This window comes from Taurulus bubalis (genome assembly GCF_910589615.1).
Source record: "Taurulus bubalis genome assembly, chromosome: 9".
Lineage (NCBI taxonomy): Eukaryota > Metazoa > Chordata > Actinopteri > Perciformes > Cottidae > Taurulus > Taurulus bubalis.
This window is the reverse complement of record NC_136597.1, coordinates 8098297-8358976: the sequence shown is the minus strand read 5'-3', so window position 1 is coordinate 8358976 and position 260680 is coordinate 8098297. Positions and strand designations below refer to the sequence as shown.

Genomic DNA, 260680 nt, shown 5'->3' with positions numbered 1-260680 from the left:
AAGGTTTGAAACTGAAGTTGCTGATGCATGTGATTCCCATAACTCAAATTAAGAGTTTCAGTGCCAATGCTCTCCCAAATGTCAGTGCAGACATGAAGGAATCCTCTAAAACCCATTTTTGGCTCAGACTAATGTTGGCGAAGGACTACTCTGTTTTATGTCCCTGTTTGGACTTTATTCCTGCGTATACCCGCTGCTACCGCAGTCATGTGTGTGATCTTGTCACGTGTGCTTGTGCAGGTGTACAATGTTAGCGTGAAAAAAGGAGTCAGTGACACAACCCAGATCCCCATCTCCTGAACTTGGCCACCCCTGAGGATTTACAGAGCGCTATTAAGAGCCCAACCCTTGAGACCTTCTGAACACACAGTTTTGTGTTTTTTTGGGGCAGCTGGGACCTATACACATCTCAGGAAATGGCTCCATTTTATTTTACGTCCATACCGACAGAATGTACTTTGTCTTCCTTCTGCCCTGTAGAGAGAGTATAGAGAGTACTGCAGTGGACTCTGAGCTGAAGAGAAATTGCAAAGTGTGTGTAGAAAATGCAAGATTGTGCATATGCCATATGTGTGAATGGTAGCCGGAGAGGACGCAGGTGCGGCCTGAGCGCATCGCGGCGTCAGGATTGATTAGTTCCAGAGACAGAGACACGATCTGAAGATCCAGCAGCATACTGTCAAAACATCAGGCTCCTCTCCAGACAGCTGGATTTTCATTCAGAGCATCACATGGACAACCTGCAGGCTGAGGGCTGAAGGACTCTCTGGGACACTATTTATAGGGAAGTTGTGTGTAATCCAGTTTGGGCCCAGGAACTATTTTGGCCAATACTTTCAGCCGCCAGAAGATCAATGACTTGCAATAGAAGGTTAGAGAAGAATTATTCATTTGACCTACAGAGAGGTGATTCCAGATGATTTAACACACACTGACAACCATGAAGGAGGTTCTGCACATTTGAGTGTACAACTTGGTTTCATCAAACTACTTAAACATGTGTGGTTAACTTTTTACGCTGTTTTGACAGCGAATTCATCACTTATCAAATATGCCAATGTGGGCTGGGATCCACTGAAGGGGTCGTAAAGTAAGTGAAAGTGCTGCTGGGCCATGTTTATTCCAACGTACCAATTAGCTGTGTGTCTGTGTTCTTGTCTGTATATGTATGATGTACATTAATAAAGCCATGGGATACGCACAAAGTTGAAACATTTTTAATTCATATCTCTGATGCAGCTTCACATCAATTTGTGGCACACGAGACCACTTTGAGTCTAATCGCGTCTTTCGATAGACTTGGATGGGTTCGCAGTGTTGTAATTAGATGATTCGCAGGAAAGAACATGAAAAAAAACATATTTTTGCTCAGCAAAATTATAGAATTGAATACCTCCCCTCGGCCCCTCTCTATTTGCACTGTGTTTCATTATGCTGCATATATTGTCCAATAGGTGAGTAGGTGAGTGTTGCAGTGCACCATACCCAATTCATTTCAATAACTCTACTCCCATATAGTTTTGGGAGCAACACACTTCAGCCGGTCAACAGGATGCAGGATGGCGAGGATGCTATTTCATCCACCTTGCACTACTCTGATGACCTGGAGACGGATTTAGTTCTGAACAAGCTGTGACAAGACTTGGTTGATGTGCTAAGAAATTTTAATTAAATAACCCTAATGAATCAGTTCTGGAATGACTCTTGAAGTCACACATCACAGTGCGCTGTGTTAACTGTCAGCTAGTCCACCACGATCTCAACCATCACATTTCATTGAAGTGATGTGGGCTATTTAAGGTCTTCACTCCCACATCCAATCTGAATATAGATGTGTTTCTTACTCACTGCAGCTGCTGCCAGAAGCGTCTCACTCAGCGTCCACCTGCGTTAGCTCCGCTCTGTCGGTGTGCACCTTGGTTCCACTTAATACCCACTGGTGGATTATTCGCATATTATTCATCATGTCGTGTTTTCTCACTGGTCTGTGTTGCTGCAGCAGGCTCCTCCCAGCAGGAGACGTCCACCGCCAAGTCAGATTTCACTGTCATCACCATTTGCCATGTTATGGAAGTGTTTCTGACAGAACTGAGTTAACCCACACCCACGTCACAACAATTATTTCTGTCATCGGTCTTGTTGTCAGACTGCTCTCTTGAAAGAAACGGTAATGTGGCCCAAGCAGAAAGGGTGAGAGAAACTAGTCTGCCATTGAAATACTTGGGTAGAAATCAGGCTGCGAGGAACGTCGGCATCACATCGGTGTCCGCAATTGTAATCTGCATTTGTGTTTGTTTCATGAAATTGTTGAGCTTTTTTTTTTGGGACGCAACACATTTTTCATCAGAAATTATGGCAACAGTGGCCGGGAGATTTATGACGCAAGCTGCAGAGCCTCTGCATCTGGGCAGGTTTCCCATCTGTCCGGTCCTCTGGCCATGTTGATGCAGCACAGACGGCCCCCCAGCGCTGATGGATCAGTGAGCCAAACATTACACAATATCTGAATGCTAATGCCCATCAGCAGAGGCTAACACGAAGGACTGCAATCAATAAAGCATCTAGAATTTGCAGAAAAGCTTTGTTATCTCATTTGGAAATAATTTCCAATTGTTGCATTCAAGCTGATGACCTGTGACTTCATTAGAGCATGGTGGAGAGTGGAGGCAGAGTGAGTGTCAGAAGAAATATGAATTATGGTTCGTGCACAGCTGATTTGTCTCAAAATCCCTTCACACACAGTAGCTGTTGGAGTCCGTCTACCTTATTGTTGCAGGAGCAGAACATTGTCGTCCCACGAAGAAATTGTGCACAAATTACTGTTTAATTGGATTGTAATTCACAGTTTATCTTCAGGAGCTTCTTTAAATTCTTAAACACATCTTGAATTTGACATTTTCCAACATTGGTTTTCTGGTTGCATTATTTACATCAGGTGAAAGGAGAACGTCTGTAATATCTGTACAGTGTCTAACATTACTGAGTAGTACGTTTTATATGCTGCAGCCGTTTTGACTCCAACATTCAAGTACACTCTATATTGTGTTTCTCAGTTTTAGCTCATACACTGCGGCTACTCGCTCCCCTTCTTTGCTGTTTTCAACCATCTGCTGCAGAACATTTCTAAACACTCAATCAACACATTCTTGACAGCTGCTACCATGTATTTCAAGCAACTGCAGCCATGCTTTTGTTCTTAATCATGTAAATGCACTGATCTCGCACCATACAAGTGTGTACATTAGAAACCTGGATGGCAGTGTGTCTGGTTATTTAAAAATATGCTTCATACTCAGGCTCTTGACAGTTGAATTCTTCGTACCCAGGCCAGTTTCCATTGAGCATGAGCATATTGCAGTGGAGCTCTTCTCACATATAGCAGGACTCTGCTGTGGGAGCTGACTGGAGCTTGGATATGCGGTTTGATCAAGAACCGACACACCTTACGTTCTCCTTCACCACAGATGTAGATGCCTGGTGAGTGCACACAGATTGACTCGCACAGATAGATGTATTTTCAGAGTATGCATCTCAGTTTCTCAGCCTTCACTCATGATTAAGCTCATTATCTTGCTAAAGGGATCTCTTGCTATTTTTTTGTCAGAGTGCCATCACTCAGCTCTTTCTTGGTCGGAAGCCCCCTGCAGCAGAGTTGTCCGGCTTGTTATTTATCCTTAAGTTCCTCGGAGACCCATTAGAGCAGGCAACATGTCCCACTCCGACACTGCCACCATCCATCATGCAAATCTAGAACAGGAACACCATGCTCAGCTCTGCCTCAGTCTGCTTTACTATACCCTCATGTCAAAAACCAGTAAAAAGTCAGCTGCTAACAACTCTGGACACTTCCTTTAAAAAAACTCCCATAATAACAGAAATGGGACACCAACGGGTTCGCGTAGAAGGAGCAACAGGTCTCGTATCAGTTGGGTTTGGTTAGCCAGGTTTGACACCCCCCCCGTCCCTCTTGGCCCTGCTCCATATCGCTCCTCTCTGCGGTAGCTGACCCAGGTAGCTGGGTCTTGGACAGACAGCAGGTTGCCGTGTGTTATTCTACCCTCGACTCTGGTGAAGGAGGTAATTTGCAAATAGGCTTTAGGACGCTCAGCACCAGGGTTCGAGCCTAGAGGCCCCCTGACAGGTCCGATACGAATTCCAATGGAAAATCTCTCAAAGCTGCGGTTTGGACATTTACCAACGGGCCTGACTGAGCTCCAGAAAAATCCTGGGGCTGTTTATTCTGATAAAAGCAGCATGTTTTCCCTTTTTGATAATTTTGCAAAAGTGAAATTAGAGTTTACGCTGAGAACACTAATCCGTCCTTTGACATCAAAAGGTTATTCGGGCATCCGAGGCAAATAAATGCAGTTATGCAATTTATCGCTTTTAAAGCTGAAATCAAATCTTTCATGCATTCGTTTTTGCCATCAACATTTTTCTCTTGGGCTCAGCTCATATGACATACTCTTGATAATACTTTTGGATCTGTTCCCTCTGAGGTATGAGCATGCACAATCCATTTAATGCAACAAAAAAAATATCCAGATGAAGTAAAATAGCGGCCTAAGTTTGTTGCAATGATGAAGTGTTTGTTTGGCTGAAATACATTCAATGCTGTTCAAATAATTAACAGGCACGACCACTTAGGGAGTCATTGTTTGCCAAGACCTGTCTGTGTTTTTCATCTGTTTAAGCAACCTAAATGCAGCCTCACACACATGTGGAGTCTCTGCAGTCACACGCAAGTGTGTCTTCTGTCGAAAAAAAATTCCCCTTTTTCCCCTCTAAAGGCAAAGTTGCAATTCAGCTCTTTTTCAAACAATGTCGATAGCCCCATTACATGCCTGATTGTAATTGATGCCTTTGATTGTGTCAAGCTCTGCCATACACAGCCACACAGCTAGCTTAAGGCCACAAACCTCCGTCATGTGAGGAGAAAATCCACAAAACAGCACGCACAACCGCTGCTGTTGTGTATCAAACCAGACACTGGGGAAAGCGGACAAAGTCTCCATTGAGACGGCAGCAAAATTGTTGTTCATTTCCAGCGGAGTGTAAGACTAATGAGGAAAAGCCTTGCAAACACCCCCTAGGTTTGAGACAAATGTATGCAGTATAATGCATGTGTGCAGAGCTGTCTGAATTGTAATCCTACAGCAAAATGTGAGGCACATTTTAAATGTATTTCCAAACAAAGCACACATAATGAATGGGTTAATCCTCTAAAATTAAAAACAAAACAAATTGACTTACCTCATATCAGATTGGAGCGTTGCTTTGTGGGGAGTTTGAGTCTATTGCTGTAGTGAATACATATTTTTCTGCCACCAACCCAGAGGTACCAAACATTAACTATGTTTCGTCCATCTTATCAACATGAGTGGATTTGGCGTGTTTTTCCACTTTAGTGGGAAGAGCAAAAAGGAGCTCTGGAAGTAATCAGAAGATGTTTATAAATTTGGCAAAACGATATTCACTTAATGCTGAGTATAAAAGGGAACTGAGGCAGCTGGTGGTTAGCTGCATGATATCTCATCCATTAGGCTGTCAGTTTTAACCAAGTCATATTTCTTCATTAGCTTGAGCCACGGTGCTTTACTGGGCTTTGAAGGCTTTTAATGATGAGGGTCTAAGTCTTGGCAACACTGTGCCCCATGACCAGCCTCAGTCTTTATTATTAGCCATGACAACTTGTGGCTGGTGTTCTTTGCACCTTTTGATTGTGTGTGTGTGTGTGTGTGTGTGTGTGTGTGTCATCATAGCCAAATGTGGTCCTTGAGATACCTACTGGAGCAGCAACTACTACAGAATCCCTTTTAAGCACTTTGCCAGGTGCCTGTCTGTCTGTCTGTGGCCAGAGTCTGTCATCTCAATATCGTCACAACCGTGTAAGATGTCGTCACAAACCTGACAGTGTGTAGTTGAAATGAAGATGAAAATAAAGGTTGATTTTGAAGATGGCTGTAGTCCAAAGTAAGTAGGGGAAGTAGGAAATGGGCATTTTTTTGCCACTTAATGCCCCGAGCTAAACTTGGCGTCCAAGCTGACGTGATTCCATTGCAAGATGGTCTCTAGTTTTAACAGTCTTGGAAAGTTAAGCATTTACTTTTGTGTGTATTTGCGTTTGTTTTTCATTTTTGGAAATCCTCTGTTGTGAATATAACCCTCTGCTGGCTTGCTTAAAGTTATCTGGAGTGCTGTTTCTCTGTCCAACACATGTGCTAAGCCTTAGTGATGTACAGTAATTAGCATTACTTAACATGTTTTATCAAAAGGAGTCTCTCCCTTTCTACTCCATCCAGGTATCTAACATAAACAGATGGAGTGAATTGCGTTCACACTAAATGCACTGCTGTTTGTAGTCAGTATTGACCATGTAATTGTAATCCTATACTCTGTGTGGGCAGAAAACATCCAAGAGCAGCTTTTTTTGTTTGTTAGTTGTGTAAAATTATTTCTGCCTTTTTAGCATAGAGGATGCAAAATGTTATGCATGTCAATGAAACTCTGTGTAGATGATCTTACAAATGTTCTCGACCAAAAGACTTATTTTGTTCTATTATTTTCACATTAAAGCTGCACAATACCATTATAAGATAGACAAAGCAAACTGTTTTGTGTTATTTCTAACCAGATAACAATAGAAGCTTAGTAGTAGAAGTATTTTAATCACAGCTGACTCATCTTGTCAAGGACAGCGCAAGTTTTGAAAGTGAAGAAGGATAATTCTGAAAGAAAAGTAAGATGTTTAATTTTTCCCATCACGACTATTGGAAGTTTTTTATTTAACATCTTGTTTACAAAGGGAGAAAATAATGCCTGTAACAAGACCACCACGGTTTAATTTAAAATTAAATGAAGTATAAAGAAACAAATTAATTAAATCAGATGTACGCTAAACTAAGGTTAAATATCATGCTGAATACAGATCCTATTAGGAATCTGTTGATTAGCTGTTTGTCCAAGCAGGTGTGAGTGTGTGAGCTAGAAATGTTCAGGAAATTAATGAGAGCAATTTAGAAGAATTCAACCTCCCCACGGGCACAGAAAGCTAAATCATCACTGGTCACACAGATGGGAGTGGATTTCCTCTTAATTTGCTAAATAAACAGAGAAATTACTTAGTCAGATAAGACTTGTGTTAAACCTCCTTTATTGCCTTCTGTTTTGGGTTGTGAAGATAAAATTGAAGTTTAAGATATTTTTTCTCTCTGCACAGTTTGTACGAATAATAAGTTCTGTTTTGGGTTTTGAACCACTCAACAAGGCCTTAGAAACAAGAGCGAATGCTGCTTTAATATGAGTCTTACAGGAGCAGATTAGTTTCAGACCTTCTGACAGCTGGGCCTAAGGTGAAGACTTTGGATTGGATGTTTTTTGACTCAAAAGAAAGAAATTTATTTAGCTCATACATAAATTACATCCAACCCAAAGGGCTCTGTTAGTTAGAAACATACAGTAACTGTTTGGACCTCAGCGGGATCCACTCAACTAACAAGCCCTGGGAAAGAAGCACAATGTTTTAATAGCAGCAATGTGGATCAAAGATGGTTCTTTTTAGGCTCGCTAGTGCAAGTGTGGTGTGGTGTAACCTCTTCCAGGTATTGTCATAATTTTACATCGAAATCCCAACATTGAGCTGTCACTTGGTCAAGCACAAAGTATTTGCAGCATCATGCTGAATCAAAAAGTACATCAAGACTGCTGCTACTGTGGATACTGGATGTGTCCTTAATAATGTTTTTCTTCTTCTCCACAGCAAACTGAGATGGCCTGCTAAATATAAAAGCAGTGAACTTTAAAGTGATCCTTTCTTAATTCATTAGAATTCTTCAAATGCACAAAAACATGCAGCACCCGGACAAAGAGTTTCATTGTGGGAGTCCTGCTTTGTAATGACCCCAGGTATGGTTGGACTCACAGAACAGCTCTTTGTGTGATGGACACCTGGAGGAAATGACGAGGAAGGATGGAAGTGGTGCAGAGGCAGGACTGTTCTGTGGTTCAAAGACTCCACTTCTCCTTCTTTTTCTGTATGATTTTCTCTGGGATTCATAGCCCTGCTTGGCCTGAATGAGCTACTTGACAGTATTTAAACAATAATTACATGGTCACTTCAATCAATTAGGGTTATATCAATAAGAAATCAAAGCTATGGCATCACAGGCATCCAACTATCTTTTTTTGACCTAAGTTCCACTCTGTTTGCCAGGCCTCTGACAATGTCCAGTGAACTGTGGGTGCTTAAAATCTTCCCCTGCAATTACATCTTCAGCTAAATTTCCTGGAATTCCCAGGAGGTCACAAATCCCTGTTGGGTCAGTCAACTAAACACTTCTGTTAATAAAACATCAATAGCAAATGACCCTTCAAATGAACATCTGGCGGCCATATTGGTCACACTCCCCTATTAGCTCTCAGTGCGGTGAGGCCACGTGTGAAAGGTGCTGCTGATTCACAAGAATAAACCAAAAAGGTACAGATGAGTTAAAAAAGTTGAAGAAATATGTATTCTGACACAGTGGGAGTAGGCTGCCCTGCCTGGCTTAAGGGTTTTGTTCTAATAATTGTTTAAACAAAGTATAGACAGTCTTGTTTGTGTCCCTTGCCCTTCTTCCTGTTATTTGAGGGATTTGATATGGTGACTTTTGGTTCACCCTCAAGTTGTGTAACCTTAGAGCTTCCACCACTACCACACAGTTCAGTCAGCCAACTCACTGGGAATGAAGAATGTGTTCAGAGATTATATTTTGCATCAAGGCTTTGACCTCGTCACTCCCTATAAGGGCACACACTAAGTTTGAGGCAGCAGGGATTCTGGCGTGAAGAATAATGATTATCCCTCAGGGAACAGAGACTTGAATCCTACAGGTGTTGTGGGCTGCTGGGGTGGGTGGGACTGCACTGATTTAGATTTAAAAGGGCCACATTTAGATTTAATAGGTGTAAAGGGAGTAAAATGCAGTTATTCATGTACAAAAAAGTTTGCTAGATAAACCGTTTGTATCGCTTTGATACTTTTGGAGATATTAGGTGTAACGGTCCGATTACGCAAGGACCCAAAAGCACGACTCCGGAAGACAGAGATAAAGAATATAAGTATTTACTGAACAGGTAACACACAGGGAGAGCTAGGTTCAAAAACACAAGACAATCTGGCAGGGGACAAGTGCAAGTGAGGGGACCTAAGTAGTGAAGACTAATGAGGGGATGTGCTACAGGTGAGACAGGGATGGGCCAGGTGCAAGGAATGAGGGCTGACGAGGAGGGAGTGACTGATGAAGGGGGCGTGCAGCAGGATCTGAAATGACAGGACAGTTAGTAAACAGACAGGAAGAAAATAACTTAAAGAAAAGTGTGGCGCTGAACCGTGACATTAGGAGGGTTTGAATCTCTTACCCATCTGTACCCCAGTGAGGCTGAACAGCCACACAACCCAACACAAACACAGGGTCTCGTCGTCTGTTGCTAGCTGTAGCTAGCCTAGCTCACAGCTACTACGAGCATCTTTAGCTGTTCGGGGAATCAACGACCAAACTTTAAAATTCACCCGAATGATGCAAGTTTCGAATGAAAGACTATTGTGAGAATGAACATGACGTTTTAAATTGCTTTTGTTATGCTTTTCCATCTTGTATTGTCAGAGGAAATCAACGCCACCTGTGGATGAGCACGTAGTGAAGGTGACAAGCGTAAGCACACAGACAACATCAGGAGGAAAGCAAAGGTTACATCACGAAGCTGCTTGCATGGCTCATGTGTGTCACTGCTGATGATACAACTTATTGTACAGACCACATACATGATTCTGTTGATATAACCACACGGAGGCTGATCAGAAGCAGTTAAGCCTTCTCCAAGACCCATTAAATGCTGGATGAAAACACCATTGAAGCAAAATATTCTCTTTACTTTGATTTATTTTTTTTTAAAGATGTTTTACCAGTGTTTTTTATTGTTTCTTATTGACAGTGCAGGTCTCCATTTAATCACTGTTAGTCATGTGTGAACTGCATTAAATGTAATTACATGTCAATAACCTTTGCTTTGTGTTGTACAATGTATTGTATTCCATTAACAGTGCATAATGTCACAGTATATTATGCTTAAAAAATATCATTAAAGAAGCGATAGTATATTTGGTCCAAAAAAGGTATAGTACAATATACCCTGTGCCATATGTTATAAAATATATGGTATGGCATGAAAAAGTCATAAAAAAGTATAGTATGGCATGAAAAAGTCACAAAAAGGTGCCATGGCATTTTCATGGCAAGCTTGAAAAAAAAATTATTATGATATACTATATTATTATTATTGCATACTATGCGATGCCATTTTATGATATACTATTCTATGGTATATTTATACAATGTTATGCCATACTATATACCATGATAAATTAACGGCATGAGTCTTTTATGGCAATAGAAAACAATAGAAAAGTCTGAAACCATGAAGTATAAAGAGCATCTTGTCTTGGAGACAGCTGAGATGCTTCTGATGAGCCTCCCTGTGGTTCTCTAGCTTCTCCTCCAAATATAAAAATCATGTCATTTGACTGTTGCAGGTTCCACCTCTTGTGGCCTTGATGTCCTCGTCTCTATGCAGCCTGCTGCTCTAATCACAAAACGTGCGTCTTTTCTCTCATAAAGAAGACAAATGAGCTCCATAAATGGGCTTTAATTTCACATGCAGGTATTCTGGAGTTCTGGACATCAGAGACAATGATATACTCGGGAAGTGTGAATCCCTGAATGAAGTCTATTACAGAACAGTTTCTGGGACGTCATGACTTTTTCATGAAGTTCATAACAAAACTCAAAAGAACATTACTTTTAAAATGTGTTTGTTTGTAAGTAAGCTTTCAATATTTAACAACATTAAACACAACTCAGCTGGTAATGAGAAAGAAGTTTTACCTCAGAGCTTCAGCAGAGAAAAGATGTTGTGTCTGTATAACGCTCCTCTTCTACCCAGATGTCATCCATCGAGACAACATATCTACAATTGTGGGACAAATAAAAGCACCTGTCTTAACATCAAACACAACTGAGAGTTAAAGTAAAAATGATTCAACCATAATACACATCCACCAGAATTACACATTGACTGTGGAAAGTGTATTTATAAATCTTGCTCTTCAAACTCTATTTGTCAGGTGGCAGTGTGCACCTAGAAGTTCGCATTGTAATACACCAAAACAATACCAACAAGAAGACGACGATGACTACACTGGAAATTGGAGAATTGCATAATATTCATGAATAAAATGACAAAGATATGCAAGATTTAGACAAACTTGAAGAATCTTCCATGGCACCAGTCTGCTTGCAAACGTCTGTACAAAGAAACGAAGACATATCTTTGTATACCACGGACAAACAGTTGTGTGTTTTTGCACATCATGACGGTTTGATTCAGATAAAAGCAGCTGAAGAGCAATAACTCGGCAAAACAGCTTAAAGAGGCTGCGTGAGATCAGGGAAGCTCTCCCTGCTGAGTTACAGACAATACATCATTTCCAAAAAGTGAGTCTGATGACATCACTCACTTTCTTTTTATGAAAAAAATATATCTTCCACTTCTCAAGTTTAAGGTGGGGATGGGGGGTGGAGGAGTCATTTCTGACATAAAGTGTTTCCTTGCACTTGATTCAGCATGAATTGGGCCTGAAGACGTCAAGTTTGAAAGTAAAATAATTTGGTGAGTTAGAAAGAAGAGAGCTGACAGGACTTTAGACCATAGCCTCTCCTCAGCTCTACGCGTGGCCAGCAGCTCCAGACTACAAAAGCATACAATAGTTTTCTGTCAGCAATCGAGTTGTATTGTGGCTAACGTTGGCAGAGGAAAGAATAATGAATGGAATAAAAATGCTTTTCCACTGAGCCACAGTCGCCCTGACAAATACCTTGTCAGAGAACGTCTTCCACGGTTTCGCAGAATCCTACGAGTTCGATATGAGAGTAACAATGGACTCAAGTTGATTGCCTGAACTCACAGGCCTTGTTTAATAAACACCATGCACTGTATGTGAATGATATGTGTCCATATTGTTTGCTTTTATGGAAACAAAACACTGTAATCAGTAAAACGTGATCCAAACCATCTTATGTTCACAATCCGACTCAAATGGTTCAAATTTAGTAGAAAAGATTACAGTGTAAATCTGTACGGTAAACACAAACATTCTGCAGTGTCTGCTGCCTCTGTGATCGGCATGTGAGCTGAAGGGGGGAGACGTTGGACAGATGAAGGACAGAAAGATCGGCAGAAAATATGTTCCTTTATTATAATTTAATGGCATTTGGATTACTTTTTAAGGTCTGCTTTATAACATCTATCTAGTCACGCTGCCACCATGTCGACCTCCACTGCTGGGTCTTTACATGTACGTGTCGAGGTTATCGGAGCTCAAATTAACCGATCTCAGCAAGGTTATCCAACATGTGAGTAAAGGGAGCCTTGAAAAACATCCAAGGTCTGAGAAACCTTTGTTTTGGTCAACTTAAGAAGCATGAGTTTGTTTGAAACTTCAACATGGAGCCAAACTGGATCTCTGCTGATGTGCAGATCTATCCGAGATGATTATAGATTTTTTTTACCATGTAATCATCTCTTCTGATCACAAGATAGAACTCTCTGCTCTATACTAGACATCATACTTAAACGCAATTACATTGACTTTCTGGTCAAATGTTGAATTCTTGAGAGCTTGTTTATACACAAGAAATGAGAGCTTGGTTTCTGTTTATGTATAGTAGAGGCTGAACATTTTGCCAAAAAGAAGAGTGTTCTGAGCTCAAGGCAGCGATGTAAATATTGCTACAGGATGGTTGTAGTTTTGGGACTGCTGTTTATGAGAAGGACGAAGGTAAAAACAGAAAACCCCTTATCTTGAAAGGTTAAACTTATTTAAGTGGAATGATTCTCTGCAGAATATTTGGAAGAGTTTGTTTTTTTCCAAACCCAAGCAGTGAGTCTTAGATCTAGATCACGGGTGCCAACACTTTTTGAGCTTGCAAACTACTTTTAAAATGACCAAGTCAAGATGATCTACCTGCATAAACAATGCTGAATATATTTGTATTTTTATATACTTTATATTTACAATGTATGTTGGCGTGCCTTGCATAACTGGATGCACCCTTATTGCAATACAATTCTGTACATCTTTGGTCATTACCTTTCTCTGATGACTTGCACTGAATGGAATCAGCAAGGGTTGCATAGTCCGGACAGTAGCTGCTGGTAGCCAGCCTCAAGCAGACTTCCAAATGATCATCAGTTGTGGTGGAACGGTATGTGGACTTAATATTCTTCATGTGGAAAAAGGCTGACTCACAAAAATAAGTAGAGCCAAATAATGCAGTCAAGAAGGGAGCACATTTCCTCATGTTTGGATACTTTTCTTCTGTGAGTAAGTTCCAAAACTGTCCATGAGCCCTGGACTTCCGCCTGTAGTGTCAAAATCTCATCCCCCTCTCCAAACGGGTTCAAGTGAAACAGCATAGCAATTTTTGATGCGAGTGAATCAACCTCAATATCTTTCCGAAATGGGTAACACATAAATGTAGTAACTGGCTCGAGTAAAGCAAAGTCTTGAAATTGTTTGTCAAACTCAAATAGAGACTTGTCAATCTGCTCTGTGTAGCGCTCTGTCATGTTGCGCACACCGTTGCGTCTCTATCTCTGAAGTGAGGTTTTAGAAGTTCCCCAAAGATGCTCATTCAACAAAGTGGTCAGATCGGTTAAAAATGCCAAGTCTAGCAGCCACTGATCGTCATTTAGTTGGTTGTAATGTTTAACGACAAGGAGAAACTCCTTTATTTCCCGACAGAGCTCTCGAAATCTCTGCAGGAATCTCCCCCCAAGCCATCTCACATCAGTGTGTAGAAAGAACTAAGGGTGGTAATAAATTGGGACACTAACTAATAGGCTCGCTGGAGGTTTGCAGTAGCTCTCGCGGTTGACCACATATGCATAGTGACCATATGTTAAAAAAGACGGGATCTCAGACTGGCTGCCCTGTACGTCAATCAACTGGCAAATACCATAGGGAAGGTGGATGATAGGCAAAGTTCACGGTCTCAAGTTTTTTTTCAATGCAGCATTATGTTCTGTTGGTAGAATAGATGACAAAGCAGGGTTTGCTTTAGGGCGTGGCTACCTTGTGATTGACAGGTCAAACACGGCACTGTCCGGTCTGGGAGTTGTCTGTGTACTGAAATTCACTGGATAAGCTGGCCACTCCCACCGGACAAAAAAGGCAGCTCCCTTCCTCATTGATGAAGGAGCGATATTAGTTTTAAGGAGAGAGTTCTTCCAGATCACATCATCATGACTTTCTGTACGAGCGCTATCGATTCTGCCGACAATGAATCATATATTTATTACAAGACCTCCTCGAGCCGTACATTGATCACATACTGTATGCAGAGTAGATCATAGCCTTGAGTTTTTTTGCAAGTGGTACATGTTTGTACAGTGTCGGCGATGTGGAGAACATCGGGAAAGCCGCTGCATGCCGTGCTGTTTGTAACGTTTATTTAGCACTTAAGAAACATATGGTTGTGTTGAAAGCACTCATAATTATATGACAGTGTTATTAGTACACCATACGTATCATTATTGTGGAAAATGATTAAGGTGGACTTGTGATAAGAATACAGAGAATCACACACAATTTATATTCACTGCTTCAATTGATTGAATTTCTGATTATGAATAATACATACATACTGATCAGCCCATACACATATTCAAACTCCTAGTTATATGGTAATCTACACATACATGTATATACACATAAATAGTACATGATACATACGCACATACATTAAATATATCCTCATAAGTATATATATATATATATATATATATATATATATATATATATATATATTCATATACTACTGCCAGCAGGCACATTTAAATAAATATAATCTGATTGATTTGGGTGATGAAGCACTTAAAATTAGCCGATACATTTTCCCAACACTGACGCATTTAACTTGTCTGATATATTAAGTCCAAACACCGTTCCACCATGACTGATGACCTTTTGGAAGTCTGCCTGAGGCTGGCTACCAGCAGCTACTGTCCGGACTATGCAACCCTGCTGATTCCATTGAGTGCAGTCACCAGAGTAAAATGTAAACCATGTATGACCACTTATGTCTCACAGCGGGGGCGGTGCTAATCTGCGTTCACACCAAAAACGTTGCAAAAACGTTGCGAATCCTCATATGCGTTCATGATCATCTCCTGCTTCTCAGCGGAGAAATAAAAAAAGAGGTTCCTCTGAGGTTATTTGCCATTGTACTGTTAGAAGATTGTGGTGTCAGTGCTCGATTATTATCCCTTCCGAAGAGCAACAGGCGCGCGCATTTATCCAGATGACTGACGTTTGGTTAGAATTAACGAGACTGTTTCAGTACGGATCTTCCGTGGAGGAACCGAGTTAGCCTGATGTCAATCATCTCGCTAATTTAAGCTGAATAATAGGACATTTGCTCGACTTTGTTAAACCATGAAGAATACCCCCCAGGTCTGGTTTTATAATCAGCTTGAACAGATGTCTACGGCTTTGTACCAAAAGAGAAAAACATTTAAGAAATAAATGCAGCTTATCACTTAAAAGGCTCCCCACTGGGCAGGACGCTCCATTTGTTATGAATATGAAAAATTAGAAATGATTTTCATTGCTGAGAAGCACTTATCCGTCATGCCATGGTATGTCACTGGAGGCATTGGCTAAATATGCGGATGCGATAGAGCTTCCTGTTTTTTTTTCTTTTTGATATTTGCGAGGGTGGTGAGTGGATTAGAGAGTAGATCAGCTACGTTTAAAGACAGTTTGTATGTATGTGTCTCTGTGGCAAACTTTGCTTAGTAGTGGCGTAAAACTTCCAAATAACAGTGATATTCATGGATGGGAAAAAAGAAGTTGACGTCAACACATTCAAAATAGATTTAGTGACATTAACATGACATGCTTTAGATAGAAAAAAATGTCTTTGGCTATGTTTTAATTAACTTGTTTGTTGTTTTCTGCATATAACTGAGCACTGAAACATCTCATAGTAGTACAATTACAACATGTCTAAAGATGAAAGAGCTGTATCTTGCATCGACCTTGTCTCCTTAAAAGCATGAGCCACTTGCATGACTGTGGATGCTCAGTCTTGTCCCACCAACCATCCTCCAGTTTCTTTCTTGAAATTCTGAGCAGTACATAGAAATAATATATATATATATATATATATATATATATATATATATATATATATATATATATATATATATATATATATATATATATATATATATATGCCGGACTGGAAAACAAATTTCCAGTGAAGATAATCAACAATTCTGTTATTAGGTTTGTGTTGTGCATTCAGTAATTCAATACTCAAAATATGTGACGCTACTTGTACGACTCTGAAACATTGAATTAATCTGGTAAAAGAGATACGCACTATTATAATATTGATTACATTTTTAATCTTTGCCTCTTTGTTGCAAGCACATTTGTTTAATTCATGAGGACCTTTTCAAAATTAATTAAAAATGATTGCCATAATGATAAGTATGGTGAGGTGCCAATCTAAACCATAAAATATAAACTCAACATAAAAGACAATTGCTGTGAAGCAGAATAATGCAACATTAAATATTCATATTGAGTGATAGTAAATGTTGCCAACTATTTCCCTTTTCAACAAGGGTGTGCTGTGGCTCAAGCACCACAAATTCCACAGTTTCCAAAGTACCCGTAATGTAGGCTGTTATGTCTTGGAAGGTATATTAACACATGGATGCAAAACAAACCAGATTATTGAAACAATTCATACTATTTTAGCATTCAATATTTACAGAAATTAAGGATTTAACAAAACTATGCAGTGTGTTAGCTCTTTACCTGACAAAAAGGAAAAACAAACGCAATCTTAAAATAAAGAAAGCAGGACTTATTGAACACAATCATAGCATTTCGAGACATTTTTCAGGGATCTTTCTTTTCTCACCCACACTCATAATTCTCTTATCATTCATCACATACTTCCCCATCCAACAAAAGCCCAGCCAAAGCTTTTAGTGTGTTTCGATTTCAATGAATTAGAGACCACATTGTCATGTGGGCATTGCTCATTATGAATAGATGTGTGCATTGAAAGTCTGTCCTCTCTTACATGTGATACGATACAGAAGGTTATTTCATTTCCACATCAACAAGAAAGGTCAGAAACATTCTCATTGCGTGATAAAAACTAAAAGCTACATTCTATTAAAAATGCATAATCCTTCATGTTCCACGAAAAACACATTGCAGTGCATCTGACCCATTGAGATACTTGTTGCATTATTTATCATTCATGAATAATGAACTGAACATCACAACAACCCTGAACATCCCAGCGAGATATCAGATAGAAATGTGAACAGTTCATTTTAGGGCAGCAATAGGATTATTCATTTGTCTTTGTGTTGCTGCTTTCAAAACCACAAACTTCAGGAAAACAAAGACTTGAATGCTTTAATTGAAAGCTGAAAATGAGTTCAAAATTCACATTTATTTTTGTTCACGTTAGTCTTACTGGATGTAACATTTTTGACACTGCTGCTTAATAACTATTCCACCACACAGGCTGAGGAAATGTACCTGGTAATTTATTTTGAAAGAGCCCATTTTCAAACCAGTTACATTCATTCTTTGGGCTTCTTTTCATCTAGGAGACATTTTAGCGTGTGGACTGGTAAGCAGCTTGTCCATGATAATTAGCTACTGAATGTCCCTCATTTAATTTCCGTGGTAATTTAGCCAAGAAGAAGTGCTTTTGGAAATGCTGTTTTATAATCTTTCTTCCCAATATTGTCTGAAAAGTAAAATCTTCTTGAAGGAAAAGTTTGACATTTGCTTTTCTGCATAGAGTTAGAGTCAGCAGGTTGATACCACTGTCATGTCTGCTTGGTAAATTCAAAACTACCACCAGCAGCCAGTCGGCTCAGCTTAGCGTTGTCCCTAATAACCCTCTAAAACCACAACATTTCATCGTTTGTACACTTAGTTTCTGTACGGATAAGACAAAAAAGATATAGCACAGTAGCTACTAATGCTTTAAAGGTGCTTTTAAAGGTTTAATGCTGCTTTAATGGTTTTGTTACCTCAGAAACAGAGTCAGGCTAGCCGTTTCCCCCTGTTAGTCTGTATGCTATGGTCCAATACAAGCACTGAATTTATTTTAATTAAACAAAGAATAAACTGAGTAGTTTTTTATGCCAAAGAGTAACGAATAAAAGTCAGCATTCAGCTTCATTCCCCAATGGTAAAAACAACAGCCCAAGCCCAAGAGCATGGCGTAGTCGTGAACTCAGACCTGAATGTCAACAGCCACATCAAGACAATTACAAAGTCAGTCTATAATCACCTTCAGAATGGATCAACAATTATAGGACTTGTGTCTCAGCAGGATTTGGGAAGACGTGTCCATGCAGGTGGGGTTTGATATCTTCAGTAGACTTGACAACTGTAACGGTGTCTTTAAAGGTCTCCTAAAAAATTGATTAGACAGCTGAAGCTAATTTAGAAGGCTGCTGCTGGAGACCAAGAAAGTGGATCACGTCACTGTTTTGATATATTTACACTGGCTTCCTGTCAGTCAAAGATTGTTTTTGAGTCCAAATTATATTTATGATCTTCTATGCCTGATCTATTTGATTTTCTATTCTCTTGGCTGTTTAATTTGTGTTTTTAATTGTACTAAATATTGCACATAATGCTATTTAAATAAACTTGTCTTGCCTAAGCTGACCGCCTGCTGGCTTTGGCTGTTTATTTACCGCAGAAACATGAGCGTGGTCTCAGTCTTCTTATGTCTCAACCTTTAGCTAGACTGAGATGAGACTCTAAACCGGGACTAGCCAGGCTCTCTCCAACCATAACAACCCCCCATCTACTAGCACATCTGAAGCTCAACAATTAACATGTTATCACTCTTTTGTTTAATCCATATAAAGTGTAAAAGCAATAATTCACCGTTGCATGGGCTGTCATATTCCAGACAAATTTGTATCCCATTTCCAGTCTAGCTAACAAGCTGCTAGCTTTAGCTTTGTGCAGATGTCAAACTGGCATTGAGCCTCTCATCTAACTCATGACAACAAAGCAATTATGCATATTTGGCTCAATTCCAAGCTATCCCTTAAATTGCACTTAGTGTCAATCAGAACAATCTCACAAGCATCCTACTGTAGTAAAGTGAAAATAGCTTTCATAGCGTACATTTTACACACTCTACTTTGTGCCTTGAATGCAGTTGACACTGCCTGTTGTGAATCATGTTCTGCCCACTCACTAGGTTTCTCTGTGTGCTAAAATAAAGAGCCGGCTTTCACACTTGTCATTCCTTTGCTAATTCAAGATCGGCCTCACACTCCTAATTACTCACTCATTCATCGTCTTCACAGTCTTTCTTCCATTCTGGTTCACAGCACCAGCAGGCAGGAATGCTGGGAGAGCGTCCTCATTATGGAGGAGACACCAGTTTGGAATAGTTCTTCAAACACAACTCTGGTAGCGGCTTTACTTGGGAGAGATACAATCGACCTTGGAGTGTCCCTGTGGGGGAAACAGTAAAGCTGAGTTATGCGGCTGAGTGTGGGAAGAAAAGTGTAATAACTTTCACCTGAATGCCTCCACTCTACAAAACACCATGGGTTTGTCATTCACAGGCGTCAGACCCCCCTGTATATAGAGAAGGGGGCCTGTAGAGATCTAGTACTAATGAGGCAGCAGGCATTTCTCTGGCTCGTAACAACCCGCTGTGTGTGGAGCCTTTCTCTTGACTAGAAGCTGCACCCAGTACCAGCAACTATTTCTCAGAGTGAAAGGGATACACAATTAATGATGCAATTATGCTAATGGAGTTGCCAAGCTGCTCGTTTGCCTCCCCTCTTACTAAGTATCAATCTGGTTGAAGAATGCGACAGTGAAAGCGTCACTGCGCAGATTCAGAGCGTACATTTGCCAATGAAGCTGAGGTTTGAGAAATGGCAGGCGGTGCAAAGTTGATGACAACAATTGGCTTAGAAATAATAGAACTCTTGTTTATTGTCCCTGAACATGTCTTGCTTATGTGCAGTGTAGGATTAGCAGAAGTATCTTCTGGAGATCCAATCAAGTTCTTGGCCATAGAGTGATTCATTCAATATTGATAATATGATTAGTAGTAATTTATGTTGCTGGCATTAAGGTGCATTTTCCTTCTGTCAAACGAGGTCCAACAATTTTCCATCCACTTTTAATTCATTCATTAATGTATTGAACCACTCATACTGTAGGCCCGTGTAATTATTAGCAGACAATATGATCTCACCTTGGCATTTGCCGGCCATATAGACAGTGTAAAAAAATCCTGTGAAGACATTTGCCAGCACAAAAACTGTGAATTGTCTCCATTGTGAAAAATGGCAATTTCCTGAGAAGAGTGCTGTAATTGCAAAGAAGTGACCATATTGGAAAACCACATTTGGTAAATAGACCTTTTTGAGTCTTCCAACCACTCAAAGCTCCTTCACACTACTCGTCATCATTCACACACTGATGGGAGGGGCTAAGGTGCTGCCGGTCCATCAGGAGTAACTAATATTCATACACAGTAGGCAAAGCCACGGGAGCAATTTTTGGTTAAGTGTCTTGCCCAAGGACACATCAACATGAGCCAGCAGAGCCGGGGATCGAACCGCCGATCCTCTGATTGAAGGACGACCCTGCTCACCACTGAGCCACAGTTGCCAGTTTCCGTCCAAAACTAATTCTTCATTTCAGTCAGTGTTTAGTTAACCTTCAAAATAGCTCCAGAATAACTAACAGCAGACTATACTAACTTAATATATCAGCTTGCACTCCTGTTTTGAAATATTCATCAAATTCAACCTAATTATCATTGTACACTGAGTGGGTGGGCTGTAGACAAGGCCAGTATATCAGGTAAGTCTTCTAACCACCACTTACGGAAAGCTGGTAATGCTGTATGTATGTAACATATTTATGGTTCATGCATTCAGCAAAACAACTTGCTTTTTTAAAAAGCCATTTTGAACCCTTTTGTTGCCTTAATTTATTTAGTGTTTGTCTTATATTCTGTGTACCTTTACTCAGTGTACCAGCTGTTTGTTGGGGGAATGCAAGTTCTTTGTGTATACTGCCCTTTTTCTGGTCTTAAAGGGAACTTGATTAAGACACTAAAGTCTATTTACAGTTCTTTGGGAGTACTGCTGCATATGTGAAATAGTTGTTTAAAGCCCTTTGTGGCTCGAGAGCGAAACTTTATAACTTAGAGCGGAGATCTGTGAAGTTAGAATTTAGTGAGGTCTCTGTTGGAGGCTAGCAGCTCGCTATCAACATGAGCCATAACTATCATAACGCACTGAATCACCAACCGAACTGTCTGCAGCTGTGTTGCATTGTGGGTAATGTAGACGCCAAAATTACAAAGGAAGAAGAATGCATGGACTAAAAATAATCCCTGGTTTTGCTGCATTAACCTTTTTTTAAACTGTCCATTGTAAATGACAATGGGATAGGAGCGCAGTGCCAAAATGGGTGCAGTACTCTTTTATCATTTTGAGGATGGAATAACAGCATTTTTTTAAACCACATTTACCACAACAAACCACAACATTTTACAGAAAAAATAAGAAGCAATTAAATGTTCAATATATTTTGTGGAACAATTAACTGACAAATAGTTTTTCACAATATATCACAAGAAATATCACAATATAATAATAATCACTGTGTTCAGAAAGACAGAATGTAGAAGCAATTGTTTTTGTCTGCTTTTGTTTGCAAGTGCTCAGCCTCATTACCATAAGCTGCAGTCAGTTGCTATTGTTTGTCTTGGCTTTGGAATCATTTCAAAACTTTCATTGCCAAAATGCTCACAGCCTGGATTATACAACTCATGCCAAGCTGGAAATCCCACTTTATCAACAGGCAAATCAAATCAACAAATTCATGAAACACCTCGACTAAATTGCTTGTTTTGTTATTGCTGTGAAAACATGCTTTTCTGGGCTGGATTCGGTGTAGAGTGACTGATTTTCATATTAATTCAACGTTGACAGGCAATGATTATTCAAGCATCTTTGGCTGTGTACCACCCAGGGTAAAAACAACACACAGTGCAGCCAACTCTCTAAACTACAATTCATAAACATGTAGATGGAGATGCTCTGGGGTGGTTGTGATTTGATTAAACTGAGAGCAGCTGTAATTGGAAACGTTACACCTGCGAGTCCCTGCATAATCATATTACTTTCCATGTCAGGATCTTCCCATTCCTCCTCATTTCATCAGAGAGGAACTGTATATGTGAGCATGAAGCCAAATGTGTGATTGTTTTGCTCCAATGTGCTTTGGCTTGCACGGATGAGTAAAGGTTAATTATATAAGCAGTGCACAAAGGAGTCCTGTGTGTCAGCTGCAGATAAAATGTTGAATTAAAGAGCTATTTTAGCTCCTTCATCACATGATTTTATTACAGTTTAATAAAAAATTGTATCTAATTTCCTCCTTAAGTAATGTGACAGTTAAAAATAACTGTCACATTAAACAAGACTCAAAATCACACTACACAACCTGAACAATGGCAACCCAGAGCCCGGCAATCAGTCAGTGGAAGAAATGAATACTAACTAATAGTAGACAATCCCGTCTGTGTCTGCAAAGGCTTGTGTGTGTGTGTGTGTGTGTGTGTGTGTGTGTGTGTGTGTGTGTGTGTGTGTGTGTGTGTGTGTGTGTCTGTGTGTGTCTGTGTGTGTCTGTGTGTGTGGGAGGAGTCTGCTGAGGGTTGCCAGGAGATTTCCCTCCCATGAACAATACCGTGGCGGTCCGAGTGTTTGCTCTTGTCATTCACCTGCCAGATGACGCCAGAGACGAACCAGCCAACAACATCTTGAGTCAACTCCGGACGAGGATGAGAGAACTGAGCTTCTTCCCCCAGCTCTTCCAACTCTGTGGGAAGTCAAAGTCAAGTTTGTGTTCCAAAAGCAAAACCACTTTTTTTGTGGATGAGAGGCTTTTGCAGATGCAGGGAAAACTGATTATAATTAGATGAATATTTCAAATGTCTTAGTTTGTTGCAGTTTCTATAGTAAATCATGCTAACCTTGGTTTTTCTCATGTTGAAAGCATAGTTAATGAAATGAAAACAACTATGTTGAAATCATAATGGCGATACTATTTTGATAGGCAGACTACAACACCGCAGAGCAAATTGCAGAAGTGTTCTTCATTCAGACCTCACAGACTCTCCCTGCTTCCTTACAGAGAGACATTTCATAAGGATCTACTGGAGGTAGAAGGCGAAATGCAAACACTTGCACAGACAATTAATATTGTAAGTGAAATGTACAACATGTGGGTAGGCCTCCACAGAAACAAGTTGCTGCAGTTTATGTTAGACTGGATCATTATTATTCCATAAAGGAGTTTGTTGCCAGAGTAATTCACTTTACAATGTGTGCAGAGTACACATTAGACATTACCTTTTTTTCACAGTGAAGATGGCTATACAGAGCAATACAATGTGCTGTTAAACCATTGATATCACATTTATACATTTATTTTGCAGATGCATTTTGTTTTGGTATTTATAGATATAATCTCATAATAATAAATAAACCAATATATATATATATATATATATATATATATATATATATATATATATATATTTGATATATATATATATATATATATATATATATATATATATATATATATATATATATATATATATATATATCAAATAAATGAATGCAATTTAAGGTAAACATACAGAGCCATGCTCGAGGCTCTGAGAGGTTGTCCTCAGACGCAGCAGTTCTTCAAGCTAAATGCTAATGTCGACATGTTAACATGCTGATATTCATGTTCATTCAGTAACTTTTTTAGTTTAGTAAGCCTTGTACAATCTGTACACACACAAAATCCCTGTCCCAGGACCATCAGGAAAAAAAATTGCACACACAAAGTACTGCATGAAGCTGACTAATTTTGTTAATTTTATACAAAGACAATTTTAAATCAGGTATACCTGCTGATGGCGCTACATAAACAGTGGATACAATGCATACAATAGTTGTTGAGACATTTCATTTAAAACCACTAATGTCAAACTCATGATGGTCGAGAAAAATGTGGGTGATCTCCAAAGCCATTAGGATGCATCCTCTGGAGACCATGAATGTCTGTACAATAGCAAAAGGAAAGTCATCCAATAGTTCTAGAGATATTTGGACTACAGACAGACCAACATTACCATCTCTGGAGCCGCGCCATTGGCATGTAGCTGCTCTCATGCAACAGAGAACTCGATCACTCGTTCATTCATCCACAAAAATCCAATTTTTTTCACCTTAATGTTCCCTTCACTCTATCATGTAGGCATTATGCCAGACACTGCACCACTGACAAGGCTGGTTCAAAAATTCAGTTGACAGCAGATGAAAAGCTTTATTCATTACAGCCCTTCAACTCAGTAGCTTATCATCTAAATCCCACCAGCTTTATACAAAGCCACCAATGTATAAAATATGCATTTTAAATCTATATTTAGATAATATCGTGATAAAGTATCCCCCAGGAGCTCTGCTCTCCATAGCAACAGAACAATACATTTGGAAACGAGTGCTCTTTTCACTTAGTGTCTGTCCTTTTCTCCTTTTCATATTTCTACCATAACAGGGTGTTTTTTGACCGCCTAATTTACATTATAGTGGCAGTTCTAGTGGCAAGCCTAACAAGAAGCCTTCAAAGCCTTTGCCCAGGGCGTCTATTCACATGCGGTCCACTGTTTGACGGATGAAACACTAGTCAAGCCCCAGTTCATTTCCCTTTTCTAGTGTAGTGAAGTATGCGGGTTCCTCAGCGGCTGAGTTGATGAGCGAGCTGTCTCCAGGTCTTCACAGCTTCATAGAGCACCACTCATGTTTTGATTCACAAACCATTGACAGGAGGGCTGTTTTATTCATGAGGAAAGAACTTTTCTTGTCATCAGATGAAAAAAGAATTTGGTAGCACTTTATAATAACTGCACACTATTTAGCATTAGTAAAGCATGAGTAAACACTTAAATCATCATTTATAAAGCATTGTTCCAACATGAACACTCATTAGTGTGTTGTATTCTTTATTAATAAGCTTGACAATTATGCGTTTCATGATTGGGGTTTCATACTTTATAAATGATGGATTCCCCGTTTGTAAATTAAGTAATATATATTGCAAACCAATTAAGTAATATTGCAACTACTATAAATAAATAACTACCAACAATTGCAATCCTTACTGTAAACCAGTGTTAAAAGGTGCCAATATCCGATAATGCACTACAATGCACAGAAATGAAATAGTTGTCTTTGATTACCTCTGGAAATGTATATCCTGAAGCCAAATCAAACCAGTAGCAACAGGTGTATCCTCAGAGCGGCTTATCACCATGTGTCCAAAGTAAATGATCGTCCCCTACCATCCTGTCACATCCTTTTCTGTCCTCCTCAGACATGTGACATTTCAGTCATGTCCCCCGTAACAGAATGTCAACCTGGATGCTGTATCCTGGGCCATTAATCTCCCTAATTGTAAAAAGATGAAGAGAAACCACTGTGATGAGAAAGGGCAGAAGAGTGTCTGGGGTGTGATTTAATGACCCAAGTGATTTATGGCAGAGGATAACACCCTGCTTAGGACTGCATGGGTGGCGTGTCAGAGGACAGCTTGCAAAAAATGCCCTTTCCGTGGTTCTCCCTTTAGTACTAAGGGCAAACACCCCTGCTGTCCCTCAGCATCATAAATTTCAAGCCAAAAGAGAAGCCAGTGAAAGAAGGAACGTTTATTTCGCTCATGGAATACATAAGTAGTTCAACCTGGAGGCAAAGCAAAGGAAATAACACGAAAGGTGATGGAAAAGGACAGGAATTTGACATGGGAAGAAGGTAAAAGTCACAATCAAAGAAATGCAATGGAAAAGAAAATACAGAAAGGAAAGGAAGATAGAGGAAAGGAAAGGAAAGGAAAGGAGAAGAGGAGAGAGGAGAGGAGAGGAAAGGAAATAAAAGGAAAGGAAAGCAGAGGAGAGGAAAGGAAAGGGCTGTAGGTTGCCGGCCAGTTGTTGCGGGGCCTGTTCTGCTGAATGCAGCATTAACTTGACAAATTAAAGACAAACCTATGTGGAATATGGTCTCTTTCAAGGCTCATTAGTGTACAATCACAATTTGTTTTATATACTGTAAGGTACATGCCTGCTACAATAAATATACTCTATGATTAAGATTTCAGCACAGCGTCCTTGAGAACCCATTCCCGGCTCTGGCTCGGCCTTTTGATTGATTTCATGTGAATTGTGAAAATGGCTGGCACACTGCAGTCTCTAGTTTAAAAACCATACAGGAGTTGAAGGAAGCAAACATGCACACACCTGTTTAAAAAAAAAAAAAAAAGAAGCCTTGTTCCCTCTTATTCCCTTACATGTTTCACAGGGAGGTTAATGGCATTCACAGATGCAGCGTGATTACATGGCATGTTAACGCTCCTGAAGACAAAGTCGTGTCTCAGGCTGAGAAGGGAGGTTTATTTTGCAGCAGGGGCAGCCTGATGCAGATGTTAACAGAATCGCTGCCATCTGCCTGGAGCCGGCCACTCCGCACACCCCTGCTGGTAACCCGTACCATGTTTGTGCAAAGTCACACTGCGCCATCAGCTGTCAAGTCATTCATAATGAAGCAAAGGGTTAAATGTGAGCAGAGGCTTGCACAGCTGGACAGACGTAGTGGTATCATAGCACACAGACGCAGAGACCGAGGCTCCTCCTTGTCATTTGTACACCGTCTTCAGGCTGCAATCCATCACACAAAACGCAATGACTGCAGGTTGGTGATTAATGAGCTTCTCAACATGTCTGAACCTTCGGGTGCTATCGCAGAACGTGTGCGGTGTAATATTAGATTCTCAAATACAGCAGAAACTTTGCCATGGGTGTCTTGCTAGGGTGTTTTTATACAAGCCTCTGGCTGACTATGTGGGATTATTTTAATATCTGTGAATTTGCTTTTAATTCATTTATTGTTCCCATTATTCCAACATCAAGACATCTGGGCTCAGCCGGGGGAAGCTGAATATACAATAATATGTGGAAATAGTGGCATATCTTTCATCCTTCCCAAATGTGCACAAAATATATTTTGTAATAAATGTGGGCAGCCTCCCACTAGTGACTCTATGCCAACAATGGATCAAGGACAGCGGATGCAGCAATGGTTTGTTAATGTGGCGAATCTGGCAAAGTCCTAAAAAAAGAGAAAATCAGCAACAGCTGTGACATTTACAGCAAAGCACAAGGCATTCTCTGCAAGCCCGTGTTCACCCGCTTCGGCAAGTCGTGCCTGGACCGTCTACAGAGAGTTGGCAGGAGCCAAATCACACCTTTACTTCTTTACATTGACCTTCCATCAAGTTCAGGTTCCGTTTGAACCCTTATCCTACTGGGGTCCCTGGGAAGCCCACAAATAAACTACTGTAAGAAATAACTATCAGAGCAAAATGTTATTAGAAATCAATTAATCGGAAGACCAAAAAATACTGATTATTACTATTTGCGATCCTCTGATATCCCCTGATAGGGTGTCACACTTTAAATCAGGATCCATGGCAAACATTGTACATTGTAAAAAATTCTATTGATCAATTTGAAATGTATAAGGTGGACTCCAATACACTGTTTAAAATTGCTATTTAGAAAGCAATAATTGAAACAGAAGATAATGATATAAAGTCATTAGGATGGAAGTTGGAGCTGGGAGTAACACTCGAGTTGACTGCATTCCAGTAAGTGATCTTAATGGAGTTTCCTCCAGCCAGGTTAGCCTTTGTTGGCCATTGTCCCTGTCCTGGGACCTCACATCGGATCAGGAAAAACTCCCCCAAATAAAGATAGTAAAAACCCTTTCACAGGGAAAAAAGGGAACAAACCTTCGGGAGAGCAACAGAGGAGGATCCCTCTCCCCGGATGGGCAGAAGCAATAGATGTCATGTAACCAGAATGAATAACGTAACAGAGTTTAGACATCAGCTGGTCTTTGTGTGGCCGTGCTGTCAAGGGTCCTTTTTTTATGTTTTATTGTTTGTTTCTTTTTACTGTTCCTATTGCGTTAATTTTAACAACGTTACTCTTGTGAAGCACTTTGTGACCTTGCTCTGTGAAAGGTGCTAAATGAACTTTCCTGACTTACTATTATTCGTGGATGACTGGCACTAAAAACAAAGTCAGCTTATGTTGAAAGGTGGAAATAAGAGAGGAGAGCTGGGATTTCAGGTTTCAGCGAAAGCTGATGTAATGAATACAGAACAAGGCGGCTGGATGGAAACAAATGAAGCAAACCACCTGTGTCTTCATGTCTGCCTCATTATATCCCTCGACTGTTTCATGACAAAAAAAAGAGAAGCTAGAAGTCGGAGAATCTTCACATTCACAGGTTTTTACTGGAACTTGTTTGATGTCACATCAAACATCTCGAGGCCTGACTGAAGTCAAAGCTCTGAAGCTCTGAAGCTCTCCAGCAGTGTAATTGCACCTCAGTGGTTGCAGTAGCAGCTCTTGCCTGCAGCTGCAGACTTTGCAAGTTCACATGTATGTGGTCCTCTCACTGCTACATTTACATAAAAGGAACAGAAGAAGGCCAGACTGTGGTTGAGGAGACAGTGGCAGAAAGACGAGGGCACACCAGAGGATGTAATGCCTCCTCTGAAGCATGTTAATGCAGAAAGCACACATCACTCGCATTATTTTTACATAATGTCTTAAAGGGTTGAGTCATGTATTCACATACTGTGTAAATATTGAATTATGCTATCTCTCGAGCATAATTGAGATGACAGAGTGACAGGACAAGGCTGCATGCTCTCCAAGTCAATTACTAAGTAGGTCTGTGAAATGCTGGAATAGGAGCAGTTGAGCCGAAGATTTATAGCAGAGCTTATGCTCGTATCTGAGCATAGAATATCCCACGTTATTAATTCAGGGCAGGTGTGTGATATCAATCGATCTGGAGCATTCTTTAGCTATGCACCATGAATCAAAAAGTAAAGTTGCACTAAAACAAAGACATCAGAATTGGCAACTCTTGCATCAGTGAGGTTGATGTTGAAGTGGAGTTATTTATAAATGTAGGCGTTGTGTAACTGTGGCTTTGTATTTGTATTTACCCTCCTCAATGTCTTCCTCTGTGTACAAATAAATTACTATCATGATCATTTTATCTTATGACATAATAGGATAAAAAAAAATTGGATTTGGAACAAAAGATGACCTAGAATAACCATTTTCACCAATGGATTTGCAACAAACATCTCTGAGTTTGAGAAGCCTGAGGGATGTGTACAATAAACTTGTACTTTCCTGTTACCCTGTTATCGTTAGTCTTTATCCATTTTCAGAGGACAATGCTTTCCACAATGCATTAAAGTTTTAATCAGGTCTGCTACTGTCTGCTAATAGATAAAGGTGTAATGATGAAGTGTGCATTGAATTCCCAGCTATGCCATATTCAGTGGATGGGATGCAGCAGCTGACAGAACCTTCAATGCCACCATAAGAGACTTGACTTGTAATTACTTGTGAGCATCAATTTAGAAAAGAAAAATATGTTTTGCCTTCATTTCCCCTAAAAAAAACACTATCACAACTTGAATCTCATCTGGTGGTACTGATCACAAAATGCTCCAAGTTATACTGTCCAGACTCTCTTAAGCAACCCAAATTTACCTCTGATGTTGGACATCTAAAGCAGAAGCAAAGTTAGTTGTTTTAAACTTTCCTTTTCGCATAGTGACATTGTTTACAAAGAATAGCCTTTTCTGTTGAAGTTTTATCATATCAAAACTGTTGATAGGCTATATGTAGCCCTCTACTGGCATCAAGAAGAAATGCATCATTGTTGTGGGTTTTTTAGTTATTACATTCTTGTCTCACTTTGAGTAATATTGGATTTGTATGTCCCTTATCAAATCCTCATTTTCTTTTGGTTTCAGTTTTTCAGTTTTGGTAAAGCGGCCAAACTGCAGTGCTTATACAGAAAACCACACGTTTTGGCTCTGCCTTCAAAAACCCTGCACAATATTTGTGGTAGTCGGGTAGGGTGGCTTATATATTGAAGTTACATCCAACGAAGGTCAAGTAGTTTACCATGATGTGCCTGGTGTTACGCTTTTCAGCAGCATAGGGGCTATATAAGGATAATAACGTCAGAATGTATCAGCATCATCACTACAAATAGCTTTAAAACATTTTACTGCTGTGTAATAATGGAAACAATGCAATAAAACCAAAATAATACATCTTAATGTATTCAAATGACAATTCAAATAGACTTGTGCACGCTTAGTTCAATGGAAATGTCATACTTACCAGCAGATAACAAAAAGGCAGGCATGCATTTAAAAAAGAAAACCAGTGAGTAAGTAAACTGAGAATTCCCCTAGGAAAGGTAATAATACAATACAAAATAGTCTCTTTTAAATTACTTTGCTTGTCCCACATAACATAATTATACATTTTCCCCCACTTACATGGCCTTGTAAAAGTCAAATAAATGTAAAAAAGCAGCCTATTTTAGCGGAGGCCTCCCTTTGTGATAACAGCAGCCTTCTAACAAAACTTTATCGCTTCTTGCTCCAACACCGCTCTGAGCCAGTGGAGCACTGTCATCATATATTCATACACATGGAGGTTACATGACCATAAAGCGTGGAGAGAGCAAACAAACCATCTGTTTGGCAGTGAAACCGGAGGACTGTGATGATATTCAGAGTGAATCCCGATGCTTTTCCAGACCTCAACTTTTGCTCTTAATGATTAAAAGGGCCGGCTAACTTTCAGTTATGATAATCAAACTAAAGTCATGTGCTCGAGTAGCAATCTAACTCTTGGTTTGAGTCCCACCAGGGATCAAGCCAAATCCCTAATACTGGATGTTTAATGTGGTAAGCTCGTCTGGAGTCGTCCCGATGCCGGTGCCCGTCTCTGGACGTCATGCTCATTGAGTAAGAGGCTTTGAAATCTTAGGAACAGTCAGATACTCCCATAGTCACAGTAGCTGAAGACTCTCCAGCATGACAGACCAATGTCGAAAGGCCTAATCCCAGTTTCCACTTGCACTGATCCATCAATCTGTAATGATTCCTAACGTTATCTGGTTCCTCTTTCCCTTCTCTCTCAATCATATGTCTTTTACTCGCTCTTAAAAAGATTGGATAAAACTTTGTGTAACTCTTCTTAAAGGATGCATGAGTCATTGACTGTTAAAGTATGTGTTAGTACGTATATGATTGTTGTGTTGCTGCTGTCTCAGCATTCAAGTGCAGAACGCTCTAAATTATGATTAATACTTTCTTGAATTATGGATCTGCTGATGTTTTTGTGTTGAGCAAAGATAATCAAAATGGAATGGAGACTCTGTGTTACTTCCCGATGCATGCGTCTCAAACGTATTGCAAAGTTCCAGACTACGTGTTGAAATGGGCAAAGTTGATCTCTTTTGATAAACAGCCCCCGTTTAAGTATTGAGAGATATAAGTTGCAGCTATTTATATCAGCACGTATTACATGACCCTGAACAAAACAACAGGATTCTCTCCTCTTTCTGCTTTATGAGTGTGAGTCTCCCATCCTTCCATCCTTTAAGAGGGAGAGCACACAGGGCCAGCAATCCTCCTTTGAGTTGATTAAAAAGAGAACTCCCTGAAGATAGAGACGGATTCCTTTAATGTCTTCATCACAGCACAACCAGGACACGTTGTCCTCAGCCTGCACTTCTCATAGATATTGTCCAGTCAAAAATGATTACAGCTCTCTGGTTAGGCCACCGAGGGGATAAGGGAGCAGCTGTCCTTTCTCACAGGGCATTATGGGACGATCAATCTTTAGTTGTGAAGGAAAGAATAAGTGCGGGAATTAGACATGGGACTTCAGATTTTAACACTGAGCAATAAATAATGAATCTGGATGCTATATTTAATCACACAAGTCCATTGGTTTGGTTTGGTTACAACGCAAACAAAAAAGGAACCCAAAATGTCGGGGCTGAATAACAGAGAATTGTGCAACCCTAACAAAATAAGTTCTTGTTTTTAATTCAGCATTAAGTGGGATAATGCAGATAGTGAATACAAATGTGATGTTTTTGCCGCTATGTTAAGCTATATAATAGTTAAAGGGTCTAGTCGTAGCCTCTAGTCATGCACATAGTGTTAGTAACCCTTGTTTTGATATAATGCATCTGAAGGATATCTCAATAAATGTGTATATTCAATGGAGGTGCTGACAGCAGAGAAACATTACGTTTAAACAACACTGAGTTCAAATGGAGCGAAGCCGAGTGTGAACTCAGCGTTGTTTGGGCTGTTCACACAGGTCCAACCAGCTTGTTATCTTCAGCAATAGTTTCATCATCTGGCACGTTTAATATAAACTATTTCAATGATGTATCATATATGATATAAATGATCTGATTCTGATACATGTTTAAATATGCATTACATGCTTGCCAACACTTGTGATGTTCCTCTTCCTCTCCCGAGTGCTGAGATTGAATTACAAAGATTTGTTGTATTATTTATTAGAAATAGCTTATCACAACTGTTTGTGATTGTGGTTTTTATCTTACACACTTAAATTGCATGAATGGCAAGCTAAAACGATCATAACGACATGACTAACATAATGATGTTTAGCAGCTGTGATATTAACCATTATCAACATCTTAGTTTAGCGATCTGGTCCGCTAACATTTGCTAATCAGCTGATTGAAATGTTGACCTGATGACGGTGCTAGATGGAAAGTTAAGACATTACAATTGACCAAATTAATGTAATTGCATGGCAATGCATGGCAATGCATCCAAAAGGCTTCAAGAAATTTCACAAACATGCATGACTATGTACTACAGGTACAACTAGTGAGACAATGTGGGTGAACTGGCCCTTTAAGAGGAGCAGAGGGAGAAGGTTGTTGCCATTGTGATTAAAATAGTTAGAAATAGTAAATGCCTTAATCTCTTTAACTATTTTTGGTAATTATTTTTCTATTATTTTTTTCTGTTTGTCATGAATAAACATCTGATGGTTATTTCCAAATCAACCCAATATGCCCACAGAGCTTACATTTACAGCTAACTCAAATCCAAAACATGTTTTATGGAAATCCATTGGACCAAACTGAAAACCCAACTCTCCACTGCACTTAAAAAACAATTTCTGAGCATCAAACTAATGTTGGAGACATCCCACAATGGTGATGTGGTTGAAAACATCCTAAAGAAGCTCTCAGGGTGAGAACAGAGTGGGAGATGTTAAATCTTTTTTCTCCACTATAATTCATGTATGACACACACAGACAAAAAGAGAGAGGTTGACCTCTAGAAAACAAGCCTCTTCCCGGCCACAAGAATGTAAGTGAGCAGTGTGTTTTCAATTATATAAAACCAGCTTGACCATAGGTTGCTTCATTTAGCTGCCTGTCTAGTACTCCTTTTCAGTGAATTGTAGTTTCGAAAATAAAACATGTCTTTGTTCGTCCACTAATCCAACAGGCGGGGAAGCTTGTCACAAGTTTCTCATTTTCAGAAGCTGATTGTTGATTACTGGATTTTCATTTTTTTTAAAGAAAATGCTCCCTTGCTCATGCAAAGGGGAGGAAATGGGATCTGACAAAATAAAATGCCACAGGAACAATTATGAAATCTGCACTTCAGTATTATTGCACATTGTGGTAGCAAAGCAGTTCATTGTGTGAGACAGCGCCGTTTATGTTTTACATCATTCCTATTGACAACAAAAACAAAATTACATTCAGAAAAATTGTACGAATGACATATTTCATCCAAAACAAATGATTATTCACATCTGTAATCGAATAAAGTTTGGTGTTTTTTGCTTGGTGACAAATCTTGGGATTCTTGAAGTTTTCCGGATTGTGGTTTCCCAAGCCTCCTAAAAGATGCACGAGCCCAGAACATATTTCCCAGGCTCTCCTTGTGCCAGATAGAGATTTGCTTAATTATTCCTCATATGAAGGGACCGGTGAGCACAATGTGTGTTATTATGCTCATCCACCGCGTGCTGGTTTTCACGTTGTGCCCCCGTGCACTCGGCTTTTTCAGACTCTGTAATTTCCCCCCGGGTCTCTTGAACATAGCTGTCAGTTTGACTCTGGCTCATAGTTGGGAAAGTGGCCACCTTCTCCTAGCAGACATAGCGGCTTGCCTTGGCTTGGAGACAGCGGGCTCCCAGTTCCCAGTCCAGCTTCCTGCTCTCCATGGAGGGCCCGGCTTGGTGTGCAGCCTGGGAATAGAGGTTGAGAGGTTGGAGTGGGGACAGAGAGGAGGGAGCGGAGGCAGAGGGGAGAAAAAAAAAAGGGGCACATTTGAGGGATATTTCCTTTCACGGCTTCCGCTTCTCTCATTTTCTCCTTATTATCGGGATGACTGGTGCCAGACCTCCAGCTTGATCCAGCTGAGGTGAGAGATGAGATACAAAGTGCAGAGTAAAAACTGAAAGTAGCAGCTGATCATTTTAAGATGAGGGGGACTTGTAGTGAGGTCTGCTTTCGATTAGGCTGTCCATGCTTCTTCCACCAGGAGGGGTTGAAGAAAGAACACTAGTCCCCTTCATTTGAAAAATACAAACAAGTTATTTATTCATCTGCCCACCCTCCCGTTCCTCAAACCTCCTCTAGAAGAAGAAAACACCTAATTCTTCATCAGCAGCTTATTTCTCTTCACATCTCAGCATGTGTTGCACCTCCTTGACTTCAGCTGCCCTGCTATTCACAGAGACCCACAAAAGCCTCTGCACCTCCACTCCTGCAGCCTTGAACGCAGATCGGGGTTTATCGGATATGTAATTTACAGTGCACACTGCAGCTTTACATCCAGCAGCAGGCTACTGCCCTCCTCCACCAAGCCTCAACCTTTTGTTGGCAGCCTGTGATGAGTTGTGCAGCCGCAGTCTGCACTTTTATGCACTGCCAAAAAATGGGAGTATAATTGTGCTATAAGCAAAAGCAAGTCTGCAGGGCTGCTGAGAGACTGAGTGGTTTCTCTACCGCGGGGATCCACAGCACAGTGGGAGAGAGAGAGCTTCAGAGGGAGAGAGAGAGCTTCGAGCACACATAGAGACATTCCAGACGAGCACATGCATCGCTACGGAAACCGTCAAGCTCTCTTCGCTCAGGTTTCATCTTTGTCAAAATGAGCAGTGACTGATTTGATTGCTCGTATAAAGCACGATGGCTCAAACTCAACTGAAGACCTTTTAGATTATACAATATTATGTGTAAAGCGATTTGAAGTTGAAATTCTTTAATTGTTGGTTGCCATCCGATAACAGCAAGTTTAGTTTAATACGACCGCAGACACTTATTGAGCAGCAACTTTGTCAGAAGTGCAACTGGATAGAAACCGTTGAATGTGTTTACAGCGCAGCCAAATAAACTGCCTCAATATGTTAAAGTGGTCCACTGTCTAAAAAAGGTACCAAATATTGTAGCTTCTGTCTAAATGGAATGGTGAATGGTCTTAATTTAAAGCAGCAGTCAAAGTTTCAGTTTGCAGTAACTTAATGCACAGTAGAGCTGATACGGGGAAAAGAGAGTAAACAGTAAGGCTGATATTAATGTCATAGAATTGTACTGGATTACATGCATTTGTAATTTCGTGTCTGCATACAGGAGCTAGGTAATCTGAATAGCGGACTCCAATAAAAGATATTCAGAATCTGGATTATTACAAGGAATTTTCTTTGGTTTATTGGTTGGAAACATACATATATAGAAGAAAACAATATATATACTAAATTTGTATATATATTTGTGCAATGTAATTGTTGAAAATGGAAAGAGCTACACGAGAAAATGCAACATATCTTCTAGGAAATATTTATTTTAATAATAATAATATGTATTAATAATGAAGATAATGTGCAATATACAGAGATAGTAGTCCAAAAAGAGGTGTGCCAATTAATGTAATGTCAAAAATGGGGTTTGATTTCATGAAAATCTTTAAGATGATTGTTTAGATGTGATATCAAAATAGTAACAATAGTATAAGATTGTGTGCGCTGACATTTTAAATGGAGTCACTCCGTACGATTCCTTGGCAAATAAATGGTTTTCTTTCCAGTTAGAACCTTCGCTTCACTGCTCTGCATTCGCCGTTCTGTATTAGAATGGATTATATGTTGAATCAAAAGTGACTCTCAGAAAAACAACAGAGAGAACCTGCTGACAGCCTGTGTATAGACAAATAAAGACTTTATTGACCCAGTCCCTTTTACAGTCCACTTGGAGGCTTTAAAGGGGGCTTTTCTCTCTGGGCAACATTAATGAGGTTTACCAAACTCTGCTACCCAACGGTATTGTGGTCTCCAGTACGGCTGAGACACCTTTTAATACTCAAGTTTATGCGATTATTTAAATATTATGGGGAGCATAATAGATATCTTAATGGTGGCTGGCGTAGATGGCATCAGCCACAAGACAACAACATATTCTGATGCGGTGGACTGTACCTGTGAGACGTTGATATATGACTGTTTCACAGCAGAGCTTCAGCTGAACGCTGAGTTGTGTGTTAACGTTGATCATAATCAGTGATATTTCTGCAGCCTGTCGCGTTTCCCCTTCGCCATAAGTCACTGTCGTGCGTGTGTTCCCTGAATATACACAGGTGGAAAAGCTCACAGTCAGGGGGTCATATTGAAGCAGCATAAGCGGAACAACTTTGAGATGGTGATATTTTGCAAGAGGTGCACTGACAGTATGGCGCAGAGGAGAGATGGAAACTGGAGAGCGCTCATTATGCTGCCTTGACCTCTGGGGTCAGGGACAGGAAGGAAGCCAGCGGACACAGCGCCAAACTGGAACCGAGGTATTTTTCTGTTTTTGAACCAGCCACAGATAATGAGATTTATTGTTTTCTACAGGAATTAGAATATTATCTCTGAGCACCTTGTCATATTTTATTATTACAAGTCAGGGTTTATATTCCGGTTGTCTATTTTGAGAATCCATGCAAGAATTACACAAACTGTATTATGTGTGATATATATGAAAGAGGTCACCCTCCCACTTCTCCTTATAATGGGGGAAGCGTCTACAGGGGACATGGAGTAGGATCATTCTGATTCATTTGTGGACAATGAATAAACATGACTTCTCTGAGGAAGGCCTACGTACGTGCTAGATGCAGGTTAACAGGAATCATTTAGTAATTGGACAGATGGACAGATTTTTTTGAAGGAGAAGACAAGAAAAACAAGCAATGCTCCTCAATCAAACACCTTCAAACCGGTTCACTGTTAATACATGTGCATGTGCCTTGTGTCTATAACAGGTTGGGGGAAGTTTAACCTGCATTTTTCATTTGCACAACAGAAGGGAAGCATGCATTACAATAAGCTTTATGGATAAGTGTGGTATTTCTCTTTATTTTTTAAGGTCAATGAATAGACCAACACCAAATATGTGTTACTCCACCCACCTCTCAATACCTTCCTACTTCTCTACCCTCTCTGAAGCCCTCAAATTGTACTTACACACACTAAAAACAGCTTCCAAATACGTTTTTAAATCTTTTTAAAAGGTTAACTTGTCTCCTAAAACAGTTTTAGGTTTACTAAAACATATATCTATACTTTAACAAATAGTGTATTTATTGTGGATTATGTTAAATAAATAAACTACAGTTCACTTTCATGGTAATGAGGGAACGTCACGGTGTGGCTTACTTGCACTTGATGTGTTTTTATAGAGGAGTTATATGCTACAGAGCAATGAGATACAACATATTTGTATGTATATATGTGACAAAATATACAACATTGCCCGACTTATCTTTTCCATTTTTTTTCATTTTTATATAAAAGTCTTGGAAACTGTTGTTTCAAGTTTGGTTTAAAATGCATTACATTCTTTATAATAATAAACAATATGAATAAGGATTATGGCAAACTTGTTAGTCAAACGCAAAAAAAACTACATGTTTTCTGTACTCACTATAGAAAGAGCTGGGAGATCTGTACTCGGCTTTGCACACACTAAAAATGGACCAAGTGATTTACTGTAGAGAGTCATTGCAAATGTCTTGGAAACATCTCATTGGTTTGTGAACTGAAAGTCTGTTTCTTTATGGCCTACAGTTGTGAATAAATGAATGTAAACTGGTTGCACCTCCCATGAGTCGCAACAACCAAGTCATTAAATGTGATGAAGCTTTGCTGGAAGAACGGAGGGGAAAAACTATAAGGGATAGAAAAGGGAGGGCTGGAGGAGTGAAGGAGAAATGGAGCGGAAGGAGGAAGGATGCAGTCTGGAGAGAGAAAACACTTTAGTTTAATTAAGACTAATGTGCATTGGGTGAAAGTCATCATGTTTAAGGAGGACTGGTGCAGAGAGCTCGGCACAGCAAGGGAGAATTGCGGTAGAGTTTCACAACAGATGAAGCGTGGCCTCACGTAATAACCTGCAGCGTTGATCACGACCAGCAGGTAGTGATGGTCCGCAGATTTATTGGAGGACAATTGCAGTCTTAAGAGAGCAAAAAAAGTCATTTTCCTCAATAAATGTACTTGGTTGCTAATGCATACTATACTAAATGTATGATATTTAAAGGCATTGCTCTGTTTTTTGTTAAACTAATAACAAATTTGAGTCACTGAGTCTGTTTTTAAGGATACAGAAATATCACAAGTTGTGCTTTTCCACCCAATACAAACAACCACAAGCGTGTTACCTCATTTAGTATAAAGGGTCAGGGTGAAAGGGTGAGACTGCTTTGTTATTGAACTTGTGCCGAATTGTTGTAATGATATAATAACTTCATCTGATGATAAATATTTGGCCCTAAGCGAAGCCAACAAAAACCTGAGTCCAAATATCTGTGAAAATCATTTACAAAGAGACAGGAATATCCTCATAAGGATCAACTGCCATGGAAATACACACCGAACAGTACTGACTCTGGGAATGGTTAATACTACAATTGAGACAATACGTAAGATGTAAATGTACAATTTACATTTACAACATATCTTATTTGACAATAGAGAGTCACTGAAAAGACGGGAAAGCCAAAAGAATATCTGATTTACGTTTACGTTTCCTTTTAATCTCCATGACTCTGAATTCAACCATTCATTTACAGTGCAATAACTCCCTTGTTGGATATACTGTATATAGGTTTCCCTCTAACTTAATACTGATATGTATATAAGGTGGAAATTACTGTAAAGCAATGGTTATAATTGAAATAATAAGGAAGGTGTGAAGCAAAATGTGTGTCGGCCTTTCTTGTGTCTCAACAACAGGAAATGTTTGCCTTGGATGGAAACCGCCTTAAAACTCAACAGGAGAAGGAGAAGAAGAAGGAGAGAGGGAAAGGCCGATGTGCGTGTTGAGGAAGAAGTCTCATTGTTTTTAATAACGTAGTGGGCGAGGTGCTGTTTGTGTCTGCTTCCCATGTGTGATGTATTTATTATTCAAAAAGTCTGCCAGACAAGTTATGTTTTTATGTTTTTTTCTGCTTAAACGAACAAGTCGCAGATTCAAATCGGCGGAGTCTTGTGACCCGTTTGATCGCGTATAAGCTTCTTTCGCCAAACCAATGTGACCCTTTATATGCTTGCCTCTGCAATGTTTCTGCTTTCATTCACAACACATGTGACGAGGTCTCGAGATGGGAAATTGCCGATACATATTTCACTGATATCGATCCCTGCTCCCCAAAACACATGCAAGAAGTATTCCTGAACATTTCAGGAATATTGCATGTGTTTTATAATATTGCATGTTCAAAGCAGTAGATTTTATAGCTGCGAAGATATTTTCACGAACTATTAGAATGGTTTTCAAGTTCTCAGTAGTTTCTCCTGCAGCGCCTCTGACCAGCACTGCTTCCAACATGCTGAGTTTTTAGCACACAAAAGAGACAAAAGAAAAAACAAAGTTAGTTTACAAATGTGGCAACATTTATTTCCTTTATGTATTCCCTTTCTTACTCCATTTCATGGTCACAGGGGTCTGGACTAAGTCCCAGCATGCACTTGGTGGGAAGCCAGTTTATGACAGAATGTGATTTAAGCAGCGTGAGGTCTTTGTTTTATTGCAGTCTGTGTCCAAACAGACAGTGAAACTTGCGTAACTACTTCCCCCAGACTTCTTCAGAGACAAATTCTACAATAATTACATAGACACGGTCCTTAAATCATGTAAATGGTTAAAATCTGCTCTATCATTTAATCGACTGTGTACATGTGTGAGTAATTCCTGTGTTTTCTTTACCTCATCTGAACACTTAAGAGACAGAGTTACAATGCAAATAAAAAGAAAAATGTGAAGTCACAAAAACATGGTTCGTTGACAACAAGATGATGCGGGGTGATCGGTAGCATAGTGGTGGATTTATGTGATCATTGCTGTATGTATAAAAAACATCCACATGTGTACACACACACACACACACACACACACACACACACACACACACACACACACACACACACACACACACACACACACACACACACACACACACACACAGCTGCTGGGAGCCAGCCCAAGCCAGACGTGGAGACCAAACAGCTGCTCTCCCATATCACCTTTCACTACCACACCAAAAGAGTAGCTCTCTGGGCTCGCTAATGTCCATGTAGATATACATTCAAAGAGGAAATGTCACGGCTCCCTCAGAATGTTAATTGAGCTACCAAAAACAAATACCTTTGAAACTACAACAGCACACAGGACTCCTTTTAACGATGCTGTAGTGAGGCACTACTCCCTCCCTCCTTAAAAAGGAGATGAAATAATGAAATTAAAGTCATTGCATTGTGTCTAGTCATTAATTTGTTTTGGAAGACACTGAATCATTGGCTTCAGTTGTTCATTTTAAACCACTATTAGTATTCTAATCACATACAATATTCTGAATTACTGCAATTTAGACAATCTGGCCATCATTTTACATTGCAGTATGTTTTGAAATCATTATCTTAAGTATTCCACCCTCTTTGTAACTAGCAACCTGTCCAAGTGTACTGATGAATGAGATTCTCCATTAGAAGAGGCAATTAAATTACAGTTATATAGTTTGCAATGTTTGAAGAATAACAGCCTGCAAAGAGAATATGTTGCCTCATCTCCATTAAATTACACACGCATACCAAGTACATATGAGGTATTAGTTATTAGCTATAAGTGCAGCTCTGCTGTATCGTAACTAGGAGCTCGCAACCTATTTGTATCCATCAGTATCTGCAATACGAATATCCTCATTTCAATTTGAAGCCTGATGAAAATATTGTCTTTCTGTAATATACATTTATGTGGCTGTTTTTCCCCATTGAGTCTGCATTGATCTGTTTCCTGCCAGTAGAGATCGTGTAACCAGAGGTCAGAGATCCTGTTCTTACGATCGGCCTATTGCTCATATCCTTGTTTGTACCTTTGACAAACCATGAGTCACATGTTGCTTTTATGCCCACTGTGAGATTTATTGTCAATTTGTTATTGTTCATATTACTGTATTGACGCCCTACTAAATCAATATGTACTCTGTAATGTGTATATTACATTGCTTGCCTTGTGTTACTTGTATAGGTTCCTAAAAGGTATGCATAATGCACTGCATATGAGAATTGCAGAGCGAGAAAAGGACTAAAAGAGAAGTGGAGAAATTTGCTCCCCGAGGCCGTCATTTTCGGTAAATACCACAACATGCTAAATACCTGCTTACAAACTGAACCGAACCATCCTCTTACTGCGTGACACGGTTAGTGGTCAGACCACAGAGGGAGTGAGCCACCCACCCAACATTCCCCAAAACAGGAATATTGTTTTGATTGAGTCTGTATTGCATGTGACGGAGGAATTAACCCTGAGCCTGCACAAATCTGATTCCAGTAAAACAATGAGTCTCGCCACAAGGCCAGTGTAGTCATCCAAGTGCGGCATTTTCATTACTAGTCATCTACTGTATTGTATACAGGGTTAACAATCAACAGAGACAAAATACTGCAGTTTGAAGACTTGTATACTGTATGCACTGCTGTCACTTGGAAGTTTTGTTTGGAAATGTATTATGTTTGATACATTTTCACCTAATAAGTCATCAACATGTATGCCATTATGACTACAAAACAGGTACTTTTACATTTATTTTAATAATTGCATTTTCTAAATATCCCTTGAACGGATGAGTGGTGGACATCATTATACATTGTAAAAACTAGATTTGTTGCTCCAAATAAAGCTTTAGTTAGTTTGCAGATTGAGTTAATGATATGAAATATAATCAACAAATAATTGATTATGTATTGTTATAGGTTAAGATAAGCTTTTATTGATTGTTGCTATCCGGCATAAGTCATCAAAATAAGCTTCACCTTTCTAGACAGGACATCATCTATACAAGTTAATCAGCTTGTTATATATAACAATTGATGAGTTATTACAGAATATTACTACCTCTGTGTCTCCCACTGAAGTCCAACCAGGATACCCGCACACAGGGACATGAAACAGAGTGCAGCAGTAACCTCATCACTCTTGCTGCATTAGAGCTGGATCCCTGCGTTTAGCACTGCTGGGGTCTATGATTTCATTACAGATGCTTGATTCAATACTAACAACTCGGATGACTTCAGGTCAATTACTCAATGACAGCGCTGCAGGCAACACCATCAATCACCTGCAACTAACCCTCCTCTCATCTCTCGTGCAACCTTGCCTGTTCACTGTAACAGCACACTTTCCCAACCTTTCCCCCCTTTTGAGCGCAGCTCGTCTGATACTGTACATTCCACTCGCTCCAGCCTAAAGCGTCAGCGCCAAGTGCACAGCTGCGAAAACAATCATTTTACATCTATATCCCAATTCTACGAGCTTAAAATCATTTTGTGCTCGGGCTTTGCTGGTACCTGAATGTTCACAGAGGAAGGTCTGAGTGCGTTGCCTCCTTATATGTGCTGTGTTGCCCAGAAACAGTAAGACTCGCTTACAGTGGAAGAAGATATGAAGAAAGACTTACTGCAGCCATGCTAAACTCTATTTATGAAGCAAAGTATTGGACAAATTATAAATTTGACCTGATGATGGCACCAGATGAAAAGTCTAGGGATCACCAAAGTCTTTGGGATTTTTCCTCCTAAATCCATAAACTAAAGTATTGGTCCAATTGAGACTTGATGTGATGATTGGTTGCCATGACGTGGTCTTTTTGGTGTTGGGGGTCAGGTTGTTGTTGGCGCACCACGCCGCCAGGTGCCGGACCTCCTCCCTGTAGGCCGACTCATCGTTGTTGTTGATGAGGCCCACCAGCATGGGCCTCATCAACAACAACGCCATGGCGCCATTGGTTATCATGGCGGCGCATCACGACGCGAGGCTCTGCGTCTCTCTGGACTCGCAGGCGGCGTCGAGATCGTAAACAACGGTGGGGGAAGAGAGGAGGGCTAAGCTAAAGCTAGGTTGACCAGATTTGAGCTTGTGAAAAAGAGGACACTTCGTCGGGAGGGGGGGGGGGGGGGGTTAGCGCTGCAGATGTCATGTGCTGTTGTAAACAATGCAACTAGTGGACGTGGCAAGGTGCTCAGTGTTGCCAGATTGGAAATGGCGAAGCATCGTACCAAAAGCTCAAAATGGTCGTATTTGGAGGATAATTATCGTGCATCTGGCAACGCTGAGATCGGTCAACCAATGACAGTTCTCTCTACAGTCAGAGCTCGCGCAAGAAGGTGGAACGGGCGATACCATTTCCAAAACTTGTAAGGGCGTAATAACTAGTTTGTGAAAGACCCAGAGAAACACAAATATCCAATGAGGTAAAATCCCGGACGTTTTTGGAATCCCTGCCGGACGCATTTTTTAGGTCTCGAAAAGAGGACATGTCCGGGAAAAATAGGAAGTCTGGTCACCCTACTAAAGCTAACTCCGCATCGGCTGTCGCTACACAGCATCTTCCTCGCCAATGTGCGATCTCTGGTGAACAAAATGGATGAGCTGAGGCTGCGGATCATCACTCACAATTGGATTATGGACTGCAACATCATGTTTTTCACGGAAACATGGCTAAACAGCAGCATTCCTGATAGCGCCATTGAGCTAACGGAACGCTACATGCTCAGAGCAGATAGATCAGCAGATGACTCCAGAAAGACCAGAGGTTGGGAACTGTGCATTTATGCTGTGGCTAAGTGGTTAGCGTGCCTGTCTTTCAATCAGAGGGTTGGTGGTTCACGCCCCGGTCACGGCTCTGCTAGTCCATGTCGCTGTGTCCTTGAGCAAGACACTTAACCCCTAATTGCTCCCTGTTGCTGTGTCTACAGTGTATAGAGAGCAAAAATGTAAATCGCTCTGGATTAAAGCGTCAGCTAAATGTAATATCAACAAAGCTTGGTGCACGGACACTGCTTTAATCAAGAGTCACTGCTCTGCTAACCTGGAATATCTAATGGTTAAGTGTAGACCTATCTGCCCAGGGAGTTCACATCTGCTGTTGTGACTGCAGCATATATCCCCCTGGATGCTAATGCTGCGCTTGCAATGAAAGAACTGCATGCTGCCATTAGTAAACTACAGACCCAGAGGCAGCCTTTGTTGTTGAGTGACTTCAACCACTCCAACCTGAAGTCTGTACACCCCAAATTTCATCAACACGTCTCCTGCCCCACTAGAGGAGACAAGACCCTGGACCATGTTTACACCAACGTGGCTGAGGCCTACAAAGCCATTCGCCTCCCCCACCTGGGACAGTCGGACCATCTCTCTTTGTTCCTACTCCCCAAGTACACGCCACTCATCAAACATGAGAAACCAGCAGTGAGAACAGCTAAAGTGTGGCCAGAATGAGCAGAGTCTACACTTCAGCATCGGTTTCAACAGACGGACTGGAGTATGTTTGCCATTCGGGCCACCTTGGACTCCCACACGGACATAGACTCTTTTGCCTCCTCTGTTTTGGACTGCATCAGCACCAACATCAATAATGTCATCTTCCTCAAAGACATTACAACGTTCCCAAATCAGAAGCCGTGGATGAGCAGTGAGGTCCGCCTACTACTGAAGGCACGCAACACCACCTTCAGATGAGGTGATGCGCAAGCCTACAGCTCATCCAGAGCCAACCTGAAGAAGGGCATCAAGAGGGCCAAGCACAGCCACAAGCTAAGGATTGAGGAGTACTTTAACAACAACTCCGACCCCCAACGCATGTGGCAAGGCATCCAGGCCATTATGGATTACAAACCCTCCAATACCACCCACCCAACCTGCAACGCCTCTCTTCCGGATGAGCTTAACAACTTTTATGCCCGCTTTGACATGGACAACCAGGAGGCGGAGGCCATCAAGACTTTTCCCCCTGCAGACCACCAGCCCCTCACCTCTCCCCCACCGACGTGTGTGCTGCGCTAAGCAGGATCAATGCACGTAAGGCTGCTGGCCCTGATGGCATCCTCGAACGCGTGCTCAAGGCCTGTGCTGGGCAGCTGACTGGGGTCCTGGCTGACTTCTTCAACCTGTCACTGGCCCAAGCAGCCGTACCCACATGCTTCAAACTCACATCAATCATGCCAGTGCCAAAGCACTCCACTGCATCGAGCCTAAACGACTTCTGCCCTGTTGCACTTACCCCCATCATCATGAAGTGCTTCGAGAAGCTGGTCCTGGTTCATCTCAAAACCTGTCTACCATCCACACTGGACCCCCTCCAATTTGCGTACTGCCAGAACAGGAGTACAGAGGACGCCATCTCCACAGCGCTTCACTTCGCCCTCTCCCACCTGGACAACAACGACACCTACGTGAGAATGCTGTTCATCGATTTCAGTTCAGCATTTAACACTGTCATCCCCTCCAAACTAAATGCCAAACAAGGTGAGCTTGGCATCAACATCTCCCTCTGCAGCTGGATACTGGATTTCCTAACCAACAGACCCCAGTATGCACCTCCTCGACCCTCACCCTGAACACTGCCGTTCCACAGGGCTGTGTGCTGAGTCCTCTCCTCTACTCCCTGTTCACCTATGACTGCACGCTTGTACATGGTTCCAATACCATCATCAAGTTTGCAGACGACACAACGGTGGTGGGCCTCATCAACAACAACGATGAGTCGGCCTACAGGGATGAAGTCCGGCACCTGGCGGCGTGGTGCGCCAACAACAACCTGATCCTCAACACCAAAAAGACCAAAGAGCTCATTGTGGACTTCAGGAAGACAAAGCGCTGCACACACTCCCCCATCCATATCAATGGAACGGAGGTTGAGGGTGTCTCCAGCTTCAGGTTCCTGGGTGTCCACATCTCAGAGGACCTCTCTTGGACCCTCAACACCTCAACCCTGGTCAAAAAGGCACACCAGCGTCTCTTCTTCCTGAGGAGACTGAAGAAGATCCACATGTCTCCTCTGATCCTCGTGAACTTTACCGCTGCACCATCGAGAGCATCCTTACTAACTGCATCACAGTCTGGTATGGCAACTGCTCAGACCGGAAAGCTCTGCAGAGGGTGGTGAAAACCGCACAACGCATCACCGGTACTCCACTTCCTGCCATCAAGACCATCCACCTCAAGCGCTGCCTGCGGAGAGCGCACAGCATTGTCAGGGACACCACTCACCGCAGCCATAGACTGTTTGTCCTCATCCACTCTGGGAAACCTCCGTTCCAGGACCAGCAGGCTCAGGAACAGTTTCTTCCACTCAGCTGTCAACACCCTTAACTCTGCATCACGGTGACAGCCCCCATCCCATCCCCCCTGCCAACCCCTCTCCCACACTAACACCAGACACCTTCCCATATGTATGTATATGTATGTATATATGTATATGTGTATATATATATAATGTATGTATGTATGTGTGTGTATGTATGTATAGATAGAATGTATATATATATGTTTATACTGTCTTCATTATATTATCCACCACATTGCACTGCACCTTAACTGCTTCTCTTTTGCACTCCATTTCGTTGTCATAGTACTTGTACTATGTGCAATGACAATAAAGTTGAATCTGAATCTGAATCTGAATGATGGTGCTGGATGAAGTCAGTGTGTATGATTTGCTGGCAACCAACTAAAACTTTGTCTGTGTGCCAAGTGTGTAGGTGAACTATGGTGGCCTATATGTCCCAATCTAGAGCCTGTGTTTGGTTTGTCTGTTCTAGGTCACGGTAGAAACATGGCGGCTCCATATGTAGATTATAACAGCTCATTCTAAGGTAACGAAAACCCAACTTTCATGAGAAAATATATTATTATATTCCATTTCTAACAATTGATCCCCCTACATTTTTCACACTGTTCCTTTAAAATATCACCAAATTAATTCCAATCTAGCCAAAAGGTGTTTTTGACCTTTTACTGGAAAACAAAATGTCAACCTCATCGTAGCACATGGAGGGACAAATCAGGGGATTGCCAGTTGCATTGATCCTGTTGTGTGAATTCCTGTGCAAATTGCAATCCATCCAGTAGTTCAATCAGGAGAGACAGTGAGTGATTAGTTGTTAATGTTTATTATGCCAGATGATGCGTTCATGGGTTATCATTTATTTGGCGCTTGAACTCCTCGAGGAGATTGCACTGTGTTTGCCCTGAGCGACAGCAATCTGTAGATCCCCTGAGGAGTCCAGACATTGGTGGTGGTGGCTGGAGGTTCTGCTGGAGTTGCTGGAGATGCAGATGGGGTGCTGAATCTGAGAGGGCGGATGGTGCTGGGGAGGCGGTGGGTCGCATGAGACAGCAGCAGGACGCTAGAGGCGGGGATAGAGTACATCTAAAGGAGACGGCAACAAGCTGATAGGATAGCGAAGAGGGCGTGACAATGCGCTATTGGCTGGGCGTGCCCAGCTACTGAACAGCTGATAGAGTCTGACACTAATGACACTTCTGACACTTCTGACAGGGACCTCCAGTATGGGATGTGTGCTGCTGGTGAGGGACAGTATGAGTGAGAGGCCTACGAGCCTAGCGTGAGGGGGTTGTCTTCCTGTCTGAACTTACGCTAGAGCTTCATTTGTTGAGATATTTCAGTCTGGACCTAAGTGGTGGACTGACTGAGGCCACCATTGACATCCCTATGTCGTGCCACTAGCGTGGCTAGAAAGCAGGAGGAAAATTGAAAGAGAGAGAGAGCTCAGACCAAGTGAACTGGAGGTAGAAGTCAGAATGAAGGAGACAATGAACTAAACAGAGCAAATGTGATCTCCATTAGCCTCTGAAAGAGCTTATGAAGAAAGTCAGTATGCCTTAATTGCAACTTCAATGATACTTAGGTCCATTAGGATATTGATCGCCATGTCAAATAAACTGAGGCAACATAAACATCCGCCTCATAGTCTAATTTGTTCGTATTGACATGTTATTGGACTTGGTGTGTGAGTGTGCCCATGCCTGCATAAGTGAAATGTTTGAAAGGGTGTGTATGTATAAAACTATTTGAATATGTACACAGCAGTCTTACAGACCATAGCTCACCATTTCCTTTCTTCTTTTTTGTAATATTTAGTTCTATGATTGAATAAATGATTTCCTTTTTGGCCTGCAGGGTGAGACGCAGACCCACTTCCCAGCTCCCAGCAGGAGCCGCAGTTAAAACAGAGGTAATGGCCTTGAACTGCAAGAGTCTTCGCAGCCTGAAACAGAGCTCCATGGTCACTTGCCCAGATTATGGAGCCATTACTGCAGCTTAACTAGGCGAAGGAGGTGGAACCAAGTTCGCTTCAAAGGGATGGAAGGGAGCTGGTTGTAAACTGAAGTATTCCCCATATAGCACAGAAAGAAAAAATATGTTTTTTGTGTGTGACTTTGCGTCACACAGTGTTTTTCCTCTGATCTCGAAGGAAGACAGTTGAAGGTATACGGCAAATGTCAAGGTCGAGGCAGATGAGTGGAGACAGCAAAAACACAAAGAGGAGAAGAGGATGTGGCGGAAGGGGGATACTGTATGTGTAAAAGGGAGTGCAAGATCCTGACATTAACATAAAGGACAATTTAGGAGGATTTTGCAGACATGCATAGTATATTCTAATAAAAGTACACACAAACATACACACACACACATGCACACACACACTCAAACAAAGAATCTGCGAAGTAAATGTGAGTGATGAAGGGCTCGTTCAAGGCCGTGTCACTGCAGACAGCTCATCTGTCGTCCTCAGAGATAAGAGGAGGATTGAGGCGCGATGGGACCAGAATGGGAGGCAGATTGTGTCTTAGCCCGCCGGCTGAGCATTCATGATTAACATCTTCGAATAACTTCTTTGGATGAAACAATAAGCAATAATGCAAAAGTATATTTAAGGATTTGATTGCAGTTGTTTTCTGTGTGTACGTTTTGGACACATTTACTGTAAATAGAGGCCATTCAGTTGGATGGAAATGTATTTTACCGTGTGTGAATGGTCCAGTATGTGACAATATTATTGTTTTTTTTATTAAAAAACTGTTTGTATTTTTAAAATACATATTAATTGACAAGTTGTGGTGTCTTTATGTGCATAATCATGCTGTACCATAGTACATTTTCAAATTCACATGTACAGTAGTGTGCTTCCTGAACTGAAACTTTAGGTCTCACAAAAATCTGGAGAAAGGGTTGTTGTTATTGAAATAAAAATGTAAGATATAATCAATTTAAAGGAGCTCATTCAAATTCAGAGTCAAGATGTGAAGGCCCAGTTTGCATTTTCACATTTTCTACATAGTTTTTTTATCAAGTAATAAGATGTCGTTTGGATTTCATTTTAGTTTTGGCATTCATGGTTTATTTTTAAATATAGAAATTTCGACAAATATCATGCACACATAGGGCAAATCAAATTTCAAACGTATTTCATTATTTACATTTTTACTACACCAGTCCTAGATGTGAATATGATATATATATATATATATATATATATATATATATATATATATATATATATATATATATATATATATATATATATATATATATATATTTAAACCTCTTTCTTGAGGAGAATAATATATAAATACTCAACAGATTTCAACCATCTGTAATTGATTTCCTCACAAAAAGATTTGAAACCTATTTTTTCTTTCTTGCTCAGACTGCCTTTGTGTCTCCTTAAAACCCAGGAGAGAGGGAGTGCCATTAGACAACTTAGATTTATTCTCATCGTTCTGAAACAATGCCGTTGCTGTTTTGATGTCCTGGATATTTGTTGCAACTCAAACCCCAAAAGCAAAAATGCAGGTAATTTGTCAAAGAACCATATCTGTGTTGGGTCCAGAACACAAAGTCTGTTCTGTTCCCACAAAGCTATTTTCAGTTGTGATTTTGATGCAGACGGTCCCAGAAAGTCACGTTTTGACTGCAGCTGTGGGGATTTTGAACTTCACCATGCAGCTAATTACAGTCATGGCTATGCTCGTATGCTCTGTGTCTATGAGGAACAGATGGAAAAAGGGTTTGACAGTCCGACTCTGTGACACATTACTGTGCCAGCAAAATATCTGGTCGGGAACCGTGTCCCAGAAGTCAGAAATGATAAAGTTAGTATCATTCCAAAAGCAGGAGGGTGGCTGAACGGATCATAAACTGGGTGGGCCTGAAGACAGCAGAACACAATACAACTTCATAGTGATGACAGATGGTCTGTCAAAAATATGGGATGTCTGCAGTACCAGGCTGTGAAATGACAACTGCCCAGGGTGTGTGGATGCTGCATACAATATCTCCAAACTCTAGCAGAGAAAATGTAGATGTGTTGTTATGAAAGTTATACAATAGCTTGCAAAGATTGTGTGTTTAGAAAAATATTCAAATGTCAACCCTTTCCTGAGTTAAGTGAGACTTTAGACCTGAAATCAAACAGTGTCCATATATATTGATGCATGTTCACATCACTCATTTATTTTCATATTGTGTTCGGGTGAGACAGGCCACTGTAGACAGAAGTAAAAGCAGATCAATACTGCCACTTAGTGGATAAGTATAGCTATTACAGTTGTTAGGAGGTGTTTTTTGTTTGTGCTTACAGGTCAACTCTCCCTGACTGCCAACATCACCACAACAACACGTTCTTGTAGATTCATGCTGTCAACATTAGGAGAATACGTCCCCTTCTCACCCAGAAGGCGGCGCAAGTTGTCGTCCAGGCTCTGATCATCTCGCGCCTTGAATACTGTATCTCCCTCCTGGCAGGTCTACCTGCTAGTGCCATCCGGCCTCTGCAGCTCGTCCAGAATGCAGCAGCTCGACTGGTCTTTAACCTCCCGAAATTCACCCACACTACTCTGCTCCTCCGTGACCTTCACTGGTTACCGGTGGCCGCCCGCATCCGCTTCAAAACATTGGTACTTGCGTACCGTGCTACGAACAGATCGGGTCCAATCTACATTCAAGACATGGCAGCACCGTGCACCCCAGCTTGTTCGCTTCGCTCGGCTTCTGCCAATCAGCTTGTAGTAATGTAATGTAAAAGTACCAACCAAAAATCTTGGAACCTACATTTCCCATAACGCAATTGTCTTTCACGAGACCATTTCTGCAGCAAGGCCGAGTTAACAGCAAGGCACACACAAAGGTCTTCTTCAACAGCTTGACATCTATAGCGAGCAGGTTTTCATTTCGGCCTTGCATTTGTGTATTCAGTTCATTCAGGTGCTGAAATATATCCGCCATGTATGCCAGCCTTGCACACCACTCATCCCTTGCGAGCAGCTTTGCATCATCGCACCTCTCATCAGTCAAAAACACTTTTAGTTCCTCACACACACGGGCCAGCACTTTGCCATGCAACTTCTGTGTAGAGCATTAGCAGCAAGGCCGAGCTCCTCCTTGTAAGTCTGCAAGTCTGTGGCAAGCGTGTGGCAGGCGCCAGTCAGGTGTCAGGACGGTGGCACCTCTCTGACTACTGGCCCCCTAGTGGTGGCACCTCTTTGACTACTGGCCCCCTAGTGGTGGCACCTCTTTGACTACTGACGCCCTACTGGTGGCACCTCTCTGACTACTGGCCCCCTAGTGGTGGCACCTCTCTGACTACTGGCTCCCTAGTGGTGGCACCTCTCTGACTACTAGCTCCCTAGTGGTGGCACCTCTCTGACTACTAGCTCCCTAGTGGTGGCACCTCTCTGACTACTAGCTCCCTAGTGGTGGCACCTCTCTGACTACTGGCTCCCTAGTGGTGGCACCTCTCTGACTACTGGTGGCATGGCTCTGACTAGTCGTGGCACGCCTGTGACAACTACTGGCACTGGCAGCTCGTGGCACCTACCGACATCTAACTACATATAAGGAGAGGTATGATTCGACTTGTATTTGTTCCTTTTCGTTTCAAAACCAGCGAAATCATACATAAATAAAATGAATGATAAACAAAAATGTACAGGGAGGTTGTTTGAAGGACAGAGAACGGGGGCTCAGTTGACTAAAAATGTGGCTCCACACACTCAACTTGGCAGCTTCTTTTTTTAATTTCAATTTTGTATTCTTTATTCAACAATTGCACATGTACAATTTCATAACGTGTCAATAAGAGACAGCAAAATACATTTAAACTAACATGCCATGGGTGCCGAACGAGTGACGTTCGCTTGCCACTGTCCTGGTACTTGACTGACCTACATACGCCTACCACACGCTTGCCACACGCTTGATAACCGATCCCATCTTGTCAACTCCATACCCAGTTAGTAACTTTCTGTTATAAATGTAAAATATCTAGCCAAAAATGAGATGACATCATCTGCATTATTTTTTTACATTCCAAAGTCCAAAGGTCAAGGGTCGAAAAACTTTACACTCTAGGACTCCTCATGACGAGTCAACTGAACTTCATGTGTAAAACTGGTGCCTGGTGCGTTTATATGTAGTAAATAGAGGAAAACTCAAACTCTATAGTGAAAAAAGCCACACTTATTGGTAACTTTTTGATTTGGTTTTGTTCTGTTAGTTATAAGAAAATAACAATTAAGTCATAGATTTTCAATGAATAAAAAAAATAAAATTGCTACATGACCAGAAAGTAAATAAATGATAATAGTGTGACTTTCTATGTTACTCGATCCTTGTGTTTGATATTGTAGTAGAAATTCCAAACCTTCTAAATCACCTGAAAGCACTCTGAAGAAGGAATGAAACTGACATTTTACATTCAGTTACTGACAAGTCAAAATATGTCCCCAAGGCATATTTTATTTCCCCCCAAAAACGCAGATTTGAGCTACTTTGGGTTTTACAGTAAAGACTGGTAAAGTAAAGTAAAGTACAGTAAAGTCCCACTTGTGGTAAACAGTGGGATATTACATGCAGTTGCATCATTATGTTTGGGATATTGGATATAATGGTGACATCACCTTGCTAAGAACTGCTGTCAGGCCACAGGCATGTCCTGTTCTCCTGCCTTGAACTGGTATTCTCTTCAGTACAGCCAAGGAAAGGAATAAGTTCAAGTGTGACGTACACTGTACACATCAAAACTTAGTGATCAAAACTACTGGCACATCATCACTGACCAGAAGATCCTCCATCGTCTATCCTATTCAATATATTGCCCTGAGTGAGCACAAACAGTCCTAACACAGGGCTCTCTATCCACCAGTGAGTCACGAAAGGATTTGATTTGGGGTTCAGCCTAGAATAACATTTTTATTGAATTTACCTTTTTGAAAGAATAATATGTTTGTCCAAGTTATTCATCTGTTATCCTTGGACGTTTCACCAGAGGACGCAGGTCTCTTGCCCGTCTGTGTCTGCATTCCTCAGCAGCAGCACGACTGCTACGTTCGCCTGAGGCACAGCTTTGTCCGATTCTGACTTCCATGTGAGATCCTGAGGGCCAGGTGTATGGAAATGACCTCTAGAAAATGAAACTGTGTGCTGTGTGCTCACATGTTGGCATCCACCTGTATGCCCAAATGAAAGAAATTGATGTTAAAACTGTGTGAAAACAAATAAAAGTTATTTTTATATGGTTGCACTTCTGGTAGCTGTTCCTAAGGCTTGTGGAGAAGGTGAACTGTGCCAAGCAGTGAACAAAGTCTTCCTTTGTGGATTCTGCATGTGTTTTCTGCCCGGTATTCGGGTGTGTTCATTGTGTAATTAGTATGAATCACTTAGGAGTGAAACTTTTCCACATTTGCCCTCCTGAAGAACATAAACTGAGCCGGTTGCCGTATGTCATCCTGGCACCGTCACATCGGCTCCAACCCCCTGAGGGACCAATCTGTTGGTAAAAGCAGAACTAACTTTGACCTGATAGGTACACAAACACAGCTCCAAGGGGACAATAAATATGCTCTCTCACCCAATCAGCTCTTCAGACCATAAATAGAAGTCAAGATAAATCAACACTTTGTACTCCCACATTGTTTTTGCATTCGACAGACACACAATATCAGCTTCTTCCCAGGCTGAACAGCCTGTAAACAACTGCTCAACGGAGGCAGAGAATAATGATGAGTGTGTTAGATGGTTTCCATAAGTGTGACGGGATGAACTGAGTTGCATTTTTTTTTTAACTGTCAATTTTAAGCTTTGCCTGAAGGACAGGGACACATGAAGTAAGTTCTGTATGAAGTATTCAGATGATAAACAGGAAAGCATTTCAGAGACAATGAGTCGAAGAAAAATAAACCACAAAGACAAAGATGTAAATGCTGATGATAGGACAAGGGAAATGTCATTAACAGAGACATGTAAATGGTGACAGGAGGGAGATTTAAAAATGAGAGTGTGAACCTGATGACAACCAGCTGAAAGCAGTAAAAGAGAGTCAGCTTTTGAGGGGCAGAGAGAGAGAGGGAGGGAGAGAGAGAGAGAAAGAGAGAGAGAGAGAGAGAGAGACATCAGATCTGAAAGGGCGGGGGAGAGAAAACAGCCCTGAGGGCAGACGGAGTGAGAGAACAGCAGGGATGAAGAAGGTGTGTGAGAGAGAAGGGAAGAAAAGCGAGAGGAGTCGGTGCGACCGGGCAGAAGCACAGTGGATGGAGAAGTTGAGACTCCTGTCCAGTCCCAGTTACACACGACGAACATTGAGCGAGCGATCGGGCCACCATGCTGCCCTGGAGGATGGCCGTTGTTGGTCTTTTCTACTTCTGCATCAGAGCAGGTGTCACACAATATCGGAGTCAAGGTAAGACTTGAACTGAAGCTCATGTTTATTGCAGAGGTCAGTTTCTGTATCAGCTCGTAAGAGAGTTCTTGTACCTACATGTTTCTTAAAGGAGCATTATAATATTTAGCAGCAATGCTATTACATTTTAGGAATTCAATGCTAGATCTTTCAATATATTTCAATTTCTAAAACCTTTACTATTTTATGGAGCAGTGATAGAAATAGTCTTGTCTGTAGTGTTTCTAGGTTTTGGTGTAATATTAAACTAGAAAAAGAGCAATCCTCATCTTTTTATTTTCTTGCCAAACTCCAACTTCCAAGTTTTTACTGGAAACAAATATATCAATACAAAATACTGTACATGCATGGTTTTGTAACATGAATGACCTCATTATGTGTATTGGACATGATAACCTGTTTATCTCAGATATGTCACTGTTATTCAGCAGAGTTAAAGCAATCCTCCATGCTTTGTCTTGAGGAACAAGTCCTCGTCCTCAGTAACAATACGAAGAGTAAAACATTTATATTTAATTGAACAAAATAGACATTGAGGGCTGCACGGTGGTGTAGTGGCTAGCACTGTCACCTCACAGCAAGAGGGGCCCGGATTCGGGTTCCCAGTCTGGGCAGTCCTTCGGCACGTTCTCCCTGTGTCATCATGGGTTCCCGCCGGGTTCTCCGGGTTCTCCGGCTTCCTCCCACAGTCCAAAAACATGCAGCTTAGGTTAATTGGACTCTAAATTGCAGGTGTGAATGTGAGTGTGAATGGTTGTCTGACTATATATACCTGCCCTGAGATAAACTGCGACCGGTCCAGATTGAGCCCTGCCTTCGCCCAATGTCAGCTGGGATCGGCTCCAACACCCCTGCACAGGATCAGCATTTCGGGTAATGGAATGGAAAATAGCCATTGAAATTGTGTCTCAAATGTCACTTTTACTCTCATCAAGTTAACAGGTTCAGACAGCATCTGCACCTGTTTCTAATAGGAACACAATGGGAGGGATAGATAGGAAACTCATATCCTCTAGGGAATGAAAAGCATACTGTGAGATATTCAGACCAGCTCTGGTCAGAGAATTCCTTTCATCTCAGAAGTTTGGAAGTTCTCTTGGTTTTATCTCTCAATGAAAAAACACTTAGAGACATGAACAGAAGTCATGATGCACTCATGGCGACGGTCAAACAATTCAGGCGGTGGCATTTTCTGGTGCAAGGTTTGAATCCAAGCAGCAATAAGCACTTCATCATGAAAAAATATGAAATCACCAGTAGTTGACATTTGGGCTTTCATTTTAGCTGGTAAACATGTGACGTCAGTGTGCAGTTTATTTTAGGGTACGTCTCAAGTTTTCCAAAAAAAATGACCTCTCACTGCAAGCTAAAGCTGCCAAGCATGTGACGTTGCTAATGCACCGTGCTGCAATGCATTTCAATAGAAAAGTAAGCAAATATGATGAAAGATGTTTTTAGTCAGATATTTATTAAATTAGTATTTAGTCAGTATCCTTTAAGGAGATATATATATATATATATATATATATATATATATATATATATATATATATATATATATATATATATATATATATATATATATATATATATATTACTTCTACTAATTTAGTAGACTCACTAAAAGGAAAAGACAATCATGATAGATTTGGCCTTATTGAATATAGATTACTGGACTTCATGATCTAGACATAATGACTGACTTGTGTGCATTAAGTGATCCTGTAGAAGTCTGAAAAAGCAACAAAGGTTAAATCATAAAAAAGATTCTGCAAGTCTCTTAAAATATAAATAACCTGTTGTACTCGGGATCCTAGGATTCAACTAATGGTGGGGAGGTTTACACATTTAATAGATTTCTTAAAGGGATAGTCCACCCCAAAATGTCAATGATTTCCTCTTCCGTTTAGTGCTATTTATCCCAAACAACTTTGGTGTGAGTTGCCCTGTTTTGTAGTTTCCTTCATGAAACCGCTCACAACACGCTCTGTGGATAAAAGAGACACTCACTGCTGTTGCGTTTTTCAAATGCAGGTTATATTTGGCACTTTGAGCAGCCGAGTGCCATATAATCCCATTATATTGAAGAGAAGCCTGGCCAATATCTCTAAAACTAGGCAACTCCCACCAAAACGATCTAGACTGATAAATAGCACGACAGGAAAGAGGAAAAATATGTATTTTTGAATTGTGGGTTAACTGTCCACTCAGGTGCGTTCCCAAGCTCTTCTTTATCCCATAATGGCACGGTATCTGGGCATAACATCTTTACTCCAGACAAGACTCCAGACAAAGCTGTATGGTTTTGATTGCACTGCAGCAGGTTAATAAAATGATGACACGAAACGACACAGTCCAGTCACAGTCACTCTATTACTGGCCTGAATTTGTGCAAGACAGGTTAGCTTCCTGTCTGTCTGCATTTATGTCTGGATGAGTCCAACTTTTCTGCATTTGTACCTCCATCTGTTCAAATGGCCGGCCCCTTGAGAAGAAGCAGAGAATGAGCCCTCTGAAAACCTGCATCTCTCTCCTACTAAACAACGGTGTAAACCATTTGCCATTATCAAACAGGTTATATTTTACCAAAGCAACAATAAATCCAATGTTGGTTTTAATGGTGATTATCTTTGGTTAAAAAAAAAAAAAGTTCATTGATTTTATACAGAAAAAACATGATTAATGTTGTCTTTCATGCTGCCTTCCCCTTGCCATACGGGCACGACAAGTCACAGGACAAGTGATTAGTCGAGTGTGAAAGACTAGCGTGTTTGTGGCCTACTGATGATACTGGACAGTAAATGAAAACGGGGGTCTAAATCTCTCTCTAGTCTGGATTTATTTATTTCATTCCTTCACCTTGATGAATAGCAAAGGTCTTTGGTCTTGAGTAAAACATCTTAACAAATATTGGATGGATTGACATGAAATACAGACATTCATGTTCCCCAGCAGATTTTACCCTCAGCCCTCGGCGATCTCCTGTTTTTTTGCGCCACTAGAAGTTGACTTTATAGTAGTTTGGTACCAAAGTTAAACATTCACGGTCCCACATTACTCTAAATGACTTTGGAGACTGACTTGAGATAAAATGTCACAACAACTATTGAACTGTGTGACGGCAATTTTTACCTTACCGGGTGTTGAGTGGGGGGGTCACAAAGGAACATGTCGTTTTAGGTTGTGATAAGAACAGAGTGATTGAATCAGTGTGGGAATCATAACATAAAGGTCTTTGTCCTGGCCTTATGTTGATGGCCTGTCCACTCAAGTGATTGATTACTTGATACCAGGTACGGGGAAAACTACAGGAGGGAGGATGATTTGCATACAGAAGTTTGGGAAAGATAAATGCAACTAAGAATATACATTCCCATTACAACTGACATACAGATTTTCATGTTTCCCCTTCTAAAAACTTTTAAAAACCTTCTAAAAACTGCTCATCCCCTTGATTTTCTTAGGGCAAAATTCAAATTTGTCCAAGACATTAGCAAATACCCTGGATGCATTATAGGAAGTTGATACTGGACGCGAAAATGCCACCCGGCCATAAGCATAAGCCAAAAAAGTGGCTTCTGGGTTTGCTTCCTGCTTAGAAGTAGTACAGATTTGGGACACAGCAATTGTACTTGCTAAACATTTGTACATGTTAGCATAGTCATTTTGAGCATTTAGCTCAAAGCACCGCCGTAAATAGGTTTTGAGCTGTGCACAATTATGAGTATTTCACGTAATGTGACGCCGTAGCATTTGAGGAATGTCTGGGCAAATGCGTAATGGTTATACTTCCTCATGCGCCAATCATAAATGACATGTTTTCGCCTGTGAGCTTTCTTAGATCGCTGAGGATTTGTTGTGGTTGACACCCTGCTCTCCCCATGCTGTGAAAATTAAATAATCCCACATACACCGCATGCTGAAATCATCTGGACCCTGTTGTATGATCCGTGTGTTACACCGCCCTCCATTCCTCTGCTGCCTTTGAAGTCTGAGGTCATGTCTCATTGCCTGCAGATAGATGTCATCTGTAAGGTCAGAGATCGCAGCGTTTGAAATGCATATCATAGATTAACTGCAGCGTCTCCCGGGGGGAGCCCGATGAACCTGGGTCTAACATGTGCCAGAACAGTTCAGAGTTTGCTTGTCACATGGATTTCCACCTTAACAGGTTCAAGAAGCCTTTTGGGTCCACAGCAGTAAATTACGAGACAAATACGTGAAAGAAAAGGTTTGCATTGGGAAACTGTTGTTGCTTTTCTATCATCCCTCATTCTCACTGTGCATCTCTCTCTACATACTAGCTCTATTCCCAGCTGTAAGCAAAATTAAAAGAGGAGCGACAAATGTGGTGAGCCCCACCTTCCACAACTCTTTCAATGACGCTCATCTATTATTTGAGGTGAGACACATATATCTATAAATGAGTGTAACACTAGTGAATAAACCTCAATAAACACTGAGCAGTTCTTCTTTTCATCAAACTAGATCCTGCTGACTGGCATCAACTTTGAGGCGAGTGGAGAGTTTTCAGTGCGAGATGCTGAGCTGGCTTCCCTCCGCAAGACAAGAAACCTGGAAGTCATCTGTGAGGAGATCATTCCTAAGAAGCTATCCGAAGTGTTTCGGCTCATCTCTGGCCTTTCACAGCACATTGGTCACCTGCATCAGGAAGATTTTGAGCGCACCCTGTTGACCTTGGTCTACACCACCCAGGGGATGGTCAATTCTTCCACTGAACACCAACGACACATGTGGGCCGAGACGTTTGTTAGTTTGTACAAATTCATCAAGCAGGATCTGACTGAGTGAAATACTGATGTTGCTGCCCAATGGCTCCATGTTTAATATACTCAAATGAAAAAGAGCCATAAAGATTAGTGGGTGGTCCTGGTTTGTGCGTTGAGGAAACAACGGCAGGCTGTAAGGAGCCTGGTAGAGAAAACCTCTCAGAATCTATAACTGTTGCCAGAAATAAGTAAAGTGCATTGACTGATACTGACACAGTTATTAAAATATTTGCAGCTAATTTAATTCAAACACGAGGCACTGCATAAACATGTAACTCTTTGTAAGATGTATATGCTGAATGCAACCAAAAAAAACATTAAACATCATAGATCTACTTACAATTCACATGTCTTTTCAGTCTTTTTTTCACTAACACCTGGTTTTGATCACATTCTAAAACTGATAAGACCAAATACATCTAATAAAACATCAAGCAAACGAAATAATTAGTTTTACTCAAGTGGTCTGCTCGGTGACTATATATATATATATATATACTTACGTACCTCAAGAAAGGGAAAAACAAAATATGAATCAATCTTATTCAAAAATGTCTCTCCAATAGGTCACACAATGTTGTGACCGTACAGTGTCCTTAACAAATGAAAGGAAGTCCAAACTGAGCTGCCTCTGGTGTATTTTTGGTAAATTCCCATAAATGGCATGCTGAAGTGAGTAAACAACTCACAGAGCAACTCCAGTCATGATCTGTGAGGGCTCTGGATGTCCAAGTTGCTGGTTGGGCTCCAGGGCATTAGTATCTGCTGCTGTGCATCCGTCCAGGGGCCTGGGATCACCAGGAGGGCAGAAAGGCACGTACCGGATCCAGGAGGAAGAAGACAAGTAAGAGCTGATGCCAAAGGGAAGGTTGTAGACTTCTCCGCTCTCCAGTGTGTTGCTGGAGTCGTCCTCGTGAGCTTTGTTCCACGCCAGAATGCCTCGTTCATGCTTTGATCCTGTTAGACACGTGTTAACAGCATTAAACCATACTAGTACGGTCTACTGAAGACTCTCCACTTGACATGTGTGCTGGATCACTAGGACTGCATATCACATATTTTATTTTGCTGTTAATATGACGACAATATGACTTAATTTAGATGAGGATTTAGATGACGTAAATAATTTAGACATACAAAACTAATACTTTAATGTAAACAAAATACCTGGAATGGTGTTGTCCAGTATGAAACCAAAGAAGCCTCCTACAAACATACTGGTTGTCAGAAGTGTCTGCAGCATGTGGTCGAGTTCAACGAAACCTGAACACAACACAATGCAAATATTTGGATAATCAAGTAAAAGTAGGATGCTTTGTCTGAAAATGACAGATTATGTGACATTTCATTCATCTACCTGTAGCAATAGCTCTGGGGTTCTTAAATATCCAGTTGGGAATGACCAGACCAGAGAACATGGAGAAGCCAAAAATGAAGATGTTTCGAGAAGAATTCATATTGGCATACTGAGAACGTGAGAAAGAAAAATAGAAAAAAAGGTTTTAACCAACATTTAGGTCAATGTAAAAAAGTCATGTTTGCCAAAATGCTTAAGGTTTTAGAGTGTGTACCTGCAGATTAGAAACTCCTGCTGCAGAGATGACGCCAAACATAATCATGAACATGCCTCCAACCACAGGTGATGGGATAGTGGTGAATATGGCGCCCATTTTCCCAAACACACCCAAGGCAATCATCAAGACCCCGCTGGCTACAATCACCATGCGACTGCCAACCTGCGAAAAGACAGAAAAAGAAAAGGCTTCTCGTAAAACTGCCTGTATTTAAACAACATCAATAAACCGGAAAAGAAGCAAAAAGGTTATGCTTAAATTTGTCAGTTCGGGAAAAAAAAGGCCAGATATGCTCAGGCTCGTCTTACCTTTGTAATACCGAGGGCTCCAACATTCTCGCTGTATGACGTGGTGCCGTTTCCTGTCCCGCAGGCTCCAGCCAGCAGACTGCCCAGACCCTCAATGCCAATCCCCCTGTTGATCGCGTGTTTAGGGGGAGGTGGAGCCCCAGACAGCCGGGCACAAGCGTGGTAGTCTCCTACAGACTCTATCATGGAGGAAATCACACCAGCCAAGATGCCAACCACCCCTGCCAGGCTCACAGTCGGCATCCCCCACTGACCTAAGTTGGGATTCAAACGCAAGGAAACAGAAAATGGCACAGTGTCCATAACCTGCAAACCCTTCTTTTTCTATTCAGTTTGTCAGCCTTTTACCTGGGTACGGAAAACGGAACCAGGGAGCTTGGTCCAGAATATCTCCCTTTAGATCAGTACGGGCCAGGTAGCCGTACTGGTCGAGATCAGTAGGAAATACATTGTAGATCGTCAAAATGTAGCAAATGAGCCAAGAAATAGTTATTCCAAGCAGAACCTGAGGACACGCAGAAAAAAGAATAAAGTCTCAAGATTAGATTCATAATTTACTTAATATATCTCAACCAACTTGTTTGATGATACATACAGGGACAATCTGAAAGATGTAGACACGCGAGATGTGCATCTTTTTCTCCTTGCTGAACATGGGAAAGGGCACAGGTATGTGACGGAGGTACTGCGAGAACAGGATGATCAGTGCTGTGGTACTGTGGGAGACAGGGACAAAGACATTCATTCAATCTAGTCAAAAATAAATAAATTGACTGTCAGATTTAACATAACCTATTTAATACATTTAATTTGCATGAACGTCTTCTCACAGAGATCTTCGTTGAGCAAAGACTCAATTTGACGAAACCGACAAGGTTTGGGTAACATGCAACATAATCAGAAAGTCAGAAAGTCACGTCAGATTTGAAATGGAACAAATGAAATGTTGTACTCTGTATCAGAATAATCTCAAACCCTAAAATTGAATTTTACCCACATGCTGGAGATGCCCCAGTGGTTGCCAGCACTGGTACCAGCTGAGTCAAACAGGGACAGTCCAATGAGAGAGATGGTGGGAGCGATGGTGAGAGGGCCAATGAAGCGCATGAAGAGGCCGATGAGGCCGGAGAAACCAACTAACACCTGGAAGAGTGAGCCCACCATGATGGACCCCTGGAGCTGAAGAACGACAAGTAAGATGACATCAAAATGTGGCATCACTCTAATTACAAAGGTATACCAGGAAATAGCTTCATGGCTATTATCACTGTCACATTTGTTTTACCATATTCAAATTACACCTTGGGTAGAATAGCTGTTCAGACCAATGGTACTGTTCAATTCAAAATCCAATTTGTATGACAGGAAACCAAAAGAATCGTTAACAGAGTTGGTTCTCATAAACAATATATCACATTTATGAACTCCAATATTTTCAAATTTAGAGATTTTGTCAATCTCAAGGTTGAACAATTAATATATACAGGAACACTAAATATATATATATACATATATATATATATGTATATATATATATATATATATATATATATATATACATATATATATATATATACGTATATATATATATATATATATATATATATATATATATATATATATATATACGTATATATATATACGTATATATATATATATATATATATATATATATATATATATATATATATATATATATATATATATATAGTTATAGTAGGTCAGTAATCAGAGATTAATTTTGTATAATTACAAACAAAGGTGAGAACAAATGCAAAACACGATGTATTTATTAACTGGTAAAAGAGTCCGTTTCTGAATGGTTCACAAATAAAGTGAAAATGCGTAACACAGGTGTAGAATATATCTAAAATAATCATTTTATGGGAGCCAGGTCAGTAGAAGCATTTCTCCTACTGAACTCGTTACAAACGTTTGCTTCCACTTATAAAATATCAGTGTTTTTCCCAGTTGTCTGGTTTTGGAGAGAGATCTACTCCAAAGTAAAAAGAAGGTAAAAGATGGAGATTGCTGTGCAGCTCAGATACATTTCACCTCATACAAAAGTTGTTTGTCAGATTATCATATGGCGTTCACACTTGAATAATAATGGGGAGTTCACAGGTTCCAAACTGGCCAGTGGCCGTTTACATGTGAACAAAATACCATTTAGAGCATCGTCTCAGTGAGTTACGCTGTGAGTCGTTATTTGTACGATCAGATGGTTTTTCTTACCGCTCTCATTCGAGTCTGCCACACCTCTATGAATTCTGTGGAGGACGTGTTGACGAGGCTGGCATTTTGGGTCCAAGCAGGACATGTCCACTCTGGCATGGACAGCATTGCCATGGAAGGAGCCAGCAATGTGAAGGTACCACCTTGGAGAATGGGAAGTCTGGAAATGTCAAAGAGATATCAGGAGGGCAATTAAGAGAAGTGAGCCAGACAGATATGAAGTCAGGATGGGAGGATTTATAGACAGGTCATTTTATGTCACGTCAGATGTTGTGCAAGACCGCTTGGGGTAACGGGTAAACAACCAACCAACAACCAAGACCAACTCAAGTCCACATCAAGAGTCTCTATCTGTATAGTTCCTGTTTCTTACAATCATGATAAGATGCTGGATTTAAATCATGTGCTCTCTATTTGGGTTGACGGCTGTATCGGGGGTTAACCGAGTTAAAGTCATCTGCTATGTAATAATCCTCATTCTGCTGCTCAAATTACTGTCAACAATTCGCATCAGACCATAGCCGACTTAAAAAGTCTTCCAGAAAGTCAGAATAGTCCAATTTTGTGACAAACATTGAAAAGTGCATGGCATATTTAGGACACATCTTTTGATCAGAGTTTACAATGTTTTCATCCAAAAGGACAAAAATAGTTTGTCTTTTTAATTTTTTATTTGGGCATATCTGTTACAGTTTAACCTTTTAACATACGGGCAGTTTTCCTTACTGCTGACCTCCAGGTATTTGTGTAGAGACATGAAAGCAGCAGTGATGCTAAGCCAGGGGAATGCAGATTTAGCAATAGCTAGATTCCAAACATAATAAGAAGGAAATTCCTCCACTAATCCTACTGTGACACCAATATTCAGCCAGTCTGCACAAACATAGTGCAGGTTGGTTCAGAGCAACACAACTTGGTTGAAGTTTGCAGGGCTCTCAAACTAAAATCACTCATTGTATCATTTCTCCGTGTGTGTATATTCTATGCACACAAGGAACACGTCACAATGAGTAGCGTTGACACTTTGTGAAAGGGTTGCTGCTCGTCTTGATTATTTTCTGGCATTTTACAAATTGTATCATATGGTATCTGTTTATATTGTTTGGAATCATATTGTATCAATAGGTATCACTTCGTATTTGTATTATACAATAGACTATATTTTTTTGGTACCTAAATAGAAATGTGGCAACAAACAATTAGGTAAGACGCATTTTAAAACAGTAGGTATCTCAATATGTCATTTTTTTTTTTTTGCCATTTTTTCCTCATCACAGCTAAAAGTACTTTAACATTTAAAAGCATACTAAGGTACAAGTTCTCCTCCATTATGTATAACCTCAGGGGATGAGATCTTGAGGTTAGACATAGAAACCAACTATGTCAACTTAACATTTATCACCCAAACATCTTCCTGCTCATTAAACTAACTCTCCTTTACTTCCTTACCTAACGCCAAAAGTAACTTGCAACAGAGTGCAAACACCAGAGACGAAGAAGATGGTGCTGATGAGGTGGCTCTGCGTGAGGCCGTCATACTGCAGACACAACCCCTGAGACAGGATTAATGGGATGGCAATGATTCCCCCAAATGCCGTCAGACAGTGCTGAGAGAGAAAAAGATGGGGGAAAGATATCGAGAGACACATTTAGTTCATGTTGGATGTACATAAGGATAAATGAATAAGCTATTATATATGCTTAGAGGGAATAATCATTCAAACACAAGCTAATCTTTACATGTTTGTCGCAAGTCAGCGGACTACATATATACTTGGAATGGCCTGTGATCAATGCTGTAAAAGTGGTAATGGTAGAAAATGAAATATGCTACATGGGCAAATACAACTTAGTCAGGTCTTCAGATGAAAGTCTGACTGATGCTACAGCTGCTAAACACATAAAAACAACTTACTGACTTTACCATCTCAACTGTATCTGAAGCAAATTTCACAATCAGGCATATGTAAATAAGAACAAGTCCAACCAAGCATAAAGGAAACGCTCTCATGTGACACTGTGGTCATGTTTACATTGTTACATAATAATATTTAGAAGCTGTGCTTCATGGTCTCTTAATCAGGAAATGACTCAAGCCTCATTGTCCGACATGCTTTCAAACCCCTTCGCTGACGTACCTGGATGCCGAGGATGATGCACAGGTACCAGGGAGGTACATCCGTCACACAATAGATCATCTTGTTGCTGTCCCCCTCCGTGGGTGTGTCTGTTTCTTCTCCACTTTTAGTGTCAGGGAGATCACAAAAGCGCCCCTCAAGCTTCAATTAGTCAGATAGAGAAATAGAAAGAGGTCAATGGAGGACAAATGATGCCCTGCTGCAAATCTTTTTTTTTGCACTGTGGCAATGTGTAATTATGTTATACGGGTACAATCTCAAAACAACAGTAACACAGTAGAATGCTTTAATACTCGTTCAACCAGAACAACTTTGAGATGCCCAACTGACAAGTCCTTGAAAGGGAAATTGATTTAATATTTGTTTGCTCGTGACTTTCTATTAATTTATAAAAAAATTTAAAAAAAGTTACAGTCAGATGAGTAACACATTTTCAAGTCCAGACAAAGTATCATCACTTTTGAATGTAGTTAAGATTTGGGGTAAAACCTCCCGTGTCTCAGACTAAACAGCGTGTCTTTAACCTTTTCAGTGCAGTGTTGTGATTTTAAGCATGGAGGAGCAAGAATGTAGATTCATGTTTCCATGACGCGACTTTGCCAGCTATTCTATCAGGTGTCAATTATTAACTGATCAAAACATCTGTTGGGCCAAAAGCTCAACTCTTGCACAGCGCAGATGGAGAAGAGACAAATCACCAAGTAAAAGGGATCATTCCAAGCACTAAGTGTCCACATTCACACACTTTAAAAGGAAATCATTAGATTGTCACATTACCATTAAGTTCTACATTTGTTTTGAATAGTTTTACGAGAACATTATAAGTTTGTAATCTTTTCAAAACGTAAGAAAAATCAAAAAGAAAAAAAAAATCAAAAATTATACTTACAGCAAATGCGTAGTTGTCAAGACCATTACTGTCCTTTCCTGGAGCCATGTCAGCCTAAAGGTGATCTTCTGAGCACGAATACAAAACAGGAAAGTAGAAGCTCATCAGCGAGAGGGGAGGGAACACATCAAGATAACGGGAGAGTCTGATAGAGAAAGAAAGGGGAGAGCCAGGAGGTTAGAGTATGGGGAGGGTGTGCACTTTGCTATGAAGGAGCACAGAGTTTATTCTTGAGACTGCTCGCGCTTGTTGACTGCAGTAAATCCCGCCAGCAGCTCATGTGAGCCCAATTACAACAGTAGCAGCTGACCAACCAGCATCTGGTAGGTATGACATTTGTTTCTCTTTCTCAGTTAACCTCAAACACACTCCTAATCGCACCACAATACCCCTTTTAGAAGCCTGCAGAGCATAAGAAGATATATTTCTTTGAGAGTGGTATTTAGGCCTCTCTAGCTGAAGGAGCAGAGCCTGCAAGGCAACACACTGTTCACTCTCTGTGGTTTTAGGACACAGTCAAGTCATATTTCTGTCGAGGTACTCAACAGTTGAAACTCAGTCTTCCGGGCAAAGCTTTGTTATGTCTTTTGTTTTATGGAGGGCAAAACTCCCCTGTCCCAAGGTCCAAATCTCTTACTGATGATGGGTTAATGTTCAGTAAATGTTAACTTAATTTATTCATTAACCAAAAAGTTCTATTTCCTCTAACTGATATAAGATTCACTTATATTATTAGTCTAAATTAAGAGTTTGATAGCGGCCCACATCTACTTCATTAAGGAAGCCGTATTATGGCAGAAGCTCAGATTCTCACACGTTTGGCATCTGTACATCGTTGTATTCAACAGCAGGAGGAAGAAGAAGCATGCAAGAGGTTATATGGGAACAAATGACCTCAGATTGATCCCAGACACAGTCACCTCTTTCAGGTGCCTCTTCTCAAGTTTGTATTATTCCTATTACCTCTGCATTTTATTAAATCATTTAAAAGAGCAGTTCATGCAGTCCTCGGTACACGGAATACCAGCTGTAGGGTTCTGTGTGCACGTATCATCTAAATAAGGTTACAACCTATATACAACTTAAATTGTGAAAGAATTTAAGGAAGTACAGGCAATCATTTTTATACGGTAATTGCTTTCCATAAAAGTTGAACTTGTATAAGAAATAGTAAAACATGCACAATTCTAGCGTATTCTTCTATTATATCTCTTTACCATGCATGTTTCCGTTATATCTGTTTATTTGACAGAGAACATGCGATGTCTCAAAGACCATCAGGAGGAAACTACTACCGATAATTATCTGTAGCGTTGATGTTTTCCATTTGATGCATCATTTAAAAGTGCTTTTTTTTTGTGACATAATACTATGAGAAAACATTTGTTTTCATTGTTATAGACTAAAAGAAATAATGAATGGAGGCTTGGATGAAGGAAAGGATGAAGGAAATTGAGCTCACGTGAAACTTGCAAAGCACAGAGAGAAGCAGCGCGGAGACCTCCTGAGGGCATCTGCTCTGTGTGCATGTGACTGAATGCAGTACACAAGCAAGGATCCATCACGTGGCATGGAGGGAAGGCCTGGGATTGGTGCGATTATTCTTTCATATCACTTTATGAAAGATGAATTAAGCCAGAATCATGTTGTGCATGCGAACGTATGTCAAACTCACAGCCGGTGGTTGAACTGGGAGTGATAAGCATGAAGCCCATGTGGTCAGCTGCTCATTAAAGCTTGTCAATAATGTGTAAACATGAATCATGAGTGAGCGTGTGTCCAGTCACCAAACATAGCCAATGTATCGTGGAACCTGGCTTGAACCACAACCTTTGACAGTAGTGATCACGGCGGTCACATGTGAGAGTCTGCGTCGAGCCGTAACTCATGATAAGACACATGATCACATTAAGCTTTAGAGACGGTGTATTTTTTAAACGTGTGTCTGTGAGGCTACTCCATAATCGAATTGGGAGAGGGGCAGTGTGCAATCAATCGCTGAGTGGACAGGGAATCTTTGACAGAATAATGTGTTGCACGTGTGAGCACTTAATCAATATTGTTTTCATTTAGAGGTCAAAATGTGAATAAAAAGCGATTTGAAAAGGCATTTTCACTTTCTCAAAATTTGTTTTCAACTCCTTTAGCTCTTTTTTTATGTGAGGATTGAACATACAACATTGTTAAGGTTTGGTCACTATTATTAGAGCATCCATGAACCAATATTTTGATCATATAAAATAAAAGTTGCTGGTCTCATCCCTATGAAGAACCCAGCAATTGCATTTGTAACAAGATTTGTTTTTTGCAAATTTACAAAATACCATATATAGTTTTTTTGTGTGTTTTTAATGATAATGTTTTTATGATTACCAGAATATTTCTGGACCCTCTTTGTACTCCTGCGATCCACTGATTGCTTTGGATGAGACATGAACATATTCTGCCTTGTCTTGGGTGTATGTAAACAGTGATTTTTATAAAGACTATAAATGATTTAGGTAAAGAATATATAGTTCAGTTTCACACGAGAAGAGCTTGCGACCCTATTATACTGTCAATGGGTATTTAACATTAAATATTATCCTCTGCTCGAAAGATCAGGTTGAGGCACTATTCACCGAAACAATTCAGCTACTTGTCCTTACTGGATGAAAATTGCCCGAATCCAAATGTTTTGGCTCTCAAAGTGGAGTTTCTTCTGATCCAGTGTCTCATTGCATCCCGTGGCCCTGCTAAAGAATGCAGCTTTGGGTATGTTTAAATAATCACTTCACTTGCAAGAAGCTTAACCTTTGTTTCCACGCTCATCTGTGGCAGAGAGCAGAATTGTTGTATTAATAAAATGTGCATTTTTCACAAAATGTGACCCACAAGTGTGTGATCGGGTGGCACACACGTGTGGGTCACATTTTGTGATTCATGAGAAGCCAGAGAGGTAGAGAACAACACCACCCTCAAGGCTAGAGTGAACATCTGTTGTTTTTATTTCATAAATTATCACATGGGGAGCACTTTATATTAGGTAAACACTATTTAGCATTAGTAAAGGATGAATAAACAATGAATTCATCATGTATAAAGTATTATTCCAACATGAACACTCATTAGTAACTCATTCATGCAATTCATAAACACAGTTATAAATGTTTCATTCTTGATTAATAAGCTTAGGTTTGCATACTTTATAGATGATGGATTCCCCATTTGTAAATGAAGTATTAAGGACTTAAAGAGGATTAATAAGATCATGTGTAAAGTAAAGTGTTAGTAAATGATAAAAAAAAGTTGCAATTCATGATTAATTCAGTTACTACTCGTTAGTTAAGTATTAGTTAAGTAGTTATGTGACCTCATCTAAAGTGAAGACTATCAATGTTTAATAAAGCATTTATAAGCAGAGCCTCAAAGTTAGCAGAAGTCTCAGTTATCTTCTCAACGGACAAGGGAAATAGACACAACACAAAGTGATGAAGAACATTAATTTTGATGGTGCTGGGGGTCCATACTTCGACTGAGATGGCGCGTGCCAGTGACGAGCTTGCTAGCGGTCTAGCTAGCCATAGTTAGCATAATCAATAATATGCAGCTATGTGCCAACAAACTGTGGAACACTCGTGCCACTGACGGGCATGGCCTCCCAGCACCATCATATTAAGTATGCAAACCCAAGCTTATTAATCACGAATGAAACATTTATAACTGTGTTTATGAATTGCATACTAATGAGTTACTAATGAGTGTTCATGTTGGAATAGTGCTTTATAAATGATGAATGCTCATTCATGCTTTACTAATGCTAAATAGTGTGTACTTATTAAAAAGTGCTACCAACCTAAAAACAAAAGATCCCTTTTTGTCATCTTCCTCAAGCTAACCCTTATTCTCATGTTTTCTCAGTAGGCCTTTCTCACAGCAGACGTTTTGCTTTGTCATAGCAGGAAATGCACAGGTCTTATATGTGTTTCCGTAAACTATTCAAGGGATTCACAGGGTCTCGTCTAATAGGAAAATATGCTTTACCTGCTATAAATTGTCAAAATATCAGCCATGAAAAGGATCTATTAAGATCACCTGATCTTGGATGTGACACACATGAAGATCTCATAATGTTACATTCCTATGATCAGACTCTAAGGTGAATGCACAGACATGCCAAGACCACTAGATGGAGACAGTGTCCCCAACACGCCACACAGAGTCACTGACAGTGTGTCTGGAAGGTGAACTAAAGTGTGAGAGGGCATGTTGAGGCCAAGGTGATAACGAGTAGGCTTCCAATAAATCTGGCGATAAGAAAGAGAAGCAACAGTTTAAATATGTTTTATGGCTGAATGTTTGTTAGTCAAACTACAGGTCCACACAGATTTGTCAGCAGCTCAGCCTACTGAGTAAGAATGAGCTTTGATGCTCAGTGTAAATGTAACAATTAAGTTATATTAGAGAGTGTGTGTGTGTGTGTGTGTGTGTGTGTGTGTGTGTGTGTGTGTGTGTGTGTGTGTGTGTGTGTGTGTGTGTGTGTGTGTGTGTGTGTGTGTGTGTGCGTGCGTGTGTGTGTGTGATAAGTGCAGATAATATTATCACGTTTACATATTTACAATGAGTTCTTAATAGACACTAAAAGGGAACAAAAAATCCTTGAGGTACGCAATTACATGAACTGCCAGTCGCTCCTCCTTGATAATGACCATGTGATGCAGGTCAAACACAGGCTGACAACCTAACTGTCCTCACCTTACAGAAAGAGAGTGCAACAAAGATTCCAGAGAGGAGGAGGAGGAGGAGAAGTCTTAGCCTACAACGTGGTCATTAGAGGATATTTTGAGCTCCTAAATACTGGTGAATGGTGAGTCAGATCTACTTTTGATGACAAAGGTGCTGATGGCCGGGGATAAACTGCTGGAAATGTGGAATAGAGGAGATGCAGAGAAAGAGTCCTGCGTGGATCTAGAAATGGAATCTCAGCCACGCAAAAAATTATCACATTCAATTGAAGAAATTCTGAGGAGGCCCACATGTGTCAGAAGAGAGAAACGAGTTCATCGTAACTGGTCTGTTATCAAGGTGAACACCAGAATATCTAACCAGCTCTCCTGTGCAGGTATGTGTTGTATTACTCTTTCATTTGTAATCTCCCCAAAGGAGTTGCTACATTTTACCATTCAAATCTGATCACAAAAGAAAATGCGTATTTTTCTTTCTGCCAATAGAAACTCCACAGATCAGACAACTTGAAGAGCCTCCAAAAGTGACCACGGACTGCATGAGTGAGTATTATGATTTCTGAAATAGAAGGAAAAGGACACATGATTAAATGCTGTAACGATGCCGATGAGGAAGATGCCAATGACGGTTATTTGTCTCCAGGTCAGAGGAAAAAGAGGCAAACGAGGGTCACTTTTACACCCTTCCAGGTGCAGGAGCTGGAGGAAGTCTTCCAGCAGACTCACTACCCCGACGTCTACAGCAGAGACCAGTTGGCCTCTCGCCTGCACCTCACCGAGGCCCGCATACAGGTAGGACAAATTTCCCCTTGGGGAATAATAAAGTATCTACCTATCTATCTATCTATCTATCTATCTATCTAGGACACGCGCACTTCATCGCTGGGGATAAATCACTTGAGTGTGTTTGTTTGGCTTTTTATGGTATGTCTCAATCCTTAGAAATGAGCGAGCACTGGTGTCCATGATGATTTTACAAATAATTATTATGGCAGTATTAAATATTACATTAATGGTTGTTGTTTTTTCAAATATAAGATATTAACGCAAGGCAATATTCAATAAAGTGAGATTATACTGCTGATGTTCAAATCTACAATTTAGCTTTCCTTGTCAAACCAGTATTATCATTTGATTCATCTTGTGATTAAGGTTGGTCCAATAAACAACCAGTGACCTCAGTGATATTGAGTGTTTGTTGAGTCAACAAGTCCAACTAACAATCCAGTGAATGTTCTGAAACAATAGGCTGATTATACTAAATAGTCATCAATGGAACAAGGTCTTTGGTCAGCTGCTTACGTAAGGCAGTTCGCTGACAATAAAGGACACATAGCAGGATAAAGGTGTTTACCAAAACATTGATTAGTCACTGAGGATGAAAGTGATAACAAAAGACTGCAGGTCTGTCTTTACTCTGCTACATATGCATGGCTAAGCTGTGATATTGAATGTGTTTCATGTGCATTGTTTGTGCTTCAGATTTGGTTCCAGAACCGCAGAGCCAAATGGAGGAAGGCCGAAACGCTGAATGATATAGAACTGATGAGCAGACAGCACATGCAGCCAGCCAGTCATCAGCTGCTTTATTATGAGGTAACGCAATACTTGGTTTTGTAAATAGTGACAAGCGACAGGAGAATAATGTATTCAAATGCACCATACATCCATCTCCATTATAGTCCCATGGAGCTCACAGTGCTGTTCAAATAAAAGAAAAGAGTAATATATATATATATATATATATATATATATATATATATATATATATATATATATATATATATATATATATATAACAGTATATAAAAGAGTAATATATATATAACAGTGCACATAATCATAAGCAAACTCAAGAAAAGTGCATCTTTTCTCAGGAAAGTCGATTAACTAAAGCATGAGTCTCATCAAAAGAGTTGTAAGAGTCTTTTGTAACTTCTCATCCGCATGTGCTCTCACAGCTCTTACAAGAGGCCCAGCTGCAGGCGGCGGGCTGGCTGCCATGCTGCTTACCCAAACCGCTTCAATCAAGGCTGTTCCTCAGAGCGACGTCGACGCCCGGCTAGCTGACCAGCACACATTCCCCAGATCACAGGACTCTGTATGTTGACCCGCTGGAGACAGACAGATAGTGACTTTGGTATTCTTACAAATGATGACGCCACGGTGTTGGATCACACCGTAATGAGTTCCCGGTGATACGACACTACGCTGCTGGGCTGTAATCTCTACAGCAGTGGTTCTCAACCTTTTTTCAGTGATGTACCCCCTGTGGAATCTTTTTTTCAGCCAAGTACCCCCTAACCAGCGCAAAGCATTTTGGGTTGCTGTGCCATATCTGGTTTAATATAGAATATATACAATTCAGTTTATGAACTTACACTTATATTATTGAATATTTATTAAATAACTATTTTTAAAGGATTTTTTAATTTATGCTAATTAAAATATATCTTTTTTTTTAATCTCACGTACCCCCTGGGGTGCCTTCAAGTACACCCAGGGGCACTATTATCCCAATTTGAGAACCACTGCTCTACAGCATATGTGTTCAACTCACAACACATATGCTGTGTTGACAACATGAAATAAAGTTTGCATGTGAACAACTGAACTTTTTTCCCGTTTAACAATAAAGCCTACTTTCAAAATGAGCATCCTGCGTGCCGACTGAAAGCAGATGGCGTTTTACATAATATAGGACTTTGTGGCGAGTCTGTACTGATGGGGTTTAAGTCAAGGTTGGAGGGTGCTGCTTCTTGGTAGAGAGCTGTATTATTGTGCCGGAGAGCATTTTCAATTTTGTCATGACACCACACTTCCTTGTCAGAGATAAGATACAGCGCCGCCATAAACTGTTCATTTGTTTGACTTTCTGACGACCTGTCCTTATCTTAATTTGGGCTCTAAATCCGAGTCACTGGCAGGTCAGCTGGCGGGAATTAGAGAACTTGTAGAAAAGGATCAAAGTGGAAATATCAGCTGAAGGTATAACAGTCACTATGTGTGTTGCTGTAAATGTGTAAATAATTGTGACTTCAATGAGAAAAAGTATTCAAAAAACTGTGTATATTGATATCTTTTATTCATCTTCATTTAATGTATTTCATAACCTCTCCCGTTATAATGTCACAGACATGTACTCAACTTCATGTGGCAGTGATAATGTTCTATGAAAAGGCTCCAACTATGACACACTCATGCCCTCTTCTTTCTGAGAAGTGTTACATAGGCCGTTCCTCAAATAATCATCAATTATAGGGACGATAACACAGTGTCGCCTTCACTATCAATGCCATAACTCGATAGTACCATAACTGATTATGTTTCACAATCCTCTGAGAGCGGTTCAACTTTTCTCCCCGTTCATATCTTCTTTTATTGTTCTCCTGCAGGCTGCAGGGTTAAAGCGGACATTGTTATGCTTCTGCGATTACTAGCCAGCGTCTGGAATAAATTGAGCCTGAATGCAACCTGACGTCTTCTGGTGGGTCATTGTAGGTCATTCCTCAATCAACCCTTAAAACTAAAGACAACTCAGTTGTGGAATGACCTGGTGAAGGAGGGAAGCTAACTTTTAAAAACTCACTATTTCAGACTTGCGTTTTATTGACTTTACTGATGTTTCATTATCTGTTGTTAACATATTTAATTAACTGTTTGCTTATTGTCTTTTTTAATTACATATAGAGCAGTTATTCCTCAGTAACAGATTTAAAGACTTACTTAAAGTTATACTTAATTAATGCAATTTTAGTAATTTCAAGTATGAAAATGAATGTTGTCATTAAATATATATCGCCATAAAACTGAACTCCCAAATTATACATGCAAAGTGAAAAACAATCCCTCTACTCCCTCTTCCATTGAGAAATTATTATTTAAAAAAATGTTTTCCAATACAATATTTCAGCCATAACCAGTGCATGTCGTGCATGTGTGAATTCTGACAGCATGTAGAGCCATCTGTTTTGTAATGCTGGTGTCCTACTATAAAAAGATGTGAATGTCATGTCTCGCAGCAGATGATAGGTGGCGCACTTTCACTCATGAATAAGCAAAAAAATACTGCTCTGTACTTTGCTGAGTGTCACACAGAAGACTGACCGGAATGTATGTCGCAGGTTCTTCTTATCTTATCTGTTATGGGATATAATAGTATAGGGAAGAATATGATGTATATGTTATTGTTGTGTTCCCACTGCCTGCTCTGACTCCCGGGAGAGGGGGGCGGATATTCAGCATCTCTCAGCCTCCGCCCGCTGTGCTCTGTCCTGAGCGGTGGAGAGGACTTGGGTGGGTGAGAGGGGCCGGGGGGGGGGGACCACAGACCGACAGACCGACAGGGGCACAGACAGAGAGAGAGAGAGAGAGAGAGAGAGAGAGAGAGAGAGAGAGAGAGAGAGAGAGAGAGAGAGAGAGGGGCGATGGCCGCCGACGGAGTGTGCGGGGAATCGATGGATCAGTACCGGGCCGAGTTGGAGCGGCTCGCCCAGGAACTGGCCGAGGCGAACCGGGAGAAGATCCGGGCTGCGGAGTGCGGGCTGGTCGTCCTGGAGGAGAATCAGGTGCTGAAGCAGCGGTACGCAGACCTGGAGCTCGACCAAGACTCTCTCAGGAAGGACTTGGAGCAATTGCAGGAGGTAAGAGAAGAGGCGTCTGTTGCTTTTGGACACTGTGGCGGGGCAGGCGCACTGCGGACAGGTGTGAGATGAGCTGCGTCGCCTCAGCGGGCGATTACACGAGTGATGATGTCTTGTTGAATGCGTTAATGTTCCACATCTGGGAACCCGCCAAATGAGATGGTTTGATACATTTGAGGTAGTTGAAAATCGTTCAATTGGCGTCTGAAACAGTGTCTATTCCCAGAATGCTATCGGTGTCATCCTGTATGAACAAGTTATCATCATCATCAACTGAATACTGTGTGCTGTTTTTGTGCAGTGCATCCATGAGACAAACAGCAGATATCTGTATTGCAAGCTCAGGACCTCCCACATTGTGTGTGCTTGTTCCAAGATTCCTTCCCTGAGTGTGCATAGCAACAGTCATTACTTTCAGGCAACTCTGCTGGAACTCAGAGCCTTTTGGTTTTACCCCATCCCAGAAATCCCTCAGTAATTGGATCTTCAGAGCAAGTCCTCTACAGTTTGTGCGGTGGCTCAGTTGTCCACTGATTTAAATGTCAGGAAGTGTAAAGTGTGAGAAGATGAGGACACTGAGACTTCCTGTGATGGATGTTTTGGGATCACACGCGTTCACTGCTGTCCCAAAACGCTGTGCTGTTGGAGTTTGAAGGCCGGGGGTCAACCACTTCAAAAGTTCACATTGCAAGAAAAGTGCTACGTGAATATTCTGCCTTCTTACTGGTCGTGTTAATACACTCAGTCATTATTAATGCATACATGCATAGTAACAAGAGGCGGATGCTGACGGGGCGCAGAGCTCAAGGTCACTTTTAGTGATGCGAGAGCCAAAAGTCCAAGAGAAGAGGGGGCTGAAGGCTACGTTTTAATGCGTTTAATGTGTGTGTGTGTGTGTGTGTGTGTGTGTGTGTGTGTGTGTGTGAGAGAGAGAGAGAGAGAGCGAGAAGGGACATTTGCTCTCTGCTGACAACTTTAATCAACTTTCATTCTCATCATTATTAACACTGTCATCTCTAATCATGTGTACATCAGGCAGTTTTGTAAACAAATAAAAGCTCAGTCACAAGGAAAATGATTGAGAAAGCTACTTTTCTATTCTTCTAAGCAGGTGTTTAAAGATGTGTGAATTACATGTTAGGAATAAAAGAAGAGAATAACATTAAGAAAGGAAGTATGTCAATGGCGATTGGGGTATGTGTTTTTATCGGATAGGCCTGGTAGACAGAAGTAAATAAGTGTACTTGAATACAGTTTTTGGATACTTTATTTGATTTTCTTTTCTCCATTTTATGGCATTTAAAAATAAAATATTGCAGTTATTTAACCACCGAAAAAAGTTACACTTAGAAAGTCAAATGCCTTTTTGTCAATGAAACCTTTTTGGCTCTTGACGGAATAAATCAAAGCAATGTGTAGTTGGGGCCCTTGTCCCGTTTCAGTTCTTTCAACGTCCAATCATTAACACAGAAATTAATCAATTAAATTTGTGTTGTAGAATTTAGTTTTTTCCATTAACATCTCATGAATATGTAGTTTATATTTATACAAACAAACTATTCTAAGCATGGTGTTTTACATTTTAAATATAAACAATCAATTAAGACTTTTATATTTATATACATAAATTATAAAAACATAATACCATCACATGCTCTGCTTATGTTTGTTGCATGTGGCATTGTGCGTGCATGGTTTTAGATTTACATCTTACACTTTCTTCCTTGTGCCGCTTTACTAGCTGAGCGTTTCGTTCTGGATCAGAATGATCTTTGTGCGGCTCACAGCAGCGTATTAAGACAAACAGACAACCTTGTAAAGCCGGCAGGAGAGCACTGTCCAGCTGATATCTCACACTTATGGATTATTATGGATGATGGGTGATGTGGTGGATAATATGGAGAATCAGATGAGACAGAGAGGAGAAAGAAGCAGAGAGATCAAACATGTTGGCTGTGTGGGAAAGGGAGCAGAAGGAAAGTATACGGTGAAAACAAAGTATTTAGAAGTAAGTATTTCACATTTAAAATTCTGTGCAAGAAGACGAAGCGACAAGAGAGAAATATTCATACTTTAAAGGGTGTTTTATAGCCTCATATTTCTTCTAAACTTTAGGATACCACAGACCAATCACAATTAAAAGGTGGATGTGCCTGTCGTACTTTACCAGCTGTTGGATTTTCTACATACCTGAGGATTGTGTCGTCGCTTCACATACAATATGGTGCTTTGAGCTGCTTCCTAACAGTCCACTTACCCTTGCATCCTTTTAAAATCCAGTGTAGCAAAACTTTAATTGTCATAGCTCTAAAAATGTCAGCTGTAACTATGCCATTACTGCAGCAGTGCTCTTTGCTGTGATCTGTCATCCGTTAACATCTGCAGCCATTGTATTCTCTGTTTCCTCATCTGCCCGTCTCTCTGTCCTTGCTCTCGCCTGAGAGAGGGGACATTTTCCCGAGGTGATATTACTTCCACAGAAAAAGCACGTCCCGCTTCCTGTCTGTCTGTCGTACGTTCATGAATATGAGACCGAATGGCAGAGTGCAAACCTGCCACGACAATAACATCACATCTAGTCCCGCCGTGCTGGGAGAGGTGCATTATGAAAGGGTATGAAAGAAGTATAAAAAACTGCAAATGGAAATTTGAATTGCTTCTGGGACTGAGTGGTCTTAGGATCCCTGAATAGGTTTTTCCTATGAAAGACCAAAAATCTGTCTCAGAAAATTATTTTCATTTTTGATTAACCTACCGATTATTTTCCCCTCTCACAATTTCCCAGAACTTAAGGTGACATTTTCAAATAGCTTATTATGTTCCACCGGCAGTCAAAAACCAACAGAGATGTATTTCTGCAAATTGTCTTGCAAATAATTTTCTAAAATAGAGACAAAGATGTTTTTTTTAATGTCCCGTGGCCTCTTTGTTTTCCCCCTGAATTTAAATTAAATGAGAATGCAAAACTAATATTTCTTTGATTTGAGATGTATTTCTGTTGATCTTAACCATTTCACAAGTGAATTTGAAGCTTGTGCCGTTCATCAGTGGAATGTTTTGTCTTGTTATCTTCTCTTACTATTTGCACAGCGTTTTGGTTCTGAAAGCTGAAGCGTTTTCTAGCTCTGTAGTGTCTTCTCCCCTCCTATATAGTTTCCCTTCACCAAGCTTTTTAACTCAGCCTCTCTCTCTCTCTCTCTCTCTCTCTCTCTCTCTCTCTCTCTCTCTCTCTCTCTCTCCGCCTGCCGGCCCCGTCACTCTCCCCTTCCTTGTATCCCTGTGCCTGTGTATGTCTCTGGATAGCGGCCTAAGCAGTGACGGAGACACCCTTACCCCGTGGTTCTGGCTTGATAGTGCTGTCTCTGGGCAGATCATCCTCAGATAGGACCCAGTAAAAGGCAGAAGGAGGAGGGAAGAGCTGCGTGTTCATATGGTTCACAGTGATGTCTTCGTCACGCTGTCAACAAGGCTTGAAATCATCAAAAGATGGAGAGCAGCCTCGTCGTCATTAAGTCATGTTATGCCAGGAGTATTTGTTATTACATCATTTGAGTCTTTAGTCTTTGGCTCTAATGAATAAGTATGTTGAATCTCCAGTACAAAGAAAAAACATCTCTGCAACTCATAGGTCTGAAGAGGAGTGTGAAAAAGAAGTTAGTCATATCCGCTTCTGTCATAACTCATCTTTTCAGCTCTTTCAGATTGCAAGTCAGTAGAATAATTGACATTTGGGATGAGTTGAGAACAGGCAGTTCACAGGTCAGATCTGTTCTCAAGGATTTTGGGCTGAGAAAGATGCCAAAAGAAATCTACATCAAACTCTTCCCATATCTGAAGAACGATTCAGTCATGATTCATCAGATCAGTGTAAAATCTTCAGCTGCAAGACTGTTTCTGTGTTCCTTGCAGCTGTTTCGTCATCCCTCTCCTTTACACCTTTGTCTGTGCACATCCAACATTCTTGAATCACAGAATCTTCTGCCATTGAACTTGAAAAATACAATCAGAAAACTGATTACTGGGATACGCATGAAGAAGCTGGCTAAGTGTTTTCTGGAATTGTATTTCATTTCAATTGTATTTTCATTTGATTGTCATCCAGTACTTTAGTACCAATGTGTGCATTTTGTTACACTCTGTTTATGGTCAATCTCTTCACACCCACAGGTAGAAATATGCTTCTGACAGGATCCCTCAAAGAGCGTATTTATATGGACATTATTTTATTGTTGCCAATGTATGATTCTTTTGTATGTTCAAAACCTTGGAATGAAATCAATACGACACGATTTGCATACTATTTTCAGTGAAATATTACAGTATGCTTCACGGGACACAACGCTGGCATAATTATCCCACAATGCTATACATCCATAAGACAGTTCTGTAACGTAAATAATGTAAATGTAAGTATAGGATTCCACTTTAATAGGTGTATGTCCTTTAGATTAGTTCAGCTCCCAAATTATTGTTTGGTCACTTGAGATTGGCACAGGTTACCATGGTAGTCGGGAAGTAACGTGGTAAATACAGTTCACTGTTTCGATGCATTTGGGTTGTAAAGATTTTTTTTCACAATTTGAACCAGATGACACTGCAACTGGTCTTCGCAGGCAAACTGTGATGTTCCAAAGTATGTTATTAACGTGTTTTATTCTCAAGGGTCGGCTGTCAGATTCACAAAGAGCAACAACATGCTTTCATTGTCCTGTTGATGATTGATTTGCTGTCAGTCCATTCCCTCTGGGAGTCTCTCTACAGTAACTATCTGCACAAGTCAAGTTAATAACATGCGACTGCTCGGTCATCAGGCACGAATGATGATGGTGTGAAGCTGTTTGACTTGATCTCCTTCAGAATGATATTGAAGCCCAGTGAAGGACCTGTCAGTCACACCGGTTGTCAAACCGTCTGTGTCTCATAAAGCAAGGAACAGCGTGAGGAGTTACATTTCCAGAGGTGTTTAATGTACAACTGTTGACCGCTGCTGTTTCTTTTGAAGACTCTTTGGTGACACATCTGGAGTTTATTTGTTTTGTTTGAGGTGGTGAATCAACATTGAATAAAAGGATTATCCAAATTGTAATACCTCTTAGCATTTATTAACTTAAAAAAACAAAAACTCAGCACACGTCCTGTATTTGACCGGACCTCCAATTCAGGGTCAACACTTGTGAAAAGAGAGCAGCTGTGGTTGTAAATCAATCTGTCCTGAGTGAGGAGGAAGGATACTTTACAGTTTTCTCTCCCCTCTGCTTCTCCTTCTCCTCCTGCTTGCTCCTCTTTTACATTACATTGGGTTCGAGGGAGGGCAGTCAACATGGACGGAGGGGCAGAATCAATATCCCATGAGATGGTGTTACTCCTTTCTTTCGGTGTTGTGCCCTACACCATGGGCCCACCATCCCCCTCCTCGACTCCTGTGGCGCTCCCTCCCTCCCCATCCTCTCCTATGATCCCTCCCTGGAGTGAAGTGGGAATTATGCATTGATTTATGTCTCTGTGAGCTAAGCTGTGCATTATTGTGCGTACTGCAGCGTGCATTGTGGGAATCAGTGCATTCTGTGTTCCTCAAAGTGAATCCTACAGAACAGCTTTTGAATCAGTCAAGTTACAGAGCTTTTAATAGAGGGGACACCGGGGTGTCTGCTGGGTGGCAGTCAGCCGCGGAACACAAGCCAAACCAGGTTTCACAACACTGTGTTTAGCACGCTCAAGAATGTTGTCTGTTAAAGTAATTAAGTGTAGCCATTAACAAATGATTGTATTGTTCCTTCCTGTGAGGAGCAGGTTTGGTGGTGTTGACCTGTGACGTCAGCAACAGGCTCAGGGATGCAGTTGAGCATATAGATAAGGACCTGTCTGCCCTTGTGTGTGGCCTATGCTGTTTTTTTATGGGGGTGGTTGATGTGTGTGTTTTGTCAGGACCTGAAGGGAAGGTCATTTGTCTTTGTAGTTGAGTCACACCACAGGACCACTTTTCCTGCATGTGTGTATGACTCCTCCTTTTGTTTTTTTCCTCTCCCGTGTCTGTATGTGTAGCAGGAGGGGGGTTTGGCTGCGGATGTTGTGATTGAGACCAGAGAGGGCGGGCCGGCAGGATAGAGTGACTCGTGGTGAGTGACTCCAGGCCGTCAGTGTGGTCTCGTTGTTGTTTCAGGTTTTTATTTATGGGTGACTTGATAGAGAACCGGGGAGGGAGAGAGAACGTCGGGTCTGGTCGCTGCATTAAAAGATGATTTACACAACAGAGCTCAAAAGAATATCCACGTATTTCATTCTGACCCTCGTTATTTTCTTTTGTCCCTGTTTCTCAAAAATCCCCATGACCTTCACATGTAAAGAGACCAGGATTTAGTGAAGCTGTTCCTTCTGCAGAGACAGGCCCGCCCAGCCCAACATAGATTATGTTTTTCAGAAAGCTCCTTTTTGCTGCAGTGAAATACAGAAGAGGGTAAGAGGGAACAGGACTCCGCTGCCTGCAGGCTGCTGTATTGATTAGTCGTCTACTTTAGCTGTGTGCGCTGCAAACTCTGAAAGGATAGCAGAAAAAGAAGCTTGTCCTCTCGAGGAAAACTTTAGTTTTTTGCAACCCAAAGATCTTCGTTGTGGGAATGTATAACTATGGCTGTGCCTTCTGCTGCCTATATTTATTGTTATTGTTTACGTGATTATTTTTTTTGGGTCACAAATCGGTACTTCAAAGCATCACTGGCTTCAGTCATTCTGCCTTTATCGGGTCTAGACAATGTGATTTACTTTCAGCTCCAGTCTTTTTTCATGCCTATCATCTCTGCAAGAGAAGCCTCCCATCTAGATGACCAGAGGCCATCTATATATCATCCAGCAACGATGTCGAGCAAAGACAAGCTTGATGCTCTGAAGTCCCTGCCTATCCCTCCATCGTTACAATTACAGTGCACATACTCACTGGCATGCATGAGCATGTGCACACCCAAACATGCACTTGTAATGGGTGTGCGAACCAGAATCAGGGTCAGACGATCGGTCTCTGTCACCTCTGCGCTGTAATGGGATGTATAGGATTAGACGGGTATTAAATCATCCCCTAGTTAACCCATTTAATTATCCCACTCCTCCATCACAAGAGACCTGATGTCATGTGAGGTCATGAAACTGAAAGAGCTGAGAGGAAGGATGTATACATGTTGCTGTGGGCCTGCTTTTGAAAGGTTCTCGACATGCTGAAAAAGAATATAGAATATACTGTATATATATATATATATATATATATATATATATGTATATATATATATATATATACATATATATATATATATATATACATATATATATACATATATATGTGTATATATATATATATATACACATATATATATATGTATATATATATATATACATATATATATATATAATAGAAATATACCTGAGAATTAAAGCGACCAAGCTGCCTGCCTCCATTTTTGTTGTATGATCATCAGAGCAATTATTTTCACGATCAGATAAGTTGTCAATTTTGTATCATTTATTAAGTAATTAATTATTTAGCCTATAAAATGCAAGACATTTTACATTACAATTTCCCTAGAGCCCGGGGTAACCCACATATATTAAATGCACTACAATATAAAACAGAAGTGCAACAAATCCTCATACTTGAGAGTTGGAAAATTAAATGTTTTGTACTTTGACATGGCTCTAAAGGGGAAGGCAATGCTAGTTGGTCTTTGGCTCCATCAGTTTGGTTCAGACAGAAACTTATATTATATGGATTGCCTTGAACTAATGTACATACATTCAGGGTCCTCAGAGGATGAATCCTAATGCCTTTTCCTCAAGCGCCCTATTCTTATAATTGCACCGGCATGTTAGTTGCTCATTTTTCGAGTGAAATATATCTTTGTCTACTAGTAATAATGTAGTAATAAAGTAATGTATCTACTAATAACTAATGTAGATGAGAGACAGAAATAGAGAGGAAAGAGGATTGTGAAGATTTGAAGGAATGCTACCGCTAACATCGCTTTTATTAGTAGCCTGGACAAGGATTCCCACAGGTCTACGGGCTTAAAATGAAGGCTCTCCTGTGGCTACACAAAAGCACTGAGTCACCCAGAGGCCCCATGTGTCAATACAAGAGGGTCACTGTGTGCCGACCAGCCTTTCCATTGTCGTCGGTGTTTGCCTTGCTTGGCTGAGTCCTCTTTATCAGCAGAGACCCACGACAGAGACAGGAGACAATGTTATCAGTTGAATCTGTCTCCTGTCGTTCTGTCCCGCTCTCTCGTGTGCCTCTGGATGCTTCTCTCGCTGCGTCTGCTGGCACTGATGCAGAATACCAATCAGCCAGTTCAAACACCTCCATCTTTTCTTATTTTTCTCAATGCCGTGCTCATTACTCTCAGCTCACTTTCCCTCTCCATAGTTTTTTTCTTCTTTAATCTCCCTTGTCCCATGGAGTACTTCTACCATTTAGTCCAACAAAGGGATGTAGGTCGGTAAGGAGGAAGAGAAGTGTGCAGCATAGAGGAAACAGAGTGGGTCGATGTCCACCGCTCCCTACATTAGAGCTCTAATTCTTCTTCCCCCCGGGCAAATCCCTCAACACTTGACTGACTGTGGAGACTCGGTACTTCGTTGAGGCACATAATGGAAATGGTCTGTTGTCATTTAGGAGGATTATGACGGCGGCAGAAACCACTTACAGGATTCTGGACAAGGATGGATAAAAGTATTTGACTGAAAGCATTTGTCCTTTGAGAGATTAAGAGCGCAAAAAAAGAAACAGGGAATCAAGAAAATAGATGAAGTTAGTGAAAGTCAAAATAAGTAATGTACTGTTCGACCTGTGGGATCATGATAACCTTGACTGCTCTGTTAATTTGGTGTCCATGAATCACTGTTTATCAGGTTGTACCCTGAGGGAGAGGATATATGTCCGGAACAGCTTTACCTTGATGCATTGACACATTTTTCACGACCGGGTGTGAGAGGCAGAGACTCAGGAGCAGAGGAAACAGGCAGGAGGCCAGGTGGAGGGCAAAATCAAAAAGGTATTTTACTAAACAAAGTCACAAACATTGGAAAACTACAGCTACAGCTACAGCTCAAACACGAAGTACATACATACATGGGAGACAAAGAAGACAATCCTGCCACTGACAAGGGAAAGACACAGACTAAATACACAGGGGAAGACAGGCAACACACATGAGGGCGGGGCTTTATAATCACACAGGGTAAAGGCCCACTGGGAAGACACACACAGAATACACAAGATGTTACACTTTTAGGTACCCACATATTTACACATCTGCTCACACAATCATATGCAACTTCAAACGAAAGTAGCCGATCTGGGCTGCAGATTCTTATTTGGCTGGTTGTAACAGTGAGGACACAGTGATGTTGAATGTTAAAGACTTTGTGGCTGAGAGTGTAAAGTGGAGGCTGATACACATCAAACATATTAATCGCATATTTAAAGATAATATCTGCTAATATTCTTTAATAGAACGAAAACAATTAGTTTATAAAGTCAATAGGCATGCTACCTAAATTAATTGTCAACAATTGCATAATTTTATTTAATTTAGTTCATTTTAAAAGGTAATTTAAAGTAAACAAAAAAATCAGCCCTTTCAATATAAATATTGCTTGTGTCTTCTGTGATAGTAAACTGAATATTTGTAGGTATGATTTTTTTTTTTACATGTTATGGCAATTGGCAGATTACTTGATAATGAATGTACTAATCATTTACATTACTTATAATGCAAAGTAAGAGCATATTAGGGGGAAAAAACATTGTGTTTGAAGAAAGATTAATGATTGTTGATGATTGGTTGTTTTCTCAGTAATATTTCATGTTAAATTGCTTGATAGATTTATTGTTAAATGGTTTATTTGATGAGGGGACAGTGCACAATAATAAAAACATTTCTGTAAATATGCCAGAGTTAGTCAAGAGTCTATTTTTCCTTCCTTCTGTCTGTGTTTGTGTCAAGGGCTCTCTGCATTAGAGCCTCGTCTCCTCCTTTTCACTCACTGCTTTTTTTAAGTTTCCACTCAGCCCAATGGCTCTTGTTCTCGCTACAAACGAATGGCAGGAGTTGGGGATGCATTCATGTCAAGTGCATGCACGAGTGTGCCTCTAGCCATGTGTATTTCTTAACATGCATTTGTCAACTGAAATGGCCTGAAGGGTAGGCCATGTGTTTTCGTGGTTGACTTGCTCATGCTCTCCTGCAGGGCGCATCACCAAGCAGAGAGACACCATGACACAGTTACAGCAGGTACAGTTTGAGCAGTTAGTGTTGGAACTTTCCCAGTCTGCTCACACTGATCACAGCTTCCTACATAGAGGCAAAGCATAAAGTCCTGTCCGCCTCTTTATATAGTGACTCCTATTGCTAAAAGATATTTTAGATCCTGACATAATGAACATCTTAGTAGACATAACGGCTCGTCTTCGTGGCAGCGCCGGCTCAGTGTGCTGAAGTTATGACCACGATATGGATGGAGTCCGGAGGAGATGAGAATCGATTTGAGGAGAGAGGAAAGGAGATAAAGAGACATTTGGGATCTGACAAATCTTCTGCCCAGCAGCCGATTCAAAGTCCATTCATCCAGGCACAGACTGAGCACACATAAGTGATAGGCATTCTGGGAAATAATCCAGGCATCTTTCTTATCAAGAGCAGACTTCAGCCAAATTAAATCACTTTAACAAGCCACATCCTTGAACTAAACACCGCCTGTCCCCTGGCAGAGCGTTTGGCTTCACACAGCATTCACTGTGCACATTGTGTTGGTGAGAAAGCAACAGATGTGACGCTATTGTGGATTTTCTGTAGCTGGCAGGGATTTTAAAGCGCATTGAGGCCTTTTTCGGCTATTACCCTGCATAACAGATTCTACTTTCCTTGAGTGTCAACATAATAGCATATTGTTATCAGAGGAATAATAGGCTTTGCTGTGCTAAATTGCATTTCAGCAAGGAGGAGCAGAAAGCAGGGCAATTGCACTATCTATAGAATGTTCAGATCACTCCAGCTCAATGTTTATGTAGACTGTAATTCATGAAGAGCTTTCTACCAACTGAGGAAATTAAACTAGGATTCAAAGGCCGCAGTAGAGCACGCCTGGGCACTCAGCATTATGATAAACGATAAACATCCCTCGTGATTCAGTAGCAGGCTTAAAGCGCGCACACACACACACACACACACACACACAAAGCAAACCCTGTACTCTAGGGCCTAATTTCAAACTGTGTCTTTACTAATTGAATTATCTAATTATCATTATGTAATTTCAGCTTCACAAAGGACACTACACTCCACTATGTATGCATATACAATTCAGATTTTTTTAAATGTGATTTGTTTAAATAATATAATTGCTTCTAAATATCTGTATTAGTTGTTAATTTTGTTTGTGTGGCTGACCTCCATTCTTGCTGGGCTGTGATTAACCAGCTTCCCCTTGCTTGTGAAATTGTGCTTGTGTGTTTTTATAGATGACAGATCTCTTGACTTGGCACTTTTCCCCGGTGGCTGAGAAGCACAAAAGGACGTTTCGGTGTCCTTGTGAAAGGGCAACGTTTCCCATAAACCAGCTGCAGCAGTGGCTCATCATGGATATGAGTTTTAAGTACACATACTTAATATATTAAATAGAAAAGGAATTGTGTGTACAACACTTCCTTTAATTATATTTTCCATGGACCTGTCGGGAGCTTGTCAGGTGATGGCATTGTGATGTCATCAGGGTTATCTCAGCTTGGACTAGAGTAATTTTAATTAAAAGCCTGCATGGGTATGGAGTTAAAAAAAATGTTAGCTATTAGGAGGGAGTGGGGGTCTAATTAAAAATACGTTAATTGGTTGCATTATGGGGCATGTAGGAAGTAATTAGTTCTATTACAGAATAATAATGCAAGAGTTAAGTATTATTTACATATATGGACATAACTAAAGTTTGCTAAAATTAATAAAAAGGTACATAATCTATTTAATTTGTAATGGACAGAACTTACAGACCATATCGTGAAATTTGTTTAGTGGAAATACACTTTTTCCTCGTGTTGTTTACCTCTCCAGACTTGTGTCTAGAGTTTGTGTTTTCTCTACTCTCCTCAGATTGATGTGTGTGTGTGTGTGTGTGTGTGTGTGTGTGTGTGTGTGTGTGTGTGTGTGTGTGTGTGTGTGTGTGTGTGTGTGTGTGTGTGTGTGTGCGTGTGTGTGTCGTCTTGTTGTGACTGGAGGTCGACAGATCGCATGCTACTTCTGACTCACGTCTCTTCCGTTTGTTATACTCTTGATGTTCTTCTGCAATTATTTATGAGATTCATTCTAAGTGTCAGTTCTGTCACTGCTGGTCACTTTTTTTTCATGGAATAGTTGGCTTGGTCTCAAACCATTGTGACGGAGGCGTCGCATGCTTTACAACTGATTATCAAGCGAGTGAATGACGTGCCGCAACCAGAAACAATCTGCTCTGACCTCACACATACAGCTCTCTACATGACACTGCATGTCTCTCTCCATGGTACTGAAATCCCTGATGTGGTTGGCTGGGCCGACCATCTGGACTGTGTGTGTGTGTGTATGTGTGTGTGTGTGTGTGTGTGTGTGTGTGTGTGTGTGTGTGTGTGTGTGTCTTTTTGTGTATATGTCGAATAGTGTATGCTGGAGTTTTTCATTAGAATTTTTCTAATACCCTGATTTCTGCTTCCCAATAACTTATCAAAAGGATGTAATAGCAGACAGAGATTAGAGCTCTGCAAGGCGGCTTTTGGTTGATTTTCTAATCAAGCTTGTGATCCAGATTTAAGGCGGTTCTGTCTCAAATCGAGCAATAAAAGTATCACTCTTCTCATCTTCTACTTGCATAAAATATCAATGTATACAACAAATACTAGTTGATTTTAAGCCCCATCTATCATTGTACAATTTAAATCCTCAATTTTACATGTCTTCTTTGTCACCTTTTCCATAAATGTATTTCTGATTGTACAATTAATTAAGGATATACATGTCACGGTCATTATTATTTTTACTAGGCAAACTTTATTAAAGTCTACATTAATTAAAACTTATACAAGGGAACGTGAAAAGAAGTTATTCTTGCCTGTGTTCATATTTGCTCTCTGACTTTGACATTTTAAATCAAGTCTGGACCCCTTGCTATCTTAACATTACTATAAATAAACTTGTTTAACAGGGATTTTCATCTAGGAAAACCCAATACGTCCACTTAATCCTAAAAGTTCGGAGATTAATTGCTAATGTAGAAATAGTGCACTCGCTTCTCCCTATTGGGTATAAAAATAGACTCCTGGTGTATATACACACACTGACAGATCCTCCCCTGACTCCTAATTAGGAGCTGCAACGTACAGGGAAAGATTTCAGGGTTGCACACGCTCCTCCTCTCACTCAAGTGCGGCGGTTGGTTTGTTCCCTCCGTCTCCTCCTCTTTCCCTGGCCCCGGGGATGAATATCTATAGAGGGGGACTCTATTGTTCGGACTTCATCCACTGAGGCACAGAAGGCCGAGGAGCCTCAAGGTTGAATGCATTATGGGGTTTCTAGTACACAAAAATGAGCCAGCTGCCAATCAAGAACTCCATCTTAAAATCGTCCTGAGGAAAGGGCATTACATATTAATCTTCCTGTTCTTTACATGTTATCAGGCTCGAGTAACTGTATTATGTTTGTCAATTGGGTAACAGATGCAGGTGCAATGAAAATCCAGCATTATAATGATACAGCATGCTGTATCATTAGTGTCGATCCTGTAATTAGCCTGAGCTGTCACTGTGTTATTTTTAGCCCACCCTGAAACTATGGTGCACCAGCATCAGGAGGGCCAAAGTGTGTTTGTGTGTGTGTGTGTGTGTGTGTGTGTGTGTGTGTGTGTGTGTGTGTGTGTGTGTGTGTGTGTGTGTGTGTGTGTGTGTGTGTGTGTGTGCTCCTTTATGTGTGAATGTTGAACCTCAGCCATCAGTGTCGCCCACTGGTACTTCCTTTAAAAGGAGCAGTGGGCAGATGGAGTGAGCGGACTTTCGAAGAGCACGGCTCAGCTCATGAAGGCGGGTTGTCAGGAAACCATCTGCTTCTGCTTATGCATCCAAGACCCAGAGATTCTCTGTGGATGAGTTGCTGCTGTGACGGTTCTTGTGTCTGTTGTTCGGCCTTTTTCGTCAGCTCGTCATGTTTATCATGCCTAAATACTGAATGAAATGTGTATTTCCTGAACTAAGTGTTTTATTTTTAAGAGAAATCTTTTGCACACCTGATCCTGTTGAAAGTAGCTCGACATTTTGTGAAATATCCTATTCACGATTAGCTTATCTTAGCTTAGCTTAGTTTATCGTAAACAGCAAGCTAACCTGGCTCTTTATATCAAATGTGTTTAATCCGTACAAAAAAAACCAGCAAGTTGTGCCAGACTATTACTTGGTCGGGAGCAGCAATTTACTGAAGTATGCGCTAGTTGCCTGGCAAGATTAATTTGGAAGACTTCAGGAGGTCATCCCTTCCTGCCAAGAAATAATCCTGCAAATACACTTCGGAATTTAGTAACGAAACAGAGATGTAGCGTGTTCAGGAGGATTGTGTGACCTTTGGACAGAGCAAGGCTATCTGTTTCTCCCTGCTATTATGTTTTATGCTAAGCTAACTGGCTGCAAAGCTTCGTATTTAGTCTCAATCTTTTCATTCTTTTAACATGAAAGTGACGAAGAATACATTTCTGCATTAAGAAGTTCGGCATATTTTCCTCAATCTAAACCCAAAAAGTTAATACAATACACAGCCTATTCTGTTTTGAATTTGCTCCCAGTACAGTAAGTGTACATCTTTGCTTTCTTCTTTACCTTCATGATACTAGAAATCCAACAGCTGGGCCCTGTGGGTCCAGATCTTTTGCTCGTCCCCCTGCAGGGCTCATCTGTTGCTGTGAGGCCCGCTCGGACGTTGACAGCCTCCCAACTGACGCAAGAATGTGAGCTCATTCAGTCACACTGTGCTCAGAATTAATCAGCTTTTTTGTTCTTTTGGCCCTCCCTCTTTTAATCGTTCACTACAATCACACTGTGCCTCCCGAGAGAGCTAGAGAGGGCACGGGGGCGAGTGAACAAGAGAGAGTGAAAGAGAGCGAGAAATAAAAGAGATGCAGTGAGGGAGGGGAACTAGAGACGATTAAAATACAGTATTCTTGCATGAGTGCTTTCTATTCATTATAAAGCAAGTCCTTGAGGACAGTTTTTGTAGTTGAAGGCAAAATATTCGGTGTATTTACAGCCGTTTCTGGACTGATTATTACTGGCTCTTATTCATATGCATATCTGTATTTCACAAGGAAAATGAAAGGGTCTGTTGAATTAGAATAAGTGTCAGTGCCTTTTTAAATAAAGCACTTTATTTACCTGATTACATGTAATCAAATGTATATATAAGTTTATATTAACCGATTAGAAAAAGTGTGTGTGTCATTTTCATGTATTTGAGCTGTTATCTGCATTCATTACGACAGGACAGTGTTGATGAATCTATTGTGTAACCAGCATTCAGTGTTTCTCTGCCGGTGATGAGTGTTCAAACAGCAGGCCAGATGTGACAGGGGCAGGGGGGGCAATTAAGCTAATTAGGTGACATTAAAAACTCTCTGCTGGTAAATCAGCTCATCTCACTCATTCCCAGTGAACAACACGCCAATTTATTTAGCAGCAACATAGAGGTGTGGACTCATTACGTATCATCATAATGGCTGAACATTTACCTTCTGTCTAAGTCCGTGCTTTATATATTCCAAGTAGATTTCCGGCTGTAAAAAATTACCCCATGTGGAAGGAAAATGTCTTTACACTTGGACCTCAGCAAACCCCACGCTGCTTACTTAAGCAGTCATGTTTAATCATGAATCATGAAAGTTAAAAGAAAAAGGAAAAATGACTAGTGAAGTGGTAAGAAAAGACAGATGCACACTGGAGCTCACTTCTTCTCCAAATAACAGATGCTTGTACCTTATAAATGATTCATCCAGGAGAGAAACAGAGAAACATTTTGTTATTATGTTGAGGTGGGGTTGGGAAGACTCTTTGTGAATTATTCATACTCTGGTCCAAAATATACGGCTCCCTTATGATTTAGGCTGAATTGACAATTAGGCCGGGTTACTGCATCCTGTAATAGCTACACATGCTGAATTGTTTACAGTTTCATATGGCAATTGTAAACCATAAAAATAGTTTTCTGAGACAGCAGTATCGATCCATTATCTCTCCGAGGGGCCGCTGTGTGCAACATAACAATGTTTTCCGTGTTGATCTTCTGAGAAACTGAAGGATGGTTCATAGTATTTATTGAACCTCCAAGGCAGCTGCTGTCGAGGATACAAATCATGGAATTCTGTCTACATTAAGGCAACCTTGTCAGTAATAAAATGCAGGATTGCATGTTCATACAACATAAGTGATATGTTAGTCCTTTAACCTTGCACGATGTACAGTAACTGTATCTCTTTCAATTTCACTTGTTGGTCCATGCAGCTGAGCTTTACGGCACGGTCGGCATAGAATGGGAGGCCGGTTCTGCTGTTGATGCGTGCTTTGATTTTCCCAATCAAGCCTTGGCTCCTTTATCATGACAAGTCAGCGCTCGCTGCTGTGAAAACCTGTGTCAGGAAAATGGGAACAGTGTGTCTATTGATCACGGTGAAACATCATCTCACATCGACAGAGAGCAGGTATCCATGAGGGACAGCCTCTGCCAGTGCCGCCGGTGGTCAAAAGTACAGCAGGAGTACGCCTACTGGCCATAACTGTGAGAGATGTGCTGGCTTTGCTCGACGTGCCAGAGGGTGCAAATCCCTCACATGGATTAGGATGTTTATGTTATATGACAAGATTTGGATCAGTGTCACTTCAATTTTTACTTCGCAAAAAATGTTTGTTGGTCCTTACAAATAAATATATTTAGTTATTCCTTATTGCATTGCTTTTACTCTGCCCCCTTCCTCCGCCCCTTCTTTTCTTCCTCTCCAGGCGTTCGGCCAAGCTTACAGCAACCAGCGTAAGGTGGCAGAGGATGGGGAGACCAATGAGGAGACGTTGCTGCAGGAGTCGGCCTCAAAGGAGGCCTACTACATGGGGCGTATCTTGGTGCTGCAGACGGAGGTGACACAAAGCCGCTCTGTGGCGTCCAACGCGCAGGCCGAGAACGAGAGGCTCAACACACTCACGCAGGAGCTACGAGAGGTGAGCTTGTCAAGAGCTACAGAGTGAACCTTCTGCGGACGATTTATCAGTTCATGCCAGACGGAGGACACACAAGAAATCAGGGATATTCTATATGTGTGAAAACGGCATCTTATTAGCTAAAAGTAGATTTGGACACTCATTTTAGTAGTTTAAACTCTCTAACACATTAATGTGTTGCATTACGTAAGATGCTTTTATGTAGAGAATAGACAGTAACCCCTTGGGAACACTTTAACTATTTTGGGAAAAAGCAGTAAATGTAAGAAGTGCAATATGAGCTGTCGTTGCATAAAGGTTTGGTGATTGTTGAGTTTGAGTAAAGGATCTACTTCCTTTTAAAATGTTTCGTCACCGGCTGCATCTTGTGTCAGAATTGTCAGCTAAGTACAACAAACCGTCTCCTTTCGTAATAGTCATTTCTTGAATTGTAAGACTATTTTCCAAATTTGTATAATTTACTGGACATTACCTTACATAAGATCAGGGTGTTTAAGGCCAAACGGTCACAGTGGCAGAAAGGGGGTCAAACCTGACACAGAAAAAACAACATGCCTGAGCGTACATGTCTGCAGCCACGGCGTCGGGCAGCGCAGCAGTTCGAGCCGGGGTCAGACGCCGCGGCCACGACCCCATTGTGGGGGGCAAATCCGGTGCTAAGCTGGGGAATAAGGGAAATGCCCTGAGCTCGGCACATGTGTCGGGCCAAAGTGAGCCAGGCTGCTCTCATCCCACGACCAGCACTACACCCACAGGACACACACTCTCATTCACTATATCCATCAGGGAGTGTCATGAGGTTGAGTTCTTCCTCTCTGCACGTCATTTCTGAACATGACACATATGTCAGTGTGAATGTAAGCAGAGTAATGTCATACACAACATGTACATTAGTTGGGGTAATCCCCATTATGCAACATAATGTTTTCAATTGGGCAGCTGACTAATTGATGAGCGCGGTCGACATATTCACAACGAATTGCTGTTCTTCCCACACACACACACACACACACACCTGTCAACTGTTGGCTTTTGCATGGCTCTTTAATGATGTGTTCATCAATGGCTTTTGGCTCTTTGAAATCCTCATTTGCATGCGATGCCCTAATGAGGGGGAGTCGCCTTTTCATCGTGAGAAACAGGTGTTGCTGCCGCACTGGGGGTCTATTCCAAAGGTTCCAAGCAAGCTTTCACAAAAACTATCAACATACTCAGATTCATCAGAAAATACTTTATGGAAAACAGTTTGACTTACTACGAGGGAAAGTTTAATTTGCTGTGTTTAGTCTGCAGTTTTAAGTCAGAACATGAAAGGATTAACACATGTATATGCAGTAATCACAGTTTCTTTTGGCTTCTGCCTATTCTTATAAAAAAATCTCTAAACTTTCTCAAAGTCATATTACTGTATAATAATTCTCGAATCCTGCGTAAACATTTTTCATTTATTTCCCATTACTGCAGCAACATCGGTGGTAATGATGAATGACTGCAGCATTGCTGGACCTCTGCCACATTTTCCATTTTATCATGAATCCAATAAAGCGGTCAGAGTCACAGTCTGTGCTGTGAACTCCCGATCAGGGGCTCATTGCCCCGCTCGGCCCTGTGGTGGGCTCATTGCCAGCATTGGGTGCCGCACTGCCCCTGACCCCGGCATCTGTAGCCCCTGATCAGCTACGCTTCTATAGGGCCTCGCTGACTGATAATTGGCCTCTAATCCGGTCCACTTCATACCCAGCTCAGTGTAATTATCTGTGCTGTCATGACTATGTAACTAGACAAGAAGTCACAAGGAAAGGTCATTATAATCAATAACACGTCATCCAAAAATGTATTTCTTATTCATGCCCATAAGGTCTGTTACTAAAATGTCATTGTTTTTTTCTTATATTTTTCTGGCTACTTATAAAAGTGTTCTCTGTGCAGTCATACTGTTATTCTTTTCTATTCTTTGCAGTTGAAGCTCCATTAGCTGTAAAAGTATAGGCGCTGCTGTCAGCTACTGTACAAATCAAAAGATTCAGTGTATCATAATAGTCTTTAGTTTCAGTCCAGTTGCCAGTCCTAGAAAGCACACATATACATGTAGAACCTCTGGAGGGTCAAAGCACAGAAGAGGCCATGTGTCTCAGTTCTCTGTGTGTCTCCCACCCACTCCTGACGCTTCCCTGGGTCAGCACTTCTGCCATATGCGCTGAGAGCTGCAGGGGAGCTGCAGTGACACACACGTGAGCATGTATACTATACATTGTTCATTATTTTCTATTCCATACTAAATACAACGCTCCAGGCCAGTACAGTTGCGATGTACGGTACACATTTACTCATGTCTGTGTTTATAAAAAAAGGACCATCATGCCTAAACTGCTTGTCATAAGGGGGCAGATTAAAGACAATGTGATGCAATAGTAATATACTCTACAGTTATTTTTTAGGAAATACAGGAGATCCATTGTCCACAACTGCTCACTGGAAAAACAAAGTAGTGCATTCAAAGTGAACTGGTCTGAGAAAATGAAGAAATTAACCCTCTTCCACCACCCCTATTGTAACAGGGTCAGAAGCTAATGGACAGAATATTCATCCATCTCTCTATCCCTTAGACTAAAACTTACAACTAGTAGTTGTGTGTGACAGATGCTTTTGTGAGGTCTATTTATTCCCATTGCTACTAGATTTATGACTTCTGTTGCCGGTGCATTTTTCCCATCGACACTTTATCCGTTCTATCTATTTAAGATAATGAAACGTTTTCATCCTCGTGCTATCAGAGAGAGTATGTGCAGTATGGGTCTGAGAGTGTAGACTGTAGTATGTACGAGTGATACGACTTTCTGTGAACAAACTGTCCGTTACAGCATAGATTTAGGTTATAAACTGACTTCCAGTCTTTTTTTCCTCCTCCTTGAACCGATCTCTCTCCCCCTGCTTTTCTTCTCCAGAGTAATGAGATGCTGGAGCTACAGAGGAGCCGGATGAGGGAAGAGGTCAAGGAGTACAAGTTCAGAGAGACCAGACTGCTTCAGGATTACACAGAGCTAGAGGAGGAGAACATCACGCTGCAGAAGCTGGTGTCTACGCTCAAGCAGAGCCAGGTCAGTATCAACTAATTCGACCATCGTCTCAATTACACCACACACCAGCAAATCTGCCTCACGCAGATGCGTCATTGCCTTCAATGATGAGACACCGAGGCTTTCTCAGTGGAGATCAATGACTCGCGCTCACTTTCAAAACCACCTTCGATTGTGGTCCTCTTTATTTTTTTAGTTCCAGGATGCCCTGAGTCAAACATTGCTCATCATCCTTTATTTGCCTTCAGGTGCTACAGTATCCCTTGTCCAATTACACTGAGTCACACTGTGTCTGTCTGTGTGGGCTTGAGTCACGTTCTCTCTAATACTTGTGCTGGAGTAGATTATATCTTGTGATGTTAGACTTTGATATTGCTGATCTTTCTGTAAATAGTATATCAAAATAAGTGACGGGTTTTACCTGAAATGAAAACGAAAGCCTTAACCTGCTTTGTAACCAAACACAAATTAATAAATACATTATTTGTAATAATTTGTTACCACATCTTCCAGCTTGTTTTTAGATTGAATATTGTAAACAAACATAACCAACGTTTTGTATTTGGTTTAAGTCACCTGGCTCTAAAAATATTTACATTTTTATATTATAAATATATTGTAATTACATTTTTTTATTTTTTTCTAAAAAGTTTAAAGGGGAAAATACTTTATTATTGTCTTTTCTTAATTTATCTGCTGCTAATTTCTTTTACTCACACCTTCCTTGTGTCCCCTCTGGTGGGACCAGGGATTGCATCATCAAATCCTTATCAAACAAAATGCTTTAGAATGTATTTAAGGATTTCAATGAAAGCTTTTCTGCTCTTTCTTTCCTGTTCCTGCTGTTCCTCAGGTGGAGTATGAGGGTCTAAAACATGAAATCAAGGTACTAGAGGAGGAGACAGTTCTGCTCAACAGCCAGCTGGAAGACGCATTACGTCTGAAGGACATTTCTGAGGGTCAGCTGGAGGAGGCCTTGGATGCCCTGAAGAGTGAGCGCGAGCAGAAGAACACTCTGAGGAAGGAACTGGCCCACCACATCAGCCTGAGTGACAGTGTCTACGGCGCAGGGGCCCACCTGGCGCTCACTGTCACTGGCGTTGAGAGCCTCAAGTTCCCCGAGGAGACCAACGGGACCAACGGCAGCGCCATCCCCGCTGCCAACGGCAACAATGAGGACAGCAATCGCCGCAACGGCCACGTCCACACGGGCACCGGATCGGGCACTAAGATGAACGGCGACTACCGACCAGGCCGGAAAGGAGAAGGCTTGCACCCCGTGCCAGACCTGTTCAGTGAGCTCAACCTGTCGGAGATGCAGAAGCTCAAACAGCAGCTGCTGCAGGTGGGTCTGAAGAAAACATAGCAGTAACTCCCACGGTGAATCAAATTAAACAGAGTAACAAAGTAAAACGTTGACGTGCAGCTGCTAGAAAGCATGTATTGTTTGTTCAGTTTTTTATCATCACCGAATGTTATTTTGACATCAGGACAGCAGAAAACAAACTAAAAACACATCTTTTCCGACTATACCTTGAATAAAGAAAGTAGCACTTTAGTGGCACTTAAATGGCACTTACTTATTACTTATAGCATTTCTTTCCTGAATAAATTGTTTGTACTCATGGTTGAATGCACTTATTGGAAGTCGCTTTGGAGAAAAGCGTCAGCTAAATGAAATGTAATGTAATCATTTTCAAGGTTAGCACGGACAACACTTATTTTGAATGTGATAGACCACATATCATATCATGTGTTGTATATGATGTATGCTCTCACATGTGCTAATGTTATAGTGGGAGTGATGAAGCTGAAACACAGTAAAGCAAAAACCGTCCAGCAGTAGAGGCAGTAGAGTTGTGTGGGCCATAGGGTGAATAGCATCCAACAGGCACAGGGAGCAGAAGCAGAGGCAAACTATATTCTGATTTTACTTTAGAGACAAGGAGACAGACATAGAGGCCTAACTAGGAACTGACACCCAAGAGAGACAATATCATATAAGTTTCCATAAACATATTATAGAGATAGGGCTTATATAATAAAGTATAGGAATTTATTTCAGAGCAACACACACCAGAGGAATACATCAAAATCAAAGGTAGATCTGATTCATGCTCTAATCTAATCAAGTCATTACTGTTCATGTTTGCCCTAGCTGAGCTCCTCATAAAAACTTACAATTAGATTATTGGCTGTTATATAAGAGGTGTGGCTTTCTCTGTAAACACAATTACTCACTAATCAATGTTCTCTTTCAAGTAGATTATTCTGTTAAAGACCAACAGCATCAGGCTTCTAATGTGTCTGTTGATGTTTCTTTCTTAATGTATAAATAACATACAATTGCACAGAATTCCATTTTAGGTTTTCACTCTAAGTATTAATCGTCACTGAATTTGTTTACGGTATTTGCTTAGCTTTCTTTGGCAATCGAAGAGCTGGATCAATAAAGTTTGACCCTTTCAGCGCAGAGGGAGCACGCTCAAGCAAGCCGCACCACTGTTGTCATTTTTCGCGGAAATGCTGTAGCTTAAATACGTTTGATCTGTTAACAAGACAGAACACATCAATGCAGTATTATATAAGAATATCTAAAGGCCTTGGACATGTATCACATTAAACATGTATGCAGCATTGCATTCTTCCCTCACTGTATTGTCTTGCCTCTCGTGTGTCTCCTGTCCTGCAGGTGGAGCGCGAGAAGTCGTCACTGGTCATGAACCTGCAGGAGTCACAAACCCAGCTGCAGCACACGCAGGGCGCCCTGACCGAGCAGAACGAGCAGGTCCATCGCCTCACGGAGCACGTCAACGGCATGAAATGTCTCAATGGAGACAAAGAGCTCGATGACCCACAGGAGAGTGAGAAACCTGATGGCGGCTCCTTTTCGCCGCCAGCCAACGGTCACCACGACCCCGATATCCACGGCTTCGAGATCCTGGAGTGCAAATACAAGGTGGCAGTGACGGAGGTGATCGACCTGAAAGCAGAGCTCAAGGCCCTGAAGGAGAAGTACAACCAGGCGGTGGAGGGGCAGGGGGACAGCCACGGGGACGACAGGGTCCCGGCGCTAAGTGAACAGGTTTGTCATTATTACACACAGTGTATGTTTTCATCACTGCATCCAACAGCCACCTCACTCAGTTCTGTGATGTTGCAAATGTCCAACTGATTCCTTCCACGCAGGTGACTCATCTGGAGCGTAGCTATCGTGAGAGCCGGGAGAAGGTGTCGAGCCTGGAGACAGAGCTGCGAGCCGCCACGGGCACGGCCACAGAGAGCCAGGGCATGCTGAACGCAGCGCAGGATGAGCTGGTAACCTTCAGCGAGGAACTGGCGCAGCTCTACCACCACGTCTGTCTGTGCAACAATGAGACACCCAACCGTGTCATGCTGGACTACTACCGCCAGAGCCGCGTCACACGCAGTGGCAGTCTGAAGGGCTCCGACGACCACCGGGCTTTGCTCTCGCCTCGGCTGGCCCGGCGCCTCGCCGCAGCATCTGCGGCCTGCTCCTCCGAGAACTCGCGCAGTCCCATGGACTCCCCGTCCCGGGACTCCGCGTCCAGGGAGGCGCGTCATAATGAGACAACATCCGACACAGTGGACTCCTGTCATAGCAGCCCCACCCGCAACCCCACGGGCTCCCCAGTCATCACCGTCTCTCCTTGTCCATCTCCGGTGCCCTCAGAGGCCGGTGGGGACCTGCGGAAGGAGCCCATGAACATCTACAACCTGAACGCCATCATCAGAGACCAGATCAAACACCTCCAGAGGGCTGTGGACCGCTCGCTGCAGCTGTCCAGGCAGAGGGCCGCAGCCAGGGAGCTGGCGCCCATGCTTGACAAGGACAAGGAGTTGTGCCTGGAGGAGATCCTCAAACTGAAGTCACTGCTCAGTACCAAGAGAGAGCAGATAGCCACGCTCAGGCTGGTGCTGAAGGCCAATAAACAGGTCAAAGAGAATTTTACTTTGTTCTTAATATACCATGAAAAATGATTGTCCTTTTTGTGTCAGAGATCTGAATTAGACCAACATACTGTAATAAAATGTAACATTGTCCTCACTGCAGACAGCAGAGGGTGCACTGGCAAATTTGAAGAGCAAGTACGAGAATGAAAAGACGATGGTGACAGAGACCATGATGAAGCTCAGGAACGAGCTGAAGGCTCTGAAAGAAGATGCCGCCACCTTCTCGTCTCTGAGGGCCATGTTTGCCACAAGGTGAGAGGGGAAGCACGAGGCCTCTCAGCTGCAAAAGTGAAAATGTAAATAGATGGATACAGACTGAATCTGTGTGTCTTCCCTCTGTCCCTTTGTCTCTCTCTCTGTAGGTGTGATGAGTACGTTACTCAGCTGGATGAGATGCAGAGGCAGCTGGCGGCAGCAGAGGACGAGAAAAAGACGTTGAACTCCCTCCTCCGTATGGCCATCCAGCAGAAACTGGCCTTGACCCAGCGGCTGGAGGATCTGGAGTTTGACCACGAGCAGATTTACCGTGGCCGCGGCGCTAAAGTTCCCAGGATTAAAAGCAGCCCGCCCAAAGTAAGTGGCAGAGGTGCCTTCACGGCTCCCTCCAGTCCCACCAGGCTCCACAGCCCCCCCATTATCACCTCCCTGACCCTCACTAGTCCTCCCTCTGTAGAACTAACCGCCTGTCCGTCCATGTCTGCGTGGACTTCAGACACACTTTCTGAAACAATCCAGACCTCAGCTTTAACTTTTCCACCGAACATCAGTTACCCTCTCTTGTCTCTCGGCCCCCAGCCCATCATGGCCGACCCTGATTGGCTGACCTTAGAGTTCAGACGACTCATTTACTCGAGACAAGACATAGGTCGACTGTCCCCATCGCACAGCGCCAGTAGCCCCGCCTCAGTGTCTCCTCACATTCGACGAAGGCGATGACGCATCAACTTCCCCACACCCAGCACCGATATCCACAATGTACACCGTTCACAGAAGCCACTGGATTATGTGGGACACAGAGGGGAGGAAAACTGGTTTCACATTTGTTATGGTTTGAACATGCAGCAACACTCAGGAAGAAGGAGCCCCTGACAGCTTGCTTCATCCTCAAAGCAGCACTCAACAGCCTTTTTCTTATTGTTAAGGTTGGACTGCATATACTTTTCTCACGCACACCTTATGAATGTCATATCAGGAGTCTGAATAGCTGCTACCATAACATGTGACAATACATATCCATCTCTTAGAGCACTGGGAAGTGTTTCAAAGTGAAAACCAAGCAAGATATGGCTGCAGCCTCTGCTTCAGCATACAGCGACCCACAGCACCTCCCTGTGGCAGACTCCATTACTTACATGTTATAATAAGTATTTTTTACATTTTTATTCAAATGTTATTTACTATTCTATTCCATAAAACTAGTATATGTTATGTTGAAATTATATTTCTTCCAGTTTATTCTTGCATGCCTATTTTGTCACATCTAACGTTCAGTCAAAAAGCATTTGACAGGCTTGAAGGGTGTTACTTGGTTATTGATATGTTGTCCAGAGTAATATGGGAACAAGTCAGACCTCCTCTCTGTGCCTCAACCTCCTATCTGACCGTCCCTTTGTTCACCTCTCTACTTGGTCCATGTGTAGTATTCAAAAAGACAAGCAGAGGGGGATAAACTAGAGCCATTTCTTGATAAACCTCTCTCACAATATTCCCAGTTTTCTCCACCAGGTAGCAGTGTTTGAGAACATTTACATTTACATTCTCTTTCCTGTCAAATGCTTTTCGACCTCTCTCTTTCTCTCTCTCTCTCTCTCTCTCTCTCTCTCTCTCACCTCAGATAATCATACAGTGTATCTAGCATAAGCAAAACAACATTAACAACATTTTAAGATACAACGTCATATAAACAAACAACTTTTAAGTGGAACAGGCGAGCATGACTGGTGGAGTTTATGAATATGGAGTTGAGCCGGACTGGATTGTTCAGCAGTATATCCACTGTGTGTGTGTCCTTCTCTCTATGTGCTGTGCAAATCAATATAATATTGGATTTTCGTGTGTGTGTGTGTGTGTGTGTGTGTGTGTGTGTGTGTGTGTGTGTGTGTGTGTGTGTGTGTGTGTGTGTGTGTGTGTGTGTGTGTGTGTGTGTGTGTAATTATGTCCATATCTGTGTCTCTTTGTTTCCATCTCCAGTGCTGGTTGACTGGTCCTGTCAATGTGCTCAGATGAGACTGGTTTAGATACCTCCGCCCTATGCAAGCATACTCTGCAATTGGCAGGCATTATATATCATTGACATAATGAAACACTGATTTCACCGCAGGAGAAACACATTTCTTATCCAGGAGAAACAAAATGAGGATGATTATCCTCATCATTATATAACGTGTTATACCAGTCATAGTCTTTGGCAAGATCTTCCCCGTCTTGTCCTTTGTGTTTTCTCTGTCTCATTGTCTAACCCGGAGTGTCCCCACTCTGTATATTTGTCTAATTTATCAGTTTCTTGTAGATTGTCAGCAGCCTGCTGCCTCAGTACCGTCACTCTCCCCACAACTAAGGCGAGGGAGAGCCTCCCGAGCCCGCAGGTAACAAGCTGTACAACCTGCTAGTAGAAGGCTCATTGACATCGATCTCTTTGTCCATCCATCCACTACGGGCCATAATAAACACGCCATTCCCATTCTATGTATCATCTGTTGGTTGGTTGCACACCTGTATCTGTAGAAGATAAATGGTCCTGAATGCTCTCAGTTTTCAACCTTTATATTAGATAGTTATGAACAGGTTATGGCTGTTGGAAGAGACTGCTGTTTTTCACTTGCAGGTAAAGTTATGCATGGTAGTATCCTATACGTGCTTTAACAGGATACATCTAATGACAATTCTACTTTTTGCAATTGCAATTTAAAAGAATAACCATGATATTAAACGAAGCATGTCGTTTCAAAGTTCATGGTTAACTTTGGATGTGCACCAGTGTTTGGTTTTTGTCACTTGACCCAGACATTCAAGGCAACTAGGAAAATGCTGACAGATCTGAGGCCATGTTTGGGTTTAGTGTTGCTGGTTAGCCAACATCCTCTAATCCTGTTTTGTTCTTGATATTTTAACCAATCAAAGTTTGTTATGAACAGCCCTGTCCTTGTTTCTTGTTTCCTTGTGTTTTTAAATAAGTACTTTTACTTTTGGGGGAATATTGGTTTCTTTCTGCAAGAAAGTGAATAAGTGTATATCCCAAAAACTTTTCCTTTAAGAAAACCATGTCAGCCATTTTGCCCTCATCACATGGCTGCCATTTTTGTTTGTTGATTTTGGGTAACCTCATTCTTCCAACAACTGTTCCCGTCGGTCGGTGTAGTCTTTTTCCCCTCAATCGTATTAATTCTCCTCTCTTGTCTCTCTGCATTCTTACAGTCCTAGATTGTTGGCAGACCTCCAGGAACACGGTACAGTCCTGTCCAGTAGCAGTGGCCTTCTCTCCCCCTGCGACCCTCGTAACTATCTGGCCCAGCAACCGCTGCCCCCCGGCACCTAACCTCGCTGCTGCGGTCTGGAAGCAGTCATGCAGAGACAGAGACACTCTGGATCGGGGTTCCCCTCATTAAAACTCCCCCCAAGCTAGCGGTCCCACCTGGTGCTTACTGGACTCTGTGACTCCCCCACCCCCCTCCTTAGCGCTACATGGTCCGGCCCTCAGCAGGAGGCCTCTGGTTACCTGGGTCGCAGAAGAAGAGCAGGACACTCTCTTCTCCTCTAGATGTGACATCATGTCCTGGAAAGGACTGAACTGAAGCGACAAATCACGGGAATATTTTCCCTTATTCATATTAATATGTATTTATTATTTATTTTACTCTATTGATTATTTATTTACATATTGATTTTGTGACAGGTTTCTGGGATATTTATTACTGGAATGTTTTTTTTCTGTGTTTGTTGGTCATTCTTCGATGTGAAAATCAAGACGTGTTTTACTGCTGTGGTGAGGACTTCAGTGATCACAGACAATTGAACATATTCCTTAATATACATAACCGGTACTCCTGGACAAAGGAAAACCAAAGCACCCACAAGCAGAATTGTAAAAGTTATTTCTGGTCTAGTGAACAGGCCTCACCATACTATACGTCATTTAAAATGTTATATAGTGTCAGTACAACTATCAAAACATAGGTATGCAACTTTTACATACAGTAGGAGTTTGGTTTGACATTGCAAACAGACTAATGAAGGTAAACATTGTATTATATGAATATTGTTTCTTGTGGTGATGATTGGTGGATTTCAACTACCTTTCTTACGTCATAATCTTTCTTAGGTTGGTTGTTTTTTTTTATACTGAGATTTTGTTTTGCATGTGCAGACAGAAAATACTATTTTATACCTCCTATTGTTTGTATTTACTTTTACAGAAGACTCTAGTGACATGGTTGTGTCTGTTACGTAGCTCAGACGTCTTCAGAGACTGAGATAGACGAGAGACTGAGTGTTTGAGATCAGGACTAGGGCTGGTGGCCCGGGTTTTTGCCTTTTGAATTGCACAGGTTTGTGAGTGAATTGACCTCTATTTTTTTAACATTAGTTAAGTTCCCCAAAGGTGTGCCACAGTTACCGTCGCTGTCATGTCAACACTGTATTCTCCCCATAAAGTGTTGGCTCTTTCACTGTATTGGCCACAACCCCAGGAAACTGCTATCATCACCCCTAGCTCCTCCAGTTGAGAGAGACATCAATTACATTTTCAACACCCAGAGCTACACTTATCTGTCGTCTAAGCTTCTCCATGCTCAGCTGTTCCTACATGCCTCCTTCAAACAGTATGCAGTTCAGTCCAAGCACAATTATGCTCTATGCATTATAGCAATATGTTAGTTCCGGTCGTAGACTGATCTGATTAAGATTCACTCAATCTTTCAACCATTTCTGCCACCATGAACTAACCAGAAGGCTCACAAAAAACATAAGACAGCAAGAGTGTCTTTCCGAAAATGTGGACACAATCAAGATTGTTGCATTTTGAAACACTGTTTCGATCACAGAGGAATTGAGCAAAGTCTGACTGAGATGGACGTAATTTGTGAAGTTTGCTACATAATTGAAGTCCCGTTTCTCAGTCTTTATACCCTCATATTAATGTCTTTAATGTTAATGTTCTCCTCACTGCACTGAAAACATATTTTTGCCAGATGGATATGAAACGGATAAACTGAAACTACATAGTATAGCGTTGGAATGACAGATGAAAGCCTTTCTGTTACATCAGCAATGAATGAGTGGGCTCTTTCTGTTCTCTGTGTGTACATTTGTAGGATCGGTCTTTGTTAACAATGTGTTACTTTTGCGACAACCGAGTGATGCAAATATGTTTGGTTCAAAAGTAGCTTATGAGCCCACGCCGGCTCATTGGTGACCTAACTCTCTTGGTTTGTTTGCACAATATGGTGGTGGATGGAGAGAGACTAATCCAGTCAAAGGAAGAAAAAAAGTGGTTTAAAAGGAACAATAGCTGTACTACAGTGGGTTTAACAGTTTCTCCTCCATTCAAAACAGTGTTTAATTGGTTGCACAATGAAAATAAAAGACCTGTCCTTGGATGTGTATGCGATTTTGTGTTTGTGTCCGTTTCTCTATCTCATCAACAAACTACGCATAAATGAACTCTGTATCCATGCATTCACATAAACAGCACACAATCGGTTTGAATGTAAACAACAACAAAAACACACCAGAGATTAGACTAATAGTTTGTTTTCTGCATCACCATAAACAGAGTACTTTTTACTGTACAAAAGAAAAGATTACTTTCAAGCACAAGAGACTGATTTTAATCAATAGAGAAATTAAGCAATCTGTTGCAGACAGAGGATCAGGTAACAGGATACATCAGCTTACTATATCTGATAGTAAGAAGGTCAGCAGTGTGTTTTGTTACTGATTTAATTGTACACTGAAGAAGTCACCATCAAGATGGCTCTTTTCTTATTAAATGTCTCTTTTGAAATTCCTTCCCCTGGGTCGTATCTTGAATGCCCAAACTATGAGGCTTAATTATCAGTTATATTTAATAAAATCACAACCAAAAGAAAAATAGACGGTTGATGTGCTTCACTGTGACGTCCAGTCATAATAAATACTTCTCAGGCTCAAATATTTTCAAATAACTATAATGACGCAACATGTATTGCTCACGGTGGGGCTTTCCTATCATGATCTGCTTTATAGAATATAAAACAACACACTGAAATATATTCTAGAATAGATCATGTATCAACTGCTGCCAAACCCCTTGAATAAATAAGAATGGGAGTTTCCATTTGGCAGTGGTGGAATCTAACCATCTAACTAACTTTTACTCAAGTACTGCACTTCAGTGCAATTTAGAGATACTTACTTTCTCGAGTATTTCCATGTTATGCTACTTTCTACCTGTATTCCACTACATCTGAGAGGCGAATATTGTATTTTTCACTCCACAACATTCATGTTAAAGCTTTAGTTACTTGTTACTTTAATAAAACATATAAGTGAAATATAGGTTAATTAAAATATATTATTAAATTTCGTAATATAGTATTACTTTTACTCAAGATCTGAATACTTTTTCCACCACTGGAGTGAACAGTAAGTGATGTCGTACTTTTTAATGGAATCTCTTTCGTGTGACTTATTATCTCAATATTCTTATAAAGATTTAAAAACATGTTCAAACAAATGTGTAATAAGAAGGAGGGCGGGCCTTTGGAGAACACCTATCAAGGTGACTTCGCTCAGAGAGGAGTGGGCCGTGACGTCGAGTCAACCGACACATGTGTACAGCTGTTTATTCGATGTTACTCATTGACCCGCGCAGGCGCACATGGGCTGCCGCCGCGCAGCTGGACGCGCTTCAGAGATTGCCGTAAAGAGGGGACCGTGCTTCATAATAGTTATTTCCGGTCACTTTGAATGCGTTTCACTTCAGTATCTCAATGCCGCAGGGGCCAACGGATTGTAGAATAATGGACGGCTTCAGCAGAGTCGCTTTTCGCAAGAAACAACCAAGTCTGGACACAGTGGAGCCAGAAGAAGCAGGTGAGTTCTTTAAGGAATGCTGGGACACATCTTCCAAAACGAAAACAAAGCGAAACTATCGCTAAACTATTGCAAGAAATTTACCAAACTACCCAGTGCACCTTAATACCATAAAGACATATTTTCTGAACGGATTTTACATATATATATATATATATATATATATATATATATATATATATATATATATATATATATATATATTGTATAAGAGCCCTTATGGAAACGTCCTTGATCACTCCTGTGCACTAAGGGCATGAGTAAACACCTGAAGGAGTATTACAGGCGGTACAGTCTTTAACTGGGCTGCTGGTGACTCAGTGTTATGGCTCTAACAGCTCTTGTATTAGCCATCATGTGTGTGTGAGTCTGGTTGGGAAAGCATGGAGCGGCCACACTGCAACACACCTACAGCATAGCCCTTGTTTACACACCACCTCTGACTGCTCAGCAGGTATGAAGGTTTTCAAAGGCAAGCCCGAGCCTGTTGTGCTGGAGGGCACTTCTTTTTTCCCTAACAGAGCGTCGTAGGAAGTCCCAGAACTCATTCTGCTCAGGATGCAACTCTCCAGAGCGTGCAAAGATACATTCTCTCACAGGTCCCTGTGCAGTTCTGTGTCTCAGTTTTGAAAAAGCCTGATCAAGAAACAAGCCCTGGGATCTGTATCCCTGCAGGCTTCCAGATGGATCTTTACGCAGCTGTAACTGAAGCCCAGGCTTTAGTCTGACCCTAACCCTAACCCAGCTAAGCAGTATAAAATACTCTGAACACTGGCATCCAAATACAAGTCAGCACTCCTGCTGTGGCATGACCAGCTGAGACAAGAGGGCGCTTCGTCTTATCTTGCAATACTGCGGACTGCTTGTGTGAACATGCAGCTGAGGACTCTGCATTATACTGACAGTTGGATGTGAACTTTGCCCTGTGGTTGATAGTGTTGACATCAGATAATGAGCTGTATGACAGGAAGTGGGGTAAAAACTGGAATATTCCCAGAGATATAATTTGTCATTGGCTCACTGTGTGTAAGAAATACTGGAGTCTGCTTTGTGAAGTTTATATAGATTGCGTTCGTCATCATTTACCCCCAGTATTGCACAATGGTACTGGTTTTGGTAATATACCTCTAATGCTTTATTACGCATTGGTCATTAAGAAAGTATGCCGTGCTAAACTGTGCAATATTGGTGTCATTAGATTTGTGTTTTCTATCATAAATATAAGGATTCTAGCTTCCTCACAGCTTTCCTCTGAACATCTCATTGTTTTTGCTCCCCAGTCTAACTGGCATCGTCCACTGTTTCATTACTGAGTTACCGTAAACATATCTGTTGTGATGTTTTTGTAGAAATCTAACTAACCTTGACATGAACCTCCGTTGATTCAATAAAGTCAAAGCACTGACTAAAACAAATAAGCATAAGGACATTTCCTCGGCCACAGTTAAATAGTCATTTATTCCATTTCACTTGGTTCAATGCCAACTTTAATGATGGCTGATCCCGCATGTCTGTCTTGGACCACGACTAATGATCTAGCCTGCTCTGTTATTTTGACTTCATACGTCTGCATCTGATTTACAAGATTCACCGGAGTAGTGAAAAATATGATAGGCCGTCCTTTTCGTGCTGAACATTTTATTTTTGATTTATTCTTCCTGGACAAATAGTTAGGAAATAGCAAGTCAATAAGTCCTTTGTCCGTTTAGCCGAGTCATCCTTGAACGTAAGCTGCAATACATCATTACCCTGTCAGTGCAATGTAAATCTCAACACTCGTTAAATATCATCACACACTTCAAAGAGGTCGATTTGTTTCTGTCTCTCACACTTGTAGGAGGCCGAGTTTGCTTCAGTATCCATCCTATTATTACTGGACTGGAATTTAATTTGTGTTTATAGCGCAAACAGCTCGGGGGCATGTCGTTTTGAACTGGTGTTATTGTGAGGACAGCTGTATCAGTCTCCAACAAGGGCCCTGTTTGTTTTCGGTCTGCTAAGACAAAGGCAGTGGGACTGAATGTATCAGATGCTGTGTGGCCCGCTAGCCTACTGCTTCTGCTATTGTTTTGCTGCACTATTGCCCATTCATCCTGAGCTGAACCCTTTCACTGTCCTCTACATGGCTTTAACTCACTTGAGTTAATAGTAGTCCCCCTGTGCAGCCCAGTTCATGATGGCTTCAAGATGATTTATTTTGATACGCCGTGCATTGCTGTACCACATCGATATACACAGTACCCACCGATAACAGCTCCAGGGTATAGAGACGCTCTGCTTCATGAGTGATCAGGCCCGCCAACAGAAATGTCTTGGCCCCTGAAAAGGTCAAGTTAATGGGCGCTCCCCAAATCTGCTTTCATCACATCAACACATGCACATGCTCTCGCTCCTATAAACTGTTTGCTCCATCTGTCGGTCTAAAAACAACCGGACCTGTACAGAACAGAATGAAGTAATCAATCAAACATGTATTTCATTTTATATATCATCTTGAGATTAGTAAATAATAACATTAAATTAGAAATTGCAGAAAATATATAAGAAAGTAATCCGATAAACACTGAGCTTTGGATCTCGTGCCTGGTAATTAGTCTAGTCCTCACAATATTATGTAATAGCTTTGGCTATACGATGTAATCATAAGCTTTTAGGCCGTGGTCGCATAGCACTCGTAATGGGTTGATGGGTTAAATGCAGAGACCAAATTTCATGTATGGATGTAAAAATATGTAATATGTAATATGACGAACGCAATACATTTTTTTTGTAAAAAAGAAAATTGTTAGATTTTGTTTAAAATTCAAATGTGGTTATCAAGAATGATTTCATTAAAGCGGAACTAGTCGATATTCTTTGTTAACAATTTACAAAAATGACTTTCATTTAATAGGAATGTTATCTTTGAATTACGAGCTTTAATTCAATAATGCATTCAAGTTATTGTGATTTGTGCCTCTGGAATTACATTTTTGTACGAATGTATTTCTCTTCATCACTTGAACCTCATGACTTTATGACATAAGTGAAACTACTTTATTGTTGTCATATGTGCCAACTGTGATTATTGCGAGCATTTCTTTACTTGAGGTGTACAGAGCAACAACAACAAAACGTCAACTCCTCAAGTGGATATTGATCTGTGTTCATCCATAACTTCTTATTATACTAAGGAACAGAATTATTCCTCCTCAGTTAGAGTATTTTCTGAGTGTTTACACTGTGTCTGGAAATGATCTCATGTGGAGGTGGTTGTATTGCTCAGTTGATAAGCACAGTGGGCGTGGCCTGCCCTCAGCAGGAAATGACTAAAAGGTGTGTTTGTTTGTGTGATATCTCTCAGCGGTTGCCCATTCATGCGCTCACAAACGCCAGTATTTGGGATCTTTAGTTTGGGGCTCTCCAGTTCGCAAGTGCTCCAGTAGGTGGAGGTGCAGGCTCAGACATGTTTCACCCATCGACCAGCAGGAGGCCCTTTTGGGCTCAGCGTGTGATGTGGCCCCATGCAGAGTCATGTTCTCCTCTGCAGCAGAGCTTCCATCCACATACACGATATCTTGGCATGATAGTGTGCTGCTGTTGCTCCCAAATCAATAAGAAAACAATTAACGTTCATCAGTTTGTTAGATTGTCTCCATAAAAGAGGTCCTTCCATTTGAAAGCACATTATCATGCTGTTTTAATGATTTCCTTTTGACTCACTAATACATAAAAAAAAACACTAACAATTAGCAAACCAATGATGCCTGCTGGAAAAACAATGAGGTGAAGAGAGGAGACTACCAATGAGCTACTTTTAGACTGTTTCTATAGAAATGTTTACACAATTCGCTCATGAAATCTGTAATTTACTGGAAATATTTCGTTTTTATTTTGCCACCAAAACCTTATGACCTGTAAAACAAGATGAAAAGTCAGTAGGAGCCTCAAAATCTGCTGTGTTTCAGCCAGGACACACTGTTCCTCTATCCATGCACCAGCAGGGCTTCCTGACCTGCGAGTGTCCTTTCCCCCTCCTGATGGGCATTGTTAGCCCGTGAGGCTCTTTCAACAAAGCTACTGTACCAAACCAGCGCAGTCCTCAGCTCACATACAGTACCTCACCAGCTCTGAGAATTCACACCTGCTAGGCACGAAGGGACCAAGAGGCGCCGTGAGGAAGTAACTTTACGGAGAGGAAGATGTGGGCCAACGTGTGACCCAACCTTTTTTTTTCTTCACCTTTGCGAAATTACGGACATCCCATCTTCAAGATGACGGTGTTGGTGGTTGGATGACTTGTCTTCCCCTTTAGCGCTGTCTGTCTACTCCTCAGCAGTAGTGTAGTAGGTCTCAGCATAGCGTCCTGTCAAGAGGTGTCCTCTGCCTTTTGGTTCACGGGGGGAAGTAGAGGAAGGAAGAGGAGGAAATGCTAAACAGAGGTTTTATTTTAGGCCACCTCTTTTTTGTAGGATGTGTTAGGAGAGGACCAAGGGTTGGTATTTCCTTTTTCAAAATAAAACACAGTGAGCTGACTATGAAACGACGGAGCAAGTACTGGTTTTGGAGGCGGAAAGGTAAAAACGCGAAGAAGTGTCTGCTCTGCTGTTATGGTAAGACATTTAAGACTAAAATCAAGGAGGATTTAATGTTAAATTATGAAAATAGTTATTGAAAAAGTTATTTTGTTCTGCCCAACCTTTCACAAACATCACCTGTGAGTCATCTTTCATCATCGCCATGAAGCGTTCCTTGACTTGCTTATAGTCCCTGCGGCTCTGTTATTCTTGTTTAACTGGCATTTTAATAATGTCTATTTTCCACCAGCGAGCGGGATCCATTTTCTAATCTCATCATCTGGCTGCTTTCCCTCACAGACCATTTATTTCACACTCGGCTGATGTGTTGCTGTTCCAAATTATTATTATTGTTGTTAATGATCTGAAACGGTCCCCTCCCCTCTGCAGTATAGGTTTGTAATGATTATTTAAGTAGGTTAGCAGTCAGCGGTTTACCAACGTGAGGGTTTGGTAAATGCATTTGTTTCAGTATTACTAGTCAGATAGAGTGAACATACTTGGAGTGAGCGTGTTGATTCACTGATTGGTCTCCATGTGGACCTGCCTGCTGCATTTAAATCCACTATGCTGAAAAAAAAGAAGAAGAAAGTTTTGTTCTCAGAGGCCTGGGAACCGTTTCCCCCTCTAAGACCCTCTTCTAACCACTCTGGCCTTTTGGCAACGTCCCTGATGTCCCATTACCCAACCGCGTTTGTGTTGTGTGTGTCTATAAGCAGCGTAGGGATGTGTGAGTATGTGTCTGTTGTAACATTGCAACCCCTCAACAGTGCACCTTTCTTATGGTGGCGTGCATTGCTGGTGGGCTGTGGTGCGTCACCCTTATTTAATAGCAGACGAGAGGAAACACTCTGCTTTCATTTTCAGGGGCAGGAAGGAAAAGGCTGGGAACACCAGCAGGCCCGAGTCCTTTCACCACGCTCATTGTTTCATTGTGGGAGAGGGTGTCACAAATACCAGTAACACACAACTTGTATATCATATGTTTGGATTAGCTTTTTTTCTATTTGTATTTTATCCTTCAAAGCGTAGTTCCAGCACTTCTGGGAAATGGTCAAGAGTGTGTGGTGGTCTTGCACGTAATGACTGAATTTCCAGTATGGTGGTGGGGGATTCTATCTTTATTTAAATTATTTCCGATATTGAGTGAGTAAGGGTTTCACTATTTCAGTTTGAATTGCTTATCCCCAAATTCCGTACAATACGAACATGTTCATACGTCGGACCCACCCCAGTGGTCTGTCACTACTATCATGTAAAAACCTCCTGTGGATCTATCAAAAGGGTATTTTGCTCACCAGACAATAAACCTTTTCCATTTCCTGAGCTTTCCTCTTGCAAAAAAATATCTTAATACAAGACCAGACGAGAGAAATACTCCACTAAGCACACAAACTTGTCTCAAGTATTGGTGTCATTCAACATTTCATCAACATAAAAATCTTTTACAATAAAAACAAAAGTAGTATTGAAAAACAGTTCGACAGCATACTTGACTGTTTTACAACTTTTTGAAACATGCCTCAAGCTTTTTTTTTTTATTTTTTTGATGTCACTTCTGAATTATCAACTCGGAACATACAATATCTATGAATCAAATATGGAGAAAGTTGTTGAAGGCATTGATGCACCCAATGGGTTAAACCTTTTTACTTTCTGGTTGATCTTATTATGGTTACTTGGCATTATTTCCAACTAGACAGAACCGGTATTGGGATGGCTGAGTCTGGAGGCAAAACAAGAAAGCTAGGTAGTCAGGTGATGATGATGAGGATGATGATGAGGATGATGTACTAAATTTAGTAATATTGTTTGTTTACACTTTGCAAGTCTCGTTGGTTGTCAGCCTCTTCGACAGGAGGTGCCTCTAGGAAGTATTTTTCTTTTTTACCTCCATCATATTTTCTACAGTTGCTTTTTTTTTTCTTCCCCTCAAGATTTTCTCTCTCTCTCTCTCGCTCTCTCTCTCTCTCTCTCTCTCTCTCATTGATAAGCATTCCTCCTGGCATGCCTGAGTCCTGACATCCTGCTCAGATTGTTTTACTGACAAGAGATGTGTGCTCACACTCACTAACAGACACTATAAGAAATGTTTTGTAACTACGATACACTTAAAAAATACGCTCAGTCACAAACTATGTTCTCGTTTTCTCTCTCTGAGAATTCTGAATGATGTAAAGGATGTCGAATGAAAAAAAAAGGACTCTTTGGTCAGAAGGCATGACGTGAGCTGTAATTTTGACTGTGGCCACCTGAGGGCTCGCTGTTAACCAGCCTGTCAGCTGATCAAAGGCACCCATGCAGCACCAGAACACTGTGTTTCTAGTTGCCCATCCTACCTATGCTTAAGTGTGATTGTGCAAACGCCCACAACAATCAGCTTTTACAAGATAACTGGATTAACCCCTTATGAAAGCCAATATCAGCACATTACTAGTCTGAATCCCCAGAAGTAGACAGGGGCATTTGCCTCTTGTGCGTTACACTGTATTTATTTTGAAAGGGCATCATCGCTGCATCCTGTGCCCTAGACGATTGTGATTGGTTTAAAGAAAATACCAAGAGCGCCTTAGTGTTTTTTCCACTTTTCCAGAATGATAATTTGGAGATTGATCACTACAAATGCATGGCTTTCTGAAATAAGTTCGAAGCCTTCCAAGTTTCCTGATCAGCCCCGTCTGCTGAAACGTGATTGCCCCGTTAGAGCGTTCAATGATGTAAAGGCGAACGTCCTCAATTCTTTTAGCCAGGATGTGATTTATAAAGTCCGCACAGAATATGATTAATTCAAGCAGGATGAGTTGAAAGGTGAGTGCATGCATGAGGTAGCAATCCTAAATTCATGCAGTGAATTCTTACAGCACTATTTTAGTAATGCACTTTTTTGGCCAAGATAGGTGGATCGATAATAGATGATAATTGCCATAAGCTACATGATTGCAATGGCACTTGACTTGATGAACTGCATCTTACAAGGTCAGCATAAAACAGTATTAAAACTCGGAGGACACTCGGAGGAGTGCAAACCTCCGCCAAGGCCATTTGCATAAGTGAAAAATATTGTATGTCTCCGCCTGTGATTCAGATCTGCTCCAAGCTGTATTTGGTTCTTACTTGGCCCGGGCTACACCCGCCCACCAAGTTTCATGAAAATCAGGCCAGTGCTGGCAGATGTAACTGTGTACATTTCATCATGTGTGTACTGTACACTCATACAGACACACACACACATACACACACGGTCACTGATGCACACCCAAACATGAAAATAATGAAGTACGTATCGCTCTCACTGATCGCTCTCAAGTCTTCAGGGTGGATTATAGCAGGATTTCTTCTGTGTGTTTACTGCGAGGAAAGATGAGACAGATAAGGTGGATAATGAAAGAAACCAAGCATCTCCTGTGCTGAGATGGCAAACTAATTGTTTAATCAATTTGGTGTCTAGATATTTGGTGTCTGGAAATCATTATCCATCTCGCAGTGCGGCTCAGGACCGACTCTGCAGTCAGCATTCATTTTTGGCAGGTTGTTTGTTTTTTTCAGAGGCAGATTGACAGCAAGGATGGCTTAATGTGTGTCTGTGTGCGTGTGCCAGGCTGATTATGGGAACCAATCCAAGGTGGGTTGTTCCTTTGATGACAGATGTGCCCTGTTGTTGCTGTTGTTTTCAGACAATGTACCTTGCTCGCTGTGTCTTTGTAGCTTTTGTTCTTGTATGTGTGTGTCTTTGAACACGTGTGTGTCTGCAGACAATACCAATCATCCATCATTGACCTTTATAATGCGCCGGGACGAGGGCCAGGACTCAAATGCAGTGTGTGCATGCCAAATGTGTGTGTGTGCGTGTGTGTGTGTGTGTGTGTGTGTGTGTGTGTGTGCTGGTGAACATGCACATGTGCACATGCATTGTAAGCGACGTGGGTTTAATTAATGATGTGTGTGTGTGGGAGGCCTGTGGTTCTGTGCTTATAGAGATGTGGTGGGTAATGGCCCAGAGCCACGCTGCTCTCCTCCCCTCTCCTCTCTTATCAGACCAAATAGAGAGGGAGGGAGGGATGAACGAGTAACAGAGTGGTAGGTGGATGTGGTGGTGGATGGGGTGTGTGTGAGGGGGACCGGGGTGGGGGTGGGGGGGGGGGGAATGCCAGCTGCAGTGGTAAGAAGGGAGAAAAAAAGAGTATGGTGGGCAGTGTGTGTGTGTGTGTGTGTGTGTGTGTGTGTGTGTGTGTGTGTGTGTGTGTGTGTGTGTGTGGTAAGTGGGAGGAAGGTGGTGAGGCATAAGGAAGAAAAAGGACAGAAGTAAATATATGCACATATATTATGTTACTTCACGCTTGAAAGTGGCGGAAACTGAAAACAGCCACTTGCAATGCACCGAGATTAGGTTTAAAAGCCAACTTAATCAAATCCTTTAAACTTTATATGAACTGAATTTGTTTCGTTCTACTGACATAGCGAAGAAATATTGGAGAGTTAAAATGTTTTGACAGGTTTGAATATTGCACTCCATTGTGTAGAGCATACAGGGAGAAAGAGTGAATCCAGGAGGAAACTGTTGAAGATTGCACAAAGACAAACTGAGCTGCTTCTGACCTGAAGAGGTAATTATGTGGACTAGTGACTTGAAGCTGCACTCATCAATATTTGTATACTTACCATAGATCAAATGATTTAGTGGAATGTCCAAAGAGTCGCTCGATGAGATGGGGAGATTTGTTGCTTAGTATCTATTACAGAATCAACTCCGTCACATTATGAGAGCCGGTAGGAGTGCAGTACAAACACAAATGATTCAATGTTATGACTACACCCCCATGAAGAAGTATATATTACAGTAATAGTCATACATTTACTGCACTGGTTCCGGTTTAATGTGTTTCTGCTGATTTGCTTGACGATGTGACACCCTCTCCATAAAACCGAAGGAAGTATTTCAGAAATTTCACAAGGATCCCAGTAAAAATAGGTTTGGTCCATGTATAATAAATACCCACTGCCCAGAACAGCTCTAATTAGATCCATTGTCTGAAGATAGTCAAATCTCCTGACACCCTGATAGAGGATGGGGGATTTGCCTGAGTGTCCCAACTATTCAATGATTGTAGGAGTTGATTAAACAATTAAATAGTAATCTAATCCCTCTTAAATTGTAGCTTGATTTGATAAACACAAGTTTAAATGATAGTGAAAATGTATAATTAGATTATACTTCCAACAGCTTAACAAGCCTGAGTCGTTCCATCTAATGCGTATGAGTTCAGAGCGCTGATAAGTGAGAGATAAATCCTTCCTCTCTGCGAGCGGCACGTCCACACCGCCAGAGCTATGAGGACGTCTACACGTCGGCATGTGAGACCTTCAGGGTCACCCAAGTGTGAAGAGGAGAATTTGAATCTGGCGGAAGTACAGAACTTGACAGGTGTGTTTCATTCCTTTTGAAGTCTAACTGGACACCGAATGGAGTTTGAATGAGGAAGAGCTTGTGCATGTGCGTAGCTGATGTTCACAGCGTGCGACAACACATTGATCTGTGGTTGCAAAGCAGCAATGAAGGGCTTATCGACGACGCCGTGCAGCGTGTGTGCATTTGCTGTTTGATTGCATTTCTCTCATACCAGGCGGTGTGTAGTTATGAGTTATTGCCTGTTTCTGCATTCATTTGTCCGCCTCCTCTTGTGTGTGCAGTGCACAAACTCGTTAAAATATGATCCATGGATTTGTGGGCCGTCTGCGTGACTGTAATGCCTGTGTGTCTATATGTCTGGGCACTCGCGTCAAATTGCATACTGCATGGAGAATACTTAAGCAGGTCCATTACTCACGGTCTGAAAACCAATACGTCAGTCACCATGGGAACAATATGCCATCCTGCAGATAGTGATCAATGAATGTGTTGCCTCATAAGAGGTATGATCTGTTCACATAATATTAAAATGTTCAACACACCCCAGATGCCGGACGTTCTTCTAGAAGCTATTATCTCGCAAAGTAGTGCTCAACTATTTCCATTAACAAAAAAAGCCAGAGGTGATGCTGTAATTGCATTGAGTATCATTTCTGTGCATATTATTTTGAGATTATAGCAAGATATTTGTTCCCAAATTACCCAAATGAGGCTTAACATTGCTGAATTATTTGCTCTCTCAGCTCCTCTGCAAAAGGTTTTTCACAGAATTAGCACCAATTAGGTTGAAAAGCTGACAGGGGCAGTACAGTAGGATACAAGTAACACTAACTATGTGAAAGGGTTTCTTTTAATATCCCCACTTGTCACTTTTGGTTAAAGGTATGATATGTAGTCACATTGTCAGGCGGCATACCCTGCTTATTAGCTGGGATCACAGCAAAAATAATAAGAAAAGATAAAAATACTGGCACAGGCAGCGTTTCTGCAGATACAGACTTGATGGAGGATTGAGAGGGGTTATTTTTGCATCAGTCTATACATTGTTTTTTAGGGTTGTTGTTTCATATTATACATTTAAGAAACTGCTTTTCTAGTTCAAGCCTTAGATGCAGCTTGTTAGATCATTGCTGTCCTCCAGTTCTAATCTTTTGTTTGTTTAACTCTTGAACCTCCTCTGATTCTTGTTTGAAACCTTCCTCTTTGGAGTTAAAGTCAGTGATGTGGTGCTGTGCACAGGTTTCAAAGTGAGTTTCTCCTCATGCCTTTTGCAACTCTCCTGTTGCTAATTAATGGCAGACCTTTAACTGTGGCAGTACAGTCTGTGGGCTCTAATGAGCTCTGAGCATGTAGCCTCTAGGCTCAAACAGCAAGCGTTCTCGTGTGAGGGTGTCTGTGTGTGTCTGCATGGCTGCAGGCTGTCTGATCTTAGAGCAGCAGTACTGACCTGTCTGTGTTAATGGCTCTGCAGGAAATGAACAGAAAGAGACTGAGAATGCAGTTATTTCTGTAGCACTTGATATCCTGCATGTGGTTTACACTCGCTCACAGTCCGCAGAGACACAACGCTGCTGATGGTGATGTCTGGAAACAGTCATTGACTCTCTGGGCCTTCCGGTCACTAATTACTGTGTTGTGTAACGAGGCCTGCACAGAGGTGTGTGTGTGTGTGCGTGTCTGTGTGTGTGTGAGAATATGTGCGTATGTATGTCGGCTGTGACCAGGTCATTTCACGTAACTGCTAAATGGATTTCATTTTAATAGGCATCCATATCCGGTTAACAATGCAGGGTGCGTTGGGTCATTATACAGAGACTCACCAGCACCATGCTGAATTTCCAGCTCCTGTAAAACATTAGAAATTGGGAAGTGAGATGAAGATCGGTAAAGAAGAGGTGGTTCATAAATGGAGGATTAAGGTGAAAATATAGATGTGATGTCAGAGAGGGGATGAGAAAAAGGTCAGGACTGTGATGACTGCCAGGCTGAATTAGAAAAGTGATGGACAGCGTGAAGCTCCTTGATATAAAGATTTTCTCAGGCGGGTGCCCGAGGTGTAACTGTGCATCACATTCAATGTTTCTTCGCACAACCTGTGAAAGCAACACTTCTCTCTCTGCGAGCCACTGTAACACTTATCGGGGCCCGCGGGTCTTTTTCACAGTTTATCAATTTGAGAACAACGGAGTGCTCTTTCTCACCGTGTCAACACTTCAGCACTGCAGCCAACCACAACAGAGATCTGTCTGCTCGGCAGTGCGATGGATTCTGCTGATGAGCGCAGTGGAGGGAGAAGACGCGAAAAGAATCTTGCGCAGTCCCAAAGATATTCTCACGTGAAATTCATTTTGGTATTTTATTAATCTTGCACCTCAGCTGGAGGGTTGGTGACATTATCTGACTGTTTGGGTTCATGAAATCAACTCAAAACTCAAAATATGGAAGGACAAAAAAAAAAAGATGCATTGTCATCAGGCACAACAAAATAGATTGTTCCTCAATTGAAGAGACTTGAGAGTCTTTCACAAGAGCTGTACATTTGAGACTTGAACTTGACTTTAAAGCCTTCAAAACATAGATGTGTCGAGTCCTTGGCAATTCACAAGTCTCAGAGTGGTAACAATACCATAGCAACATGCTCACTTGATGGCAATGCTTTGACAATGATCTTTAACTTTATTATAAGTGGTATAATGATGATGTGTTCACCGTCTTACACCGTCATACAATTTCATGGAAACCCATTTAACAGTTCTGAAGACATTTGACTCAAAATAAAACAAAGGTCAACCTCATAGTGGCGCAAAAGAGAAAGTCATCGGACCACCGAGGGTTCATCCTCTGGGAGCCATGAATGTCGGGAACACATTTCATAGCGATCCATTCAACGGTTGCTGAGATATTTGGATTTTCATGTCTGACCGACCAACAGACCGACATTGCCGTCCACAGAGACATTTGTGCTAAAAATAAATCATAAGGTGTCAGACAGGCTGTGCATAGCCTCATGTGTTGAATATTTAAATGTTTGACCCATGGATTGAATTCAATAGTTTGAGCTTTGTATAAATACAAATATTTACACAGCTTTGAAAGCAAAATGTTCATTTGAATGGTCAGTTTTCACAGTTTTGGCCTAGCTTGGACTTGTGGCTTGACTCGGACTAATTGTCTCAATTGACTTGGGAATTGTCTTCTCTAGACATAAATATGTATCCATGTGTATGCAACCACTGTGTGCAACCACTGTTTTGGTTGTCATGGGACTTCACTACCACTTCTCCGACTACCTCCAACCTGCTCTGTGCTACTCCGTGTGAACCTGGAAGAAGAGAGTTCAAAGCACATCATCGCACAAGCCAAGTGTGAAGGGGACAAATGAGAACTGAGATTCTATAACGCTTTACTTCAGGCCTCTACTTTATAACACACACACACACGTCAATTCTTCATCATCTCTCTCTCTAGATGCCTTGTCTTTTTTCTGTGTCACCCCCCTCCCCACTCTTCCTGGAGGGGGTTGTTTTTATGTCCCGCTCAGCACCTATATCTGCTATAGCCAGCAGCAGCAGCAGCAGCAGCAGGGACAGCAGATGAGTACGGCCATTGGCTTCTTCCCCTCTCACTGGCCCTCCCCTCGCCCAACACAATGGGACTGATTGTCCATGCGACACACACTCACACACAGAGGGGGCTTTACTCTGGGGCTGAGTGTCGCTCCCCCGCCATATGCCCCATCTCCGCTGGAATGTGATTATCTTCACTCGCCATAAAGAGGAATGAGGAAAAGGGTGAAAGGATAGACGGATAGCATCTGAGGAGGCAAGACAGGAGGCTGAGTGAAAGGGCGAGTCGGTCTGTCACTGAGCGTGCAAGTGTCGTGTGTGTGTGTGTGTGAGAAAGAGAGAGAGAGAGAGAGAGAGAGAGAGAGAGGGAAGGAAGGGAGGATGCAACCAATGCAGCGAGGCAGCAGTTTAACACAAGCCTGAATCTGACAGAGCGCAGAGAGAGAGAGAGAGAGAGAGAGAGAAGGGAGAGGTCTTTTCACTTCAGTGTAGCAGTGGATTTTAATTCCTTCACTGGACTGCACCTCGCTGCTCTCCCTGGACTCAACCTCCACTCAGGTTAGTGCCTCTCTCTCTCTCTTTTTCGACCGGCTTACCAGTCGGCATCAGAGCGCCGTGCCCATCGAGTGCACAATCCGTGAGGGCGCTGGGTTGACAGAGCTGAAAATGTCATGACCACAGAGACACTGAAAAGCCGTTTGCTATGCTGCACAGACACACGTCGCCTGCTGAGGCTGATGGTTCACAAAGAGGGGAGCACACATCACAAAAGACAAACCCTGGATCTCACCACAGGATGTTTCTCTGGCGGGTGCTGTAGCTAAGTGTGGCAGCAGTGGCTGTGTGTGTGTGTGTGTGTGTGTGTGTGTCTGTGCGTGAGTTACGGTGTGTATAATAGAGAGCTGTGGGTACTCCAAGTAGTAGGAGCTGTATTAGCCGGAGGGCACTATTAATTTTCTTTAAGGCGTTGTTTACTAAGCCTCTCAGCTTCAGGCTGTCTCAAGATATTCACATCTGCAACTCTTGCACACACACGCATGCTCAGGCACGTAAAGGCTACTGCTGCTGATTTCAGTTCACTCTGTTTGCCATGACTGGCGTAATCGGCCTCAGTTGTCCACAGTGAGTGTGTGTGTGTGTGTGTATTGTGTCTTGATGTTTTTGAACTGTCGGCAAACTATGATTTAAAGTCACCTTGTCATTAGGGCTGTAATGCAATCTCTTGATGATAGACGCAATCCTAACTGCTTGTAGTTGCTGCACCCTACCCCGGTTCCTCACAGCATCAAAGTAAAATGGCTTCGTAAATTGTAAATATAGAATGATACATTGTTGCAATAATGACCTTTTTGTTATCAGACAAATAAAAGAGACAATTTGCCATGTGCTTTGTTCCTCTTTGGGCTCAATATCCCGACTCCAACTCCCCGTTGTGTGCACTCACTAAACCTCATTTGGCACGCTATCTCTGCAGTTGAAACCATTAACTTTATCTGCAGCAATATATTTTCTGTAGTGCTTGTGCTTCCTACTCCCTCTGAGCTTGGCTTCCCCATACAGGCAGGCAGTGGCAGGGGTGTTAACCTGCTGTTTGTGCTGCGATGGAGGCAACCGTTCAGTGGTCCTCATAGTGCGAGGCTCCTCGCTGGATCTGTGTGGGATATCAGCTGAGGGGGCTTCTCCGGGATCAAGCTAGTCCCTGCAACAAATCCGAGAGATCAGGTGGAAACAAAGAGATGTTAAGAGGAGAGGCCTTTGTGGCTCAAATCAAAATCCGTGACGGGGATCTTAAGGGGAGACTCGTCGTCGTCACTGAAAAAGTTGCCATGGAGTGCTGGGGTTTGATGTTGTCAAGATTGATTGCTCCCTAGACTTCTCTATCTGTCACATGTATAGTTCACACAGCAAATGAATCAAGTGCCAGTGAGCCTGGATTGCAGCTCTACTCTTAACATGTTTTAATAAACAGACCCTGGCAGACGTTATGGTGGATTTGTGGGCAAAGGCAGATTTTTTTTAGGTTTGATGAACTTGTCCTTTTCCTCTCCTTTCTCTTCACTCCCTGTTGGCGGATGAAGTGGAAATGGGATAAATAACTCAGTAACAGAGGTTACGTCTTAGCTTGCAGCATCACTGCTCAGGGGGAAGGGAACCTATCATGAAGGCGGTGGGAGCCAGGTACATGATGGGAACAAAAATGAGATTAAAAAGGAGAGAGCTTGTTTCTCAAGAGAAGCTAAAAGGAGGAAGGAGTGCTTACAGCCTCATCTCAATACTAATGTCCACAGAAGGACATACACGTTGCATTCTGGTTATAAGAACCACTTCCTCGCAGTAGGACTTTTTCTTGCATATTTTTTGTAAGCATATTATAATTCCCCGCCGCCTAGCATCTGAATCAGCAACTGCAGCTTAATCACCGTGGGATTGATCCTCCTCATCTTCCTTGCCTCCTCTTTCTCCCTTTGCCTCTCGGGTTATTTTGTTTATCTTCTTCCTCTAAATGCCAAAGTAAAAAAAAAAAATGCTGTGTCATTTTTTGCACAAGCATCACTGGTTTGTGCCAAACATCTTGTCATTCTGTGCACTGGGGTTTGCTGAGCCTCTTACACAGCCCAGAAATGCTGATACAGTTTGACACTTAATTCCACCAGGACGTGTCAGATTTTAAATGCGGTGTGTGTGTGTGTGTGTGTGTGTGTGTGTGTGTGTGTGTGTGTGTGTGTGTGTGTGTGTGTGTGTGTGTGTGTATGTGTGTGTGTGTGTGTGTGTGTATTCAGCAGGTGACTCCGGTTTAAATGCAGAGAAGGCAGATCTGGTTCTGATTTCTGACAAGCATGTTGACAGAAATGAGGAAGCGTGTACATTATTTTAGTTCAAGCATAAACTGTAAAAGAGGAAGTTTGTGTCATTTGAAGTGTTAGTTTATCTCTTTCTCTCTCTGCCTCATTATTTCCCCGAACTTGGCTGCAGGCTCGCCTGCAGGCCCGCTTTCGGTTTTGCAGGGTTTTGGTGCATTCCAGCTCCGCGCTGAGGATATGGGCACCAGCGCCTCCAGTCAGAAGGGTTCATTCATACCGAGTACAATGATCCTGTTTGAGCCTCAAGTTTTTACCCACGCTGTTTGATTGGCATTATATTCAGCATCTATTTACCTCATCCATAATGCATTGAGTCAAATCTGTTTAACATTAATGAATCTCTGTTGCTTACTGTTTCCTCAAAGCACTGGAATCAGATGAAGGAGATAAACAAAGAGACATTCAAGACGGGTCGAAATGAAGAATTAGCCAAGAGCACTTTAATTTGATTTGTTGAATTAATTGAGTGTTCGCTAAGCACCAGCTCACATCGATACTGTTGCTAAGCCTGCTTCCCATTCTCTGCAGATCTACCACTTAAAAGTTCATAGAACTTTTTAAGCAAGGTGGTTGAAAAAAATCAAGCTTCTCATTTCTAGTCGGCAACTATGTTCAACGGTCCCTAGCAGTGGAGTTGCTTCATTGTAAACTTCCCCAAATCTAATAAAGAGCAGCAGGGCAGAGTTACTCGCCAATATGTGAATACTTTTTTAACGTAAATTCAAACCGCCCAAAGTAAGAAATCCTCCGAGGCCTTGGGAGTAGCATTACTTCTGTTGGTAGTAAGCTAGTTAGCAGGCCAAGCTAACGTAAGGAGGAGTACAGGGCAGTGGTGAGTGACTTTGTGAAGTGGGCCGGTGAGAATCACCTGCTTCTGAACGTGGCTAAGACCAGAGAGATGGTGGTCGACTTCAGGAGGAAGACAACAGCTCTTAGTCCTCTGAGTGTTCTGGGAGAGGACGTGGACACAGTGGAGGAGTACAGGTACCTGGGTGTTTCCATCGACAGCCGACTGAACTGGAAGGCCAACGTCAACGCTGTCTACAAGAAGGGGATGAGTCGGCTCTTTTTCCTGAAGAAGCTTCGATCCTTCAATGTGTGCAGCAAGATGCTGGAGATGTTCTACCAGTCGGTTGTGGCCAGCGCCCTGTACTTCGCTATTGTCTGCTGGGGGAGCAGCATTGGAGCCGGTGACACGTGACACGTGATCTGTTTATCTAATTGACTTATTTACTTAATTAATGAATACACTCTTCAGCTGTAAATATAAATATATTTCGTTCCAGTTAGTTGGTATTCTATTCTATTTTATTGTGTATATTTAAATACATATAGATATAGATATACATTACTTTATTTTAATTTGTATATATCTCTCATCCCTGTTGCTTCTTTATATATTTGATCTTTTATCTTGTGTGTTTGTATTTCAAGTGGTAAGGCGCTACTGATGACGACAAAAAAATTTGCCCTTGGGGATTAATAAAGTATATATTCATTCATGCCTCTTACTCTGTGCATGAGAATATTACCAAGTGCATTTCTTTGTTGTTTTTATCTTCAGACAGCAGGAGTTCTTTCCAGCATCAAATGAGTAACAACGGCTCACTCATCAGCATCGGATTGTGAGAATTTCCCATGGGGTTATTTTTGGAGATGGAGCTATATTTGAAGTTTAGAAAGTCATTTACTTATGCTGAGCTGATGGAAATTTGACTGGTTACTTTTGTAAACATGTTGCTTGAAAAATGGATTGCATTGAATGGAAACTCAATTATAGGAAGACATACCCTCGGGGCATTACTTCACTGAATTAATATAAACATGAGCGTGCAGCTGGTGTGCTTGAGTTGACTATTATAGTCAGCATCAGTTTTCTTCTTTCTTTCTTTTTATTTTCCACACAAACAAACTACTGGTCTTTTATGATGGATACACATCCCATCCACATATCTGCACTTGATCTAAGAGACATTTCAAAACCATTTGTTTCGGTCTTATCATGAAAGAGCACGCCGTGGATAAGCACTGTTGTTCATTTGTGAACAGCCCGGCCTGCTGGGGCTCAGTCAGACGTGGTGATTGGGTGGACAGGATATTGATTGACACATTTGGGGGCTCCTGCCCAGCAGCTGTGGGCTGTAGTCCAAGGTAGACAGGCAGGTCACAGGGGGGTTGGAGGGACTGGAAGGAGAAAGGAGGCGATAGAGGAAGAGACAACAGGCTGGGAGAGAAAAGAAAATGGTGAAAGGGAGGAAGTAAGAGAGATAGAGGAGGCGAGAATGACCGGCCTGTCGATGTTATCGCGGACACGTCCAACAATCGATCCCTTTCTCAGTGCAGTGAGTCCACTATTTCCACACTGCTGCTTGGAACTAAATTAAGGGACTCTCAACTTCTTCTTTTCTTCTCCGTTACTATTTTTGTTGTTGCAACAATCCACCCACGGTTTCATACCTGCTTCAATCAGTTATGGAACTAAATGTGTTTGCGATCTGATATCCAGATCACGATTAGATATTCAGTTTTGGTCAACCTTCTCTGAAGGATGACAATCACTGCAGTGACAACCACGAAACGTGTATCGTTCTCTCCCTCTCTTTCTCTCCCTCTCTCTCTCTCTTTCTTTATGTGTTCTTGGAAGTAAGGACAGGAAGTGTTTAACAGTGGGGCCCCGCTCTTCAGGTTCAGGATCACGCCACGCCCAGTCTCCCATTTGGCCTGCCCTCATTAGACATGGGCCACGGAGCATGTTCAGATCATGCTAAAAGCTTATCTTCACATGCTGAGGAGCACGCTGGGCATCAGACAGTAGATGGACAGTGTCTGCACATGATGTATGAATTTTATGAAGCACATTTAAGTTGGTGGAATGTGAGGAAGACTATCTTGGAGCTGAAGAGGAAGACTTTCTGGGGAAATCTTGCATTTGCTAGATTAGTGGTTTTCGACCTTTTGACTACTTATAATAATAATAATAATGCATTTAATTGTTATAGTGCTTTTCATAGTACTCAAAGACACTTTACAAAACATTTTGTAAATCATCATACAAAGCTATACAATAAAAACAAATAAATAAAGACAAAAACAATAAGAACATAGAGCACACAATCACACATTAAAAGCAATTCTGAAGAGGTGGGTTTTGATTTGTGATTTGAATATGGAAAGGTCAGTTATTACAAGATATAGCGTGGACATGAACTGTGAGAATTTATCTCAGTTAAAGCTGCTCTAATCACCATTTTCATATGAACAATGGTTTAAATGTAGAGGGGTCACTTGTCTCTAAACCCACAGAGTTAGTAATGCCATACTGTGCAGTTCCACTACAACACATTTCAGTGTCTTTTAACTGCTTGTTTTGGTCGTATGAACTATTTGTTCATTCTCACCCTCTCATCCAACCATTCACAGACAGTCAGTGAGCAGCTGGTGAACATAGTGGAGCATTTAGTGAAAAGGAGTTTGAACATTGGACGTCTTCACATTGCTAATGTTGCACGTGATGTGTATAAAGTGACCTTTTTGCTAAAGTATTTTCCATAGGAAAGTGACTAAAATCAATATTTGTATTTCAACATATGGATCAAATGACTATTAGTATGTAAAAGGTGTCACTGTTGATGAAGCCTGCGTTTAAAGAGTGCTACTTTCATGTTTTTGTTCACACTCGCAGCTGTTTCCAGGTCAAAACGAGGCTAAAAGGAGAGCCATAAATATACTGTAAAGACTTTACTAACTGACTAATTCTTTGCACATTAGCACATCGCTGAGCTGTCAGATGGAGAGTAAACTACATCTTATGTCCATGTTCGCTTCATGAGTTGGAGACCGGGGTCTCATCTGGTTGACTTTACCACCTAAAGGTTGTACAAGGCCTTTTAATTTTCACTCTATTATGTTTGTGACAGAAAACCATAACTCTTTGGTAATTGTCCTTTACGGAGGGACAAGAGAGAAGGGAGACAGACGCGTCTGGTCTCATTCAAAAGCCAATCTCTTCTGTGTCAAGTATGAAAACCTCAGACATGTGCTCTCGCACACACACACACCCCCCCCACACACACACACACACACACACACACACACACACACACACGCACACACACAGAAAGACACACACATTATCACCGGCATGAACCTCAATATGATTAAAGGGGTGTGACTTGGCATATTAATACGTTATTTCCATTCCATTATTTATGAGTTACATTTGAATAGTTATCTTGATCAAGGGCAGCCATGGCCATGCAAATGAAGCTGAGGTTACTAGGTCCCTATAGGCAGAAAACATATTTTATTTTTAAACATTTTATAGTATCCGTTTCTCATCATTATAGGATTTTAAGTGCAGAATCTAATCTGTGATTTAGGTATTTTCTATTTCAGAATCTCATTCATTTCTGCTGCAGTATATCAGGGCTGATATTAGGTTAAAATTGGGCTTTTGGTGGGATGACGCAGAGTCAGTGTAATGCAGTTGTGTAATCATGGGCTGTCAGACTGTTTGGCTGGACTGCAGATGGTTAAATATTAACTGTTATGGCTGATTTATTTCCATCCTTCTCACTTCCCCAATGTTTCCACCTCCTTTTTTGGTTTCTCTCCTCTTCCCAGTCTCTCCTCCTCCCACCCTGGGGGGACTTTGACCTTGAGTGCTGGCTGCCCCTCAAAACATTATTATGGAAATGGTTAAAAGTGACTGTGAATCTTAAATCGTCTTCAAGGGCGACTTCGCCCTCCTCCCTCCCTCCCTCCCTCCCTCCCTTCCTCCCTGCTATAGTCTCTCCCACACCTGGTGACTCTGGTTTCCGGGGAACCGGTTTGTACAGTGACGGTGAAGTACTCTGAGGGTTTGATGGGTAAATACAGACATGAAGTAACCCGGCGACAGAGACACTTGTATCTGCAGAAGGGACTTCAATTTCCTTCATAGATGCTGTTAACACTTGTTAAGGGAAATTCTAAGATGGATAATCGTCGTGTTTCCAGGATTGTGGAAAAGCAGCTGTTCTGGAAAAGAGTGCTCACAGGTACTGTAGGGATGTTTTCTTTTGTTAAACAGTCAAGCCGCTAAAAAACATAAAGAAAGTACAGTTTGTTTAGTTTTTGGTGTACTTTGGTGAACTGGAGGAACCGGAGGAAGCGTAGGTTTTAACACTGAAACCCACATACACAGGTACTGCCAGATCAATCAGTGTGGGTGCAGTCATCACAAAACAAACATTTCAAGTATGCAGCTTATCTGTCGTGGAGAAACTATGTGGATAATTACTCATGACTTGCAGGAAAGATGAATCACGCAAAGTCTGTATTATGGGTATGGCGATTACAGCCGCAGATTTGTATTCACGGCAGCAGGATGGTGTATGGGTAAAACAATGAAGGCACAGCACAGTGCAATGCCAATTATGTTAATGAATAAACTTGATGTGCTTTAAGGATGCAATATTATACAGGATGCAGAGCCTTATTATACCAGCATACAACTATTGTCGATGCAAAGATATAGTGAAGTAATGTCGACCTTGGTTGCATTGGTAATAATTGTTAGTAGGATCGATTTTTTTTTTTTTAAAGTATGTTTAAAGATATTTATTTATTAATATTTTATTCATGCACTTGGTGCAGGGGGATACTTCCAACAGTAGACTATTGCTGCTCTGGCTGGCATCTGGTTCTACTAAATACAGGGCATCCGTGAAATATAACATGTTAAATGGCACAACTCCACATGTTTTGTCGCAAATGTCAAAGCAGCTAGAAGTGTTGGAAAGCAAAGCGAATGATACCGTGACCGTGGGGAGACGAGGATGTCATTTTGTCGGTTGACTGGAGGTCCGACCCGGGTCATAACTCACTTGGTGTTCGACGCCGCAGTCGTCTGCCAGTCTTCTCGTTGCAATATGTGACATAATAGCTTTGTTTACAACACTTTTGACAGAGAAATACTGCACACACACACACACACACACACACACACACACACACACACACACACAAACACACAGTTCAGATGATTTGATAAATGTCACAGCTCATTAACTGTCTTCATCTGCCAAGGAGAAGCTGCTGCTGTGCCTGTTATCAGCCTCTATCTTTACAGCTTTATATCAGTAAAACTCAAACCAGCAGTTTATAGTTGTATCAGAATGGTGGCCACCAATGTTCCCTCTAATTTTATGCAGCACTGAGCAAATCTTTTTTTTTCTGAGCGCACATTTCAGCACTGTGAGCAATTCGCAACCACGCAACCTGCCGAAAATGACCACAAGCCTGCGTTAGCCATGGGGGATTCAAAGACATGACAGCAAATGCATCAATATGTATACAAGGCTGATATTTATTCAATATCCTTTATAATGGCTGGACTTTGGGAACATTTTAATGATGGTGTTTTACCATCATGTCAGTTTAGTTGAACTTAAAGGATCTTTGTTGAACTTCAATAAGGGGAGGTTAGGACTGGTTCACTGGTTATGACTGATAATGATATATATAAATAAAAGTATCAAAGGTGTTTAGTCATTTCTCAGCAGGTACAACATTTAAGTGGAACTTCATTGAAAGAAAAATGCTAATGCAGTGCTTAACAATAATTATAGGCCTATTAAATTGACATGGTGTCATTTTTCCTAAAGGTAGCCTATATAAACAATTTAATAACTGGAGTGGTTTGCAACAAACTAGGCTACAAAACATGTAATTGAGGGAGATAGGCCTATCTGGCTATGTGGCTCATGTTGTCTGCAGGCCTATGGCAGACACAGGGCTCTCAAGACTCGACACGTCACATCAAAGATCTTATTATTGTGGAGATGGCTCACTACTCCTATCTCAGAAACACTGGCGCAAAAAAGATTTTTAACCCCGGAAAAAAAATCGTTTGTGCGGTCTGAAAAATGTGCGCGGTCTGAAAAATCTATTGCGCGGCCACTTCGACTGGCCTGCGCGGCCGCGCACACGCGCATGGCTTAGAGGGAACACTGGTGGCCACTCTTATGTGATACTGAGGAGATGCAGAAGCTTTAGCTTGCCCAAAGACATACAGATGTATGGTTTATGTTATATTTAGTTGTTTATAGTTCAATATATATCTGACATGACAAAAATGTGTCAATACCTTTATATTCACCTACTCCTGTGCAGTTTGTGTTGCAGGATCTGTCAATTCACCGTCTATTTACTAAACACGTCATGATCATTGTTCAAGGTTGCAGCTCTGAGTGAACTGTGTTTCACATTGTATTGACACTATATGTGCATTTCTTGCAGTTTCGCTTTTGTGATTTGGTCTGCTTAGAGTTGAGATTATAGAATATGAAAAACAGGAAGTTGACAGACAGGAAGAGGAAGTTTAGGGTCAGGCCAGTAGCAGGACCAGTAGACTCTCCCAATCATTTTGAAGTTGGTCTGCCCCACACCCACATCTCAGCAACACATTCATCCGACCTTTATATCCTTCACTTGTGTTCTGTCTGAGAGTGTGGCTTTCTTTTGTTGAGTGTGTGTGTGTGTGTGTGTGTGTGTGTGTGTGTGTGTGTGTGTGTGTGTGTATGTGTGTGTTTTCAGTGCTGACATATAAGACATCCCCCACTTCAGGAAACAATAGGCGTGTGATGACTCTGGTCACATGGCCGAGAGTGGAGGAGGGGGGTCACAGTTGACTTAGCAGGTTTTCTTTATAGAAAAGTGTGATATGTACGTAATGCTTTTGATAAGCTGCTTACGTGTGTTACAGTATATTCTGAATAGAGAATTTATATAACAGATTGGGGTACAATTTACTGAACTGTTTACGTGTGTGCGTGTGTTTGTGTGTGTGTGTGTGTGTGTGTGTGTGTGTGTGTGTGTGTGTGTGTGTGTGTGTGTGTGTGTGTGTGTGAACAGCAGGCAGGCCTGTCATGAGGGGTCCAGATGGCGGGTGGAGAAAGCTCTTCTTTAATCCCTGAGCCAGGATATTACACCCCCCCCTTCACGCACACACACACACACACACACACACACACACACACACACACACACACACACACACACACACAACTCTGTACCTCGCCTTTACCGTTTGCACGACCCCACACTGAGTTTGTCCACTTTTCTTTTACGTGGCATTATCCACACTCCATTATGTCGGCCCCAGTTCAGCATTGCTGTGTTGATGTATCCCAACTGTGCTGAAGACTCGATGCAAATAATAGTTTGGTGTATTTGGAGAAACAACGATGAGTGATGCACAAACAGTCTACTGAAAGATGAATTCCATGACAAAATGTGTGTAAATAGACTCATGGATAGATATTGTTACAAATAAAGACTGAAACGTCAAAACAAAACCAAGAAACATTTATTTGCAGCCTGTAGTGATTCTACAATTCAAAGTCATGTTTGATGAGCACAGACTACAATGCCCCGTCCTCTATTCATTTGCATTAGGTAATCAAATATTGTGTAATAATCATGTTTTAGTCACAAATAGAAGCCTGTGTCTAATGCATGTCTATTTCCGCCACATCAGCCCTGTGGCTCTTGTCCCATCTGTGTTTCGACGCCTTTTCAAAGACGGGGAATATTTCCCCCCAAAAGTGGCGGTCACAATTGTGTGAACTCAGTAAATCCAGCTGAATATGTAATCGCTGTCTTTTAACATTTCTCATCCTCATATTCGCACGCTCCTCCCTTAAATGCTTACGCAATGGTAAGAGAGGCTCACACCTTGCAGACACTCACACAAATGGCACGCAAACTGTGACTCGTGCCCGGTGCATGTTTGATAGCTGTGGGATGCGTCATATATAGTTTTAGTAAATCTGGCTGTAATGGTCTACAGCGCTCGATGTTGCTATGTTGTCCTTAAGACAAGCTAGAAGTGACCTTCATGAAGGAATGGGGCCGGTAGACAATAAAACTGGGTTTTAAACTGCTCTGATTGGTTGTTGTCACTGTCATCATCAACTTGATGTCATTGCCAGATGTCATAAATTGTTGAATGAATTCAGCTCAACTTTAATTTGTAGTATAATTGTACAGCTGTCCCGCTCGTCACTTGCACATGTTGCTGCATGTCAACATCTACATTGATCATAATCCTGCAGCTTCGATGCTTCATAATAGATCTGACGGAGCGTGTGTGTGTGTGTGTGTGAGAGCCCATCATTGTTTTTACGACGTTGCTATTTTCCCTTTAATCTTTTATGTGCATATTAAACGGCTGTGTTGAAAGAGTGCACGCTCTCCCTACAGACTGTGCCCTACATATCACAGACAGACTAATTAGGATTTCCATCTCCAAGGGGAGGTATATTCCTCTTCCTTCTCAAAACAAACACAAGTCTCCCCCTGATCTTGATAAATGCAGCTACCAGACGAGCGCTTCAAAACCTTGGCAGCTTTTGCCGCACATGTCTTCATCCTCGTGCACGTCCAGGATGCTGTCTCAGCTTTTGGGAAATAAGAAAAGGTGTGGCTCTTGTTCTTCATCGCCTCACTCTCTGCAACCGAGTCGGTGCTCCTCTGAGATAAAACATAGTTGTGGCCTGAAACAGCTTAAAGCTCTTGCCTCAGATGAGTATTTAAAATACCTGCTCGTACTTGAAGTGTGTTGTGTTTTGTTGTTGCAGAGGAGAAAAGCAAAGCTGACTGTTTCCAGTCCAGGACCGCTGATGAGGCCTGCGTGGCGGTGAAAATTGAACACTCCAGAGGTAAGCAGCATCACCTTCACTCACCTTCCCGCCGCCTCCATGCTTTTTTTAAATCTCTTTCTTCTAAATGCAGCCGTTGGTTTGAAGATTTTGTCGCATAAAGCACCCCTGGGTGTTCGGTTCTATAGGTGTACAGCTTCTCACGTCCCACTTGTGTGAGAGGGTTCTTCATTGTCTGTGATTTCCTGTCTGCTTGTGTTTAGACTGGTGCTGCCACAGTCAATACTTTTAAGCTCTTCTCCATCCTCATCGTGTGAGAGGTAGCGCTGCCACGGCGCTAAGCTTTGTTACCCAACAGTTCTGTGGTTTCACAGCAGGAGGTCCGCACATGTTTGGCATTTGAAGTCAATATCACTCCGAGAATTTCAAGCCTTTCGGCCTTTTTTTTTACTAAATCTACCAAATCTGGTGAAATCTTCTGCTTCTTTCAGGGCTGCAGTGAAGTGAACTTTAGGACACGGTTGATATGCAGAGTAGGGATGCAGGAGGAAGCTGTGAAGGGCAGAGCAGTCCTCCTTGCAGCAGGGGTGTGAAGAAAGCTGCTGCTCTCTGCTCTATTTTTATTTCAAACCTGTGTGTGTGTGTGTGTGTGTGTGTGTGTGTGTGTGTGTGTGTGTGTGTGTGTGTGTGTGTAGCTCACAGTCAGCATCTGTGTGATGAATGGATGTGTTCCTCCAGCCCCCCAGTGTCTTCCTATTTTTCCCTTCTTCTATCATTTTCTCTCCTCTGTGTGTGTACCGTCTCATTCTCGCCTGTCACTCCCTCTGTAACCCTTCACCCCTCTTCTATCTGTCCATCTTCTCTGTGTTAGTCTATTTTCATCACGCCTGCACTCTTCCTTCCTGTCATCCTTTTGTTCTTCGGCACTTTTTTTTCCTCACCGTCTGCTTTGAGCTCATAGCTGTGAAATAATACCACTGTGTCCGTCTCCATCCCCACTTCCTTGTTCTCTATGTATTTCACCTCCACCACCCTCCATCTTCTTTTTCATCACAACCCCCTCCCCACACACACACACACACGCACACGCACACACACACACACACACACACACTTTTGTTCCCCTGTGCACCTCCTGGTTCAACACAGACTGGGGTTCTAATCTCACACTGGCCCTTGGATTAGAGGATGAGGGAGGGTTAATCTAAAGAAAATCTGGGTAGTTGAACAGAAACAGCTAATCCCCCATGCCTGGTGGTAATAGTTATGTCACCCTGTCTGTCACACAGGCTCTAACACACACACACACACACACAGTTCTCACAGTTGATTTAGTGGGTTTTCTTTATAGAAAAGTGTGATATGTACGTAATGCTTTTGATAAGCTGCTTACGTGTGTGATAGAGAGAGAGAGAGAGAGAGAGAGAGAGAGATAGACTCTGTAAGGTGGGAAACAGCAGTATGTGTCACTTTGTCTTTGTATCTGGTGTGCACCACTGAAACTATGTTCTCACCTTCTGTGTCAACAAAGCATTGCAATGTAAGGTGTGTGTGCATGCACTGACTGAGTAACCTGTTTTTTTTCTCTCTTTTTTATTATTATTGTTAATGAGAAACCAAGGGTGCATTCCAAGTCTCTTAATTGTATCCCCGTTTCCCTCACTTGCCTTTTTAGGCCTCTTTAATCATGATGTGAGAACCAGACTAACACTGCTGGAGAAACCTGGCTTCTTTTGCCGTGTATGCATTTGAATGTTTGTGCATGTGAAGGAGAGGAAAATGTGGAAAAAAATGTGCTTGTGCCTAAAATAGATAAATCTACTAAAATAAATAAGCCAATTGTCCAGCTAAACAGCTGGTTAACGGTGTAATTCAACAATGTGCTCTTTGATTAGAGAACCTATCATTTCATTATGCCATGCCCAAATGCTCTAACATAAAAAATAAAAAACTTCAAAGCAGAGTCAAATAGAGAAAAATTAAGGGCAGAAATCTGAAAACACTAGCACGTAAATGTGGGTTATATTGTTAATACATTTCCTGGATCTCCTGTATAACAGTCAGTGTAAGGAAGTGGTTGAGTGCATGTCTGTGCAGACAATGTTTGAGGTCAGAGGTCGGATGCCACTAGCAGCATCGCTGCATCAAGTATTTATTGGCACCGACTTATTGTTGCGCCGCTGTTATGTGAGCATGAGAATGCAGTTCTGGTCACCATTGCACATCGCCATTCAGGATGTTTTGTAATCTTCAGTGTTTAAAACGTAGATGTTCGCTGAATTCATCTGAAGTGTGATCTGAAGGAATGTGCTGCTGCACATACAGGTTATTTAAAAGAGACTTTAGAGAATGGAATTTCTACTGGTCAAACTGGTTTACTCGAATGCCGAGCATTTCTTTTAATCCTGCTCAGGTGACACATATGGCACGTCAGTGAGCATGAAGGAACAATGTGTGTGCATTTAATATATATATAAATGCAAAACAAGCACACACACAGAGCTTTCACATATTCTCAAATAGCAAGATGACAAGAACTATTTATGCTGGTTCACTTAAATTAAGGTTTCCTGTGAACCTGACCGTGACAGACACCAGAGCAGCTCTGCTCACAGGATAGAAACAGAACATCGCAGTTCCCTGTCCTGACTTCTGCAAAAAGGTACATCAAGTTCATGGTAATAAGTAGCCTGTTCTTTTGTTTCCTTTTCTTCAGCTTGTATGTTGTTATTGAGTTTTATCAGATGAACCTGTCGCATAACTTTTCACTTGGGTTGACTTGCTCAGTTTTTTCTTGATTGTCTTGTTTTTATGTCTCAAATATTTGCACAGAAAATGTGCCAGAAGAGGAGAAGTTGATGGGATGATGGTTCAAAATAATAGATTACGGGCTTTGGGCTACATTTAGATTTCAGCAGGCAGATGAGAGAACTGGTTCGTGGCGCTCCAGGCTGCTCTGTGTGGTGTTTGTTAATCATTGATCAGACTAATCAGACAGAACGAGAAGTGCAGAGGCTGTTATATAAAACCGTTTGTAGATTTGCAGCTTTTCAAATGTAAATGTGCAGATCCCGTCCGTACAGAGGGTGTGTGTTGTCAACCTGTGGGTACATGTGCCTCTGTCCTTGAAGTCACTCGAATAGGGTGTGTTTGAGCGAGAGTGAAGGAGGAGTCTTGTGCTGCTCTGCGAATCTTCTTGCTGGGCTGAGTCACTCAGCCGTGCTGCCTGGGAAGATTGCATGGGACCTAAATTTAGTGCTCTTTTGGGACTCGCGCACTCTCTCAAACACAAGCATGGTCCCTCACTGAGGATACACTCTACGCTTGTTTTTCTGTCTCAAACTCCAGGGTGAGTTCATTCACTGGGATTTATTTAACAGAATATTTCTCTGTTTGATTCCTCTTGGATTGCCTCCTCTGAAATGTGGGCTTCTCTAACTATCTTTGATTTAAGAGAAAATCACACTTTAGTAATGTCTAGAACAAGATTGCATGCTCTCATGTTGACCTGCCCATGTGTGTTAATGTGGCAATCTTTACTACAGTAGCAGAGCATGATACATAGCCTGCACTCACGTCATTTCTACCCATTTGCACTTTAACCCTGATGCAACAGTTACAAGCTGATTTATGACCAACTGAAGACTGTATGTGAAGATATTCTGGACATGGTTGTTTTTACGTCAGCTCACTCAGATTTCTTCTATCCATCTTCTTCTCCTCTCATTTATTTACGACGTTGCTGTAGCTCTGGCGAAGCCAAACCAGACGGTTTAATATGCCAACCCATGTATTAAGAAGAAGCAGAATTGGTAAAAAGCCATCTCAGACATTCCTTTTGATATGAATGTGGGGCCACGAGGCGAGAAAGCGAAGGCTTGGTTTCAAACTGTGTCACACACTCGCTGCTTGCGGGGTTGGGACTCGCTGCAAAACATTGACAGGTGTGCCTTTTTGTTTTGTTCATTTAACCTGGAGCTCACGCTGAAGTATGAGCACACATTTTGCCAAAGGGGGGTTTGGGACGAGGGATGTAAAATACAGGTCAGGCAGGCCTACTGTCTGGTGTTCACACTTCGGGGGAAGCGCTGAAGTCACAAGGTAGAAATGTCTTGAAGGCTCACTTAATAGTGTTTGACTGAGACGCCAAGTGGAGATTAACAGGAGTTTCTCTCCTTTTTAAAAGAACAAGAAAGTGTGTCTGACATTAGTCTCATGGTGCTCTTCTTTGTTAGAAAACTCTGTTTTGAGCCATGCATAGCTCCAGATTATCAGGCTACACAGGCAAACGGTGAGAAATAAACTCAAAAGCACAAGTCACAGACAAAAAGTACAAATAAAAGTCCTTACTTGGCAAAAACGCAGGAGTTCACAGGAGACAACAACACTAGAAGAGTACAGATTATAATCACTGGAACGCTCACTCAAACAGTGAAGACAAACTGGCACAGACAAAGGGAGCCCACACACTAATTACACAAGGGAGGTGATTAGGGACAGGTGAAACTAATCAGGGTGGGGTCGTCACACCAGTGGGAAACACAGGAGGGGAGGAAGTGAAGTATTTGAAATAAGAGACAAAGGTGACTACCAAAATAAAACGGGAAACAGCGTTTTGATTGCCATAAAACGTTGTACATCACTGTGCACAATGTATTTAATGGCAATCCATCCAATAGTTATTTTGAGGACCAACAAACCAGCTTCCCTGGAGCCAAACTATTTTAGGCACTAGTTGGGGTGATTCACTATTTTCGGACACTGTTTTTTGTTGCATAGAAAGATATCTGTCGGAGTGATACATTCCCTCAGCCTCATTCCTCTCCTGCTTTGATATGGCAGAGCTGTCGGGCTGTGGATGGCTGTGTGGGTGTGGGTGATGTCTTCTATGCTGCTGTGCCACCACAAGGTTGGCCGCACACGTCAGGTAAACCTCAGGAAGTAGATTATCTTTGAAAAGGAGACGGGACGGCTTCGTCTTGTTGACTCACTCATTAAGCTGATGCTGTTCGTGTCTGGAGGATATTTGTGAAATCAAAAGACGCTGAGTTCTTTGCGAAATAAAGTCTTTCTTTCTCATCTACGCTGCTGCCGACGCCTGACCTCTACCAGAGCGTTTCTCGTTTCCAGCTCTCGCTGCTGTTTTGCATTTACTGAGATGGAAGCAGATGCTTTCAGGCTCAATCCACTCAGGAGTGAAGTCCATCTTCAGAAGGTAACGGGCTAGTTGCCATGGCAGCAAGTCTAACCATCCTCCGACAAGGACAGAGACAAAGGTCTAGTCTCAGTTTGACTTGTCAACTCCCCGCTTCCTTGACTGCCACAACGGTGTTTCAGTTTCTATGCAAAGCAGATCACCAATGTAGAAAGAGCCGTTGGCATGGCATCCGTTAGGATACAAAGATATCCAGTGGCATCACATGTCGTACTGCTTTGCTGCTGTAGAACGAGACCTTGTCCAGCAGAAGTTCCTCTTTTGTTTCTAGCATCCACATAAACAAGTCTCAGACAGCAGGGCTCCATCGCCTTCACACAGACGGAGGTGCAGAATCAAAGTATGGCGGCTGCTGCTTCTAATTTACAATGTGGGCTGTCACTTGTGCCAAGCCAGCTTTAATAAAGGGAAGACGCCAGAATGCGTGTTACCAGGAGCTGCAGTTCCTGGCAAAGCAAGTGAGCCCACATCTGTCGAGTGAGCCGCAGTTGCAATTCTAAATGCACCTCTATTCAAGGTGTTACGGTACGGGGGCCAGCTCAATTTCACAATATTCAAACAGCTATAAAACAGTTCCATAGACTTGTATATAAAAATCACACTGCAGTCTTGTTCAGGATGACCTCTGCTATGTCCATGTGCATGGCCTCCAAATATTTCTGTACAGTTTTTGAGAAAATTGAATTCAAAGTCTGCTTGAATTTCATAAAGATATTCACAATTTCACAATATCACAATATTCAAACAGCTATCAAAGCAGTTCCATAGACTTGTATATACAAATTACACTGCAGTCTTGTTCAAGGGGACCTCGGCTATGTCCATGTACATGGCCTCCAAATATTACTCTACAGTTTTTGAGAAAATTGAATTCAAAGTCTTAAATTTCATAATGATATTCACAATATCATAATATTCAAACAGCTATGAAAACATATCCTTAGGTTTGTATATTGAAATTCCACTGCAGTTCTGTTCAGGGGGACCTCTGCTATGCCCATTAAGATGTCATATAATATTACGTAGACATTATCGAATTGATTGTCGAAATTGAGAATCGACACTTAATGGAAGCGTTTGTCTTTTTAGTCATTTTGTATAAAGGTACATTATTATTAATAGTTATATTGTTAGGGTTCGGCTTTGGCTGGGCCCAAGCACAGACACAGGGACGTCAAGGTAGGGTGACGGAATGGACTTTATTTACTAAACACAGGTGATTTGGGTATAGCAGGAGTTGAATGCATGTTGAGCGGTGAAGTGACGGGGCGGCTGGGCAGGAATGCAGGCACGGAATCCTGGGCACAGGAGTTAGTAACAGTCAAAAACAATGTAAAGCATAAGAGTAGTCTAAATCATTGAGAGGACTAGAAGAGGCCCAGAGTCAACATACTAATTGAAATGGTGAAATAATCTGGCAACTGGAGAGATGGAAGCCAGGGGTATTTAACAGGAAGGATTTGATGAGATGACAGGTGCTGAAGATGATGTGCAGGTGTGGAGATGAGCCCAGGTGAGATGACAGGTGCTGGAGATGATGTGCAGGTGTGGAGATGAGCCCAGGTGCTGTAAGCCCCGCCCACGGCACGCACAAACACACACGTAACAGAGACCAACAGGAGACACGAGACACATGGAAAAACCCCAAAAGGACCGGACTATATCTAAAAAGAGCCCAATAACCACAAGAAACAATGTTTGTTGATTTATTTGCACAAAATGCATTTCCAATCAAAATTTTTGATCTGTTCAAGTTGGATCTTGTTCATCTGCAGGCAGTCGGCATGAAACCACCTGTTGCATGCATCACACTGAACCTGAAAAAGAAAAAATTTAACAATTTAATTTGAGAAAGAGAGACTTTCATTCAAACACTAATTCACCCCAAACGCAAATACCATCTATTTGCAATTTTTCATTTTCTAAACAAATGTTAAATTTTATTGTCATGTTCATCGCTTGTAAAATGTTATTTTGATTGACTGACAATCAACTATAGCAAGGTACTATTTTAATTTTGCAGCTGCCATGGTACAAATGCAAATAAAATAGCAAGGCAGAATACATGGACATATCCGAGTGGCTCGGATGGACAATAAAGTCTATTTGTCCTATGTTTTTTTTTATACACACATTCCTCGAATTTTTGAACAAAATAAACCATTTTGTTTGCATTTCCAAGATTAAAACAAGGGGTGTCCCAACGGCGGAGGGGTGAACCGCGATTATTTATATGACTCTGGATGGTGACTTTTGTTACATAACGTTCCAATTCTCTCTCTACCCCCTCATTTCCTGTCCACTGTCAATTAAATCTTCAAAATGCCAAAACTAAAACTTAGGTCCACAAATCAAATGAATTAAAACAACACATTACCCATTCAGTGACTGGAGGCCCCAGAGTGGGTGGCTTTTTTGCCGAACACATGGCACACTGTTTCGATGTCAAAAACTAATGAAAGAATTAAGAAATGTTAGATCTTTTGTAGTATAATATCACAATATAAATTAATATGAAGAAAAGCTGTCACACACCTGATGCGCAGAGTAATTCAAGTGCCATGTTTTGTCGTTCCTCAACAATGTTGTCTAATTGTGTCCCAAAGGCCATGCACATGGACATAGCAGAGGTCCCTCTGAACAAGACTGGAGTGGAATATCGATATACAAACCTAAGGATCTGTTTTTATAGCTGTTTGAATATTGGGGAACTGAGCTGGCCCCCTTACCGTAACACCTTGAATAGAGGTGCATTTAAAATTGCAACTGAGGCTCACTCGGCGGATGTGGGCTCACTTGATCGCAATGGCAAAGCACGGCGCTTCAGAGAAAGTCAAGTTCCTGTTTGTACTGAAACAGAACTGGCTGTGCTTCTTTGAATTCATGGTTCCGATAAGAGCGTAGAGATGGTTGATCCGATCCGAACTCGAGATTTTGTAAGCGATTCATAGAATAATTGTCATGTTTGCATAGCTCTGCTTATCTTGAACAGTAACACTTAAAATACCTGCACAGTTTGCTCAGGTTCAAGTGAAAGGTGATTTACAGCTGAGGGACTGGTGTTTGACAGCAGTAATAACAACCCCAGCAGACAGAGCCGGGCTGTGGAGGCGGAGACTGTTTTCTTTAGCTATATATGTATAATAGGGTGCATAACGTTTTGCTGGATATTGTTATTACGATCTCTTAATGTGGCCACGAGGGGAAGCCAAGCACATAATCAAGAGAAATTCCTGAGGCCGACTTCAGAATTGATTGGTAATTTTGGGGCCATGTTTAGAGAGTCTGCGCTCTCAAACACAGCGTGTGGCCGTTTCCAGTCAGACAGTTGCTCGAGCGGTTGTCTTTAATTATGGCCAGGCTGTAAAAATAGAAACTGTGACTATGTGATTCTGTGGTTGTTGTTTTTCTCTTTCTCTTTCAAGATCACTGTCGAGAAAAAGAATAAGGGGCCCTAAGCGCTGCTTTGGCAAGTAGTAGCAAAATATCAGTAAACAAACATCATCAGCATCTGGAAGGGAACATATATATATAGTGCATATGTTTTCCACTGTTCTTACTTTAGACCTTACTTTAGGGCTGGTACTAACAATTGTTTTCATTTTCAATTAATCTACCGAATAACTGACGAATCATTTGGCTTATGAAATGTAAAAATTCAATTATTTAATTATAAATAAATAAATACATTGTAAAAAATACCTTTCCTTTAATCTTCAAATAGTCATTCAATATTCCAAACCCTAAAAATTATCAATTTATTATCACACAAGACAAAAAAAAGAAAGCAGCAGGAGAGGCTGGGCCGTTGCTTAACGAATACAATTGTTTCAGATGAATTTTCCGTGAATGGAATAATCGATTAATTGACTAATCGTGTCAGCTCATATGATCTTGATGTGTTTGTCAAGAAGAGTGGAAGATCATATTCTGAAAGGGAGTCATCTTATTTTCCAGATGCTTTTAGTTTGATCTATTTTGGGACATGAAACTGTGTCTATCAAGGAATTTAGACCTCTTATCAATGATTTATGTTACCGGGATGGAAATAGTCTCTTTCCATCGCAGCATCACTGCAACACAGAGGAGACGGACCTTACTTTTTAGTCTGTGCACTGTGGACCTAGAAAACAGAGAAGGGATGAGATAAGAACTGAAACAAACTAAAACAAACTAAGTGTGTCTTGGGAGGAATTCTCTGTCAGTGCGTGAGACACACTTAGTTTGTTTTAGTTCGTTTAGTTCGTTTCAGCATTTGCAACATTTCTTTAACAACTGCAATCCCACGTACTGCAGGTCAAATATTCCAAAACACATTTCCATACGTCTGCACAATTGTATCACCTGGAAAGATCGAGTCTAAATATCATGCTGTCATTTGCAAAATGAAGAGCTGCCAGAAAGAAGAACATTTTCATAGTCCACAAGTCTGCAATAAAGACAGGATACAGCTGTGCCTCACTATACAGCAGTGGTGCTCGTGTATCTAACAATGCACTGTTGCTGTGGATTTGTACACCGGAGTGTTTTGTGGTTAAAATGAGTGTTTGGTGTGTAGGTGGTCCAGGTTTTAGTCATCGTCAGCGTCTCTCATTTCCTGTCATCTGTTGTCAACAATAGCCATATTGTTTCTGTCTTATCAAGAGCGTGTCATATTCTGTATCATCAATTTAATTTTGTTGACAGTGAACAGAAGATGGAGAGATGTTCCCGTTGTAATGGCCGTGCTGTCTCTCCATCTCTCCGTGTGTCCTGCAGCTCTCGGCAGCAGCCCGGCGTGCGAGCACAGCAACCCGCCCAGTGTGCAGGCGTGTCTGAGACGAGCGAGCGGCGGGACGACTGACAGGAGCGCCGCAGGGGTCAATGGAAGAAGCTCCTCCTGCAGGCCCTGGCTGCTTTCCAAACCAAAAGGTACACACACCGATACGGCCAAAACACTGCAGAGTGGGAGGGCCAGTGGACACAAGTGTATCGGCCTTTGAGTCATATGTGGCCGCTGATTGTTCTGTCTGCAGTGACCTTTCTCCTGCTGTGAGACTGTGTGTTTAATATAGCCATGCACTTGCAGTATGTGATTCCAGGGAAACAGTGAAAACAGGAATAGAGATATGTAAATTAGCCGGGTATCGGTGAACTTTGAGCCTTGTTCCTTTTTTTTATTTGAGTTGAGTAAATCATTCACAGATAAGACGAGGGCCAGAGCTCCACTCTTTCTGCTACCGTAAATTATGAAAACATGTATGTGAGGGAAGTAAAACTGCTCATTTATTCTATGCTGAGCTGGGTCACTTGTTTTTCACTTTCAGGCTGTTAAACACAGCTCAGTGCCCTGTGTGTGGTAACAGTTGGGATAGCTTATACCGCCCCCTTCAGGTCTAAACGGACATTGCAGAGACATATTCCCTCATGATAAAAATACAGGGCAATCATCTGCATCCATCAGCATCCAAGATGTTCTCGAATGTTCAAAGTTTTCCTCTGTCTTCTCCGCAGTGCCTCCAAAGCCGCTACATCTCCAGAGCCCGGTGACGGATGTCAAGTCCCCGCTGAGCCACTTCCAGAAAGCACCACTAAAACCGGGCATGGAGGAGGGAGGAGGAGGAGGAGGAGGAGGAGGAGGAGGAGGGAGAGGAGCTGTGAACCGAGAGAAACTCAGGGAGAAACACTCCAAAGTCTCGGACCTCATCAACCGCTTTGAGGAGAACAGGTAGGGGCTCTTTCCTCTTTGTTGGTGTGTGTGCTTTCCCTTCATGGAGAGGAACTATAAAGCAGGTAGATGCTGTAAGGGGGAGAGTGAAGTTGAGTATGGGACTGTGGGATTTGTGTAAGGAATGGGCTATTTCACTCAATCTGTAATAGTATTCAGTGCAAGTGGGTTGATTCAACACATTGACACAAAGCCTGTGACCGAATTGGTTCCGGTTGAATAACTCTATCTACGGCGCTTTATAGCTTTTGTAACAGCACAACCTCACTCAGGCTGTCGTAATCACAGTGACGTAAAACGTTGTCTTTCCTCATGTTTCCTATGCCGGTTATTTCAGGGATGAAAAGCAGAAGTCCCTCGTTTTATGTCTTCAGTCTGACTCACTGATAGCGGCGCAGACGAGAGCCGTAGACAGAAAACAAGCTGAGATTAGCCAAGCGTTAGCAAAGGGGATGAAAGGAGATTTGTACAGGCCAGGGGAAACACAGCTCCTCATTCAGTTGTGGGACAGGACTCAGTGTTGCGAGATGAAGCCTAGGAGAACGAGGTAGGATCTCTCCAACTGTCTCAACTTTAATGCCTGTGCTTTGATCTTGCTGCCACATAGTTAAATGGTGATTGAAGTATTCTGTTGGCTGTGCTTTTACACAATCTAATACCAGATAAATTACTCATTCTAAAGCAGGAATAAGCATCTCCAAGGCTTACCAGTGTCTACCCCTTTTCTTTTTTCTTGATTTATTACAAGTCTTGTAAGTTTTGGTAGTAGCTGCAGCCTTGTCTACGCGAAAGAGGCCCATTGAAAGCAGCGAGAGGCACAACAATGGTGCCCTTGTCCCAGCCGCTCATACAGTTGAGCCCGAAAATATTCGACCCGCAGCAGAAGCATGCCCACTAAAACTTCACTCCGTATCTTCAGCCTCTATTAGCCTCATATTTACACTCATTAACGGTCTGGATCCCTGAGAACAGAGTTACAAAATCAAACTCTACCCCCAGGCTTCGTCCACACCTTTCATCACATTGACCAGTGTCCAAGTGAGGTTAATCAAGAGAAATCGGGTGTATCCCTTTCATTCAGACTCTGCGGGGCTCTGGGGATTAGCCCTCTAGTGGCCTCCGAACAGAAAGAAGAGAAAGGCCCCCAGCTTCCGAGAACAGAATTAGCCTACTAATATACTAATCTGGTTCACATGGCACTTGGCTGCCTTAAAGGACTGCCACAAGTGAAGCTGCTCTTAATTCTAGTCTAGTTCAGCCTATTTTAAAACTCTGTCATGTACTGGAGCGCTTACTGTGCTATTTATATGCAGAGTGGAGCTACTGCAGCCACAGGCTGCAAAGTGTGTTTTGCTGAAAACAGTATTAAACTGCAGCCGTAGAAGCTAATCGTGGTATTACTCAGTCTTCTTGTGGATGATTTTGTTTTACAATCGAACACATTCACGTGGCCCGACAGCCCAGAAGCGATTCAACTATGGAGTGTTTCACCAGCCGGTTGTTGTTCCTCTATTAATACATACTTCCTGTTTCTACTGGACAGTGATAAGCACAACAGTGAGCGTCACAGAGGCTAAGAATTCACCTGCTAGGCTGATGGTTTTCATAAAGGATAGATCACATATATAGTACATCTTGCTTCTTTTCTTCTAGAAATAGTCAACTTTGCCTCGATCTGACTTTTGACCAGTTTTACAAGAGCAGCAGCAAAGATACAGTAGCTGCTGCTGGTCGCTGCTTGCTGTAAGATTGGAGGTCTGGAGGGTAATTTACAGGGAAACAGCTGGACTGACTACTCGGTACAGGATGTAGAGCAGCTGAATGGTGGCATTGTACATGCACGTGTGTGTCTGTGTTTGCGTTTATCTAGCTTCCGTTCCTGTGCTGTATTTCAAACTGTTTCATTTCATTCTTGTCGATGCAAAGAACGGTAGAGATGTTACAGTGGCAATATATAATGCGGGTTCTCCTTGGAAAGTAGGACAGCCTCTACCTCTGGGGAGTAGTGTTGTACCTCCTCATTACTGTACCTCCATTCCGTCTTTCTCACACACACACACACACACACACACACACACACACACACACGCACGCACACTTCCTCTGCAGTACACCAGCTCTCAGCCGCCTCATAAGACAGAAGGAAGTTTGTGCATCTCCACAGTTTTATTTTTAACTCTCACACTCAAGTGCAAAAGCTATCTGCTTACCGACATGTCCACACTCCCCGATCAACATGCATGCTTGAGCAGCTACTGAGCCGACTCCTGTAATTGTTCTTCTACTTCTTTTCTCTTTTTTTCCTCAAACGTTCTTGTTAGTGAACACATTTTTGTGTGTGTGCTCTTGACCAACTTCCTCCTTTCCCTCTGTTCCCCCAGCAGCACAGAGAACAAGAGAGACGGCTCGCCGCTCAAACAGATCAGCAAGTCGTCCAACAGCAGCCCGGCTCACCGCGCCCACCAGAGGCAGACGGAGACCGCCGGCACTCAGGAGAACCGCTCCTCCGTACCCACCTCGCCGCAGGATGCCCACAAACCGGCGACTAACGGGACGCTAGCTCAGATGGAGCAGGACAAGGAAGAGGACAAGGTGGATGACCTTGTGGAGAGGAACAATGACATTGTGAGGGTAGAGACGGATGGGCTGGTAAACGGGGATACGGGTTGCGGGACCACAGAACAGACTGGTGATCATTCACCTCCACAAACAGACCCACAAACAGACCGGACTGCTACAGAAAGCCACACGGAGAAGGAGGAGGACAGTGGGACTAAAATAGAAAGTGAGCATGGGAACGAAGAAGGGAGCACCGACCAGAAGGTAACTTTACGTTGTTTCCCTTGCACCCAAGTGATGTGTGTCTTTACATCCTTTGTGTTGTTTATTTACAGCCTGACAGCTGCCTCGTTGCTCTGACTCACAGTCAGCATTTATTTATGCTCTGGGCTTTCAGCACAATTAAATCTTCTGAACTAATTCAAGTCTTGGTCACTCCAACATTGTACGGGTCGAGTTCCAAGGGTGTGTGTGTGTGTGTGTGTGTGTGTGTGTGTGTGTGTGTGTGTGTGTGTGTGTGTGTGTGTGTGTGTGTGTGTCACAGAGGGGTTATTTTCTACGAAAGCCAAGCACATGTCCAACGCTTGAGCAGCTGAGTTTACTCCCTCGGATTATAAATATCTCAGGTTCAGATCAATCTCAAATCAACAGTCTCGGTGGACTGGGAGAGGAGGAACCATGAGCAGTGCTTTCATTCACCCCAATGTTCAGAAACAGTCTTTCTGATGCTGTTTGGCTTAAAATGGACCTTTGACAAGCTGATACTCTAAGCCACTACATGTTCTCTGATCAAATATAATCACTCCTCAAGGTATTTGATCAATTCGATCTGGAGAAAGTTTAAGTAGCTTTGTTCCAATTATTGGATTTCTGATCATTTCTTTGTGCTGCTTGGAAGTGTAATGCATTAACATTCAGTATAGCTTCTCTTTGTGTTGGTTAGTACGAAACGCATTGGTGAAACAAGTACTCCGATCCTTTACTTTTGCAAATACCAATAACACCATGTGGTAGGAAAGAAGAAAACACAATGTTCTGCTTCTTTTTTTCTAATATTTGCATTTGATGTGGAATAATGAAAACAATGTTTGGCCGTGAGCAGTTGCTGAAATGAAGCAATCGGACAAGTTTCACTCATAGAACTCATAGACATCTGAAACATGAGGAGGGGCCCCAATTACACACTGCTTCCCTCTAAGGGGGTGTCAGTCTAAAAGATAGAGAACAGCTGGTTTCATCTTTAACAATGCATTAACGCTTATCATATGTTTTTATGTATAAACAACTTCGAGCCTTCACCTTGAGAAAAATAATTTCTCAGAGAGTTAGCAACACTGGATGTATTGACAAGTGAATTGTGTCGAAATATGAGACTGATTGCTGTCGGACCCTTTCCGAGGAGGATACTGCCTTGTGGTTAAATACAGTGTGAGGTATTCTGCTGCCATGCTCATTGTGCGGGTAAACTGTAACGCACATTTGATCCTATCAGCGTGTGGGAGATGTTTTGAGGCTACCGTTATTGTCTGTTCCATCAATTGGCGTCTCGCACTAAGCTCTGTTAGACGTAGCCGTGTCTTTGTTTGATTTGGTGTCATTTCCTTCTTCCATTATTTCAATTCCTGTTCTGAGAGCTCCTGCTGCACCGCAGCCCGGCCCAACATCAGATCAGTGTTAAGGAGACACACACCCGTGCTTCACGCTGCTGAAACACGGTCCAAAGCGCCCAGACAGCAGACGAGTCCTTCGGGTGTTGAACGTGAATCATCATGATTTTCAGTGAAAAAATGTTGAACTGAAATTCAGAAAATGCACCATGTAAATGAGATCAGTGACCTGAACCAAACAGGAACTGCTAATGGCAGCGCTGTGGGAATGAACGCCGAGCTGAAACAAATCAATGCGCTTCAGACATTTTGTCCCACACTTCTACATTATTCTCATTCAGCTCACTGTAACTACAGTCACTGAGAAAAAAGAAAAAAACTTATTAGGCCTAATTTTCCTTAAAGACCAATTACTCATTAGTATTCGACTGAAACGGTCATTATACGGACTACAGACTCTCCAGCTCAACAGAATTATCTCCCTTACTTTCATACTTCACGAATTCATCTATAACCAGATTTTATTTTCAGATTTTCACACACGTGTAAACTCCAATTAACGTCCCGTCTGTTTTCAGGAGACAAATGAACAGAAGCTGTTTAAGATCGCCAGTGAGCTGTTGCACACAGAGAAGGCCTACGTAACGCGACTTAACCTGCTGGACCAGGTGAGGAACCCAGTGAAAGCTACGGTCCACTTCTGTTTTTTTTTTACCATGTCTGCTGGAAAGGGGTTTATTACGCAGTAGGGAAACCTAGTTCACTTCTCTAACCTCTGCGTTGTGTGCGACTCTTGTCAGGAGTTCTGTGCCAAGCTCATGGAGGAGGCAAATAAAGGGACGTTCCCTGTGGACGTAGTGAAGAACATCTTCTCCAACATCAGCTCCATCAACGCCTTTCACAGCCAGTTTCTGCTTCCAGATCTGGAGAAACGCATGGGAGAATGGTGAGCTATCAAACTGTAGCTGCCTGCACATATTCTCTTTGTATTGAAACACTGCTGCGAACTCATGGACATGAGAGATTTGTAGCAACCTGGAGATTGCTACAAAAGAAGAAGAAAAAAAGTACAAATACAAACCAGAACATTATTTACCTTCCTCCTTCACTTCTCTCCTTCGCCCGCAGGGAGTCCACACCTCGCATCGGAGACATCCTGCAGAAACTCACACCCTTCCTCAAGATGTACGCAGAGTACGTGAAGAATTTCGACAAGGCCATGGAGCTGCTGAAACAGTGGACTGATCGGTCGCCTCAATTCAAGGCCATCATTCAGGAGATACAGGTACTGCACACCAAGCTTCACACACTCGTGCTGAGAGGGAGGTCAAAGGTCAAGGTCACTGACCTCACAAAGCACTTTTTTGGCGATAACTTCACATGCTAATTATGACACTTTGGACAGACATTGGATGTAAACTGCAACATGGCTGGTTGGCATTGGCGGTGATTCTAGTATGTGGGTTATTCCTGTGCAGAGTCAAGAGGTCTGTGGCTCCCTGACGCTTCAGCACCACATGTTGGAGCCCGTGCAGAGAGTCCCTCGCTATGAGATGCTGCTTAAAGACTATCTGAAGAAGCTGCCTCAGGACGACCCTGACCGACAAAATTCAGAGAGTAAGTCTCGATGCTTCAAAATCCCACTCCCAGGAGTCCTATTTTAAGTCACTATATTGAAGTAACCATCTTTTTTTTGCCCCCAGAATCATTAGAAATTATCGCCACAGCAGCCACTCACTCCAACAGCGCAATTCGGAAATCTGTAAGTCCAGACGTTTTAAACCCTTTTTCTTTTAGACTTATAAGACAGAATGTCTCAGACACATCAACGTCCAACTGACAAAAATGTCTCGTCCTCATTTAGGAGAATCTGAAGAAACTGATGGAGATATATGAGATGCTGGGTGAGGAGGAAGACATTGTCAACCCCTCCAACGAGTTCATCAAGGAGGGCCACATCCTGAAGCTGGCGGCCAGGAACACCTCCGCCATGGAGCGATACCTCTTCCTGGTGAGAGAAACTGTCAGGCAGAGAAGCATCTTCTTATCTAATGAGGGAAACGTGCTGAGGCAAGACTTTCTCAGTTGAAACAAGTGAATCATTTCAAGCCAGGAGCACCTCTGTGTAAGGACACATCAGGGGCACATAAACAAATCTCTCAATTACTGAGATTGCCAGATGATGTGATTACGTCCGGACTGTTTCTTATTAGCTTCAGGCTGAATGTCTCCCATCTGTGTAATTCAGGTTGCCTGCAGTGTTGAGCATTGCCTCCTGCGGGACAAAGCAACGCCAGCAACCTACTAGAATAGCGCTGATCCATGCTCAGTAAGAAACTTTAGTTTCTTTTTCTCGCCAGTTCAACAACATGCTGCTGTACTGCGTGCCCAAATTCAGTCTGGGAGGGACGAAGTACACGGTGAGGACGCGGATCGGCATCGACGCCATGAAGGTCCTGGAAACGACCAACGAGGACTACCCTCATACCTTCCAGGTGTCAGGGAAGGAGAGGATGCTGGAGCTACAGGCCAGGTACAGTTCATGTAGAGCCATTAGAAATAACACGAGAGGAGGTCATTTTGCAAACTCCGTAAAGTGCAAAGCATCCCAGCCCCTCCCACATTGAAGTGTGTAATTGTATGTAATTTGGACCCTATAGAGTATAATTTTACATATAAATGGGAGGCCACTCATAAGCACACCCAAACTCCATATTTAAATCCTATATAACTCTAAATACTCTTTGACCACAGCTAATTGCTATGTTGGTATGACTTTGTGTTATAACAGGAAGACTATCACATAAAGTTATAGCTTTACCTCCATAAATACATTTGAATGCTTATTGCTTTATTTATCTTTCTCAGCTCGGAGCAGGACAAGGCCGACTGGATTAAGGTACATACAGTAGAATCAAAATACTTTTATTTTCTTATTTGATTATATATGTTAAATCGCCATGCAGAATGAGAGACACGTGAGTCTGACATTGTTTTCGTCCTTCAGGCTTTCAAGAAGACCATTGAGATCTTCCAGCAGAAAAACGAGTCATTCAAGAACGCATTGAAAGACGTGGAGGAAGTGTCGGTGAGTGTTGCATCAGAGCTGTATGCACAGTTAAACTGTCCACTGGTCTGTACTGCCAGACTGAGTATGTTTTTATTATTTCGATGCAGAATGCAGAGCTGGGGAAGCGAGCCCCTCGCTGGATCCGTGACAATGAAGTGACAATGTGTATGAAGTGCAAGGAGCCTTTCAATGCACTGACCCGGCGGAGGCACCACTGCAGAGCCTGCGGCTATGTATGTAATCTTGATGCTGCTGTGTCGTGCATAATGCATGGGCGGAAGGGGGATGAGAGAGCATCCATACGGGGAGTTGAGAGCGACGGGGAACTTTAAACATTCAGAGGTTCAATCGTCAGAAAATGTTAATTTTATCAAGACTGTAAAAATACACAAGATGTTTCTACCTCGATTACTTTTTTCCGAAGAACTCAAATGTTGACAAGACTAGTCGACTTTGACTTTTTCACATACATTTTTACAGTTCCTACAAGTGTCCTTATCGACCACCTGAGATACATTTGAGGGATGTAGCGTTAATGTGTGGGCTTTCGGGCAGCGGCTAGCACTGTCACCTCACAGCACGAGGGGCCCGGGATCAGGGATCGAACCTGGGCCCCTCTTGCTGTGAGGTGACAGGCGGTCCTTCTGTGTGGTTTGCACGTTTTGCTGGTGGCAGCGTGGGCTTCCTCCCACAGTTTAGGTTGATTGGAGGCTCTAAATTTCCCATAGGTGTAAGCGTGATTGGTTGTCTGTCTCTATGATAAACTGGCGGCCTGTCCATAGTAAACCCAGCCTTCACGACCCTAAATAGGATACGTGGTTTGGATAATGGAATGTGGGCTTTCAGTCATTATAAAATATTATAATTATAGCGCAATGAGATTAAATAGACAATAAATTAAAATAATAATAGAGCCTAGTCATGGTCATTGTTGAATTGTCAAACGATGATTAATGATGCTTCAATTTAACAAAAGTAGTTACTCTAAAAGATGCTTCTCTTCTTCTCTCTTGCAGGTGGTGTGCTGGAAATGTTCAGACAACAAGGTTGCGCTTGAATATGACGGCAACAAGGTGAACAAAGTCTGCAGGGACTGCTTGTCCATCCTGTCTGGAGAAACGAGAGCCGAGGGCAAGAAGAAGGGCATCCTGGAGGTGAGTAGGAGAGGCTGATGCATCCATTAACACATACCCGTATTTTTTAAACAAAGAGATAATTGACGTAGACATCCCCACGTCACATTTCTAGCGAGAGTTGCTTTGTGTTTTTTTGCGCTAACGTCCCATCGTCCTCCGTGTGCAGATCGAGGCGGCTCAGTTCACGGGCAGCAGCATCATGTGCGGCTTCCTGCAGTACGGTGAGAAGACCAAACCGTGGCAGAAGGTGTGGTGCGTCATCCCTGAGAAGGAGTGCCTGGTGCTCTATCTCTACGGCGCTCCGCAGGTAAAAGCCCCAAGAAAATCAGATTTCCCCATGCAAATTAAAATAAAAAATGTACGCACACTGACGACACTCTCTTCTTCCCTGATTGTTCTCCTCAGGACGTCAAGGCCCAGTGTACGATCCCCCTGCTGGGCTACTCTGTGGACGACAGCGCTCGGCCCACAGACCCCCCTGCCTGCTTCCGCCTCTCCCAGTCCAAGTCCATCCACAACTTTGCTGCTGAAACCGAGGAGCTCAAGCAGCGCTGGCTGCAAGTGATTCGAGTGGCGGTGACGGGAGAGGTGCCCAGATGCCCTCAGACCAACGGGGGCAACGCCAACATGATGGACAACAACAACACACAAGAAGCGGGCACCGATAGCTCATAAAAGTGTGTTTTCCACAAGCCAAACTGCTGTTGGATTGCTCGAGATAGACAGGATGTGCAGACGTGTACTGCGCGCACACAACTCAAATGCACACTCTCTATGCTGTCCCTGAACCTTACAAACAAGTGGGGGAAGAAAAAAGAAAAATCTGCTGCTGGATAAGCTGCCTTTCCTTGCCACTCTCCTGTTTCCCAGTTTCCTCCTGGTTTTTCTCATAAAACCCACACAAGGAACTTCTGCTTCACTGCTAGAGCTGTGCTGGATTACTAAAGGACGCGTCTGGTGCGATCAACACTAGAGCAGAGGGGCCTCAGGTCTGATCAGCTTCCCTCCAACAGGCACCACTAAGGATAGTTGAAACTCAGTCTGAGACTTTTATCTGAGTCAGCTCCTCTGGAGCTAGTGGACGACCACAGCGCCCCGTACAGGATGTGAATCAAAGCAAAAGGACGGTCCAAACTTCCAAATTTAGCTGGTGCTGTAACGCAACACTGCGTGCCTGTATAGTATAAATGTGGGAGGAGGAGGGAGTCTTTTCAAAAAGGAACATTTGTGTTTTCATGTACAGAAATCAATTCCAAACTTTGTTTTGATAACATAGAAAACATCTAAATATGATATAAAGTATTTACAGTATGTTGCCCCGTTCTTTGCTTGAGAAGATGGATCCCAAACTGTGAAAAATAATCATGTGGTTGGATAATGATGGTCTCATCTCCCTCAGAGAAACTTCCTCATCTGTCGAATGCTAATCCAGCTCTGGATGCACGTCGGCTGATCTGCTTTGCAACTGGTTGCAGCTGTCCGCGTGTGTTTTCTATGAAGCAAAGGAACCAGTTTAACATATAAAGGCAGCTGTCCATAGAAGGAATCAAATCGTGGAGTTTTTATATTTTAATCCAGAAAAGCAGTCAATATCGAAGCTTTAGCCACCGAAGACATTATAGTACTCTCCATGACACGTAAAGGGAGAGCCATCTTGGCAGAAACAATATAATAACGTCACAAATATTTCTGGCCTAACAATATGTATCGCCATGCATTGCCCAAATCTATGACCTGGACATTGCTGTATGTATTAAAACAGTACGCTGCAATCACGTGCATTCTACATGGCATAATAACTGATGGATGATAATCATTCATGTGCAAACCAGAGGAGGATGAAGGTAAATGAATGTCCTGTCGATCTACAGGACATTCATGTGGAAGGGAGGGGAACAGGGACCATCAGGTTTTCTACTTAATGCTAACGCAGAACAATCACAGATTAAAGCAAACTGGTGTGAGAAATGTAAATGTCTTTTTAATGCTGTAATTAATTTTATTATTTAAAGTAATTTATAGAGTATGATGAGCATGATCTGTTTAAAAAAGTAGCACAAATCTTTTTCCCTGACTGTCAACTAAGAAGCGCAGTAGGTAAATCATATTTTTCTGAGAGCAGATGTTTTTCCCACTAACCCTTCCACTCGGTTCATCAGCGTGACGGCGGCGCTCGGTGTTCATCCGCGTGGTTGTTTTGCAGAGTTCCCCGCTGCGCTCAATGCTGGCGCTCACTGAGTCTCACCCCTCTTAATTATTCCCCCTCCTCAATATTCAAATAAGAAACAAGAGCACAAAACTTCATCATCTGTGAGATCTGAATGTGTATCCAGATTTTTCAGTCCTCTCATCCCCTCCTCAAACGTTTGAGAATCTACGCACTTTAGTCTTATAAAGTGTACCTTGAAAGAAAATTAAAAAAAGATTAAATACAGTATGGGGATATTGCTTTTTTTGTAATGTTATATTGCTGTTTGACCTACAATGTTATCATAGCGATTTAAACCCAGTGACACTTTTGATCACGTCAATCATTGTGATGCTACTTTCACAGAGAAATGTCTTGTTTTGGTTCCTTGTTTTGCTTTTTCCAATAAGTTGTTTTTCACAATAAGTCACACCAGACATGCAGATAGAAACCGGTGAAGTCAGTAGTTGTCATAAAGAGATGGTGGAATCTGTAGCTTCTGTAACGAGACTGTCAGTGGAACAAAGAATTCTGATAAACAGGAAGAACCTTTCTCTTCATAGTATTCACACTGTAGACTCACCTGAGTGCATGGCGGCCGATAGTCACTCAACAATATAATACATTATGCTTATTACAGGCAGTTTTAGATGGCTTGCCGTCTAGTTCACACACACACACAACACGTATTTAACAGATTTAGAAAGATTTTATTTTCACAAACGAAAAAGAAAAAAAAAAAAGCAACAAAACATTATCAAATCATCTTAATGAGTAAAAATTGTGCCAGTTACTTTTTCCCGCTTCTTTGAGAAACGCTACTTGCACAGCGCTAGTCAAACTAAATTAGGATTAGGTCACCGAGAATGCACCATGTGCTGTGATGGCTTTTACATCTCACAATACTCAAGAGAGGCTGCAACGGGTCAGTAAAAAGGAGTGATGTTGCCAGAAAAAGCCACCTGACAGGAAGTTGGAATCCTTAGTAGTTTTCTTGTGTTGCTTGGCAGAAGTTTTGAGTCAGTATTAAACTGAGAGTTTGGGTTTTGGACAGTCTTTGTAGCGTGTCTCCGGCTCAGCTTTTGGGCTGGCGAAGGAGGCCACGGATCCTGCGAACCAGAGCCTGGATGAAGGTGTAGCGGGAGCGGACCTGGCCGTACAAACCCTCCACCTCCAGCAGTTTCCTCTGCAGAGCCTCTCCGAAACCTGCGGCCATGTCGCTCTTCAGCTTCAGTCACACAAACAGAAGAACAGACAAGAGGGATCAGGAGCAATGTAGGTGGTCACACATATGTGAACATATACACAAACAACATGATGTCAGTCAGAGCAGCATTCAAATTGTTTAAGACATGTTGCCGATGCCCACGCGTGCCATTTCTTACCAGGTCTAGGTCTTGTTGGGTGACTCTGGGTTGGCCGAGACCACGACTTGCCTGCAACCCGCCAAACGAGTCTAAAGAACATACAGAATTACATTCATTAAATGCATGAAGCTAAATTCACTCAATTCCGCACCGAGGGACTAGAAACAATAGCTTTGCAGGCATCAGGTCTGCTTTACATGTACATATATATATGTGGAACGTATTTTCTCACCGTCTGTGAGGCGAGATCTGTACAAACTGGCTCCAGGCATCAGGGAGTCTTTGGGGTCGGTGGGAGAACAGTGCAACAAGTAGTACTCCAGGTGGCGCCACAACACAAACAAACACGTTTCGATGACATCTGAGGAAGAGGCAGGTCAAGGCATTTCAACGCAACTCATGATGTGGCATTTCTAGCTCTTTATTCCAACCAACTGAAGAGTATTTTCAAAGACAAATATAAAATACTGATGGACTGAATCTGTGAGTCTGTGCCTGCAAAAGGCCAAAGGATACAGGAGCACAGGGACAGCAGCTTGGCTCTGTTGTTGATAAGCTGGACCAGTCGTCTCTTGGCCAGCAAGCTCCTCTGGACTGATGAGATTTTCTCCACCCCTCCTGGGCCCGACACCAGGCCTTGGCACAACTGCAGAGAAGATGTCGGTGGTTAGAAATGAGGACAATGCATGTTGGAGTCAAAAAGGTGCAGAAACTAAAGAAGTTACTTTTTATTTATACCTTTGTTTACCTCCACTTTTAAAACTCAGAGGAAAACAGTTTGCCCAACATGTACAGCAGGCGTGAATAGGCTTAGTGGTCTATCATTACCTCCTTCAGCTCATCAGGAGGCAGCTGATCCAGGGTCTGCAGCTTGCCCAGGCTTTGTCTGTGACTCTGGTGGAACCGGAAGAAATCCGCAGCGCTGTTCTTCAGCAGGTACAGGACCAGACCCAGGCTGGGGGCCCGGGAGTAAGCCATTGATGTCGACAGATGAGTGGACGACAGATCTTAAAGAAATAAGAACGGCGGTTCAGTCTCATACTTATAGAAGTGGATGAGTGCTGCTGGCTATCAGACACTAAAAAAAAAGACACTTTTTTCTTCTTCTTTAAAGCCAATTCACAGACAGAAGAGGACTAAAACTGTAAAAGAAAATGTTTTAAAGTATGCTTGTTCCCACAGTATACAGCCGCACGAGTTCAGGCCCCTCTCCTCCTCTTGGCATTGGCAGAAAGTCACTGACCTGTGCGTCCTCCGTCCCTGCCAGCTGGCTCGCTGCCTGACGGGCTGAAGAGGCAGATGCTGAACTGGGCCTGGGCTGAGCTCTGCAGCAGCAGGGTTTGGCAGTACTCCATGATGTTAGCACACACCTGGGTACAGAGGACAGAACCTTTCAGGTCAGACAATGCAGTACTGATGAATAATCATGACGACGCATACAAGACTCAACACGCATCTCTTTCTAGTCACTGCCAATTTTACTGTTGGAATATGCAAAAGGTGTTCTTTGTACAGACAAGCTCACATAAACTACATTGGGGAAGCAATAACAAAATATCAAGCAATCCCAGGCCCCACCTCATCATACATCTCTTACTACGTCCCTTATAGAAGACTTTTTGTCTGACCTGTTGTATAGTCACCTCCATCTCCTCTCGTCTTTCTGCCGAGTCTCCAGGTGCAGCAATCTCGGCCTGCTTTAGCAACCTCTCCCGCTCGCTCCCCGCCAGACGGCCAAGCAGCGACAGACAGAGACGCTGGACAATGAAGAGACGCATTATCAACTGTGCAACTCACACACTGGAATGGGTGAGCGTTAGCAAGAAGACGACAGAAGAGAAAATGCATCAATACGACACATGATGAAAAGAAAGGCAGCTAGCTGTCGAACCTGAAATCTGTTGATGTGTCCCTGGAACTCTATAAGAACAGCACTGTTGACCTCCCCGCCCGTCTCAAGGGTACCTGAGAGACCAAGCAGTACATGAACACCTCCATTCACACAGTCTCTCTGAATGTGAACATGTTGTTGGCACAATGGAAATAGAATATTGTACCTGGCAAAGCAGTCTTACTGATGATGCCAGTAAGCAAAGAGAGCTCCTGCAAAGCTCCCATACTGAGCTCCTGACAGCGCAACAGGGACTGAACGGTGTCGCCATGCACTATCAGCCACTGGAGAACCTTTACGCACAGAGGGGAATTTGAAAGTTAGGATGTTTGTGCAATGATTATGAAACCGTTTGTAATTTTCACAAACACGGCCATGACTTTTACCAAACAATAATATGCACACATGAAACCCATTTTCATAGCGCTCAGATACAACACAGTGCAAGTTGTCTCATTTTCAAATGAGCATTGACCCCAACTAGGCAGCATTTATGATCTAATGAAAATCATCATCAACATATTTGACTGACTGACTTTTTTTTTAAGAAAAAATAAAAAAAAGATAATAGATTTAGCAATATTAATAGTTGTGTGCTTACCTGTGCCGCCCCTTGCTGGTGATTCATAGAGGTCGAGGTCAAGATCACCTGAAAGAGCACCAGGGTTGGGAGGAGAATCTGCCTGTAGCGGTCCATCGGGCTGGGGATGAAGCCCGACGGGTCCCTCATCAGCCTGTGGACCACCAGCGAACAGACACACATTTAGGCAACGCTTAATGCTATTAAGACACCTTAAGAAGAGCTAGTCAGTCAAACGCACTGTGATGAAGCAAAATAGTTTTATTTAAAGTTCTTCTTAAAGAAGTTGTTCTTTTAATTGTGTTGCTTTAGACAGGAATTACAAACACCATACAACAACAACATACAATATCCATTATTCTTTAGATTATTTGGTAGAAATCAGGTCAGAGTGGAAGAAACTGACTTATTCTAGAGGGCATTTTATCCCATTTGAAAACCCTTTTATCAATAACAATACATTTCCATAGTAATAAAAACACACTTAAGTTACTCTGCCACCTCTTTCCTTCCCTCTCCACTTCCATACCTGTGTGCATCGGTGTCAGGTACCATGTCAAACACCTGACACTCTATCAGCTGTGCCACCAGCCCACAGCGCAGCAGCTCCACAGCTCCCTGACCCGTCTTGGCCACACGAGTCAGCAGAGCCTGAGAACACACAGCAAAGTGTGTACCTTCATAATCCTATACCTACATAGGTTTTAGACCGAGGCTACATGTCTACTTTGGAAAAGAATAGGTATAAGTGTGCTCACCATCTTGCTCTCATAGATGTAAAGTGGTTTGAGGAGTGGTGGCTGAGGCGCGAGCAGGCTCTGCAGGGCGGCATCATCCTGCCTCAGGCTCTCCACGAGCGAGCGCAGGTAGCCACTGTTGCAGATATAAACCAGCCACTGATTCTGACGATCTATGGAAAGGATCCGGTCCAGCACTGACAGAGCCAACATCTGACCGACGGGGAGAGGAGACAAAGCAAGGGCAGAGAGTAAAACTAAGAACCTGGTCGGGTAATCCAAAAAATACATAAATAGGAGGCACTTCTTTCAGCTATTTAGACTGAATTTCTTTCGTGAATATTTATCCTCTCAACAGACCTTGAGGGTCTATGTATTTGGAAACTAACGACACCATATTAACATCATGTCAGTAGACCGCCCACCCCTTTTATGAGGCTGAAAATGGCAGAGTAAGAACATGAGTCCTATTGTTGTATGAACCTAATAGTTTGGCTCTTACCCTGCTGATTTCATGGCCGTCACAGGCGTCCCGACACACCACCTCCATGAGAGCCTTGCCATAGCTCTCAATGATAGCGAGGTTCTCTCTCTGCAGTTTGGAGAAACCATCTTCAGGGGCTGTGAGACGCTCCCACATCGCTTTCCCCGCTGGAGGGAGGAAGAGGGAGATTCTCTCAGATGACCAAACAACATCTGTACAATGTCCCTTTGGCATAACACCAGATAAAGGACTTATCTGTACAAATTGGCCCTACAGCATTCAGACAACTTCTGATGATTTACATTTGTGAAATAATATGAACTCAGCATATTTTCCAGACTGTCTGTATTGATGTTTCTGTGTTGTACCTGTCTGCAGAGTGTCTGGTTCTTCAGGTTTCTGTGCGATTTGAAGGTAGTACAGCAGGGCGCCGTACAAGTGAGCACGTAGACGCTGGTATCCGCCTCCTTAAAGTGCAAAAGATGATATTATAAAATCTAACCTCACCCAGGTTTATCAGAGCAACATATCCCCAAGTGAGAAATGTGGGTTCATGTCATCACTAACCGGTACAAAGGATGAAGTCCAGCAGCTTGCGGAGAATCAGGTGCAGGGCTGAGTTGGCGATGGAGGCAAAGCCAGAGGATGCTTCTAATCCCGCCCCCTGCTGCTGCTCTGACTGGAAGGATTGGCTGAGGTGGGCTGTCAGAGTAAAGACTGCCCCGGCAACAATGGGCATCAGTTCTCCTGCAGCCTCCTCAGACAGCACCTGGGCAATGCACAGCGACAGTCACATTTAGTTGGTTTAACAACCACAATAATTATCATGTCAGCTCTTACAGGAATTAACAATTCCTCAGAATATTCTCGACTTTGATTGATTTAATACTGCGTGTATGTAATGATGACCACTGAATAAAAGCAATGACACTGAAGATATTGCTTATTAGGAGTATGGTGTGATTCTAATTGCACCTAGCCAAACCTTTTCCTAAATGACTGCATCCAAAGTACAATAAAACATTTTGTTTTGATTTTATTCCCACACTAATTTCACCCTCAATGTGACAAACATCCCCACTGACCTTATCATGCAGGTCTAGCAGCAAGTCCCTGATGATGAGCTGCCTGTCCTCGGCAGGTATGAGATCAACAGGGCAGGCGGTCAGCAGCGTCTCCACCAGGCTCCTCCAGGACCGCAGCGCATGCCGCTTTGCACTCAAACTCCGACGGACACGGTTGCGTTCCACCACCTGCTGCAGGATGGAGTTCACCTCCTAAAGGACACACACAGGGACAAATATGAGTGAGTTCACTTTGAAGAGATTGACTGCATTCGTGAGGGGAAACTGCTGGCGTGCTTTCAATCACTGCGTTGGTCAAAGGGAATCATTGTTTTTATTTTAACTGGAAGTTGGAAACCACATTTCAAAAGTTACCACTGATGATGGCTTTTTTCTGGTTATTCTGGACTCGCAACTTGCTGCTAAATTACAAAAGTCCTATTAGTTTTAGTTAACTAACCTCCATCAACAGGGGCCTCTGTCCAATGGCTGCCATTCCCTGCAGTGCATTCACCTCAGCAACCAGCACTCGATGTAGCAACTATAAGGAAGTTGAACAAAATATGACACATCAGCGGAAGATCAAACACAAACTAAATAGTTGAAACGCATATGGAAAGTTTACGTGTTCATCCTAGAAACCCACCTTCACGTTGCACACAGTGTGTCCTTGCTCATTGATGTGCTCACAGTTGGAGATCACCTGCTCGATCTGAGTGCGCTCAAAGAAGTCCAGCTGCAGCAGCTCAGGCATATCCTGACTGAAATCGATGGCGTCCAGCACGCTCAGCAACTTCCTGCGCACTGATGGCATCAAACAAGGACAAGATGAGTCAAAGTAAAAGACCCATCTGGTGTAATTCTAAAAGAACAAGAGGCTTAAATGGCAGCTAGAATAAATTACTCAAGTGTGTGAAGATCCCCTAAATGTTGACTGAACATCGGTTTGATTTAAATGTGTACTATGGTGGCGCAAACCTTTAGAAACTGTGTCAAAATGCAGGAACCCGCTGACTGATCTGGTTTCTTCTTCCATTCCCGATTCCCCATCAGCTAAAAAGAGAAATGAAGAGGTTCAAGGGTCAATACATGTATGAGCAATCATGTTATTGAGAGTTTAAGTTGGCATTTAAGGGTGTGTGATGTTTCATTTTGTATATTTATCAGAGTATGTATTTTTTATTTTAGAACAATAAAAAGTAAATGGCCAGAATTATTTCATTTGTTTCAAAAAAGTGTGAATAAATTGAAATGTGCCCTTCGAAATGACTTGACAACATACCTGTATGTTGAGTGTGTGGCTGGTCATCCAACAGGAGGCCGACAAGGTGGTGTGTATGTGAACGCTGGCGGTTCAGTGAGGTCACCCTCAGCTCAATGGCAGCTGTTTTCATGAGCCAAGACATCTGAGAGAGGGCGGCGATCTCATTACCTGAGGAGAGCGGACGGTAGAATCGAATCAACGAAAAGACAATGTACTTTCACAGCATTTTCATAAACACACACACCCACATTTTAACGGTGACAAACTTTACAAAGCTTTGCAATATTTACTTAGCCTTTCAGCAGGAATACAAAACAACCACTAATTTCCATTAAGGTTCTGCATTTCCTGCCTCTTTGTTTTAGGGTTTTCATTCACCAACTCCCTAATGTTTTTATTATTATATATTTGTTGCACCAAGGGGGTCAGCCGGGATACTGCACTCACTAGGCAGGATGAAGGGTAGGTGCTGCAGGTGAGAGAACAGGAAGTCCTGGCTAGTCCTCAAATAGCGCATCGTAGGTCCTGATGTGTCTGGGCAGGCACAAAGCTGGTAGATCACCTGAGAGAGGGAGACGTGCAAACAAGGCAAATAATCAGCACACAAATTTCATGTATACTTTCAACCTACGAGGCATAAAACGCAAGTCGTAGAGGATGACGAGTACCTGGTAGCAGAGCTCAGCCATGTGTGGGGCCTGCTGTATGAGTACAGGTCCTGATCGCTTCTCTGTGCCTCTCTGCAGCAGACTCAGGATGGCGTGCAGGCAGCTCCGTGGACATCCCAACACACCTGTAACACAAAGATTCACCGCCAACTGAAAGATTACACTCAGGTCATCCGATCCCCTGGCCACCCAAACCAGAAACACAAAAATGTTGCTAATATCCAATGCCAACAGCTGAGGTTGTAGTCTGACCTGGGTCCTGGAGGTTGGTGGAGGACACAGGCTTCTTGACTTCATAGCCCAAAAGATAGAGAGCCACATTTGGTGTCTTCAGCTCCAAAGATGTGATGAGCAGGTTCAGCATATGGATCCGAGTTTCATGTCGGATTCTTGCAACCTTCTTTTGTTGGTCTGAGTCTGGAAGTTTGGGGGTAATGAAGTAGGTGAGTGTGACAGTCATTATAACAGGTTTAGATTTCACAGTATTACAACAACAGGATTTAAGCCAAATGCAGAAGATGAAACAGTTTTCAGGCCGATTCATTTATTTTTTACAGACAAGACTTGTCGCTCACCATCTCCATTCTCCGTTCCCTCCTCTGCCTCTTCACTGTCCAGACACTCCACAAAGCCGGCCATAAGCTTGTCACTCACAGACTAAAAGACAAAACATGTTCTCAACTTCAAACACAACACAAGTTCATAATGAAGATCACTAATATAGAAGCACCTCAGTGAATCAAGTAAAACAAAATGGAAAAAACCTCCTGAAGCATCTTCCCAAGTCTTTTGGATAGAATTTTATAATTTTATATATTACACCATACAATATTCATACATTGGTATATTGCACCAAATATAATTGCAGTGTTTATGCTTCACTTAATACATTTGGGGTTTATGTTATCCACATCGAAGGGTCTATATAAAAAGGTAGATTTAATTACATCTGTAATTAAAAAGATATAAAGCTACTGTACAATATTTGGGTTTTCTTGTTCTTTTGCTTAATGCTCATCATTTTGTGAAATATTGTGTGTGGGAAATCTTTTATTTTCATTTGGTAAGAGTTGAGACTTATAAATATACCTGGTCGTGTGTGAAATCTCCCACCAGCCTCATCTGAATGTTGGGGTATTTGGCAATACGACGCAGGATCTTTGCACTCTGGAAAGCAGCCTCTGGGTTGGAGCTGCTGTGGTACAGGTACCTGCAAGGACAAACATAGGTTTTATAACATTTCCTCTCTATTACCTAGAAAAGCATGGAGGGCAACAGGAACATGTTATACGAAAACGGACTCAACAAAAATCCCAACCATGGCGTCGATACCACAGTTTGTAATAAAACCTGGATGCCCTTACCTGGCAATATTGACAATGTAATCTGCCCTTCGAGTTTGAGGACTGACCCCCTGGAGGAGCTGCTCCAAGGGGGACACCAGCATGGAGGCATGGCTTTCTCTGAGGAGGTCCATGAACACCATCTCCTTCTGCAGAGCCAAATCCAGCAAGCACAGGCAGCGGAGCACCGCCGACTCCAAGTGCTTCTTACCTGTAGGGGAAGAGTGATGGAGCATGTTAGAACAAACACACACACACACACACACACACACAGGCGGTCTGTCTTTCCCTGACAGCAGCTGCAGATGTCCTCTCACCAGGGAATGGTGCATAGGTGTCCAGCTGGCGTACACCCTCCTCCAGCAGGCTGAGGCAGAGTGCCAGCATGGGCGAGTCGTTGAGCAGGTGGAACATGACGCTGTGGCCGGGGGGCTTGTGGGCCGCGACCTGCTCACCCTGCAGCTCCACCATCTCCTGGACAAAGTCTGACGGCTGGGGCTCGTAGTCCCGCAGCAGCTTGTGGAACACCTCCAGGACAGCGTCAGCAACCTCCCACTGAGAGATGGCACAAACGGAAAACAAATTAACAGATGTGTAGTTTTACAGTGACAACTTGCACACTGCAGCTACACATCTTCACCCTGTAGGACATTGGGAGAGCACTAGACAACACCTTACCTTCTCAGCTGGATGCCGATAAGCTCTGGTGGGGAAGGGGAGGAACACAGAGTCCCGCAAGAAGTTCAGGTAGGGCTGAAAGCCTGGCACGCGTAGCCCCGCCCCCAAGTTAGTGGGCAGGCTGCTCTCGACCAATGTGCTGATCAGATGACAGAAGCCTCGAGTCAGGGGATACTCCTCAGAGCTCGACTCGATCTCATTCAGCTCCACCTAAGAGCCGAAAAACAAAACAAAAGTCAGAAGGTTAGCCACTCAAATGTGCATCTACTTACAGGTTATACAACTTTTGAGCAGGAAGCGTTCACTTTGATGAGAGATTAAAGTGAAGTCTCTGAGTTGTTACCTTTAAATGTTACTTTGCTATATTCAGTTGAAATTCAGTCAAAAGCAAATCCCTTCCAGTCAGCATTGTTTTGCATCACAACAACACATTTGAGTCTTAAAAATATTACCTTTGGGCATCCGTTAAAATTATTTTGCCGGCCCCAAATGTTCTAGTTGCTCTCTGTGCCAACTAATGAACCATCTTATTTGCATATTGTTACGGTAAAAGAGACTAAATCAAAAGCCTTCCTTCAAATTGTGTTGAATGAGTAATTAGCATCAAATTCACAAACATCTCACCTCAATTCCAGCTGCCTGCCTCTGTCCTGGGGCTCGCACTGTCTGAAGGATCTGTGATAAAAGAACATGAAGTTATCAAACTTTATATCACAACAAACTTCAAAACACTGTCTTAACACCATTAGAATACAGTTCGTTGGTTGGATAAAGATGAGAACACACCAATCTGACAGCCACTCAGATAGTATGACTAAAAGGAAATTTAAAGTTTTATAGTTAGCCCGTCAAAAATGGCAAAAATAGGATCACTTTACAGACTCAATCCTGCGCTTGATAAAGAGTTTCAGTAATTCTGTTTATACTTGGCAGACTTTTCTTATAAAATGGTCTATTCTTTCAAGTGTTCTATTCATTAAGTAAAGACTAACCTGTGTGTACTCCAGTGACTGCCAGAGTGAGGCAGCGATCTCTGGTGACTTCCCAAAGGCTGCCAGGCAGTGCAGGAGCTCGGCCTTCAGGACGGGAGGAACGCTGCACTGGAGCAAACCCAACATCACGACAACCGGGGTCCACTGGGGATGCTCACACAACGCCAGTCGAGCATTTTCACTCTGAAGAAAAAAATATCCCAATAAAGTTGGATAAGAGCAATCTCAGTAACCTGAGTGTTACAGTTCCTTAGACAAGGTGAATATTTAATAAAAATGCCCATCCTTCAACTGATTCTGTACCCATGTGATGATGGTGGTGAGCAACTGCAGAAACGAGGTGAGTCCTTCCAGCTCTCTTTGGGTGATGCCCCTTAGTGATGGGTGCCGGTACTGTGATGCGTCTGGATTTGGAAAGTCTCGCCGCAGGTTCTCATGGTAGAGCATAAGGGAGTGAAAGAAATGTTCCCAAGACACCGGGCTGCCTGAAACTCCCTGGAGGTTGTCACCTACAAACATGAACAGGAGGTTAATTGGCAATCATTTGGATATGTATACAGTCACCTAATCCCCTATATTTGGAGTTAATTTACTTAGGATTTGAAATAGTTGTTATATATGTTGTGATATGTTTATAACATATAATATCACAAAATCAAATGAAATTGTCTTTGCCGAGAGGTCAAACTGCATATAAAATCTCTTGCACATATCAATCTGAAAATATGTTCATTCTTACTTGAATCCCCGATGACAAATGTACAAAGTATTTCTCGTGATAACAACAATCTGCTCTTACTGTGTGTGGCTCCGTTGGTTTTAAGCAGACTGAAGGAGTAGTGGGCACACTGAGGACCATTGGCGAGCCCTTTCAGCATACGGAGATAGGAGACATAGAGGGTGGAGGGGAGGAGGTCTCCCATCTGACGCACAAACTTGGACAGAACCACCTACAACAAAGCACAAAAAAAAGAGCAAAAACATCAACAGAAAGCCAGAGTAATACAAATGCAATATTTAAAAAATGTCTTTACCTTTTTGCCGACGACAATTATTGGTATGAGGAGAAATATATATATATTTTTTTAAGCAATAAGGTTCCAGAAAATTCAGCTCCTACCTGTTTATGTGGAGGCCTTTGCAGCGCCATTCCCAGGTAAGATCCCTGCAGGGAGGTGTGTTGGAGCGACTCTGTGGGACACCAGAACTCCAGACCCAACTCCAGCCCAAAGGAGTCCTTACTGTAAAACTCTCCGATCTGGAAAGACAAAGCAGTAACCAACACGGTTACAAACCCACAGGAACAGACCACCGCAGTTTTCCTTACACACCTTTGCTACCGTTTGCTTTTAACTTTGCTCATCAGGAAAATGACCTCCATTTTAAAGAACATTACCAGATCGACTCTTAAAATGTGAAAGGTGATGTTGCTAAGTGTATGTGTGCATGCGTTTGCAAAAAACACTGACGAGGGTCATGAGGTGGTCCAAGTCCTTGCGTAACGATGATGGAAGCTCGCTGTCCATCTGTAGGGACATGTGCACCAGACGGGCATCCTCATCAGCGCGGTTACGGAGCTGTTTCACCTACAAATATGGCAAAAATATGTTAATTAAACAATTTAATCAACATGCAATATAACAAAACAACAACCTGACAAGCTAACACTACAACGTGCCATCCACACAAGTCAAACTTGTCGGTGGTGGACATCTGCGGCATCTCTCACCTTCATTGGCATGAGTGCCAGGAAGTCTGTGATGAGTGAATGGAGGCGGCGGATGTAAAACTCTTCCTGGGCAAAACCCTCACAATTCAGGATGCCCTCCTTCATAAACAGGAAGACATCTCCCAGGAGAGCCTGGTCAGCAAGAGCTTCGTCTGCCTCCGTGAACTCGACCAGGGCTGCGCATCACACAAATAAAAAAACGTCTTTTAAATGGCTATCTTTGAGAACTCATTCAAAAGGTTTTCTTCAAACAGCTAAGAGGTATATTGTATGCATATCCAAGAAAAGAAAAAAGGACCTTACCACATCCCTGTGGTAGCTGAGAAAGGACCCTCAGAGACAGAGCCCAGGCCATCCGACACACAGCCTGCAAACCTGGAAGCTTCCACGTCGGACCCTCCATCAGACGGCTGTGTACTGCCTCCACATACTGCCTGTTGGTCAGCAACGGCAGTGTCTGGATCAGATCTAGAGGAAGACAGAGACAATCCTTCACCAGCTGTAGAAGAATATTACTGAAACTAATAGCAATCTTATGCATAGGAACAAGTAGAATGTTTAAGTGAATTTGACAAGCAACTTCAATCAAACTTAAATTATACACATGATATGTATTGAACATGTTCTCACCTTCTCTATCTTCTGTTCCCTGTTCTACGAAGCTGACATCCAAGCAGTAGAGCAGTGCCATGACCAGAGCCAGGTTCACACTGTCCAATGAGCCGTCAGCTTGAGCCGTCACTGTCTCCAGGTGGCCGATAAGAGCCAGGGTGTCATCTTCAGACAAAGGTGATTGGCAGGTCCATGAAAACAGGCTGTCTGCTAGGGCCTGTCGGCATTCTTTAATGAGGTCAGAGACCTTGGGACAAGAGAGGGAGTTAAATATTGTTCATATTCCACTCCCTTCATTCTTCTGCTCCATTGTTCTTCTTTAGTGACGACAGAACGTTACTGGCTTCACACTAGTCGAGTAAGATTGAACATTTTATATAAATAAACACAAAAGATTTGCTCCCACCTCTTTCCTGTGCTTCTCATTGCCCAAGCCGCGCTCCTTCTGCAGTCGCTCAAACTCACGCGTCACATTTATCTCCGACATCAAGGTTAGGATGCGTTTGGTGAGACCCTGGGTCATTAGTTCATCTGTAAAGCGCATCGTCAAAGCCACCAGCTCTCCACTGAATGAGAAAACAAAGAGCAGTACAGGTCAATACCAAGTAACTTGTTGAAAAATAGGGCAATAACATGCTCATCATGTGGAGCATTAAATGCACATGTTATTGCTTGTATGCGCTACTTGTAGATAGTATTATCACCTCAGGTCCAGGGTGAAAGTCTTGCCATGGCGTGACTGGATGAGTGTGCGCAGCGAGTTGGCCACACAGAGCTTTCCATCCCAGTAGAGAAGCACAGCTACTAGACCTCGTGTCAGACCTGGAAAATGGGGCTGCTGTTGCTCACCTGGAAAGATATCAATACATTCTGTGAAACTTCAATGTCTTCTACTGAAAGTCATGCAATGCTTTGTCTCTAAATCATGGATTTAATCAGGACAAAACAAAAACAAAAGTGTCTTTGAGCATTTTGAAAAGCGCTATATAAAATTAAAGTACTATTATAATTATCATTATTAAAATAGCTATCATAAACTAATGCGAGTGCCGTGTTTATAACACAAAATACTACATTATACACACACAAAATGTATTACATAACTTCCTTTTTAACTTTGCTTCCAAGTAATGTATTTTTCTTATGTCCACTTTACCTGCTAACAGAAGCTCCAAAGCTGCTAACTCTCCAATATCAAACAAATCGCTGAGGATGAAGGCCTCTGAGAGTAGCTGCTCTGGAAGGAGCCGTGACCCCTGCTGACCTTGGATGGCGATGCCCTCTGTGCTGGCTTTACGCACCTTCTCTCTCTGCTCAGCACTCTTTGGCTGATAATTAAGAGAAGACCAGATCATATTAACATCAGAGCCTCAAGATACACTGAAGATCAAAATGATTCTGTCTGCTCCAATGAAGTTGCAGGATAAACAGGAAGAATACTCTTGGAACACTGCATCTCACCGGGTTCGTATAAAGTGAGAGAAAGTGCGGTTTGTGTTTCTTCAGCTGCAAGTCGAGGAGGTGGACGCTCTCTGGCTGTCTCCTCAACACCGCCCCGTCCACCGTCTCCCACAACTCCTTCAGCGGCCCCCACAGACTGGCTCCTGGGTGGGGAAATATGTTTCCAAAGGTCTTGTATCAGCACACATGCACATAACTCATTATCCCAGTTCTATTGTGGTCGTTTCTTATAACCACACTTGGCTTCGGTTGGCTTTATGCATTTTGAGCATCTCATATATGACACATGGCTGATTCAGCCCTTATAATTGGACTAAAATTTAGAGTCAAATTCAGGCAATAAAATATATGTGAATTATTGTAAATACAATCTGTAATATCTGATATTAATGACTGAGAGGACAAGATGGGGCTGAGCCTGTGACTACTTCATGATGTTGACATTTTAAACCTCATACAATGAGTACTGTAAATAATGCTGATGTATAAATACCAGACAGACAATAAGACTGATGAAAGATTGACATGTGATTGACAGTAATTTACAGGATCAGTGAAATCATGTTACATTTAACTTTTTAACTTAAACACATGTCACTTTAACTTACACTTACATTAACTTTATCTGTTTGTCAGAGCACTTTATCTTATACTTAATTTAATACCCATTGCACTGTTGTTGTCATTGATTGTTGATTTTGTTTGTCTCGTCTAACGTCTCATGTCTAATGTATGCACCTTCCGCCTAGAAAAATTCCTCGTTTGTGTAAACATTCCTGGCAAATAAACGGTTTCTGATATCAGTTTTTGATTGAAGAGTTGTACCTGTTATGTTTGCTATTTTACATTAAGCCTCACTATTCAATTATATTTTGAGTAAATACATTTAGTATTACAAGCCCCTGTAAATTCCTTTTAAAGCAACCAGGTTTGTATTGACCAACTGAACTCATTGCCAACTGACAGGTGTGTTGTCAACCAGAGGCTAGATTGAGGCTGAACGTTGTACACAAACTTGTCTGAGTTGGGCGTGACGCAACTGTGGGAACCAAGGACAGCAGTGAGGCAAGTGAACCAAGGCAGAGATGGAAAATATGTCTTTGCTGGTTCCAAGTCAGATGGTTTCAGTTTTGCTTCCAATCAACGTGAAGTAAACTCGTCTGCTGACCCATTTGCCAGGAGTTGGGCCAGAGTCATATTTCCGTAGGACATTTGTTATAATGTGAAAACACGTTCAGGTTAACAGTGTAACACGTTTACCCAGCGATTCGTTGTTATACCAACATGAGCAAAACTAACGTTTACTCGTACGCTATGCTAATTTAGCTTAGCAGTCTGCAATTGAGTGATCCATCACCATGTGGTCAAAACATGACGTGCGACCAAACTGGCGTTAAAAAGCGAATATGACCATGTTCAACTGGGCAGAAACAATCATTAGCCACTGCTAAGAATGAACAGAAGTAAGCTACTTAATGAAAGAAATATAGTTCATACCCGAATTTACCGCCATCTGCGCCGCCATGATACACTCTGGAATTGGACCGAAGCGGGTTCTGCATTGTGCCGGTGTGAAATTTAAAATGATTAATTCTATAAACACGTTTTCATAATATTTTCTCAGGTATAATTCGCAACTTTTATTTAAATGTGAATATTAGGTAATTATGTTGGTAAAAAATTTTAAACATTGCCGTAATTCTGTATACTCCCTTCAGGCGAGGTCCTCGGACCGGAGTAACCGTCTAGCTGGACGGGATTGGGAATTGGAGTTTACTCAAGTAGTCATTTAATTGAAATTCAAATGGGTTTAATACATTCTGTTTTGGTTTCATATATTATTTTCTATGACATGTTGATAAAGCTGTACTCGTTTTACATCGAAACGCGTTAATGAAGCATAACACGTCCCGACATTGGTTCCGCCCTGTGATGGACCGGACTGTTTTGACGTTACACCAACATGTCCATGCTCCGTCTGACAGTTCTGGTTCCGTGACCGCTAAAATGGAAATGTGTAATTCGTGAAAATAACACGTTGATGCCGCCGTAAATGTAGCACCGCATTTACATCGAGGGCTTTGGGATATTTTAACCAAAACTATGGCTCGGGTTGTGAAAGTGTTTCGGACTCTGCGGAATAACTGGAAGAAGTCCACATTTGCTGTGTGCGTCCTGTCCTACGGCAGCTACTGGCTGAATGGTAAATACAGGTGAGTATTTCAGGTTATGATATTGCCTCAGATGAGAATAATTATACAGGGCTGTGCTACTGATTGTCCGTGTGTCTCACATTGTGTGTCTGTGCTTTATCAGTGACAATGTTCTGCGCAGAGAGGCTTGTCTCGCCGCCAGGGTAAGGCATCCCATTATTCTTGCACTTCATGTCGTCACATTCAAAGCACATAGTCCTCACCATCACCATCATCTTTTCTGTTAGGAGTTCGGGCGTCAACAGATCGCACCGCAGGAGCGTCTGAGGAAAGCAACAGTGATCTTGAACCCCGCCGCTTGCAGCGGGTAAGAAAGACTCCTCTCACTGACTTCAGACAACAGTCTCTCTCAGAATATTTCCAACTTCCTCTCTTAATCTTCCCCAGGAAAGCCAAGAACCTGTTTGAAAAGAATGCTGCCCCGCTCTTACACCTGGCTGGTGTGGAGATTACAATAGTAAAGGTATTACACTTGGAACCCATCGGTGCTATCAGTAGCTCTAGTAGGGATCCCATCACGCGACACGGTGATCATATATCCTGTTTTCCTCTGCAGACGGATTATGAAGGCCAGGCAAAGAAACTGATGGAGTTCATGGAACATACGGACATGCTCATCGTGGCCGGAGGAGATGGCACCTTGCAGGAAGTCGTCACAGGTTTACTGCGAAGAGCAGATCAAGTAGGTGTCACACAGTTACTGTGATTGATCTTCAAGATGACTTAATTAAAACTTCTCTTTTATTGATGTCACTGATGGATGTTTCATGACCACAGGACACATTCTGTAACACCCCGATTGGATTCATTCCACTGGGCTCTCGCAATTCCCTGAGTCCAAGTCTTCACTTCCTCAGCGACAACAAGATAAAGTAGGTTTCTCTACAATACTGTCAGGAAAGTTCCTGATCGTATCATCGTGTAATCACCTGTGATAACCTGTGTACCGGATGTATTTCATCAAGTAAATGTATACATGGATATGGGCACGGTATGCGTTTCCTCATATGTAACCTAAACCCACTTTTCCACCCTTTCCAGAGACATTACATCAGCAACACTGTCCATTCTAAAGGGAGAAACCGTACCGCTGGATGTGCTGCAAATCAAAGTGAGAAACGGCCTCTGTTTATTCTGCAAAAGCCCCAAAGCTATCGACATCGTATTTGTCTTGAATGCAGATACTTCCTCATGTCGGTATTTGTTTTCAGGTCAAATAAACAAATATTATAATAAATATATGATGTCAAAAAGGATGTGTCAGCGGTAAGACAGAAATTAAATTGTGTGTGTGTGTGTGTGTGTGTGTGTGTGTGTGTGTGTGTGTGTGTGTGTGTGTGTGTGTGTGTGTGTGTGTGTGTGTGTGTGTGTTTCTAGGGGGAGAAGGAGCAGCCAGTCTTCGCTCTGACGGGACTACGTTGGGGGGCTTTTAGAGACGTGGCTGCAACCATCAGCAAGTAAGAATACACAATTGGTCACTCTGATTATAACTAGGACATAATTCCCCATACAAAAGAATAATTTACCATATTTCCTCATAGATATTGGTACCTTGGACCACTGAAGACAAATGCAGCACATTGGTTTAGTACTCTACGGGTAAGGCAATACATTTTCTTAACATGCTCGGGTAAGCCTTTTATAAAATATCCATGTCAGCAACCATCAATGTCACAGAGGTTCCTCCCTCTTATGAAAAAAATCAGCATGTTTTTTGCTTTCTGCAACTCTCCAGTTATGACTTTGCTAAGTATATTTTCTTTCAAAGGAGGCATCTTTGGCATGTATCGCTTATTTTCTACACCCATATTGAGTCATTCTACCTTAAAAAGCTGTGATCCTGAAACCTGGTTTCAGTGCAATCCCTGTATCCTAATGATGATACAAATGGTGCTGTAGAAGTTCTCCTTCCTGATATTCTGTATAGTTTTGAATAAGACACCAAATAACATTAAATATACATTTATCATGTATTTTCTTATTTTGAACCGTTTAAATATTGAATATCTAGCCTCAATATCTAATGTTATTATCTCATCAAAGATGGTAGATGTTGTGAGGTTTTTTCTGTATTTCATGTATTCCCCTGTTTCCCTGTCACCCATGACTGTTATAGTTATGTGCCTGCAGATGTATTTTATTCCTGCGCTGTTTTCTCTCAGGAGTGGCCCCTGGTCCGTGAGATCTCGGTGTCCTACCTGGATCCCACCCTGCGGCCCCTTGACCTGCCCCCTCAGAAGCCCCCCAGACCCAACCTGCTGCACCGCATCATCCGCAGGCTCCAAAACCGCTGGAACCCCCCCGTCGAAGGTAGTGTGCGTCATTGTGTTGACACTTTGATCACAGCTCGACAACATGATGCCAAATCCCAACAGTCAAAGACGGAGAGTTGTATTCATCTTTTGGTGGTTTGTGTGTGTCTTTGCTCAGAGCCTCCAAAAGTGGAAGAGCCAGAGCAGTGGAAGGAGGAGCATCTGTCCACGCTAGAGCTGTATATTCAAACACACAACAAAAACCCAGTGGAGAGGGTCAGTCCAAAATAATTTCATTGTACTGCTTCTTCTAAAATGATTATGAGATCCCACTCATGTGCTTTGTTTTCCTCTTCGATCGTTCCAAAAACGATAATTTGTTTCTATTCATTTGAACTTGCAGCGCATAAATGACTCCCTGATGATCTCTGCCGAACCGGACAACTTCACAGTGGGCGAGTACATCACTGTCGGGTCAGTTGAGCCACCTTTTAAAATGTATATTAGTCTGCTGCAAACGGAGACAATATACATAATATAAAAGTTCAAGTAAAATAATGCAAATGTAAATTCTCCATTATAGAAGTAAAAAAGAAGAGGACCCCTCTGCATTCACTAAAGACGCCACGAAACTGGAAGCCAGTGTTTGTCAGCTGCAGCTGCCCGAGGTCAGAAACCCCGTCTGAGTGACTTGATCCTATTTCACTGTTTAAGGATTGTGCTGATATTATGTAGTTTACTTTCTAAAGCTGTTTCTGTTAGTTTTAGTCGTGACATGTAACTCGGTGTCCCTGACCCCGCAGGGTGCGGCTGGCTTCTACAACATCGACAACGAGGAGTACGAGGCCATGCCTGTAGAGGTGAGGCTGTTGCCACGGAAACTCCGTTTCTTCATCAGTGCGGAGCGCAGAGAGCAGCTCCTCTCTCAGACGCAGGGATGAAAAAACATTGAACCAGAAAGAAGATAAGAACAGCGAGGCGAAAACTGAAACGCAAAAGCAAAGAAGCAGATGCCTCGAGACTCTGAAGTCAGACGGACGTCGGCTTTGCCAGCAGTTTTGAACGCTCAGGAAGTACCGATGGATCGTTTCACGACATGTAGACGATCACTTGAACAATTATAAGGAGGATTACATTACATGCTGTTGTACATTAAAGGACCAAGGCTTTGTTTCTTTAAGCCAGTAACCCGTGTACTGGGTTGTCTTACAAAACTTCATGTTTACTATTCCCATCACGTTTGAACTTGGTCAATAAAAATAGTTTCTGCCCATATCAACACAAAGTTGTTTTTTCATTCCCAGTTTGACATTTAGTATGTAAGCATTTAGCGAATGCCTGGTTTAAATATAGAGTGCAGGCGTCGGGTTGGAGGGCTATAGGTGAGAGACGCTCCAAGAATCATGGATAGGTTTGTGGTGTGTAGAATATATAAATTATAGGGATGCTGCAGCATTCTGAATGTGTTGCCAAAGATCTGATACCAGGCGTGTGGCAGACTCCTCGTGAGGCTGGGTGTGATCTGACAGATGGAGACAGCAAAGCTGCAGGATTAAGCAAGTGGCTGCATCACAGACCTCTTATCGTATTTGTTTGTTCAAGGAAACAAAGGGAGGCTCTTGGTTTAGTTTGTGTCGTGTTACTTGTGATTGAAAAACCCTTGTAGGGGAACAGCAGTGACTGAATAGGTAACATTTTAAAGGAACTTGTTCTTTTTACTGCAAAAGATCAAAGATCAACCTAATAGAAAAATTAACATGTTGTGAAATGTTACAGGGGTACCTTAGTGATTTAGTATCACACTTCCCTATATTTGGGGGATTCACAAGAGACAGATAACATTGTTGAGGCTGCGGTATCCTGACTTTTTGTCACTGGCATGCTCTTATCCTACGTTTCCCACAATGCCCGTGGGTAGCATCTTTACTTGAATCCTATTTGCCTGCCGAAATGGTCACCTCTTTCAACAGTTTGTAACACAGGTTTTTGTCAAGTCTCAAGCTCAGACAGGGCACCAGGGCAATTTCCTTCGACTTTAGAAGAATCCTTCTAAAGCCAAAGGAGACATACAACTGTTTCACAGGCTGGAGAATTAATTCCTCACTACAAGTAAACTGAACTTTGTAATATTATCCGTGGAAGGCTCTTTTAATGAACTAGTAGTGAAAACAGTAAAATGCTGCTTACATGTTAAAAGCGTCAATAATAAAGATTCCATACTTAAGTTTCTAACAGTTTTTTTTGCATGAGTACTTCCACTTGTAATAATGCAAGTACATTTGATCATACTTTTACAAAAGTAGTAAAGTATATTAAATGTTGTATATACTTAATTAGTTGCAAGCTGATCAGATCATCCTGAAAGTCGTGTTGTGTCTTGGAAGGCAATGAAAGCAGTGATGCTGCTCAGCGAGGGAAGAGGAGGTGGAGAGAGAGAGCAGGACTATGAAGGAAATAGAGGGACATAGTTATGCAAGGTAAGAAGCAAAGGATGAGATAACACCTGAACCGTATCAATGGTTTATTGTTTTACGATGGCAGTACAGTGAAATGAACAGTTGCTCATGCTATTCATGTGTACATGACTGACATCTTACAGTGTTTCACATTAGTAAAGACTTATTTTGTTATTCCGTGAATACTCCTGATTTACATCACAATCAAGGAAGAAACAGTTAACACTACTTGGATGTGCTGCTGCATGTGTGCAATACTTCTGCTGTCTTTGACATTCAGTAGTGACACGCTGTACAAACGACTCATTTAGCCAATGCTGGTACACACCAGTGAATAACTACACAAAAGAAGGCAATTTTATACAGTGGGATGTGATGTGTACATTCCGTTTTACATACACCTGAAAGCAAACAGTTAGAGGCAAAGAGTATTACGTCTGCTGAGGAGTCAATAGACCAGTCGGAGTCAACAGGTTTAACTGGACAAAGTAAGGTCATTCAGTCGTGCAGTCAGCAAATACTGTTGACTTACGTACAGGAAGGAGTCGGTCCCGTTGTTGTAAGTTTGAGAGAATCGCATTTCCTTAAGGCCCCATTTAAACAAAGCTCTTTCAAATACAATACTTGGTGGTTTTATTATTATTTTGTAACCAACATTAGGATCCGCCCCAGAAAGATCATTTTTGGAATGTAATAAAGAATTAGCAATGGACATTTGTAGATTCATGACGTGTTTGAAAAAATATGACTTGGTGTTTTAGCTTGTTTAAAAAGGGGGTTTACGAGAAAGCTGAGAACCACTACTCCAAATTTATACGAGACATCATCAGCCTCGTGTGTTCCAACATGGAACATTGGCTACGTGATGGATTAAATAAAACCAGTCTGCCAGGATAATTCAAAACACACAGTTGGCCCATCAGGAGTGGGATTCACTCAATAGGACAGTGATGAAAAGACAGGAAAAAAACCTTAGCTAAAACAGATTGGGAGGGGGGGGGCTCTTAAAGCTTCTGCCCATCCTTCAGTGTGACAAACACCAGATCTCTAAAAACACAAAGAGATCTTTGTCAGGGACGCAGACGAGCAAACAGGAACTCTTTGAAGCTGATCAACAGGAAAACCACAAACGGCTCCATCAAGGACTCTTCGCTCAACACGATCACAACATATATTGGCTGCCGTTGATGAACTTGTCTCTGGTTAGAGAAAAAAATAAAAATAAAATAATGGCAGCCTGTATACACACACACACACACACACACACACACAGTCCCTTCACTTCATAACCACCTGCTGGCTCAGACCGTTGGTCATAAACATAACGTAAAAAGATACAGTTGAACATGATCACTGTGCGCATCAGGGAGTATGCCTGTGGTGCAGCATTCATGATGAGTTAGTGGTGTGGAGTCACATTCATTGACAAGAACCTCCGTTTAGGGTAAAACACGAAACACAAACAGGAAGTTTCCAGGACGCCACATCACCAGATCTACCTTGTGCTGAAGGTGCATACAATGTGAACAAAGTATTTAACAGCTCGTCTCTGCTCAGTCTCAGCTTCATAACAGTTAACCGTTCCAATTATTAAAAATCACACTCTTTTGCGAACATCCTCCCCGCTCACTTTCAGCCGCGAAAGAAATAGAAAAAACTAGAAAAACGCATCTACATGAAGAGGGCTGGTTTCAACTAACACAACTTCTATTGCTACCTTTTTGAAAGGTAAATAAAGTAGTCAAAAAGCATTCGAGTCACTAAATAATATCATCCAAGTATGTTATACACCTAGAATCTTCTATACAAATCTATTTGTAGCACATAAATTAATTTCCAGCAGTAAAACATAATATTAATCTTTTCTTCAGACAAATCGTATGTGCACCCCAAAGCTGCAGGATTGTGAACGTTTCAATGACTTCTCCAGTGTGATGGATGCAGTGAAGAACAACCAATCATCGTGCAGCAATGACCGGGCCCAATCAAGAGCTCCAGCCCTGCCCACTTCCGCTGGAATTTAAGTTAGACAAGAGCACACAAGCAAACTAGTATTTCTGACACACAAAAAAAGAAACAGCACTGAGCGACGCAAGATGTGAATGGTTGTAAGACCATGCAGCTGCCGAGTGGACTTGTCTACGAGGCAAGTGTTTATCAGCCCCCGTGGAGCAGTGCGCCAACGCTAACGGTCCTCATCCTCCAACACTGTTTGCAAACAGTCTCCACGGGTCCGATGAGACACACAAAGAGAAAAAACAGACACCCAGAACGGGACAGCGGGCGACAGATGGAAGTCCCAGGGTGGAGGCAGTGTCTGCGTCGTCTTGGTGCGAGTGGGCCTCGAAGGCACAAATATCCAGTGGCGCTCCGAGTTTCCCAGGCTGACGCGCGCTCAGGGGCAGCAGAGCTGGTCTATGACCAGCGTGACGTCAATCCCGTACACCTCCAGCAGGTCCACCAGGAAGGATCGATCGCCCTGGGGATCCAGCCCCATGGCTCTCACGTGCTCAGCGGTGAGGATGGGATCGCTGCTCCCCGCTATGTCCGACAGGGTCTGAAAGATGCGGTTGTTCAGCTCCATGAAGAACCTGGGAGAGGATGAAAGACAGGCGCGTCATGCGACGGTCCTCCGCAACACATTCAAAATAAGAAAACCAACATGATAGAACGACTCCTGAAACATACGGCCTGTGATTAGGACTCAAGTACACAAGCAGCTGTGAATGCACTTGTCAAGGACTCACAGAATGAAAAGATCCTCTTCATTTGTCGTGCAGTCTCCATCCACCTCCTGAGAGTAAAGCAACATCTGCCTGGGAAAAAACAGCCATCATCCATCATTATGATATCTATAACATCGTGTGGCCCCTTCACTGGCTAGTATTTTACATTACTAGTGTGTAATGTACCTCTGTTCACTCAGTTTCCTGTACTTCTCCTTATCGGCCGCATTCAGCCGAAGCAGCGGCTGCAAATGGCTTCTGTGCGTTTTCACATTCTGGTTATCAACGTAGACGTCGTACAGCTCCTTCTTGTCCTCAAAAATCTTCTCTGTGGTGCCTGAAACATAATACAAAATATTAAAAAAAAAAACATGCTCACACATAAATGAGTCCTTTTCATAGATTACAGGTAGCGGTCAATCAACCATTTACACACAGTGAAAGCTTCACTCACAGGCCACGTATGACAGCTCTGTTTCCAGGACGCTGATGTCGGCTATGTTGACGTAGAAGAACGGACGTAGTTCAGGCACGGAGACACCGATTCCAGGTAAAGAGACATTGGCCAGGCAGCAACAGCAATACACTGAGGGAAGCACGAGAACACAGAGAGTGAAAAATCTTTATGGAAATAGAAAATGACACCCCGACCTGTTTGTGTCACGAAAAACAGTGCATGTGTTAACAGGTGCATTAGCGCTTCTCACCCCTGTAGCAGACCACGCCTATGGGGGGAGGGGAGAAGATGAGGATCCGCTTCCTCAGCAGTGCAAACTTCCAAAGCACCATTATATGCTCCCCGAAAAACTGGATGAACTGGGACATGCAGCCAGCTGGGTGGGTGATCTGCAGAGAGAGAAGAAAAAAAAGGGATAAATGTGTTTTGTTTTGCTGCTGCTGCGCAAACCCGCCATCACCAATGTGCTCGGCTGCTTTCGCACCTTCATTTCTGGGTGCATACAGCGGTTGATGGAGGTAACACTCCAGGTCGGGCAAGCGGTGACCAGACCATTTCCTGTCGGGGGAAGGACGGCCTTCTTATCCTCGTAGAAGGCCTCCAGCGGAGAATACTGGCCCGGACACTTCAACTGGTGTCTACAAGGCAAAGACGGGAAGAAGATGGGGAGGAGAGGGAAGAAAGAAGAAGAACGTCACGTATGAGTCATCCAAGCCTTTTCTGGTTTGTATAACGGAGCAGATTAAGCTTCCTTTGAGTGCATGCACGTCTGTCGACGTTGCTCGAGCATGAACACTCGGCTCACGCAGAAGGTTTAACAGACAATTACTAAAGCGCCATCAGTTGTTCCTAAATTGGATTGTGGGATCACTGGAGGCAACACGTAGCACACAAGTACTCATGCGTAACATGTATAACCAACACCATTTGGGGTATCTGCTTGCTACTGTGGAGGGACTACAAAATAAAGCCACAGTTACTACACATAAACAGTAGCCTAGATTACCAGTATCTGTTCAGATTAATTCAGATCCACCTTGTATTTGGCAGCAACCCGAGCCGTTTGTATTTGTCAGCCCAAACTGTGGCTGTGTCATATATTTATACATAGTCAATGAGGTGATAAGCTTTTCGTGAGAGAACTGAGGCTGTCGAGGCGTATTCCACCTCCACGCTTATACTTCATACAAAAAAACTGCATGTAAATGGGCTCTTGTGACGATAGCTGGAACCCGGACTCTGGGTTCATGTTTAATAGATGAGTAACATTTTAACAAAGAAGCAAGGGCAGGGGGTAGGCGCATGAAGAGAAGCCTTGAACACACGGCGAGGAGAGAAAATGAAAAGGGGGAGGTAAACAGAACACAAAAAGGTGACAATATTAAGATAAAAACAGCAAAAGAAGACTCACGCATGACACACACATGTCTTACCTGACTTGGTTCTCCAGAAAGTGCATGTAGCGGTACAGCAGAGTGTAGGATGGAGACAGAATCCCCACCGACTTCATCCTCGCGCCTCGCTCCAGCTCACTCTCCACGGGCATGTTGGCAAAACAGGCCAGTCCAAAGTAGCAGCCTTTACGGAAATATCTAGCCCAAGGCAAAGCACAGAGCAGGCGTCAACACAGTGGCAGATGGAACACGCCCGTGTTCCTCTGATGAGTGGATTTCATGTTTCATGATGGGTGTGGGGAGACTGGGGGTACGTACATAAAGTCATTGGTGATCCGATGGGAACCGCTGGCAATTGACTTGAATTCAACTCCATCTAGGTTGATGTCGTGAGGCAGAGACCACTCTACCATGTTCCCTGTCATGCACACATACACACAAATAAACCATCAGAACACTTTCCATTTTGGCTTCTTCCATTCCGGCGACTTCCTCTAATTCTGTATGTTAGTCATGTAGTAGCAGGAAGAGGTCAGGGACAGTAAGACATCTCTGACTCAGCTGTACTGTAACTATGTTTCCTCTGAAGACTCCCACTGACTCCTGGTCTTGTTGTCAGTTCCGAGGGGATGGTTTCCTTAATACCAGCCCGGTACCGACTTAAATCAGGGTTATTTCCCCACAGTGGGTTGATTGAAGCTATTTATCAGGGTCTTGACATTTGAAATGTTTGACGACCACACCTGGACTGACTGCAACATACACCCTTCGCCACCATGACTCAGTATTTTGCACTTAACAATATCAGACATTCCCAAGACAATAACAATGTCAGAACATTTAGTTATCTAGACAGTCCACAAATGAGACTATTACACAAAAAATAAAAACATATCTCATACTAGATCTGATTTTACATACCTGATCTTGTATCAAAGGTGACCACAAACACAGCCACGATCTGGTCCTTTTCCTCCCACTGATCCCTCGCCGAGAGGCCGGGGAAGGGAGCGTGCCGATCCGACCCGAGAGGCTCTGTCCGCGGGCGGCCCGGGCTTCCGTTCCCGCTGGCTACCCCAGCTGTTAAGCTTCTCGTCGGGCTGCATGTGACGGTGGTGGCCGCGGGGCCACCGCTGGTGCCGGTCCTCTTCGGCTTGTGCCGCCCGGCTGGATGCGAACTTTTCGGCGCGTCCTCCTCCCCCAACGGCGGCGGAGGCTGCTGCTGCTGGGCCGCCGGGTTCGGACCGGGCGCCGGGATCTCCTCCCAGTCCAGCAGCGGGGCTCGGTCCGACTGCTTCACCATGGCGCTGCTGCCTCTGAGGACTCGGAAAGGCTGGTGGGAGAAAATGCACACAAAAACTTCCTCTGCCCAGTTGAATCGAGTGCACTAAACAAGCTGCTGGAGCCGGATCATCATTCCCTGCTGCTCGCTGGGTTGTTTTCTCTGCATTTGTAAGCGTGTCACATCCACTGATGGGCTGCTTTTCCTCCGCCCGTCTCACTGTTTTGATGACGTCGCTGACTTCCGCCCACGTGTTTTTATTACTATTTCATACAGTGACCTAATTTTGGTTATGTGCTATTTCTTTTTGCCCATAATGCATTGCAAATTCACATTACTGTGCCCGTCGCATGGGCATTCAGCTGTAGCGTGCCTGCTTTATTCAAGCCTATTACATAACCCTCCACGATATTTTAATGTATGTAGTTCAATGTGAATTTGAAGTTTTCTCGGAATGACATCATCCATATACATAGGCATCCATATGCTTGGTATAGTTCGATGTTCATATTTTTATAGTAACGTCGTATTAAAGTTGTCTACGCAATTAAAGTCAGGTGTGCGGTTTAGGAACAATTCATCCAATCGGAGAGCTAGATCGTGTTGACCCGGCGGTATAGTTTACTTAAACAGGAAGTAATTTACATACAAGGCGCGAAATTCAAGCGTGGTGCTGGTGGTGAGGGGACAAGACTTGTTAGTGAGTATTCATGATGAACACACAATGTTACTCAAACCTAAATGACACACTAACGTGTGCGTGAATGATCACTACGTGAAGCGCCTGTTAGGCTTTCACATCTTCGCTTGACTGGGATTCTGCTCTTCAGTTTAATAATTAAAAGAATAGTAACTTTGACTTGATTATCATATGGAATTCATGTTGTGGAAGTAGAAATAACCTTTTGTCATACTGGATAGATGTAGGCCTACTGTTTTAGAGATTGACTGTAATTTGCAACAGACATGTTTTGTTTCCTCTCATCTTGCTACAGAGACTTAAATAATCTAATGCAAAACATAAATCCCCAATTTAAAACATTAAAGTGTTATTTTTGCTCTCTAAAGGCAGGCAAATGTTGGACTGATCAGTTGAAGGGAAACCTTTTACAAAACTTGGGTCCCAAGTATGGCAACATTGTTTGGCGAGATCAGCCAGCAGCTGGACTTCACTAGCTGTGGAGAGGAGGGGAGTAGCAGTGACAACAGCTCCGATGACTGCATCTTCAGGATCCACAGCCCCAGGATCCACAGCCCCAGGATCCACAGCCCCAGGATCCACAGCCCCAGCTCTGTGTGCAGGACGCCCAGGGCGCAACGCCACCGCAGTAGAAACAACACGGTGTGTTCTCCTTTACAGTGCACCAGCCCGATACCTTATGCCTCCTGGAGTAAACTGAGGCTCTGTGACTCTCCCAGCACACCCAAGGTGAGGAGTAATTCAGATTTATAGTCCTTAGTGTGCCCCTGTGGTCCAAACCAGTTTAACTTCAGTGGGATGAGTTGTGTTTGTCTTTCCCCCCTTACCCCGTAGAGCCTTCTATCGAAGTCGTCCCAGCCTTGCTCCAGCACCAAGACGGGCCGCCCTCAGCGGACCCTGCGTTTCGCCTCAGCTGCTGCTAACCCCATCCAGGCACCGTCGGTCAATGTGAATCCCTTCACCCCCAACACCGGCCGCAGGAACAGCGAGTGGAATATCCGTTGTAGGAGTGACAATGACGATGATTACGGACGCAGGTGACTATGCTCCACGCTTTATTGTGGATCCGTTGAGCCAATATGCGTCCAGCCATTTTTACTCACGGGATGTGATGATATTGTGTGGAAAATTGGCCAAATGTGTAATTTTCTGTAAACATCTCGTATCACAGGGATGAGTAGGCGTCCAAATAAGCCATTTTCTTACAGCAAACCTGTAAATGTCGTCATCGGTTGGTAGATGTCTCCCACAGTGCACTGAGGGTTAAATAAATACAAAAATTGAATTCTCCATCTTTTATTTGTTTAGTCCTCTTGCATACAGGCCTGACTTGTATCCCTTACTAGTGCAATTTTGTTCAGTGTTTAAAGGTATGAAAGCCATTTTCATCTTTCAGGTTGAAACACAGCCTCGCGTCATCTGAGGAGGATGATGAAGCTTTTCTCCCACCAAAGGTACAGCTATTTTTATCAGTGCTTTTCTGGTGGATGTAACACTCCCTCTCAGATGCTTCTGATAAGATTTCATCATCAGGCTTCGTCATCTTCGTCTGCCCCCTCACTTATTGTTTTGTTCCAAATTACATGCTGCCAATCCTACTTCCGGGATTTTCTCAAAGGAATCTCCACTGAAAAAAAAAAAAAAAGTGCAGTCAGAATCGTATTCTCATGAAGTGCTACCATATTTGGCGACTCAAAGAAAACGCGTGTGACGCGTGTTCCTCCTTTATAGAAATGCATTTGATTTTACCACAAGGCCCTCCGTCTGTTTATCTGGCAGAGGCGAGCTGTCCAAGCCTTCATGCTGTCGCGCTATGAGAGTGAGTTCCTGGAGCTGGAGTGCATTGGTGTGGGGGAGTTTGGGGCAGTTTACAAGTGTGTGAAGAGGCTGGATGGTTGCTTGTACGCCATCAAACGCTCTCGCCGTCCCCTGGCAGGCTCCGCCGATGAGTGAGTCAGCAAGCCACTTTTAAAAATGTTGTTCCCGACTTAATCCAAATTTATCTGACCATTTCTCATGTCCTCTCAGGCAGCTGGCCCTAAAGGAAGTGTATGCGCATGCTGTACTTGGGCACCACCCACATGTTGTTCGCTATTATTCAGCATGGGCAGAGGACGATCACATGATTATTCAGAATGAGTACTGTGATGGTAAGTTTCTAAAAGCACGGTATAGGTCAACTTAAATGAAATACTAAATATCTTTTCGGTGAACTACATTGAACTTTGTGGTTTTGATACTGTCGATGTCTGGGTGCCAGGTGGAAGCCTCAGTGATGTCATTGTGACGAAGGAGGAGCTATTTTCAGAGGCTGAGTTGAAAGATCTGCTCTTACAAGTGTCTATGGGGCTCAAATACATCCACAGCTCAGGACTCGTACACCTGGACATCAAACCAAGTAAGTGAGCAGTTCCCCATGTCTTTCTCGTAACGTCCAAACCGTTGTGCCTGGAAACCTTTCTCGTTTCATCCTTTGCAGGTAATATATTCATTTGCCAGCGCCCCAGCACAAGTGCAGCGGGTGAAGGGGAGAGTGAGGAGGAAGATGACCGAAGCGCTTCAGCAGGAGTCATTTACAAAATCGGTATTGTATTTAACGTTGGATGGATTTTTCCCTTTCAATGTTTTTTCCCCCATCAAGTCTCAGTCTTGTTTTTTCTTCAGGGGATCTGGGTCATGTGACGTCAACCAACAGTCCTCAAGTTGAGGAAGGGGACAGCCGCTTTCTGGCCAGAGAGGTCCTGCATGAGGTAAAAATGTTGCAAAGCATTTTGGTGTTAAAGGAAAAGTAGGCTCGGGTCCGAGTTGATTGCACCTCACTGTCGGTTAAAGGGCCAGTGTGTAGCATTTAGGGCGATCTATTGGCAGAAATTGAATTAAATTGATGAAATATGTTTATTTTTTCTGTATAATTAACGGAAAATAAGAATCTGCTCTAGATAAGGTCATTCTCGTTTGTGCATCGACCACCGTAGTTCTCCTACACGCTTGGCACACGGGAGCGGTTGCAGTCGGTTGCAATCTACAATCTCACCACTAGATGCATCCAAATCATACACGGTGCTTTAAAAAAAACTGCCTGGAAAACAATCTAAAATTCAGAGGTCCAGCTGTATTTGCAGTGTTTTATTTCCGATGTCTCTCTGCTCTCTAGGAGTACAGCCACCTGCCAAAGGCAGACATCTTCGCTCTGGGCCTTACGATCCTGCTGGCAGCCGGTGCTCCTCCTCTTCCTCAAAATGGAGATGAGTGGCACAGCCTCAGGGAGGGGAAGCTGCCCGAACTGCCAACAGAGCTATCTCCTTCCTTCAGAGGCCTACTTCAGGTGCTCTTATTTCTTTGCTGATTGTTTTTGTTAAGAAGTTTGATTTATATAACTCTATTATAATTATAAAGAGATTTCTTTGAATTTCTGTGACACAACACTAGCATAGCTTGTTGAAAATGTTTTTTTTTCTCTCTTTGTGTCAGTTGTTGCTGGATCCAGACCTGACGAGGCGTCCGTCTGCCAGGGAGCTTTGCAAGCACCCGGTCTTACGGGAGGAGAGGACGGGGAGGGTGGCTGCTCAGCTACGCAGAGAGCTCAATGTAGAGAAGTTCAGGACGGCCATGCTCGAAAAGTATGAGGGGGGAAACATGAGTTCTGGGTTTCAGGCCCACCCGTCGTCTTCAGCATTCATTCAGTTAAAAGCATTCACTTATTTTCGTTTTCTCCACAGAGAGCTCCAGGAGGCTCGTCAGGCAGCTTCGTCGCCCCAGCAGCACTTCTGTCCTGGGCTGAAACCTGCCAAGTTGGGGTCCGTACCCAGAGCTGGAAGGAGGCTTGTTGGCGGGAAGGCGGCGCGATCAATGAGCTTTGGTTGCTCGGGATATGGCGTCTGATGAGACGTCATGACACACACATGCACCTGTCCTTTGCTCGGATGAGATGTGCAACCAGGCTTTGGTTAAAAATTGAAACATGGACATAACGGTATTCAAAGACTTATACATCTTCAGAGTTGTGGTTTGTGTGACGCAGAGTTTTGATTTGTGTGTGTGTGTTTTTTTTTTTTTTTAAAGGACTTATCTGACTCACTCAAACCCCTTTTCAAGTGACTCTGTCAGAGGCAGGACGTGACCACTGCAGTCCAATGTTCTTTTTTAACTGTAAATAAAGATTTTAAGCATTTTATCAGATGGATTTCCTTTTTTATGTTTATTAAAGTTGGCTTTGCAACACTTAACTCTTGACCCATGTAATCCAAAAAGCACATTAAGAAAGGCTGATGGAGCGAGCCACACAGGGACTTTCCACTGACTCTTATCTGGAACTGCAGCCAACTGTGTGACTGAGACTAGTGGTGCACTCGGGAAGCAGCTATGCGCCATCATACCGCAAATTCAATGTTTTGAGAGCAGGTTACGCGATTACACCATTTCCCACATAGATTTTTTTAAAGCACCGTGACATAAGGTAACGATCAGCAATATAAAGTAAAGGCTGAAAGATGCATCAAAAACACACTGGACACGTTCTTTCGTTTTATATTTCTGTTCCAGCTGATATTTTTATTATTATTAATCTCAAGTGTTGTCTGATGTTTGTGGGGTTTCTATTTAGTTTAGTGTGGCGTGTACGGATGTCCGACTGTACTTGAAAGCACCATGAGGCATTAATGCCCACCCCCCAAAAAAACTCGGCTCATGCGCCACAACTGGATGAGCTGCTGGCGCGCGATGGCGCATCACTAATCCGCAGTCGTTGGTAGTTAAAAAGCTGAACCGCCCGGCCTAAGAGACGAATGTAAGTACAATCAACACACGTCTCCAGTCTGACTCGGCGTTAAGCTTAACGTTGACTTCATTCTCGACTTTTTAACGTGAGCTAATGCAGCGTTGATAACTTAAGTTAGCATTAGCTCATATTTCTAGCCAGTTTACCGGACGGCATCCTGACGACATATTCCGTGAATGTGACGTAACGCTAGTTGTTGTTGTGGTGGTTTGTAGTTGATACTGTTTAATTATATTCATTAGTCCTCAAACTTGAACGCCTTTCCTCTTTTATAAAACCTAACTTTGTGTAGCTGGCTGCCGCTAACTTTGCGTGAGTTTTGTGCTCTTTAAGCTAACATTACTAACGTTAACTTCCCTAAATAATTATTAAAGACCGCAGAGTGATGATCGATGGACGACCTGGGGAACCTGAGCACTGAGCCAAACGCCGCCTTGGTCATTCTGGCCTTCCTCCAAGCCGACTGTCGGACTTCAGAGTACGGGAAGGAGCTCCTCTCCCTGGGCAAGGACTTGAATCTCACCCGGGACGTCTCCAGGAGAGACGCGCTGGAGGATGGAGACCTCGAAACGGACGGTCACGTGCCCAGTTGCATCACGGCTGCTCTCAGTGACATCCAGCCTTCAGTGGAGCTGCAGTGGCCTCGTGAGTAGCTGTACTATGCTCGTGTAAAGGTGATATTAGGGAGTCTGTGTCTGGCATGTGGTTTCACACACCTGTGTTAAAGTTATCCCACTTTATCACAGCCAAAGTAGTTTTTCGGTTATAGTAATGAAACCACTGGGACAGCAGGAAGTGACGTCTGTTCACCATTTCATCTAATTAGTGACTCAGTTAATGCAAACTTGGATCCTCATTCAAACACCTCTCACGTGATCACTGTATAAACCAGGGTTCTTATCGTCATGGAAAACCTGGAAAAGTCATTTAATTTAAAAATGGTTATTTCCAGGCCTGGAAAAGTCGTTGAAATGTGTTATATTTATGTGTTCATGACGTTAATTTACGCTGAGTTTGAAATAATGAATATGCTTTTAAAAGAAAGACGCTAAAAATATAAGCAGGCATACACTCTTATCTATATAAATGTTTATTATTTTAATTAAACTATTCTATCTCTTCATTTGTGTCATTTAAGGCATACTGTGTGCTTTGGAGTTCTCATTGTTAGTTTAAATACTACATTTTCTCACTTTTTCATGTATACACCGAGATTTCACAAAATATTTGGTCATGGAAATCCATTGGTCAAAATGTGTATGAACCCTGATTAACTCACATCATCAAATCCACAGTATCAAATGTGTGGTTGGTGTCCAGAATATTGAAATGGATCAAATGAAGGTGCATTGCTAGGAAACGTATATTTCTCCATCTGTCCTTGCTGTTTAATCCAGAAACAAACATTATGTTCACTAAAGTGTACTGATCTTGTTTTCCTGTAGGGAACCGTGCAGAGGCAGCAGATCTTCAGCAGATCGCAGAAGGGCTGCGAGAAATCGCAGACCAGCTTGAACACCGTGTCGTAGCTGAGGCTACGCGGAACCTCAGCAGGAACATATCGGCCTCCCCCTCTGAGGTGAGTCTACTGAGCACAGGGCGTGATGATGTTGTAAAGGCCATTGTCTGTAATATATATAGATAATCTGAGTCAAAGTTACCAAGAGGCAGAAAAACTACTGTGTATAACAGGGAGATCCAGATTTTGTATCTTGCAATTTACCTGTTATTAAAGATGTCCACGGTTTCCACTTTAAAAACAAGTTTATCTGAGGCAGTAGGCCACCCAGGTACTGATTTTTGTCTTGTGATCAATTCAGTTTGTTGTTGATGGCCTAAGTAATAGCCACAGTCATTACATACATGGCCATTGCTAAGTTAAATAGTGCATTCGCTCTTTGCCCTTGAAAGTTAATATTCAATTAAAGCTACGACAAGGGACTTTCTTTATGTGTTGATTTTGGCGGTTCCTGTGGACTAAAGTGTCAGACCGTGCTGCAGTAAAATGAGTTCCCCGGGGGCCTCCCTTTAGTTCCCAGTCTGAGTGAAAGAACTTTCTGGTGAACCTGCATTGATTTTAATCTGATTTTGTGTGAAATCCAACCCAGTGGCAATGATGACGAGCATTAAGAAGAACTACATAGAAACAGCCAATCTAGTCTCTGATGGTCCTGTTTACGTATGTAGGTCATGAAGGGTCATCGGTAATACATTAAGATTGTTTCATAACCAGTTACAAGTTCCTCACAGTAACTTTAAAGGGCATTTCGATTTCATGGTTGTTTTGTGGATTTTGTTGTACAGTGGACATGGTCCACTGTACAACAAAATCACTTTGGGAAACCCCAAGGTTTTTTTTTGCTCTACATTATATTTTATTTGCATAATGTTTTAGTGTTGCAAGAACACTTACCTCTCAGATATAATTGCTACTAGGGCAAGATATTCAATTATTTTTGCCCCAGGAACTACACATTTGAGTTCCCTAATAAAGCAATATGCATATACTGAGATTTGCTAGATTAAGGTAATTCAATTTGAATTATTTAATTGTTTGATAAATGAATGTCCACAAGTACAATTTCCTATAGATTTTCTTTTATTAGCACTGCAAAAGACCTATTTGTATAGATATTTACATTAATGAGTGAAAGCCGCTTTGCATCCAAATGTTTGTGATCAAAATTTAGAATGAAAACTTCAAAAGACTGTAGACTAAGATGTTGCTGCTCAGGTCATTTTACCTAATTTGTAATTGAAGAGAATTTAATGATTTATATGTTGTACTGCCTTACTTTGACTAAAGTTTCATGTCCCACTTATACTAAAGAATGTGTCTCGAAGCTGGGAAGCCACAACTGGTCGAGTTCTCAGTCGCTCTTGACCGTGGCTAAACAGATTAGAAAGAGGCCGCTGTGGCCTTATATGCCCTTGCTACCGCATATTAACACATAAAGCTTGCTTTTGGCCATTACCGGTCTGGCACAGGGACGGTTGTCTGGTTCCTGTCGTGTGTGGGAGGTTCCGCCTTTGTGCTCAGTGTGGCTCACCCTCGTGACCTTTTAGATGTCTGAATTACAGACGGACTCAGCTCCCTTTTTCGCTACTAAGACTGAGACAAATATGAAAGTCAGATAAGGGGGAGTCTCACAGAAATGGGATAAATATCCATTGCTCTTAGAGAACGGAGCTCACTCTCATTCTGGGGGTGTGCTGACTGTGTGCAGACTGTATGCAGAGCAGACCATCAGGGGAGCTGAGTCCAAGGCCTTGTATTAGGTATGCATTTCATGTATGTGTGTAATTGCTAAATAAATAACCTTAACTGTAATATAACCTGTTCTGTCAATTCTTGAACACTCGAGGAATATCCTGGCGAGGAGGATTCCTTTTCATAATCCAACGGTTACAGTGTACACAACAACTCAATAACCAAAGTGTTCATGTGTCTTCATGTACCAATTGATCCCTTTTGTTCACTTGTGCTTTCCAGCAGTGGAAAGATCACCTGACGTGGGAGGTGAACCGTGTGATGAGTCGGGGCGTGGGCCTGGACCATCTACCCCAGGAGCGTGTCATCGTGGCGCTCACGCTCACCCTGGTGAAGGGAGTGTGCGAGCAGACCCCTCGGCTGCTGAGGAACCTGTTCGACGCCGTGCTGCGGTACTTCAACCCTGCGACGGTCAGGTGACTTTCTGAGCTGCCCGCTGAGAGGAAATAACTGAGAAACGCGTGGTGGAAAACAGCTGCATCTGAGCACCCGCTCCTCATGACCGGTCAACTGTGAAAAGGAGCCGCGCCGACCAAAAAACACTTTTCAAACTAAGAAAAGTGATGATACATTATGAGTTTACAGTCATATTTTGAAAATGGGAAATGGAAAGTTGATTTCGAGACTTGAATATTTTTGTTACTTGATCCGTTTACATTGCTTTGCTTAAACATTTATCTTTTCTTTCGGCATATGCGTCTATGACTATTATAAAGTGTAATTTGATTAAATATATTTTCCAGAGATGTGAGTTTAACTTAAATACTTTAAAATTGTATTTTGTATTCAATAAACAAAGTGTTGATCTTTGGTCAGACTAAATTAAAATCCACACACTAAGGCATTAGAACAAACCACCACAAAAAAAAGTTCTCATATATTGTTTTAATTATTCTCAAACAGTGTATTGGAGGAAACTCAATGTACAAAGCTTCATGTTTGGGACCTTTCTCCATCACCCTACTCCTCCAGTGTTGCTGCTTTAATGGTTTCCCTTTGAAAGCAGGAAGTCCCCTGTGTATTACTGTGTAACACTGACTGACATGGAAATGGTTCATCAATCACAATGTTCCAACAGCCATTACTGAATTTGTATAGTGATAAAACTTACCACAATATTCACAAATTCTTTAATAGAAAATATAAGTGGCGGGGCAGCAATAGACCAAGTGCAGTTTGTCACCTTTTAATAATTGTGCTACTGATGATGACGAAATCGATTACATGAGTTCTCACAGGGCGGGTCAACTAAATTAGTCTACACTGAATGAGGTACCTTCCACTAGAACAGTTCAGTTTCTGTTTAAGCGTTTTTGTGGGTGATATTCAGGCAAAAATTAATTGCATAGCAACACATGTTGGGACTTCGAAAACCAAATCTTTATTAACCGCATCTTCTGTGTCAATGTGAAACCATACAAACACGTTGATGCTGTTTTGATTGTCGCTGAAGAATCCATTATTGCCATCAATACTCCCATTTTCGAGGTTTGGAGTGGAAATCCTAACGGGGACAGATGCAATCGTCGTTGGAAAGTTGTGGCATGAGTCGGGTACATTATAAGCAGAGGAGCAATATTAGTGAAGGGCACCAAGCAAAATACAGAGAACTAAAGACATCTAGCAGAAAAAGTGAACTGAGATGACAAATGCCACTTTACTGCATAGAAGGAGAGGAAGCTAAACGTCTCGCAGCAACTGTAAATGTGGACTTTGAGGCCTACATCAGCTAAAAACACTGACTCAAAACAGTCCTAGCAGTGAGTCACAGACAACAGAAACCAAAAGAAGCAGAAGAGGAATGAAGTACACAAATGTTCCAAACTTTCCAATCAAAGACAAAGGGCTGGAGTCTTAAGAAGAGAAGAAAAACATCAAAAGTAAAGAACACAATGGAGTGCATGTTTTCCTCTTCCTGGTACAGTGGATCAGTCAAGGGTCACAGCAGTAAGGTTGTGGTTGAGGGAATATTTTGGTTGCCTAGGGGGCATTTTCACAGATTTCAAACCCTCAAAAGAGTAGGAGAAAAAGCAGCCCCATTTAGTAAATCAACACAATTTGTAAGAAGAGTCCCACCGTGTGTGTACTAATACATTTATTTCTACCTTAACATTGTGTAATTCACATTCTCCACCCCTGAGAAAGACGTTCTACTTCCTCCTGTAGCTCATGATGGCGTATCCCAACACAGCAGCGAGCACCACCAGTGCAGCGCCTCCATAAAGCATCACTTGGAACGCTGATTCAGGTTCTGGCTGAATCGGGGGCTCCTCAGCTGGGGGTTCTACAGGGGCCTCTACAGCCTCTGGGACAACGAGTGCAGCCAGCTGGGCCTCTGGCTCCGCCAAAGTCTCCGGTTCTGGCTCCTCTTGCTGGGGAGGCACTGTGACAGGCTCCGGCTCCTGTTCTGGTTCAGGAGCGGGTTCTGAGGTGGCATATAGCTCTGCCGGTGCTACTGCGGTTTCCTTGGCTAGAGATTGGGGTGCCACCTCTGCAGGCACTGGGGCGGTTGCAGCAGCTGGTTCTGGTTCTGGCTCTACTGCAGAAACAGATAAAGGGGCTGCAGGTTCAGGCTCAGAGGGAGGGAGAGGCAGCTCTGGTTCTAAGGAGATAATGGAGGGCTCCGCCGACAAGCTTGCAGGCGTCTCTATTACAACTGGGTCCTCTAATGAAAGCAGGGAGGCCGGGTCAGTCGAGTCTGCCTCAGCTGACACCGGAACAGGTGGAGTCTGGTCCCTAAATTCTTCCCTGAGCTCGGCCAGCTCGCTCTCTGTACCTAAAATGCTCATCATGCTTTCGTCTATTGCTCCAACTTCGCCCCCTTCCTCGAGCAGCTCAGCATCTTCGCGCTCGACGTGGACAATGTCCGAGTTTGAGGAGTTGTTCTCGCTGCGCTCCTCGGCCAGAGCCACGCCCTCATTGCTGTCCAGGCTCTTCATGTCTTCGGGGTCCATCGCGCTAACCTGTGCCCAAGACTCGTGGCCGGCCAGAGACACGGGTAAGCTTTCTGTCTGCCAGGAGCTCTGTTCACTGCCGTTGTCTCCAGAGCAGAGCAGCGAGCAGGGAGGGCTGGGCTGGTCCGGGTGCTGGTCCCCTGAGAGGATGTAAATGTCGTTGCTGTCTTCTGCAATGGTCAAACCTCGCTCCTTATCTGGCTCAAGCCTGAAGACTTCACCCTGTGGTGGACAGACGGAGAGAGATGGCATCAACATTCTGTACGTGCAAAAGTGTAAATGTGTTATTTTGAACAATGAGTTTGCTCTTTGGGTGCAACATGGAGGATTATTTCACCCCATCTCCACTGTAGATTAGACAATGCCACAAAACAGGGCGAAGTCTTAAAATAGCTTTTAAAACAGACACTTCCAAAGGGCAGCGGCCTACATACAGCCTAACGCTGCACTGCCTTCCACCTTATGTTAACCGTATATCGCCATCTAGTGGTACACAGTTATTAATCAACAATAGATCTGGAGCCATCTGCAAGCCTCTTCTATTATGTAACGTACATATCATATGATTATGTGGGTATGAGTGACTGACACAGGTCAGCTCGCTGAAGCCAAATATGTCCAGGTCAATCAGACGGTAGAGTCTGCAGAACTAAATACACATTTGACCTCAAAATATTGAAAAGTTCAAACTAGTTATTCATGTCAGCATTTTGCATAACTGCAAGGAAAAGCATAGCATAACATTCGCTTATTAGCGCAAAATGCAAATTACAGCTATGGCGGATGTCACTCGTTTAGCTTGGGTATTTGGTCAAAACCCCTAAGACTTAGACGCAATAAATCATTGATCTGATCATGGTACTAAATGAAAAGTTATTGTCAAAAAGTACAATTGAACCAGAGGGGAACATATGGTACTGTACAAAACAATCTATCCAATATTTGTTGAGCTATTTCACTCAAAACGACAAATGTGTAGTTCCAGGTGGCCCGAGAGGAAATGTCCGACTCCGTATAAAGTTTAATGGCAATCCATCCAATACTGGCAGAGACATTTCAGTCTGAACTAAAGTGGTGGGCTGACCGACTTGCAATCCACAAAGAGACACAGTTAGCAAAAATTCTGGGTTGGTCACAAGCATTCTTTCTATGCATGTCACAGAGGTGTCACCTGAGCGGACAACATTCAAACTGACATCGGGCACAGAGGTGTTTGTTGTGCGAGTGGAGCAGACAGAACGGGTCCGACAGCAGAGATCAGCTCCCGAAGCAACACGGATGCTTTTGAAAACATGACAAGACGTCAGGATGTTCTTCACAGAGCGCCATTGACCGCCCCTTTGCATCTGATCCACACACGCACGCCATTTACATTTCTGAGAAGGGACACAGTATGGAAACGATTATTGGCCGGTGTAAACGACACGGTCAAGCTGTGAAGGTCATGTTCCTTACAAGGACACTAAGGGGATGCGACGGTAGCTGGATCCAGGGAGGCAGGAAAGGGATTACATCTCTCAGAGTTTCATCGTTATCCAACATTCGCTCTCTCTCTCTCTCTCTCTCTCTGTAAGCTGATTTGCATGTGGGAGAGTGTTTCAAAAGAACCTTTGTCCTCACAGCAAAACGTTGCTGATGACATACAGGAACAGTAACTGTCAATCCTTCGTCTGCATTTAGTCTAAAGTTCATCCTGCTCCTCAGGGATCTCAAATGTAAACTGACAAATAGACCTAAAAACGAGTCGCAGTGGAAGTTAGGTTGTCAAAAATAAATTTAAAAAAGAGTACCAACTGGGCGTGCAAAACCGTAGACCACAAGCACCAACTATAAACAATGTCTTACATAACTTTTGGTCATAGCCGTCATAGAAAGTATGTGAATATTCCTGGACAAAATTGCAAAAATCTAACCAGGGGAAGTCTAAAGCTAGATTTATAGTGATGAATAATAATACAACTTGGCATAGAAGGATTCATGAAAAACTAAATGTATGAATACATTTAAAAAATAAAGCATAAAAAAATACACACCTGCATTGATCCTTATATTTGCTCTTTCATGTTGTCCTCCAGCACTGCTTAAGCTGGGAACACACTGATCTTTTAAGTGTTGTTTTGTCGAGAGGCGTGTTCCTTAGTTCTCCACCCTCACCCCTAGGCAAACGCCAATTATATAAAACAAGTTCACATTCCTGCTCTTAAGGCAAGTGTACACAGTCTACTTGGCTTTGCTTTACCCTTTATTTCTCACTGAGCTACTAGCGCCTCCGATATCGAACACTGAATCCCTGACATTGGAGGGCCGAGTAACGTAGCCACCGCCCAAAACAACTTAAAGAAACCTGTAAATATCTCTAAACACTGTTATTTTGGGAGACGGAGACAGCTGCCACATTCTTGTGACAGTTACAAGTACTTGCTACATTGCCACACGATGCCACATACTGCTGCTTTGCAAATCCACACATCAGATCGTTGCTGTAACAAAAGCCTCACTTTCCATATCAACAAAACGTCAAATCCACAAGAATACAAAACAAACAGGGTTTCACCGTTTTTTTTAAATGATAATTCAAACGTATTTGGGAGTATTTTCACATGATATTCACTGGCTCATATGTCCTCTTGACATTTGGATTATGTCACCGCTGTTCCAAACGGATAAGCACTGCAAGAGCAGCTGACAGAGCGACCGCTGGACCGCTCCTCAGCATCTATTTGAACCTTTCACTCTCGGTGTGACTCTGGTCAGTCATTATCACCCAGAATGGATAAACGCAAACTGTGGCCAGTGCTCTTTCACATTGAGATGCATGCACAATCAAATACCTCACAGAAGGAAATAATTCATCACCTCTAACACAGATAATTTTTCTTGCCGATTCTGTGATGTCTTTTAGAAAACAACTAAAAACATACCCGTTTACACTGGCGTTTGGTTGAATACATGCTCTGTGACCTGCAGTATTTGTTTTATTGTGGTTTGTTTGTGACCTTTGTCTGTGAAAAGTGCAATATTAATCCAATAATAATATTACTACACAATTGATTTGTATTCCACAATCATGTTCAGACAGACCATCACCATAGGTTACATACAGAAGCCAAAACTATTTGAGGACCGAATGAGTTCAGAGTCGACTCAGATTTGCATCAGTAAATATTGATTTTTGGCCCGTCATCATAAAGTGTTGGGACAGCCGGGAGGCTGATGGATAGACGGGAGGACAGAAAGGAGGGATGGGGGCCCCATTTAAACCTCGGCAGGCTGCTGCTGAACAAGTTATTTAACAAGCTACAAGTCGGCCAGTCGAGCCCCTAGCGAGGATGTTTTTAGAGGATTACGAGTTATTTTTGGGGGCTTCCTCAGCCTACACGGGCTCTCTACTCCGGTCCAGTCTCATGCGAATGCAGTGGCACAGAGATGCACATGTTTCACCCCGGAGCTGGTGAGAGGGTGCTTACATAACATGAGGGAGAACTGCTACGCTGCGCAGGGTGTAGCATGGCGTGCCGTGACACGGCCCAGGCTGGAACCCATAAAGCATCGTGGCATCATCAAAATGTCATCACCGCACCTACACCACCGAAGCAAAGGTGGAAACTGCCAATGTAAAACAGAGGGCCTGTAAAAGTTGCTTCATTGCCTCTATAGTGATGCTGCTTTGACTATGAATATACTATCAAATATACTGCAGTAAAATAATACATGCCTCCATTGTTCCTTTCCCTTTGCTCATGGGTCAGGTGCAATTTTCAGTGCGCCACTTTCAAACCTCAGGAGTCCCATTACATCACGCTCAAGGACAGTAATATGAAATGGCAGGTGTGCACACTCAGTTCTCATCCAGCAGTTTCCACTGAAGGAAAACGGTCCGATTCCTCATCAGGAAAGACGGACCATCGCACGCACGCAAGCACAGACTGACGGACAACCCAGAGAGGCCTTAACTACAACAAACTATTCTACTCCAGTTTAGAGCTTTGAGTACATCTCCTCAATTTCAGACCATCTTTCTCCCTGTAGAGGCCATTTTCTTTTGATCATCCCCCCCCCCCATAACCATGCCCTCCTCCCATCTGCCCCTGGCTGTGTCTTCGGGCTGCTGGTTTTGTTCCTGCCAAATGAAGTGTGCAGCACATTAAGGTCATAATAATCCGTATTGTATTCTGATGTAACCAACAATGGCATCATGAGAGGCCCCCAAATCCAGCAACGTCATTGGAAAGTGACCAACCTGGTACTAATCTGTGCATTTAAGATGTTTTGTGTCTCTTCAACAAAATAATGCGGGAACGGATTAATAAATAAATAGGGTGAATATGATAAACAAAATATGTTTCTGCTCTCCATCTTCTCCAATGCTACTTGATGTTCCTCATTTAGTTTATTCTTTTAAAAAAAAATACGTTTCTGCTCTGCAAATTCACGGAATGAGATTATTGTGCTACAATAATAAAAAAAAATAATCTGTCCAGTATGTTTACACGCAATAACTCAACAAAGATAAGAACCAGAAATACTGCTAGCGCCGAGAGATCTATTCGGCTGCCAAGAGTTTGTCACAGTCACGCTTTCTCAGAGAAAACATTTGCGCACGCAAACACATCCAGACCAATGAGCTCACTCTGTAGTTGCTTCAACATCACAAGTAAAACGTCCTACCTCAACGTGAAGCCGTGGAAACTCTGGATCACTTGGTTAAACAATAGCCAGTCCCAGTGTCTATTGGACAGTCCATGGAGTGGAAGTAGAAAGAGAAGTGTGCATGCAGGCAGCTGTCAAACCAATGGAGATTTCCCTTTGCTCTCACTGGCTCACCATGCCCACCCTCTTCCTCTCACCCCTCCCTCCTTTGTATCCCCTCCTATCGCCAGTCACTTCGTGCAATCTCTCTCTCTCGCTCGCTCTCTCTCTCGCTCTATCCCTCCATTGCTGATCCTGCCCCAGCCGATCATCCGGTCATCCCTCCCCTGTGACATAACGTAGAGCAAGAATGTTGCTTTGTTTGGAGCCAGCGCATCATATTCACGTTACGTTGCACGATACCGGGCAGAGCATCATGAGAATGAGGTAATGGCGACCGGAGCCCTGGTTAACGTTTCAAGTCACGTGACCCTTAAATCGGCATGACCTTGTTCATCGGGAGCCATCTGTGACACGGTGTTCCACTTATATTATCCGTTATAAAAAGCACATCTGTTTGAAAATGTAGTTGCAAAAGTTGCAGATCTGTGATAAAAATGCAAATGAATGCCAGTATGACCGATATGATGCTCCCACTTTCAATGTTTTCATGAGTAAACAGCACTGCAGTTGCTATAGAGATGGATTGGATGTTCTCACAATGAGGACATATTAGTTGCACCTTGCTGGGCTTAAATACAAACTGCCAAGATTATTAATGAGCTCACATGAGACTTCATGTTGCGGGACGATTAAATATGCCAAGCAAAGCTTTAATGCTGTGCCCCACATCATCACTGCCCTCGTACGGCGGTTACTGACAACTACTAACACTGTGGGTCAGCAATGTTGCCATCGTTTGCACTGTTCGTGCCGTTACTTAACACCATTAGCTGTGAGTCGCCAATAATTAATTCCTCCCTATGAAAAAGCAACTTCTTATGAAACATGAATACTATAACATTTTAACCCATGATTAAGTGTTGTCAAAGGACGGATGTTCAAGTTGTAAACGACCACAAAGAAGATTGCATGAAGCATTTCATTCCTTCTGGCAGATACAAGGTCAGGGGCCAGTGGTTTTGAAGGTCGTATATTTAAAGGAACAGAAGGGTCTCTTGGGTGTGAAACATCTGTACAGGTAACTCACTGATGCCCTCATCTGGCTATTTTAAGTTCTGCACATCTCCTTTACTTAAATGTTGAAGCACAGCGCAAGCCTTTTTCATCTAAATATGCACTATGTGACGAAGTATTAAATAAAAGGATGGGCATGTATTGGGTTTTCTTCGTTGTTTGCATAAAAACTCACCCATCCTCCTTGCTGGATGATGTAGCCGGCTTCATCCTCCTCTAGGAAGCGCATCCCCAGATGCAACAGAGTCGTCAGTGACTGGCCTTCGCTCTGTAAAGCCTGGAGCAGCACCAAAGGCACCAGCACCTGGGAGGGAGGAGCAGACGTAGAAGTTAAAAGGTGTGCGGAGAAAAAGAAAAGCAGAAACGCAAGGATGGCAGAGGTAATCAATATATGAAATGGAAGATTAAATGTCTTTCATAAAACTCATGGCTGACTCACCTTGCTCCAGCCTCCCTGTGTGTGTCTCGAGAGATCCCGTGTTGTGTCTCTGAATGTCTGGTAGTCCAGAGGCCTGAAACACACACAGACACTGGTAATAAACATATGGTCTACATATCATATGGTCTACATAAAAATGTGTCTAAAATCCAATAATTATTCATACTTAGCATCCCACATTTACTTTTTAATACTGTTAAAAAGATGTTTTTGGTTCCCAAAACTAGACATGCCATCTGACCTATCTGAGATTCTGAACTTAAAATGTGAGCAGATTGAAAGTGTGTTTTGTCCCGGGCTCATTGCCTCACTTGTATTCATTGCATTTTGTATTTTTCAGGGATTTCTGGTATAATCTGCTTCCATGAAGTCAGATCTATGTTGGGTTAGTTTTCGCAACGTTTTCCAACCGATCCCCACGTGTGCCAGTGAAGCCACACGTTCCTCCTTGGTCAAATTCAGACACGTGTAATGTATTTGTGTTATGCTTTGTGCTATATACTGTACATGTATGTGTTATGCTTTGTGCTATATACTGTACATGTATTTGTGTTGTAAAGCAGATGTCAGCCATGCTTAAAATTGCTGTGTTTTCTCACAGTTGGACATTGCCCAGTACAACCACAGTCTTATCTGTTAGCCACAGAGCAACTCCCACAACAGCTGGGGCTTATTGTTAAACTACTCAAACTACTCGGACTCATTATATCCACCATCGTTTGGTTGCATTTTCCTCTTCCGTGTGCAGTCTCAGCTTGTGTGAACGCTATGACAATACCTTTTCCCAATGATTCATGGATTTTAAAAGCTCAATGGTTTAGAAAAGCAGAAATGAATGTGTGTATGTACGTGTGTGTGAGAGAATGTGTGTCGAGTCAATAAATTCAAGCAAAAACGATGTACATGTTATCCTGAAAAAAAAATGTGTGAGCGGTCAACAAAAGCGGCGATCATCTCAGAGCAGGGATGCTGCGACGCCAGTATTGACGTGAAAAACACACAATCTATTGCAAAAGTCAGAGAGCTGCAAACGGACCCTGCGAGTAGTGTGGGTACAGCTGCTGCCAGATGTGCGTCGAGCTCTGCGGCCACGCGGTCTCCCATCGCAGCAAGGCAGTCTTCAATGGAGTTCTCTGGGAAGACCGGATTGAACACCAGCGATGTGTGCCGGTCGAAGCCCGACGTGGAAAAGGCTGCAAACGCACAGAACACAGGGGAGGATGTTACCTCAGACAGGAAGTGCAGTTCAGTTTTTTAGAAATGATTGCCATTGCCAGAAAAAGAAAGCATCATATATTTAATGCACAGTCACACATACCCTGCCGATAACTCCATAAAATCTGGGTTATTTATGTAACTACAGTTATCCGAGTATGTATAACTGTCTCGCACACCTCCATTGAAAAGTTGGTTGTCAGGGAGAGAAGGGATTCCCTCCTAACAAATTGGACTTAACCCTTTGAAATCTGCGGCATATGATGTTTACGTTTTGTAAATATGAACTTCTTCGCGATCATTTTGCACAGGAATATGGTTCAACTTCTCCAATATTCAGTAGAAAACCATCTCCCTTTCAAAACGCTCACCTCTTCCTTACTGGACATGAGCAAGGAGTGCTGGGGAGTGGCGTGACTCACTCGTGTCATGCTACTCGGAGAACTGGGGTTATGTAAAGGAACCAAAGTCCCCTTTTCCTGCATACATTTCAGGTTTTACATTAACCTTTGGATTCCTTAACACACAGAGACCAACTGTTTGCATGAGCAAAGAAAAGCCAGAGTTTTACAACACTGAGGTTTTTGTGCGTTTCCTTTTATTTTACTGTGCTTTGAGTTATGATAATTGTGGTTCATGTATATCTGCACTACAATGTCTTCACAGAACTGTGTGTGTGTGTGTGTGTGTGTGTGTGTGTGTGTGTGTGTGTGTGTGTGTCCACTTACATGCAGTGATTTCATCGTCCAGTTGTCTCAGCTCTTCCTCGTGCCCTTTTATCATTGTGCGCCTCTCGCTCTCATTTTGGGCATCTCCTGAGAGAGATAAACACACGACATATGAAACAACGGTCTAACTCTGTCACACAAACACAGACAGACTCCTCACAAATACTATACAACCACCAACCAAAAAAAAAAAAAAAACGTATAAACACCAACTTTCCTGGAGGGGAGAAGCCTGTTTGCAGGCTCAGGTAATACTAATACCAACTCAGGCACCAATGCACAGCTCAAGCTTACGTTTGTTGTTATAGGAGTGAAAAAGGTGAGAAGGATATTACCCCTCTAGGGGGGACCGGGGGCTTGCTCCCCCGTAAGAAAAAATTAAATATTCCATATTTTAAAGCATCAAACTGATGCATTTTGAGATGCATTTTTTGCCAACCTGGGGAGAGCTGGAGAAACTTAACTTCAGCCAAATTCTTATGGCCTCCTTACTAATGCCGCGTTCACACCGGACGCGGCGCGAATTTGCGGCGCGACCAGATTACATGTAAAGTCAATCCACAGACGCGCTGCGACGCGAATTGGCGATTTATTCGCGCCGCGGCGAGATAGACTCGCTTGAGGCGGCGCGAACAGAACGTTTGACCTGGGGCGAACAAAGCGAAGGACGCGGCGCGAATTCGCGTGAGTTGAATTCTCCCAACTCTGGTGGAGAAATCGTGTGACGCAAAGTTGCGGCAGCCAATCAGCGTTGAGAATCAGCGTTGAGAAGCTCCGCCCGTCACCACCGAGCTGTGTGCGGCTACGGATGATGTTATGAACCCAAATACGAGGGCGTTTCATGTTCCGACATGTTTGGGACTTCCACAACAAATATAAAGCAGAACTAGTGGTTATTTATTCCATGGTCGATAGCGGGGCGGGGGGGGGGGGGGGGGGGGGGGGGCGAGTCAGTGCTGAACAGCATCACTCGTCGAGAAGCTGACAAACTATGATCATTATGGGTTTTAATTATTCTTTTGTCAATACCCAAGTGTATGCGCGCGCACACACACACACACACACACACACACACACACACACACACACACACACACACACACACACACACACACACACAAAAAAGTTTGGGGTCACCCAGACAAATGTTCAGTTTCTTCGCAATTTCTCGCATGCAATAGCCTTCATTTCTAAGAACAAGAACAGACTGGCAAGTTTCACATGAAAGTTTTCTGGCCATTTTGAGAGTATAATGGAACCCACACATGTGATGCTATGCATAGGAAAGCCAGTTGTAAAGCTTCTCTCACCAGCATAACTGTTTTAAATTGCGCTAACATAATTGCACAAGGGTTTTCTAATCACCCGTTAGTCTTCTATGCAATGACAAACACAATGTACCATTAGATCACTGGAGTGATAGTTGCTGGAAATGGGCCTCTATACACCTATGTAGACTTCCTCACCCAACCCTGTGCTATTAGGTCATGGAGGTAACCCTTCATCTCCTGGTACAGGGGTTTTGGCACTGATATGTATGTGCGTTTGACTGGTTCAGGGTCTTTGAGAGAGATGTTCATTTTCAACCTTTCAATGCAGCCGATATCATTGTCTGACCTTGAAAAGGAATGACACTCTTCTCTCAGTATCTGTCTAACTACCTGTCTTTGGCCTTCATCTAGGTGACTTACATCTACAGGTGGATCCCACTGGTCAGTAGTTTTACAGGGAGTTTGGGTGCTAGTGTGATTCACTCTAGCTGATGTGGCAACTTTTTCAAAGATTTGGGCAGGCATCACAGTCAGAATGGTTTGTAGTGTTCCAATTACAGTGCGCCCAAACAAAACAATGTCATGGTCAGTTGGGTTAGAGACATCAGTTAGAATGACTGGTAAGACACCTTTTCTGACTCTAACTAGTGTGTCGTAGAACTCAAGACCATCTGGCCACCTGGGATTTATCTCCGAAGAGAGCAGACCAGTGACAGCTTTTGTTACACTGTGGGGACTTTATGAGTGGTTACGCATTCCCTTTGGCCTCATGAACGCCCCTGCTGCCTTCCAGCATTGTATGGAGGAATGTTTGGAAGGGCTCCGGGATAACATCTGCATATCTCCTTATCTGGACGACACACTGGTTTACAGTAAGAACTTTGAAAGTCATGTGGATGATGTGCGAAAAGTGCTGAAACGTCTCGGAGTATGGCATTAAACTCAAACCAAGTAAGTGTGATCTCTTTAAACCTGAGGTCCGTTATTTGGGAAGAATTGTGTCTGCAGAGGGCAGCAAAGTTGATCCAGCAGATTTTGAAGCAGTCAGGGCATTGAAAGACATCAGACCACAGACTGTGGGTCAGCTCAGAAAAATGCTTGGTCTACTCACCTACTACAGACAATACATCAAAGACTTCTCCAAGAAAGCGAGCTGTCTGTATGACCTCCTGAAAGCAGACCCAAACGAAGCCCCTGGAAAAATAACACGGTCAAAGACAAAGAAAGTGAGCCATGTTGTGCCCTCTAACAAGCCGGTCACATGGACTGATCAGCACCAACAGGCACTTGAACAACTAATCGACTGTTTGCTTCACCCACCAGTGTTGGGCTTCCCTGATTTCACTCAGCCATTCATTGTCCACACAGATGCGTCACACCAAGGCTTGGGAGCGGTACTCTATCAAAAACAGGATGGCAAGCTGAGAGTCATTGCCTATGGCTCCCGTTCATTAACAGTAGCTGAGAAGAACTACCACTACCATGCTGGAAAATTAGAATTTTTAGCTTTAAAATGGGCAATCACTGACAAATTCCGTGATTATTTGTACTATGCTCCAACCTTCACTGTGTATAGTGATAACAACCCCCTCACATACGTCCTGTCCACCGCAAGATTGAACGCGACCACTTCCAGGTGGGTTGCAGAGTTGGCCGACTTCTGCTTTACAATAAAGTACAGGCCAGGAAAAGAAAATGGGGACGCAGATGCTTTGTCAAGGATGCCACTGGATGCAGAGTCATTGATGGGAGAATGTTCTGAGGAGCTGCCATCTGATATCATCGCTGCCACGATCCAAGCAGTTGAGGTACAACAAAAGTCTCCCGAAATGTTGTCATTTTCAGCTGCATCCATGTTACTCTCAGTTGCAGATGAGTTTGCATCAGTCAGCCCCATTCCAAAAGATCAATTAAGAGAGGCACAACAATCAGACTCATATCTGTCCATTGCTACAATGCAAACTGTCAGGTTCCAAACCGCCTGTCAAGGAGCTAAAGACATTCAGTTCAAAAACAAAATGCCTGTTCAGAGAATGGGACAAATTAACAATTGACACTGATGGTGTTTTGTATAGAACTACCAGAGCCCGCAGGCAGTTGGTCCTACCAGACCGGTACAAAAGAAAGGTGCTGGAAGAGCTGCACGATAACATGGGACACCAAGGTGCAGACCGCACTGTATCGTTAGTACGAGACCGTTTCTTCTGGCCATATATGCAATCTGACATTGAGCACTATGTGACTAAAGTTTGTACCTGTCTCAAGAAAAAAAAAAACATTCCATGAAACAAGAGCTCCCCTGACAAATATCGTGACAACACAGCCCTTTGAACTGGTATCAATTGATTTCCTACATCTCGATCAATGCAAAGATGAATATGAGTCCATCCTTGTGATTGTGGACCATTTCACATGTTTTGTTCAAGCGTATGCCACCACCTCAAAGTCAGGAAAAACTGCTGCAAATCTCATCTTCAACGACTTTGTCCTGAAGTTTGGGTTCCCCTCTCGCATCCACCATGACCAAGGGAGAGAATTTGAAAACCAGTTGTTCACTCAGTTGAAAAACCTCAGTGGCATGGCGGGATCTAGGACGACACCCTATCACCCGATGGGAAATGGTCAAGTGGAGTGTATAAACAGGACTTTGTTGCAGATGCTTAAGACACTGACTGAAACACAGAAATCAAACTGAAAGGATTCTCTTAACAAACTGTTATATGCCTATAACTGTACCCGATGTGAAGTGACAGGTTATTCACCGTTTTACCTCCTTTTTGGGAGATCACCTAGGCTTCCAGTTGATCTGCTGTTTGGATTGTACACAGAGTCAGCACCACAGCTGTGACCGATCTACCCTACACAAGGACTGGTCCCATGGTTGCCACCCTTACAGCCATACTACTTTCAACCACCGAATATATGTACTCTAGGAAAAGTAATCCGACAGAAGGACCATGGACTTTTTGTAGACTATTCTTTCAGATTGTTTCCAAGGACAATTTACGAACTGTATTATAATGGCGGTCAACAAACATAAATTGTGAATATGGACTGTATTTGAACCGTGACCTTTGTTCAAGCACCAGCTTGCAGAAGAGGATCTTCAGCGTCAAGTTCATAAGAGACTGTTTAATGTCAGAAAATGCTTAATTGAATGTCGGGACGACATTTATTTGGTAGGAGAGAGTGTGACAAGTTGAAAGATGTGTTTTATTTCATTGTCTGTTTAAGTTGAAATGTGATGTGTTAAAAAGATCGGTTTAAATAACAAGTGTGATAACTGACGTACATAGTGGTCTTGATCCCAAACTCTGAGATCGATTACTTTAGTCTACGCCCACATACCTTGGGGGAATTCGCGGTCTTTTCCTCACTTCAGTAAAAGTTCTACTGAGAGAAACTGCATAATCACTCTCGTGATCATTTCTCCCCCTGTTTCAGGGGTGTAACACTAACATAATTGCACAAGGGTTTTCGAATCATCCATTAGTCTTCTATGCAATGACAAACACAATGTACCATTAGATCACTGGAGTGATAGTTGCTGGAAATGGGCCTCTATACACCTATGTAGATATTTCATTACACACCAGACGTTTCCACCTAGAATAGTCATTTACCACATTAACAATGTATAGAGTATTACTGATTAATTTAATGTTATCTTCATTGAAAAAAAAACAGGGCTTTTCTTTGAAAAATAAGGAAATTTCTAAGTGACCCCAAACTTTTGAACAGTAGTGTGTGTGTATATATTTTGTAGACGTAATACTTAAAATATGCAATACTGCTATACTATACTGAATATTGTTTTGCTACTACATTTCACTTCATAATATTACACTTATATGCCATAATATGTATAATGTACCAGTCTTTTTATGTGACCATATTATGTCATACTGTTACACCACTTTACTTTGAGGAGACGTCACTGTTAGTCTAGAACACTGAATAATGTTTCCACCAGTAAACCTGAAAATGCACACCTCTCTCTGTGTGACAGTGAATATAATAAATAAATAAATAACTCTATAGATTATAATTAACTGGAGGATACACTTTCTTTCTACGCGTAGATCTTAAACCTTTAAATATAAACAGGAGCCCGGCCACCCTACGGAGGAAACTCATTTTGTTTTTTTTATTAAAATAAAAGTTGGATAAAATCTCCACTTGTCCTCTCCTTATATGTAGTGAGGTGTCGGTAGGTAGAACTGACTCGCCGCTCTCCTGTCTGACGTCACATGCTGACACGGACTCTCCACTGCCAGTAATCTCACTCGCTGTCTCTCCAACAACGTTAGCTAACGTGTTAGCTAACTGACTAGTTTGCCATTAAAAAAACTGGTGGGAGGGAAATGAACAGCCCGAGGACCACTGTTGGTTTTTCCTGGGCTCGGTGCTGTTTCAGCATTCAGCCAGACCGCTAACCGGCCAACTATTTGGCTTTGGTTCATTGGCGTGCGAGTTATCCTACAGTGATTACACATGACAGGCTGTCAGAAATTGGACCGGGTCAAGCGGAAAACCGGGATCAGCCATCATCTGCCCCCCTCCGCCCGCTCCAAGCATGCACACAACAATAAAAAGGGACAGGAAATATAGAGAGCCCCCCCTCCCCCTTTCTTTCGACCGTCTCTCACTTCTGTTTTTCATAATGCAGGCTCATTTTTCTCTCTCTCAGATCTTTGTTTGTTCCTGTGACAGAGGGAATGACACGCATGGCCTAAACCGGTCCTCCTGCAAAACTCTTAGCTTTCAAGAGTTTCTCACCCTGTAATCAATACACTTTATTCCACCACTAACATTGTGGCCATGGCTCCTTTGTGGCACAAAGTAAGTCTCGATCCACACATAGACTGATTAAAGAATTACAAATGACATGTCTATACATGTCAAATATGTCAATCACTATTAAAAAAAAAAAACTCTGAAATGTAAGTTGCAAGCCTGAGGTCATGGTGCAACGTGCTATAAAGCAGCAGTAAAGAAAGTCTTCAGCTCTTCTGGACAACATATTCAAAGAATTGTAGCTGGGCTCATAGGTAGCCTCACAGGACATCTATTTGTTTACAGGCAGTGGGTTCTTTATAACCGTCATGATTAAATGAGCACAACGGTCTCTGGATGCATTTCTGTGCCAATGTCCGTGATGTCTAAATTGAGCAAGAAAACAGGTGGCAACCTGCCTGCTCACCCTGAATGTGTGTTGTGACTGCTCTGTGTCCATGTGCATGCAACTCTATTTGTGTACTGTGTGAATGCATGTGGGAAGTTTGCCCTCAGATATGCGAGTCACACACTGATGACACGAAGCGACTGAACAGAGCCGTTAAACAGGGTGTCCTTGACAGTGCTTCTCTTTGGGAGATATGGACATGTCATTGCCACACTTCAATTTCAGATGCAACGTTAAGCATTAACTTAAGTCGGGTTCCACTAAACTACATTATGAGATCAAAAGAACATTTACACACTAATCTAGAGTCTTTCATCTCACCTTGAAAAATGTTTAGTGCCGGTGATCTACTAACAGGCAGCATTGCCAGGTAGTTGAGCACAATGTACTTGGTTTCATAATGGAAACCCTCAGGCACAGCGGCAGTGATGGGGGCAGAAGAGGTGGGGCCTGAGTTAGCCATTGAACAGACGTCACTCTCAGGCATATGCTTCTTTCTTTTCTTTTCTGTCAAAGCTGGACGTCTCACCTGATGAGAATCAGAGCCAGAGGAGGAAAATTAAAAATGTTGATTTGACAATCATGATAAAACATCTGTGAAATGGCTGTGAGGTGGATGAAGTATATGTCCCATTCAAAATGCCATATGGTCATTGAGCAAAGTGGACACGGTTACTTGCCCAGCTAGCAGATGGGGGACGGGGTTCAAACTGATCACTAACGCTCGCTGCCTCTGGGACTGCATGGCTGCTAACAAGAAAAACACAGAGGTAGCTAGACCCCCAGACATGTCTATCTAAAAATGGGCACTTCAACTTACATGTGGCGCACAGAGAGAATTAAAGAGGCAGCAAGTGGTTTCACTAAACTCGTATTGGAAGTTTAAGATCAGCTCACATCGTCAATCAGAGATGAGGCAACGCCATGCGGACCAAAAGTGAAATTATTGTCAAGTTCGACAGATTTAAAGAAAAATAAACATCTTCCGGCTTGAACTGTCAAAATAAAACTTCCAGACCGCGTAAAACCAACGTTTCTACGTTCAGATAAGAACTTTATAACGAATATAGTAACTCGAATATGAACCACTGCCACTATCGTCCATTCTTCCAGAGTGACAGCATGGCTCCAAAAGACTATAGGACGTGATGTTACGCGCTCACACGCAATTATATTGCGGATTTTTATAGCTCGTTCAATAACGACCTAGAAGACACAGCGGTTACCTGACACATTGCATAACTGTCTGATAGAAGATACGTTTTGACTGGTTTTCGACGGAACACCTTGGCGCACATGCAAGCTATAACGTTAGCTAGCTTGACGTGAACAAGGGGGCTATTTCGGAGACGCAAAACTTTAATTAAACTTAAAATTGGCCAAACTGGAGTCGACTTCTTACCTTCCTCGACCAAAGGCAAACAGGTGCTGACACACGACAGGTAGAATGGAAACAAGCGACCCAGTCCCGCTGCAGGAGTGACTGAAGAGAGCAGACCACCACTGGTAGGCAGCACTAGGACAATGTGTGCTTTGGGAGCTAGTCAAGCTGGCGAGAATACACCGCCAGTCTTCCGGTCGGGACTTTCAAAATAACACTCGGATGGCCCTGCAACTTTTTTTTAACTAACACTTACACAAGGTTGGCTGCAGGAAGGCCGAATATGACTTCTCGTAAATGGTAATTATATTATAATCGCAGATGATTGCTGTAATTATCGCTCCAGAGAGAGCTATTTGACACGTTTATCCATGATCATCATTATCCTCAAATATGTACCATGCAATCAAATATGACGCATGGGACTAAATCCAAATCACTCGAAAAGCGTGCAGAAACAGTGCGCCCATGGGAGAAGCTTGAGAGGCAAATTCTCCATGTGCAAACCACAACAATTGTAAATACATATGTATGTATATTATATTCCGCTCACAGGTAAATAAATTGAATTATTGGGAAACATGGTGACAATTGTGTGTCTTTGGTCTGTGTATAACTGGAAGGGGCGGGGCGCCGTTCCGAGGGGGGCGTGTCTTATTTTGAAAGTCATAACCGGATGTTGTGTCCGCCTTGTATCGCTTGCTCGACTTTAACGCGAACGAAGAGGAAAGGCATATTGTCCGATCTGTTTCTGTCTAACTTGACTGTCCAAGTGGTCGGGAAGACTTCTTTATTTTTTTATTTGTTTTACAGTCTTATAATAAACAAAGTTATTTCAGGGAAGACATGGCGCTTACAGATGCTGACGTACAGAAACAGGTAACGCTAAAGTAACGGCAGACAACGGAACTATTAATTTAGCCCCGTTTAGTGACTCACTGAATTATAACTTTAGGTTACGTTAGCTAACATGAACATAACGCACTTTAACGCCAGCTAATGGACTCAAACCTGAACCAAGTTACTGTTGTTACCGTTAAGTTGCTTTGGTAATTATTATTACGCATTAACGTTTGAGGTTGTCACTAAACCCGCTAACTTTACTACGCTAGTTTGGGGTATTGGCCATTCGACATAACTAAATTGTGTTAGCTAACGTTGGCTGTTACAAGTTTAAATACATTAAATAGCTCCTTGCCGTATAGTCTGACAGTTCATGTTAAACGAAATAAGTCTTTCTTCGCGCTAAAGCTGTCAGAGGTCCAGTTATAAACAACTATTTTGTGTGTTGTCTCTTGCGGCAGATCAAGCACATGATGGGCTTCATTGTGCAAGAGGCCAGTGAGAAAGTTGAGGAAATTGATGCTAAGGTAATGGCAGTTGAGTCATAAGACACGCCCCCCTGTCTGTCTGCCTGTCTGTCTGTCTGTCTGTCCGCCTGTCTGTCTGTCTGTCTGTCTGTCCGCCTGTCTGCCTGTCTGTCTGTCCGTCTGCCTGTCTCTCTGTCTCTGTCAGTCTTGTGACTTTCTGCAGTGACCAGTAACGGGCCTCGTCGTCCATCTGTTTACAGGCGGAGGAAGAGTTCAACATCGAGAAAGGTCGTCTGGTGCAGACTCAGAGGGTGAAAATCATGGGATACTATGAGAAGAAGGAAAAGCAGATTGAGCAACATAAGAAAATGTTAGTTGTTGGTCATGCATTGACAGTTTAGGGGAAGGAAATGCTCTTGGTTGAGGGGGGATAACATTTGTACTTGTATATACACATTGGACCTTTTCATGATTTTTTTATTATTTTTTTTCATTGAATCACAGTTGATGGAATCAGATTGTTGACACCGATCAAACGTAAAAAAACAACAACTATATGATGTAATATAAATGAGGCGAAATTCTGATACAACTTATTGTTCCATCCCCTTTAAATCATTATTTAATAGAGGCACTGTTGTTGTTTTGAAGCTTTACTAAATAAAGACAAATGTTAGTAGCCTTCCCATATCTTACTTTCAGGGACATGGACTTCACATGACAGACAAGGATCACAAACTACATTAGTGTTGAGGGTTCTCATGCTTCACCAGAACAGCCTCTTTTTTTTAAGCTAATGTATAGGTTTGCCGGTTTCTGTGATGTATCGTTGTTTTTCACACACTTCATCCAAGTACTTAAATTTGATGATTGACAGCCTGACGTTTTAGAGACGTTGGCAGTCGAGCGGTCCGCAGATGGATCGAGAGACCAAGTGGTTGAACTAATACTAGCTGCGTCAACATATTGAATCAATTCTTCCCAGATATGTTTTTTTTTCTTCTCCCTCCCAAAAGGTCTTTCAGTCACTTTGTTGTTCTGTTACCTTGTTGTTCTGAGCTTTTCTTTGCCATGTACTTGTCCCCTCTATTAAGGACGGTTGCCTCGGTAAAGTCCTCATTACAGGTGAATGAAAATACATATTTGTAAACACATCACCTTCCTAGGCCGCAAAATCCAGTTGTGGTGGCAAAGGCGTCTCTAAATCCGTGTGTTATGAGAACCGGGTATCATGCGGGGCGGCCTGTGCTGCGTTACATTGTCATGTCTGCAGATCATTTACTCGTCGACTTTTCCTTCCACATTCACAGCCAGATGTCCAACCTGACAAACCAAGCAAGGCTAAAGGTGCTGAAGGACCGCAACGACATGATCACGGTTAGAGATCAATGCTCATATTTGACACAACTGTCTCCTTTGCTGTAACGTTTTGTCTTTTTCCCGTCACCACTGAATTAAATTCCTTCATTTGTGTTTGGTTCCACCAACCCAATGCAATGACGGTGATTATGGTCCTCTGATCTTTACAAATAATACTTACCACAGACAAGCATTTACACTGTACTACCTATATACTGTTATGTATCCCAAAGTATCTAAATACAAGTTCATGAGCAACACCTTTATGTCTTTAGAGTTATCTAAATGAATCGGTGAAACCTCTGTCCTCAGGATTTGTTGAATGAGGCTCGTCAAAGACTTGGAGAGATTGCCAAGGACCCGGCCAGTTACTCTGCCTTACTGGAGGGCCTGGTGCTTCAGGTAAAGTCGCTCTCATGGGAGGGTACAGGTGAATAAACAGCTGATTGGTTTGTTGGTTTTCTGCGTTTTCTGAGTGTGTTTTTCACCTTTTTTTAGGGTTTCTATCAACTGCTAGAACCTAAAGTTACCATTCGCTGCCGACAGCAGGATGTAGAGATGGTGCAGGTGAGGTTGAGCTGAATATGGTGCTTTGTGTTGTAATTATTGTCCCAATTTAATTTAAAAAGTGCAGGCAATTACAACAGCCGCTTCATCCTTTGTTGAATTCATGATAGTTGGTAGTGTTGTGTTTGTAAAGACTTTGTTGATTTGCTTGACAGGCTGCAGTTAATAAGACCATCCCGATCTATAAAGAGGCAGTGAAGATCAACATCGTCGTCAAAATTGACCAGGAACGCTTTCTTTCCTCAACGATGTAAGAGGATTTAATGGACCAACTCTAGCTCTCTTATGAAAAAACAAACATAAAATGAGTTTGCTTATCTCATAATTGTGTGTCCACTTTTTGTTTTAATAGCTGCGGAGGGATTGAAGTATATAATGACAACAGGAAGATCAAGGTTTCCAACACTTTGGAGAACAGGCTTGAGCTGATGGCACAACAGGTAGAGTAACTTTGATCATGTATCTGTAAATACACCCACCTTTAGAACACTCTGAATGTAGTTTATTCTGTTTGCCTGAAGAGGGCAGCAGAGCCCACTTGTCTTTCAGTGAGCTTGGTCGCCCAAGACAAATTAGCTGAACTTTAATTGAGTGTTATTTAATTAAGAATGGGGAAACACTGATTTTACTTTTGTCTTGCATTGTAGATTCAGGTGCAGCAGGGAAATTGGTTGTTTACCAATTACAGACATTATTTTTCTTTTATAAATAACTAAGTTGTATTAATTCATGCTTAGTGTTTGGACCACCTGCTCTTGTTGCAGATAAACCTTGAGAGGAATTTGTATTGAGCCTGCGTCCCAGAATGGTTTCTGCTTTCTACACACAGCTGCAGACACAGACAAAAGCCTTTTCACTACACAGGCATCCTCTAAAAGATGTATTTTAATATTATTTAATAAGCCTAAAGCAAGGCCAAATAAATATATGCTCAGAAATATGCTTTTCACGCTTTACAAGCAAGAAGCTTTCACTTATCTTTTAAGTTTATTCATGGAGATTGTACGGAGGTTCAGGTCAAAAGTCTCAAACCGGCGGGCTCTGAGGCATACGGTTCTTTCCAAAGGTTTGCACAAGCCTTCAAACATAGAGAACACAGAGAAGTTTTGCAAAGGTTTTACAGAAGATTTATATAAACAAACTAAGCAGGTCACATGCCCCTCAGCAGTCATGTGTACAACCAGACGCACGACAATGTTGACGACAATGTTGTTTCTTTGTCTGCATCCACCAGCACAGCTCCCATAGAGAGACAACTTGCTGGAATCTGCAAAACAGTTTTCTTTGTTTGTTTGTCTTTCAGGAAATACACATTATTAGTTAACCGCCCTTTATGTCCATTATGAAAAGGGAAAGGAAAAATATATATATATATTGAAGCATCTGTGTTTGTCATGTTTCTCCACCAGTTTATTTTAATCATTGATCCAGGTTTCTCCTTTTTAGTTTCTTGTGTATACTTATTCATGTCCTGACTTTACACCTGACAGATGATGCCTGAAATCAGAGTGGACTTATTTGGAGCCAATCCAAACCGCAGGTTCACGGACTAACGGCAGATTTGAAGAGAGCAGTGTGGACACAGGTGGAATATACAGTCTAAGGTGACCAAAGACCTTCATCATAGTGAGCAGACTGAGCATGAGTCTGTACAATCACTTACCATTCACTTAATGGGATGCTACTGATGTGTCAATATAGCTTTTTTTATTTGTGCACTAATTGACTGCCTAATAATTCAACAAGTGCACTTTTATTTATGTGCCTCTATTTTACCTCTCCAGGTGACGTCTAAGGGACTGCTTTAAATTGCAATGATATTGCAAAAATGTATTCCTCCAGTTGTTTTGGGAAATCTGTCGCTCTTTGATACTTGCTTAATGTAATCAAAGCTACATATTTAGGTCACCATATATATATATATATATATATATATATATATATATATATATATATATATATATATATATATATATATATATATATATATATATGTATATATATATATGTATATGTATATATATATACGTATATATATATATACGTATATATATATACATATACATATATATATATATACGTATATATATATATATATATATATATATATATATATATATATATATATATATATATATATATTCCCTTCACATGCCTAGTCTACATTTTAGTAGAACACAGCCCATAATGTGGTTGATTAGTATACGGTATGTTTGCCAAACATCTCTTTTTTATAACAGTTTGACTGCGTGTGCATGCGGACCGCGAAAGGATGTTTACCATTGTTCTGAAGCACTTTCGAAAGCCAAACAAATAAATGTGTGTGACACTGAGAAATGAGCATGTATGAGATATCTTTATTTACAGCTTGTAAACAAACATTTTACTCAGTCTATGTTCACTCTACAATGAGGGAAATGTAGTAGCCTAGGTACAACAGCCACATCCAAATGTGTCTTGCATTAAAAATATATTTTAAAAAATGTATATATTTTAGTGCCACCCAGTGGACTTCAGTAATGGCAAACAGTTGGCAAGACAAGGTGCCCTACTCTCTCCATGGGTCCTACAAATATAATTGTCCTCGCTAAATTGAACTCAAGTACCAAATCAAAACTCCCAATTCCACTGAATTCATTTAAAAAATACAGTTTTGATGATTTAGAGACTACCAGCAATCATAAGGCTTTAATTGCATTTTTTTTTCTCCAGTTATTGTGCGTACATCATATGAAGCAATGTATTTTTATGTGTAGCTAAGCAGTAATATATGTTTTTTTTTAATTATTTTTTTATCCTGCCAAGCTGTGGGGAGAAGAGGAAGCCAAGGCTGTGGGACAGCGGCCCAGCAGTCTAACCTGTGGTCTTTAGGCAGGAAGTGAGCTGTGTGTTAGGGTATATTGTTCGTTAATGCCGGGATTAAAGCATTACCATCAGATTAACAACTGACCTTAGAGTTTCTGGCAGCCAGCACCTCCCAATCCACTGAAGGAATCCAAGATTACAACTCGGACCTCACGGATGGAGTGGGAGGAACGCATAACAGAAGGAGATTAAGCTCATTTTCCAGAAAAAAACCATTAAACATTAAATTGTAAAAGGCATTTGACGCCAGTTCAGATTTTGACATTCAGTGTGATGCAATCTTCGCTTTTGATAAAGATTAAAAAGGGGAATTTGTCACTTACATAGGATGGTGCACAGTTCTCCATCATGACTATACAAATGGTCAGCCTCAAACAACATGCAGCAGCTCTCTCTTAACCACACAGAATAATCCCTCTCAGGTGAAATGAACAGCCCACGCTTAATGCAGCAAGCACCTGGCCTAACCCCGAGAATTTGGGATGATCATCCTTAGATTAGTCGCACACCCCGTTTAACCTACGGAACCCTGTTCGTGACAGCATGTAAAAACCCAGAGATTAGTAGTTAGATCCCGTTGGTCCACATATTAGTAAATAGACCCTCTTCATATGTCAGACCATTCCTCTTCCTTTGGTTAGCAGATTGCGGCCGTATTCCCCCTCTCTGTATTCAGCGTTCACTCAGTTGTGTCATTCATTCACTGCAGATTAAAGCAGCAGGGACCACACAGCCACCGCCAACAATGCCAAGCACCGCTATTCCAGCAAACCGAGCAACGTCTCCCCGACCCCAAGAAAGTAGACACCCTGCGCAATGCCAAAGAGAGGAGCGATAACCAGAGCGCGACATGTTGCACCTTTCAGGAATGCTGATGGGCCCTCCCGCGCCATGATGCGCCTGCAAAAGTACACAGACGGGACGACAGGAGAAAGAAAATGTTACAGGGCCCTCCACACTTAAAGATATCAAGGCTACACATGTTTTTTCTTATAGACTAAACTCTTACCGTGTGCAGTCAACAATTCCTTTGTATGTGTCCTCGCCGTCACCTTTTTGCAAGGTCTGCAGACGAGTCTTTATGACTGTACAGGCATTTAAAATACAGAAGTGTACTGTCATTACTTCAGATTAGAGATGGCCACTATATATATATATATATATATATATATATATATATATATATATATATATATATATATATATATATTATTTCTGCACTGTATCAGCTGGCAGTGACAATTTCTCTTCTGTAGTCCCTGGGCCGAGGCCACAAGTGCTGAGCAGGTCACAGATATAAGATGAGTTGTATCACCGGGTGTGTTTATACACCTGCTGTCTTTGTGAGTAGCAGAGGCTTAAATCCCCATTCACACCCCCACCTCCTGCACGATCTTTCCTACTTTGTCTGTGTCTTTCTCCCACTTACCATCCAATGGTGTTACAGCCACAGCTGCCACTGAGCCGGCGCCGCAGCCGGCCAGGAAGGACTGCCAGAATGGCGCCCGAGCCTGCACATCACCCACTCTCTCCCGGCCCAGCGCGTTCAGGTTGGCAAACAGCGGGAAGTAGATCATTGAGAAGGGGACATCTCTGAAATTAAGGGTTAAAAAAAGAAAGAAAGTTAGATTGAAGGTAAAACAGAAAGGAAATAATCTGAGAGGGAGGCTGTTTGAGAGTAGAGAAAGAAATGGGATGGGCTGAAAACAAAAAGGGAGAGACAATGAGACATGGCCCCATTCAACTGCAGTATGGCAGCCAGACATAGCTGCAGGAATCTATTGATCAGTGTTGATTGTCAGAGTTATTGTCCGGAAGTACAACCAACGAGGTGTGAGTTATGCAATGTGAAATCAACTCATTAAAGCAGTGATGACAGAGTTGAATGAAAGGAGAGACGGAGAACACAAGCAACTTAGTGGTCATGGATGTGATATTTTAACTTTTGAGTTTCCAACATGAGAGCAAAGTGCATGAGGCGTAATGTCATGAACTGAGGGACAAGTGAGATTAAGGAACTGAACGGGAATAGTTTAAAAACATCTAAAGATTCCGAAATAATGACTGATTGTGAATGGTATGAAACTATGGTTTGCTTCTGCCTCTTTTAATTCGGTTGTAAAATAGGACGTCAACACACACATGCGCATTCAAAGTGAAACATTATCTATTGAACATGTGTGGGCGAGTGTGTGTGTGTTATGTCTTTGTGTGTATGACCTCACTAAGGTAGCTCCTGCCCCTCTGTAGAGGCCCGCCAGTCCACGAGTCTTCAGCAACTCCACAGTGATGCTGGTGGCCGAGGCCCGAGGAGGAGGCCGCGCTGGTGGGGGGGCCACCAGGGATTGAGCGAGTCCCGGGACAGCAGCCTGAGCTGCAGTTGGGGCAGGCCTCTGGGCAGCTGGTCAAACACAGACAGCCCCAGGTTAGCAACACTCAAAAACACTACTCACAATAGTGGTTGTAGTTATTGAGAGGCATGACATGTAAAGTTACACCAAATCAATCTAATCATAATATGGGTAAAACATGCTTTTTTCCAAGTTGATTTACTTCTTGAATAGGATTTTCCAAGATTCCAATGAATTGCTTCCTTTTATGCTGACATGAGTTTTGACATCTTGGTATTTGTACAAGAAAAAAGAAAAAAAGCATTAACTCCAGTGACCCACTCACCGAGCCTTCCTGCATCCTGCAGCTGGATCTTAAGCATCTCCATAGGAGTGGTGACGACCACCTGACAGGTTCCAGCCCCACAGCCTGCCAGCACCTCTCCCCACAGGGGCAAATGACTGGAAACACAATGGTGTCAAGAACAAATATACAGCGTTAACAAGAGTACGCGTTTGTAGTAAAAGGCAATGTGTTTGTATATTAAAGAGCAAACACACAAGATTGAGATTTTAAGGATTTGCTTGCTTGCCAGATTTTGCCTAAAGCAAATAATGTACATCAACAGTATATTCTTTCTTTTGGCAAATTACACTAATCCATCTAAGACCTGAGACTAAAGTGCTACAACACTTAAAACAAGATCAACAAACACATTTGTCACTTTTTGTCACTATATGAGGGATTTATTGTTTTAAAAACAGCATCCTTTTTTGCTTTTTCTGTAGCTTCATTATATGATGCATCACTGAAGTGTAAACATCTATTTACCCGTCCTTAGCGAGCTTCTGTCTGAAGATGTCATTGGCAGCCAGCTTGATGGCTTTTTCTGGCGTAACAAGAGTGAGGTTCACTGCTGCACCTGGAAAACACAAACAGGCCGATGACACACAACCGTTTCCACCGAGGTACACAAATAGAGCGAACCTACACAGCAGCTTACGGCTCACTTCTAATAGCAGTAGACGCTGGTTGTTATGACAATAGGATTGAGCGCTCGCAGGAGAAACAACAGCGTAGGTGGCCGGATTAAGCTTATAGTAAAGCACAGTTGAAGTGTTGTTTGTCACGGGGATTAGAAATGCAAAAAATACCTCTGTAGCATCCAAAATAGCCCTCCGAGCGCACGGTCTTTGCCAGGCAGTCCATCCTTTGAAGACAAAAAAGAAGGCAATTTACATTGTGTCCGCTTGTGTTGTTGAATACTATTAGCTCCGTCACTGCGAGCTAAACACTCTACAAAGTCACGACTGTTTGCTGTCCTGGCTCCTCAATGGTGGAATGAGCTCCCCATTGACATCAGGACAGCAGAAAGTCTCCACATCTTCCGTCGCAAACTAAAAACACATCTTTTTCGACTGCATCTTGAATAAGGAAGGTAGCACCGTAGTAGCACTTTAGTAGCACTTAGATGGCACTTACTGATCGCACTTTGTGGTTTAACTTTGTTGAAGAATTTGTACTCGTGATTCCTGTTGTTCTGAGTCTGTACTCATGGTTGAATTGCACTTATTGTAAGTCGCTTTGGATAAAAGCGTCAGCTAAATAAAATGCAATATAATGTAATGTAATACTATTAACTTTACTTACAGACATAAAGGTCAATTATATGCTTCATTTACAAGCACCATCACCGGTCTGGCCTTCACCCAAATACACCCAGACCCTCTATTCTGCCACAACAGCAACACACGGGACAGATATCAATGTTCTGTATTAGCATTATGTTATGTTGAAGTTCTCTTATTTTTCTTTGAAAAGAGAAAACAAAAAGCCAACCTTGTGACTGGGCCTTGAAGGGAAATTATCCAAGCTATTTTTCCATGTCTGACTCAGAGTGGAAAACCGCAGACTAAAATGTGGTAAACACAGGATGACCACACCCGATCAGCCAGCAATATTGATGCCCACCAGATGTGCATAAGTTAAGATTTCAGGGTGTGTGTGTGTGTGTGTGTGTCTTTTAAGGACACAGAAGTCTTTTGCTCAGCATCTCTTGATTTTGTGTTTGAGGTTTAGTGCATTCGTTTCAACTTTTGTCTGTTTTTGGTTAAGTTACCATGGCGGGCCATCAAAACACCCACTGTATACAGTCTCTCCCTGAACTCATATGACCCACTGGGCCAAATATGGGAAGAGTGTGTTGAGCTGTGCTGCTCCACCCTCTGAGATTCAGTGGGAAAGTATGTCGGCATCGTCGAAATAAGTCTGACTTGTTTGAAGCTCAAATTAGAGAGTGCTTTTCACCAGAAAGCACATTCAGCTTTCATTCATCACGAGCAGATATTTTGCAATGGTTTTAAAGTTCAGAGACTTTGGTTAGATTTGCATGCAGGAAAAAAAAAAAGATTTGTCTTCCTTCCTTAACGTATAGATAAAGATGACTTAAGAGGCCTTTTTTTTCAACAAAAACTATGTAAAAAAAAGTATTGTTTCGGGATGCTAAAATAAACTGCATATATGTATCGGGTTAACTCGGGCCAGGGGAGCCCTACTCACATTCCTCCGTAGACTTGGACGCCCTGCTGGTTCTGTAGGCGGGTCTTGGCCAGGTCAATGGGAAATACACATGTCACACCAACCAGGCCTGCCACACCCCCATTAATCAGCTTAGCAGGGAGGCTGCTGAGGGATCAACATAGACACAGACCCACATGCATATACAGACCCATTTAAACATAGTCACCATCACCGGCCATGCAAAAGACACATCCATTCATGGACAAAAATAGAAATAAAGCGGACACACCAACCAGACAGAAAGAGAGTGGGAAAAGCCCAACATTAACCCAGCTGCTGCTTCCACATAATGAACGCATTTTGATCCGGCTTGATTTGATCATAGCAAAGATACTCACCTAACTTTCTTCTCCGCCATCCTGCTTGCGTTTGGGCTCCAGTCCCAAGACCACTCCTCCACCTCCTCCTCCTCTTCCAACTATCCCTCCTCTTCGTCTTCCGTTTCCTCTTCCTCTTTCCTTCCACACTTCGGCACGCCGCCCAATGTTGTCACCACAGCTTAACCCTCACCTGCCCGCCCACGCCACGAATGCAGCTCACTGCTTCTTTTACTGCGGCAGCAACAGACCGCCAACAGTCCCCCTGGTACGGCAGGGGTGGACGCCTTTTTTCTGTTGTGGACTAAATGCCAATTTTGGATCTGTGTCTTCTGGCCAGCCTTTCTGCTTTGTTGTACCTCACACCAAAACCCAATATTGAGTCTCCCACTGCCTGGAAACACAAAACACGTGTAATTAATAAGGATTAAATCATCTGAAAGAGTACAAGTGAGACCACTGTTTCTCTCTTCGATATGGTCCTTGTCTTTCTCAACGCCCTGTGTAGGGCTCACATCAACTATAGAGCCTATCAAATCGAGATGTTGTCATTCATAAATGTGAATAGCGGCATACCCCAGGACTTCTACACTGAGACAACATCTTGAGTCTCTCTAATCTGTCAGCTAAAAGGGATCAGAGTATTTGATCTGACGAGGTGGGCAGACCTGAAAATGAGGGGCTTACCGGTATTCTTTTACCTCATTTAGAATCCAGCGTTTAACAAAGGACTGAAAAGGAGATTGGAAATGGAAAAACTAGTTTGACATACTATTTTCTTTGTTCCTTCTGGAAGTACAATATTTTTCTGTTAGCCCCGGTGATAATACAGATGCTGTTGAAACCTTATCTTGGTTTCACAGCAATGTCTTGCCTTTACTATGTTCTCTGTTTCTTCCATTCTTTTTCTGCCCTTTCTCCTCCTGATTTCCACCCTTCCGTCAGCTCCTTAATTAATCTCTCTCTTAATCTCTCCACCTCCATCCCGCCTCTATTTTTACTTTAAACCATCACTCTATCCTCGACTGTCCTCTGAGAGCAACGGAAACATTTAATCATCAATCATTTGTGTGCTTTGTTCATCTTCTCGTCTTGATTTTTTCTTGATAATTTTCCATCACCTCAACTTTTTCATCTCATCATTATTTTTTCTATTTATGTCCCCTGTTCTTTTCCACTGCTGCATCCCGGTCACATTCTACACATGCCTTTTCCTGAGCCTCTTTCTGCGAAACTTTCTTTCAGCTCAGCTCCATTCACACACAGTAGTGACCCTGCCAAAACACAGACAAGGGTGCCTCACCCCAAGCCAACCTCCAGCTCCCGGACCCCTTTTCCCCCAGAAAACTGCACTGGAACACCCCACTCACACAGCACAAGTCCCCTCGTGACAGCTTTCAAAGAAACTTCCTCTTCTACCATCACAGCGATATAGCAGTGGGGAATAGTGGGTCTTACCTCTGTCGGCGCATCCCACAGACAGGATCAAGCTGTCCACTTTCCTTTCACTTCAACAATGCGTGCAGCAATGGTAGTCAAGCGAGAGCGATCTGAGAGAGCCGGCCACCACTCAGGGGCCGTTGCACAAACACCAGCATTGTCCTGCTGCCTAAGTCCCTCCCTCTCGTGGTGCCTCCCTTCTGTGTGACACAGCTCCAGCAACACAGCTCTGCACTAACACAACTCGACATAAACTCATGCTGCTGCCACAAGACACGCAACAGACACACGGCCGGGGCAAATACCCACAGTTATAACCCAGTGTGTATTTTCTCCAAGAACATATATTTATATGCAACATGAACAGCAACAAAAAAGGCTGCCCATCAGTAATGAGGTCTCTATTCAACAGCCCTGGTATTATGTAATCCTCTCGGCACATTGAATTCCTCAAATGTTAACAGACTTAGAATTACTACCAAGGATTATCACTGTCTGGGACTTTTTATTTATTTATATTGGGAAATGTGTACGGTTAGGTAATTATTAAAGAACAGAAAGTTATGTAAAGAGACCAACAAAAAAAAGCATGTGACTGCCACAGCAACCACTCATTGACCCTAAACTATTTTTTCATGAGCATTGATTGATGTGTCGTTTCCTGTGATGGAAAGACAATTACTATCAGTGATTTCACTCATCAGCTGGAAGAAAATATCCCCAGTTTAAGGAAACAAAATGTATTTTCTTTCATTTAATTTTTGTGTAATTGGCTAAATGTGCCCCCTAAGTTAATATATAGTGAAAAGCATAACGTGTAGACAGACCAACTAACCCAGTCCCATGTGCATACATGTATACACGATTTCGTCGCTGACCACAAGCCGCACTTTTGAAATGAAAAGCTCTATTGAGAAATAACACCTGATAACATGGTGTCCTAAAGAGGTGGAGGAAGTATTCACATGCTTTACTCAAGTTAAAGTAACAATACCAAAGTGTAAGAATAAACATTCTGCATTTCAACTTTTACGTTAATCGACAGAAGTATTATTAGGAAAATGTACGTAAAGTATCAAAACTAAAAGTACTCATCATACAGAGTGGAACCTGTCTGTGTTATATTTTTGAATATTAGGCTATCGATTTGTTACTATTCATAAGTATGAGCAGCATTTTAATGAGCCTGGTTGAGGTGGAGCAAATTCCAATGACTTATTATACTGTTCGATAGCGTCATCAATAAAAGTGCATCATACTTCATAACGTTATCTTATATTTTATAAGTATAAAATAGCATGTAAAGTATGTAAACATTGTACTACAGCACACAAGTAAATGTACTAAGTTTGATTGCACCAAAATCCATCTGTAGAAGCTCCGGTCTGCTTGGTCACTTCGTCTCAACCCAGAACAACCTGTTAGAGAGCACCTTTCACCGCCATCATCAAAACAACAAATTAGTATATGCTAGAACAATGGAGTTCAGAGAACTGTAAAATATATGTCAAAGTCGTTTTGATTTTGTCAACCATCTGCATTACAAGGGTGTCGATGTGACTGTAACCGTCAAGAATCATGAAAGCTGCTGTTCATTGTTTTTTCTTATATTACCCTTCTAAAGCTTAAATAATAGTTACTTCAAAAAGGTAACAATGTTTTTAGCTCCGTTATGATGGAAACAGCGTGGGTAAAGGTTACATTGTTGCCATGCAGTTGTTGCCAGTAAACGATGCTACAGAAACAAGCGTTTATGATGCCTCTCTATGAAACAGTGACGTCCTGTGAAAATCAGAGTGTGCTATGTGTGTGTTTTATGGCAAATATCACCAATGATGTTACCCAGCACACGTTGTATAATATACAGTTTGTATATGTATACATTTCTATATATTCTATATGTAATAGGCTTACAAGACAATATACCCTGCTGGAGAAATCATGAGCTTTCCTCTTGCACCACCTGTAGGCCGACATGTTAACTTGTACACAGGATATCTCATGATCATTGAATTTAATGCCATTAATTTAAATGCCTTGAATGGGGTAACGTCTTGGACTTGCAATATTTGCACGAGAATGTTAGTTGACTTTATACATTGAATTTGGTCATTTAAATGCGTATGTATGCATTAATTATACATTAAAATTTACACATATTTTGAATTCATACAAGCTATGTGAGGAAAGTGTTTTCTTTTTCAAGAGAAAATATTTAATCAAACATTCAAGTATTATTTTCTGGTACCGATGGCTTTTACTATTTGTCTACCATTGTTTTTTATTCCCAGGGCAAACACTTGAGCAAGAAAACTTGGGAAATGTGGGACATGCCCTTTATTTGAAACAATAAATAAAACAATAAAATGGGATATAATAAGACATGTAATTGCATGGCCATGTAACTCTGAAAACAACCGTGCAGAGTGGCCACTTTGGCACAAACTGTCACCAAGCGCAACTGCTGTCATGCACTTTTTACACATTGCTGTGGAGGGAGCTCCTGTGCAGTGCATAGGCCAACTTCCACCGCGATGTTGTTTACAAAATACAGCCTACACGTAGCTGGCCATTTACAGAACACGACAATGATCAGCTGAACGAGCCTGGACTGCTGTTGCTTTTGGAAGTAGAATCAAAAGGTGGTAGATTAAAAAATAAATAGTTAACAATAGGAAACAGGAAATGAAGAAAAATATAACGAAAGTGCCAAACGACTTGAACTAAACGTATCACCCTGCGCACACATAAACTATACTGATGTAAGTTAAAACAAGTCACCTGGCTCATACCTGGTTCATGTTTTTATGTATTTTGTATTCATTCACCATTCGAAAGCATTCCCTTTAAACGGCTTCCGCAATACCAAACCAACGGGTCACTGTAGACTTTAGACTTTTGCTACTGTAACGAGCAGAGACATCTAAGTGCAAATATGTTTAAAAGTGACATGCTATTGCTCTAAAACATCAACATGGTCGACACTATAAAGAGTACTTGTGTCAAAATACAGTTTAATTTATCGTGCTAAGTAATCGCTCCCCCCCTTCTTTGCAGTATGGTGGTATCTTCCTTCCCATCTGTTCGGCTCCGGCGAGACTCTGATTGAAACAGATTGTAGCGCTCTTCTGGTCGCAATGGCAACTACCCGACAAGGACGACACCAGTAACTTTTGTCGTACTTGTAATGTTACGGAGACATCCCAAGTCGCCGAGGAAACTACCTTCTAATGTGAACAACAGACGTCACACAATATCTCAAGTCCGAAAATGTCCCAGGGATGTACCGTTTCTGTGGAAGAGATCCAGTCCTGGTGGGAAGTCCCCGCCATAGCGCACTTCTGCTCGCTGTTCAGGACCGCGTTCAACCTTCCAGACTTTGAAATAGAGGTAAATTAACATCGCGGTTACTTTCAGCAACATGAATGTCTTTTATTGCGGAAATGAAAAGTTGTTTGTGTCAGCTTTTTTGCCCCCCCGGTCCGTGGAGCGCATGTTGTGTCACTAGCCGCCTGGTTAACCAGTTTAGCGGCGTCCTCTGAACTTCTCCTTCGCCAACGTTACTACGACTGTTGGGTAACGAGCTAGCCGCCTCGTTAGCGAGCTAGCTTCTAACTGCTCATTCCAAAAGTTGCAAAATGACGTCAGCTGATTGTAGCACTCATGAAACAGGTGTGTCGTCCCATGTCCACATAAATACATGAAGTTACGCGTGGCTTTATTATGTCCTGTAGTGTTCCCGAGTAACTTTAGAGAAAGGTGCTCTTGTAACAACCATGTGCCACTCGTTTGTTTTCATTTGGCCAGAGCCGCGTGTTTATGTTGAAGAGCGACCCTGATTCAGGGCACTCAAACAAACACAAAGTAAAGAAGAGAAGACGATGAGAGCGGGCTTGTGTGACAAAACAGTCAGAAACGCGTGAATAATGTGAGCGATAACATGTTTTTGAGGTGGTATTTCTGCGGCGCGTGGAGCGAAAAGTCGCGTAATACCTTGACTCGTTGTCCTGCTTGCTTTTCTAAAAGGACCCTGGCTGTGTTTTTGTTTCTTTATCTGTCAATTGACGTAGAAAGTTAAGTTCATAAGCGCGAGGTTCGAGTTTATTGTCTGTCTGTTGCAAGCCATCTGGCTCGAGTAGCCACAGGGACGCAGATGCTGGTCGGGCATTGTTTGCTCGCCACGTACTGTTTTTGTTTCAAGAAGCGATGGTTCAAACGTCTATTTCCGATACCAATCGAGTCAGAAAAAGCCATAGATGTGAGCCCGCCCGCCGCTCTCTGACCATTAGAGAATCAACTAAATGCATTACACCACGATTGTTCGACATAATATAACTTTATCACGCGATTCGACCTCCTTATGTTCCTGTATTCGGACTTCACAGGACGGCTAAATCCAGCGTGCGTTTATTAGAGGAGCCTTTTTACAGTTGATGCAGATTGTTCAATTCATCGAGGAATGGTTGCACTTTCGAGAAATACGGCACGGTCAACATCACGCATCAACAGCCTCCCATCACTCATTCATCCCCACCCCCTTCGGCAGAGAAACACACGTAGGCATCGCTTTGTTATTAAACGAGGTGCAAGCCAGATGGGGGATCGCATTGCGCCAAGTTTACATGAAAGTTGAGGGTCTTGTTCTGTTGCGTTTCTCCTTAACATGGTGTTAACACGCGAGGGAAAACTCATTGTATTAATGCGGTTTCCAGTTACAGGGAAGCTTCTTGCTTTTACACTTAACAAATGCATCTGTAGACCAAACATGGTTTGAAGCGTTAGGGTTATCCTGCTGCTTCCAACAGAGTCGCCTTTAACTGCACCACTAAGCCTGTCACATACAGATACACCCCCCCCACACTGGATTTCGAGGATATATTGAGATTGATGCAGTAGTCTTATACTTTGACATCTCCATCAGTGTTCAAGGTCATTTACTCCTGTGGTTCTCAGTAGGCCAAATATTATCTGCAGCTACATTTATGGTTATAATAGCTAGATAGTAAATGGCGATAGAAGCTTAGTGTTTATGGTGCTTTGATTGAAAGCCAGTGGGAATTGTGGTCTTCCATGATAACTTGAGCAATCTTGTGTCAGCGAAATGTCGGGTCAGTGCTGAAAATCTCCACTTTCAACCATTTTGGTGGGAGAACATCTTTCTGAGTTTTTCATCACATATTTGTGGTATCAGAACCCGGTCCACATCACTGAGTAGATTTTGGCATTCTTCTGCTGCGACATTGGATGATTCTCAATGATATCCAAGTAATCTATCATTCTTAGATCCTGGATTCTTACTCTCTGTCAATAGCATATTCTCTATTCTTTAAAATAGATTGATGAACATGTGTGTGAAACATATTAATCATTTGGATGAAATACTTCTTTCAAACAGTGAAAACATAATTTAAGATCCATTATTATTCATGTTAATCTGGGCAGAAGCCCCACACATGGTGACGGTTACTCAAAACATAGTCCACTTTTATTTATTTGCAGCTCTTGATGAAGTTATTCACATTCAATTCCAAAAGTGTGCATCAACCGATCCAACGTTGCATCAATATATTAGGATTCATACATTTACAGGTAACATGTTGCATACTTTGTCATCTTAAAGAAGCTCTGTCTTTGGGTGCTGAATGGCTCTCCAACGTGTAAAATGAGAAATCATGTTTTTCTTGCTTTCTTTCCTGGGATATTGTTTCATGCTTTGAGTTATTGAAATCTCTCCATCTGCACATGTTTGCCCACATGAGTGAAGTGTTGTTTGTTTCTTAAACAGTGTGCCCAATGCAGATCCTAGGGCTGTTGTGCATCTGAATAGGAGCTTTTATATGGTCTTTCAGGCTGGATTGTGCTTGGAGCTCTGCTTTTACGCCTCCGTGCACCATACCATTTGGCGCGTGAAGTGGGCTTTTGGTCAGCTTTCATGTTAGGAAGTTATAAAAAATGAGGCAATGCAGACCACCTTAGTCTGACCGTCTGTGTTTCACATACCAGGAAGACTGCACAAATAGCTGCATTTAAGATATGATGATAGGAAGATAAAAGCTCAAGAAGTCATGTCCTACTCCTCCACTTCATAATAACTTCTGGCATTCGATCAATGTAGAGCAGTAGTCTGCTATGGCTTGTTCCAAAGTTAAAACGTTTTGATCAAACACGTTTACTTTCTGATGACTTCATAGACCTGAGAGGAAACTGAGACAGACATGTTTGTTTTGCTTAATGCCACATACCAGTAACAAGACAAGCTGGCTTGGGCACTGTCACAAGTGTAGTACTTTGGGCTGTTCTCTCTCTCAGTGTTATCTTTGCCTTTGTCTCGACATCCACTTATAAGGGTTGAGTGACTTGATGAGCCACTCACAAAATACTGAATCAATATTAATTTGACTCCCGACCAAGTCTTTCAACTTGATGTTACTTTACTTTTGTCCTCCCATTTTGTACATGCTTTTGGCTGCACAGTCAGCTCCGGTTACAATATCTGGAAGTGTAGGTTGAATTACCCAGGAATCAGGGGTGGGAAGTGGCTGTCATTGGTCATGACAGAGTGGGAGACGCCGAGTGATTTCACTCTGTCCTCGGCTCTCGTGTCAACACACTCCGACATACCGTCAGGCCTTTATTGTGGACATTGTGTAATTTTGGCTGCTGTTGTCCTTTGTCGGTCTTTGCCACCCTGTCCCTATTTTATAGATGGCAGGGGTCAATGTTGTGACCGCTAAGGGCCTCAACCAACTCTGCATGACAAAACATGTCTATATATTTCCTTGTTGGATACCTATTCTGAATTTTCCCTCTGGTGTCACCTGTGGGAGATGATTTTTAAGGGAGTGGGGGTGCATACTTTTCACAAGTCCTGTTGCCTTTTGATCACACTAAAAGCTTTTCAGATTTTTCTGTTCAACAAGTGTAATAAGTAGAAAGAAGAGTCTGACGCTGACTCTTCATAGCTGGATTAGGTATCTGTGACAATCGGCTGATTTGGTATCGAATGCCGTTATTTTGATAACAAACAATCCATATTTATATCTATAAATTAAGAAAGCAAACTTGCACCCCAAGTACTAAGCATTGAGAACTCAAGATGGCAAAGGCAACTGACTAAATATTTACTGTAGTGTCACTGAAACACCTATTTCTTTTTCTCATAATGGAGGCTTTTGTAATGGATGGTACATTTGAGACCACACTGTTTTGTACTCTGTGAAACTTCTACCAGGGAGGATATTGGCCAACTCAGTGAGTCAGACAGTACTACTGTGGTACTGCTCTTTTCTTTCTCAGGTGCTGGTCAGTGATAATGGAGCCCACCCCCCCAAATCTCCTTGGCTAGCCTTACAAAACAGCCCCTTGCACATTGTTCCTTGGCTGATACACTTCACTGACACTGGTTTCCACTTTCCTCAGGCTGCAGGCAGTAAGCTGGGAAAGCAGTGTGTAGATGTGTGTGTGTGTGTGGATGAGCCAGTCAAGTGGGTGAGATGGCAAAGAAAGAAAGAGAATGAGTGGGAGGGAAGGGGAAAGAGAGGAAGTGGAGAAAAGTGTACTCGAGATAGAGCGGGTGAGCTACCTAGTGAAAGGACATTAGTATGGAAGAGTGAGAGGGTGATCTGCAGGAAGGAATCTCAGGGTCAACATGGCTTTTTGTCTCTGTGGCGAATGCTTGATTTCTTGGCTGTATGTGTCTATGAAATGATGCCTGAAATCCCACAGCCAGCAGACGCTGGAGGCCTGTGTTGCATGATTCTGAATGATGTGCCCTTTATCACCAGACATAGCCTTCATTTGCCAACGACCTCTGTCCGTGTCATCTCTCCACGCCGTGCTCTGCTGGCAGCCTGTTTGACACATCGTCAGGCATTTGTTCCATATATCTTCATCAGCGGCCTGTCACAATCTATGTGGTGAACTCTGACTTAAATAAGCCTCCGCTTAGGAGATACCCATTATTGGTGATTAGCTAAGAGACATAACACAATTTATGAACCTTCAAATTGGTCTGTATATTTTTTTTTTCACGTATTAATTAAACATAGCTCTGTGTAGTTTGCCATAATGAAATTGTTTGCGTGAAAGCCTATTTCTTTAAAGCGTCTGACTGGTATTTTTAGGTTTATACTTTTAATTGGACAAGAATGATATGATAAGAGAAACAGAAATGACACCTTAACGGGCTGACAAAGCCAGACAGCAGTTTTTATATCTTGAGATGTTCCATAACAAGACGTTTTCAGCTAATGGCAGCCATTACCATCCTTGTCTGGATCCGGAAATGAAGAGACACTTAACAAAACACAACTTTTTCATTTAAACCTCCCTGAATACAGAAGTGACTTATTAAAAAACTGAAATCTGGCACGAGAAGAATCTTTTGAATCTGGGAATAAAAAGCATTATATTTTTTAGCTATATACAGATGCTCTGTGGATGGCGTTATTGGTTGAACTGTGTCGCCCAACACTTCGATCCAGTCTGAAATATCTCACCAACTAATTGATAGAATCCTAATGATGTGATCCTCTGATCTCACTTCACCTGTAAAATATCTCTACGTCTACTTGATGGATTGGGACACACATTGTACAGACATGTATCCTAATGCCTATGGTGATGGCTTCAAGTGGAAATTAAGCCAACCAAGTTAAGCTGATTTACTCACGTAAGCATCTTAAAGAAGAAAAAGACGCCCCATTAAATCTTTAGTGGCAAGAGCGCCTGTATGTTGCAGAATCCTTCCTGCCTATCACGCTCTTTTTGTGGTTGATATTTTCATGAATTCAACGGTTTCAAGTGCAGGAATTGAGCAAATTCAATTATCAAATGTGCTTGAGACATCTTGCTCATGTCCTGATAATTGTATGTGCTGCTTTTTTAAAATATATTTATAAGGTAATCGCAGTGACGAAGGGATCAAATAAACTCATGTTTCAGTTTAAGTTTCTTGATTGCTATCTCTTTCTCTCTCATACATTATCTCTTTCTCCTCCTCTCTCATACATTATCTCTTTCTGGAACCAGAAAGCAGTGTTTACTGAAATGACTGTACCTCAAGAAGTGTTTTATTTTCACAATTTTGAAAATAAGTGTTTTCTGTCGCATAAAAACATTGCTTCTGGATGAAGGTAACAGGATCTGCTTACAGCTTAGAGCCGCCTGAAGGATATTTAGTCTCAAAAACACTTCTTCATTGTGGGGCCACTAATGAAGAACTTATTCTCAATGTGATTTGTGAATGTTTAATAATTTCTGATTGGTTATTTAGCTTTATAGTTGCCATGGTTGATTAGTTGGAAACGCTAATTAATTTGTGCAATTGCCAGCAAAGAGCTCAGCTAATAAAGGGCAGTGTGGTGCAGTGTATTTCTTTCCCATTGTCTTATTTTTACACCTGCTACAAAACGCTGCAGAGCAGATACTAACTCCTATGAAGGAACATTTTCTTCTGTCTCCACTTTCACACTGGGTACAGAATAACTTTGTCGAACTATTGGTGTCTATGGCACCCTGTTTTAATAGTCAACTTGAGTTTTTATTCTCTTTTTGTTCTGATTGTTCAATCCCAACAATACCTGCCTTGTATTGTTCAGCATGTTACCATTGTGGACAGCCTGAGTTCCTCATTATCTCCTGAACTCTAAAGTCCTCACACACCCATCGTCATCCCACACAGATGTTTTCACGTATGTTGCCTGAATAGTGTGTTTGTGTACAGATTGACAGCTCCCCCACTTTCCAGTTTCGTTGCACCTGTTGGGGTTTGTACAATTCTACAATCATCGTTATTAGTTCATAGAGATATTTATGACATCGCAAAGCTTCACCCAACTTCAGCCTGATTAGATATCTAACCTGCCAGGTCAAGTGGACACCTGCTTGGATGTGCAGAGCCATGAAGATCTCAGAAAGCATATATTCCCGTTTCTGGATCGTAAGATATCTTCTCACTCATCATTACCTGCCAAACTCCTGCGACCCAGCTTCATCTCCATCTTGTGTGTGTACAGTCTGTTGTTTGGCATGTTCAAGGACCGGCGTCTCTGTCTACCTCTCCCTGTGTCCCGTTCTCTTTGCCATCACTTGTCTCACTACCCCATATCCATTAGCAGTCCCTCTACCCCGTCCCTTTCTCGAGCCCCAGCAGCCTCCCTTTCCCTGAGCCCCAGCCCCTGGCATCACCATGACTAAACCCCAGATGGTGATTCTTTCTTTCCCATCCCCCTGGAGGGTGGAGGCTCTCCACTCTGGCTGGGTGCTAGCTGCTGCTGCTGCTGCTGCTGCTGCAGCAGCCCTTCTGGGGATGGGGTCCTATTTTCGTAAAGCCCCCAGTGTGATTGTAAAAGAAGATTTAGTCCTATTAGCTCTGGTAAATAAGCAAGTGCAGGCAGCCTGTGCGCACATCCTTGTTTCTGTTGTCTAGAAAGCAAATGGATTAACGGGGAATAGGATCACGGCTTAAGTGTTGCTTCATCATGGCCCCGCTGCTGCTGAGTCCCAGTTTTGTGGATTATAACTGTAGAAAGCCGTTACTTAATGTCTGTCAAAATTGGCCAAAGATGACATTCAAATATTTGTTCACATTGAAAGCGCTGCACTGCATTTGGGAACGGCGAAAGAGTTATCGATACGATGTTCCCTCATTCCACTACAAAAACCTAAGCGTGGTGGCAGCTGGCTGGAGGGACTTTGCCTTGCTTTTGGCTATATTGTAGGTGATCCCCAATATAGATCACAATGTTAAATGTGTGATTTCTGTTTTCAAAGGTGCAAACATTGGAACATAGCAAGTATTACTCTCTCATATTTCAAGTGGTTAGATCTCTAGTGCGTTCAGTGCGTGCAACGCAAACCGCGCTAGTGACGTTTCTTTCCTCTATAGAAAATTTCTCATGTTGGAGTATCTGTTTTGTTTACTCTTCGGATATATATTCAAATTGTGAATAGTTATTGACAAGTTTAGTCGGATCAGATTTTGAAGTGATGATCAAGGGTGGTGGTGGGGAAGATGTGCAGCACGATATCATTAGCAAAAGCAAGCAGAGGTTGGACTTTTCTGAAGTTTGTTGTGATATCTGCACCACCATCGGGGGTCAGTGCTCGGTGAGTAAAGTCCCCGATAACATGTTTACCTTCAACCTTGGGCTGCTTTACCTCTTAACGCAACAACAATGATCCATTCTCATCCCAGATCAGATCGCTGTTAACTCATCCCTCATCGCTTTCCCTTTCTTTCCCTCTGTCCCACCCACTGACACATCCCCAGCTCAGCCCGTGTTACAGCCTCACAGTCTCCAACCTCTGACACTTTCTTTCCAGCTCAGGCTGTACATAAAGCCTTCAAGACTTTTTCACACTCTGGGAGTACCCCTCAAAGATCAAGAACCTTTTCGCATGTCTTTTTTAATACCCTCCCTTGCATGCACTGTGAGGGTGGCTTTGTAAGAGGTTGCTGCCCCTCCCCCAATTGTGATTGACAAGTGAGAGCAGCAGTACATGCATCAGATGGTTTCACATGGGGAGTGTGTGCACAGAGGGGGAGGCAGAGGGGCACATACACCGGGGTTTGTTTCAGCCAGCTCCATTGTTGGAGCTCCCCATGGTTCCCTCTGTCTGTCTCCAGTCTGGGGCGGCATCCCTCCAGTGATGCCGTCTCACTTTGTGCTGCAGTGGCTGGTTGTGCTGCAGAGATCAGAAGACTGAGGGACACCAAGCAATGAGAACTTCACCAAACCAGGTCTCATCCAGTGGGAACCCTGAAAACTTAGTGGAGTCACCGGTTAATGTGTTTGCCGTGCTTAGGAACAGCTGTGTGTGTGTGTGTGTGTGTGTGTGTGTGTGTGTGTGTGTGTGTGTGTGTGTGTGTGTGTGTGTGTGTGTGTGTGTGTGTGTGTGTGTGTGTGTGTGAGTGTGACACGCAACAGCACAGTTAGAGGTGGTGATAAAGGGAGCGATTTATTCTGGAACATGTTGCTGTTTGTTTCTAAAGATGAAGAACAAATGTTGAAAAAAGCACAACGATATATAAAGAGGGAGGGCGCATTGGAAATATTCTTCTAAAAGATTGAGTTGACATTTTATCTGTAGCGATGCTGACCAGAGAGTTGACTGAGAGCTGGCACAAGGAGACTCAGTGGAGGGGTGTGGATCTGTGGCGCCTTAATAGGGTGCAGACTGGCACACACTTAGCTGGCAACACGGATTGCTGGAGGCCACAGGCTTAAGTACGGATTTCTGGTCGGTGCACTTTGAATGTTCTCAACACATCTTTACAGTTTGTTGTCAAAATATTAACTTGTGACCCATAACACTGGTATTTGAAAATATTAGGTCTGAACGGGCAACTGAATGCAGGCCTGCGTTAAAAAGATTGCAGTGTTGTTGGCAAGTTGTTCAACAATAATGGTGACACAATAAAATGCAATCCAGGAACGCAGCGTCTTACTGGATGATGTTGCATTGCGGCAAAAGTTGAGACAGGTTCAGCTATTTTACAAAGCCTTCTGCATTGGCCTTCAATCGAGGGGCGTCATTCAAATGAATTGGCAGAAAGTACAGTTGTATGAACCACTTAAGGCTCATCAGACACAGACCGTTGGTTAATGGGTTGTAATACTCAACGTTGTCACGCCAACAACTTTAAAAATGTTTTAGGTAAACAAAGGAAATGCCGTGTTCACGTTTATAAAAAAAAACCTGTGTTTTTCACACATGGTTCATGCCGTCTAAACGTGGCCCTAGTGCTTTTTGAGCTATTGCACCATTGTTTGGGAATGTCAGGACCTTGACACACTAGGCTGAATTCAAATAACTAGAGAAAAAAAAAAAGACCCAGCACCGTCCTCCCATGTCTTTTGTTAAATGTTGCATAGACTACAACCAGTTCTCAAAATACTATGCCTACCGATTCAGTAGTCCATTAAAACTGCTTACACCTTTTGAGAAAGCGTAAACTTCATGGTGGACATAGTAAACTAATGATTCTTGTTTTATCCAACAATTGTATTTCCTGTCTGCTCAGTTGATATGAAAGCATGCACGTCTTACTCAAGCAGCCATGAAGATCGTCGGGAAATACGACCATTGCTGTTGTCAGCCTTTTTATATGAAATATCTGTGCTCAGGGAGACACAGAAGATTCTGAACGACACACTTGGATGTGTTGCCTTCAGCAAGACGGTTAAAACTTGTCTTAATTATATCCTCCATCAAATCATTAATGTGACATTTCATGATTTTATTTGGGAGTAAAATATTGCAGTTTGCTTATCTGGTTTGCTTGTACCTGGCTTTCTTGACTGAAACATTGTCTTTTATTATTTAAAAAAAGTATTGTCTCACACACAACATGTGAATTTAAGCACATCCATCCGTAAGGGTATGTATGTGTGATCTATGTTCTCTGAATACATGTGCATTGTGACATTGTTGTCAAGTGTGTTGTGTGATGCAAGGCGAATTTCATTGCAGGACACGGACGTAAATCTTATCTTCACTTCCTGTGTGACACAAATTCAGTGTACTGACTAGAAATATGCCGCCGTTTCTGTTTTTATAAAGAGATACAAGCTATACACTATTCTCAGTTCGTCACTTAACATGTCTGAATTAAACATTCTTCTCTAAAGGTTACTTTTCCTCTCCTGTCAAGTGACAGTCTCCTCATGTCTGTTTGCTTTAACTCCAAGGCTGCAAGCCATCTGCTTGATGTTGTTTTCTCCATTACAAGACTCCTCCCTCTGCCGTCTACAACCATACTGGTCAGGGACCCTTTTTTCTTTTCTCCTCAGGGCCAGCAGGCAAACATTTTAACGAACCGTGTGTGTGTGTGTGTGCGTGTGTGTGCGCGCATGTGTGTGTGCGCACGTATCTGCGGGCGTATGTTTATGCAGTCAGCGAATGGGACCGCTGGGATGTCAGCTGAAGCAGGAAGCTACATTTTATATAAGGAAGTTGATGATGTGGTTTCCTCGGAGCTGACAGTGGAAGTATGGGAGGCTCGGGGCTGCACTAGGTGGCCTCCCATCTCCTGTGCTTAATGGCCCACATAGCAAGCGAGGTAGGCCAAGGTAGAAGGGTCTTGGTCTGTCTCAGGAAGGATCTGTACACGCACACGCAGCCTAGCCACCTGCCCTACTTAGCCCTGACGCACTATAATAAAACTCAGTTGGAAGTTGAAACTTTTTTTTTTTAACCTTCCTTTACAATTGTGTAGGGTATAAGCTATATTTAGTGTTGGTCACTGTTCCCACCTGGTAGTGCAGCTCAGTGAGACCAACTGTTGTCGTTCTTCCTGTTCACATATTTTCATAAACAAATGGTGTCCTCGCCTGGAGGCTCTCGTTGTTTGAATGTGTCATAATGCTTGTTAAGACAGGTGTGGAGTACCCAACTTTTCACTCTAGCTCAAACAGACATGTTGTAGGTCAAACATGTCCATTCAGCCAAATCAGCCAACGCGCTCTTGTTTTGATGCGTCTGGCAGCAACTGAAAGATGTTGATGCTCTCCTCCTCTGATGATTAGATGAACGGTACATCCTGAGGATGCGAGGGCGTCTTCCTGCGGTGTGAAGGCTGTGTGTGTGCACGCTTGTCATGTGGCAGGAGGTGGTTACGTGTGGGGGTGGAGGGTGTTGTCAGATGATGGCTCCTGGAGGAACCATGTGGGAGATGAAAGTGGGAGGGGAGTGGGGGAGGAAGAAATAAAGAAAGAAGCAAAGGAGAGGAAGAGAGGGGCCTTTACACAACAAACAGGCAGCCCTTCCCCCTCCAGCTAGCTGTGCACATCCTCCAACTGTTGGTGATATAGACCCCGGAGGAGCTGTTAATGGCAGTGGCATGGAAAGTATCTGCTGTGAGGCTAGTAGCCACAGAGGCCAACCCCCGATTCTACGGTCTTTGTGGATCTGCCACAACCTTGGGGCTGCCGATGCATATGCTGCTCCACTGCTCGTCACAGCCCCCTATCTCTCTCTCTGTCGCTGTCTCAGTCTCTCTGCCTCACTGCATGCATTGACCAGACACTCGTACACCTTTTTATCTCCGTTTTTCCTCTCTCTACAGATATGAATGGGACATATGATGGGGCCATTGGTGTCCACTGAGCAAAGCACATTTCACTTTTATCTGCAAATGCAGATGGTGTGTTCTGCCTTGAACTCGGTTCAGCCTTGATGTCTCCTCTCTTGTGAAAAGTCTGCTCCTCTCACCTCTTTCTCGGATGATTTATGTCACTTGTCTTGTAACGTTTACCATCCTGGTTCTCATGTCAAGCTGAGACCCGGAGTTGTGTTCTCCTAGTGGAGGCTCATTTTCAGCGTGGCATCATTAAACCCCTTTTTATACTGCAGATGTGCATATGACGCAGTATTTTTGAATGCATATTATTCAACCCATGTTGGACCCATTCGTATGAGATAGTTGTCATCGGTGAATCTCTGCTTGTGACCTTAAGCAGAGACCCCAGTCTGCAGTTAAGTGCTATAGCTTCCACTGGTAAACCATAGACTCACACAGAATTACACTGGACCTGTACAATAAACTGTTTCAGTTTGGTCCCTCTTCTTTTGTCCGTAAGCACAGTATTACACTTTATTTTTCTCTTTTTGGGGAGTCTGTTAAATAGTTTAGATGTCAATATCATTCAATTATTTCCATCCCCTAATAGAGATGCATGGTCATCAAAGCGACGCGTCCAACCCCTTGTTAAATCATGGTTGGGAAGATGGTCCTAATTGAGAATTGACTGACATGCGTCAACCCATTCTTAACCCCTAAGCCTACGTTACTTTGACAAACTGCATGCGTGTTCTTTGTGGACTGGAGGGTAGGGAACTTGGCACAACGCCACCACGCCACCATTTCATCGTCTACATGGGCGGCAGTTTGTTTTGGTCCGAATCTATCCACGACGGAAACATTAGCCCATGGCTTACACACTTGTAATATTGAACCAATATATGTATCGTGTTTCTATAAACATCTGTACTGTATATTGCTGGATAGATCATTAAAACTACAGAATAGGAAGAATTCTTAAGGGAAGCCACCAACAAGTTACAAGTACGGTGAGTGAAATGAGGCATTTCTATGAGGGCTTGCCCTTGTCCACATTATGCGAGAGGCACAACAACAGGTGTTACTTCTCACACTGTTTGCCGCTTTCTGTTGAATAGATGGACAGGTGAGACTGCACCTTGATCAGTTGTTTTGATTGAAGACGTGCTTTTTTTTTTTTCCTCCACTGTACCAATAAATAATTTTGGTAGAATCCTTGCAAATTGCAACAGGAGGCTGCACTGTCCTCAGCTACAGTGCAGCTAGTCACTGGCTCTGGCTTGAGTGGGGACAATGTGTGGAGGGAGACAAGAGATAAGGAATACACAGAGGGAAAGAGTGGGGTGGAGAACGGGTGTTGTCAGGGGAATAATAGAATGTCTCAGAGGCCCTTGTAGACACTGTGCAGCAAGACAGGGGGAGGAAAATGGTGTGGAAGGGAGGAATAAGAGGTTAAGCCAGAGAGAGAAACAGCAGGGGAGTCGGGTGAGAGGAGTAGCAAATACCTTCAGGGCAAACTGCTGATTGCAAGACAGGCCTACAGAGGGGTTGTGGCGATGACACACCTTTAGACAAGCCTTAACTCTGCCTCCAATCTTTGTCCTGTATATGCGTGTGTGAATATGAATTGCCTGATTTGTTGAGTGATACATTTGGCAGTTTAGCTCCTGGATTTATACTCTTTTTCTCAAGCTTATCACTTGCCCAGGGCTCTTATCTTTTGAGTCCCATTGATCATTAATGTGAAGCAGCCACAGTACTGCAAAGTGTTTATTCTGTTGAGGCACGTGTATGAATGAATGTCGGTAAAAGTGTGTTTTTCTGTCTGTTGTTGACCATGTTTGCCAAAGGTTGTGGGTTGTGTCCTTCGGTCCTGTTTCGTTTGATTGCTACTCGTTGTGTTTGTGTGCTAATCGAGGGGAAAGGTTCCCACAGGACATGTCCAGCTGCAGTGGAGTGTCCCTTGCAGCTCGTCGTCAAGCTAAGTGTTAGTTAGCACCAGGCCACAGAGGGATTGGCTGGATGGACGGCCGAAGAAAGGCCTGCCCACTACATTAATTCCCCTTCCCTCTGCCATCTGAGATGCAGTGTGTCACTTCAAAGGTGGAGTAGGGCGGTGTTAATCCAGGGGCTGGAGCAAACCCTCCACTCTGCTGTGCTGTACTCAACTCTCCGCTCTTCCCCTGGCCGTGGCCCCCAGCTTTTGCGAAGTGTGATCAAAGTGCAGTCTGCCTCTGATGGACGGGCTCACTCTGGCCCACAGGCTTTCTGACAGGGGACCAGGAGGTGGAAGGGAGCGTGACACAGGATCTCTCTCTGCATCCTATGCACATGCGCTTGTACACACAGTGATACACACTCTATCGTTCTATCTATCCTTTTATGACCATGGTTCATGGCTATGGCATAGTTCTGCGGCTGAATAGCGTACGCACGCGTGAACGAGCCATAACACATGCGCTTGCTTGAGCAACCGTTAAACATTAAATCAGTCTCTGTGGTCAAAGCTCTGCCTCCTTTGATGTGGGCTGGATGAAACTATTGACAAGCGGTGCCAAATTCTGTGTTTCTTTACATTTCTGGTCTTTCATTGTAAATGTGTGAAGGCATACACGTCTTTCAACAAGTTGCTGTGACATCATTTGACAGGACTTCAGTTACCATGGTAAGACAAGGACTGTTTAAACAAAAAAGAGAGATACTTTTTAGACTTAAAATATCATCTTTTGTGCTCTGGCATTACTCTGACATGCTGTGACTCACCAAGTCTTCCTGCTTATGGCTTGTTGTTGAATTATTATTATTCAGAATCTGTCTCTTTTGCCACTGTGTCCATTCAATTGGTCATTAGAAATGTGCTCATAACACCCAACAAACTGTTCTTCCTTTTGAATAGTGAGACGTAGCTAATTTTTATTTCCCGTCATCAAAGTTCTCCTGGTAATCTTTCTTTAGCTTCAGTCAGATGTAAAAGTCTCACTCTCTTCTAATATCAAGTAGCAACATTAATCTTTTTCAACTTCTTCCTCAACCACCTTTCTTCATCCTCTTGCTCCTCTGTTTTTCATCATCCTGTCTTGATGGCTCCTGGCTTCCGGCGTTCTCCATGGCGGGGAGGTGTGTACACTGACCTTTGGTGACCCCTGAGCTCAACCAGGTTCCTCCAGAGAGAGGCAGACTTAGAAGAGACGAGTTAGTGCAGAATAATTGAACGTGCCTCCTTGTCCTTAAGATGGTTTTGGACCACTTTTTTAACCCCTTGTACTTTAATGAATGAGAGGAAGGGTAACAGAGGGAGAGGCAGTTTGGATCTGTTTCTAGTTTGAGAGCAAAGGCTATGGGGGGGTTGTGTAAGGAGTGGTCCGTTGCAGGAAGGCATGTTCTTTTTCTCAGACGCGACTGTTTGGCTTCAGCCTGAAGGGGCTTGTTTGCAACCTGCAAAAGGGGGCTTTAAGTGAAATGGACACTTGGCTGACGGAGCACTTTGCATTTGCATTTCTGCCCTCTCAGCCTCCTGTTCCCCCTGTCTCTCTCTCTCCCCTCCTTTTCTAGTCCAGAGCTTTTGGGTATCATTTGGGAAAGCAGTGCATGCTGGGAAGCCGTGTAGGGTGCTACGATTTGGTTGGTCAGCAAAGGAGAGGAGGGGGCACGGCTGTGTTGCAGTTCTAGGCCCCTGCTGCCGCCCATCTCTCCTTGGTGCTTTCAGGTCTTTTAGAGTTTGCTCTGCCGGTTACTGCTGCTTCATAAAACCTCAATGGCGAAAACACAATGCCAGAAGAGGGGTCATGGCTGAACTTGAACCTCTGCTTCAGCCAAACAACCAGCAAACCACGAAGCCCTAACCAGACAACGACAAATTCCAACCATCCCTCCTGCTGTCTGCCTCTGCCAGCTTACCTTACACTGGTACCAACTCTGTCAAAAACACTACTATATTGTCTTATTCTTCATGCAGTAACTTCTAGCTGAGATATTGCCTTTTCTTTTCTCACATGATGACTAACAATTGTTTGTGTCAACAATCACCTGTGTTTTGCTCATAATGCCTTTGGCTTAGAGAGTTTTCCTTTGAAACTCCTCTGGTTTCATAATTCTGATGTGTGTGTGTGTGTGTGTGTGTGTGTGTGTGTGTGTGTGTGTGTGTGTGTGTGTGTGTGTGTGCATACACGTGTGTCAAAAGACAAGTAGTTATTCATGTGTGTATTGACCCTACTGTCTCTTTGTTGTGTTTATCCAGGAGCTGGAGAAAGCCCTGTCAGAGCAGGATTTGGACTTCCTCCGAGACCTCATCGCTTGTCTCTTGCAGGGCTGCTACCAGCGCCATGACATCACGTAAGTATAGAATGGGGAAAAAAAGAAACTAATGGCAATAGTTGGATGAGGTTTTGATTTGGGGCCTGAGGAGAAGTTAAGGTTAACTGGAACCACTGGTGTAGATAATAATACAACTTTGACAGTTGGCTAGTAGCAAAGGACACTGAAGTCTAGTGGTAAAGAGGTACGCACAGTTCCCAATTTGAATTACATAGTTTTGGTTTACAGCCTCACTTTTAGGACTGTATATCTAGTACTGTGCCTAGTTTAACAAAGCAGCATTCAAGTATTCGGTGTTCTCTCCATTAGGGCTGGGAATCATTCACGGTTTTGTGATAAGATACCAATATGAAATGAATGACTCCTTTTGGTTTGTGTCGCCATACCACAAACGTTATTGATATCTTGCTTTGAGAAATATAAAACAAAATTCTCTCAAACCTTTCATAATCTAAAAAGTCTGAAAAATGTCAAAGCACAAGCAGCCATATAATACTTTTGTTTCTGAAAATCAGTTTAAATTAGGAACATTTTAATTGTGTGGAAAAGTGATAAATCCTCCCAGATATGCTATGCTAGCTTCGGGTACTTGGTAGTTTTGATACTCTGCCATGAACACATTTCAGTCGGCACAAAGATACTCTCAAACGCATCATCTCAGTCATTGTTGTTTCCCAAAGTGTTGTACTTGTGTATATAGTTTCTTGCTGTATATTGTCATATTGTGCTAACCTCTATCATAAAGCAAGTGGTTGCATAATGTTTTGGCTTTTGTTAGGAGTGCTTTCAGAAAATAATTAATTTGGCTCGGAGGGGTTCATTGGTTACCCTGAAGTTCATCCTTCAGTGTAACCAATAAACCCATCCGAGCCATTTTGAATGGGCAAGGGAGTACCGTACGAGACCGCCTGCATCCTAATGTTTATTGTGCTCAAAAGTACCCCAGCACTCTAGGTTTCATGTCTTAATCTTGTCAGATCTATAATAATGGAAGCATCTCCTGCGATTTAAAAACAAAACATCAGAGACACAGTGGAAAATAATCAATATGAGTTTTTGTTCTGTTTGACATATAGCTGCCAAGATAAAAGCAGTGTTTCCATCTACTTTAAATTAGTCATAGCACCCAAGAACCTTCATAGGAAGTCTGAGTCACCAACACAATGACTCGCGAGGGCGTCAGAATTTACTCACGATGACTTCATCTGTGGTGAAAAAGTGCTCTATACTACAATGGCAATATATGTATACAGAACAGCCACTGGAACTTTTTGTCTTATCCTCCTGTAACCAAATGATGGGAGAAAGTGAGTTCTTATTCAAATCCACAAATGGGTTTAATCTCTCATGGGGCTTCCCCCTTCAAACGCCTCCTACCCTCGCCCATGACTAGAAAGAAGCATAGTGGTCCCAGTGAACCGATAAGCAGGGAGGCAGGAATGATCCAGTTTTTCCACCCAGGCAACCGGTAACAGGAGGACAACCTGCTTTATTGGACTGGACAGGCGCTGGCATCCTGGGGGTGGCTGCTCAGCGCTAGCCTTTCACAGAGCTGCCCTTTTCATCCGCACGTGTTAAACGCTCTGCCGGAGCGGGGGAAAGAAGGGAGGGAGCATGTTGGGGAGAACGAGGGACAGAAAGTAGGAGAGAGATGGGGTGGGCTGGCTGGGGGGCGCTGCAGCTGTGTGAAAAGTGCACACTGCTCTTTCAAGATAAGCCATTTTTTTCTGGCCCTCTTTCTCTGTGCCGTTGCATAGATGCTCACCCCTGCCCCGAGCCCTTGTTCTGTTCAGCTGAGTTGGAACTGAAAGGTACAGATTAATCGTCAAGACCGGAACCAACATTTATCTACCAGCTTCCACTCATAGCAGAGATACAACCCCACTCCCATTCAAAGAAATTAGTCTCTTTTTTTTTCTTCTTTTTTTTCAGCCCCGTCTCCTCTCTCTCAAAGCCAATAGGCTAGTTTTAACTTTGTTTGTTTCCTAGGTTGTGCATTCTAAGAGGACGCTAGTTGATTTTGAGACATTATGTGTTTGCCTAACCATGTGCCCACAGCATTTGCAATTTAATTGGTTGCATTCATCCATACTGACAGATCTCAATGACCAAAAAAAACAACTGTCTTTTTTCCTTTTTTAATATTTGTTATAATAAGCGTAATCTGTATTCTCATTTTTTTGTTTATACATAAACAAGTTTCCTTTTAACCCCATGATCCAATAAACATTTGTTAACGAGTCACAACAATCACATTAATGAATCAAACCATCAATTCCATCCATTATTTAGGAGTTGCAACTAGTAGAAACCTATGTAGTATTATTATTATTATTATTATTATTATTATTATTATCAAAAAGTCAGCTTTATTTATATAGCCTAACAAGCATGTTTCAAATATATTGAGTGGATGAGCATACCTTAATAGAACTAATCATCAGTTACAAAACAAACTTGGGAAACAACATTTGCTTCAAAGCACACAACAAACCTCAAGACACAAGTTACAAGTAGGACATTAGGGCAGGACGTAAGGGATGTACCTAACCCTCTTAGTCTGGCTTTACCTGCTCAGCACCACCAACCTGAGATCCTCACAGAAAGCAAGGCGCCACTCCATCACAACTCTCCATACTAACAATACAATGCAACAAACAAGACAAAACAGCGGAATAGTACTGAAACAAAATGAGACGAAAAACAACACTAAGAAAAACAAAACATTGTGATCATGTAATTGTTGTATTGTTTGTAATTTAGGAGATTTTATCTTTTTTTTTTTTTAAATAGTTTTCATGCATATAGCACCTGCCTCTGTCACTCTCTGTCTCTCATCTGTTCTTTTGCTCTGCCCTTTAGCCCCCAGGCCTTTAGCAGTTACCTGGACGACATCATCAGCTACCGGTGGGAGCTGGAAGAAGGGAAGCCCAACCCACTTCGAGAGGGTCCCTTTGAGAATCTCCCTCCTCGCACTCAGGTGGAGCTGCTGCACCGGCTGTGTGACTACCGCCTGGATGCCGCTGATGTCTTTGACCTGCTCAAGGTAAACGTCCACGAGGATCAGCTCAAACTATCTAGACATTTTTATGCATTATAATCGAGTACTGGTTTGAAATCGAGACGCAAAAAAAGTGAAGCTACATTACACCACTGAAATATGACCGTCATAGCCTGTAAGCATTGCATCCCATTAATACATTGTGGTTAAGTACATAACAAAATTCTGCGACTACTTTAATTAGTTTCGACCTTTTAACAGTCAAATTTAAATGGATACTGTGTGTGCATATAATGCATCAGGTTTCTTGATTTTTCTAATCATGATGGTTTTTGTACAAGCTGACAGCACCTCTAAAATTCACCAACATGTTTTGTGTTAAAGTACCACACATTTTCATTCTTTTAATCAACACTGGGGTAATTTATTGTGAGCGAAAGAAGAGCTGTAAGATTTTCACTTACCCCATCATTTGGAGCAGAAGGCTTGCGTTCTAACTGAATTTATAAGTAATGGCGCCTTATATTACACCTAAATGGCAGCTTCTCACATATCCTGGAATTAACTTTGGTGCATCTAATAATAACCTGACCGCTTCACCTCCATGCTGTCTGTCAGTTTATAATTTACCTCTAATATATTCAACAGTTTTCTTATGAGTTTTTTTGACATAAATTCACAGATTCCATGTATTGACTGATACTGAAAGTGCTCCATCTCTGTGTATGATTCACAGCCATGTAGGCTCAAAGGACTGAATGACATCACCTGCTAATGACTGATGATTTAAAATCCCAGTCCTAGCATGATTTAAGAAATGTAATGTTCCCACCCCCCACCAGGGACTGGATGCAGACAGCCTGAGGGTGGAACCGCTGGGGCAGGATGGAAAGGGAGCCCTCTACTGGTACTTTTACGGAACGCGCATGTACAAAGAAGAGCCAGTCAAGAGGAAAGCAGAGAAAATTAGGTAAATATTACCTGACATTGTGTCTCGTCTTTCTCTGTCCAGTACACCAAGAGCGGATGTTATGTCACTGGTCATGTTTTCTGTGTTTAACTAGTGCTTATGGTAAGTGTGTAATTGCAGTTGCAGTTTGACCCTCATTTACAGGCCCGTTAAGGGTTAATTATAGAGGTCTCGTATTGCTTATTGCTTGGTTAAAAGGCTATAATTGTAAAGAGCTCCTTTCTACTTCCTTTTTTTCCCCAGTGAAACCACTGAGCTGACATTACCAGAGAAAAAGAAAAGGGGAAGGCCACCAAAGAAGATGAAACTGGAAGAACCTCAGCTATAGTGAGAAAAAACTTAATGTTCACATGTGCAGTTTTGTCAAAAGGAAATCTGCATTTAACTGTTGGAATGGATTGCATGGCTGTGTCCACATATAGAGGGGTTTGAACAATCATGGCTTGAGGAAATTATACATGATCAGGTTTTTGAAGACTCATGTTATGATTCCCTTTGCCCTCAGTCAGTTGTTGACTGTCATCGTAGTACTAGATGGTACTGGTCTAAAGTCCCAAAATCCTAATAATTATGAAAACATTTATTCATTCACAAAGTGTGAGGCGGTCGCTTTAGATTAAAACTAGCTGAAGATGCAATGCAGTTCTAGTCACTCTGGAATATGTTATATATATTATTCAATGTTTTGGGTTATGTTTTTTACCTTTAGTGAGCTGGAGAGTGAAGTGACAGAAGTGAAGACAGAAAATGAGCTGCAGGATCTCCGCCCTACCACAGGTGACAGGATCTCATGAATATAACCAAATGTATTTCCATATTGACTACATCAAGGTATTTGTGTTTTTTTTTTTTTATTAATTTTGTTTACTTTCATCTACCAGTTTCATTAATTTAATTGTGTATATACATTTTCCCTTGAATCAATAAATCAATGTCTCTCTCCTTTGCTTCTACCAGGCCTGAAGCGAGGCACTTGGTCGCTTGTGTGTGATACGGAGGAGCAATGGGTTGGTCTGGTACACAGCATCAAGGACAAACCCTCCCCACAGGACCGCCACCTCTACCGTGTCATCAGCCAGAACTTTATGCCTGAGATCCGCAGCATGATTGAGCACAAGGTCAGACACCAAAGAGATATTGGTACCATTAACTCCAATTACAGCAGTACATAATGTTAATAGGGTCTGGGTTCTACCCAGTGTTTACATTTTTAAAAAAAAGCGAATTTAACCAATCACTGGAGTGATGTTTTTGTTTTTACAGTTCTCATTTTAACTTAATCTTAACATAATCTTATACTTAGAAGTATGCAGTGTATAAGGGCCATGTTAGGTACAAAATCATTTACATTTGTCCTTTCATTTTTAAAACTTCATTTTAAATCAATGTTAATTTTAGTCCCTATGCGTATGACTTTTTGACATTGGCAGTTCCGGTGGAGCTGGACTAATGGAGCTTGAAAGATTGAGCAATCTCTACCGATCTCCGTTCGGTTACTTTCATGTTGCGATAGATCACTGTCCCCCCTCAAGGAGTTTCTTTCATGATCCGGGACGCTTTAGCTGGGCCAGCTGCAGGAGAGGAGAATGAAGTGAAGCCGGTCTGTGCTTGCCCTTAATTCTGCACACCAGCTTTGTAATGAAGTTTGCCCTAGGCCTGACTGTGGAGAACTATGCTCTCCTGCTAGTTTGGTCGAATGAGGGCACACGTTGTGTAGTAATCTACATTGGGCTTGGCCATACCTTGGGTCATGCTCATTTATCTATCAAATCTTCCTTGGAATGTGTGTCAAGTACCTCAGAGAGAGATATTTTTCCTCTCTTCATATCAAACACAACACACTCAGTTTTCCTCAGAGCATCTTGGAGACTTCTTGTGTTAATTTGCTCCTGTTTTTAATCTTTATACATTTTTCAAAGCACACAATTCCACTAGCCTTAAAGACAATTTTGTTAAAAAGAACAGAACGTACTATGGTTTTTGTCAGACTTGATCAGTATGGGAAAAAAAATACTCATACTCGTATACATTTTTACTTTGCTCAAATCAAAAAGGAAGTCTGTTTCCCTGATGCTCTTATGTGAAAATCAATTCCATGGATGTAACGCAGCAGGAGATCACATCAAAAGATCCTGCATATTAATTAAATGTACATTACATCACCACATTTCACCATGGGTACTGTATAGAGGCTGGCCTTGATTTGTAGTCTATCTTCTCTACAACGGAAAGGCATTGCTAGGCAACAGTATGGTTCGTGTTTACCTTCTGTCATTCACATATCCTGCAACAGGTAATAAACTGGGACTCATTTGTAATGTGTACGTTTACAACTGTGAAATGGTCCGTTATAGTTTTATATTTTTGTGGTCGTTGAGTGTTTTCTAATTGCGAGAAATGCATTATCTATAATTACTTTAAACCTCCCTTAGACATACGTGTCTGTATCTGTGTGCACGTGCACATGCGCGTGCGTGCAAACCAGCATGCCAAATACAGAGTGTGTGTGTGTAGCCTCTTGAATCCTTTCCTCCACATGTCTCAGGCTGCTGTCACCAGCCATTTCACGGGGCACTGACAGCAGGCAGGAGCTCACCTTGAGGCTGGATGGAGCCTCTTGAATGACAGCTCTGCTGCGCTGCAGGATTCTCTCGACCTCTCTAAGTGTCGACACCAGAGGCACTCGATCTTGTGTGTGTTGGGTGGAGGAGGGATTTAGTGCTGCTGGTAATATAGGGAGGAATTGTGGGACCCCAAGACATGTCAGTGCTTCACTCTAAGACAAGACAGAGATGGAGTGGGGACAGAAGAGTTTTAGAGGGCACTATAGATCAGATCATGAACATCTGTCTTATTCTTTTATTTTTCTGTCATTCTCCTCTCGGCCACCCATGTCTCCCTTCCTTTGCCTCCTCACCTGCACACATGCACAGGTTTCATACAGCTGCTGATGCATTCTTTAGGCTCTCATGATTGTTTTATGGTTGACCAGAAGCCTGAGTGTGACACCTCTCAGTGCTGTTGTCCACCCCAGATTGACAGTTTTTCACAGTCCAATCTTCCCTGATGAACTCTGACATGAGCTGCAGAGGCCGGTCCCTGATAAAGACAGGCTTTCAAGGGATCTGTTCAGAGCTCTCTGTTGGCTGGCGTTTCTCCCTTCCTGTGTGCTATATCTGGACCAATGGTTGAAATGGATTATAGAGGGTATTTTTAAGATGCATCGTGAAGGATTGAAAAGACCGTGCTCAAAATTAACTGGTTTGGCTATCTGGTGTTACATGACTGCGTAGTGTATTTGTCAGCCAGACTAAGCTAGGCTGTCAGGGGGACTGCAGGCAGCAGAAGAGAGAGAGAGAGGGAGGGAGAGAGGGTGACTTGGGGGAGGGGAGAGCAGAGCCAGTGACCTCTCTATACTCACTGCTCCTCCACAACTCCCCAGGGCCTGGCTTGTGTGTGTGGCTAGCTGGCTCTCTGTCTTGAAGACTCAATCAGTAATGTGTTGACCATATACTGTAAATGATACAGGCATATCCACATATGTAATTCAGAAACAAACAAAAAAAGTTGGAATGATGGATTAAATACCGAGCATACTTTAAAATGGGATTCTTAACTGCTAGAAAAACAAATAACTTTAGTTGCCATCCGTTGCCACTTGGCATATTAAAAAACAATGAATCCGTTTTGGAGCAATAGGACGTTCCAGGCCAGGATTAGGCTTTTGTTTACATTTGCATTATGGATTGTGTGAGTTGATCTTCACCTCTTTCATTTATTCAGGAGCGGGAGCAGAAACAGAAGCTACTGGACCCAGCCCCAGTTCGCATATCACAACGGTTCTCTGAAAAACACTTTAACCGACAGGAGGAGGTGTGTGTGTGTGTTTGTCTGTGCACACGTTCAATTTCAATACAAGCCGTCTTTCAATAAGTTCAGAGTCGAATAATGGACCTATTTGTGTTCAGGACAATCTGAAGGCCATATCAGAGGAGGAGGAGAAGAAGAAAGATGAAGAGCTGGACAGGCAGGTCCTGCTGGCCGAGCAACGACAAGAAGAGGAAAGGCATCAGCAGGAAGAACAACAGAGAGAAAAGATGGAGAAGATCAAAGCTGTGGAGGGTATGATGGATGTCACACAAATGGAAAGATGTCAAACTTGTGTGTTTGTGCCAAAAGTACCTTAATTTAAATATCAAGGTACAGATCTAAATAATATCCTTGATGTACTGCAGCAAGCCCACATACTTATAAGTCTGCCAGTATATGCAGAAGGGTTAAAAAATATAAATGAAGCTCAGTGCCAAAAGTAAAATATCAAAGGAGCATCAATAATTTCACATTCTTTCATCAGCGACCTGTAAGCAGCAGGTAGGGGGCTTTCGCTCTCTTCTTACAACCCGTGGATCAAGGGCAGAATGGATTGTGAAGGGCACCCCACCCACAGACTTTCACTTCTCCATCGCTGAGATTTGGCTCATAACGGTTTAAAAATCTGCAGTAGCATAGCAGCGTTCGAAGCCTTGTGATTTATGTATAATACACAGAGACTGTGAGAGAGAATGTTCAGGGCCTTTAATCATAGGATCACTCTCGCCTCTGTCATCTGTCAAGGGTTAATGAACTGCTGATTGTGCTTCAGTGGAGGAGCCTCATTAATGTATTATAGATGAACAGCAGGAACCGGCCAGTGAGGATTCCACATATGCAATCCTCACTCAAATCTCTTTTATTCACACGGCAGGGGCGGCAGGCCTCATGTTAAAAGATAAAGCAGCGATACATTTGCACTCTCTCTGCTCTGCTTTGCTCTTTTGATCATCCGGGCCTGAGAAAAGATGGCTGACGAATGGCTTTCTTTCTATTTAACTGAGCTGCTGCTGTCTCTGATGGCCGAGGCCTGGTTTTCATTGACTCTTCTGACGGCCTCATTGGAACTGTAACTCAAGCCTGGAAAAAAAAGCAATTAAAATCTGCCTGCAGCCTCCTGAGACTGTTGTTGTTTTTATTGTTTGTGCCTCTAATTGCCCCCCCATGTTCTTCCTTCTCTCTCAGAGCGAGCAAAGAGGCGGAAGATGCGAGAGGAAAGAGCCTGGCTACTGTCTCAAGGAAAAGACCTGCCACCTGAACTCCTAAATTTGGAGCCTTCTTCTCCCGTCCACAGAACACGCAGGAATAAAGCATTGTAAGAGGCTTTGTACATTTGACTCTTTCTACTTGAATAACAAACTTGATTGTTTGTAACATGTCGTATGTTGGTCATTTCAGCTATGAAATTGATGACGACTACACCTCTCTATACAAAGGTATGCTTCTGAGCAGTTACTCAAGGCTGTTGCTTTATTTCAATCTGCATTTATATTTGTTCTAATGTCTGTACTGATCTAATCTCTCCTCTATAGTGCTTGAGGTCTTGAAAGCCCATAAAGATGCCTGGCCTTTCTTGGAACCTGTGGATGATTCTTATGCCCCAAATTACCATGAGATCATCCAGGTACTAAATACAAGACAAGGATAGCTGGCATGTATCAGTAGTTGGTGATGATTGTTTGTGTGTGTGGTTCACATCCCAACTAACTATGAATGTTGTATCACTTAAGAGTTTTAAATATTTGAACTTAATTGTTCTTCCAATCCCCGCAGACACCGATGGACCTGTCCACCATTGAAAAGAAGCTCAATGATGGGGATTACGTTGCTAAGGAGGAGTTTGTTGCTGACGTGAAGCTCATGTTTGAGAACTGCAATGAGTACAATGGAGAAGACAGTGGTAAATGAACATATTTGCACAAACACAAACCAGCTCTACAGTCCAGCTTCGTCCATTAAGACTTTGGCCTCAGTTTAAAGACTAATGAAACTCAATCTCAGTTGGTTTGTCTTGTGACAAAGAAGTGCACATATGAATTTTTGGGGTGACGATCAGGGGGTGACTGTGGGAGAGAGAGCAAAAGAAAGGGGGCCGGACTTAGTGCTGTGTTGGGGCCGGGGCCAGGGCAGCCTTGACAGTGATTAATGAGGAGTGATTGAGCTGTGCTCCAGTGCTCAGGGGGATCTGAGCCCTGCAGTGCCAGAGAAACATTCCAGCCCCTAAGCCCCCTGTCTGGAGCCATCCATCCAACTGAATACTCTCCCCAGGGACAGGGGGAGGAGAGTGGTAAGGGGGCCCAGAGTGGAGGAGGGGGGAGGGCGGTCAACCTATGCTCTCTGACCTGGTCAGTCGGCCAGCGCTGGGATGAGAACAGAAGAGCAAGTGTGTGTCCATGGGTACATGGCATGCGTATTGGTCTGTAGTGTTTGAGTGTAAGGGAATGACAGAGAGATGGCGTGAGGTGTTGTTTTTAGGAGTGTGTGTGTGTGTGTGTGTAGTGTGTGATAGGGAGGGAGTGACATGCAGCGTGCAGATGCAAAGCTATTATTTGAGTGTGCATGAGTGGATGTGCTACAGGTGTGTGGCTGCGTTTATGGGGTGGCAGAACATGGGGTTGTTTGTAAGAACTCGTATGCGTTTTATCATATGAGCATAGCTAATGTTTATGTCTTTCCCCAGAGTACTCTATCATGGCGGCGTCTCTCGACCGGTGTTTTAGCCGGGCCCTACTAAAACACTTCCCATCAGAGGATGGGGACACAGATGAGGAATTCCACATCAACAGTGAAGACAAGGACCGCAAGGACAAAAAGCGCAATCGTGGCAGCAGTAAACATTTGGGGCCTGAAAGTCTGATCAAAGCCACTGAGCAAGTCCAACGTAAGAGAAACTCCCAAGGGGGCAAGGGCAGCTCACTCTCGGAAGGGGACAACAGACAAACACGTCCACCTCCTTCCCTTCACTGGGCCAATGGCCCCCCTCACCCTCACAGCCTGCATGCAAGCCAGCAGCACATTCATCAAGGGGACATCAGGGGCATGTACCACCCCGGGCAACAGGTATCCACAGGAAAACTTTGCTTGCTCTACATTTTTAAAAAAAACCTATGCCCCCTAATTCTGTCTGTAATTTCGTAAAAAAACTGACATAATGAATCTCTCTCTTATCTTACCAGCTTCTTCGTCCACCTGGCCCTCATGGCCCACACATGTATGGCCAAAGAATGACCATGGATCCCCGCTTCTCTTACCCAGCTCACATTCCCAGCCATAGAGACCCCGGTTTGAACCGCTTGCCCCACAACTTTAACATGCAGGTATACAGACCCAACTTTTCTAAACTTAAATAGTTTAAACAGTTTTTTGCCGAGTGACCACCTTATTTTGTGTGTTTGTCAACTTGATGCTGGTAAAACAGACTGTTGTGCGCTTATACTCATCAAAATCTCTAACTTGATTTAAATTTTTTTCCTAGCATCGTATGGTTGAGGGACATCACATGGGTCATAGGTATCCAATGGTCCCAGATCCTAACCAACAGCAGCCTCCACACCAGCCGCAGCACCCCTACATGGGTCCAACTCATGGCCCGTCTCTGGGCCCACGTCCGTTGGGCCTCCAGCCTGGCCCTCCTCCTGAAGCCAGCATGTATCCTTCCCACCACCGTCCAGAGGGGCACACCATGCACCCCTTGGGCAACAGATTCCTAGGGCCAGAAGGACCACCTCAGCACAACTACCCAGGCTTAAGGCCTCCCAGTATGGGCCTATCTAACATGTGGACTGGTATGAATCGTCAGGAGAGATCCAATGGGATGGGAATGCAAGATCCCAACATGTTGAACCAGCGCAACTTTAGTTATGGCGGAGTCCCCCCTCCAGTGGGGCATAAACCTTGGCCAGAAGCTGCTGGATACCCCCACCCTTCTCCCAATGCCCAGTATCAAATGTCTGCAGCGGTCAGTTCCCCAGGCCTCATGTCATCACGCCCCCCTGTTCCCCACCCAGACTCCTCTGGCAGGACACGCTTGGCTTCCATGCTGGAAAGCCCAGAGATGCTGGCCCTGCAGCAGCTGTCAGCCTCTTCTGGACCCCCTGCTGGCACCCCTCATCAGCACATGGGCAACTTTCAGCAGCCTGGGCCCCCATCAGGAATTGGCAGCATCCCAGCTCACCCCTCTCAGCAGCCTCCCCCTGCTCCTGAGGTTCAGCTGCTGCGTCCTGCTAGAGACAATAGGCCAGACAGCCAGCCTTCTCAACAGACAGACATGCTGCCCAAAGGTAGACCTGACCTTCTCTCTCAGTATTTCACCAGTCATCTATTTTCTGCATGAAGGAGCCCAAGCACAGTCTGACCTTTCTACACAAGTATTCTTCCTGAACTGTAGTGGCTCAATTAATGTTAATCAGCACATCCCCATCCTTGTCCTTGCTGTGTGTGATTTTTGCAATTTGTTTTTAATTATTTTTCGCCGTAAGTGGCACATTGAATATTCATTATTTTAGTGAAATTTCCTCCTGGTTGCTTTGAGGGTACAAAAGAGATGGCATGTCGTCAGTTAAGCTTCACAAGCAAGCTTAAAATGTGTCTACATTATCACTTTAAATGAAATAGGTATTTTTCATTTGATTGGTTTGGGTAGATGATTATAACATTTAATATTGTTTTATATTCTCTAACGCAATACACAGTGTAATGCAAAGATATTGCACAATCTGGTCTTGTTATAATAGTTGGTCAATGCTAACCTCTCCACATTTCTTCTTTCAATGCTAACTTTCCTTTTATTATGCTGTCTGTTAACAGACTCAACATCAGAGAACAAGATGGCAGCCAACATTTCGGATGAAGCTTCATTGCACCAAATCACGGTTGCAATTAACCCAGAGCACCCGTCTATTCGTAGCCCCACAGAACACCTCCCTGGGCCAGCAGAGAGAATGCAGAGCCCCCCAGCCTCTAACTCAGGCAGATTACAGGAGAATCTGTCTGGACCAGGGCTCTCACAGAGTTCAACAGAGAGCAACAAGCAGGAGGCAGATGGCCAGAGACAATCTGCCAGCCACTGTCCCATTCAACACATAAGTGCCACCACTGTTTCATCCCAGCTCAACCCAAGCAACAACAGCTCCACTGACGCCAGCCACCCCACCCACCCTCAGCATACACTTAACAGTCCACAGCAAAAAGCTCAAAGCCCCGCACTTCTTCACCAGAACATAATGCCACTGCATGTTGCAGCATCTCAGGATCCCACTCAGCAAATGTCAGAGAGCAATGTGTCACACATAAAGGATGCACATCAGCAAAGTGAGCAGCAGAAGTTTCCAAAACAGCAGCAAACTCAGGCAACCCAGAGTACACCGCCCCAATGCCACCCTCAGAGCTCTCCCCAGCCGATGACCCAGAGCACACAGCACCATAGTTCTCTTCTACCCCCTCATCACATCTCTCCACGTCCTACACAGAGCAGCCCCATGCATGGGATGCCACAGAGTGTCACACAAGGAGCCCAGCCTGGACCCCCTCAGCCAGTTCCTCTGACGTCGTTGCCACCCAGTCATCCTACCCCACTACTACCATCCCAGCCTAGCCCAGCAGACCATGGAGATCAAAGACCCAGTGAGCCTGCAAGTAGACTGGACACAGACGGCAATGCCATTCCACCACAACACATGAAATCTGGGCCTCCAAATGGTATTTATAAACACCAAGCTTTTAGCCCCAATCACCATCAAACCCAGGTGGTCGCTAGTAACCCAGGTATGCAGGCTCAGAGAGGGCAAGCACCTGCTCACAATGCAGCCATGTCTCCCCACTCCCAAGGCCAGGTAAATGGAGCCATGGGTCCATATGCCATGGGGAACCATCTACATCCACACTACAGCCAGACAAACATGACCAGGCCCATGCCTCCATCTGCTCACCACCCATATCACAATCAGGCCATTAACCCCCACCACAATCCTGCTCAGCACCCCACCTACCACCAGCAGGGAGGGACTGCCTACTCCTACCACACGCCAAGCCAACAGCACCCTCAGGCCCACCCCAACGTGTACCCAACTCATCAGTACCAGCAACAGCACTACTTCCCACAACCCCATTCCCAAGCTCAGATCCATAACCAGGCCAACAGCAGAGGAAGTTTTCCTCCAGAGGAGTGGCATCGGCCTCATTATCAGCCTCGCCAATCGATGCCGCCCAATGGCTACCTACCTGTAGCTAGTGCCAGAGGCAACGGTCAGTTGAAGGAGAGCAGTGTGTCACCACTGGGCTCTGAGGGCTCCAGTTTGATGTCCCCTGGCCCTGTGCCTGAAGTAACGCCACACCCTGGAGGCCCAGAAGAGATAAAGTGTGAAAGTGGGGAGCAGGCCAGTGGATGCAACAACAGCAGTGACAGTTCTGCAAAGCAGGCTCATGAGGAGAGCTCGGAGCGACCGGAGAGCCCTAAAGAAATCCTGGACCTCGACAGCCATAATGCTGCTGCCCGCCGCCGTAGCACCCAGCTAACTCAACAGCACCCTCCTGCCTCTGCTGCACACATGGTGTCTGGCTTTATGTTCGACCCCTGTGCCATGCACCCTGGGATGCAGCGCGGTGGCGTTCCTCCACCCCACATGATGTTTCAGACTCATGGAAACTGCAACAGGGCCCCTTACCCTGGCCAGCCATACCCAGATCCAGGACGCTATGCCGCCCAAAGACCTCACCCACATCTGATGGAGGCTCTTCAGCGGCCCCAGCAGCTGCCTTATTCGCCGGGTCAGACACGCATGGTCATGTACAGACACCCCCGGCCTGCAGGGAATTTCCAGGGCATGATGATTCAGCAGAGAGGCCTGGCACCAGAACACTTCCTACACCCAGGGTAAAGTGATTAATTAAGTCTTAGTTTAGTGTGTGCGTGTGCGTGGTATAAAGATACCAATTTTCCTTTTACGGTGGCTTTAAGTTGGATCGTTTTGCACTGCCTTGTTCATCGGCACTACTTACTACCCGCTGACCCGAATGTTGTATTTTTCTTTCTTTGGTCCAGAAGTTTCCTCTTCAACCCATGTACTGTTGACGTGATTTATCTATTAGTTAAACGACAGGAGCTTAATCAACAGCCATTTTGATGCCTTATTAATTATACTAAGCTAAAAATGTGCAATAAACAACCTTTACTTGTCCAAGAGTGGGAACTTGACCTTTTTAGGAGAGCTGTTCATAACATTTTTCTTTTTTTGTGGTCACAGGCAGCAGATGATGGCTGCTCCAGGCGGCCCTAGCAGTAAACAAGGAGTGTGACGAGAACCATATCAGAGTGAGTAGAAATAACATTTGACACATTGCACTATATGGTCAAACTTTGTCTCACAGCTTCTAGCAATTTCCTATTTTAGCATCTTTCCATAAATAATTCTTCAAAGTGCGTACGGTGTCTGTGTATTGCTACGAACATAAACATGCTGCCAAAAGGTGTTCATAATATTCCAAAGGGACCATAACACAAAGATGATATCACGATGCTGTCAAGCTATGTTTGTGTTGTGGATCAGTCCTGAATTTGCTCTGTTAGAAGTTTTACTAATTGTTCTTCTTCTTTCAGACATCTTATTATCAATTGTTCCAGAAGGAAGAATACTTGGGTATGCTGACCGAGACTGTAGATGACACATACATCTCTTAATGATTTTCTTACACTGGATAAGAACCTTTTGGCTCCGTTTTGCCCACCACTGAACTTGAAGATCCAACCAGGCAGCTGGAATAGCCGAGATGATGATGATGATGATGATGATGATGATGACGATGTGAAATGTTTTTGAGCCCTGGAGAACAATTTATTTTTGCTTGCCGTCCTTCACATGGAGCTCTGTGGAACTGACGGGGATTCTCTGACTTGCTCTAGGTCACTTCTCCACAAGGGTTTCTTCCCAACATGAACTAGGGTCCTCCAGCAGAAGGGCAGCCGTGATTAACCACCAGGCCAACACAGAGGACCCCGACTTCAAGAACACTGGACAGCCCTGTTCTCTTTGAACAATGGACACATGAATGGGTACAAAAGTACACTGAACACAGCCTGCCTATCTCGTCCTTTGCCTGTAGTAGTTGGTGGAGCTGTTTGTCTGCTGGCAGAACGGAGGAGGGTTGTGACGAAGACGAGCGGGACTGTTGTTTTTACTGATATTTTCTGTTCCAACCCTTTAAACTCAGGTGTACAAAAGGAGGTACTATGAGACTGTCACCCTAACCCAGTCAACTCACAGGCCCCTTGCAATTGCCTTGATTACCTTTGTGAATGTATGAGTGAATGTGTAGACAATAAGGTGTGTACAGCAGATTAGCTGCATGTGAAAGTACACAAACACTGATCATTTTGTCTTAAGCATAAACCGTCTGGAAAAAGGCCCAGTTGCTGTCCATTTCCACCCCGACTCTTGCAGTGTTTCTCTAGTTCTGGAGTAAACACGCAGTATATGCATCTATTCAAAGCTGCCTTCATTGTCAAGAATGTCTTTGACTAGCAGTGAGTGACTGGCAAAAATGGCGCAATTTGTATCCGACTTTACATAACTCTGTTATGCACTATGGATTTTAGTCAAATCATCCTGGAATTGAGTGGCCTTGAATTGTCCTGTTTTTAGTCAAACGCATATATGTATGAAAATATATCCTTATCTCTTGTCCCAGACAGGGGCAATTCTAAAATGACATGTTCTGCTAGCTGGTAAATGCACATACACAGAACATACGCATAGAATCCTGCGCTTGTTTTTCTTTCTTTATATTTGTGACATTTGTTGCATTCCAGCTGAAAGTGTGTTCTTTCTTTGTTCATTCACAGCCCTGCGCGTTGCTTATTTGAGTGCTTCCTCTTCCCCATGTCAATACTAAACAGATCCTCAGGGTGTACAGTTTCTTTATACGGGTATTTTTCTGCATTATTTGGGGGAGGAGCAGCACGAGGAAAATGGGACTGCAGCTGTGGCAAATGGATCCACCTCACCACCATTGGTATTTTTTAATTTTCATCCAAGTTGATTTGAAGGGAGATGGATCACATTTTAGTTATTACATTTGTTATCGTATAGTTTTCCATCACAATGAATTTGGGATTTCTTCCAACACCATTTTTAAGAGCCACCAATGCATGTTCTCATAACCGATGTGGTCCGTGGAGGTTTTCGTCCTGCACCTTCACCTCATCGTATCCATGTTGCATTTGTGAACCCCACTTGTGCAGTTTAGTGATGACAGTAAATTAATCTACCTCATTGGCATCTACTGAGTCCCTCAACTTCTTTTTCTGCTCTGCCAGACTCCTGTGGGTCAACACGTTGTGACTAGCTGATGATTTGTAGCACCACTATTAGTTTGTAGTCTTACAGAACTGAAATGGCCTTACAATACAGGACCACCTTGGTCACAGGTTGCTGACGATGACATTGATGGGCGTTCTGTAAATGAAGCAATCCTTGAATCTTTTGAATGGGATGGCACTTTCATTATCTGTTTTTAAATGGAGTACAATGGACAATATGACATCACATGTCTGAAATGGGAGTCTGTAAATTGGTCTCAAGCTGTAAAGATGACATGCCTTTCTGACTAAAGGTTGTTGGAACTACACAAAGTAGGCGGTATTCCAGTCTAGGGTCTGTAATAGACTGCATAGAGTTTGGCATCATTATGGGTTTACTATGTTCCTTAGTAGTAGGTACCTAAGGCATTGTAAGGAAATATTTAAGGGAGGATGGTGGAATAGGAAAGTGCTAGAAGCTGTGAGACAGTTTTCTAAATGTGTCACACAAGGCTATTTAGTTGAAATAGGGAATTGTCTCAATATTGTGTGGGCCTGATAGGGTCACTTTGGAGGTAGGGTG

The 260680-nt window shown here is 42.5% G+C and overlaps 13 protein-coding genes across 15 annotated transcripts; 8 read left to right on the top strand and 5 right to left on the bottom strand.

Annotated features, from left to right (window-relative positions):
- Window positions 1-55153: 55153 nt before the first annotated feature.
- LOC306740846 (protein FAM180A-like) lies at window positions 55154-60332 on the top strand (the record flags this gene model as incomplete). The annotated part of the gene is made up of 3 exons (XM_079223082.1): window positions 55154-55232; window positions 59537-59634; window positions 59721-60332. The coding sequence occupies 3 exons, from the start codon at window positions 55154-55156 to the stop codon at window positions 60042-60044; spliced, it is 501 nt and encodes a 166-aa protein (XP_079079208.1). The 3' UTR covers window positions 60045-60332.
- Window positions 60333-60707: 375 nt separating this feature from the next.
- Window positions 60708-67214, bottom strand: slc23a4 (solute carrier family 23 member 4; the record flags this gene model as incomplete). Its single annotated transcript, XM_079223199.1, has 12 exons — window positions 60708-60979; window positions 61190-61285; window positions 61380-61488; window positions 61594-61758; window positions 61905-62158; window positions 62253-62409; window positions 62500-62620; window positions 62902-63083; window positions 64140-64299; window positions 65589-65746; window positions 66278-66418; window positions 67167-67214. The coding sequence occupies 12 exons, from the start codon at window positions 67212-67214 to the stop codon at window positions 60708-60710; spliced, it is 1863 nt and encodes a 620-aa protein (XP_079079325.1).
- Window positions 67215-76317: 9103 nt separating this feature from the next.
- On the top strand, window positions 76318-104368 carry bicd1a (bicaudal D homolog 1a; the record flags this gene model as incomplete). The annotated part of the gene is made up of 10 exons (XM_079224278.1): window positions 76318-76533; window positions 93569-93781; window positions 96727-96879; window positions 97712-98203; window positions 99551-99943; window positions 100048-100815; window positions 100934-101085; window positions 101196-101406; window positions 103333-103418; window positions 104248-104368. The coding sequence occupies 10 exons, from the start codon at window positions 76318-76320 to the stop codon at window positions 104366-104368; spliced, it is 2805 nt and encodes a 934-aa protein (XP_079080404.1).
- A 3463-nt stretch (window positions 104369-107831) lies between these two features.
- fgd4a (FYVE, RhoGEF and PH domain containing 4a) lies at window positions 107832-155608 on the top strand (the record flags this gene model as incomplete). Its single annotated transcript, XM_079223746.1, has 18 exons — window positions 107832-107904; window positions 133918-133998; window positions 143912-144064; window positions 144647-144860; window positions 147242-147683; window positions 149605-149694; window positions 149827-149972; window positions 150155-150311; window positions 150505-150643; window positions 150730-150788; window positions 150891-151037; window positions 151387-151559; window positions 151895-151925; window positions 152034-152114; window positions 152204-152329; window positions 153113-153250; window positions 153399-153539; window positions 153638-155608. 18 exons carry the CDS (start codon window positions 107832-107834, stop codon window positions 153905-153907), a joined length of 2661 nt encoding a protein of 886 aa, XP_079079872.1. The 3' UTR covers window positions 153908-155608.
- A 587-nt stretch (window positions 155609-156195) lies between these two features.
- nup205 (nucleoporin 205) lies at window positions 156196-171815 on the bottom strand (the record flags this gene model as incomplete). Its single annotated transcript, XM_079223934.1, has 42 exons — window positions 156196-156648; window positions 156806-156876; window positions 157020-157148; window positions 157304-157433; window positions 157616-157742; window positions 158027-158157; window positions 158416-158544; window positions 158679-158752; window positions 158845-158971; window positions 159280-159412; window positions 159788-159909; window positions 160017-160208; window positions 160498-160646; window positions 160848-160946; window positions 161047-161248; window positions 161565-161756; window positions 162004-162084; window positions 162190-162347; window positions 162522-162596; window positions 162826-162975; window positions 163255-163369; window positions 163476-163600; window positions 163728-163892; window positions 164051-164132; window positions 164565-164685; window positions 164840-165029; window positions 165136-165373; window positions 165497-165706; window positions 166121-166171; window positions 166489-166671; window positions 166792-166997; window positions 167288-167438; window positions 167609-167746; window positions 167958-168074; window positions 168218-168393; window positions 168521-168685; window positions 168848-169076; window positions 169236-169395; window positions 169534-169678; window positions 169986-170157; window positions 170291-170433; window positions 171788-171815. The coding sequence occupies 42 exons, from the start codon at window positions 171813-171815 to the stop codon at window positions 156496-156498; spliced, it is 5934 nt and encodes a 1977-aa protein (XP_079080060.1). The 3' UTR covers window positions 156196-156495.
- A 557-nt stretch (window positions 171816-172372) lies between these two features.
- agk (acylglycerol kinase) lies at window positions 172373-176020 on the top strand. Its single transcript, XM_079224256.1, has 14 exons — window positions 172373-172503; window positions 172607-172646; window positions 172731-172810; window positions 172891-172966; window positions 173060-173185; window positions 173281-173375; window positions 173545-173614; window positions 173881-173960; window positions 174045-174102; window positions 174666-174813; window positions 174934-175031; window positions 175159-175229; window positions 175339-175423; window positions 175559-176020. The coding sequence occupies exons 1-14, from the start codon at window positions 172394-172396 to the stop codon at window positions 175694-175696; spliced, it is 1275 nt and encodes a 424-aa protein (XP_079080382.1). The 5' UTR covers window positions 172373-172393; the 3' UTR covers window positions 175697-176020.
- Window positions 176021-179502: 3482 nt separating this feature from the next.
- dennd11 (DENN domain containing 11) lies at window positions 179503-183091 on the bottom strand (the record flags this gene model as incomplete). Its single annotated transcript, XM_079223493.1, has 9 exons — window positions 179503-179802; window positions 179959-180027; window positions 180124-180274; window positions 180392-180523; window positions 180645-180783; window positions 180879-181032; window positions 181828-181986; window positions 182107-182206; window positions 182710-183091. 9 exons carry the CDS (start codon window positions 183089-183091, stop codon window positions 179607-179609), a joined length of 1482 nt encoding a protein of 493 aa, XP_079079619.1. The 3' UTR covers window positions 179503-179606.
- A 1108-nt stretch (window positions 183092-184199) lies between these two features.
- wee2 (WEE2 oocyte meiosis inhibiting kinase) lies at window positions 184200-187652 on the top strand (the record flags this gene model as incomplete). Its single annotated transcript, XM_079223659.1, has 11 exons — window positions 184200-184499; window positions 184605-184807; window positions 185167-185224; window positions 185550-185719; window positions 185799-185920; window positions 186031-186168; window positions 186250-186354; window positions 186435-186520; window positions 186925-187095; window positions 187242-187390; window positions 187490-187652. 11 exons carry the CDS (start codon window positions 184200-184202, stop codon window positions 187650-187652), a joined length of 1665 nt encoding a protein of 554 aa, XP_079079785.1.
- Window positions 187653-188463: 811 nt separating this feature from the next.
- bida (BH3 interacting domain death agonist) lies at window positions 188464-192617 on the top strand. Its single transcript, XM_079224139.1, has 4 exons — window positions 188464-188556; window positions 188922-189192; window positions 189993-190126; window positions 192041-192617. Exons 2-4 carry the CDS (start codon window positions 188940-188942, stop codon window positions 192236-192238), a joined length of 585 nt encoding a protein of 194 aa, XP_079080265.1. The 5' UTR covers window positions 188464-188556; window positions 188922-188939; the 3' UTR covers window positions 192239-192617.
- An 83-nt stretch (window positions 192618-192700) lies between these two features.
- bcl2l13 (BCL2 like 13) lies at window positions 192701-209899 on the bottom strand (the record flags this gene model as incomplete). Its single annotated transcript, XM_079224259.1, has 6 exons — window positions 192701-194994; window positions 200774-200902; window positions 201038-201110; window positions 202074-202230; window positions 202981-203067; window positions 209758-209899. 6 exons carry the CDS (start codon window positions 209897-209899, stop codon window positions 193969-193971), a joined length of 1614 nt encoding a protein of 537 aa, XP_079080385.1. The 3' UTR covers window positions 192701-193968.
- Window positions 209900-211618: 1719 nt separating this feature from the next.
- On the top strand, window positions 211619-215964 carry atp6v1e1a (ATPase H+ transporting V1 subunit E1a). Of its 2 annotated transcripts, XR_013771063.1 has the most exons (10): window positions 211619-211696; window positions 212122-212187; window positions 212388-212497; window positions 213438-213504; window positions 213799-213888; window positions 213985-214053; window positions 214209-214303; window positions 214406-214493; window positions 215544-215657; window positions 215838-215964. XR_013771063.1 is itself a non-coding variant. In XM_079224007.1 (9 exons), exons 1-9 carry the CDS (start codon window positions 211664-211666, stop codon window positions 215604-215606), a joined length of 681 nt encoding a protein of 226 aa, XP_079080133.1. In that variant the 5' UTR covers window positions 211619-211663; the 3' UTR covers window positions 215607-215956. The 2 variants fall into 2 exon arrangements, 1 of the variants encoding a protein (XP_079080133.1); XM_079224007.1 differs by having other exon boundaries at window positions 215544-215956.
- A 435-nt stretch (window positions 215965-216399) lies between these two features.
- On the bottom strand, window positions 216400-222210 carry slc25a18 (solute carrier family 25 member 18; the record flags this gene model as incomplete). Of its 2 annotated transcripts, none has more annotated exons than XM_079223732.1 (9): window positions 216400-217818; window positions 217928-218003; window positions 218348-218511; window positions 219139-219319; window positions 219595-219710; window positions 220081-220171; window positions 220404-220459; window positions 221809-221934; window positions 222168-222210. In XM_079223732.1, 9 exons carry the CDS (start codon window positions 222185-222187, stop codon window positions 217677-217679), a joined length of 972 nt encoding a protein of 323 aa, XP_079079858.1. In that variant the 3' UTR covers window positions 216400-217676. The 2 variants fall into 2 exon arrangements, with proteins under 2 accessions (XP_079079858.1, XP_079079859.1); XM_079223733.1 differs by having other exon boundaries at window positions 221809-221931; window positions 222168-222187.
- A 4646-nt stretch (window positions 222211-226856) lies between these two features.
- On the top strand, window positions 226857-258505 carry cecr2 (CECR2 histone acetyl-lysine reader; the record flags this gene model as incomplete). Its single annotated transcript, XM_079223200.1, has 19 exons — window positions 226857-226976; window positions 242888-242982; window positions 245827-246010; window positions 246808-246935; window positions 247179-247262; window positions 247645-247712; window positions 247893-248053; window positions 250719-250808; window positions 250904-251057; window positions 251991-252120; window positions 252204-252241; window positions 252338-252429; window positions 252579-252705; window positions 253486-253865; window positions 253982-254122; window positions 254281-255085; window positions 255612-257676; window positions 258047-258114; window positions 258400-258505. The coding sequence occupies 18 exons, from the start codon at window positions 226857-226859 to the stop codon at window positions 258096-258098; spliced, it is 4914 nt and encodes a 1637-aa protein (XP_079079326.1). The 3' UTR covers window positions 258099-258114; window positions 258400-258505.
- Window positions 258506-260680: the final 2175 nt, after the last annotated feature.

Coding starts and splice junctions, on each gene's coding strand:
- atp6v1e1a (XM_079224007.1), top strand. CDS start 211,664: ATGGCGCTTACAGATGCTGACGTACAGAAACAG. Junction 214,054..214,208: donor AGGATGTAGAGATGGTGCAG/GTGAGGTTGAGC, acceptor TTTGCTTGACAG/GCTGCAGTTAATAAGACCAT. Junction 214,494..215,543: donor TTGAGCTGATGGCACAACAG/GTAGAGTAACTT, acceptor TACACCTGACAG/ATGATGCCTGAAATCAGAGT.
- bida (XM_079224139.1), top strand. CDS start 188,940: ATGGACGACCTGGGGAACCTGAGCACTGAGCCAAACGCCGCCTTGGTC. Junction 189,193..189,992: donor AGTGGAGCTGCAGTGGCCTC/GTGAGTAGCTGT, acceptor GTTTTCCTGTAG/GGAACCGTGCAGAGGCAGCA. Junction 190,127..192,040: donor TATCGGCCTCCCCCTCTGAG/GTGAGTCTACTG, acceptor TGTGCTTTCCAG/CAGTGGAAAGATCACCTGAC.
- agk (XM_079224256.1), top strand. CDS start 172,394: ATGGCTCGGGTTGTGAAAGTGTTTCGGACTCTGCGGAATAACTGGAAG. Junction 172,647..172,730: donor AGGCTTGTCTCGCCGCCAGG/GTAAGGCATCCC, acceptor CTTTTCTGTTAG/GAGTTCGGGCGTCAACAGAT. Junction 175,032..175,158: donor ACAAAAACCCAGTGGAGAGG/GTCAGTCCAAAA, acceptor TTGAACTTGCAG/CGCATAAATGACTCCCTGAT.